The sequence below is a fragment of the Cavia porcellus genome, unplaced genomic scaffold (assembly GCF_034190915.1).
Source record: "Cavia porcellus strain 051 isolate PalLab524CR breed Dunkin Hartley unplaced genomic scaffold, mCavPor4.1 scaffold_3, whole genome shotgun sequence".
Classification (NCBI taxonomy): domain Eukaryota; kingdom Metazoa; phylum Chordata; class Mammalia; order Rodentia; family Caviidae; genus Cavia; species Cavia porcellus.
In genome coordinates, this window is record NW_026947486.1 from 66,954,337 (window position 1) to 67,229,418 (window position 275,082).

The 275,082-nt window shown below is 41.5% G+C and overlaps 2 protein-coding genes and 1 pseudogene across 14 annotated transcripts; all 3 read left to right on the forward strand.

Moving 5' to 3' along the window:
• Nucleotides 1–24,540: 24,540 nt before the first annotated feature.
• Frmpd3 (FERM and PDZ domain containing 3) lies at nucleotides 24,541–176,442 on the forward strand. Of its 13 annotated transcripts, none has more exons than XM_063246248.1 (16): nucleotides 25,097–25,134; nucleotides 81,344–81,457; nucleotides 98,432–98,585; nucleotides 102,048–102,150; nucleotides 105,183–105,228; nucleotides 120,894–120,998; nucleotides 125,347–125,454; nucleotides 128,442–128,573; nucleotides 130,422–130,541; nucleotides 138,149–138,285; nucleotides 138,623–138,749; nucleotides 140,872–140,961; nucleotides 143,113–143,292; nucleotides 154,150–154,294; nucleotides 170,284–171,105; nucleotides 172,583–176,442. In XM_063246248.1, exons 3-16 carry the CDS (start codon nucleotides 98,438–98,440, stop codon nucleotides 175,585–175,587), a joined length of 5,268 nt encoding a protein of 1,755 aa, XP_063102318.1. In that variant the 5' UTR covers nucleotides 25,097–25,134; nucleotides 81,344–81,457; nucleotides 98,432–98,437; the 3' UTR covers nucleotides 175,588–176,442. The 13 variants fall into 13 exon arrangements, with proteins under 13 accessions (XP_013005669.2, XP_063102322.1, XP_063102320.1 ...); XM_063246258.1 differs by having other exon boundaries at nucleotides 170,785–171,105; XM_013150215.3 differs by lacking the exon at nucleotides 98,432–98,585 and having other exon boundaries at nucleotides 24,541–25,134.
• Nucleotides 176,443–194,289: 17,847 nt separating this feature from the next.
• Prps1 (phosphoribosyl pyrophosphate synthetase 1) lies at nucleotides 194,290–217,613 on the forward strand. The gene is made up of 7 exons (XM_003467584.5): nucleotides 194,290–194,570; nucleotides 205,261–205,444; nucleotides 207,536–207,634; nucleotides 209,041–209,165; nucleotides 212,494–212,667; nucleotides 214,875–215,034; nucleotides 216,604–217,613. Exons 1-7 carry the CDS (start codon nucleotides 194,449–194,451, stop codon nucleotides 216,694–216,696), a joined length of 957 nt encoding a protein of 318 aa, XP_003467632.1. The 5' UTR covers nucleotides 194,290–194,448; the 3' UTR covers nucleotides 216,697–217,613.
• LOC111756130 (NADH dehydrogenase [ubiquinone] 1 alpha subcomplex assembly factor 4-like) lies at nucleotides 194,590–205,241 on the forward strand (annotated as a pseudogene).
• Nucleotides 217,614–275,082: the final 57,469 nt, after the last annotated feature.

A 275,082-nucleotide genomic window follows, 5' to 3' on the forward strand; every position in this document is an offset into this window, starting at 1 on the left:
CAAAAGCTACTCACAGAAATAATCCAGAAGAATTTTCCTAATTTAGCAAAAGGTAAAGATACTCAGTTGTATGAAGCATACAGGACCCCAGCCACCTACAACCCAAACAGAGGAACACCCAGGCATATAATAATTAAAATTCCAGAAATTCCATACAAGAACAGAATATTAAAAGCCATCAGAGACACGAAACAGATCACTTACAAGGGAACACCCATCAGAATTACAGCAGATTTCTCTGCACAAACCATCAAATCACGAAGAGAGTGGAGGGGAAATAATTCAAGCTTTGAAAGATAATAATCTCCAGCCAAGATTGATATATCCTGCACAACTATCCCTGGAAATTGATGAAAAAACAAGGTGCTTCCAGGATAAAGAGGAACTAGGGGAATATGCAACCACCAATTCAACTCTACAGAGAATACTGCAGGATATTCTAAAAAAGTAAAATACGAAGAATCCAGAAATAGTGGCAGAGAGGCCACAATGAATGGAGCAGAAAACAAAATGAAGAAGACAAACTGACAACTAATGACAGAAAAAGACCTCAACAGAAATGAGGCAGAGAAGATTGGACGATAGGAACAGCTATTTTGGAGAAAATGACATCTTAATAGGTAATACGGATTTAGTATCATCTTGTTTTGAAGTTTCATCAAGCTTTTGTTCTTCTGTCTCCACTGGTCTAAACAGGTTGCATCCTATTGGATTTTATTGTGTATGATAGTATAAGCAAAAACTTTTAAAGACAAGGAGATTATACAGAAACCATTGTTCATTTTTTGTTAGTTGATTCTAAATACCCTGTAATGCTGTCATTCTCTTAAATGGTTTTACATTGTTTTGATATATTTGATGGTACAGTATATGAAGTTATACTCAAATATTTCAAGGAAAGAGACAATATGGTAACTACTTTTATGTCAGGATTATCTTGTGGTGAAACACTATTCTGCTTAAATGGTTATGTTTTGATCTGCACTGTTTTGCGGTTATCCCCTCTTTTATCTCAATCTCCACTCCATTATTTACTTTTTTTATTTTCATCCTTTTAATTAAGGGAAAAATAAATTAAAAATAGCAGGATATATTATAGTAACCCACTTTGACTTTCCATTATCTTGATATAAAGCCCTGTATTACTCTCACCATCTTGTTTTTGACTGATATCCCCCTATTCTGTTTTGCTTGATAGTACCAGGTTTGAAAGTTTAGGCAACAGCTGTGAAGATAGTGGGATTCATTATGATGCCCATTCTGGTTGACTATTATCTACTTTTGAAGACCTATAATGTCTCCAATGTTTTGGTTTTGTCGGTTTTGTTCTTTACTGTTTTGTTCAATTTTATTATAACTGATGATATAGGCAATTCTATTAGAGATAGCGGGAGGCATTATGGTAACCATTGTTGATCACCTTGTATTATGTTTTTACATTATCTATTATGTCCACCCTTTTGATTTGATTGACTCTGTTCTGTTATGTCACATTTAGTTCTACTCCCTTCCAAAAAAGTAATAAGAACTGTGGGAGCAACAAAACCCAAAATGTGTAATTGTCATTGTACAAAAGAGAGGAAAAGAAAGTGCTCTAAACGATATAACTGCATGTATATTTAAGTGTATAAGATAGATAATGATATCACTGAGTTTTGTTGGATCATTGAACAGAACTGTTTGCAGTCTCACTGTTGGAATGTCCACTTTACAAGCTTTAATTTTGTAACTTGAACAATTATTTCTAAGATGACAATATGTAATCCATTAACTAGTGATTTCCTACTGTTTATTTTTTTCTGTAAATCTGTATAACTTGTACCCTTTCTCTGGTTTTTTTTTTCTCTTTAAATAAAATTTTAAAAAAACTCTATGGAAAGATGGAAGATAAGCTTGAAAGAAACTAAGGATAGATTATCCAAACTGGAAGTCAATTTTGCAAAGTGGGGTTATGAAAGGGAAATTTTTTTAAAAGTAACAAGGAAACAAGCAATAACAATACAAAGGCTAGAAGATGACAAGAGAATCTATAACTTGAGAATAAAGAATGTGAATGAAGAAGCAGGGATACAAACAAAGGAACTACAAATGCTATTCACAGAAATAATTAAGGAAAACTTCCCAAACATAGGAAAAGGAAATGATATTCTGATATATAAGGCATACAGAACTCCAGCTACCTACAACCAAAACAGAGCTACACCCAGGCTTATAATAATCAAGATCTCAGAAATTCAATGTAAGAATAGAATATTAAAACTTTTAGATACAAGAAACAGATAACCTATAAAGGAAGGCCCATCAGAATAACAGCAGACTTCTCAACACAAACCATTAAGTCAAGAAGACCCTGGAGTGAAATATTCCAAGCCCTGAAAGAAAATATCCTTCATCCTAGATTGATATACCTTGAAAATCTGTCTCTACCAATTAATGGAGGAACAAGATGCTTCCAAGACAAAGAACAACTTGGGAAATTCCAACTCTACAGAGAATACTTCAGGGCATTCTAGAGAGAGAGGAAAATACTAGGATTCCAGGAACAGTGGGAGAGAAGCCTCAATGAATGGAGCAGAAAACAGAGTGAAGAAGATAAGCAGACAACTGTTGGCAAAAAAGAGCACAACAGAAATGAGACAGAGAAGATTATATTCAAAACTTATATGATTGATAGTATCAAGTCTGAGAATGTAGACAACTACACTGAAGATGATAACACTCACTATGACACACATTCTGGGTTGATAACTACCAGTTTTGAAGTTCTATACTATATACAAAGTTGTGTTTTTATAAATACCATTTTGTACTGATATATTCAATTATACTATGTCTGATGATATAGCCAATTCTATTGGAGATAACAAGAGACAACACAGGAACCATGGTAGAACTCTTTGTACAACAGTCTTATGTTTTTTTCATTTCATGTGTTTATAGGAATATGTTTTGTTTTGTCTTGCTTTGTTTTGTTTCTCCCTCTAATATAGAAAGGATAGAAATACATGCTAAGACTCATGCATGTGTAGAATCTATAAACAGTTTTTGAGAACTGATCTTATGACACATGATGAAATGAACAGATACTTTGAAGAAAAAAAGAGACTAAAATACCCAGTGCTGATCCTGGAGTGTCATAATGTGAAACCCAGCAATAGTATCATTCTTTGTTCAGAGGGATATTAGCCTGCTTGGCTTTAATTAATCTCAACATAATTGCAGATATGGATAACTGCATATATGTTTAAGTGTATAAGATTGATAACCATATATCTAAGTTTTTGTTGGATAGTTGAACAGAACTGGTTGTAATCTCACTGTTTGAATCCCCACTTTATATGCTCCACTTTACTATCTTGAATAACTATTTGTAAGAAGACAATCTTTAATCATCAACTAGTAATATGTTACTGTTTATTTTTTCTTTGAAATTATGTATTATTTCTACCCATTTTCTGTTTTTCTTAGTCTTTGTTTAAATTAAATTTTTTAAAAAAGACATTACAATACCCAGTGGTGATCATGGAGTGTCATGATGCGAAATCCAGCAATACTATTGTTCTTTGTTTAGAATGATTTTAACCTTCTTTAGTTTGTTTAATCTAAACATAAATGAAGATATGAATAACTGCATGTATGTTTAAGTGTATAGGATTGACAATAATGTTACTAAGTTTCTGTTGGACAGTTGAACAGAACTGTTTGCAGTCTCGCTGTTTGAATTCCCACTTTACATGTTCCATTTTTGTATCTTGAACAACTATTTGTAAAATGACAATATGTAAACATCAACTAGTGATTTATTACTGTTTATATTTTTCTCTGAACGTATGTATTATTTCTATCTATTTTCTGTTTTGTTTAGTCTCTTTAAATAAAATTTTTAAAAATATTTTCAAATCACATGTGCAACAGAGGATTTGTATCCTGAGACTGAACTCATGCCTTGAACATCTGTAGCATGTGTTTTAACATTGAAGTATATCCCCAACATCAATCATTTCTTTAAGGTAAAAACATTAAAGCATTCAAACTCCTCCTCCTCCTCCTGCTCCTGCTCCTCCTCCTCCTCCTCCTCCTCCTTCTTCTTCTTTTGGTACTGGGGATCAAATTCACGACCTCGCACTTGCCAGGCAGGCACTTATGCCATTGAGCTAAATCCCTAGCCCCTGTTCTAATTTTTTGAAATCTACAGTACATCATATTATCTATAGTCATCCTACTGTAGTACCACCACAGAGCTTCTTGCTATTAGCTAATTTTAACTTAGTACCTGCTGACCAACCTTTTCCCCATTTCTCCCTACTCTTCCTCTCCTGGCCTCCCGTTACTATTACACTTTTGATTTCTCTGTGAGGTCATACAGTACATGTCTTTCTCTGCCTCACTTGCTTCACCTTCAACTAATGACCCTAAAGTCCCAACCATATTGTCTGAAAATACCGGATTTCATTCTTTTTGTGTGCTCTATTTTACTAGTAGCTATTTTTGTTAACATCTTACTGTGACTAATTTATAAACAATTCTTTATCTTACACATGTATGAATAGGAGAACATTATATGTATATTATATATATACATATATATATATATATATATATATATATATACACACACACACACACACACACACACACACACACACACACGGCTTGGTACTCTGTGATTTCAGGCATTCAGTAGGAGTCTTACAATGTACTCCCTGCTAACATGGTGAAACTACTGTATAATTTCAACAGAAACTGGAAGTAGAGGGGAAGAAAAATGGAGGGAAGGATATGGACTTGAACAGTCTCATCTAATAAAAATTACAAGTCAATGGCTAGGCATGGTGGCACTCAATTATAATCCCAACAGTCTGGGAGGCTGAAACAGAAGGATCCCAAGTTTAAACCCAGCACAGGCAACTTAGTGATTTGATAAGACCCTGTCTCAAAATAAATAACAAAAAGGGCTAGAGAGGTACTCAGTGAGAAGGGCTTGGGTTCAATACCAGTGTGAAATAGAAGGGGAGAGTATATCAAGAAATGATGTCCATAATCAGTAGCACAACATGTATGGGTATATAATATATTATATATGTACAATACTATATCTTACATATAATGAATATTACTCAGAGTTGCAAAAGTAACCAATAGTAGAACAATATTGAGTGTGGATGAGTAAAAGTAGAATATATATATATATATATATATATATATATATATATGATCAAGACATACAGGGAAAGGGCAAGGAAGAAACAGTATGGAGTTTTAAAAATTTTAGAAAAATCATATGCAAATATCAGCTCCCTGCAATGAATCTAATCAGTATATACTACAGACACGTGCCAATAATAAATAATAGACAAGAGTGAAAGTCGAGGAGGTGAGTGGGAGGTTTGCAGGGTGAAAATTAGCACCTCTTCCTAGGGAGAAAACAGTTTCAAGGTTTTTAGATTTGTCTACTGGGTGCTTAAACTTTCTTCTGGCCAGATCCCGGTGCCGGGTGAGTGGCCAATAGGCAACTGCAGTCACTCAGAATCTTTCTGGAGTGAATAAGTGAAACATGCATTTTAGGGGTCTGCATGTAGTTATCTGCATGTAGCTCAATCTTTGACTCCTGCTCAGGAGACTTCTATGTAAACTGGGGGGTGGGGGAGGAGCTTCTGGATCAACTAACAGGTACATTCAAATTAGAGTCCAGAGGGAAATGGACTGGTGTCATTTTTTCTGTAAGTGGGGAAAGCTTGTAGTGAAAACATGAACAATGTCCCTCTTGATCTGGGTACTTTTCTCAGGGCCTAGGGCAAAGAAAAGACATGGTGTTCCTGTTCTTACCGTTAATGAAAAAGCTTGTGATAGTACACAGCTTGCTTCCTGACTGGCAGCTCATTCTGTCTTGCCTATCATCCCTAGAGATATGATTAGCCTCAACCCTGAGAACACAACTCCCCTGGATTCTTTGGCCTCCCCAGAACTGAAAATAGTAACTACTTTACTGTGTAGGTAGTGAGGAATCTCCAAGTGGGACAATGTCAGCACAGGTTGAGCATACCTTCTCTGAAGTGCTTGGAACTAGAAGTGCATTCAATTTGAGACTTTTTTTCGGTTTTTAGAATATTTGCTTATACATAATGAAAAATGTTAAGGATAGGATACAAGTCTAAACACAAAATGAATTTGTGCTTTATATATACACTGCCTGAAGGTAATTTAATACCTTCAATATGTTTTAATAATTATGCAAATAAAAGTTTCATGATGTGAAATTTTGCACTTGTGGCATCAGGTTGATGTTCAAAAAGCTTTGGTGTTTGAAGCATTTTAGATTTTAGACTTTCAGAGTAAGGACAATCAACTTGAACCATGCAATCGATTCAAAACCTAACTTTGGTTTCTTTCTAACTTCTAACTGATTTCTTCACAGTTCTCAACCTTGCTCTGGCTTTCTTTTTCTGAGTTGGTCACCATATACCCTTTCCTATATGTGAAAGTAATAAAGTAATAGTTAATGGCACACACACCAAAATCAACTGCCAGAGAATTCAGCTCAAGTCTGTCATAAGTGGCCATGAACAGTTTACATACTTTTTTGGTACCAGTTATCTCTAAAATGAGGTGGCAATATAGAACTTACCTCAGTTTTCATGAGGATTAAATTAGAAAATAATGAACTTGGCACCTCACTAGGGCTCAGTGATGTTAACTATTTTTGGGAATGAAATATCTTGTTTTCCTTGCTTACTTTTGCTCTTCTGGTTTTAGATATCTGCTCCTCCTCTTCCCCAAATAATTTCTCTCATGTTTCTCCAGATGTTACGAGCCTTTCCATGCTAAATCTTCTTGAAGAATGGATTTCTTCTTAAGATTTTCCAACTCTTTTTTACACCCCCATCCCAGGTAAGCACTGATTATCACAAAAGGGAGGCCTTTTATAAATCACTGGTTTAATTTCTTGTTTTTGCAGATCATCAAAGATTGGATCCAGAAAAGTAAAGTGGTTTAACAAAGATCACACTGAGAGGTAGGCATGGTAGTGCAATCCTGTAATCTCAGCACATGGGAGGCTGAGGCAGGAGGATTATGAGTTGAGTTGAAGGCAGCCTGGACTACATAGCAAGATCCTGTTTAAAACAAAGCAGAAGATTAAGCTGAAGAAAATGTCAGTTTAGTCTTACAGATATAAACAATGTCAAACACCAAAAACTATCACAATTAATTCCAATAAATTCATTTCAGACCTGGTACATCTGGTGACTGTCTACCATGAGTGTATGTGTTCATCTGTGTATGTATGTGATAATAAGCCAGATGCCAAAGATGATTTCAAGTCACTTGTCCTATTGGAAAGTGGGACTTCAGACTTCCGGGAGAACATGGCAGACAGATAACAGCAACTACCGGAGGCTCTCTGAAAACTAGGCTCAGAAGCCAGGTATGGTGTGGACTAAAGAGACATAAGCAGGTGGAGTTATGCTCTGCTGACTCAGGAACGAACTCGGCTGAGAGAAACCAACTTGGAATGCAGTCCTGGTGCTAAAACAGGAACAGAAAAGCCTCGCTGCTGAGTCTGGACCCCACGCCATTGGAAGCTGCGATTTGGGTTTCCCGCCGTGTGGTGGCTGGCTGCCTCTACATCGGCTCTGCAAGGAGAGAGACGCACGGAAACTCTGAGAACGGGAGTCTGCGAACAGAGTCAAAAACAGGACGGGCAGGGAGGCATGTTCTGACTTGTGGCGAGGTGAGTGAGAGAAACTGACAGTCCACCACAGTTTGACTCCAGCGGACTTTCTGGGCCCGGGCAGTCCTGCGGGAGCAGGGTGCGGTGGGGACTCCAGCCACACATTCCCCTCTCGGGCGGGATTGGTGAAAAGTGCCTGGCCTGCGTGACGCTGCCGGCAGACCCCGTAGGCTGGCCCAACCCAGATCCCAGAGCCTGACGGAGGCCGGGAGGGGCGGGCCCCACGTAGGCTGCCTGGTGTGCAGCAGTGAGTGGGAACACCTAACCGGCGCAATTCGATCAGGCTGTGGCTGACAGGGAGAGAAGCTGGGCCTCTCATATAAGCTTGCATATATAAGGAACAGAGAATATGGGAAGAGGCAGCAACAAGAAAGGCTCCTCGGCCCCCAATTCTGAGAAACAGGCAATAGCAGACACCGCACCATTACACATAAGGCGCCATATAGAGAGCCTCATAGACCAAATCAGGAATGAAATTATCAACAACCTGAAGCTAGAAGTATGCAAAATAGTTAGAGAAATGCTAAGCACCACCCAAGAAAAAACAGATGGTGGAATGGAAGAACAGAAAAAGAGGGGAGAATTGTTTGATGGAGAAAACAGGGAAAGCATAGAATACGTGAAGCAGGTTCAAAGGGACTACCAAGAAACTAAGAAGTCTATTGAAGACTGGCATAACAGCTTGAAAGAAACTAAGGACAGACTATCTGAACTGGAGGGCAGAATTGTAATATGGGAGAATGAAATGAAAAACTTCTTAAAAATAACAAAGAAACAAACAGCAATAATACAAAGACAAGAAGATGATAAGAGGATCCATAACTTAAGGATTAAGAACATAAAAGAAGAAGTAGGGACACAAACAAATGAACTACAAAAGCTACTCACAGAAATAATCCAGGAGAATTTTCCTAATTTAACAAAAGGTAAAGATACTCAGATGTATGAGGCATACAGGACCCCAGCTACCTACAACCCAAACAGAGCAACACCCAGGCATATAATAATAAAAATTCCAGAAATTCAATACAAGAACAGAATATTAAAAGCTGTCAGAGACAAGAAACAGACCACTTACAAGGGAGCACCCATCAGAATTACAGCAGATTTCTCTGCACAAACCATCAAATCACGAAGAGCGTGGGGGGAAATAATTCAAGCTTTGAAAGATAATAATCTCCAGCCAAGATTGAAATATCCTGCACAACTGTCCCTGGAAATTGATGGAAAAACAAGGTGCTTCCAGGATAAAGAGGAACTGGGGGAATTTGCAACCACCAATTCAACTCTACAGAGAGTATTGCAGGATATTCTAAAAAAAGAAAAATACAAAGAATCCAGAAATAGTGGAGGCCACAACGAATGGAGCAGAGAAGAAAGTGACAAAAAAGACAAACTGACAGCTACTGACAGAATAAGAGCTCAACAGAAATGAGGCAGAGAAGATTGGATGATAGGAACAGCTATTTTGGAGAAAATGACATCTTAATAGGTAATACTGATTTAATATCATCTTGTTTTGAAGTCTCATCTAGCTTTTGTCCTTCTGTCTCCAATGGTCCAAATAGGTTGTATCTTACTGGATTTTATTATGTACGATAGTATAAGCAAAAACCTTTTAAAGACAAGGAGATTATACAGAAACCATTGTTCGTTTTCTGTTAGTCGATTCTAAATACTCTGTAATGCTGTCATTCTCTTAAATGGTTTTACATTGTTTTGATATACTTAATGCTACAGTATACGATGTTGTACTCAAGGATTTCAAGGAAAGAGATAATATGGTAACTACTTTTAGGTCAGTATTATCTGGTGGTGAAACACTATTCTGCTTAAATGGTTATGTTTTGATCTGTGCTGTTTCGTTGTTATGCCTTCTTTTATCTCAATCTCCACTCCATTATTTACTTTTTTTTTTATCCTTTTAATTAAAGGAAAAAATAGCAGGATATATTATAGTAACCCACTTTGACTTTCCATTACCTCAATTTAAAGCGCTGTATTACTCTCACCATCTGGTTTTTAATTGATGTTCCCCTATTCTGTTTTGCTGGATAGTATCAGGTTCGAAAATTTAGGCATCAGCTGTGAAGATAATGAGATTCATTATAACGCCCATTCTCGTTGACTTTTATCTATTTTTGAAGACCTACAATGTCTCCAATATTTTGGTTTTGTCGGTTTTATTCTTTACTGTTTTGTTCAATTGTATTGTAACTAACGATATAGGCAATTCTATTAGAGATAGCGGGAGGCATTATGGTAACCATTGTTGATCACCTTGTCTTATGTTTTCACATTATCTATTATGTCCACCCTTTTGACTTGACCGATTCTGTTCTGTTATATCACATTTGGTTTTACTCTCTTCCAAAAAAGTAATAAGAACCATGGGAGCAATGAAACCCATAATGTGTAATAGTCATTGTACAAAAGAGAGGAAAAGAAAGTGCTCTATACTATATAACTGCATGTATATTTAAGTGTATAAGATAGAAAATGATATCACAGAGTTTTATTGGATCATTGAACAGAACTGTTTGCAGTATCATTGATGGAATGTCCACTTTACAAGCTTTAATTCTGTGACTTGAACAATTATTTCTAAGATGACAATATGTAATCCATTAACTAGTGATTTCCTACTGTTCATTTTTTTTCTGCAAATCTGTATAACTTGTACCCTTTCTCTGGTTTTTTTTCTTTTCTCCTTAAATAAAATTAAAAAAAAAAAAGAAAGTGGGACTTCAGTAGGTTATGGGGCATTATATGTCTTAGGAGAGGGGAGACCCTCCATCTTTTGGTTTGATATATTGATATAAGTCTACATACATATTAATAGATTTATAGCATATATAAATATAGACACAATTTTATGTATGTTATTTTATAGTGTTGCATATGTATTGTTATATGTGTGTCAATATACATATATACTCATATTTATATAGTTAAAATTAGTTCCAGTTGAAGAATTTAGAGAAACCTGCCCCTTTCCGAATACTGTCATATTGCCTATCTTAGTTACTTTCCTCATTGATGAGACAAAATACCCAACACTCAAAGTTAAAGAAGGAAAGCTTTACTTGGTTCATAGTTCGTAGACATTTCAGTTCATAGTTGGCTGGCTCCAAGGCTGGGTGGCATGGAAAAGGGGCATTAGAGAGCAGAAATGGTTCATGGCAGACAAAAGGCATCAAGACACAAGCAGCAGGCATCAAGTGACAAGCAATGATAAAAGCAGCCCTCTTTCTGTCCTTATTCAGGCTATCCACTCCTAAGGTAGGTAGCACTCACACCCTTACTCCTAGCATAACATCATGAATCAATCTCAGCATCGCATCCTTAATCCCAGTATGTAGATTCTAGATCCAGCCACCTCCAAAAAGTCCCACCTACGACCACATGAGGCTTTGGTGGGGGCATCAAAGCCCTGAATGTAGCCAGAATGTCTTCATTCTAAAAAGCAGAGAAAAGACCAACTCCACATTTTTGGTGTGAGATAAGTAAAGGGCAATTAAAGAAAAGGAAAAATGAATCAGAACAGGTCTTTTTGAAATCTGAAAGGCAGAGAAGACCTACTGATTCCTCAAAGAAAAATCAGCTTGGGCAGCTAGTAGAAGATGCACTTAGAAAAAGAACAGTGTTCATGGAGAGCTGGAGAATGACAAGGAATGATTGGAGTGAACTAATAATCCAGAATCAGGTAATCTCTGTACAAAACAAAACTGTACTCTGGGTATGATCTACAGAGTGGCCTTGTTCCCTGTAAAGTCTTTTCACATTGAGAAAGGAATGGTGTTGTTGGTTGTGATGGCGGTGGTGGTAAGAGTAGTAGTCATTAAGAGGTTTTTTGAAGAGGCATCTGCTAGAGTAGAACATACCATGCTCCTGAAGCTGCTCCCAGGAAAGAAGTTCAAGAGGATGAGCAGAAGATAGTAGTACTGATTTCCTTATCCTGGTAAACTGGCAACACCCCAAGGTTATTTTGGCCCACTGAAAGCTGTCTTCGGATCAGGCATGTCTGAACTTTTTCCTACAACAAGACTTACTCTAAAACCCCTGGTAAGCAGACACAGAATATGAAATAATGGGATTTTAAATCTGAGTCCTTTGGTCACCTTTTATAGACTCTAGTCCTGAAATGGGCCTCAGAATATTTGAATGGAGGAATGGATAGATGGGTGGATGGAGAAAAGAAAGAAGGCAAAGCAAAAAAAAGTGGATGGAGGGTAAAAGAAAGAGAAAAGAAGACATCAGAAGAGGCAGTGCATTACAAAAGTTTTGTCATGCAAACATTATGAGTCTATCATTTCCTATATTCAACATCAATATTGTCGATATGGTTACATTTCCATCCTTAACACACAGGCCTTCTCAGAAGCACTAGACATAGTTGGCTGGAGATACTTTCCTTTCTGGGCATACAGCGTCACCCCTTGCTGGCTTGCATCCTACCTTGTGCTTTCTCAGTCTGCTTTGTTGATTCCTTTCCTTCCACTCAACCTCTAAATATGTGATATGAACTTGGGCTCAATCTTAACCCACCTTTTCACTCTTTTTCAAGTTAATTTCATCCAGTCTCAAAGCACCAAATAACATAAATTAGATGAACATCTCTATATTTATGTTTCTAACTTTTATTTCTTCTTTAAACTCAAAACTTTAGGCATGTTGGCACAACGTCTGATGGTGGATTCACTTGAGTTTGAATTCTAGCTCCATCACTTACTGTGATCTTCAGTGAGCTGTTCAATCTCCCTGCCTCAGAATTCCCTTCTGTAAAGTGGGATGATAATAATACTTGACCTCACAAGGCTATGAGAATTAAATGGCTTAATATGTACAAAGCATTTGAAGCTATATGTGGTACAGAGTAAGCATCAGTAAATGTTAAATGATGATATAGTGCTGGTGGTTGTGGTGATGGTAATACCTGTCAACTTGCCATCTCCTCTTGAATGTCTCATAAGTATCTCAAACTTAATAAGGTCAAAACAAGACTTTTGATTTCTACCCCCAAAGTCAGTCTTAAACATCCATTTCCACATCTTTATTTAGTGGTATGACCCATCATCCAGTTGCTCAGGAAAAACTCCAATGTCATTTTTTTTATCATCCTCACTTGTTCCAATCCAGCAGTAAATCGTGTCAAACTCCCAAATATATCCACTTGCATATCCACTGCTACCATATTAGGTCAAGTCAGCTTCCTCCCCAACTTAGATTCATCAGCCACACAGATCACAATGATCTTTTTAAAACAGCTATTCAGATGACACCCCATCTCTGCTTAACACTGTTAATGCCTTTCTGTGGACTTAAACTACAATACAAACCCACACCATAGCCTTCCTGGATCTGGCCTCTGCTTATCTCTCCAAAGATATCACCACAATCACTGGCCTTCTTTAGATTCTTAGTTTGCAACAAATTAGACCAAAGGACAGAGCCTTTGTACTAACTTTGCCTTCTACATAGAAAAACCTTCCCTCACATTCTCACATGACTGGCTCCTTTTTTCATTCAGAATTTAGCTTAATGTCCCAATGTCACTTTGTCAAACAAGCATTTCTCAACTACTTAATCTAAGGTAACTCCCCCCCACACTGTTTTTTTCACACTGTTAGCTATTTTAAAATATCTTACATATCCATGTACAAATAGATTTTGTTTTTTCTCTGCCCTCTAAAGTGTAAGCTTCATGAGAACAAGAACTTTGTCTCCCTTCTTCATTGTTGTATCTCCACAGCTTAAAAGCATTACAGAATTAAATAAACTACAGTATTTTGTTTAAAACTGTAATAAAACATACATAAAATTACCATTTTAACAATTTGGAAGTTTATAGTTCAGTGACATTAAGTACACATTAGTCTGTAGGTATCTTTGCCATCCACCACCATCTACCCCCAGCATGCTTTGCTTTGCTTTGCTTGCTTTTCCTTTCTTTTAGTATTTGGCACTAATGGGAATTGAACCCAGGGATCCTCTGCTACTGAGCTATATCTCCAGTCTTTTTGTATTTCTGTTTTGAGACAGGATCTCACTAGGTTGCCCAGACTGACACTGAACTTGCAGTCCTCCTGTCTCAGCCTCTCAAGTAGTTGAGATCACAGTCATGCACCAGCATGCCTGGTTTAGAACTCTTTTCATCTTCCAAAACTGAAACTCTATACCCGTTAAACATAAACTCCCACTTCTCCCTCCACTGTTCTACTTTCTATCTTTACAACTTTGCTCTAGATAACTCATATAAATGAAATTATATACATGCCCTTTATTCTTTTGTTGTCTGGTTTCTTTCACTTAGCAAATGTTCTCAAGTTTTATCCAGGTTGTAGCATATATCAAATTTCCTTTCCTTTGAGAGCTTGAATAACATGTCATCATATGTATGTACCACATTTGGTTTACTCATTCATCCATGGATATCTTTCGTCTATTGTGAATGATGCTATTATGAGTATGAGATATAAATATCTGTTCAAGACTCTGTTTTCATTTCTGTAGTGTATACACTCAGAAGTGAAATCACTGCTTCATATAGTAATTCCATGTTTAACAATTTAAGAATGGCTTTACATTTTTCTATAGCAGTTTATCATTTAACTTTGTACCAGCAGTATATCTGAGGACTCAAATTTCTCCACACCACAGCCAACACTTATTATTTTCCTTTTTTAAAATATCTATCCTAATAAGTTTGAAGTGGTACTTCATTGTGATTTTGATTTGCAGCTCCTAAATAGTGATGTAAAACATCTTTTCATGGGCTCCTTGGTTACATTTGTATATCCTGTTTGGAAAAATGTCTATTGAAAAGCTATACCTAGCCAGGCATGGTGGCTCATGCCTGTAATCCCAGCACTCGGGAGGCTGAGGCAGGAAGATCATTGCGAGTTCAAGACCAGCCTGGGCTACAAAGTGAGTTCAAGGCCAGCCTGAACTGCATAGAGACCCTGACTCAAAAAGACAAAAAAAAAAAAAAAATGAAAAGATACACCTATTTTTAATTGAGTTTTTGCCTGTTGTTGAGTTGTAGAAGTTCTTTATATATTTTGGATATTAATCCTTTATCAGAGATATTAGTTGTAAATAATTTACACTAATCCATAGTTTGTCTTTTCATTCATCTAATACTCTCCTTTACTGCACAGAAATTTTCATTTTGATGAAGATTTCCTTTGAAGGGTTAACAGTTGAGGAACAGACTAGGACTCAGCATGAATTACAAGTTGGGAAGAATAATGTTCAGAGGAGGGCAGCATACCAAAAGGCCTGAAAAGGGTACAATCTATGCAGGAGGTGCTTGAGTTTTCTGAGAGTTTGCTAAGTACAAAGTACTTTGCTTAGAATGATACATTCATTGTCTCATTTGATTCTATTAGCAATTTTGTCTTGTAAGTACTATTGACCTTAATTTATTGATGGGTAAACTGAGGCACAGAAAGATTAAGCAACTTGTCCAAAGTCACAAAGATATCAAATGACAGAGCCTAGATCTAAGCCCACGCAGTTGGCTCCAGACCTTGTGCTCTCACGCACTGCCTGTTTATTAGACAAGGAGACTGAGGCAGAGTGTAGAGCATAATGTGGTCGTTAAATCTATGATGACAAAATAAATCACAGGTGGTAGCTTGAAAGCATGCCTTGAAAAGATGGAGAAAGTAGTCAAAGGGTAGCCCTTGTTTATGTGTTTGCTCCACAAAGGCAGTTTTATTTGTCAGAGCAGAACAGAGTGGTGCTGAAATTCATGGGCTTTGGCATCAGATAAACCTGGGCTTGAATCCCAACTTTTCTGTTTACTGACTGGTGATTTTAGGCAAGTTATTCCCCTTCTCTTCTCTGTGTCTCAATCTCCTCATCTATACCCAAGGATAAAACTATCTACCTCATAGAATTGCTTTGAAAAGTTTGTTTGTTTGAGGCAGGATCTCTCTATGTAGCCCTAGCTGGATTCAAGTTTACAATCCTCTTGCATCAGCTTCCCAAATTCTGGGATTACAAACGTGCACCCCCATACCTGGCTTGTTATGAGGGTTTAATAAGATCTGTGATTTAACTTGCATGACAGTGCCTGTCAGTTGGCAAAAGCTCAGCATATATTAACTCTTGTTGCCCAATCAAGTGATGGTGGCAAATACTTTACTTAACCTCTCTGTACCTAAGGGCCTTCAGGGAGGCAGGACATTGTATTAGGTACTTTCCTCATTACTAGGACAAAATACCCAACCCCAGATATTAAAGGGAAAACAGATTTATTTTGCCTGACAGTTTGTAGAGATTTAGATCATTAGTTGGCTGGCTCCAAAGCAGAGTGGCATGACAGAGGAACATAGCAGAGGGGAAAAGGCTCACAGCATGGCAGACATGAAGCAGAGAAAGATCAAGAGAAGAGCATAGGAGATAGACTCTTCTGGTCTAGTGACCCATCTCCTAAGTCCAGGCTTCATCTCCCAATACTACATTTAAATGTAAACTCACACAGTAGATTAGTGTCATTCACCCGTGATACAATCACCTCCCCAAAGCCTCACCTAGAAGTGAGGATTTGGGAGGATATCTAGATATAAACCACAATAGGCATTAAAGAAAATCTAGTATCTCCAGACACTTTTAACAAGGATGCAGACCTAGAGCAAGATGCATCATCTAGGCCATCCTTATCTTCTGATTAAACAAAAGATTTTCATGCCAGGATGAAGTAATTATGTTAATAACTCAATTAACTTACCTGAATAGAGATATGGTTTAAAACTGTTTCTCCAAGAATGAGAAAAGTCTTCATTCCTTAAGGATCCATTGCCACCAACCCTCCCTGAGACTCAGGAACTGCATTTCTAGCTACCTTAAACAATCACTTTGTCTCAGCTTCTAGATACCCAAGGTTAAGGAAGTCCTAGCATCTTGCTGGACAATCAGCAATTTTGTAAATTACAGAAAGGATATTTACAGAACTTTTTAAATGAAGTTTAATCTCACGGAACAGGAGAGAGAATGCTGGCTGTCTGGCTCAATAGCAGACACTGAGCAGCCAAAAGAGGGGAGATCCTGTGAAAGGCAAAATTCTCCAAAATTGTTTTTTCTTGCTCCCTCTGAGTTGATTAATTTGAGACAAAATGAAGAGGGCCCAAGGAAGAAACATCAAAATGATTAATAAAAGGAAAAAGCAGCTGCATAGCGCTAAGAAATTCTAGTGAAGGAACAGAAAAGGTGATGGGAGAAGGAAAGCTCTGAAGGTTAATAGCAAAGCTTCTACCTGAGCCTGCAGAGCTGCAGGAAGCTATGAGAGGAAGGGACACCAAGCCTGGGCCCAGGCACCTCCATCCACTGAGCACCCCATCATGGACCCAGCACTGAGCCATATTCTGTGGAAGATCAAAATAATGCTAATCCAAGGTTTGGCCTATGCCCATGACAGCAGAATGATAGAACTATGCCCAAAAAGGACAGTTTACTATCCAAGCCAAGAATATAGATGCTACAGCTTGCTCTCTGATATGTAACAAATGGCTGATACAGTGAGGAGTATAAGGATGCCTACCTTGAAGAGAATTTTTATAAGTGGAGGGACTAGAGCCATCAACAGCATAGTGTGGGGTGGGTAGAAATGATGGAGAGCAACATAGGTCCAGGGAAGTAGCAAACTCAAAACAAGGAAGAACAAGAAACTATCCCCGGCAGGGATGAACAGTTCTCAGAAGGGAAATCATTCCTAACTGCTGCCACTATTGCCACCAGCACAGCTATTCGCCACTAGGGAGAACAGAGGACTGGAAGCCTCTGATAGGCTCTCTATCCTGCATAGGCCACTATGTGTTCATGGACACTTTACTTAACCTCTCTGTATTTTATGCTGGAAGTAGGTGGCAGAAAGCTCCTGAAGACTTTTGAGCAGGAGCACGGTCCTAGCCACGCTTTGTCAAGATTGATCTGTCCAGACAGTAGACTGAAGGTGGAGGTAGGGAGACCAAACCTAAGGTTGTACCCCTTATGGATCCTCCTGCAGCTGTTGCCACTAAAATATGCTCAAGATAGAACCTTCCTGGTTCTGTGCCTCAGCTGACAAAACCAACTGGAGCCCAGTAGTCTCAGAAAGATGCAATTTGCACTGTACATCCTGATACCACAGTCTCAGTTCCTTTAGACCTACCTAGCCCAAGGAGCTGGTCATCATTCAAAGCACATCTCAGCAAGCATAGGCCCATACCAAGGACAGATTTCTGGGCAGATGATATCTCTGTTATAAATAGAGAATTTGACTCCAGGTGGGAAATTCAATTTGTAGGAGCAGATGAAATCTTCTGAAACCAAGATCTGATTTCCCAAGCAAATGTCCTTTGGTCTTAATGAACACGAGACAGTGATAAGGAGAGAAAGAAGCTATAATTAGGCTTCTTCTTATAAATAAGAAGCTTCTTGGATTACCAGAGCCCTGCCTGCAGCACCTTAACAAATGCTTCCCATTTCTGAGCCATGCTTTTGGAGGCAAAGAATGCCATTAAATATTGATGCTTAGGAATGCTTGCAAAGTGCTGTTGCACTGTTATTCATTAGCATTCCCATTTCCCATCAGCTTAGCTCTCCCCCTCCTTCTCTCATGCCAATCCTATGAGTCTGGGAGGCTTATGCAGGTTGAAAAGATGAGAACTCACAGACAGAAAGGTTAATCAATTGACTCCAGGTCAAACACAGCAAGCTACTGACAGTTCAGTGATGAGAATGTTCTAGTCAGACATTTTTTAGGGTTATTGCTTTAGCCTGCTAAGACACAAAACCCAACCCCCACTTTTCCTTTCAAAGCAGATTTTTGTTTCCTCCTTGTCTGTGAATGGCAACTAGAAGGAAAGAAAATGGGGTCCTGAAAAGACAGAGTGAAGACAAGAGAAATTAGTGACAAAGAAAGTGAACGGAAGAAGCTGGCTCAACCACTACAGGCCTGTTATCTCCAAGCCCTGAGCTTGGCCCAGGCAGAATAGGCACAGAAGAGAGCCAACAATACTTGGTCTAAGGGGCTGGGGATTTAGCTCAGCGGCATAAGCACCTGCTTTGCAAGCAGGCAGTCGTGAGTTCGATCCCCGGTACCGATAAAAAGGAAAAAGACAAAAAAAAAAAAAAAAAAAAAAACTTGGTCTAGGAATCAGTCTCTTCTTACCCATGTGTCTTGGGAAGTCATTTAGCCAATGTGAGCCTCAACTTCCTCATCTATGAAATGAGGATTGCAGCTGCCCTGATTATTTCTGTCTTATTGTGAAGATCCCATTGGACTGTAAAATCTTATGCATGTGTAAGGGATTGTCCAGGGGCACCAGAAAAGGCACCCAAACTCTCAAACTGCCCAACTTCCAGCCTTCTTACCATTAATTATGCCTTTAGAGAAAGATCTTGAAAGATCTAGTTTTGGACAAAGTACAAACTATTGGGACGTTAATTCATTGACCCATTAGCACTCACTAGCACATTAGTAAGAATTCATTTACCAGATCTTCAGGGACCCCAGGGCTCTTGTGGCAAGATGTATTTTAATACTTTCCTCTTTTGGACCTTTTGAAGGACATCTGTCATTATGCGGTATTTTCTTTCCAAAAGTTCCAGGTGCATCTTTCTTTAGGTCTGCATCTTTGTGAAAAGCAGTAACCAGATATTAGAGTTTCCTTCCTGTAAAATATTAGGCACAGAGTGGTTAAGTAAAGTGTCTATAAACACACAGTGGCCTACCTAGGATGAAGAGCCTGTTGGAGGTTTCCAGTCTTCTGTTCTCCCTCGTGAGGAATAACTGTGCTAGTGGCAACAACAGCAGCAGCACTTGGCATCTGACAGGCTCCATCAGCATTGATTTAAACTGATGTTTTATTTCCTAACTCCAGGAGGGCAAACAAGACTAAGATGCCAGTAGAGGGGGAGAGAAGGTAGTCATACAAGAAAGTAATGGGAAATTCCCTAGAGTCTATCAATTTAGCTTCTACTTCAAGGCCTTCCTGAGCCACTGGCTTTTCTATGGGGCTCCCTCTGCTTGAGAGAGGTGGGTAAAGAGGAAATAGCAACTTAATGCTCTCTCTATGAAGACCAAAAAAAAAGGAGAAAGAAAAGGAAACAAAAAAAAGGAGCCAGGGGTAGTGGGCATTGTCCCCACAAGATCCTCTTAGTCCTGGTTCCCTTGTCCTCCACAGCACTGTTGTTCTCCTCAGGTGGGCTTTGGCTGTGCTTTTATGCGGGTGCTTCCCAGATCTAGGACACTTATTCAATAAAGGCCTAAGCTCTAGTGTAGGACCCAGGAATTAGCCTTTCCATTGTTACCCAGGAGATTCTGATGCAGCTAGATTAAGGCCCATAGCTGGAGAAATGCCACACTAGAATTCCTCCACCTACTCCTCCATCCCCAGGAAAATGTTCTTGGTCAGTGTCTCATTCCCTCACAGCTCTGCCCTCTGAGAGGCAATCTGATAGATTTATTCAGGCTAGTGCATTAATGGGCACTAATGACTTAATGTACTGTCTATTCCAGATAACATGTGCAATTTACCAGGACCTTGTGGAGACTGGGCCTTAACCTAAAGGAGAATTTCTGGTTCACGCAGTTGGAGGGCAGGTGAATTGGAGTAAGGGGAAGGCTGGCAACACACCAAGTGTGTGATCGCCCATACCCTCGGGGACCTAAGGCTGTGGTTACTTCTGCTTTTAATCCTGTGGGAGAAATGGAATCTGACAAGAAGACTGACTCTCCTGCCAAGCCCAACCCCAGCAACACTCCCAACTGTTCTGATCATTCTTTCTGTTCACCGTTGTCTCCAAAAGAGATAGTGAATAAACATAGTGAGACAAAGGTAAGAGTGTTCCAGGGCTATACCTTTATTCAATAAGTCTCTACTTCCTATGATGTACACAGAGCCATAAGCTAAACCGTGCATCTTTTGGAGCTCCAATTTATGCCAGGAATTTAGAGACATGCAGTACTTTCATGGTAAATCAAACACCAGTATCCTACATAGTAGAGTGTGAAAATTCACGTGTTTTCAAAATGAAATGTCAGACTTCAGAGAAGTTTTATTCTTTTGGCTACTTTGGCCTTTACTTCCAGATTCTCTTTTTGTTCTGTGAGTAGGGATTCACTGTATTTATTTGCTTATTTGAAAGCAAAGAAGCACTGACAATTACCATCAGTGTTTGCCTAGGTATGAAGTCGAAAGTGTATCTATTTAAGGCAGAAAGAGAAACTTTAGATTGCCTAGGCAGGCCATGCAATGATAAGAAGAAGGATGGTATCATCAGAAAGAACAGGGAGGAAACTTGCATTGTAATTTTTCAGCCCACAACACTATTCCCGGGTACTGATGGGTGGATGAATAGCCCAGCACAGGCAGGTAGTTTAGTGATGTCTCTGTGCAAAAGGCTAGCAGTGTCTCTCTGCTAAGTAATGTTAGTTGAAGGTTTAAAAGTTTGTCTTTTTGGAGACATTATCACTCTTATCAAATAGGAAATCATTCAAATCCTGTATTAAACCGTATTAGCTGTATAACCGTAGCCTCTCTGAGGGTTCAGTTTCCTTTAAAATAAAGATAATCGTAGCACCTACCTTCTTGGGTCTGCTGTGAAGATTCAATGTGATAATATATGTTAAATGTTAATGTAGTATCTGGCCCATCAGTGCTCAATAAAAGAATAACAATTCTTATTACTACTATATTCTTTGTCATCATGTGGCTAGAATTTAGGTTTAGCCTTTTATTATTGCATGCGTTTTGATGCTGTCTGCTATAGAATTAAGGATTAATGTGTTACCAAAAGAGGTTTTTGGTGATAATAGAGTGTTATGAATGTAAAGTTCTCTGGGCTGACTGGGGATCATATTAGGAGAGTGGAAGGAACTGTATTCCTCCTCAAAGTGAAGAACCATCTCTTTTTCTTAAGAACCTTAATAGAGTACCTACCTTGCAGAGTGACGGTTCGATAAAAGGCAGCCAGTATTACTATTATTATTGGAAGCCAACAGACTGTCCATCTATCCCTAGATTCTCATTTAATGGTGAGTTGGCTGCTTGGTTGTTAAGTGCTGGTTACAGATCAACATGCCAGTGAAGTTGGGCTGCCCTCATCCATTCTCAGTGTGCAAGGGAAAAGCTAATGCCACTTATTAGCTTCATCTCAATGTATGTATTTCAATAATCAATGGACTTCTAGCTGCATTACCTTCATTTGCTATCCAACTGTCATGTGATTTGAAGAGATGGAATTCTTGCCCCTCCTTACCAAATTTTAGTGTGACTGGATCAAGGGTCCAGTATTTATCACATGCCAGTATTTGTTTTGTTGTGTTTTGGCAAAGGTTAAGGATCTTTACAGTACCCTCTCTGCACCCTGCCTCTTGCTTTCCTGCCTTATTCTTTGCAGTTGGGCATATGGAGTGGACACAGCTTGTCAAACAACAAAACCAAAGATGCCCTAAAATGTGATTCTCTCTGCAGGGAGTCTTCCCCTTGTAAGTGAAAGCAGTCTGTGCACAAGCAGGCTTGAGATCTCACTCTGACCAAGAACAACAGCAATGGAAATTCTATATCTGGAATTAGACAGAATAAGAATAAAATGGGTGCTTATTAGATGGGTAAGAGTCAAATTGATCTTGAAAAAGAACTACAGGTGTCATTTACTGAGACACCAAACACTCCCAATAACTCCATGGGATAAGTTCTGCCACCATCTTCATTCCATAGATAGGGCTTGGAGAGGTTTATGTGACCTACCTAAGGTCACAACACTAATAAGCAGACTCTGAATAGTTGCACATTTAATCATTCCTAAGCCAGACAGTGCCTCACTAGTCACTCAGGACTCCTCACAAATGCATCTTTCCAGTGAACCAGTCTGTCCCAATACCACTTTCCTCATACATAAAACTCCATCCTGTACTTTTGTTTACCACACATAAGACTAACTGGAGCCTCTAGCAAGCAAGAGAGGAGGGCTAATCAGAGTCACAAAATGTACTTGCTTTAGCTATTAATCTATCAGTTGTATTGTAAGAACAAACACAAATCAATGCTAATGATAAAGACTGAACTGGTAAGGATCAGGAAAGCCCAGAGGGGACCCAATCTTCTGAGATGATACCCCAAGGAAAGCAGCCAGGCACTATCTGGCTGCCAATATTATTATGCATACTGGACAGCTGCTTCCCGGCTCTCTCTCTCCAGTCTCTGGAGGTGGGAGGCCAACTCTTCACCTCTTTCCTTTGGAAGGATAAGAAACTAGGTCTGAGTCACTTTTTGGTAGACTGTGTGTGTGTAGGCAGAGGGGGCTAGTTCAGCATGTCTGTGGGCCCACAGTGACTGTTTGTGTCTCTGAGATTGTATTGTGTTCCTTAGAGCACCCTTTTGAATCTGCCTTTGTGTTTGCCCTGTTTGCCTGGAGTCTTATGTAGTTTTTCCCTTCAAATCTTTATTTCACTCGTGATCTGCTTCTAATAATTCCATCAGACGGTTTTCCCAGACTAGGCTACTTGTATCCAGATGCAGGGAATTTCCATCCTTTTTTTTTTTCTCAAAGAGGGAAGTGCCAGGAAGGAAGCAAGATGTGTGCTTAGTGGACAGATGCCCAAATCTGCTCGTAAGCTACTCTACTGCTGATCCCAGCTTTAGGGGAGCCACAGCCTGTGCTGGGAGCTCTCCTCTGTATCCTGGAAATCCTGCACAGTTTAGGAGAACATCCTCTTACCCCGCAATTGCCCCTTAGCAGCACTCAAGCCTCTTCTGAGGCTTTATTCAAGTGCTTCAATAGAACTGGAGGTGAGGAAAAGATTCTAACTGGAATGGCTCTCCCTTTGCCCACAGCCTCCCTTCCAGAATCCAGGCACACAGCAGAACTAAGGAAGGCTCCCCTTTCATATTAGAACACACTAGAAGCTCAAATGGACCAGTGTTAGCTGCCTCTGTAAGGTACATTCCCAACACTTGGACATTCACCATGTACATGGCATTACAGAGGCTGTCTTTAGCTCCACCGATTTTTGCTACTCTGGGCTCAAATTTATCCTCTCAGACCACTGTCTGGCTTCCCAGTCCCAGTGGAGACCGAAATTGTGTTCTTCTGAGGAGGAAGAGTGGCCTCTAGGTCCTCAAAAGTCCTGGGAAGGGGTCTGGAGTCCGCTAGGAGATCAAGAGCTTCTCTTGAGTCACAGTAGCTACATGTTTAGTATTCACAGACTGTCTCTAAAACATGTCCTGAGATCATCAGGCACTGTGCTGTGAGCTTAGCTGCTCTCCTTCAGTATGGGGGTGGGGGTGGGGGTCAGGACCCTCCCTCCATCTGCTGGTGAACACACACGCATACACACCTTAGCCTCCTTCCCTCCTTACCAAACCAAAGGCATGCTCTAAGCAGTCCTCTGCCAGCTGGCAGACTGCGCGCTCACTGAGGTGGGCTCCTGGGCAGGCCCTGGGCTCCAAACCGCTTTTGCTCCAGTGCTGGGCTGAGGCGCTGGCGCTGCAAGCAGAAGCCTAAGCTGAAACTCAAGGTGCCTGTGGATGTTGGCGGTGGCGACCAAGAGCTGTACTGCAGGGAGGGCATCCCCAGCGGAAGGCGAGCAAACCAGGGGCAAGAGGCAAGGTCGGGGGCCAAGGAATGAAGTCCCTGAAGCTAGCGTTTTCCCGCTGCCCCTTTTCCGCAGTCTTTCTCACCCCACACCCTTTCCAGGGTTCACTTTGGAAATTGGCTTGCCCTCTTAGCTGACAGCAGTTCCCGGCAGAGCCCAGCTAGAACGGTCTGGTTCAAGAAGTGAGGCAGTGACGGCGGACTAGGTGGCTGGGTTGCTGGGACGTGTCTTGGGAGAGTCTTTCCTCAATTGTCAATTTTGTGTTTATTTTTAGTTGTGACCCGAGCCAGAAGCTGTGCCTTTAAGCAGCTTTCCGATTCGGGGAAACCGACGCCAGCACTCGAGGGTCGGAAGGCGCTGGAGAGGCCCCTCATTCTGCACTCCCCTCTTTCTTCCTCCCTCCCCTTCCCCTCCCCCGCCCCCTCTCCCCTCCCCTACTCGGCCGTCCGGCAGCCTCGGCGCCATCCGTCACCTCGCAGCCTGCCGCACTCCTGGAGCAAGAAAGCAAGGAAAGAGCCACGGCGATGGTGCCGCCCGCGGCGCAGCCATGGAACCTGCCCGAGGAGCCCGCGCCCGCCGCTGCCAACCTGCCCGCAGCCCGCTGCCTGCGCGCCAGCTCCCCACGTCCCGGGCCAGCTGCAGCCGCCCCGCCAATCTCTGCCCTCCCCGCCGCCCGGCGCCACTGAGCCCCACGCCCGTGTCGAGCTCGGGGACACGGGCGCCCTAGTCCCGCCGCCGTTGCCACTGCCTGTGCGCCGCCGCTGCCGCTGCCGCTGCCGCGCCGCTGAGGCAGAGGAGGAGGAAGAGGAGGAGGAAGGTAAGAAGCGCTCTTCCTTCAGGGGGGCGCGCCCGCAGTCTCAGCCCGACCAGGGGTGGATGGCAGCGGGGGCGGGCCGCCCAGGGCGAGCTCGGGAGCTCCTGGCGCTAGTAAGTCCCTGGAGCTGAGGACTGGGTGGTGGGCGCCTAGCGTCGGGCTGCCTGGAGTTTGGGCAGGCAGGGGAGCATCAGGCTGACTGCCTACTGCCCGGGTGAATCGTTGGCTTGGCGGGCTCACCTTGGCCACTAGGGTTGCAGGGTGAGAAGCTGAGTGCAGGAGAGTGCAGGGTATTCATTATGGATCCTTTGTGTGTGTGTGTGCTAGGGCTGTGGACACAGTTGGGAGAGCTGTCGAGATGCGGGGCCTGGCTGCTGGGAGGTGGCCACTTCACTGAGGTGCCTGGCAAAGCCCAAGCCCCAGGGCTGCCAGAAACAGCTGTCTAAAGCATGTGCATGGTTTCCCGGGGCCATGTTCACAAGCGGGCACTGACACGCGCGTGCGCGCGCACACGCTCACACACACACACACACACACACACACACACACACACACAGCAGCATCACCTTCCCGAGCGCTCAACTACAGACACCCCCATCCAAAGAGAAAACACACATACAAAGCTACACTTGTCTCCTCCCACTAATAATGCTAATATAGCAGTCACTCAAATATATACATGCACTCCCTTCAGTACTGCTAAAACACACACACACACACACACACACACAAACACCAACTCACAGACTCTTCCCTGTCTGGTGCTTTTGGAGCTCAGAGAGTGTATATGTGTTTTCTCAGAGTGTCCCTGAGAACTACATGACAATTGCATGTTACTGCAGATCCAGTACCTGCTTCTCCCCCCACCCTCACAGCCACTGCACCCCCTAAGCTTACTTACTGGTGAACACCTCCACCAGAGCCATTAGGAAGTTTATCTGGCAAAAAGCACATCCAGCTCATGTAGTCATAGTCTTCTACATCTGAGCAACTAAGCTTGCTGTACACACACACACACACACACACACACACACACACACACACACTAAAGCCACTGCAGAGACAAATGCTTAACACCTTGCCCCAGAAGCAGGTGGTATTCCCACCCATATCATCACTGCCCCTGAAGAGCCCTTGATCACAGTGAACACTGGATTCTGCCAGACTTGAGCCTCCCTTGGCATCTTGGCTAGCTGCAGAACACTGGAGTCCACTGGAGTAGTCTCAGCATCCTGCAGCTCTTAGGGAGGTTGTGGCTGTCTCTTCTGCTGCTCCTTGGAGACAAGGCTGTTAGATCTAGGCTCCTTTGGGGACACCCTTTTGGGAATGGAGGTTTGGGGGACTCTATGCTGACGTAGAGCAAAGTATCAAGTGAGTTTTCCAAGCTGGAGACTCTGATAAACAGCATGCATGTCTAGGCCTAGAGGGCCCTGACTAGTCTGGCGATTATGCCACCAGAGCCCTCCACTGAAAGACCTTGCCTCTCCTCTTCCCTGCCTGTCAAACTCACTGCTAGAGAAGCAAGAGGAACCCAGTTCCCAGCTTCCTGGGAGCCATCAGAGCTTTCCTGGGAAGCTTTTGCTATTTCCACAGAGCAAAGAGCACTCAGCCCCTCCCCCTCAAGAGACCTCAACAAGACTTGGCTATGCCCAAGCAAACATGCTGTGTCTACCAAATTTCATGGATTATTTTTGTGTGTGTGACAGGACCACATGCAAAAATACCTCAACCTCAGTAGTTTGGCCTTAGGGTACTCCTAAGGTGAAATACGACAATGTGTACCTGTGCTTGGAGGGGGAAGCCAGATTGGGTGGGGGACAAGGTCTAGTGGGTTTGACTGATTTTAAGTAGGCTCTGGCAGACTGTAGCCTTTGGTAATATTGTGACAGAGATAGCTTCCATGTCAGAACCCCTTACTGGCTCCTACCCCTCCCCTGGGCCATTCATAGCTCATAGCTCCTCTTCTCCACCCCCTTAGATCATTTAGGTTAGGCTTGGCTGCCTACTTGGTCAAATCCGATGGCAGAATCCCTGCGGGGCTAGGTGTTGATAACTAATTAGAGGTTTGCTGCTTATACCTCACAGGTAACATTTGCCATTTTTAAACGAGGCTAAAGAGTGGCTCTGTTGATGAGGCTTTCAGGCACCTGTGGCAGGACTCAAGCCAGGAGCATCTGTGGATAGTGTCGCCTGTCTGGTTTCTGTCTGGGCCTGAGTTATGCACGATTGTGTGGGAGTGGGGATGTGGAGGGTGGGATGTAATTATGGAGAACTGTGAGGCCCTTTGAGAGGTTTAAATAGAGTCGAGAGGCAATCAGGAGTCACTGCAGGATTCTGAGAAGGGAGGGGACATGATCTAAGCAAGAAAAAAAAGACTCAGTGCTGCATGTGGAAATATCCTCCCCTCTCTCTTACCAACACCCACCACCACAATTGTCTACAAGTATAGGCTAAGGCCACTAGGGAGAGAACAGCCAGAGTATGGGGTGGATGCCCCGGGCTCCTAACTCTGACCATCCAGATCACAGCCATTCTGCAGTGGCCAGGTTCTAAACCTGACCAGCAAGTGATCCCATAAGAACAAACTAGCAATGTTGTTGATACTGTGCTAGTGAGCACCACAATGGAGCTTCTACTCCCTTAGAGGAGAAGGCTAGGGACCTATTTTGAATCAGGCAAGGGTCTTGCCATTCTAGTAAGTACTGGTAAGTGCTGCAGTGCAAGGGTCTTGAGAAATGAACTACATGACTAGAATGAGAGATGTTGCCACCAATGACACTCTTTGGAAGCAGTAGTAGGTTAAAACAATATGCAAGAAGAAAACCCTGAAATTGCTGATGACAGTCACAGGCTAGGCAAGGCACTGGAAGTGGAGATGAGGGTGAGGTGAGGTAGATGTAGTCCTAGAGGAAAGGTGGAGGGTATAGGTGGTAGAGAAGCATTTGGCCAGCATTTCCCTACTGCAGTAATCCTATTTTAGCCCTTGGAGGGAGGATGAGTAGATGTAGGACCACAGAAGCACTCTTTCCTCTGCAACCCTGTGTAAATGATTGGGCTCCATGGTCAGCTTTGGTAAGGTGCCCTGAAGAAGTGGCAATAGTGCAACAGAGGAAGGAGCTCTTATATTTTGGGGCCTTCAGCTAGCTGAAACTATATACACATAAAATTGCACACACACATATATATATACACACAATAATTGTACACAATAAACACACACACATACCACTATATATACCTGGAGTTTAGCTTCTGAAGCCTTATACCTCCACATAGGCCCTAACAATCACTTGTAGGGGGACTGGAGTTGTATCCATTGATCCTGGGTGAGGACACTGATTTTGGACAGGTCTCTGGGAGGAAGCCACACCCAAGTCAGCATCAGTTTGAGGACCAGGCTTAAAGCCATCAGCACTCTCAGCAGAAAACTCAAATCTGGCTCTTCTTTCAAGGACTTCTATTTTCTTCCTTACCATAAATTCAGAAAAGAAAATGTCCTTTTGTATTTTCTGCAGCCAAAATGAAACACTCTTAAAATTAGCTGGACCTTGCAGTGCACTGAAAACTCTGAGGGCCAGAATCAAGGTGGCAGTGTTTGGAGTAAGTGGAAAAAACCCCACTATCTTTCCTCCTTTTCAGTTCCCTCTCAACTGAGTTGCTAAAGAAAAGACGGTAATCTTGGGGTTCTGTATTGTTTTCCACCATGATGGGCAACACTCCCTTTTCTGAGATGAGAAGCGCCAGTCATACAATGGAACATTAACAGGCCAGTGGCACACTAGCACCTACTTCTTCCTAGTCAGAAAATGAATATAGGACCAGGGATATAGCTCCGTGGCACAGTGCCTGCCTGGCAATTGCAAGTTCTCTAGTTCAATTCCTGCTACAAAAACAAAGAAAGACACACACACACACACACACACAGAGAGAGAGAGAGAGAGAGAGAGAGAGAGAGAGAGAATGAACCTAGAAACTGGAGTGTGTATGACGCAGTGGTGGGGTGAGATGAGATAAAGGAGGGGCTATCTGTATATATGCAGGAGTCTGTATGTTTGTGTTCATGAGCATGAGCCTGAGCAGGTGCATACACATCAGCAGGATTTTTTGGAACAAGTGCTAAGGATCTCTCTCTCTCTCTGTCTCTGTCTCTGTCTCTGTCTCTGTCTCTGTCTCTGTCTCTCTCTCTCTCTCTCTCTCTCTCTCTCTCTCTCTCTCTCTGAGACTCAGCCTCACTCACATTAGCTGCTGTAGCCATTCCTAGCTTGTGAAAGAGCTCTTTGCCTAGTCATACTGTTGGGGTGTCTTTCTACCTTTGTAATCCCCCCCCCTTTTTTTTTTCCTTTCTTGCTACTTGTACCTACTCTTCAAATCTGGGTGTTCTCCAAATCCTCCTGCTTCTCCTTTCTTTATTGGCAGGGATGCCTAGCTGTCAGGGCTTTCCCCTAACACCCCCCTACTGGTCATTCCCGCTTCCCTAGCCCAGACTTAAGCCTGCTCCTGAGGTTAAGTTCTGTATTTCCAGCTGCCAGCTAAACATTTCCCCCTGCATGATGTGTGCCATCATCTGATCGTCTCTAAAAAGCAACTTGCTCTTCTGACTCTTCTCTTACCACATGTCTTCTAGTCTCCCATGCTAGATACCGGAACCATAAACCACACACGGTGGCTCACGTCTTTAATCCCAGCACTTGGGAGGCTGAGGAAGAGGATCCCCAAGAGTTCAAGACCAGCTGGGGTACAAAGTGAGTTCAAGGCCAGCCTGAACTGTATAGTAAAACCCTGACTCAAAAACACAAAAAGAAAGAAGAAGAAAGAAAGAAAGAAAGAAAGAAAGAAAGAAAGAAAGAAAGAAAAAGCAGAACCACTTCTGACCATCCTAGTCCACTCTGTCCCCTGCCACTACCTCATGTCCACACTTGTCTCTTTCCTTTCCAGCCCATAGTACCACCTGACAGATTAACATTCCAAAATACACTTTATTTATGAAACTTCAGATCAGCATTCTTAGAGGGTGATAACTGATTGCCTGTGGGACAGAATCTCACCTCCTTCACCTGTCCTCAAGGCCTTCTTTGAGTGGCCTCATCTTGTGTATTCTTCCAACCTCATTTCTTGCTCCGTGTCCACATCACTGATTCTCACGTTAATGTGGCATAAAAATCACTTGCGGGAACTTGTAATAATGCAGCTGCTGAATCCCACTTCCCGAGCTTCTGCTACAGTAGGTATGGAAGCTAGAATCCAGGTATAGGAATTTAACAAACTCCCCCAAATGGTTCTGATCCCCTTGGCATACTTTAGAAACAGTATAGGTATAATTCCATGTGTATCCTAACTACAGGTATGTTTTTTTCTTTATCTCCTAAATATACCTTTTTTACATTATTTACATCTATGTTTTCATTCATGGCCATCCCACTTACTGGAATGCCTTCTCTTCTCTGCCTATGCTCTTTTCCTATACAGATACCACCATACATATCCTTCAACTCTATATTCAAATTCTATTTCTCTATGAAATCTTCGTTCATCATTCTAAACCAAAGTGCTGTCTGTCTGTCTGTCTGTCTCTCTCTCTCCTGAACTTCTCTGGCACTTACTGTCTCTAAAATATATTTTATCTCTAAAATACATTTGGCGAGTATATTATTGAGACACTCCATACTGTTTCTTAAAACTTTAACACATATATTCTTCACATGCAATATAATTTCCTATGTGAGTTTGTCTTACATTATTATTAGTTGAATGCCCAAAAAGCCTGACGTTCTTCATCTTTCTTAAATCTCTATAGCACACAATGGCTTACATATAGTAGATGCTCAATAAACATTTGTTGAATTTGTGTTGAATATTATTGATGCACATCAGTTTGGGATTCTAGTAAGTCCTCCTGCACATTTGGCCAGTAAACATTTATTGAGCATCTAATACACACATGGTACTATGCTAGCTGCTGTGAAGGATCTGAAGACAAAGGAAATTCCTTGTTTTCATTCTTAGTTATATCTGCATTTACAATATCCAGTATATAGGAAAAGACTTTATAAATATTTATTGAATGAAGAGATGAATAGATACATAAGTGAAGGAATGAAATTCAAACAGAAATAACTTCAGCAAGAACATGGGGCAGTTGTGTTCCAGAGAAATGGATAGGTATAGAAATCAAGACTAAGAAGGTAGACTGGAATATACTGAATGATTGTTTCTTTCTTTCTTTCTTTCTTTCTTTCTTTCTTTTTTTCTTTCTTTCTTTCTTTCTTTCTTTCTTTCTTTCTTTCTTTCTTTCTTTCTTATCTTTACAATGCTAGGGATTGAACCAAGGGCGTTTACACTGAGCTATATCCACTCCCTGACAGGGTCTTGCTAAATTGCTAAATCTCCCAAGGCTGAACTTCAACTTGGGATCCTTCTGCCTCAGCCTTCCAGAGTGCTAGGGTTAAAGACATGCATCATCACACCAGTTTTTTTGTTCTTTATTTATGAACATTTTCAACCTGAAAAAAAGACAAAGTAGTACATTAATTATCTATATTAATTATCCACATTATTATCCATATTAATTATCAGGATTTTACCATATTCATTTTGTGTGTCCTTTTTTCTTTGCTGAAGTGTTTGAAAAGAGATTCTAAGCATTGACCATGTCCTTCCATCCCTTATACTTCTTTATGCCTTTCTTAAAAATGGACATTTTCTCACACAACCACAATAACTTTAACACCTCTAACAAAAGTAACAATAATGTTTTTGTGTTATTTGCTACCTCATCCTTAATCAAACATCAATTATTTCAAAACGTGTTTTACAGGTAGCTTGTTTGAATCAAAATCCAAAATCTACATTATGTTTGGCTTTTCCTTCTTTGAAGGTCTTTTTCAACAGCCCACTTTGACTTGTTAGAGAAATTAAACCGGTTGTTCTGCACAATATCCCCTTTTCTGGTTTGTCTTTTATTATTCTAGTTTGTGGTCTTGTTGTTATTTCTTGTTGTGCTGTGCCCTTATTTTCTATAAATGAACTTCGGTTCTGGGCTTCATAAGATTCGTGTTTATGCTTCTTTTTGTCTCTTTTTTCCTTTATCAAAGATTGATTAAAAGGAAGTAAGTCATCCTGGAGGCAAGAAGACCAGTTAGGAGGTTCTTACAATAGTATACAGAAATAAAAGAAGGTGGGCAATGAATTTGACGGTAGAAGAAACCTGCTTTACTTACCATGAGTGAGTAGGGTAAGGAAGGAGGAAGTAATGGGGAGAGCAATGATGCCTTCATACATGAAGGATGCGTTTTTAATGATAGCAGCAGGAATTAAGGGTAGATTAAAGGAGGAACTTTCTCACAGTAAGAAGCCATCTGCTCTGGTGTTTTCCAGATAACACTATCTTTCTAGAAAATTTAGTATAGCTAGCTATTTGGGCCCTCTGGGAAAAAATCCAAAAGAAACACCTTATTATATTAACAGGAGGGATATGATGTATAACCAGACAGAGAGAAAATAATGCTGATATCACCATTAAGATCAGCCTTCTGTTCCATATCATCATGGGTGTCTGAGTCATTGGGCTTAGGTGCAGGCATGGAGGATGCTAGAACTTGAGATTTCTATAGACCCAAGACCCAAGTCCTTCCTTTAGATCCCTTGAAGTCTCCATCCTGTGCTTACTTCATTCTATATGGCACCTGTGTGAGCCCTTGGTGGATTATGGCAATAGTGTTCCTACCAAAGTCAAAAATTGCCCAGCAGTCACAGGATATCTATTGGGCTCCCAGAATTACTTAGTCACCTCAATAAAAATTGCTTAGGCTGTGGAATCATATCAGATATAAACTACTGTCTGCTCCTTCTTATCATATCCTCATTCATAAAACCTCTTCCTCTCCATTTTTTCAGCTCATCTTTCTTCTTGATTTCTCTTCAATTCCTCCCTCCCTGTTCCATCTCTTCCAGCATGCATTTATTCTCTGGAGTTAATCAAATGCTGGTCCCTGCAGCCCATTGTGTTTCAGATTGATCACTTAAGCGGCATTATTGATCACTCAGAAAAGCTTAGGAGGTGGGAGTGCTCAGGAAGCTAGGATCTGACAGCAGATTGGTTGCCCAGGCCTCTGGGCAATCTCAGCTACCTGAGCATTTTTTTTTTTGAAGAAGGGGAGGGCACGTACAAAGGAGATCCTTAGAAGGTCTTCATTTATCTCATCTGCCTTCATTTTGAAGTTAAGATGTGAATAGAAGTCTATGGAGCACTCCTGGCCTAGCATATGCTCATGTTATGGTGAGAAGGGGAAAGCAATGACACTTCTCTTTAGAAATTTGTAATTTAACAGAAAATATTTGTTCATGTAAATAATCATAATGCAAGATAGAAAACAATTAGATGCCATATTATTTGCTCCAAACAGCGTTGTAAGGGTTCAGGACTCAGAGAGATTGACAGTATAGGCTAGAACAGAGACAATGCCTCCCAGAAGAGGTTGAACTTGAGTTTGATTTTGTATAAGGCATAAGAGTCACATTGTTAGCTAGCAAAAGAGCAGACTTCCAAGGGAAAGGAACAGTGTAGGAAAAAGACTGGAGGTGCAGATTGTTGGAATATGATCAAGGAAGCCTGAACATGAGGTCTGACGAGAGAAGATGGATACAGAGGCACAGTGGGAAAACATACTTCGCTGACTAAGGAACACCCAGATTTGGGGGACTTTTGGTGTCAGAATGAGTAGTTTGGGCTTGGGGAGACACTAGAAGGCTTCTGGACAATTACACACAGTGCTTTAGGATAGTCAACCGTATAATAAGAAGCAGAATCAACTAAAATAGGGAGAGATGTGAAGTTAGCTTGTTAGATATTACCACATAGTGAGAGGTAATTAGGATAGTGGCAATGGGCAGGAAGGGGAAGGTCAAATCCAACATGCATTTATGGCTTTGGGATGGCTAGTAATCCACCAGGTAGGCTGTCTTGGCTTGTTTTTGTCTACTTCTCTCCTCCCTCTCAGCTTGAATATTCACATGTTCTTTGCCTCACACCCTCAGGGCCTTCTGGGGCAGGACCCAGAAGGAATCTCATGGAACTAAGATGGAAATGGGTTAACCATCCCAAGTAGAATAGATCTGCAATGGGCCTTTCAAGACTGTGGCCTGAAAGAGTGAGCAATGAGGAATTTGGCTTCAGAATGCAGGGATGAGGGCTAAGGGGCTGAGTGCTACATCCCCCAACAGGGAGGCCAGAAGCAGGGGCTGCCTATATATCTGGTCTGTTTCAAGCCCCCAAGATCTCTGAGACCCACTGAGAGGCAGGAGACATGTTTCAACTTCTCTGGTAGAATCAGTTTGAAAACTCCTCTAAGCAGTTGGGAATTGTCCCAGTAGAGGTCACACCTGTGCCTGGGTATGGCAAGAGCTACCACAGCATTTTGATGCCAGCTGGAGCCCTGGTGTTCCAGCTGGTATGGAGAACTCAGTGAAGAGTTCACAGGTAGGTGGGAGAGTGACAGTGGAGGCCTTTGTCTGCCTGATTTTCTTCATATACCAGCTCTCCCTTCTCTACCCAGTCTGCTGAATGTCAACTCTGGGCAGGTGTCTACACCAAGTCCTCCAGCTCTGGATTTAAAAAAATGCAGATAAAGGGATGTGTGTGAGATTTTAGCCCCCTTCTGTTGGCTTTTGTGTGGGACAATATGATGCCTTCTAAAGATGAATGACCACAATGAATGAAGTCATTATATACTGCAAACATACACTAATAAAAACAAAAATTATAAAAAATATAGATGAATGAGTAGAACAAGTCTGCCTGGGCTATGGGCTCCTAATCACCAAGGGAGCTCTGCCCTTGGGGCAGGACAACCCTTTCAAACAGGCTTCTGTTTGCTGCTTCTCCAAATTCTCTGGGGAAACAGAGTAACAGATGGCTAGACTGGTTGATGAATACTGCTCGCACTCCCAGTAACACACACACACACACACACACACACACACACACACACACACACACAACTGCCTAGTCTGTTGACCAGCGGCCTTCAGCACTTTCCTAATGACAGTTTCTTTTTTTGATTTCTGCTCATCTTCTGCTTGCTAATTTGAGGGAAGGGTAATAGTTGGGAGGAGGGCAGTTGAGAAGTGAGCAGGTGTCCAGAATGGAAAATGCTTATGCAGGTGGGGTTGAAGGATTGAGAAGAAAGAATGCAAGTTGCTGACTATAGCAGTTGTCATATTTACTACCCTTCTCATGAAAAACTCATTAGAAGCAGAAAGAAGTCGTTGGTGGCAACAACTGCTTTAGTCAACCAAGTAAGTGTCAAGATCTTCTCAATTTGGAAGTCTGCATTCACTGTTTTTTTCCCAAGAACTGTCTCTGAACTATACATTTTTCCATAAAATAATTGTTCTCTATCATCCCACATTTCACCAGGACCCAAGCAAATCAGTTTTAGATGCCTTGCCATTTGATGGGGAGGGGACTGAGATACCCAGTAGCTTTTTGTATGAGAATTGCCTTTGATTCTAAATAAAAATGGCCAAATGTCTGAATCTGATTTGTGCACTGGGTCTCAGAAAAACCAGACCTCTCACAGGACTGATAGGGATTCTATGTATCACACTGGCTTTGTTACCACCATCAGTGAAATTGTAGAGAATTCAGATATAATTAATAAACCAAGTGTTAGTCCATATTCATCTTATCACTTACAGTCTAGCAGTAATCTTTCTAAAATGTAAAGAAATCACTCACTGACAGAAAAAAGGAGAGAGATCTTTAAACAGACCCACCAGCCTGCTGTTGCCACATAGTTTAAAGATTGTCAACTGCAAAGTCTAAATCAGAAATGAGTGTTGGGACTGGTTTTTCTTTTTCTTCCCTTAACCCTTTTAGAGTTTTCCATGCTTAGTCTAAATATAGCTTGCCCTGCTTTGGAGTTCTAGGTGATTGCTGGAAATGATCAAACCTGGCCTTTAACATGAACTCCAGTTTCATATCATTGTTACCTGTAAGAATTTTTCCTTTTGGGGGTTTACCATTATTTTGAATTCAACACCGCTAAAACCAAACAAAGGATCTCCTCTCTAACCTTTCCCTTTTTGCACTCTCTGCCAACCCCTGTCCCTCTTCCCTCTATTAATGACACTATCACTCTTTCAATAGTCCAAGAGTTGAGCCTAGAATCAGTCACACCCTCCCCATTCCAGTCACTCACTAGCATGTCTTGGAGTTCGTCTCTCACAGGCACCTCATGAATCTGACCCTTCTTGACCATTCCCACTGCCACCATCACAAGCCAACCTCTCATAACCTCATGCCTGTTTACTGCAGCAGGCTCCTAACTGGTCTCTCTGCTTTCAGCCTCCTTCTCCCTGACAAGTGATCCTTCAATGCTGCTGCCAAAGGAATCTCCTTAAAACATCTTCCATCATGTCACTCCCTGCTCAAGAACCTATAATAGCACCCTTTTCCTTACTATGTCAAAAAGAAGCTCCTATTCCTATATCTTAAGGCTTGCCTTCTACAACAGCTGGGATTTACTATTATATATACATATGTGTATAACATGTGTATGTTATACACACACACTTCACTTGCTGTGGTTTAGGTATAGCTTGAGTGTGTCCCCCAAGGGTTCTTGTGTTGAAAGTTAATCCCCACTGTGAGCTATTAAGAGGATAGAAACTGACTGCGGTATTCAGAGAAGGGGCCTTTGGGAAGTGATTAGGATTAGATAAGGTCTTCAGGGTAGATTCCTCATGAATACATATTGATGGCTTCGTAAAAAGAGAATGAGAACAGAAACAACATACGCACACTCCCTGTATCTTGCCGTCTGATGCACTGTGCCATCTCAAGACTCTCCCAAAAAGAAGGCTGTCATCAGGTATGAGCAGTTAAACCTTCAGAACTGTGAGCTAAATAAATGTCTTTTCCTCACAAAGTAACCTGAATTGGGTATTTTGTTATAGCAATGAAAAATAGGCGATTATTATATATTAATATTATAAAAATCACTGTCTCACTTATTTCTTATCCCTAGACTCTCCTATGTCCTATTTCTTCTTTTATCCCCAGACTCTTCTTATGTCCTATTTCTACTATACCTTACTCTGTGCTTATTCCTCTCTCTGTAGTCATCTTCTGCTGATTCCCTGCTCTGCAGTGGCTCCTTTTTCTCTGCTTTTACAAATCCTTTCATCATACCCTCTATCCAACTTGCTCAAGTCCAGCCTAGGCTATGAAGCCTTTTCTGACTATTCTAGCGTATATTGGATACCTACTTGTTTAAATTGCACCTTTTTCCTGGCTATAAAAATACCTCTGAGAACAAAAAAATATAGAGAGAGAGGAGAAAAATATCCGTAATTCCCCCTCTTTTTGGACTCTGAACCAGTTTTTGTACTACAATTCAGCACTTGAGTCTACTGCCCCATATTTCTGTGACTTTCTGTGTGCTCATCTTTCTACACAGCTAGGGAGCTTTCTTGCTGCCTCTTTCAGTCATGCACCCTTCAGGACAGCCAGACCCACATTGTAGGGTCTCCACAACCACTGGTGATTAGCTGGAGGGTGAGAGTGAGCTGCACATCATCCAGGCTGTAGCTCCTCATATAGCTGCAGGGAGAAAGGCTCATGCTTCAGCAGCAGGGCTTAAGGTTATGCCTTACACAGCCATGGCTCTCTGCAGCTTCCTCTTTGAGTGAAGAAGATGCGCCTAAAGAGATCTTCAGTATAATAAAATACTGGAGGTAATTAACTTATAAAATGAAATGGTTTATTTGACTCATGGTTCTGGAAGTTTCAGATCAATATCTGGTGGCTCCATTGCTTTGAGACTCTGGAGAAGGTGGCACATTGTGGTGAGAGTACATGGAGGAGAAAACTACTCATGACACAAGCCAGAAGCAGAAAGAAGAAGCGACCAGGATCCTACAATCCCTTTCCAGGGCACGCCCCCAGTGTCCTAAGAACTTCCCATAAGAGCCCACCTCTTTAAGGTCCACTGAGTGTTCTAATACTGCTAGCCTGGGGACTAAGTCTGTAACATATGGACCATTGGGAACACTACCCATATTAAAACCATAGCACTGACCTTCATGACCATCTGCCAGTTCACTTGCCTTCCCTTCTTTATCTCACTAAGGTACCTTCTGTGATCTCTGTAATTAACATTTTCACTTTAGCCAAGCCATTCAGTATGCCATATCCTCAAAAACTGACATACAGAATTGGAGGCTACCTGCTAGCCCTCTCCACCACTGCCTCAGACACAGCCTGGCCTGATCCATCTACCGTACATATTGCCTATGTTTCTGTCACCACTAAAGTTCATGCTCCTCATCATCATGTCTTGCTGTTGACCTCAGACTCAGTCTGCAATCTTTTGGGTATTTGTGTAACCATTTTGCTTTAAAATATTAATATGTACTTGCTATTATACTATTATATCAAAGTGTTCCCCAGCTATTTCCGTTCTGAGTTCTATAAACAGCGTTAGGCAGAAAGTGTGCTCTGGAGCCAGCCTTACCATTTACTATATTTCACGGTTTCAAAGACATATTTTTAACATTTTTGAAACTGAAATGTTTCTTACTATCCATAGTGACTGTCCTTTAATTGGCAACATTTTTTTTCTTTCCTAGGGAAACCTGAGAAAATTTTGCATCTTATAGCTAATAATACCCTCCAGTCAATGAAATGCAGTCCTAACTAACAACTTCTCTGAGGCTCAGTCTCTTTATCAGAAAAATACCTAATCAGAGGATTTCGTACTGAGGATTCAAAAATAATGTTTATTTAGCACTTAATGGAGCTTCGATAAATATTAGCCATTGTAATTTCCCAGCTATAATAAACTGTAAACCCCTCAAGGGCAGGATCAGGCTTTTTTCCCCTCTTCTAGCAGATGGTCTGCTATGAAGGATGGAAAAGGCTTCCCTTTTCAAAAAATATCTCCTTTGCTAGAGTGTCAAACAGTGGAAATTTCAACATTAATCACTCCTTTGAGTTAAAGCATTATCTCCAGAAGACCTCTGTTAAAATGCAAATATGTCACTCGGGAAGGTAACACATTAATTCATTAGCATTCATGATCCCATTAGTGTAGATTAGTTTATCAGATTATGAGAGCCCTGGTAAAGGGGATAGTAAAATGTGATGACTTAGGTGGGAGTGGAGTGAGGAGCCAGGCTTGAGGCCACCTCCATTCTGCTGATGCCTTTTGGCTTTTGTTTGTCGGTAACACTGTGATTCTGGTCTGCAATAAACTAGGAAGCATTGCAGTGACAAGACAGAAACATTTATGGATGAGAGGAAAGGCAAGGTCAGAAAGGGTAAGAGACTTTAGAGATCACCTAGTTTTGTTACCCGCTTGAGTATGTGACTCTGCTCAGCAAGACATCATCTCTTGAAGTTGCCCATTCCACTGCTGAATGTGTCAGAACATTTTTAATATCAAGCCGAGAGCAGTCTTTCCCTTTGGTAGTGCCTTTAAGCCATCAGAATATAGCTATCACTGTTTCTCAAATCTGTCTTTTGACTTTTATTGTACTTGAGGGGCTAAATCTATCCAGTTTGCCGAGTGATTCCTCTTGTGATGTGGTTCCACAGTTGAGCTTTTTAACCTGAAGGGCCACTGAAATTTCATGAACAATGTTGTCTGCAGCCCCTATGTGTCCTGCCTCAAGAGTCATAGCTCTTCACATGGCCCATGACATAAAACAGGCCCCAGCCTATTGACCTTATAGTGTATTTATCACTTTCCTTTGGCAGGACTCTGATTCATGAGGCTGCTTCTTCTGGTCCTTTGTAGAACCCAATATGGTACTTCTGGTTTCTCCGGGCAGGCACAGCAACCTAATGTTGCACAGTTCTCACTTTGGGAAAGCTTCTGGCTGACTGGATGAGAATAGCTTGTTCTTAGGTAGCTGATCATTCCAGGATTAAGAAAAACACCTCGGTGCCTATACCACTGAGCTCTACTATTTTGAGGGGACCCATTTGGGTAGGACTCTAAGTTGAATAGTAGAAGAGTGGTTTGAATATCCACAGTCCTCAAGTTCTCTCTAATGCCCCCATTTTTTCTAATTCTGTGCACTATAAGGAGGTGACTGGTTCATGCACATATGTGAGAGAATCTAGCAAAAGGTCCTTGTTCATAGCTAGCCTTTCTTGAAGCAGGAGGCCCAGAGAGCTCTTGAGAATGGCGGTTGGGGTATTGCTGGAGAACAAGTTTACAAAAGTCAAATGCTTTTGGAAGAAAGGACCAGTTATCAAACATGAGTTTGACACAGGAAATAGACATATCTTGGGGTGGAAAACTTTCCTCAGTTCCCTCTATCTAGTCTCCCAGATACAACACAAAAAAGCTAAATATTAAAGGCCCTGGAGGTCTATAGGATATAAGTATGCCAGTTGGTGATAGCCAACCTATGTAACAACCACCTATAATGAGTGATATGAGGCATCCATATCATCAAGGTCCTCTGGTCATTAATATCTTCCCTTGAAATGGTATTTGATTCGATGCAACTGTCACTATCTTTTTTAAACATAAGGATGCCTGACTTTTCCACCATTATGGTCACTCTATTGGGTTTGGGTTAGGGACTACTATGGAAATATAACTATGTTACTTCAGAGGAGAAATACTTCAAATAAAACCTTAGTCCTCTAAGCTGCCCTATTTGTAGCCAAATAGGCTTGGGAAATACCCCTTTTAGATTTCAAAATGCAAAGGAACATGTTAAAGGCTCTGAGAAGTCTTGCAGAAAACCTTCCAAAGTTACTTGTGGTTTCTAATATACGTGTATTTGAACATAGATTACCACCTTCCCCTTTTCCTTTTTAGATACACCGTTTTAACATCCACATAACTGCTTTGGAGAATGCAGCTTTTAGCCATGACCCACCATTTCACATCTGGATACACAATTGACTCCGTGAATCCAAGGTTCTACAGAAACAGGACAGGGACAGTTGGATTTTATTGTGGAGAGGTTGTATAAGACTTTTAGGATGGGGAGAAGGCCTCACAGTTTGACATGGAGGAGCAGCCTTTGAATTCTCAGCTCTGAGCCAACAGATACATGTGCTTATGTGTATAAAGGTAAATCTGCAACATTATTCACTTTCTCCAGAACAAGGAGAACTGGGGGACACCTGGGCCTTTGCAGGAGTATATCAAGATCACAAAAGTGACTTGTCAGTAGGGAGAAGTAATGCAGTGAGTGTCTGTAGTGTGATAGCTCTTTCATCATCAGTGAAACTGTTGAGTTACAGGAAGACAGAATGGGATCAGTTCTTTCCTTGCAAGATGCAAGAGTATAGGCGTGTGAGTTTGTGTGTGTGTGTGTGTGTGTGTGTGTGTGTACACGCATGTGCAGTGGCCTATGCAGACTGTCTCCACCCCCTTCTCACACTGCCCACAAACAGAAAGGGTTTGTCGGTACTGATAATCTCCCTAGCATCTAATCACAGCTACTTTGAATGCTGCTAATCCTAGTAACTCAACGCCTTTGCTTGCTTGGTATTTTATTCCACTGCTTAACTGCATTAACATTAAGAAATAGGTTTTTCTCCCTCTCTCACTAGATTCTATTTTCAGATGAGAAGAGTCCAAGCACATGCTCAAGAGCTCTGTCTCTCTTCCCTTCAATCTCCCACACTAAAGCCTGCAATAGTAGTCTAGATCGCCCCTCAGACAGACTTCCAGAGTTTGCTTTGAACCCTAAAAATGTCCTGACTTCCTTGATGGTTGAGTACCTGCTCCAGAACAAGATCCATTTTTCTAGGACATATTTGTTTAGACTTTAGCTTTCCTGTCAGAGTAAGATCTTCTACAGTGCCCTTTGACTACTTCTCCATGCCTTTTGCCCTGCAGACTCCCCACAACTCAGAAGCTACATAAAACCTGATAGACCCCCCCACACACACACTCATACTCTCATATCAGACTTTCCCTGATAAGCACTTGAGAAAGTTCAAGACTAGAACTTTGTGCCAGACATGGTGGCACAAACCTGTAATCCCAGACCTTGGGAAGCTAGGCAGAGGATTGCAGTGGGTTTGAGGCCAGAGTAAACTGTAAAATGAGACCCTATCTCAAAAGAAACAACCAAACAAATAGGGATATAACTTAGTGTAGAAAAATAAAAACACCTGTTCTCCAATCTGTTCCATCCCAGGTGGCTTAGGAAGGAAGGATAAGACATTTTAACAATTTTATCTTACCACCACCACCAAGTATAGCTGTAGAATGAATGTACTAGATGCCATAAATGATTGAAGACTATGAAGTGAGTTTTGTCCTTAGGAATCTTGTTCAGGAGGGAAAAACACGCATAAATGAACTTCTGGGTGAAATACTTTTTCATTCGGTCAACAAAATATTACTTGAGTACCTTCTACATGCTAGGCTGTATTTTAAGTGCGGAGGATACAATGGTGAACAGGGCAGACAAAATCTCTGCCCTGCTGATGCATACATTTCAATGGGAGCTTCTGTTTAAAAGTAAGCAAATAGAGACTGGTATTAGTAAATGGTATGAAGGAAAGAAGCAAAGAGCTGGGATAGAGAGTGATAAGGCACTACTTCAGCTATGGCAGTGAGGAAAAATCTTCTCTGGAAAGATGACATATGAGCTAAGAATTGAATGACCTGCGAACAGTTCACATTATATGCCTCAGAGTACTAGTGACATCAATTTTCACAGATGAGCAAAATTGAGCAAAAGGAACTGGGAAAGATCCCCACGAAGCAAAGATGTTTGGCTAGATATGGGATAGAAGAGATAGAACTTTGGCCAGAACTATTGACCATTGACCTCACTTAGGGAAAAGTGAAAGAGACACACATCGAATTGCATAGATGACTCATAGTTTTCTCCTTGTAATCTGAGATAAAAACTGTAAGAGAGTATATTCAGGATTTCTCCAAATAATCTGACCATACAACCCTATAAAACTAGGTATATCTTACCTAGTAGTCTCTGAGAAATATTGAGTCTTTTCAGATTGGACAAAACCAGAAGAAAATGGCTTCTGGGTGTGAGAATTATGTAGGATGGGGCCAGATTATGCTAAGCGTCATGAAGAGAATTTTGGATTTGACAAGTAGGTCTTGAGAAATTGTTAGGTTTTTGAGCAACGAAATGAAGAGAAGGGAAAGTCTTGATGCCTTTTAGTAGCTATAATTCTTCCTTCTACCCAAAATACATAGGGTCCCCTGGAGTGACATGCTTATGAGCATGGGCTCAAATCCCATGGCTCTGAACTCCAAGTTACTTAAATCTTCAATACTTCAGTTACCTCCACTGTTGGGAAATAGGAAGAACATGTTTAAATGGGAAGGGGAAAATTAGTATGAGTTGGCACAATCTGGAAAGTACCACAAACTTGGATTATTTTGGTCAAAGTTTATTCAGCTAAGGGTTTAAAAAGCTGTGAATATCTGTAAGTGTGGTAGTGCATGCCTATAATTCTAGCACTCAGGAGGGTAAGGCAGGAGGATTGCTCGTGTGTTGGAGACCAGCCTAGGCTACATGTAAGCTCAAGGCCAACTTGAACTACATATGAGACCTTACAAAAGCAGGAGAAAGAGAAGCTATAGGTATTGTCTTGCTGAGCATGATATATGCAAAATATATGGGAGTCCTCTGACCCAATCCATCAGCATCTAAAAATCCCCACAGTTGCTTAGAGGCAATGTAAAGCATCAGGCATTTTTAATTTAGTTAATGTACACTCTTATCTGGCAGTAGAAAAAGATTAAACTTAAGTCATCAGACATTATCACTTGGAATAAAGCTGAGCAATGGGCACAGAATAGTATATAAGTTATTTGTTGCTTTGTAACAAATTACTCCCAAATTAGGCCATTTCTTTTTTAAATTTTTTATTTTATTTTAAAGACATTAAGACAAAACAGGACAGAACAAAGCAGGTCAGGACAGAACAATGTAAGCAACACACCACTTCACCACAAGACAACCGGATATTAACAGTAACTACCGTAATGTTACCGTAATTCTTTGAAATAGTTGAGTATACCTTCACATACAAACATAAAAAAAATAGTATAAACCATTCAAGAGACTGAAAGCATTACAGGGCATTCAGAACCAAATAACGGAGAATGGACAATGACTACCATATTATCTCATTTTCCATAAAATTTGTTTATACTGTCACACACATTAAGATCCAATAAGACACAACATGATAGAACCAATGGAAACAGAAGAAAAAAAGCACGGTAGGACTTCAAAGCAAGATGACATTAAATCAGCAATGGCTGCCATAATGTCTTGTTTTCTTCAAAAAAAAGCTGTTTATATCATCACACAAAATAAAATCAAACAAAACAGAATAAACCAGTTCAACTAATGAATGAAAACATTATAAGGCTTCAAAGCAATGTAATGGGGATTCATGATTACCATAAAATCTTATGTACTCTTACCATTTCTTATACTAGGGAGACAATACGGTATTTATACATGTGAGTTTGATTTATTTCGCTTATGAGTATGGTTTCAAGTTGCATTCTTTTATTTATAAATATCTCAATGTGATCATTCTCTATAGCTGAGTAGTACTCCATTGTATAAAAAAAATACAACTTTTTTATCCATTCCTCAGTTGATGGACACTTAGGTTGTTTCCAAGATCTAGCTATTAAAAATTGTGCGGCTATAAACAGGGGTGCACATATATCACTGTGGTATGATGTTTTCATTTCTTCTGGGAATATGCCTAGAAGTGGAATAGCTGGAACAAATGTGACTTCCAATCCCAGCTTTTTGAGGAACCTCCAGAATGACCTCCACAGTGGTTGCACCAGTCTACACTCCCACCAGCAGTGCAGAAGAGTTCCTTTTTCCCCACAGCCTCTCCAGCATTTGTTGTTGGGAGTTTTCTTGATCATGGCCATTCTTTCTGAAGTGAGATGGAATCTCAGTGTGGTTTTAATTTGCATTTCTCTAATGACTAGTGATGATGAACATTGTTTTCATGTATTTATTTGCTATTTATATTTCTTCATCTGAGAACTGTGTATTCATCTCAGATGCCCATTTTTGGATTGGGTCAGGGGTCTGATTTTTTAAAATTCTTTTTATGTTCTAGACAGAAGTCCTTTGTCTGAGGGACAGTTCACTATTTTTCCCAGTTTGTGGGTTTTCTTTCTACTATGCTAGAGATTTCTTTCGACATGAAGAAACTCTTTAATAAGATGTGATCCCAGTTACTGGTTCTGGGAAGTATTTTCCATGTGGTTTGATTCCTGTTCATGAATTTTCTACCTACCCCTACGTCTTCAAGATTTTTACCTAACTTGTCTTCCAACATATTTAGTGTCTCTGTTTTAATATTTAGATCTTTGATCCATGTAGACTTTTGTTTAGTACATGATGATAGGCATGGGTCTAGTTTTAGTTTTCATCATATAGAATCTCCAGACTGACCTCCACAGTGGTTGCACCAGTGTACACCCCCACCAGCAGTACAGAAGATTTCCTTTTTCCAGCCCCATTTATTGAAGAGACTGTCATTCTTCCAGGGAACATGTTTGGCCCCTTTATCAAAGATAAGGTGGTTGAGTGTGCTTGTAGTTGTGGTTTCATGTTCTAATCTATTCCATTGATATTCAGATCTGTTTTCATTCCATACCATGTTGATTTTATTACAGTTGCTTTGTAGTATAACTTCATGTCAGGGGTTGTGATGCCTCCTGCCTTGCCTTTGCTGCTTAGAACTGTTTTTGCCATTCTAGTTCTCTTCTGGTTCCAGATGAATTTTAGGAGTGATTTCTCTAGATCTACGAAGTATATTAGTGGTATTTTCTTTAGGATTGCATTGAATCTGTATAACAGTTTTGGGAGAATGAAATTAGGCCAATTAAATGATAAATATTTATCATATAGTTTCTGTTGGTCATAAATCTGGATGGTTCTGGATCAGAGTTGCTCATAGTCACAGCTTTAGTACTGTGTTTGAAAAGACACCTGAGGCTGACAAATATGTCTTCATAGTCACTCATATGATTGTTGGCAGGCTTCATGTGTATTTCTCACAAGATATTGGACTAAAGGCTCTCAATCCTTGATGTGTTATGTGGGCCTCAGTATTAATATTAAACTGTTCACAACATGGCAATTTGCTTCCTTCAGTGAGAGAGAGAGAGAAAAAGAGAGAGCAAGTGAGGTAGAAGCTACAGTCCTTTTATAACCTTATCTCAAAAGATATTACCTCACACTTGCATCATACTCTCTTTATTCAGAGTTATTAGGTCCAACCCATACTCAAGGAAAGAGATACACAAGGATGTGAACACCAGAAGGAGAGAATTATTTAGGTACATTTTAGAGGCTATCTATACTGATGGTAGAAGATCAATAAAAAGCCCCAGTGAAGTATAATATTGGAACCCCCTGGCTAATTGGACTAACAAAAGTAGTCCCTGGACTCAGTGGTAGCTAAAGATGTTGAGCATCAAAAAGGCTAAGAATGAAACCAAAGGATGGTTTATATAGTATCCGAAAGGTGTTTGGCCAATGTCACTGTGTTGCCAAAGGTCCTGGATCTTCCTTGGAAATAGGTCCAAATTTCTTGGCCAGAGGTAATCACCTTCCCTGTCATTTCCCCATAAGACCCAGCTTTATGAGTGTGACCAGGAAAAGAAGAGAGAGATGAGGTGAGACCCAGGAAGCCCAGTGGCAGCAGCAGAAGAAGAGAATGCAGGTTCAGCAATTGCATTAGTGTGCAGTTGGGAAAGTTGTTAATTTTAGCTTCATGCAAAGGGCTGAAGCAGGAGGGTTTGTCATTTCTGCTGAGCTAGTCCTTGGCTGCCTTCCACATGCCATGGCCACCGTGTTAGCTCCAAGCTGCTGTTTGCAGGGTGGTGAGTTCTGCTAATAGCAGTGAGAGACTATGGGAGCATTTTGGGGCCTGATAGATCAATCTTGAATAGAGGAGCCCACCTAGTTCTAGGAAAAACAATGCAGTTGGACGATTGTCTATTCGCATCTCCTTTTCCCTTTTCATCAATCCTGTGTCTACATTTTGGTTCTACCATTTGCTAATTTTGTGACCTAGGGCAAGTCATTGTATATTTCAATGCGTCTACTTCTTCCTCTGAAAAAATGGAAATCAATAGTCTGTATCTCACAGACTATTGAGAGAAATCAGTGAGCTCATGTAGGTAAAGTGCCATTAAATGGTAGCTGTTCTTATTTATGTATTATACAGCCTGTGACTCAGGGCACCTTGGCCCAAACAAACATGTTTCCTCTGGCATAGGACTCCTTTTCAAGCTAACCAGAAACCCTCTTTAGGGTTTCTTTTGCTGAGGATTTTATATAGATTTATATGAGTTAGGCACTCTAATGACTTCCAGTTTATCTAAGAAGAAATTGAGGCTCAGAAAAGTAAAATGACATGCTCAGGAGCACACAGCTAATAATATGTAGCAGATTTGGGACTCTAACTTAGATATGGTGCAATTCCAAGTCTGACCTTTTCCTATATTATACAACGGTCTATTGGCCCTATACATCACTTCATTGTCAGAAGTTAGCTACAATGGCATTGAGTCCAGATGATGTGACTTTTTAGAGTTACACAAATTTGACTATGCAATGAAGTTTCTACTCCACCTTTACGTATCATAACCAGGAGTACAGTTTCTAAGTTGTGTAACAGTACCATTATCACTAACATGAACACATACTTTTCTGCCAAATGGCCCAATTTCTTTTTGGACCCACTTCAGAGACCAAGAAACAGGAGAGATGTACAAGTGTGAAGGCTAATTCAAAACACTAAGTTTCTACAGCAAAATTTCCTGCCAAGAATGCAGGTAGAGTATGTTTTCCCTGTTACCATGGGAACCTCAGTTCCTACATCAGGTGGTAGGGACCTGGGCAGGCCACAACTTGCCCTGGCCTTGAGCTTAGTGCAGCTTCACCATTACCTGCAAGAGCTGCTGAGAAGGAAGTGCCTGAAACCGTTTGAGACCCTTGGAACGTGAGGCAAAGGATTAGGGATAGAGAATATTGAGGATGAGTTTGGAAAGAAGGGCCTACATGAAGGATATTCTGGTCTGAGAAGTACGACAAAGAATAAAAGTGAAAATGCAGAAGGAATGAGAGAAAAGAAAAGAGGAAATTAAGGGAGAGGGGATTTTGAAATCATAAAAGAACAGAGCAAAGATAAAGAGGATAAACTCAAAGAACCAAAAGAGAAATCCTAGAAGAGTGCCACCAGAATTGTCAAATAGGAAGAACTTTGGACAATAGTCTCATTGGTTAGAGTGGTCAGGACTCTTGTTTGGAATCTCTCTTTGCACATGGTTTTTAATTGGCACCTTTATTGCAGAGTGACAGGGGATGCTGTGCATTAATAGAGGAAGCCTGAGTATTCCACAAAGCACTTGTTGGCACTACTGCCACTGATGAGCATTTACAAAGTGCCTGCTCTGTGCCTCAAAAGATAACTTTGAAGAAGAACAAACATCAGAAAATAAAGAAAAGGTTAAAAAAAAAAAAAAAGAAAAGAAAAAGGGTTGAAGGCTGCAACAGGTAAGCTGCCCTGGCAAGTGTTTTGTGGTTTGCAGTGCAATGAAGACAAATTGACTAAATGAAGACCTAGTATGGGAGATTTCAAGAAGAAAATGGATGTAGAATGAGTTGTGAATTTAGTAGAGGACATCAAATGAGTATACGTGTGTGTGTGTGTGCGTGTGTGTGTGTGTGTGCGTGTGTGTGTGTGTGTGTGTGTGTTCATAAAAAATATTATTCTTTCCTGGCATGCAAATGTGTTACACATTCATGGATAACACATACAGGTGTGTGTATGTGAGACAGATTGTGCTGTCTGCCTCATGTAATAGCTCTTCACTTGGCCTGTGAAAGCCCCTTTCACCCTCGCTCTCTTCCTTCCCTGGGCTATTTGCAGTGTGTACTCTGCCCTGTGGAAGACGGGCTTTGGCTGGGGATGTATTTTTGTTTCCTGTGCACAATCTTACCCTGAGCTGCTGTTTCCTCCACAATATTCAAAGGCGAAAACAATCATTGGTTTGAGAAAAATCTCTGAGCCAATGAAATACCAGCTTAGCTACTGTTTTCAGGCACCTAAAGAAAAATTATCTATAGGTGGAGCAGAATCTCCATTTACCAGAATTTTTGAGAATAGGCAGATGATAATACAGTTTCCTAGTGAATTCAGGGTTTTAATTTTCTTCCATTGATGAAATCCTCTCTAAAGCATGAAACTTCTTTGTTGTGTTAGAATGTGAGGCCCAGTGAAATGGATTCTGCATTTGCCTTGCTTTCTGAATATCAGTCCAAGGTTTAGCCTCATGATAAAAAAAAAAATGTATGGCATAGCAGGCAAAACACTGAATTCTAGAAGTCACCAAATGTGGTTTCTACCTCCAGTGAAGCCACATGCTAGTAGGTGACTTTGGGCAGCAGCATATTCTTTCTGAGCCTAGATTTCTGCAGTTGTAAAATGGGGTGGTGTTATTTTTTATAATATGGAGAAAGGGTGCAGGCAGCAAGGACGCAGCTGCTCCTACTCTACTCACACTGCACCTCACCACCATGGCTACCTTAGCCCAGGCTGCCACGATCTAGCATGATGGCTGCAAGCAGGGGCACCTGTGGATCAAGTTCCTGAAATTTAACTTCTCAAAATGAAGTATTTATTGGCAATTGCATTTTTAATTTTAATTTCTTTGTAGGTTGAAAAGCCTGTTCTATAGAGATGTCTTCAAAGAAAGGGAAGGGGAAATAGGAGCAGTAACTATGCCTATCATATATTCTTTGTGTCTTACATCCTTATATAGAGAAATGTTACTGAAATTTTGCTATAAAAGCAAGGTAGTTTATTCAAGCACACATCTACAAAACTTCATATTGTATTACATATCCATTTGTTTCATGGGTAGAAAATAGCAGAGCAAGGAGATTTTAGAAGGTGATAGTTAATTCCCTGTGTTTAAGGTATAAGTTTTCAAACTTTTGTTCATGTTATGGGTTTATATAATTTTTATTTCATCACTTACAAAATTAGAAGAAAGTTACTATTGCTTTCTTGATTTCTGATGCTTTCTTATGCCATCCCTTTTTTTGCCTTTTTGAGACAGGGTCTTGCTCTGTAGTTTTAGGCTGAACTTGATCTCACTTTGTAGCACAGGCTGGCTTCAAACTTTCAGTGATCTTTTTGCCTCAACCTCCAAAGTGCTAGAATTATAGGTATGCACCACCATTCCTGGCTATACTACTTCAGTTGGATACTAAATTTCCATATTTTAAGCAAATAACAATTAAAAAGAGTTGTTTTTAAAAAATAATTTAAAAATAAATGCTCAGTAAAGGATGCAAAAAAAAAACGTGTATCAATCATCTGGTTTTTGACAAAGGAACTAAAAGTAAAATACATGAGGAAAGACAGCCTTTTCAACAAATGGTACTGGGGAAAGTGGCTATTCACATACAGAAGATTAAATCTAGGCCCATATCTTTCACCATGTACTAATCTAAAATCAAATAAATATTAAAATAGACACACTTAATCTTCTGGAAGGTAAAACAACATAAAAAAAGAACTTTTTAAATAAAACCTCAAGGGCTGGGGATATAGCTCAGTGGCATAAGTACCTACCTGGTAAGTGCAAGGTCATGAGTTTGATTCCCAGTACCAAAAAAAGTCATTGTAATAAAACCCCAACTGCCCAAGAAATACCATCTAGAATCAGCAAATAGGCACATATCAAATTAATAAGCTTTTTGCACAGCAAAAGAAACAACCAACAGAGTAAAGAGACAATCCATAAAATAGGAGGAAAATTGGTAGCTGTTCCTTGGACAGAGGATTTATGTCTAGAATATAAAAAGAACTCAAAAAAATTAAACTCTCCCAAAATAAAAGACCCAATCAAATTGAACAATTTAAAAGAATATATACTTCTCAGAAGACAATGGCCAACAAACATGAAAAATGTTCGATATCTCTAACCATTAGAAAAATGAAAATTAAAGTGCTCAGATTCCATCTTACTCCAGAAAGAACGGCTATCGTCAAGAAATTAAATAATAACAAGTGCTGATGAAGCTATGCAGGAAAAAGAACCCTTTACATTTCTGGTGAGAATGTAAACTAGTACAACTTGGTATATATGGAAGTCAATATGGAGATTCTTTTAAAAACCTAAAATAGGAATTACATTTGTCCCAGATTTTTCCCTTCTAGATATCTTACTGAAAGAAAGACATCATTTTACAATGATACATGCATGTCCATGTTTATAAGCAACATAACTCACAATAGCTAAATCTTGTTATGGTCTCATCATCTTGTTATGGCCTATGTCTTAGTTAGTTTTCTCATTGCTTACTCAAAATACCCAACTCTCAAAGCTAAGGGACGAAAGATTTATTTAGCTCACAGTTTTAGAGATTTTAGTCCATAATCAGCTACCTCCAAGCCAGGTTGGCATGGTATACAGGCATCACAGAAGAGAAACATTTCACGGTAGGCAGAAGATAGCAAAGCAACAAGAGATGGCCACATCTCTTTCTGTCCTTTATATCTTACCCAGGTCACTTAAGATGAATAGCACTCACATCCTTAATCCTTGGACCCTTGATTCTGACATTGTATCACGAATCAGTTCCATCATCACCTAGGCTAGATCCAGCCACCTCTGTAAAAGCTTCACCTATGATTGCATGAGGTTTTGGGAGGACATCTAGACACAAGCCATAGCAGCCTATATGTCCATCAACATATGAACAGATAAGGAAAATGTGGCATTCATCCACAACGGAGTACTACTCTGCTATAATGGAGGAAAAACTTGAGTTATTTGTGGGAAAACGGATGCACTTTGAGACCATAACATTAAGTGAAATAAATCAGACACATAAGCTTAAATATCACGATTTCTGTTTTATGAAAACCTCAAAGTATAAATTAAAGAGAAAAATAAAAAATAATAAAAAAAACAGGGAGAAAAATCTTTTCAAAATGTAAAGCAACCAAGAGATGGAGGGATGGGGAAAGGAAAAGAGGGGAAGGTGATTAAAAAAATTAACATGTGTTGTATACATATACCACCTCCCCACTATGAATGTAATCATTATGAACTGCAACCATGTACTAATAAACATAAAATTTTTAAAATGAACATTCATTAAAAATTAAATAGAGGAATTGTTTTATCATGATCTATTTAGTTTATATTGGTGTACAAGAAAATTCACATGATATGTCAAATTTCTATTTCAATGTTCATTTATAAAAGACTTAGAAAATTAGAATGTTTCTCAAACAGTATGTCATTAAGTGTGAAGTTATTGTAGAAACAAAAATCTCAATCCAAGTATACCCCACAAAACAGTCACAAAAAATGAAAAAAGTATAGGTAAAAACATGAACTGAACCCAGACCACCATTTCTAAATTACCTACTTGAATAGTCTCTCATAGAGGCTTATTTTATTATTCTTTGCTCCAAACAGCTAAGTGAAGAATAAATGCATATGATCAATGGATGGATCAAATAGGTTGAGGATCAATTTTTATTGGCTGAAATCTTCCTGTTTATCACATTTCTTCAGTAGAATGTTAATCCCTAAAGGGCATATTATGTGTGACTACCCAAACCTCTTAGTGCAGAGGAAGAGCTAGACCCCTATATCACCTAGGATATGCCTGGAATACAAAAATATTCCCATCTGGGTAGTTCTAAAGAAGCAAGTCTGAGTAATAATAAACTATGAATTTTATGCATGAGCTGAACATTGAAAAACTTCAGCCTCAAGCTTCCAACTAGCATCTGAGCCAAATCCCACTTGCGCGGCATTTAATCAGCTTCCTGACATATTCCAGTAAAAGGGAGATGAATTTATAAGATTGATTAGTTAATACCAAACTTCTATGCTTACTCCCTGATCTAAGAGCACCAGGCTTGGGCCTTTAGGCTTTCTGCTGCTCATATTCTGCATCTGTTCCAATGGCAGGTGGGCTTGGGGCAGGACCCAGAGAGGGGGATCAGCTAAGATCTCCCTACTCTCCAGCTCTCTCTCCAGGCCTGGATATTCTCATCTTTGCCCTCTATTTCCTATTAGGGCCTCTGCCAATTTATTACTCATCTTCACTTTGTACCAAAGATGGCCTCTTCTTGTCTGTATTAATCTGGATCATCCCAATCCTTCAACACCCAAACAGAGCCTTACTTCTTCAAGGGAACCTTCCTTGACCATCAAAGCCCTCAGCGAGCTTATCCTTCTCTCATTTTAAAGGCTATTGTCCCAATGACAGATAATCATGGTTAGAGCTAAACCAGAATTTAGCTAGTTACATCCAGCCATATTTACAAATGCTAGATTTATTTAACCACAAAAATAACACATGCTCATTATAATAAGTCAAAAATACAGGGAGGTTTAAAGAAGCAATTAATCTCCCTCTCAAGTCCCTCACATGCTACCCCTTTAGAAAACTAGTATTGCCAGGCTGTATGCTGTTTCCCTGCTCATTCAGACACATGTACATACATAGCCCTTTCATTAAAATACACTCATGGCCAGAGAGGAACATGGCTTTTCCAGGATCACAAAGCTGGCTAGTGGTTGAGCTCAGAATAGAACCCAGGTGCCCAGGATCCTAATTCCCAGGCCAGTATGGTTATGGTTTAGTTGCCTCCTGAGTCTTGTCCTCCGAAGTGAGTTGTAAACTCAACTTAGTGAAAGAAAAAAAAAACATGCTTTCTCTCTTGCATTTCCCACAGCACCTAGCACAGTTTTGAACATCTGGTCCAGGGTGTTTACTAAATGTTTGTCTCCTTGTTTTAAGTCCTCTCTGAAATGAGACACAATATAAATAAAGAAAAAGAAAATGTTTGACTCAGTGCCTGGTTTCACTAGACTGTAAAACCAAGCTATGCAATCATACAGAAATTGATTGTTAAAATGCTGGAGGAAAAAAAAAGCAGTGCAAAAACTCCATAGATTGGTGACTGTGTGCAGATATTTGGAGGCAGAGACAAATATGGAGATGAAAAGAGCTCAAATATAAGGAACTCTGTGGTCTTTACTAAGCTAGCAGAGCTAGCAGCCTCAATTTGGGGTAAGATAGGGACAATGCTCGAACCCAAGCACCCTCACTAGTTACTTTGGCACCTGTCACTCCCCTCCCCACTCCTGAGCCAATGACCAAACTGGCTGCTGCAGTGCCCTGCCCCACCCCACACTGTGCTGCCAAAGCTTTCCTTGCCTGTGGCCAAGTATTTAACATACTTCTCAGTGTTTCTGGAGAACACTGCTCTTTGGACTCTATACTCCTTTGTGGAGTTACAGTGCTGGGATTTGTATGGATTTATTTGATATATTTGTTTATTGCTAATCATTTGCGGGGATAGAGGAGGTTGGACTGGAATTAAAGGTCATCGCTTCCACCCATAGGGACTATCTCTCTGCCCTGGGAGCTGGAAAAAGGTTGAAAGGGGCCTCTGGCCACATCAGTGTTCTGGGGGCAAAACCTTTGGGAAAATCATAAGCACAAATTGAATTTTTGAGCTGAATCAAACTTTGAAGATCATTTGACAAGACTGTTAATGCCTCAAATTTATATAACACTTCATAGTTTATGAAACAATTAGATGTGACTCATTCTTCAGATTTTAGGTGTAGAATTTCTTGTTTATTTAAGATGCTGCCAACTGGAAAGTAGATTGTTGTTAATTTCTTAGATGTGAGAATGGTACTGAGGTTATATAGGAATGTTCTAATTTTTAGTAGATGAACAACAAAATATTTTTTGAGACAGGGTCTCACCATATAATTCAGGCTGACCTTGAACTCACTGTGTAGCCTGGCTGGCTTCAAACTTGAGTGATCGTCCTTGCCTCAGCTCCCAAGTTCTGGGATTACAGGCATGTGCCACCATGCCCAGCAATAACAAAATATTTAGAAAGTGGAGTATCATAATATTTGAAACTTTAAAATGGTATAGCATTTTTTGAGACAAGGTTTTGCTCTGTACTTCAGGCTATCCTTGAATTCACCAGGTAGCCCAGGTTGGCCTTGAACTCACACCAATCTTCCTGCCTTAGCCTCCTCCAACAGGCCCAGTTGAAATGGTATAGCACAGTAATGGTGAACCTTTCAGAGACTGAGTGCCCAAACTGCCACTTATTTATTTCAATGTGCTGGCGCTGAAATTAAACCTGAATACTGAAGTTTTAGTTTAGAGAAAATAAATGTTATCTGTTGCTTGGCGACTGGGGCACCTTGGCTGGTGACCTGACAGAGAAGATTCTGTGTGCCCACTGGGACATATGTGCTCTAGGTTCATCACCATTGGTATAGCATTTTAAAAAGATACAAATGATTATACCCTAATAAAAAGAAACACAGGCAGATGTGAATCAGGAGAAAGGATCCATCAAGATAACAAATATCTATATAACAAATATAATTAATCTGAAAGAGGGCGTATGGACTGAAAGTCAAAGATGAGAAAATAATGCTCTATGTGACAGGGGACCAGAAAAAAGTGGGGGTAGCTTGACCTTCAGCTGCAGATTGGTTGGAAAGACATAACACTTTTATACAATGGAGAACTACCCAGCTATAAGGAAGAAAGTCTTGAGGATCTTGTAGGTAAATGGATACAACTTGACATCGAGGTCAGGGGTAAAAAAGTTCAGACCACTTAGGTAAATAGCAGGTTCCCTCCCTAATCTAAAAACTAAAGGAGTTAGTGGGTTACAAAATGTACAATACATCCTGTGAAAATGAAAGGGGATGAATTGTCTAAATAGGGAATGCAGAGGACATGGTTAACCTTGTATCACGATTTGAAACCCATATTGCTTTCATCACTCTGTTTAGTTTGGTTATATTCTGTTCCAGTTTGTCTATTTGTACTAGACTTCAGGGCATAGATAACTATTCCAAAGATAGCAGGATATACTACAGTGACCATTTTTAAGTTCTTATTAACTCAGTCTGAAACCAAAAATGAGTCATAGGTTCCAAGAGACTGTGGAAGACTGGATAATGGTGATGAAGATGAGGGCAACATCACAGCTGGGCATTCTTGGACCACTGATAGAGAAGATGGCAGAGCTGAGCCTGTTGTCTAGTATGGCTGATTAGATAAATTGGGGTGGGCAATAAGAAAGTTGTTACATGCAGGGCACCTAGCTTACAACTTAGCTCAGCCATAGATAGAAGTCGCTCCAGGGTTCTCAGTTACTCAGAGGCAGACTATCCACTTTTTACCTCACACCTCCTAAAAGTCATTGTGGTACTTGTGACTTTCTCATGAATCAGTAAAGTAGATAAACAGACATGACTGGAACTCTGATTAGTTCATTTAGATTACCTTTGTGCCACCTGACTCCACTCTTAAAGTATTATTAAACCATGCGTTCTCTAGATGGGAATCAGAATGACTGTCTGAAAGGTGACATGTAATGACTTAATGGCTTCAAAGTTTGGTAAGAAAAGATATCAGTTGGAACCTGTAACTTACTCACCCAGCCCTACCTCTGTATGTGATATGTTGAGCATTTGAGGCTTTGCCAGCAAAGAGAGGGGACTTGGCCCTTCACGAGGGCTCTCCAGAGGTTCCTGACTAGAGTGTGAAGGCACCATGCATCCCATTACTGAGTCTGAAGGGCAGTTCTAGCTTAACAAGCAGAGCCCTTTGGTCCCGCTCCCAAACATGTGATGGATAGCAATATGTAGGGATCACTTTATCCCTGGTCTTTTTTGCTACATCTGCCCAGCTTTAGCCCTACCTGACAGAAAGGTTCTTGATCCTGCCAGTGCACAAGGGAAAGGGACAGAAACTTAATTTGCATTTCTGCGTGGCCAGCATTTGCCTAATGTCTACATTCATCACCATAAAGGATAAATGCTACCTACCAATAGAAGGAAGCAAATGGGTTAGTGGGAGGAGATGAGAGAACAAGAGAATTTAAGCAGGCAGTGAAGAGGGGGAGGGGACCAATACAGTATGGAGAAAAGCTGGCCAGAATGAAGCTTTGGGGATTTTCCTGAATCTAGAACTTCAGCTTCTTGAAAATCAAATGCCTTTTCAAGTCATGTTTGACAGCAATGTTCCAAAATAATTGGAGTGTAGGTCTAAAAGAAATCAGGCTGTGAGCAAAGGCTGATGCAGTGTAGTATAACAAACGAATGTAGATGGGGAGCCAAGGCATGGTTGGTATGAGCCTGTAATACCAGCACTGAGGAGGCTGAGGGAGGAGGATCACCATGAGTTCCAGACCAGTGTAGGCTACATAAACAAGTTCAAGGCCAGGCTGGACTACACAGCTAGATCCTGTCTCAAAAAAAAAAAAAAAAAAAAATAACCAGAATACAAAATACAGGTGGGAAATTAGATAGATAAGATTAAAATAGGCCAGAATTTTGGAAATTTTAATTTCTTCTTAATTTTGCACATAAGTGAACTGAGAGTGAGAAGAAGGGACTTACTCAAGACCACTCCTTTAATTAGTCCAAGTAAAGCCTATGAATCTTAACCCAGTCCTTTTTAAATAAATGATAATACACATCATACTGGCAAGCAAACCTTCCTCACCCTGGCTGAGAGTTCTTTTTCTCTCAGACACTTTTGCAAAGAAGTACTGATTGAAAACTAGTCTTAGAAGAGCCTCCCCCTTCCTTTTCTCTGTCTTACCACAGCAAGGTGGCCATGCTCTGGAGTCAGGCCAAGCTACAGTAGGTCTTTGCTTTCTCCAGCCTGCTCCCCCTCCGTTTCCTTTGTCACCAGAGGCTTACTGAAAAGGATTCTGAAATGAAGATAATGTCTGTGAAGCTCTTTTTAGCAGGTAACTGCTGGATGACTACTGGCTTCACCATCTCCCTGGTCTGTCTGAGACTCTTGTTTTGTGTTGCATCTGGCCTGACTCCTCTAACATTTGATTCTGAACACAGGAGGCAGCAGATTCTGCCCCAAGGTCTGTAATTTTTCACCCCATCTTCCCTTCTGGAAACTGGGGCAGGAAACTCACCTTGAGAAAGGCCTAATACAGGCAGAACCTCAGAGTAGGAGGGACCTTCATCCATCTCTAATATATAAATATGGACAGTAAGGATAACTATCAGAGTAGCGAGGCTTAGTTTTCATCTGAGAGTAGAACAAGAGGGAACAAGATCATGAAAGCTCTTGCCTGGATAGGAATACTAACTCTACTGTAAAGAGTTAAGTGGCAGGTTCTAGGGAGCAGAGTCTGAGGGAGAACATGGAGGATGCAAAAAGGACACAGAATTTACAATATTTTATGATGATCGCCCAGAGTAAAACACAAGAAAGTACAACAAATCTTTCCACAACACTAATGACCCAGAATATTCAGCCATATGTTTATGCATTATGTTTACCATAAAAAAAAGTCCAGTAAAAACTAGTTGTAAAGTTGGTGATGAGTAGAAGGGCCTATAAAATATAACTCTTTTGAAAAGAAAATTGGGTCTTCATCTCAGGTTCACAGTGTAGCTTCCCACTAGTCTGTCTGCCTAGCCAGGTCCTCCATCATCCCTCTCCATAGACATAGCCTGCTTCATGCTTTGAAGCCAATGAGGACAGAAGTCTGGCAAGTCCTCAGCATCTCACTCTCCTTACACCCCAATATGGAAGAGGAGGGGAGTTATTTACTGTAGTCAGAGCTATAAACTGGGCATAAAGTTGTATGGGATGTGTTATGGATTAAAAACTGGTGGTCAATTTAACGCCAACTGAATTAAATCAGTATGGTGCTGAGTGTAGGTGGCCCACTTGAGAAAAGTTATCAGCTTAAATAAAGACGTGGAGAAGAAGAGCTAGGCATTGTGGGTTCTCCTAAATGTTGCTGTTTCAAGCCATTGGTTCTCCTGGAGCAGCTCGTCATGACTAGCTTCCCCAATATGTGTTCGATCATTATTATCAGAGGAGCTGGGGACCTTGTTAGTGAAAGTGGCTGTGATTCACTTTGGGGAAGCTCTGGTCCTTATATTGAGCATCACTTCCTGGCTCCGGAGGGGAAGATGTTTGCTGTTTAATCTCCAGGAAAAACTTTTCATGCTGGCTTTCTGGCATGTACTCGACTGTTCTTATCATTGGAGGAGCTTGGGGCCTCTGTGTTGCTGAGGATGGCGGTGGTGCTTTTCAGGGCAGCCCTGGTCCTTATTTTGAGTGTGAATTCTTGGCTCCAGTATAGAACCCTCAACCTATCAGTACAGCTCCTTCACCCCACTGGCATAGACTTTCTAACTCCTACCACTGACCTTTGGGCCTTCCCAGCATGGATTCGTAAAAACAGAGTGGTGTGAGTCTTTCTCATGGGCTCTAGACCTCTAGTTGGACTTGTGGGAGGCATTGTCATGGGCTCTAGGTTTTCATCTGGACTCATGTGGGACATTGTTTTGGGATCCAAGCCATTGGCTGAATATTCTGGGTCATTAGTGTTGTGGAAAGATTTGCTGTACTTTCTTGTGTTTTACTCTGGGTGATCATCATAAAATATTGTAAATTCTGTGTCCTGATTCTACTTGTTCTTCTCACAACCACTGACTACAACAGGCTGTGAACTGCACAAAGGTACATGGCCAGGAACATAAATGAGAGTGAAATCCAGTCCATGCTCTGTTCCCTGAGCTATGTGCCCTAGTGCAGATATAAACTCAACTAGATGAAATAGTTCATTTTTCATCCGACATAGCCATACTGCACATGGGGACATATTCATCCAGCTTCTTCTAAGCTTTTTGCACAAAGGCATTGAACAGATTACTTGAGGCTCTGGTTACCACCAGCCACGAGCTCCAGTGTCTGCAAGTCAAGTGCAGGCCCTCCCCATCCCTGAATATCTCCTGGAGGCTTCTGTGTGCAAGGGTAGAGAATCAAATGAGGCAGATCTTTTGGGGTCTGGAGTTCACTCTCACAATGACTCCAAATATCTAAGCTCTCTCAGCCATGGATATTCTTCCCTTGTGCTCTGCTCCTAAGTGTCTGACCTAGCCGTCACATCTTGGGTGCCATTTTTCTTCCTGGTGCCAACTGTTTGTCCAAGTCATGACTCTGTTTCTGTGCCATGTCTCTCTCTAGTCAGCTGTCACAGTCAGAATGTATTCTCAGCCCTGGGCCGTAGCACCTCAGTGCAGAGATGGGTGGGGGTGGTCTTGCTTCCTGCCTGCCTACCTGGATGGAGATTGGTGTTCTGCCCTGCCAAAGTACACATACACTGGGTGTGCAAAAAAGGATGAAAGTGACCAAAGACTTTCTTCTAGAGAGCTTTGTTATGTCTACATAGTGCTTATTCCAATAGACATACACTTATCCTTCCTGGACTGCAGGGAAGGGGCTATGACAAGTCCAGGAACAAGCTCTAGAAACCTGCCTGTGTAAAGGGGAGTGAAGGGGCAGGTCAGTACTTGGGATCTGAGTAGCTCCTTCTGGCTATGCTTAAAGCCCCTCCTCTCCTGACAGCATGGACACAAGCTTTCCAATGAGCTCACTGGGCTTTCCCTGCAGCCAGCAGATTATGTTGCCAGATGGGCCTAATCAAACTGCCCGATAGAATGCAGCTAGGGAAGAAAAGGGCCTCAGGTCAGTTCTAGCACTGGATCATTAGGGCAAAGGATGGGGGCAGGAGGGAGCCAGGTTCCCTAAACCAGTTTACTCTAAAACGGAGGCTGGGGTGTTTCCAACTGAGCCCATTCAAGGAATAACTAGCAAAAGGCCTTGAATAAAGAAGAATGTGAATTAGAACAGCTAAGCAATCTCCTTCTGTGCCTCCTTTTTCCTCCCCAAACTCCAGAGCTAGGAGCAAGACAGTGGAAGAAGAGGCAGGGGTAAAGGGCCTGCCATCAATCTCCTGCCTGACAAACTACATCATCACTGGCTCCAACTGGCTCCCTTGAGGTTGAGGGGAAACCTTGAAGCAGAACTTGGCCAGGAGGAGCCAGGGGAAAAGAGACAGGAGGCAGATCAGGTACTGAGTCTTAGACCCCGAATCTTTGCCAGTGCTGAAAGCCAGTGTGCCCATCCCAGGGTGAGCAAAAAACAAAGAATTCCAGTAACCCAGGGTTCTATAGAAAATATATATACCAGGGAAGATCTAGATCCATGTGGATCCTGAACAGACAGCCAAGCTTTGTAGTCTGTAGCAGTCTCTCTGCTGCCGCTAAGAACTGGAAGCTGCTTTGTTGCATTTCCCAGCACTTGCTTCACCATCACCCCTCTACCTCCAGGACTTCTAACAACTCAATCAACCTTTCAGTGGTGGGTATAAATCCCAAAGCATCCATTAGCTAATTAGGAAAGCCAAAGGCCTGGGCATTGTCAAGACATGAGATTTACAAAAAAAGAGAACACCAGATTCTTGTCCTCTGTCAGAAATGTGTTTTCTGGTTCTACTAGAAAGAATCACATACCCTAAAATAACGTTCCCATTTACTCACACCAGTGGGCTAAGCCAACCAAGTAACTTGATCAGGAAAAAGGGGGAAGAAACTCCACAGTGTAGGTAAGCTATTTATGCATAGAGCTTGGGTCCCTCTCCTGGTGAGGCAGGTCTTCAGGAAATTAGAGTAGGGCTGGATGGGTCTTTTCAGCAACCTCACCTGCAGGAAATTGTCAGTTGGGATTTTCTTTGTGGGAAGTGGGGTGGATGGGATGGGGGTTGTTGATACAGGGGAGACAGTTTCCAAACAAGCATCTCCCAAATACTGAGGATTCTGAACCAAATTAAATGTTTTAGTCTTGTTCAGATTCAGTGGCAGTTTAAATTTTGTTCAGTCATGTTAGAAACTATGCCAACTTCATCCTAGGTTTAACTTGTTTACTCAGATTTACAATGTACTTTAGTTCTGTGGTCAGTGAGAAAGGTATCTGTGAAGTCCTGAAAGGTTCCAACATATAAACAGATTTCACTCTAATGTAGTTTCCATCAGCTCAATTTAAGCTCCTGCTCCTCAGTAATTATTCTTGGAAATGGGAGATGTGACCACTATCTCCTTGCTGATAACCACTGGGGCCTGGCCTCATGCACCTTAAATCAGCCCATTGCTCCAGTACCAAGGACAAGACTGGAGGGGAGCAGGGAATAGGAGACAGGGAATGCTTCTTTCTTGCTTGATTCTATCTCACTTAATGGTGTTCCCACTGAAGAACACTCATTTGTCACATTTTGCTTCAGGAGGTGAGACAGGAAACGCCATCCCTCAGGATAGTTCCTTCCCTGTCCTATAAAAACCAGGGAATTGGCACCTGCAATCTGCCATTGTCTGTCATTCCTTTCTCTGACTACAGCTAAACTGCTGCTAAAATGCTGACTCCTGCCTTAGCCATGATGAAGTGAGCTTTTAACTAGTAGCTTGGCCTGCGATGCTGACTGTTTTCAGAGCTGCATAAAAATGATTGAGGGGTAAAGAGCTGGGAGGGAGCTGAAGGAGTGGAGAAAGAGACACTATAGTTGGATGTGAAAAGAGCCTCAGTAGGTTGGATCTTTACTGGGCACCAACTCTAGTGACTCCATAGTATAAGCTAGGGGCTCTAGATGTTTCTCAGATGTGGATCTCCAGTAATAAGCTTCATGATTACCTATTCACATGGCAACCATGTACATGGAATGCTTTGGAGACTCCCCCAGGTCCCTGTTGGCCATCATATATTTGCTTCATGGTTCATCATAATCCTTGAAAATTATTGCCTTGAGTCAAGGCATTATCCACTTGTTAAAATGTACTTTTTTGTTTTTTCTGAGAGAGTTCATATATCAGATTCACTGGATTTTACCTGTCAAATAGTAGGTTCACAAAGAAATGGTATCCAGGGAAAATAATGCCTGATGAGGAAGGGAGAAAGGAGATATCTGCAGCAAAGTGAAGCACCATGGGCTAGTTGAGCTGGAAGTCACAGTCGCTCTGGTGAGAGGGAGAACTGGACAGCCAAGAGGACAGGAATGAATGGCATCAGTTATTCCTGTAATTTAGACATCCACGGGGTCTCCCTGCCCTTCAGATAGATCTAAAATTCTTTTAAAACCCCACACCTATTTATAGATCTCTGCATTCCTGGAAATGACTTCCAATCTCCTTGAATCACACCTCAACCCCAGGCTACAAGTGCTTGGTTCTCCTAAAAGATTATATGGTGGTTCTAAAAATTTGACTGCCTGTCAGAATCACTTGGGGAACTTTTAAAGAGTGTTGTTGGGCAGCACCCCAGACCAATTATAGCAAAGCATCTGAGGGGAGCTCTGGGGACATTTCTAGGTGATAAAATCTTTTCCACGTGATTCTAATGTGCAGTTGGAGTTAAGAAGTGCGAGTTTCTACAGTGAGTGTAGACAGTATGGACTGCAGAACATGTACTAATGAAAATTTTTAAAATAAAAAATAAAAGTGTGGATTTAAATGTTTACTTGTATCTTTTCACATCAACCAAAATGGAGAACTTCATCTTCCTTAAATTCACCCAAATAATCATTCATCCAAGGAAATAGATGTAGAAGGCATTTGGGGGGACAGAGGATTTACCTCATGGCAGCACAAATAACTGAATGAAAGCTAGGAATCCTAGGCCTAAAATCCCTTTTCTCTATTTTTTTGTTTCTTTCTCTTTAAATAATAATAATAATAATAATAATAATAATAATAATAAATCTGTTGGTCATTTTCTTAGTCAGGCTCCAGCCACCCATCCAGCTTGGTTCCTCTTTTTTGTCTGTCTGTTCCTCTCTGTGCAACTTTCACAGTCCCAAAGTTGTGTTCAGTGTTTCTACAGAACATTAAACTCTGTCCTCATTTGCCTTGTCCCCTGCTTACCTATGTAGTCAAGCCTTATGGAATCTTTTCCTAAAAATGGTCCCAGTTCTTGGCCTGAGGATTAAGCTCAGTGGCATAAGCACCTGTCAGGCAAGCATAAGGTTGTGAGTTCGATCCCCTGTACCAGTAAATAAATAAGCATAAAAAATGGTCCCAGTTCCCTCCAGAAGAAGGCTTCTGGTGCCAGCTGGTGAGATGATTTAAATTTCACCCCTGTCAACATGGTTTTGAAAAGGACCCTGGATGGCCTCGTCGTTACATCTCCATTGGCTCACAGGCACATGCCCTGCTATTCCTATCTGAAGAATCAGGGCCTAGATACTGCAGAGCCCCAAATTTGGCAAAGTGTTTGGAAAGTAACTGTCTGTATCCACTTTCTGGAATCTTTGTACACTTGCTTTGTATCCACTTACTGGAACCTTTGTATATTTGCATATGCCTAGGTCTTAGTGCTAATAAATTCAAATTTGCCCATTTTCAAACCAGCAGGACTTTCCCAAGTACAGACAAAAACATATTTGTTTTATGGCCAAGCAAAATTAGAGATACTACTTTTTTTGAGACAGGGTCTTGCTATGTAGACCAGTTTGGCCTTAAACTCACAGTGATCCACCTACCTCGGCCTTCCAAATGCTGGGATTATAGGCATGTATCACCACACCCAGCTAAGAGACATTGTTTACAAAAATACTTTGTAATAAAAATGTGCCATTTTAACTGGGCATGGTGGCACATGCCTGTAATTCCAGTACTCAGGAGGCTGAGGCAGGCGGATCACTGGGAGTTCGAGGCCAGCCTGGGCTACATAGCAAGACTTTCTCAAAAAAAGTCCCATTTTGTTCAGTAGATACTTATTGTGCATTTGTCATGTTCTAGCCACTGGGTCAGCTGCTTTGGATTTGGTGGTGGCTCAATGCTACAGGTTATTAACAGTCTAGTGAGTTTTATTAATTCATTAATTTATTAATTTTTGGTACCTGGTATTGAAGTTTCAACCTTGCACTTGCTAGTCAGGTGCTTGTACTGCTGAGCTAAATCCCCAGCCAATTTATTTTTTTAAATCCCTCTGTTTAAACTAAAAGGCACTATCTAAGGAAAAAAAAAAACACTTTAAACCCTAAATCAAGACTTTTGGTGCACTGGAAGTTCTCCCCAGCAAGTAAGTCCATTCTGTGTATTGGCCTGAACACAATATTCCCATTCATATGTGAAGTGGTTCTATATGGAAGGCCTCATGGTATGTATATATGCCTTTTGTAGGCCTGTGCCTGCTACCTTTTTTTTTTTTTTTTTTTTTTTTTGGTATTGGAGATCAGATTCACATGTACATGACTCTTAAACTAGACTGTGAGAATATCTTTATCCCCACTCCAACTTTCCTCCTGGAACTTCATAAAATTCTTAGATACTGGGTCACTAGCTAGCTAGTTGACAGTTACTGGCACTTACTGGAATCATGTATTGGATCATACACTGGACTTGCTACTTCACATGCATCATCTCATTTCATCCTCACAATGGAGAGGTGTCTTGATTTTCTCTTGAGACAAAATGCCTGATGCCCAAGATGAAGGAAGAAAAGGTTTATTTAGCTTATAGTTTTTGGAATTTTCGGTCCATACGCAACTGGCGCCAAGGCAGGGTGGTATGGCTGAGCGGAAGCTATTCATGGCAGTTGCAAGCAACAAGAGCAAAAGAGCAAAAAGGCAAAAGAGGAAAACATGCCTCCTTCTCTCCCTCATTTGTATGCCCACTCTCTTCCCCTGGGCAGGTGTAGCACTCACACTGCCAATCCCAGCACTAGACAAGGAACCAATCACAATGCTAGACTCAGCTGCCTCCATGACTGCATGAGGCTTTGGAGGCCATCCAAACACAAACCATAACAGGAGGTAAATAGTATTATTATCTGTGTTTTACAGCTGGGAAAACTGACCACCTACTATTAGGCATTGGGGTCAGAATCCAAATCCAGGACTGTGTAACCTGAGTGCCTTTCAAAGCATGCTATTCCTTGACACCAAGCTGCAAAGTAGGGCTGAAAGAAAGTAAACTCCCTCATCATTAGTAGCAACATCACTGCTCTCATCATGGTCATTGTCCTTTGGTCATCATATTAGTTATAATTTGTCAAGCTCTTTCTTTGCACCAAAATGCCATTGCACTAAAATATCTTTAATAATAATAAATAATTATATTGATACCATTTAATCATTATTTAGTTCTTATTATGTATCTGACACTGTCCTAAACCTCTTAAAAGAATTACCCTCACCATTTTTCACCATATTTCTAGGAGATAAGTGCTATTCTTAACTCCATTTTAGAGAAGAAAAAACTGAGTTTTAGACAAGCTAATTTACCCCATGACCTCACAATCAGTAACAAGAGCTAGTATGTGACCTCTGACTTCAGAACCTTACCTCCTCTGCTGTACTGCATAGGAGGTTTCTACGAGCAGAAAAACTTCCATTTCTCTCCTTTTTCCCCTTTTAGGAGTCCCATCTGACATTGTCTTCTGATCACTGGTGAGCTCTCAGACTCATCTGCTAACTGTGGTAGAGTGTGGAGCAGCAGGATACCACATGTGTGACCAGATGTCTTCCTGATGAGCTGACAACCCAGACCCTCTCCACCCAGCTGCCAATAGCATAAGAATAAAGAATCTACCCAGAGAGGGCCTCCTAGCCAAACAATTTGTAGGCAGAACTTGGAAAAGTACCATAGCTGGGCTGAGAGCTGTGTAAGCAGAAAAGAGATGAGCAAGATTACTCTTCTATTAGTTTTCTTGCTCTACATTCAATAGAATAGGGCTATATGAGTGTGTACTGTCTCTTCATTACACTCTACAGGACACCCTGACCACTAGCATTCCTTACTGATACTTTCTTCTTCCTCCAAAACTGAGTTCCTCGCCTCCTAGCTAGTTTCATTGTTATTAGCTCATCATCTTTCATTACTTTTTTGAAAATGCCAGCTCCTCTGTGCTTGAAATCACTTCATTTTTCCATGCTTCCATTTCAGCTCAGCCACATTAAGGTTTTAAAGCACTCTGGAAAGTAATGAGTGTAGCATTATGGCAAATACAGTTTTCTGACACTTTGTTATCATTGATATTTGAAAACCAATGATAATTCACAACCCTAGAACACCTTTGTCTCTGCAGAGCTCTTAACTAGCTAGATGAGGTATGTGGTCATGGCTTAAAATGTGAAACTGATATGAAGTCACTCCACGTGGAACAGTATTAGTTTTACCAGCATTTCTCAAATTGGCTTCCACGATAGTCGAAGTGTAAGGAATTAATAAGTACTATGGGGAGAAAAGGATTTCTGAGCACAGATGATTTTGATTAAAACTGGTTTAGATAAGCTATATTTTATTACAGAGTTTCTCAGAGCCCTCAATATACTACTGAGAAGCATGAATATCCAAGAGATCATTTAGAGCTTTAACATCCATAGTGGGTTCTGAGGGTTAGCAGGCTAAGTATCACCTATGCTCGTTTGAAATGCAGAGTCTCAAGCCTCCACCCAAGACTTCCAGAGTCAGACTTAGTCGTGTAACAAGATCCTCAGAGGATGTGCATGCATGTTAAATGTTGAGAAATGCCAATTCAGGGTACACAACATTTTCAAACTTTTCTGTCAGTGGAACCCCTTTATGCAGCCTCTTATGAGACCAGTGTTCACTTGAACATACTTTGGGGAGGTGTCAAAGCTAGAAAGCCCTTCATAAAAGATTTTATTATTCAGTGACTCCAGAGGAAAGCATTAGCCCAAGCTACATTTATAAACTAAGGGAGTGATTCATTATATATTATACAAAGACTCATTTTGTAGAAGTTTCAAGTCTTCTAAATCTTGTGTTTCCAGAAAGTCTTCCCATACTACCTTGCTCCCAATTAACTCATTTCCTGGGGCATTTTTAAGACTTAGTAACATCTGTGCTTCTTGGTTTATTCTCTGGCACAGATCATGTTTGTTTCTTAAACCCAGCAGCTTCTCCAGAGTACTAGAGCTCAGGAGCCAAGCATCTAAAGAATGTTCCATGGTCCCCTGCTGTACAACAGTATAAAGGCAATTTTATAGAAACTGAGAACTTTTTAGTCCAGCATGTTCTGTTCAGCTAAGCTGTCATTGTTTTTCTTTTAGGCCTTTAAGCTATTATACCAAACATCAAAATAACACTGGTTATTTTGTATTCAGACCTTGCAACTCATTTGGGAGCATTGTTAATATTTTATAAGAAAAAAAGAACCTAATATTTTATAAGAAAATTCTTGTTTTTTCCATTCATATTTGTGATTTTCAAGAATGTTGCTGTACTATATTTATAAACCTGTTTTTATTTTAAATTTAGTCCCTGGCCCCATTTTTTCCCCATATAGAAACATATCTCCAATTTTATGTTAAAAGTTGAATGGAAAATAGGCTTGGTATGTGTAAATTGGGTTTACAAGAAATTTGTCCAGCATGCAACAATATAGTAAGGTGCTACCATGCCCATACTCTGGTTAAGATGCCAGCAAAGCTCTCAGCAAAGTTTCTTGGTGTTTGTCACCAGTTACCTTGTCAGTGGACACTTTCAATGGCTGGCCAGGATTGCCTGTTCAGAGTATCTGGAGAGGAGATGAGATGAGCCAGCAGGAGAGTACCTACAAATGTGTGAAAGTGAGAAAAACTGTACCATTAGGCCTCTAGGGCCAAAGGGCTTTCCAACCCGAGGATGCCTGCTACAGTATTCTGACCATTCTCACCCTCACATCAAAGAAGAAGCAATAGAGTACAAGGGGAAGAGATGATGGAAACACCTCCTTGCACTGATCAGGAGATACAAGGCCTTTATTTTAGTTTATTACCTGATCATTGATGCTAGAAGTGCCACAGTTCAGAGCCCCATTGGTTTAAAACTAAATGCAAACCCACCTGGAAAAGGTAACCATTGATGGCAATAATTTCCAACCTTTTCCAGTATTCATTTTTAATGTTTAACATTAAACACACAGCCCACAATAGTGATTCGATTTTAATTTTTTTTTTCTTTCTACTGAGAGTTGATGTACAGCAAGAAATCCACAGGCTTTTTGGCAGACTAAAGACATATGATCTCTGTGACTTATACCTTGGTAGGAGTACATAAGAACAGCTACCATTTCTTGAGCATTTACTGTATTCCAGGCATTGGGCTTAGCACTTTACGTGCTATATCTCTTTTAATCTTCACAATGCCTTACTGTCACTGTTTACTGATAAGGAAGGTGAGGCTCAGAGAAATAGGTGATTTACCCCAAAAAATTCATACAGAGGTAGAACCTACAGGCAAACTCCAATCTGTAGAACCCCCAAAATGTATTCCATTACTCAGTCTGGAGGATAGGCTTTGATAGCCAAAATTACTGCAGAAGCCCCAAATTATGAAGGGACAAATGGACTCCTTGAGTAGGCAAAAAGGACTGGGGGTTTGAGTATTAACAGACACATACATTTCCCTCATAATTTTTTCAAGGGATAGTCCTTCCTGCAAGCAAATGTGCTTAAAGTGGTTCATGTAGACCACATGGACATTTACAACAAAGCCCAATCCTGAACCTTTCCCCACATGCAGCCATTTATATACATTGTCAAAGGCAACTTCTTCCAGCAGTGTTGGCCTTCTTTCACAGTCCTTTCCCCAGGCAAATTCCATCTGCAGACCTTTGCACATGCTATTCCTTGTACTTGGCAGACTCTTTTCCCTTAGCAATATAGTTCACTTTTTTCTTTTAGCACTTTGCTCAGTTGTCACAATCTCAGTGGCACCTTTCCTGGCCATCCAATTTAAAATTGCAAACTCTCACTCATCCCCAAACCTACATTCTCTTTCCTTGTTTTATTTTTCTCCAACGCACTTATTTTCTCAATTATCATATAATTTTGCCTAGTAATTTGTTTGTTGTCTGTGTCTACTCACTAGAATGCAAGCCCCAGAAGGACATGGATTTTTACCTATTTTGTTCACTGCAGTATCAAGGTGTCAAGACCAGTATGTGGCATGTTGTAGGAGCTCAAGAAATATTTGTGTAATGAATGATTGAATTTCAAGGTAGTTTTAGAAAAAGTTTCCTACCCCTGAATGTTTACAGAGACATACAAGGCATTGGAGATTAAAAAGTGAGCAGCTAAGAGAATGTACAACTTTATGAGTGACAAGATATGAAGTGAAAATACTCTAAACACAAAGTATCTATGGTTTCCAATCTGGTAAAAGCCAAAGACTCATATTCCAGATGGTTCTTGACAGCAGTTTTACTTAGTGTCCGTTGATCAACATATAATAATGATAAATTAATATGATTGTAGTCATATTTTAAATGAATAAAGATTTTTGTTAAATATGATGACATCTGCCTAACATTTGGAAAACAGTGACACATAAATTTGTTGAAATATTTCCAGATAAATGCTTAAATGCCTGTTCTCTAGCATCTGTCATCCATCTTTTGATTTTTTTTTTTTTTGTACCAGGGATACAACTCACAACCTTGCACTTGATAGGCAGGTGCTTGTGCCGCTGAGCAAAATCATGGCAGCATTTGATTTCTAACATTGCAACTTTTTATCAATATTAATCTTGAATAAGTTGCTCAGATCTTTGACTCAGTGTCCTCATCTGCAAAAATGGGTCTAGTGACAGTATCAGCTTCAGAGTTAAAAAATTCAATTAAATATTTCTTATAAAGCTCATGAAAAGTGACTTGCACGTACTAAATTCTCCCCAAATTAGGAGTACTATCATCACTATTATCATGAGTTATCATTTGATTCTTCAAGCAGTGCTTCCGAGTATATATAGATTTGCATTTTCTCTTGAAGTACCCCCCAGGATCCTAGACCTGCAGTTCTGGTAGCCAGTGCAGCAGGTGCTAAGTATCATTGGCAGTCGAACAAGATGCATGGATTGTGGCCATGGACATGGTGAGAATGGGAATGAAGACCAGAGTGACAATGGCCATAGGCATCCTTTTAGAATGATGGGTAGAGGTACACATTCACAAAGGAAGCCAGCAGAAACTTTTTCAACACTTATAAAATCCTGACTCTGATAAGGTTTGCTCAGGAAGACAGATAAAGATAGTTGTTACTGAATGATCCTGGTTGTATCTCATCAGTTTGAAGTGTTAGCTTTTCAACTGGGGTGAGGCTACTCTGATTATAATTCCGTCTGGCCTTGCAACCCATAAAGAATTCTGAGTTCCAGGTGTTAACCCATTAGTGGAAGATAGGGTCTGGGTGATGCGAACAGCTTTCTGCAGTATTCTCTGCTCCTCCCATACCCCAAATGGAGACTCAAGAAAGCTATTCGACAGGGCTGCAGCTCAAAGAGCAACGACCGAGGTCCTAGGGTGCTGAGCTGGGCAGCAGCAGGGGATAACCAGTGGGCAAGAATGCTGTCCTCTCTTATTTTATTGCTGTGTTCTGTAGAGCACAAAGCACGGGGTGGATTAACCAGGAAGCTCTGTGAGCCCTGATGGTTCAAGAGATCAAACAAGGAGGTCAAGGATAGAGCTCAGTGTGCGGCTAGGGGAGGAGTGGCCACCCCCTGTGGTTCCACATTATTAGATAGGAACTAGTCCACCTATGGAGAGAGCACACAAGCTGTGCTCATAGGCTGATTGGTTTGATGAGGGAGTTGAGTACATCCTGTGATTTTTTTTCCCAAAATGGGCAATAGGGCCAATTAAACTTCCCCTTCCCAGGGAAGAAACAGGGAACTGCAGTTTTTTGTTTTATTTTAGAAGCTGATCTTTCTGGAAAAGTAAAACTCTAGTGTCATTTGGCAATATGTCACAAAAAATTGCTTCTTCCTGACCTTCAGGTGCTAAACTCTTGTGCAAGTTGGAAGTTTGTGTCCTCAAACCAAGGACCTCAAAAGATAGTTTGTCAGTCCTGTGCACATTGGCTTGGTCCCTCTTCCTCATTTCTCTCAGAATCTAACTCCATTCTCCTCACCATTCAGTGGACCATTTGTAATTGTCCTGTCCATTTTTGGATCTCATTGGGAATTCTGCTCTGGGACCTTATTTGCATAGACAGACGAAGACTGGCATCTGTCTTAGCACCTGAAGTGAAGATCTGCAGCAGTGACCAGCAACCTTCTGGGACAATACCCTGAGTATTGGATTCAAATTTGACAGTGTCAAATTGAGGCTAATTTGCATGGGCTTATCAGGTTAATTACTACAGTGTCTCCAGGAACTTAAAAATGCTTGAATTCTTATGCACCAGATTGCTGAAAGTCTGTTGCTATGAAACTTGGAGTGTAAATTACCACGAATATCATTAATCTGTTCACTAGGAGGTTAATTTGCAATTTGTTGGCAAATCACATGTGGGTCTTATAGCAAGAGTGTGGGTGGTGTTTTCATGCCAACATGTGATTCTGCCTCTGTTTCTGGATATGTGTATATACATGTATGTATACGTGTGTGTGTGTGTGTGTGTGTGTGTGTGTGTGTGTGTGTGCCCACATGCATTTGCCTTTATTCAAGCACAGCTTTGGGATTAGCACATTATGGAAACTCTTATCCTGGGTCGTAACTGCTCCTTGATCTCATCTGGCTCATCTGGCACACGCTGGAACCTAGAGCATGCACTCTCAAAGTTGAAAGGTTGCTGCACAGAGCATTTTTCAGCCTAGTACCAGTTAGCTTATAAGACATTAGCTCTTCCTGAGACATGATTGCAAAGATATCCATTAATGTGTCAGAATCATCTGGCATTTTGGAAAGATGCACTTTCCTGTCAATGGATCTCAAGTTATTTTTGCATGTAGGCAGGTTACTTCTGGCAAAGAAATTCACATCCTCTAGAAAAAGAAACAAGATCAGAAAGTTTCCTTCAGATAAGACAGGATAGGATAAGATAGGATAGGATAGGATAGGATAGGATAGGATAGGATAGGATAGGATGGGATGGGATGGGATGGGATGGGATGGGATGGGATGGGATGGGATGGGATGGGGTGGGGTGGGGTGGGGTGGGGTGGGATGGGATGGGATGGGGTGGGGTGGGGTGGGGTGGGGTGGGGTGGGATGGGATGGGATAGGATAGGATAGGATAGGATAGGATAGGATAGGATAGGACATGGCAAACAGGAATACAGTAAACTGGGTAAGGTTGGCAGGAAGAAGACTTCTGACCAGGTCTGAAGTGACTCCATGGCTACCTTGTATTACTGTTAACAGGGGTGACAGTGTTGGAAACACAAACTTCCCCCAGCTGCATTAGCCGGATCTTCCACAAAATTGTTTTAAGACTGGTACTTAAAACAATTTGAGGAAAACCCTCTCCTGGTTTAGGGGACAGGCTATAGGGTATGACTGCCGGTGCATTGGAAGTTCATTCACTTAGAAATAGCTCCATAGTTAGCATACCTTCTGGGGACAGGCAAGGAAAGTTCAAATATGTTTTCTAGGAAGGAATACCTAGCTTACTCAAAGAGCATTTACCGAGTACTGAGTACTTGTTCCTTTGTAGGGCGGAGGATATGATGAGTCAGAGAAAGTTCCCTTGCTGTTCTGTGAAAGCACATTCTTAAGGTGGGAAGATTCTTAAATGAACTCTGCCTAAAGAGGAAGATGAAGTTTAGAGGAAGTTGCTCAAAGTGACCCAGACTAAGTCCAGGATAAGGGAGGTTTCCTGGGAGACAGGACAGTAGAAGATATCCTAAGTAAAGAATTAAAACCTGTTGTGATCCCCATAAGAAAAAGAAGACCTGCTTTTTCCCATAGTAGGAAATAACCATTTTCTTCAATAAAATATTACCCAGAATTCTCCATGTTTGTCCCCAGAAGGATACTGTTTCAGGAGGAAGAAGCATCTGTAACAATTCCCTTTCCCTATAGTGTTGACTCATCACTGGGGTCATTTACTATCCTATAGTTTTCTCTAAATTAGCCTGAAACATTCAGACAAAATTGTATGTTGAAGGTTAGGGAATCACAAAACAGAAACCAACATGGAGAGTAATCATTATGAAAGTAGCTAACATTGTTGAACACTTCCTCTGAGCCAGACACTGATGTGTGTGTGTGTGTGTGTGTGTGTGTGTGTGTATCCTCATAATAACCCCATAAGTGAACATATATTAGTGATCTCTATTAACAACAATAATAATGGCACTTTTGTTGTCACTAGATCTGTTTCACAGCTGAGGGCCAGAAAGAAAAACTAAATTGTCTTAGAAGGTATAACTCTTCCATTTCTGGAGACCCACTCTTCCTTCCCAGTCTGGCCTGCCTCCATGAGACAGAGGCCATCTCTAATCCTAGTCACCTACAGGTGTGCTCTCTCAAACACTGAGACCTCAAGAGGACCAGGCCAAAACAGGGTTACCCACCATTTCCTCTCACCATGTTAAGGAGGGAGTAAAAGAGAGGGAGTGGTGGGGTCGTAAACCCATGTGTCTGTTGAGCTAGGATCAAATGGGCCAGTGTACTCATAGAAAGACCAGATGTAATGCCCAAGAAATATTGTGTTTTCCTCCTTATTATTCTTTTAATAAAATAACAACACAGTAGTACTGTCTAAATGGCAACTGACAGTTTACCCTGTTACAAGAGTAGGAAAGGAATGGTGGGGAGTGAGAGCTCATCCTTCATCCAAAAGGTGGACTACTACTTAGTTGGAGTTGTTCAGAAGAAACTAAGGCTCAGGGTTGTCACATAGGACTTTTCAAGAGGAGCCAGAAATCTGTATTCTTAGTGAGATCTGAGAATTTTTATATGTTAACAATTAAAAATTATTTGAAAACACTGTGAAGGACATACAAAACACCCTTATGTAGCTGAGTGACCTTTGAGTAAAATAGCCATGTGAATCTCAATTTCCTAATATATAAAACAGCAATAATACCAATACTTGCTTTAGAAGGTGATTATGAGGAGAAAATAAGGTCATGTAACTGGAATGCCTGTCACACAGCAACTGATTAATACATGGTAGCTATTAAGATGATTATTATTCTTAGGAGTTTCAACCTCTTACTTGAGAGCATCTCTTTTTATTTGATTGACGGGAAAGCCTCTGCCCTTCACCTCTAGATAGAGCCCATGCCTCAATCAGGGCAATTTAGTTCCACCTTTGCAGGCAGAAGATACTAATATGCTTATACAAAAGCCAAGTGTGCGTGTGTTTGTGTGTGTGTGTGTGTGTGTGTGTGTGTGTGTGTGTGTGTAATTTCTTTGTACCCCTTCATGCAGCAAATTCAGTGCTGATGACTTACAAAGCCTGTTCTAGACTGACAAGAGACTGAGAAGACATGCAGAATGCTTTCTTTTAGGCATAATGGAGGAAAAACAGACAGGGAAGGGAAGCTAGGCCATACTTCGTATCCATTCTACCTTCCATTCTTAATGGGAACTCTCAGGATGTTTGAAAAATCTTTTGGCTACTAAATCAAATCCTGTTCTCTCAGTCTCCCCAACCCCTCACTCCTTCTCAACTCTTCCTTTCAAGCAGTGGTTTTCATCCTGGACTAAATACTAGAACCACCCAGGAAGCTTTTAAAAATTACCCATGCTGGGACCTATCCCTCTGAGATTCTGTGACTAGTCAAGTAGTTGTAAATCAAATTGTATATGCATATGTACAGTTTTCTGTGGATACAACTGGAGCCTCAGAGAGAAGTGAAGAAGGTGAATAGCATAGGCATGTGGGGGACCAAGGGAAAGAGCTGTGGTTCTAGACTCATTTATCCCTCACACAGTAGCTATCATGAAGATAGGTCTTCTCACCTCCCCAAGCTTCAGTTTCCTTGCCCAATCCACAGGGATCCTTCATCATACATGTTTTACTTCATCTGGTGTTGTGATAATATAGTGAACTACTATATCATATATAAGAAAGTGCTTTGCAAAAGCCCCGCCCCCCTCTCCACAAGGAAGGGCCTGTTATTACAAGGTTAAGGAGGATGTGGGTGGAGAGGTAACAGAGACAGCAGGGAGCAGTACTACATATTGAGAAAAGGCCATGCACGTTAACAAAGCAGCTCACAAATGAGAGCAAATTAATTCCAGGGCCAGCAAGAACAGAACATTTGCACTGCAGGAGCAAAGAACCCATTGGAGAAGCTAGACCTTAGCAGGAAGACGGAAGTGGGATAATAGGAGAGGAAGGAGAGGGGACAAATGAGGGGGGTTTCAGTGCTAGGGAGGCTTGCCCTAGCTAAAGACAAAAGAGAAGGCCTCAGCCACAAAGGAGAGAAAGAAAGGAAAGAAATAGTGGCAAGTACCCCAGGTAAGCCTGGGGAGCAAACAGAAACATGTGATGTCTCTGAAGAAGGTAACCAGTGTATGTGGGTTGGGGAGCAAACTTCAGGAACAAGTGGCCTCCTATTTCAACACATTTGGCTTCATCATCTGTGGCAACTGGACCCCAGTAAAAGGATCACCAGGGAATCTGCCACTAACTATAGAATCAATCTCCCTACACTCAACTGCCTCTTTTTCTTCATTCTGTAAAACAACCATGACCCACTTGCCTCAGAGAATGGGAGTCAGGCATAGCTCAGTTTAGATAAGCGCTTAACAAATCTTCATAGAGAAATAAACTGGGAAAGAAAAGGGGCATTGTGCGACTGTGAAAACCTAGATGAGAGCACTATTAAAAGCATAATATCTTAGTCACTTTCCTGTTGCTGAGAAAAAAATACATGACACCCACAATTTAAGAAGTTTATTTTGGCTCACAGTTTCAGTCCATGGTCAATTGGCTCCAATAAGAAACAGGATGGCAGAGGGGTAGGTTGGAGGAAAAAGTGCTCAAACTATGACAAGCAAGAAGCATAAAGTGGAGGGAAGAAGTAGGGAGGGAGATACACCCTCTCGGGTCACCTCCAGGGACCTGCCTCTTTAGATCAGGCCTCACCTCCTAAAGCATGTTTAGCTACTAAACTCAACGTGGATGATGAGTCCACTGATAATTATAGAGCCTCCATGATCCAGTCACCTTCCAAAAACAGAAGGCTTTGGAGAGCACATTTTAGATCTAAATCATAACATAAAGTATGGTTTGTATAACAGGGACACTGACCAGTCAGAATGAAGAGACCCTAGGATTGGAGCAGCTTTCTGAATGGCCCCTACTGAGATAGGTGCTAACTCTTTAATTGTTGGAACTGAAGGGAGTGGGGAGTGCAAGGATAGTTAGGAGCACTAGGAGTATTTTAGAGCAACAACTGTTTACCCATCACCAAATAAGGGAATGTAGATTTGAACAAGTGGGATGGTGGTAAAGATTTTCCTTAGGGAAATGTCAGTCCTGATCCTGAGGCAGATGGAGTCAGTCCTGGATATCATATAGAATTCACTACTTGAAACCTAAAGGGCCCTGGCTGCAAGACATGGTAAAGACAATGAATGAATTCTCCTTTTCCTCCCATGCAAAGAAAGAGTCAAACACTGGCTGCACTGTTGAATACAGGACCAAGCCTGTGCCCGTAGTGTCAACTCTTTGTCTCACTGCCATGCATCCACAATGCCATGCCCACTCCTGAAATCAGGACTTGTACTTGAAGAACATTAACCTGTTTCAATGCCAGTGAGCTTAGAATATGACCTTAAACAGGAAGGAACCCTGGAAATCAGCTAAATCCACTGATCTCTTTTGACCTATAGGGAATTTGAGGCCTAGAAAGGAATTGTAGTAGGTCATCACTAACCTATGTGATACATACATCTAAAGTGTGCTAGAGTAGGATGAGCAGCAACCTGAAACATCTGCCTTATTTCCTGTTATTCCCTGCTCCCAACCTGAAACATCTGCCTTATTTCCTGTTATTCCAAGTCTTCATTATATTTGAGAGAAAACACCAGAATATCCTCAGGGTCAGCCTTCCACATGGGTAAACATGGTGTGATCAAATGTTTCACCTCAATTGCCTATCACTGTACCTGAAATTTTACCATTGATGACTCATTCCTTTGGATACTGAGGGCTTCTCCTCTTTCAGCAGATATAGATGGAGTATTTATTCATGATCATTGGGAGAAAGGCTTTATACATTAGACCCAGGCTATACAGTTGTGGGAGAGCAGTGGCAGCTGGTTCAGGGAAGAAGACACAGGCCAGGAAAGGATAGAAAGTCAGAATAAGAATAAGAATCAAAATCCAGGGTTCATCCTGATGAGACAAAGAAAGAATATTTGCTATCCCCACACCCAAAACATCTGTCAAGACCTGTCTTGGGCACTCAAGAATCATTTTCCCTTGTAGACTACGCTGTGACCCAGGAAGCCTGAATCACTGCCCTGTGGCTCGTGCTGGAGGAAGGGCAGGAGAGTGAAGGATAACATCAGGCTATCTAGAGTGGCCACGAGGGCATTTTATTAAGAGGAGCAGCCTGGGTAAGATGGATGTGACAAGGGAATCTATGAAGACATTGAGAGGAGCCTCGAGCACAAGAGGAATGGACTCGGAGGCTGCCAAGGAAGGTTGGGTGTGCAATCTGTCAAGGACCTGCTGGCTGCAGGTGCCATGGCCCAAAGCCGGATGTTGTGTGTGGTTCCCTCGACTTCCTTTCTAGTTCTTCTCCATAGCTGTTCAGGGCAAGTTTGGACTCAGCTGTGGATCCCAGGTTCCTGGGCCTTCTCTATGCCTCTCTCAGTCCTAGTGTTTTTCTATCCAAAGTGCTTAAGGGTAAGAATCTCACAGGAAGAGAGAGGGAAAGTGAGGGGTATAGTGGGTTTGTTCAGGAAACATTTTAGCTAGCAAGACCTGGTGCTTTCTTAGACTGTGTGTTTACATGGACTTCCAGGATAGAGGGGAGTACAGCTGGGAATTTGGGAACTTTTCTTGAAGCTGTGTTTCCTTGGCATTCTAGTCATCAGTCCTCCATATCTTTGGGTTCATATTCTTGGATTCAACCAACTATAGATGAAAATAATACAACGAAAATTGTGTTTGTGCTCAACATGTACAAACTTTATTTCTTGTTATTAGACCCTGAATAATATAGCATAACTACTATTTACATAGCTTTTACATTGCATTAAGTATTTTAAATAATTCAGAGATGATTTAAGGTATACAAGAAGATATGCATAGCTTATATACAAATAGTGTAAAATTTTATGTAAGGGACTTGAGAATCCTTGTATTTTCATTTCCACGGGAGTTCCTGAAGCCTATGTCCTGCCGATGCTGAATGATGCATTATACTTTAGAGTGTAGGTATATTTGAGATGGCGCACAAGGGTACGCTGAACAAGCTAAAGACCACCCCCCTAAACTTACTAGTTCTGTTGTAGACCTTGACTACTTGGGGAAAACACAGAAACACCGGTTTCAACAAAAATAAAGCCTCCTCCCTCATTGCTATCCTCTGCTGTCTGACAGGAGCCCTGTGCTCATAAAGTCTGGGACCACAAGTGATTTCTATCCATATATCTGTCATCCTGGGGTTGGATGGGTTCAGGTGGGAGAAGGAGGCTGCTGGCACCAGGAATTAGATACTCAGAGCAAAGACTGTCTCACCGGTTCCACTCAAGTCTCCAAAACAATCTCCTCAGTTCAGATCAGGTCATCACTAACCTATGTGATAGAAATGCTGAGGGAAAACTGTATTTCGCAGAGCAGGGGGCTCCTGCCCAGGTTCAGGCTCAGTGATTCAGGGAAGATGAAATTCACTGCAATGAATTTGGAAGAGTCGGCCAGAATTTCTTTTAAACTTTAGTTTCCAGCATCCCCCTCCTACCTTGATAACAAACTAATCTCTGATATTTATCTAGTGGTTTCATACTTTTCAAAGCTTCTTCGCATCCATTATCTCCATCAAGCCTTACAAACACTCTCCATAAGGTAGGACAGAAGCTGTTATTAACCCTATTTGACCAACAAGAAAACTGAGGTCCAGAAAGGATACAGGACTCATTCAGAGTCACACAGTTATTTAGTCAAAGAACCAGAACTTCAAACACGTTTCATAACTTTCAACCCTGTGATGTTTCCACCTCCCATGTGGACTCCCCTACAGAACTGTGAAGTGCCCTACTCCTTAACACTTCACCCAGCTACCTGAATGACTGAATGGATAAGCAAGGGCAAGGAAGGAAGGAATATAAGTTCAATAATGGCTCTTTTTTTTTTTTTTTTGTCTTTTTCATTTTTATCGGTACCAGGGATCGAACTCACGACTGCCTGCTTACAAAGCAGGCGCTCATGCCGCTGAGCTAAATCCCCAGCCCCAATAATGGCTCTTTTTTAAATGATCAAAATAAAATAGGACAGACTGGCTGTGCTGTTTCATCATTTTGACCAGGAAGGAGGGAATATGAGAGCTTTTCCATTTCACAGTTCTCATTTCCAAAGCATGAAGATTAGGACAACCCTGAAATGAAAGCCATGGGGCTTAATCTCCCAATCTGCCTTCCACTCATCCTTTATAGAAGCATGGGTGCCTCTATGGGTCCTCACTCCCCTACCAAGAAGGAATCAAAATCAACATGATGAGAAGACAAGATTTTCTCCACCTTATTCCTTCAAGCTCTTTCTCTCTCTCCAGGTCTCCCACCGTGGCTCTCTGAGGTTCTGCTATGGAAGAGGTGTGTGAGAACACTGGTTGCCACTCCATTAGATCTTTAACAGTCTCCTCCCCATAACATTCTAGTATAACCCAGACCTTACAGGCTTGAAACTGGTCTCCTGCAAAGCCACCTGGCCTCAAACTTACCCCCTTCTCCTTTTTCTGTCTCCCATAGGGCCTGATACATAGTAGGTACCTAATAAATGTTAAAGGATTGAACTGTCCCTGTTAAGAGCTAGGCACTTTGATTGGGTTCCTGCCTGCCAAAGCCTCAGCCCTCCCTCAACAACAGATAAATTGACCTGGCATTGCTACTGGTCGGTAGTCCATTCAGAAAAATAAGAAAATAGGAGGTGGAGACACAGGTCTTCAAAAGCTGCTTTGCAGTAAGTACCCAGTAGCTTTGGAAGCAGACAGTTTCAATTTTGAGATCCCTTAGGTTTCCAATCTTGGACTCACCACTTTGAAGCTCTTGTGTTGAGAGTATTTGCTTTGCTCTTCTGAGCCTCCGTTTTGTTTTCTGTATAGTGGAAAGAAAGCTGGGAAGAGAAAATGGATGCAAAGCAAGGTGCCCAGTGCTTATCAAGCTAAGGACAGCTGGATTATCCGCAAACTGGTCCCCAGTGGGAAGGGTCCTCCAGGGGGCACTGACTGCCTGTGCACCGGTTGCGGATTGCGGGCTGTGAGTCTGCACAGGTCGTGTTTACTGGCTCCCTCAGCCGCGGCTCTGGGGCCCAGCCAGTCGCCTTCTTCTTTAAGATTCTGGTCACAACAAGGGCTGGATTTCTAAGGCAGGCGTGATGCATCTCTTCTTACAGACGCCGCTGCCGTTACCGTCAGCGCTGGGCACAACCAGCACAGAGAGAGAGGGACTGCAAAAGGGCTTTCGGGCCGAGTCAGCTGCCCAGCCTTTGCCCTAAGAGGACCCGACAGTAAGTACCGAGTTCAGAGCTGGCCGGTTGGGGCGCGCCTGGGAAAAGGCCAGAAAGTTGGGGTCTGTAGCTGCGTGCTGGGGTCCTCGCCTGTCCCCCGGAATGACCTGGAGGAGGCCCTGGCAAGGGGTCCCTCTTCTGGGCTGGGCACTGTCTGGGGCATGCAGCAGGTGCACCGAGTTAACGAGTCAGTTGGGAACCATCCCTCTCCATCCCCAACCCCAGCTCCAACGATTTGTTCTGGTCGCCAGGCAGCTTCCTGGTGCCTTTGAGGCGCCTCTGAAGAGGAAATTGCAAGGCAAGATGCGCGGGGCTGAGCTTTTGATCGTCTGTGGAAAAGTGGCCCTGTGAAATAAAAGTTTTCTGGGAGCAGGGGAAGGGTGGAGAGCGAGGAGGATATGAAGGCTAAGGAGAAGTTGGGGGCTGGCCTTCACAGCGCTCAGAAAGCCTCGGCATCAGCAGCCCCTGCCCACCCCCCGCCTAAAGTTCTACCCCCAGAGGGGAGCCGCTCCTGGAAATGGATTTCTAGCGACCCGCATCCCAACACTTCAGCTTCCCCACGCACCTTGGCTCGTGCGCCTCTGGGACCTTTGGTTGCACAAGACCAGACAAACTGGCAGGGGCGGTGAGGGCCTCTATGTTCTTGAAGCTCCGTGGGCCTGAGAAACGTGACCGCCCTACCAGGGGTGCGTTAAATGTAGAAACAATGGTAAGTGAGAATATGCAGGAGTATACCGGTCACTTTGTTTTCTTGCCTTTGTAAAAATAAGGATAGATGGACGGTCTGAGATAACTAAGGCCAGTGTATCCTAAATCAGTCCTTTCTCAGAAAACGCCCAGCTCTCCATTCAGTTCTTCCACCTGAGCTCAGCCATTACCTGGGCTCAAATCTACCTGATAGTTAACAAGAATCATGTACAAAAGTAAGAACGCCAGCTGACATTCACTCTATGTTTTCTGTGTGCTGGCTACAGTTCCTTATGTGTATTATTTTACCTAATTTTCACCACAATTTGAGATGGATATGATATTACTCCTGTTTTACAGATGAGGAAACATGAGGCACATAGGTCCTCAGACTTCAAGTCACACATCCAGCTAGAGGAAGAGCTAGGACTTCTGTTCATTTTACTTCAGGCCCCATTGTTAACTACAGGAAATATGGTGAAAAGTGTATATAACACCGCTTGATTTCCCTAGGACCAACTTACTTATTCTATATATTTGAAGTTAAGACTAAGGCCTGAAGTGTTTCAAATCCATCTTCAGATCACCATTATATCCTGTGGAGAAAGGCAAACTGAGTAGACTATAACAGGAGATCCTGTTAGTAGATGCCTAATAATAATGATGATGATAAATTACTCCTACCTACTATTGATTGAGTACTTACTTACCCTAGCACTTTTTATATATTTAATCTTCATGTAGGTGCTTTTGAAGTAGGTACTCTCATGCGCCCCATTTTATAGATGAGGGATCTGGGTATAAGAGGTTATGTAACTTGCCACAGATTTGGGATTTCAGCCCAGAACCGCTAACTCCAAAGCCCAGTTTGGGACAACCCTTTTGCAGATTTGTGCACGAAGCAGAGATTTATCTTTCTAGCCCCCACCCCAGGGCACTTGCTGGGAGCTCTGTATTAGTTTCTCCATTCATTCCCCAGGCCCCTTTCACACCAAGGAAGAATTGTACAGATTGGTAAAGGAATTTCTGCAAGAGATCGAGGGCTTTGAATATATTCAGGTTTTGTTGTATTAAGTGTCATGCATGTCACATCAATAAGTTGTTCAGCTTTATAAGTTTTTATTAATTAAACAAGTATCTGGTCTGCTGACTTGGAGTTGTCAATCCAATATTATAGCTCTATTTGAATGCCTCTATTAGGAGTTATTTTCTAAAAAGTTTTTAGAACCATATTTACAAAACTGGGCAGAGCCATCTTCCTACTTCCTACTGAGGGAGAAGGCTTGTTTCTCAGCCAGGATTTTAGTAGCAGAAATTGCAGCCCATACATGAGTTGTATTCACATCTCCCAGCATGACCTCTGGTGAGCTGAAACCTGAATATCACAGAGTCCCTTAGGGCTGTCCCAGTGTCACATCTAGCCCTGCAGTTGGATTGTTTTTAACTTCCTACCATTGTCCCAGCCATTCACAGAGCTGGCTTCACAGGGACCCTCTTCAGTGTAGGCAAAATGGGTTATGTGAGTTTCATGGCTTTGACTTCCATTGCTAAGGATGGTTCTCAGTGTATTTACTGGTGATCCATCTTCCTTGCTCTTCCCATGAGAGAGGTGCTGTCCATGTGTAGCTTTGTAGTGGTACATGAGACATGTGGCTGATAACCCCAGTACTGGGCTGTGTCCTTGTTGTCTCTATGAGCTCTTTGGAGTTCACTGTGTCATTTCACAAGGCCACAAAAAAAGTCAGTGGGAAACTGAGCAAGAGATGGTGCTCAAATTAAATTTTCCCTGAATTTCTTTTTAATTGCAATGACCTAAATACCTGGACATTTCTTTCCCTCTTTATTGAATCTCCATAACTATTCATTGTCATATTTGACACTCCTTTCCTAGCTCATCCTTCTCATCTTCTCCACTTAGGTGGAGTGGAAGCAATCTGCTGGGAATCAGAATGGCCGGTGCATATGCTCCTGTGTGCCCCCATACCTGTGCTGTTCCCTATGGAGTCAAGTGATATGTGGGGTTTTTTATTTTTCATTTTGTCTATTTCTATTTATTTCTCTTCTAGGAGTATCCAGTCTTTATTTTGTTTTATTTTATTTTTAAATTTTGAGTCAGGATCTTGCTAAGTTGCCTTGGTTAGTCAGGAACTTTCCATCGTCCAGCTTTAGCATTCCAAGTAGCTGGGGTTATAGGCCTGTGCCATCATGCTTGGTAGCACATGGTTTTATATTGTTTGTTTACATACTTTACCTGAGGGAAGACACAGGACACAAAATCGGTGCTCGATAGATTTTGTTGCATATATGAGTGAAAGAGCGAATTAATGCTATATAAACCTGGTGGAGGAAGCCTCTGACTCACAGCTGGGAACTCTGCTGTCATCATCATTTAAAAAGGGGAGTAGGGGCAGAGTTTGCCTTATTCTGCAACAACCCCAGCCCTTTGGATGTTTTCACTGAGAAAAAATACACTGTAATGCCCAAACATGAATTATTGGGGAAGGACTTTTCTGATTAGTAGAATATCCCAGAATAACTATGTTTTTCAGCCAAAAAGTCATTTTTCTTTACCCTTTTTGATTCTTCCATTCTTTCTACAATGCCTAGGTCTGTTTTTGTTCCTTAGTAAGTCAAGTCAATGTACTACAGTACATTACCAAATTTGAGTAGGGAGCCTGTGGGTTCATAGAATTCCCTAGGATTCTATTTGCCCCTGCCTTGGTTGTAGAGTGTCATACAATCTCCTATCAAAATTCCCAACTCCTGCCTGTCCTTAATGCATCCAAATATAAGTCTACAGGCCCTTTGAGATCTGTAATTCACTGCTACCTCCTCTAAGAAACAGCTGGGGTTCCCAGCTAATAACATAGGCAGGTAAAGATACATGGGTGCTGACTCATGCCCTCTGAGTTAGTAACTCAGCAGGCCTTCATCCTTAGGTGGGCCTTCATCTGCCCTTTTCTGTCCCCAAGTAAGACATAATTCCTCCCTCTTAACAGAAAGGTACAATTGGGCTGAATAAAAGATGTCTTGTTCTCCTGAGGCAGCGTTTGACATCTCCTGGACACTTCCAGATGGGGTGACATAAGTTTACCAGGCCTGTGTTCTTCTTTGTCTAATGGCTTCTTGGCCTACTGTCTGTATGCCTCTGAGCTTACCAACTGGGCAGGTTGGAGATGTTGAAGGGGAGGAGCAGAGCTGCTCCCTCACGGGGGGTCACACTGGCAACTGCTGGGCACAGGGCCTGGGCCTTTGATACTACCTACATCATTTTGGGGACCCAGGCAAAGTAGCAGGTTAAAATGTGCCTTTTTCTGTCCAGCTTTGTCTATTCTGGCTTGCTTATCTCCTTTCAAGCTCCCCAAAAGAGTATTAAAATGAGAACTTTGTGCCCCAACAAAGCCAGATGGGAGATAGAGCAAAGAAAAGGCCTGCTCACTGTTTACCCTGATAACCTATAGCTTCTTGTTTCCCAGCTTGCCTCTGCCCCTCTCAGGCTGTCATCCTTACGCTTTCTGCCACATACTCCCTGTTCCCTTCAGCCTCTAGAACCATACTCTCTTCTTCCCTTCTCTACCTACCCGTTGGGTCTGACCTTTCCTCCAGAACCCAGATATTGTCCTCATCTAGAAAACCTCCCTGTGCAGCTTCTAGAAATTGGTAAAAACTAAACAAGGGGCAAATACATAACCTCCAAGGTCCTGCCAACTCTGAGATTATCCAGAAGTTGACCAAAGGGTGGTAGCATCCAAGGCTGGTAGCCAGTCCATCAATATCTAAGTGTCACAGAAAAAAGAAGGAGATGGCCCAGCCACCTAGCTAAATAGGCCCTCTTTTGGCTTCAGAAGGCTTTGCCCAGAACCCCTTGCAACCAGCATCTGCCAAGCAGTCGCCAGAGGGGTGCTATTTGACCCCAGGTCTTTGGCTGCTGGCGGCAGTCACTTGTTGGGAAATTCCCAGAAGCTCCAGTACACACCTGCTCCCACTGTCTGCCCTCCAAGCTTTGTTTACAGTTCAGCCCTTGGCAGACTAAAGGCTGGAATCCAAGAGAACAGAGAGCTGGGTGGACAGGGACCCTTTTCTGGCTTGGCATTCTGTGTCAGAGCTCTGCAGCCCAACTTGGCCTTGAAGAGATGTGTGCACTGAGGGGAAAAATTCAGGCCTGTGGATTCTTTCCCTGCCAACTCCACTTTTCCCATATGATCATGTCCTCCTACCTTCTGGACCTCTCTCCCCTTCTTATTTTGTTCCTTTCAATTTCCTCTTTCACAACAAAAGCCTAGCTTCTGGTGACTAGAAAACTAAATTCCTGACTTCCTAAGTTAGAAAGGTACCTTAGCCTCTGTAGCCCCTTCTGTGAAATGAGTAGGTCATGCTGTCAGTATGGAATAACTGCCCCCCTTCTGGGAAAAGCTCCGTCATTCAAAGTCCCACCAGAACATGTGGCCCTTGAACAACACTGAGACCTCTGAAGTCATTGTTGAGGGGGTGGCAGATCCAGGGCATCTGAAGAGCTGGTGAGGATCTAGAGAGGGCCTCCTAAAAACAAAGGCCACCAGAATTGACAGCACACTGTCTCTGTGGCAACTGCCCTCCTTAAGCTTGTCCTTGTTCCTTTACTGTCTCCAAGGCTCCCTTGTCTCATTTCTCTTTTTCTGTCTTGTTTTCACTACCTCTTTCCCTCTTGGCTCTGTCTGGCCCCTTTTCCTGCTCAGCTGTCTTCCCCTCTTACTTTCTCTCCTTACCTCATCTTTCCCCTCTGGCTCAATCAATCTGTCTCTGCCTCCTTCAGAAATATTTGGTATGGTACACAGAGGGTGGGGGCTGAGGTGCCCAGCATTCTCAAGAGTGACATGACAAATCCTTCAAGCTCCTATGAATATTTCATTTCTCCAGTACCCCCTCACTGTCTCAGCTAGTGATAGGTAAGTGGGGGCTAAAATGCAAGGATCTCCCCATTAACTCCACCACAACTCAAGGGCAGCAGGTTCAGACTCTGTGACCCAGGGTGCCATACAGTATCAGCCTCATATCTGGCATAGCTCTCACATCTGTCACCGGGTTGGCAGCCCCAGCAGGGAGGGTTTAGGAGCATGTCTGGGCCTATTACATAGCGTGTCTGAATCTATTGGATATGTAGTCCCTGAAGGGAAAAGAAAAAGAGGAGGTGGCAGCTGCAGAGAGGGTCCTCTGCAGCTTCCTCTAAGAAGCACTGTAGAGTTGATTTTTTGCAAGCTGCCTTCAAGCTCCCAGATATTTGTGGAAAGACAGATGACTTTGGTCTCTAATTGCTTCCTTGTGACCTGCTCAAATGAGTGGCAGGTATCTTCATTCCAGCCCACTGGGGAAAAGCTTCTGTTTGGACAACTACATAAAGAAATCCAAACACCAGCAGGTTTTCTAAAAGATGTTTCTCTAAGCTCAGCTGAGGGAGAAATTTCAGAGCTATAGATCTGGAAGGAAAAGGGGGGCTGCTCATGAGAGAAACCAAGTCATCCACCCAGAGAGACTCAAGAGTAGAAAGTACTATCCAAATTCATCCTGCTTATCCTACTACCTCTTGCCATTCTAAAGGAATAGTTGTCTGTCCTTTTAAGAAAATTTCTGGGTGAGAAAGAACTACTATTAGATTTCTCACCCTTGAACCCTTAAAAGGATTGAAGCTATACTATCTCCTATTTCTCTTAGATTGTAGCCTTGAACTCTTCCTTTGACTCCATTCCTTCCTTAGTCTTGTGTTTAGCCGTAGATTTGAGGGGTTTCTCCTATGGGCCCAACTCTTCATCTGGAATCTTCCTTTCACAGGTTGACACCCAGCCAGTAGGCATTTGATGATGACTTGTATTGAAAAGCTAACTGATTCTTTTCTGCATTCTTCAAAACCATTCCTATCCACTTATGCATTGATTCACTTAAAATATTTACCAAGCATTTACTATGTGCCAGGTACCATATCAGGTGCTAGAGGCATACTGTTGAACAAGAGACACACGGCCTACTCTTACAGAATTTATAGCCAAATAATGTCATAAATGTATACTTACAAATAATGATGAGTCTCATGAAAGAAATTAACAGGTTGTAAGAATAAACAACAGAGGCATGAATTTCCAGGAAAAACCTCTGTGAGAAGAGAATATTTAGGCAGAGACATAAAGAATAAGAGCCCAGCCATTTGAGAAACAGAGAAAGAGGAATGCCAGGTAGGCTGGTCTTACTAGATCAAAGAACTTGATGTGTTGAGAAATTCAAAGGAGGCCAATGAGGCTAGATTGTCATAGGCAAGAGTAAGTAAGAGTAGTACTGAGGAGATCACATGGGGCTTGTGGGCCATGGAAAGGGAGGCTGTATATTATTCACTTGCAGTGAGAAACAGCTGGAGGATTTTAAGCAATGGAGTGGCAGGCTTTGATCTCAACTTCTGCAGTAGCTGTAAAAACCAGCTTTAGAAGAACAGCAGAGAGACCAATAAGGAGACTGTTATAGATGTCCACAGGAGACATGGTGGTGGCTTGAACTGGTGACAGTTGTGGATATGGAAAGAGTTAGTTAGATTCTGCCTGTGTTTTGAAGTAGCAGATCACAATATTTACTGAAAAACTAGATGTGAAGGGTGAAGGAAAGGGGCAGACAACTTCAAGAATGACTTGAAGCTTTCTGATAATGATGATGAGATGAACTGAAATAAGAAAGGTTGAGATAGCTCTCTCTAGTCTAGAGAGGTAAAAAATCAAGAGTATGGCTTTTGACATGTTAAATTTAACATTCCCAAGAAACATAAAAGTAGAGACCTCAAAGTCTATGAGTTTGGGAACTCCAGAAGAAGTGGAATGCACTTTGGGATTTGTCTGCATATCAATTGTTGTTAAAGCCAAGGGACTGGATGAGATCATCTCAGGGAAAAGTAGAGAAAAGAGAAAGTAGAAAAAAGAGAAGATCCAGGAATCCAGGAATCCAAAAGAGTCAAGTATCCAGGATTTATGTAAAGTATGAGAGATTCACAAAAGAGGCTAAGGAAAGTGACAAGAGAGGTAGGAGGACAGTCAGGAGACAATCACTGAAGCCAAGACAGGAGAGTGTTTGAGGAAGGAGAGCGTGATCCACTGTGTCTACATCTGGTGAGAGGTCGAATACAATGAGAACTGAGAGATACCAGGGCTGAGAGGGACTTCAACACTTTAAAATGGTAGATGTGGAAGCCAGATGATGATGGATCAAGAAGGAAAAAAAGATAAAGTAGAGACAATATGTGTAGAAACTCTTTTGAGGAATTCTGCTGTGAAGAGAAGCAGGAAAATAGGGCAGTAACTGTAAAGGAATCACAGATTAAAAGAAGGGAGGTTTGTTCATTGTCTTATGGATGAGTGAGTTTCTGTCAACATACCAGCACCCCGATTTTGGAAAAGTGGAAAGATGCATGATTTAGGAAAGAGAGTGAATTACCAAAGTGCAAAATCCTTGAGAAGATAAGAAGGGGATGACTTCAGAATATAAGAGTTTTGACATTGGTAAAGAAAAAGAAGCATCCTCTTCTTTAGTAGATAGGATAAACAAAGATGCAGTTGTAGGCATTGTCCTATCTAGATGTAGTGGTAAGATTAGAGGATTCTTGATAACTTCTGAGTTTTTTGTTTGTTTGTTTGCTTGTTTGTTTTTAGTAACAGGATGAGGTTATCAACTGAGACCTTGGAGTCCCAAATGCAAAAGTGTCAGGAAGATTCATGGGAGAAGTGGAGCTGTCAAATAGACATCTTGGAGAGTAGGAAAGTGGTGGCCAGACAGCAGGCTTGAGATAATGAATAAAATGGAAGCCAGTTACCAACCTGGGTGGTTTTTCTCCAGCTATTTTTATGCAAGCATGGAGCATGAATGTGGTTGAGTTCATCAAGGAGTGCAGTTTTACGAAGTGAGTGTAGCAGAGGGTAAGAAAGGAAGGGAGTTGAATGTGTTTGCAAGAAAATGATCATGATGACAGACTAAGAACTCCAATATGGACACGCAGGGAAATTAAAATAAAAAGGAGATTGAAGGAGAATAAGAAAGTAAATAACTAGGGGAAAGTGCTTAGAAAAGACTTCTTTGAAGAGGTGGGACATTTAAGCTGAGACCTAAAGGATGAAAAATTAGCCCAGCAAAGAATGGGGAAAGTTATTTCCTGGAAAAGAGGATACCATATAGAAAGTGAATGGATGATCGTGGTTCCTTCAGATGGTTCTTGAAGTGAACGGAAGCTGGCAGGATAGATGGTGTGGCAGAGAATGAGGTGCTGGTGATGGAGACTGGGGAAGTGGTACAATATCTGAAGATGATAGAACAAGTAAGTGGAAGAAGTGTTAGAGGCTTCCTCATCACCATGTGGATGTTGAATTCACCAATAATCGTATCAGGAGTTGAAATAAGTGCAACAATTAAGAGAACTGTTTCAAAAACAAAACAAAAACCAGAAAATAAGTGTTGTCCAGGATATGGAAAAACTGGAATGTTTGTGCATTGTTAGTGGAAATGTAAATGGTGTTGCATGAAACACAGTATGGCTGTTACTGAAAAAAAAAATAAACATAAAGTTACCATAAAATCCAGCAATTTCACTTCTCAGTATATACCAAAAAAGAAGTGAAAGTAGACTCTCTACCAAATATTTGTTCACCCATGTTCATAGCAGCATTATTCACAATAACCAGAGGGTGAAAAAAATCCATGTTCATTGACAGATGAATAAAATGTGGTACCTATGTGGAATATTGAGACTTAAAAAGAAGGAAATTATAAATAAACAGAAATACAATTTTAAAAAGCAATTCTGACATGTGACAGCATGGATAAATCCTAAAGACATTGTGCTGATTCAAATAAGCCAGATGCAACAGAACAAATATTTTATGATTCCTCTTACATGATGTTTCTACAGTAGTTAAATTCACAAAGACAGAAAGTTGACTTCAGGCATGGCAACACATGCCTATAATCCCAGCTCTCAGTATGCTAAAGCTAGAGGATCGCTGTGAGTTCAAGACTAGCCTCGGTTACATAGTGAATTCAAGGCCAACCTGAACTACACAGCGAGACCTTGTCTCAGTAAAAAAATAGATTTTTTTGTAAAAAGTTAAAAGTGAACATCTGGAGCTAGGACTAGAATGACAGTGTTTAATGAGGACAAAGTTTCTGTTAGGAAAAATGGACGAATTCTGGAGATGGGTGATGCTGGTTGCACAACAATATGAGTGAATTTAATGCACTGAGCTGTACTCTTTTTTGTTTTGTTTTGCTTTGTTTTTTGTCTGTTTGAGTCAGGGTCGCACTATGCAATTCAGGCTGGCCTTGGGCTTACTTTGTAGCTCAGGCTGGTCTCACACTAGCAAGGATCCTTCTGCCCCAGCCTCCCCAGTGCTGGGAGTACAGGCATGCACCACCACACCTGACTGAACTGTACTCTTAAAATGGTTAAAATGATAAATTCTATGTTATTTATATTTTACAAAAAAGAGGGTAGAAGAAAAGATCACATGTGACTAGGTACTAAAGTCCTCAGTGACCCTGAGGCCTACATAGGAAGTCTGTAGGTAACAACGAAGAAAGGGCAAAATTTATAGAGATGGGTTTTTGAAAACAAAATGACTAATGGCCTAGGGACAGCACTAGCAAGCACAGAGCACAGCTACCTCCCCTGACTGTCCTGAAGGACCTGAGTTGTAAGAGAGAAAACAAAATCGTTTAAAAACAAACCAGCTCTCACTTGAGAGGAATGATAGAGAAATGATGTCCTCAAGAAATCACCAGGTCTCAATTGGGAAAGAAGATGGGCACTTTCAGAGAATAAATCAGGACAAAAAGAATTGTTTGCTGTTGATTGAAATTTCCAGAGGGCACAATGGAAGGCTTAGAGAAGTGGGATCAGAGCATCTGTCTAGCTCATGGTTTCACTTTCTGTGGTTTTATTATCTGCATCTAGCCATGGTCCAAAAATATTAAATGAAAAATTCCAAAGATAAACAATTATAGTTTTAAATAACTTTTGTTACAGTATATTGTTTTGGTTGTTCTGTTTTATTAGCATGGTTGTTGATCCATTACTGTGCCTGATTTGTAAATTGAACTTTACAATAGGCATGTATGCACATGAAAAAATATAGCAAATGGAAAATGTGGCATTGTGTGCAGGTCCAGGGATTGACAGAGGGGCTTAGAAAGTATCCTCCATGGAAAAGGAAAGACTACTCTTTAATGATGAAAGTCTGGGCTTGAGGAATAACCAGAAGTGAGTAAATTATTTTGTGGCAGTGATTTAAGTTAACAGGAATGTGAAGTCTTATGGAGTGAGTCTCCCTTAGGAAAGTGGACTTAGAGGAATGTGGGAGGTCAGTTCTGTGGCTGGAGTCCCCAATGTGTCACCTACTGGTGTGGTGGTTTCAATGGAGGCTGCTCTTACAGATGACACTGGAATGGCCCTCAGTTCATTTGAGGAGAAATAGTCTGCTGAATATTCCCACCAAGCCAACCTCATTTATTTTTGGGAAACTGCTTGTCCACAACTTTTTAAGTCATACAGAATAATTGGGAGGTGAAGATTTACATTGCAGTTCCACAAAGTTTATATGAGTGTATGTTTGTTAGCAAATTGCCTAATCTATCTTCTCAAATTTTGGTTCCCTTATCTGTAAAATAGCCATTGTACTGCAGTGAGGATAGAGAGAGGAAATAGGTGGACAGTTACTATAGTATAGTAACCCTCAATAAAGGGCAGCTAGTACTATTGTTTCTGCCTTTGTTTTTCCCCTTTGGTATCAGGGATTGAGTTTACAATCTTGCACTTGCCAGGCAGGCTTTTGTGCCACTGAGCTAAATCCCCAGCCCTACTATCCTTTTTTCAGCATCTTCCTCATCTCATTCCCAGATGCCTCTGGTCCTCAGGCTGTTCTTTGGCTGAGGAAATTCTTCAGCAGACTAAACAGTGCTTCATCTTCCAGATCTTTCCTCTTCTTTTCCCCAATGCAACCTTGTCTAGCTTATTTCCTATCCACTTAGAGCCCTCCATATTCTCTCCTAGGACAAATCTAATTTGGCTAACCAGTCTTTTATTTGCATGAATTTACATTTCCACAAAAGATAGCATTTGTAATAGCTAAAATATAATTTGTCCTTCAGTGCCACAACCCAGTAACATAAAAGCACTTTAATATTCCTAGCTGGCTGTAGCTCTCCCAAGAACAGCTTTATTTTAGAGTCTTCCTTCTCAAAGTATGGTATGTGGACCAGCAGCATGGGCACCACCCTGGAATATGTCAGAATGTCAGACCTTGCTCCAGCTCTACACCTTAAAATCATTTTAGCAATATCCTGGCCTAGGCGATTCATGTACAGGTTAAAATTTGAGCAGCACGATGTGGTAAGAAGCAGCTAACTGAAATAAATCACCAGTCATTTGTATGCAAATTTAAGATATATACATTTCTTATACATAGAGGACTCCTCTACAGGAGGCGCTCTTACAAGCTCCAAGCTCCTTACAAGCAGGCAGCTATTTCAGAGCCTCCAGGATGGTGCTCTCATTGCTACCACCAGAAGAACATAGTATCTCCCTGAGATCCAGCTGCTAGTCTGCTGTGCTGGATCTCTGGAGCTTCAAGGAGAGTCAGGCTCCAGTTACTGGAATCAGAAGGCTAATTGGCTTCACATGTCTCAGAATCCTGCCAGTTGCTAGGGGAGTGACAAGACTCCCCAAGGAACCAACCAAATGTAGAGGAAAAGAATCCAAAGACAAGGAGGGATAGAGAACAAAAGCCAGTGCCTGGAGTTGTAACTGTTAAATCTCTGTCTTCCTACCCAGAAGTGCAAAGGGGAAGAGCATCAGCAGAGAACCATTCTGTCATCTTCTCAGTTCAGCTGTCCTTTAGCTGCATCCTGCCTAGCAACAGTTGTTAACATGAGCTACGGCTACCAGTCCTTCTTTACATACTGATTGGGGAATTGGTTTAGCCCAAAAAGGTGCCAGGGCATGCAGATGGAGCCAGGTTGTCTGAGAGCTGTGTCAGAAAAAGAACTGCCTAGAAAACCAGAGGACAGAAAACATTGTGGGGCTGTCTCTTACAAATAAGGAGTTGGTAAAGGAAAGGCCAGGGTTGTGTGAAGCAAGTGAGGGTTATTTTCAGCACCCTTTCTCTGCTCCTCTGGCTCCTCTGAATAATGCTACCAGTAATATCACCACCTCTACATCTGGGTGATACACTTAACCTTCCCAAATGCTTCTGTAGGCATGATCTCATTCCACTCTCCCAACAACACTGAGCGAACAGCGTCAGGGTCAGGTTAATTATAATGTGGGCTGAGCATCAAGGCTGGCTAGGACATGGCGTGCTGCTGGCTCTAGGATTGGGGCAGCCCCAAAATGCAAAACCTAGATAGCCAGAAAGTCTCATATCCTGAGCTGATCCAGGTGGGTTACTGGGGTGGTGGGCCCTATCCAAGAGATTTGGCTCCAGTTGAACCACTAATGTACACAGTCTCTGAGGGTCTCTGCTTCTTCATCTACATTGGAGGCTGGGGTGGAAGAGGACCAGTCACCTAGCGTATTTGGCAGGACAGTTAGATGCTGTTTGGAGATAATGGATGTGAAAGTACCTTTGCTCAAATGAGGTAATAGATGTAAAATAAAAAGAATCACATGGATTTAAAGTGTTGTTATCATTAGGTAGAAAAGAAACATTAAACTTTTACCCATGTCACTGAATGAAGAGAGCAAACCTGGAACAGGATGAGAAGATACCTTTAGGGACCTTGGGTGGGAAGGGGACAGTTTAAAGGCATTGCATCCTTTGGAGCAAACAATAGAAGAAAATAGATCCCACAAACTGCTTCGGCTGCTTCATGATTTTGTTCAGGGTTGCCTTGCTTGAAGAGACCAGAAGCCAAACATCTTTCAAAGTCAAATTCCCTGTTCCCCCAGGAGGGAAGTCATGTGATCCATGGACAGCTGAGCTCTTATCATCCATCACTGCTTGCCTCCTGTGTCACTCCCAAGTCTCCAGGCACTTAGCAAATTTCAGAGGGACTCGGTTGCAGACACTGAAAGATGCAAACTCCAGAAGGAAAGAAAAAACTTCCATTTAAATTGTAAAATGGTTTCCTGGGCTGTTAATGGATGTGTTTCTTCCCTGGCCCAAGATGCCCAAGAAGGCCCATGCAATGTAAAAGAAATGGTCATTTGCAGAGTTGAGGGAGAATCCACTTAGTACAGCTCAGTTAGGGACAATTGTCATCAGGAATGCAATGTACTCCAGTGACACTGAGACACATGGCTGTGGTGATGAGAGAAATAACTGAGCTTTTTGGACAGGTGGGGCATGCCCATGGTCAGAATTTGGAGTCTCATCTCTCTCCCTAACTCTTCCCTTTGCTGGCCAGCCAGCACAATCCCTATTTCCTCCATGGACTCTCTCCAGTGTCTCTTCCCCCTCTTCTGAACACAACTTGGCACTTAGTTATAGAGTTGATCTACTTGTTTCAGTGCTTTATTTCACTTGTGCGTTGAATGCTTGTCATTTCTGCTTCTGCTAAACTGGAGGCTCTTTGTGGGCAGAGATTTTTAACTTTTCTTGTGGTCTCCAGGGCTCCATACTGAGTAGTCACTCAATAAATACTTGTTGATTGATTAATATGAGTTAAAAGAATAAAACAGAACATTTGGATCACAAAAGGCTGTTGGCTTTTTGGTTGCTCAGGCTTCAGGAGTGCCCATTTTCATCAGTACTGGTGGTACCTCAAGGCCCAATGGAGACTAAAATGTCCTCAGCTTCAGAAAAAGAAAAAAGAAGCCTTTGAGGGTTGATACACATCTATCATCCCAGCTATAGAGATGGTTAAAACAGAAGAGCTACAAGTTCAAAGTATGTCTGGGCAACTTAGTGACTCCTTGATTCTAAACCAAATTTGAAAAGCAGTGGGATACAGCTTAATGGTAGAATACTTGCCCAGCACACACAAGGGCCCAGATCAGTTCAGTTCCCAGTACCCCCTCCCCACCACAAAAATATAAAGTAAAATAAAATAAACCAGGGACAAAGCTGAGGCTTTAGCATCCAGGAATTGAGAGACTGACTGAGTTCAGCGGACTTTGCCAAGCACTTCCTCAGCAAGCCTGCATCTTGCCAGTATTTCTGTTCATAGCAGAGTTGTAGAGTCCAGTAGGTTTCCATCTTTCAGCCTGCCCCATATTGTATTCACATAAACAACAAGCTGGTTCTATCTCCTAAAAAGACTCTTTTTTTTTTTGTCTTTTTGAGACAGGGTCTCGCTATGCATTCAGGCTGGCTTTGAACTCACTTTGTAGCCCAGGCTACTCTCGAACTCACAACAATCCTCCTGCCTCAACCTCCCGAGTGCTGGGATTACAGGCGTGAGCCACCACGCCTGGCTAAGAAGACTCTTTTACTTGGCAGGAGGCAAAAGGCTCATTTGGGAAGCAGCCCCAGGGAGAGGGAGGACAGCTGCGGTAGGAGGACAGTCTCTGCATCCCTTTAAGACCGAGTTCCTGCCTGTCACCAAGAGCAGAAATGAAAGAGGCACCAGCCTGAGGCCATATGTGCAGAGCCTCTGTCCCAGGAGGGTCTATCCAGGCCACTGACCAGCCACATTTCAGCTTATGAGTGCCTTTCAATTAAAAAGTGACCAGTGTCTTATTAGAGTGGGAGGCAAAGAGGCAGTTTCTGAATTCACCTTCTGAAGATTTGACCTCATCCTAACATTGCCATCCACCTCCTGACAGGGTAAGAGACAGTCTCCAAACTGGACTGGATTCTGCTTGAGTGAATATGGATAGATTCAAGTCAGCCACAGTCTGTCTTTCTTCTTTCCCAGGTTCTGGTATAGTCATGACAACTCCAAGGTTCTTTGCTAGAATATGCATTTCTCTTTCGTACAATTACTGTTAATCTCCCCTCCTCCACAGATAGTCCTAGAGTTCTGCTCTAATTACTTGATTTGTGTCCAGATAAACAACCTAACTGCTGAAACATTTGCCACTGATAATTTAGGTATTCTTAGTTAGTCAGCAACTACATCACTCTGGTAGTAGCAAAACCTCCTACTTCTTTTACAAACCTTGTGCTCTGCTTCTATCAATAATTAATACCTATTTCTCTGTGTCTTGTTTTGAAGGACCCTGCCTGGAACCTTACTTGTAGAGGGTCCTCATGCTGAGATTAGGAAACTTAAGCCTATATACAGGCCTGAAAGCTTGAGGGAGAACTGGGGCCAATTCAGGGAGCTAAGCCCCTGGGTTACTTGACTCTAGGTGCCCTCCCTTCTACCTCCAACTTTCCTGCCCTGCCCCACAATTCCACTTTTCATCTACCTCCTTGCCCTCCTTGCCTCAGTGCCCTCACAGGCCCTGTGGCCCCACACGCTCACTCCTCAGGGCTCTTCATCTGAGTACTACACTCAGGCCTGTCTTTGCCTGAAGTGTGCCTCACCCAAGCCTTTGATGTGGAAACTTTATAAAGCTCTCAGAGAATTCCTAAGCTTCAGTAACTTAAATTGTGGGCATCAAGAGGACAATCTATAATCTCCCAGGTGTTAGGGTAGTGCTTTCTCTTCTCCCACTCCTCAGTATCAGGTCTGTTAGCAGTCCCAGGACACAGCTCCCCTTCTGGCTCACAGGAGCCAGGAGCCATTTTCCAGCTGTCCCATTAAATGAAATAAATTGGCATAGTGTACAGTTGTGTGAGGTAATGGTCCTAAACGTTAGCGAACTTGTTTATCTATGATGCCTAAATAGTTCCTTTTCATATATCACCTTAGAGATATTAAACTTTAAAATCTCACAAGGACTTCATGGAGATGCTCCACATTCTAGAATGATTTCACATTTCTTTCCCACTTATTTGCCTGTTTGGGAGACTCAGTCCCTCAAGATTTTTGTTTGCTTTAGGGAACTAATAGCCAATTAAAATGGCTAATCCCAGTTAATTTCAAAATAACACATTTGTACCTACTTAGGCTTCTTCTGGAGTTCTGATGTCTTAGAGAAAGGGTCTGATTCTTGCTTTTAGGCTCTATCGTACCAAATTCTTCTCTTGGCTTCTGTCCTGAAAATAAATGGCTTCTCCTTCCTAGATTTCTTTCTTCGGTCTAAATTATGAGGCAGTCATTATGTCTGTTGGTTCTAGAGGATGTAGGAAATTAAGCTGTACTCTCAATTGCCATAACCAGACCCCTAACCAGTGTCCCTCCCAGCTGATTCTGAGGCTTAGTTCCCTTTGCATCTTGTTTTGCTCCTATCTTCCCCTTCCCCAGTCATGTATGCAGGAAGAGAGCACAAATGATATGGAATGTGAGCATCTGCCAGCAGAGGCGCTGCGACAAGTGACCATTCACCGAGACCCTCTATATGGCTTCGGCTTCGTGGCCGGCAGTGAGAGGCCTGTGGTGGTTCGATCTGTGAGGCCAGGTAGGTGTGCCTCAGAGTATCCCTCCAGCCTTGGCTCCTCCAACAACCTCCAACACCCTCCAACACCCATATTATCTTCAAGGAGCAGAACCTCTGACTACACTATGTTGCTGAGGAATTCACAAAGAGTGGATAAATATTTGCCACTCTTTAACTAGATTTAAGACTGATACACAAGACAAGCACAGTGCTGCCTGCCTGTAATCTCAGCAGCTTGGGAGGCTGCGGCAAGAGGATTGCAAGTTCGAGTCTCACATGGGCAATTTAGTGAACCCTTATCTCAAAAAATGAAAAGGGCTAGGGTTATAGCTCAATGCAGAGCCTTTGATTCAGTCCCTAGAATGCCCCCTACCACCAGAATGCCTGCTAGATACAAACCACTGAGGCAGTGTGGGGGATGCAGAGACTGAAGTTGATCATTGAATAGGGTCTGGGTCTTAGTAAAACTTCTTTTTGCATAGAACATTCATAGAAGAACCATAGTGCATTGGATGAGAAAGTACCATTCAACTCAAGTCAACAAGTATTTTTAGACTGTCTACTCTAAGCCCAGCAATAGTGCCAGAAAATATAAAACACAGTTCCCATCCTCCAGAATCAAACCACCAGGCTGTAGAGATTGGCCCATACTCATGAAATAGATAAGACACCAAAGATCTGAATTAGGATAGAGGCAACAAGTGGGAGAAGAGGATGACAGGAGAATGAAATCTCTGAATTTTAGATGGCAATAACATCTACTGTTATTGAGCATCTGCTACACACTTTACATTATCTTATTTAATCTTTACAGCCAAGCCTGCAAGGTAAGTAAGTAATACTCTTCTTATTTTATGAATCAGAAAACTGACACATAGAGGAAGAGAAATGACTTGGCCAGGATCACTCAGCTAGGAAGCCAGAGAGTCAGAATTTTCTGTATGTGTGATGCCATAAGGGGGGAGTGGGATTTGAATGGGACCATGTGGGATGTAACAAGCCAAAGATCACCCTCAACTGTGAAACCCTGTCCTCACGCATGAAATAAAAATGGTGAAAACACTATTTTGTTTTGAATCTACTATATCTTGACAGAAAAGATAGACTGAAAGGAGCTTTATTCCTGACTTTCTGGGCCTGAGGCTTTAGCTGTTTACAACAGTTTTTCACTCAGTCAAGAGAAGCAGCTGGAGTACAAACTAGTCTTGCAGAAAGTTGATGTATTTTGCAATCCTCAAAGGAAAAGGAAAAGATTTTGTAAGCTCTCTTCAACTAGAGGCCACAGAGTAAAAACACTTCAATACAGGAGTCTGTGACTGACCTCAGGCTGACAAGTCCGTCATGTAGTTTAGCAAAAGACTTTTGAGTCTCTGATCAGAAATCAAATTTGTCCTGGGAAGAGGAACCAGATAAAACGTACTAATTGACTATTGGAAGCTTCTGCTTCAACTTCAAGGTGAAAGAATTCACAGGGCTGACTGAAGGCCCCAGGCTTGGAGGGGGTCAGCTATAAAAGGTAAAAGATGAAGAGAAAGGAGTTGGAGGGATGAAGGGAAGGAACACCCAAGGCAAGAGCCACAAAAAGCCATGGGACTGACAGGCATAACCCTATAAAAAGACTCTGGCTAACCCCCACTGCTGCTTCTTCCCAGGAAGCTGGGTAGCTGTATGTAGAGGATATTTAGTTCAGAAGATGTATGAGGCCATAAGAAGAGACAAAAGGCGTATCTTTTACAGGAACAATCATGGTTGAGCAAGTCAACAAACCACTTGCAAAGGCAATAGGTACCCTGATGCTCCCATTGCAATCATAGGGCTAATGCCTGTGAAGGAGGTTTAAATTCTGTGAGACCTCATCCATTGCAAGGGAAGGAGGGAACAAAGAGGGTGGGAGAAAGGAGGAAGCAGGTAGAATGGCCCTTATCTAACATATTGATGTTTTTGACAGAAATGGATAGAAGGAATGAAATAAATTAAAGGAATTATCCCTTGGAGGATATAATAGCTATCATTCATTGAATCCTTACCAACCTCAATCAACTGTTCTAAGTACCATACATTTATCATCTTATCCACCCAACATTCTTATGATGTGCAAGTACTGCTATTTTCCTATTCTACAGACAGGTAAGAGACTCGGAGACATTCAGTGGCCTATCCAAGGTCCCACAAGTAGTGAATTGCAGGTTCAGGCTTAGACCCCAGGTATGTCTCCCGTGAAGAACACACTCTTTACAACTATGATCCCCTGTCCTGAGGCCCTGTTGTATCAGATGTGGCCTGTTGAGTTCGGGGCCATTAATGTTGAAGAAATAACTGCCACTGGCTGTATTGGCATAGCTATCCTTAGCACAGAGGCCCTAGGCTCCAGAGCCAGGGAGTTGTGCTCAAATCACCTATTGGCTATGTGTGTTCATGTTTTTGAAATTTGGGAAGCACATTTCTTCGAAAAGAGACAGAAACATTGGAATCAGGCCTTTTAAAGTGGATACAAATAAGAGTCAAAGTTGGTTTGAGTACGGAATATGTCATTAAACATTTCTTTCAGGTTTGAGTCAGTCTGGTTCTGACTTCTCATTCTCTCTGAGTCTCTGAAAACACTTTTCTCCAAAAAGAACTTTGCTGAACACCAGAGACAGCATAACTTTGCAATATCGTTTATTCAAGTTAGAAGTATGCCCCTCAGACACATCTGCTTTCTTAACTTCAGCTGCAGGGATGAGAAAGGAAGAAAACAAATTTCCAGCTTTCCAAGAGCCTGTGCATTGCTCCCCCCATTTATTGGAGAGTAGCATCATTCAGTGTTAAACAAAATTAAACCCTTTAGTCTTACCCCTATCTCCAAGGAAGTAAATGCCTAGATCATTCCAAACCAGAAAATGTAAATAATATTCAAGCGAGGTGTGGTGGTGCACTCCTGTAATCCCAGCACTTGGGGGCTGAGGCAAGAGGATTGTTGCAAGTTCGAGACAGCCTGGGCTACAAAGTGAGCCCAAACCCAGCCTTAACTGCATAGTGAGACCCTGTCTCAAAAAGATGAAAAAAAAAAACTATTTAAATACTATTCAAGCTACAAGATTCCTCCCTCTCCTCTTATCGCCTGTACCACCTCCAGCAGTCTGAAAGTCGTTCCTTGCACCTAAGCAAATCTTTCCTATAAAATGAAAATCTGTATTTCTCTTTAGAACCAAGACAGTGAAACACTAATCTCATGTCAGTACAAAGTCTGGGCTTTGGACCTTTTGCTAGCACAGCACATGCAGCTATAGGAGATCCATGCCTCTCTCTTTCTTCATTCTACTGCCCTCCATCTGCCATAAGCAGCAGGCAGCAGCTGGAAATAACATCCCTACCGCCACCGTCCTCAGCTTGCATCTCCTGCTGGCCTCAGCTTGACTCCCTCAGGCACTGTGGCTCTTGCCCAGACTTGTTCTTTCCTGGCAATAGCTCTAAGCTTTCATGCCTCTCTCCTCTCCTCTGCAGGAGGCCCCTCTGAGGACAAGCTCCTGGCTGGTGACCAGATTGTGGCTATTAATGAGGAGGACGTGAGTGAAGCCCCCAGGGAGAGGTTCATAGAACTCATCAGGTAATAGGATCCTCTGGGGCCTTGGCAGTAGCTGAGCAGTGTCCATACTCCTGCCCCACCAGTGGTATTAGGACTACCACTATTCTCCCTGGTATGGGAGAGGAGCTGTCTTGGGCATAGTGGGCATAGTTGTGGCTCCTAGCTGAACTTCAGGGGCCAGCCAGGAAGGGTCACTCAAAGCCCCCACACAACAGGGCCTAGCCTGCTCCAGTGATATGAGCAGATACAACAAGCTTTGTGCTGTACTCTACTGCTCCCCAACTCATCTCCTCACTTGCACCTTTGTTTTAGGGATAGACCAAGGGACCAATGAGAACCAAGCAGCTAAGAAACACTAATATAAGCATAGTGCAAGCAAAACAATGCTTTCACCTCCTACCCTCTCCCAAAATCATGCACACATAAGGAAAACAAAATTAGAGTCCTTGCCCAGTGAATTGAGGAAGGGAACCTGCCACTGTGGCTTATGCCCATAGTACTTGAAATGCTTTAATGTCCTCCCTGGCTGGGGACAAGTGAGAAAGAAAAGGAGTGTTAGGGATCCCCTACACTCCCCATTCACCACCTGTCAATGGGGAATAATCACATTGTCTTTGCCTATCTCTTACACACACACACACACACACACACACACACTTGCACACTCCTTATATGCTTCCCTTCCCCAAACACATGCTACATGCACCATTCCATAGTTTGGAAGACTACATCCATGGGCTAACTTCTGTTTGGAGACCGTGGCTGCTTTCTCCCTCCACATAGAACTATTCCCTGTGTTGCTGATATACAAGTGGAGCCATATTCTTTCTCTCTTCCTCTCCCTTCCCTTGTTCGCTTGTGTAGTCTAGCTCCATCTCCTTCAATTTCTCTTGGTTCAAAGTATTTTCATTTTATTCATCTTTCTGGGTTTTCCCAAAAGCCCATCTGGATACAAAATGACACCCTGACTTTCAAAGGCAGATTTCACATTCTGTATGTGGTACAGCACCTTCCCATCCATTCCCAATGGTCTTACAGTGCTCTGTCCTGATACCCAAAGCAGGTCTTTCTTGCATGTGCCCCTTCTAGCTCAATACTTCAAAATGCATGTGGTCCCTGCTTACCTTCAGTGTGGCATAACACTTGCCTAGCAGGGATGAGGCCCTGGGGTCAATCCTCAGCATCACCAAAATAATAATAGTAACAATAATAATAATAATAATAATACAAAACCACAAACAAAATAAACCCTGATGGCCTTTCTTTTGTCTTTTCTCCATTGCATTCCTCTACTCTTCACACTCTGCTCTTCACCTTCCATCTCCACAACAATATGGGGGAAGTTAAACATGTTCCATCAGGGCATGTTTGAGTTCTTTCCGCCTGATCCCTCAGAAGTCACTGCTGTGCTTATAGTGGATAGCTTGGTACACTAAACAGTGTAGACTGATTTTGTGAGGCGATTCAGAACTCGTTACTCAAAACAGATCTCACTCTTAATAATCTTAGGGACCAGAAAGTCATTCATTCATTCAATTGATAATTATTGTTGGCTACCATGCGATAGGCACCACTCTAGGCACTAAAAATACAGCTGTCAATATGACAAAAGTCCTGGTTACTGGAATTTACATTCTAACAAAAGGAGATACATCATAAGCAATGAAAATAATGAATCAATAATTGTGCAATATCTCAGAAGCCAATACATGTTATTGAACAATATAAAGTAGATCTGCATAAAGAGGATCAGGAGTGCTGAGCACAGGGGTACAGAAGGTAACTTTAAACAGCATAGCCAGTGTTGGTCTCACTGAGAAGGTGGTATTTGAAGAAGGATTTGGAAGAGACGAGGGTGTTGGAGAGAGAAGAACTGGTGCAAATGTCCTAGGTTAGGAGTGTGTCTGACCTGTGAAGAACAGGGAGGAAGCCAATGTGACTGGTGTTAGGTAAGCAGGGTTGTATGAAAGGTAGGTCCAGATCATGGAGGGCCTTGTACACTGTCATAAGGACTATGGCTTTCTTATAAATGAAATGGGGAGAAATTGTAGGGGTTAGAGCAGATGAGCCATGTGATTTATGTTATGCCCCTTCTCTGTTCAAGATAAAGGATTTTCCTATGTAGTTTCCCTATAACACAACTCTTTACTTCTCTTGCGAATTTTCCAACCCTTGCAACTCATTCATGCATGGACTTTGCCTCACCAAATATGGGAAATGTTCAAAGTCCTTGATCAAGGGGTCCAGTTATTTCTTGAATAACCAGACCCAGGGGCATTTAACTCTACTTTTTGAGTGCCTTTGTTCCCATAAACATTTTTAAAAGGCCAACCAGGAGAAGGGAAGATCCTTCAGGCAAACTGCTTTCCTTTCTTTTAGTTCTTTTAAATGATTATGTATTCCTGAAAGTGAATTTCTATACTTCACGGGCTCTTTGATACTAGTATAATTCTCGTGAAAAGAGTTTCAAACTCTTCACCCTTTTGAATATTTGTTATCTGGAGAGTCCTGGCTTCCATCTGTTCCTCCATGGCTCTCATTTTTGGTCCCTGAGCTGAAACAATCTGCTAAGTATGAGTCATGATGACCAAATGACCTCCTTGCATTTTTCTTTTGAGAATCTTCTCTTGTTTAAATGCCAAAATTGCCAATAATCATCATACATGGTTCCCAGGACTCTCTGGGCCTTTGAGGTCCATAATGCAGGTCTTTTTTTCCTTGAGAATTTTCTAGTCTACAGATAAAATTGCTCCTAAGGTTTGGAGATTTCTCCAGAAAGATGTAAAAATGAATAAATAATAAGACCTGGAAAATGACAACCCCAGAAGTAACTGTGATACCATCATCAAATGCCTGTGTAAATCGATATAGATGTTTTGTATTGCCCTCCACAATTAATGTGAGTGAGACATCCACGCAGATACTCAGACTGCCCTCTGTCCTAATCCATACACCTCAGTGCAACCCAGAGGGAAGTTCTGGTGTTGCTTCTTGTACTAGATGAGTACCTAGTGCATGATACACTACTCCCCTGTTCCCTCTTTTCTCTTTAGGAGCGCTAAGGAATTCATCGTTCTTACTGTTCTGCACACTCATCAGGTGAGTGAGCCATATTGCCCAAAGCCCTTCCACCTGACTTTGAAGAGATGACCTCATATTAGAAAATAAAATCATGGAAAGGGGGGAAGGGAGAACAGGACCAACATATGAGATAAGGATTTAAGAGACAACTTAAAGAATACCTTCTGAATATCATGTTCATTCTCACATCTAAGGCTGATTCTGAAGCGATGTGCAATACTGTGTTTTGTGCTGTGCTTCTTCTTTACCAACTTAAACTACCTACTTCTTCAGTTCCAAATCTAACTACTACCCCCTTTTTACTGTGCCCCATATAAATTCTCCTGTCCAATAATGTCCAGTTCCCATAAAGTCTTGGCAGATAGTGGGTGTTAATCTTATTCTTTCATATAGGTGCTTACTAAGAGTCTACAGTGTATGATACACAACACTGTATGTGAGGAATTGCACGTAAAGTTGCTATGATGTACAGTTAGACAAATTTATCTCTGACCTAGTAGTCACTAAGTAGCTGTATAACCTTGGGTGAACCAGTTCCTTTTTTCTGAACCTGTTTCTTAATCTCTAATTTTCTAAATTAAGAGGTTCAGAGTAGAACAGTGTTTCCTAAATGTGACTGATCTTAATAGTCAATATGACTATTTATTAAAAGTAAAATTCTCTTGAGTCAGAGGCAATGGTGCATGCCTATAGTTCCAGCTACTTGAAAGTCTGAAGCAAGAGGACACTTGAGTCCAGTAGTTGGAGATCAACAAGGGCAACATGGCAAGACACTTTCTCAAAACCAGGCCAGGATGAGAGTGAATGTATGTTTAATCCCCGAACAAGGAAAGATAGAAAAAAGGGAGGGTGGAAAGGAAGAAGGAGGGAAAGAGGGAGAGAGGAAGTAAGAATATTTCCAGGGCCCTCTCTCCTCAAGTGTTGGATTCAGAAAGGCCAGTAGTTGTTATTAAATAATCTTTATAGCCATCTTAACTTGAATGCACAAACTGAGACACAAATCATGTGCAAAACGTCACAGTCCTCACTGTACCTCCAGCCTCCCTGTTCCTTTCTAGTGCCCACAACACTTCCTTTTACCTGACTCTGAAACTCTATTCCTTGAGGAGGCTGCACCTGAGATGGACCTTGAGGAAGAGGCAGGATTTCCCAGACTTAAAGAGAAGGAAAGTCTTCATCTTTTTGCAAGAGACAATGTCTAGGCAAAGTCAGAAATAACTCACAGGCACAAGATCATGAGCCTACAAGTCAGGAGGATGGGGTTCAAATCAAGCCCACCACTAAGTGCCTCACCTCATGGCCCTTAGCATTCATGTAAGTCCATGTGACTGTTATACACACTCACACATATGCACTATTACATATATTCACACAGTATCATACATAAATATATGCTCACATATCCTCATATACACTCACACAGATACAGACTTGTATAAATTTTACACACATACACAATACATACATAAATACCATAAATACACATATGACCCCCAAACATTTGCACATATATATGCTAGTGCATAAACATTCTCTCACTCATACACATAGCACTTATATACTCACACATATAACACACCTAGGTAGATAGGCCTTGCTCAATTGCAGCTCTCAGCAGACAAACCCTGGCTAGTCATAGGTATATGAATAGTCCCTTCCTCACCTTAGTGCTTGTGTGCAGTCATCTAGTGGCAGTGGGTAGTCCCTTTTCTTGAAAATGGCCACTAGTTCTCCTCAAAAACATGCTTTTATATGTTTAGAATTTACTGCTTTGATCAGAGACACTTTGTGTTTTAAGGCCAGCTGACTACCCTTTCAAAGTTAGAAACTACCTGAACCAGGCGTGATGACACATACCTGTAAAGCCAACACTTTGGGAAGCTGATGCAATAGGATCACAAGTTTGAGCCCACCTTGGGCAATTTAGCAACTTGATGAGACCCTGTCTCAAAATAAAAAATAAAAAAGAACTGGGGATATAACTTAATGCAAAGGCCCTTGGTTCAATCCCCAGTACTGCAAAGATATTACCTACCTGTCATTATCTCCTAATATTGCTTAATTCTTCATCATAGCTGAAATACTACATTTTAACTTTTCTTTTAAAGTAATTGCAGGAAGTGGAAAAGGTAGTGCAGAGATATCCTGTGTCCCCTTTACCCTGCTGTGTCCAATATTTACATCTTCCATAACTGTAGTACAATATCAAACTCAGGGAATCAGTAGTGGTGTAATGTGTGTGCATAGTTCAATATGAGTTTACCACATGTGAATATACCAACACAATCAAGATACCAGAAAAGTTTTTTAAATCATTTTACTAAATTCCATTCTGTTTAAAATTAATTTTATTGGTATACTTTAAATATACATAGTGATCCCATTCATTATAGGGAACTTGTATCTGTACATGATATATCCTGATTCCTCTTGTTTCCTACTCCCCTCTCCCTTCAATCCCTATCCCCCTTCTTATTTACAAAGCTTTGTTTCCATTTTATCCTTCTTTTACCATTTTTTTCTTTTGCATTCCTTCCTTTCCCCTGTCCCTTCTGTAGTTCCCCTTTCCTTTTGAATATTTTATTCCTATTTCCCAATATCTGTTATATATTTTGGTCTTTATTTATGTTCTTGGTTTTTCACACCAGAGGAATAATGTGATATTTAAACATATATGCCTGAATTATTTTATTGGAAAGTATGAGTCCATCCATTTACTTAGAAACATTTCAAGTTTATCCTTTATGACAGAGTTTTACTCAATTGTATAAAAAAACCCAAATATTTATCCATTTGTCAGTTGATAGGCACTTGGGCTATATCTAAGATTTAGCTATTACAAACTGGAAAAGTTTATTACCAAAAAATGTCTTACATTGTCCTCTTATAGCCATACCCATATTTTCCACTCCCACCCAAAATCCTTGATACCACTAATTTGTTGTTTATTTCTGTAATTATTATTTCAAGATTATTATATAAATGAAATAGCGTCATACTTGGAGATTGGCTTTTTTCACTCAGTACAATGTCCTTGAGATCTTCCAATTTCTATGTATCACTAGAATAGTATTTTTCCAGAATAGTATTCCATGCTGTGGATATAGCTCATTTTGTTTAATTATCTACCTATTGAAAGACACCTGAATTTTTTTTCTAGTTTGGGGCTATTATAAATAAATATGCTGTAAACATTTGTGTACAGGATTTTTGTGAGCATAAGTTTTTATTTCTCTGGGATAAATATTCAAGGGTATGATTCCTGGGTCAAATAGTAAGAGTATGTTTAATTTATTAAGACAATGCCCAAGTGTTTTCCAGAGTGTCTGTGCCATCTTACATTTCTAGAGACTATTCTATGGATGTGTTTATTATCTCTCTTCCTCCTTAGAATGCCAGCTACACAAAGCTGAGCATGGTGGCACATTCTTGTAATCCAAGAACATGAGCTGCTGAAGCGAAAAGATTGAATTCAAGGCCAGCCTGAACTATAGACCAAAAACCTTCCTCAGAAACAAAACAAAATACAATACTAATTTATTAAGCACTTACTGAATACCTGCTGTTCTGGGAACTCATATAGGCTGGGAATATAACAGTGCTACACAGACACAATTTCTTCCCTTGCAGAGCTTGCATGCTAGTTCTTGGCCTTGTGCTCTCCAAAACCTTAAAAGCATAGACAAGCACATGCATACAAAAGTGATAGTAAACAGAGGATATGGTGGCACACATCTGTAATGCCAGCACTCAGGATGCTGAGGCAGGATTTCCATGAGTTCAAGGCCAGCCTGTGCTACATAAGCAGGTTCAAGGCCAACCTGCACTGCATAGTAAGACCTTGTGTCAAATTTAAAAAAAGAAAGAAAGAAAGAAAGAAAGAAAGAAAGAAAGAAAGAAAGAAAGTGAAATATCAGAAATGATAGTAAAAACCTTTAATAACCTGTACAGTAGGAGCCAGCCAATCAGAGTATGAGCCACTGAGAACACTGAAACACTTGGAGGCCTCCTCGTTGTTTCAGGAATTAACCTCTTAGTTGGCCTCTATTTGTCAATACATCCCAAGGAAGGGACCCAGAAAACTTAAGGCAGGGGCTCCTTGCCAACCAGTGTGAAAGAATTCCTCAATATTTTTACAACCTGTATGATTATACCAGTGCATCCCAATTGAGTTGCAGCCTTACATAACATGTACATACATGTACATACAATCCTCATTATCTGCAAATTCTGTGTTTTCAAATTTGCCTGCTCCCTAAAATATATTTGTAGCCACCAAAATCAGTATTTATTTCTTTGTCATTTGCAGACATTAACAGTGCATGAGAAATTTCAGTTGTCTTGTGCATATGTTTATAGCTGAGATCAAGCAAGACACTGTTCTTTCTCGTTGTGTCACCTGTCATATAAAGAGATGCCCTGAGGCTGGGGACAGCAGGAGGCAGTGCAGGATAATGAAAAGCTTCAGCTCGGGCCAGTTTCATGGGGTTTCAATCCCAACTCCAGCACCTATGAGTGAAAAACCCTTAAGGCAAATCAATTAACACTTGTGATCCTTGTTTTTTCTTAGTGGAAAAAAATAGAATCTACCAGGATGAGTTATTTAGGATTTAGGATTATAATCTGTGGAAAATATTGGAAAAACAGTACAAATCTGGGTATGGTGGCACATGCCTGTAACTCTAGCACTTGTGAGGCTGAGGCAGGAGGATCATTATGAGTTTGAAGTCAGCCTGGGCTACAAAGTGAGTTTAAGGCCTGCCTGAACTACATAGTGAGACCTTGTCTCAGGAAAAAAAGACCAAAAAAAAGCGCAATGTTCACTAATTCAGTGTCCAAAGTGACACTATAGACTCTCTATGACTAACAACACTCAACTGAGAATCTTCTTTCTCAAAGGTACTATAGCTAAAACTTCTGAAGATTTCCAACAGGTATCCAATGGTATGCCCCGGCACTACAGAAAATAGTACTATGTCCACAGCAGGCACTTGGCACCTCATGAGTACAAGAACACTGCTACCTCTTCCTGAGGGCCTGTCATGTTATTAATGTTTCATTACAATTTCTTCCAGAAGATAACCTCCCAGTAGGTCCAGGGTGTGGCTCAGGAATCAAGATTTGTAATAAAATCCAATGATGATTCTGATGCTTAGTGAAATTTAGTAAGCTCTAAGTCTTCTAGCTTCTGTATTATGTGGCTGATAATAGTCTGATACTTACTCCCACGTACAGTGGCTAGTAGTGGTTTTTAACACTGGCTATTCATTAAAACCACCTGAGACAGCCAGGTTTGGTGACACATGCCTGTAATCTCAGCACTCAGGAGGCTGAGGCAAGAGAATTGTTGCAAGTTCAAGACCAGCCTAAGCTACAAAGTGAGATCAAGGCAGTCTTGAACTGCATAGTGAGATCCTGTCTCAAAAAGACAAATAAATAAATAAATAAATAAATAAATAAAACCTGAGAAGCTCCTAAACTACTAATATTCAGACTTTAGCTCTGACTAATTGAACTAGAAAATCTGGGGATGGGACCTTACTATTGGGCTTTTGAAAGGTTCCTCAAGTGATTCTGATATGTCTATTTCATCTGACATTTTCTTTTTAACAGAATGATTCATATGATGGCAGACTATTGTGGAGGTCATTTTCAGGGATCACAAGAGTCCTTTCCAAAGACCACTCAAACCATACTATATAGATAGCCATTTATTAAGCATTTATGTCTAGTAATTCCTAAGTTTACAAATGTCTCTGTTTGCAAACAAAAGCATTTGAAAACTTTTGCTTCTGCTTAAAGATTCCACATCAGGTGACAAACACAGTTGAGGCCATCTTCCCCATACAAACACAAATGTGACCATCTTCCCTAAAATTGTAAAACAAAATATGTTTGTATATTTCAAACTGTTCTTCAATAGTGACCAACTATTCCCATGAGTGACTAAATATTCATGGATAAAGGTGCTAAATACACAGTTACAGTATCCACAATACATGTTGTGGCTACATAGTATCCACAATAGATATTTTTAAAATAAAGTACTAAGTCCCCATGGGCCTGGTAAAGAAAGCACACACTATCCTTTCAAGTGAAATCTTACTTTTCTGGCTCTAAAAACCTAGACTATGTCCAAAGAACATTAAACTGCCTCTGTTTGGAGCCACATAGTCATTTAAAAAGGTCAAAATAATAAAAACCACTGCAAATTAGTTTGTTTTCCACAGAGTTTCTTGAGATATAGTAGTTGACAGATAGTAGGTACACAAATAATATTTGCTAAATTCATTATTAATTTTAGCAATCAACTAGTATATTTTTGCTGGGACCCTTCTGCTTTGTGCTAGGATAAGACATAACAATATAAACTGTCATCTCTCCTTGCACAGCCCAGGTTGGGTTGGGGGATAAACTGTAGCAGTGTGGATTAGTAAGAACACTGGAAGAAATCCAGGGAGGGGAATGGAGGGATTAGTGAAGGATTCATGACAAAGGTAGAATCTGATCTGGGTTTTTAAAAAGAGATGGCATTGGGCCGAGGATTTAGCTCAGTGCCATAAGCACCTGCCTGGCAAGCGTGAGGTTGTGAGTTTGATCCCCAGTACCAGAGAGAGAGAGAGAGAAAGAGAGAGAGAATTTAGCTGGTCAGAAGAGACACTGGGAGCCCTGAAGGGTATGATAGTGGGAAGGGTGTATGAATTGAGTCCAGAAGTGAGAATAAACCTCCAAAATTGCTTTGTCCCCTCACCCAGTTCTGATGACTACCTGTCCCAACTCATGGCTGCTTTGCCATGGTCAGGTTTTTTTTTTCTCCTTCTTGTACATTTCCTAAGTCTTACAACCCTGTGGACTTTTTTTCTTGTACTGTGAGTAGAACAACCAAATTCAACAGAAGATGAGATTAGAGATGAGTGAGGAATGAGATTAGAGTCAAGTGTGTCTGATGGGAGGCCTCAGTAGTGAAGTGAGGACCTGTTCATCTCTGGGAAGTACTGAGTACAGAGAATAGACCTTGTGTTCCTTTATCAATTATCTGGTGAGACCAGGATGCCTGTCCATTGCCTGTGTGCCCATAGTGATTACAATGGCAATTGATTGTAAGTGAGCTCATGTGTCAAAACAATGAGTCAGCAAAAGGATAAGTCGGGAATACACAGAGCTTCAGGCAGAAATCTGAGCTCCATTCTTTCACAGTAATCAAAGTGGGGCCACTGATTAACCTCTCCTAATCCCCTCTAACTACCCTGGCTTCTGGTAGCCACTATTTTATTCTCTATTTCTATGAAAGCAACATTTTTAGATTTCAAAGTTAGATAAGAGGAACAGGTTCTGGTGTTCTATTTCACAGTACAGTGACTATTGTTAATAATGTGTATTTCAAAAGAGCTATAAAAGGACCAAGAATATAGCTCAGTGGCTCAGCACCTGTCTAGCAAGTGCAAGGTCCTATTCTCATTACCAAGAAAGGAGACATAAAACATGATTTCAAATAGTTTACCACAAAGAAATAATAAAAGTTGGAGGTGATGGAATTACCAGTTACCCAAATTTGAATATTATGCAATATATGAATGTAACAAAACACCACACTGTACTGTCAGATGTGGTGGTACACATCTGTAATATCAGCACTCTGGGAGGCTAAAGCAGGAAGGTCTCCAAATTCAAGCCCAGCCCGGGTAATTTAGCAATTTAGAAAGACCTTGTCTTAGTTACTTTGTCTCTTTGCTGAGACAAAATACCCAACACCCAAAGTTAAAAGAGGAAAGGTTTATTTTGGCTCACAGTTTTTAGAGGTTTCAGTCCATAATCGTCTGCCTCAAAGGCAGGGTGGCAACACAAAGGGAAAAACAGAGGGGGCTTGCAAAAGAAAGAGTTCATAACAGACAAAAGCCAGAAGGCACCATACAAGTGAGCTGCAAGCAAGAAGCAAGCACACTAGCTTTCTTTCCCTTTTATTTTTATCCAGGCTACCTACCCTAAGGGCAGATAGCAGCCACACCCACAGCAGAGCACCCTTAATCTTACCCAGAACTATGCCAAACCAATCAGTGTGCTGTGGAGGACCACTTGGATGACTATTCTTGAATAAAAATCAATTACCTCCACTTAGGCTAAACTTAGCCCTGTCTCCATGTATTGATATGTACAGAGCTGGCTAAGTTACTTTTCCCTTCAATTGGCTCTAAGCAATGTAAATAGGGCTAGCTGAAGTGCTGATGTATAATCTTTGAAGCCAAGCGATGGTCCTGTTTCCCCACTCAGTGTCTCCCTAAACATAGTTTATCAGGGAGGGATGGCAGGCAGAGCCAGGCAAGGCCGTGAACTGGGTTCAAACCTCAAGAATAGAGGCTGTGACTTCCCAGGGGAGAGAAGTTTGCACATCAAAAGCTGAAGCACCAGCCCCAAAATATTAAATGCTTCCTCAATTATGCAAGACAGATTGGTCCTTCTGCATATCCTTCTCTGCATATTGCAGAGGTGCTTTGTGGCTTCCTAGGTAGTCTGTCTCACAGTGCTCATGTAATTCCTGCCTTTCTCACAATCACTCATCCTATAGCCCCTCCTTTCTTCACAAATTAATTAAAATCCAAATTAAACCGTGAGTAGAGGCCCTTGTTCCAGTGAGCCTTCATCCTGGCCAGACTCAGGTCCCCTTGGCCCTCCATAATTATCAGTATTTCTTAGTGTCTTTATTCTCACCATAGATCACACTAGAAGTGGTAGATTGGGATTAACTTTCTAGAATTCTAGTAACTTTTCATGAGATTACAAATATAAGCTCCTGGACCAAAGTGATGACAAGAAAGGGATCTCTATAGTGTACTGACTTAGTAATCACACAACCTTAATCCCAGAATCACACACTCTAGGTTCAGCCACCTCTGAAAAAGTCCTACCTATGACCACATGAGAGTTTGGGGGGACATATACACAGAAGCCATAACAGATTTTGTTTCAAAATTTTAAAAGAGTACTGGGAATGTAATATAGTAGAAAGGCCTGAATTCCACTCTCAGTATCACAAAAAATCGCACTGTACCCATAAATACATACATATATATATATATATATATATATATATATATATAATTATTACGTACCAATTAAAGTAAAACTTTAAGAAAGTGGGACCCTATCTTACACTAAAATGTTTGGCTATTTACCTAACTTTGACCAAGATATAAGGCAATTACAGCCTTGAAATTTATATTAGTAGAGTCACCAAATTTTTTTAAAAAATGGTCAAAGAATCACTAGCTTCCAAATTCAGCCCTAAGAGAGAAAGGCAGGCTCTCTCTTCAGTACTTTACTGCACCTAGCATCTGGCTTCACATTTGCTTCAAGGAGCTTGCAGTGGCCCCAGTGGTACTTACCAATTCCAGTCCCATGTCTCAAGCCAAAATTCATTTTAGCCAGAGAGGGTGCCTATTGCAAAAATGAGATCCCAGTGACTTGGAGGAAAATAGGATCAGTGAAGAGCTAAGATGTCCCAGCTTTAAGGTACTCATTTAATCTATGCTTAATGGGTTAGGACATCTTCACCAATAGTAGAGTTGGCGGTCCCACTCTCCCAAGGATTCTGACTTTTTGAGTCTGATGTGGGCCTAAGTTTCTGTATCTTAACATACAGTCCCCAATAATTCATATCACAAGGGAAATTTTAGAAATAGTAGGTTACTGCATATTATTAAGTTAATCAGGGATCATCAAACTTTCTTTGTAAAGAGCCATATAGCAAATATTTTAGGCTTTTCAGCCAAATATGGTAGCCCCAAAACAGACACAGAAAATACATACATGAAGATCATTGCTGTGCTCCTGTATAGCTTTATTTACAAAAACAGGTGGAAAGGAAGATTCGATCCATGCAGCTCTATCATTTGCTGGTTGCCGAAGTGTTCATTACCCCTTTCTGGCACCCTATTTGCATTTTGACCAGGACCTACCCAATCCTCACATTTTACTTCAAAGGAATAACCCTAGTATTAAGAATTCTAGATCCATTGAACAAAACTGTTTGCACTCTCACTGTTTGAAAGTCCACTTTATATGCTTCAGTTTTGTAACTTGAACAACTATTTCTAAGATGAGAATATGTAATCTATTAACTAGTGATTTCTTACTGTTTATTTTTTAAATTTTGTATTACTTGTACCCTTTTTCTGTTTTTTTCTTTTTCTCCTTAAATAAAAAAAAGAGCTCCAGATCCCACAGCTGAGCTTTGAAGATGTTTGTGACAGGGAGACCTTGTATCCCTTCATAAGGTAGGCCTCATCTGTGTCTAAGCATAAGGCTAGACATGACTCTATGACACCTAGCAGTGACATCTAGCAGAGACCAGCTGGCAGTGAGTGAGTCACCATCAGCAAGCAGGGGTGAAGGCTGAGAATAGGATGGAATTTTAGAGACCAACAAGACAAGGGTCATTGAGGAATGAGGCATAAACAAGCTGAAAATAGCTCTGAAACAGACACCCAGAAATGATTATGTTCCCTGAAAATATTAGCAATTTCACTTTCTCCTGAATGTTTTGCTTGTAGTGCTATAAACAAAGTCTCTGGGATAGTATCTAATTTTGGATTTGGGGCAGGAATAATAATGATATTGTTCCCTCCACTATGGATGAACACAAAAAGATACCTGTTGGAATCCTTCTTTGTTCAAATTCATTAAGGTAAAACCAGAACCAGTGCTTGAATGAATGTCCAGCTTTAGCTTGCTATAGGGAAATGATCACGAACCCAAGGCTCAGGAAATCTGAGTTCTGGTTTCAGCTCAGCTACTCAGTCATCTTGGATAAACCCTGTTTTCTTTGTGGATCTCCACTTAACATGAAGAGTAGATTTCTTGACCTCTTCAGGTCTCTAGTGACATCTTGCTCCACACTGTACTGTGGAGATGTCTGATGACAGGAGATCAAAGAGAAGTGCGAGAGTGACTGTTAGGTGGATCAAAGATTCCACCTGCATGTGTTTCTCATTCCTTTCTACCTTGGTGGAAAATTGGGGAATGTAGAGATGGGAATCAAGTTGAGCTGAATGAGCAGAACTACAAAGCTTTCTATCTTGCCCCTCTCCTTTGCTTCAGCTACAGGCTCTGTTCAGGATGTGAGCACGCAGTGGTGCAACACCTATGGACAATCAATACTGTAATCACTTTCCGCAATGATCTTCAGCCCTGGGTTTCATTGTGCTATATCATCTGCTGCCAACAAAATACTTCTGTGGCTCAGGATAAATCTAAGGTTCCTTTAGCTCAAAGATTCTCAATTTTGGCTGCACTTTGAAATCATCAGAAGCTTTTTAAAAATACTGATGTTTGGGCCTCAACCCTAGGACTTCTGATGTAATTGGTTTGGGGTGAGGCCTGGGCTTTAGAATTTTTAAAAGCTCCCTGTCTTAGATACTTTTCTTGTTGCTGAGACAAAATACTCAACACCCAAAGTTAAAGGAAAAGATTTAATTGGCTCACAGTTTGTAGAGGTTTCAATTCATAGTTGGCTGTCTCCAAGGCAGGGTTGCACGGCAGAAGGGCATCACAGAGAAGAAACAGTTCATGGTGGGCAGAAGGCAGCAAACTATTGAAGCAGCAGCAATCGACAGCAGTAGCTGCAAGCCACCACAACAGACCTCTTTTCATCTGTTACATAATATCAAAACTATCTGCCATTAGGGCATGTAGCACTAACACCCAGGGTGGGGTACCTTTAATTTTAGCATCATTAATTCCAGAATCACATCCTTAAACCCAGCATTGTACACCTTAGATCCAGGTACCTCCCAAAAGCCCCGGTTGTAACTGAGTGAGGCACTGGGGCAGGGGCATCTAAAATACAAAATATAATACTCCCCAAGTATATCTTGGTGCTTGGCCAGGACCAAGACCCACTGCTCAAATTCCTGCTGGATGAGTTGGAAAATGGGACTTTTTGCAATTTTTCTTCTGTGAAGAATGATGCCCCTGGCTTCGACAAAGGAGACAGCTGGCCCCAGAGCTTATGACAGTAGGAGGATGTTTGTTTCTGCTGTTATCTTAGTGTCCTGTCCTCCTATGGATGGTGGTAAATGAATCTCAAACTCAGTGAATATAATAGCTTAATGTGTTGCCTTTCCAGCTGGCAGTGTTCTTTGTGGGTCTTAACACAGAGAAATTTCTAATTGTAAGACAAGGATCCACAGAGGTGGTATGAAGTGGCCACAAACCTGATATGGCCCCTGGTCATCATCTCAGTAAATGACACCCCCACTCTTCCAGTTGACTCCTTGCTTTCTTACTCCCCACATCCAACCCATGAACATATGATCTTGGTTCAGTGCACAAAATATATCCAGAATTCATTCACTTTTCATCATCTCCATTATTACTATCCTTACCAAGGCCTCCATCATATTTTAATTGTATTTTTGCAATTATAAGTATTGTAATTAGACATATACTTAACTGGTGTTCCTACTGTTGTTGTTGTCCCTTCCTTGCTATTTTCTCCCCAGCACCAGAGATATACTTTTAAATGCACTTCAGAACCTATCTGCTCAAAACTCTCCAATAGAATGAAATTCTCACCACAGTTTACAAGATGCTACATGACCCAGTCCCCAGCTGTCTCTCTGAACACTTCCCCTCTGAGGCCTCACTTTATCACTCTATTTCAGTTTCATTAAGGTTTCTTGCTGTTCCTCACCCAATCTTATTCCCATCCTTGAGCTTTTACTGTTCTTTCTCCCTGAAAAATCTCTTCCTCAGGTAGCCTCAGGACCGTCTCTCTTTTACTTCTTTCAGATCTCTGTTTAAATGGTCTCTCCTCCTATAACCCAAGCTACTCAGGAGGCTGAAGCAAGGAGGTTGCAAATTGCAGGACAACCTGGGCAACATAGTGAGGTCCTGTGTCAAAATAAAAAGGAAAAAGGTCTATGCAGGTAGCTCAGTGGTAGAGCACTTGCCTAGCATTTTCCGTGGGCTATGCTCAATCCCCAGTACCACAAAAAATAAGTAAAATATTTAAAACAGCATCTTCTCAGAGAGGACTCGCTGACTTCTGTCTAATTCCCCAAGTCCAACTTCTGTGTATACATCCAAAGGAATTGAAATTGGTATATCAAAGAGATGTGTTCATTTAAGATGCGGGCTCAACCTGTACGCTCAGCAAATAAATGAATAAAATATGGCATGTGTACACAATTGAAACTATTCATCCTTTAAAAAATGAAAATTCTAGCTGGACCTGGTGACACACATCTGTAATACCAGCACTCTCAGAGACTGAGGCAGAAGGATCCCAGGTTTGAGCTTAGTCTGGGCAGCTGAGTGACTTAGCAAAAACTTCTCTTAAAATATGAAATTTTTAAAAACAGCTGAAGAGATAACTTAGTGTGAAGGCCCTAAGTTCAGTTCCCAGAAACCACCTCCTCCAATAAAAGGAAATTATTCTGTCATGACAACTTGGATGAACATGGAAGACATTATGCTATGTAAAATAAGCTAGGTGCAGAAAGATAATCTCACTTGTATGTGAAATCTAAAAACTTCAAACTCACCGAAGTAGAGTGAAATTGTGGTTGCCAGAGGCTAGGGGCATAAAGAAGGAATGAGGCAGTGCTGTTGAAAAAATACAAAGTTTCAGTTAGGCAGGAGGGTTAAGTGTTTGAGATATGTTGCACAGCAGGGTAATTGAAATTAATAACAATGCGTTATAAGTTTCCAAATTGGTAAAATAATACCCCCCAGTCCCACCTTTACTTACCCATTCTCTTATGTGCTCCCTTACCCTGCAGGGAATATGTCCCAAGACCTATAGTAGATACCTGAAACAACAAATAGTATTGAACCCTAAGCATCCCTATATGTACTACATTTTTTTCCAATACATACACACAATAAAATTATAAGGTAGGCATAGTAAGAGGTGAACAACAGTAACTAATAATAATAATTAATAAATAAATGAAAAATAATAATAAAACAGAAGAACACATTATAACAATGTGCTATAATAAATTCTTTTCAAAATATAGGGATGGTTTTTTTTCTGAAAGTTTCCATTTGACATTTTGTTTCGTTTTGTTTTTTGGTGCCAGGGACTGAACTTATAACCTTGCACTTGCCAGTCAGGTGCTTAAGCCACTGAGCTAAATCCCCAGCCCTGCCATTTGACATTTTGAAACCACATTTGACTATGGATAGCTGAAAAAGCAAAAAAGAGTAATCTATTTGCTACCTAAAAGACATGTGTTTATTGTCTGTCTGTCCCTGCTAGAATGAATGCTACATGAGGTCAGAGAGTTCTGTCTGTCTTGTTCACTGCTATATTCCTCATCTCAAAGAGTAGTATCTGGCATATAGTAAGCCCTCCCTAAATTTGTTAAATGAATAAATAAATGCTCCCAGAGACATGAAGATGCCCCTCAGCATGACTTATGCATTCCCTGGCTGCTAGGCTGTCAGGAGCTCAGCAAAGAGCTGAAATCTAAAGAACAACTCCCTTCATATCCAAGAGAGATTGATTCCAGGCCTCCCATGGATACAATGTGCAAGTCTTTTATATAAAATGGCATAGTATCTGAATGTAAACTACCCACATCCTTCCATATACTTTAAATCATACCTACATTATTTTTATTACCTAATACAATGTAAATGCTACGGAAATGATTTTTTGTTTGGTTTTGCTTTTTTTTTTTTTTCTGTCTTTTTGAGACAAGATCTCACCATGCAGTTCAGGCTGGCCTTGGGTTCACTGTGTGCCCAGGCTGGTCTCAAACTTGCAAACAATTCTCCTGCCTCAGCCTCCCAAGAGCTGGGATTACAGGAATGTGACACCATGCCCACTTTATGTAAACGATTGTTATATTATATTGTTTAGGGAATAAAGAGAAGAAAGAAACCTGTACATGTTCAGTAAAGATGCAATTTTCTTTAAAATATGTTTGCTATGCAGCTGGTTAAATCCAAGGATGCAGAACCTGTGGATACAGAGGGCTGGCTACAGTTTGCAACATTTGCTAATCATATTTCTGCTGAATTTTTGGAGCATTTTCCAGAATTACAAAGCCTAGCTGATTCTTTGGGCATTTCTTACAGAATTGGGTAAACAAATTGGTGCAGAGCCCAGAGAGCCCCGAGGTAGGAAGCCAAGAGACCTGGGTTAAATTTCTCATATCTCTCCTCCCAAATAGTGTAGAAACCAAATAAGTCATTTTAGAGTATTAGATTTTCTTTCTCCCACATCCAAAAATATTTATTATGCGCCTCCTTCCTAGGTACATGGCATATCTCTGAGATGAATGATATAATTTATAAAAATCCTTTGGTATACTTACATTCAGATGTAATAGAATTCACCGTTAGATATACCTCCTACTCAGAAAACCAAATAAATAAAAATTCAATGTATGTTATTACTAAAGAATTTTTGCAAACTCTCTAGACCTTGAGCATTCATAATGGGATTCAGTTTACCCACATTTGATTCATGCCCAGCTTTTCTCATAATACACCAGTCATATAGGAACATACTCTGCACATTGGCTTGACTTTAGTACGTAATCAGTATTTATTTGCTTATTCCTTGATCAGTAAGGCAAAGTGTATCTGTACTGGGACATCTTAACTCTGATGTGACAAAGACCAGATTTCCCCCCAGAGATGGTATACTCATCTACTTTCTGTTCTTTTTGCAGTCCCCTAAATCAGCCTTCATTAGTGCTGCGAAGAAGGCCAAGCTGAGGTCTAATCCTGTAAAGGTTCGATTTTCCGAGCAGGTAGCAGTCGGAGAAACACACGCAGTAAGTACATCCGCAGCCCTCTCTCTTCAGCCTTGGCCGGAATCACCTTGACTGTTAAGATCTTGCTCTGGAGCTCCTTGCAGTGGATGGGGTTTTTAAGGGGTTGGGACTGAGAGGAACTCCAGTGCTGTGGGCGGGGGGGACTGAGTGGAGAGGAGTGTGCAGCATCAAGAGAGGCCCTGGGCATCAGAGGAAGAAGAACCATATATCGATTCACTCAGGATCTTCTTGATGCTTAGAGAAATTTCTGTCCCTAACACAATAGCTTACACTCAAGGCAAGTGCTCCATAAATATCTTTTGGCTACTTGATAGGAATAGGAAGGAAGTAATGATTTTCTGAAGATCCAAAGAACAAGTGGCTGGTGAAATTGAGATCTCTTCACATTTAAGTGGCCCTGCAACTCCACATCTTGCCTGTAGAAGACCCACAGTGATGGGTGAAGCTGCCTAAGGAAAATGATACAGACTTTCCTTAAAATGCAAGTTTTTTTATTAAGATACCACTGTGTTCCCAGCACCACAAGGGATGCAAAATAAATACCTGCTTCCTGCAACTTGATGCTTCTCAGGTGTTCTAGGGACACAGTGCAAATTGAGACAGTAAAATATCCACTGCTGAATGATGTCATCTTGGGGAACAGGTAATTTTTCACAGCACATGCCATGTAGCTGCCAATGCAAGGGAGGTTCTGACCAGCCCATGGTCTTTCTTCTGCCTTAGTTTACATGCAGTAAGCTATCTGCTCCAGATGTGCAAATGAGAAGAAGTGGGTAGAAAGCAGAAAGGTGTGTTCAGCAATCATGGATTCTGGCTCAAAGTATCCCAGGAATATGTGGAAGTTGGTGATATTCCAGTGGGACAAGAATCGCTGGAGCTAGCAGGCACTCATGTACTTTTGTAGGCAGTAGTAGGCTGGGCTGTCAGAGGCCCTAGCATTTATATACTGAGGCACAGCTGCAGTTCTTGAGAGAAGACAGAAGGCCCAAATTGAGCAGGGAAATCAGCAGAATGTCAAGCACTTCTAGAATTCTTTGAGACAGAGCCACTCAGAAGAAGAGATAGAGGACATGAGTCTCTCCCATCTTCATTTCCCTCTCATCCCCCAAACCAGCCTGTGCCCTCCATCTCTGCACAAGGAAGGCTGGGAAGCCTAGAGGACTACAGGACTCCATTGGCAAACTGGCTGAATAATTTGTGATTGGAAGCCATGTAAATCCTCAAAGAAAAGGTTAAAAAGAAGCAAGGATTGGTGAACAGAGTGGAGAGGGAGCAGGATGGAGCCCCTACAGATGAGAGCAAAGCAGATCCTGAGGGTTCAAGTCACCAAGTGGACATTTGTATCTTGAACCTTTGAAAGCCATGAGGACATGACTTCAATTTGGAAAGTATGGATGGTACATGCTGTCCCATCCCTTGAGTGAGGAATCACTCAAGAACAGGACACTCAGTGAAGAACATCCTCCCCTCTTCTCCCTTTCCTTCTTCTCCTTTTTTCTTCCTTCTGTTCCTCTTCCTTCCATTCTCCCTTCTCTACTCTCTCTTTCTTCCACCATGACTGCCGTCTCCATACCTCAGAGCTAGGCCACAGACACAATCAAGCCCCAACTGCAGTCCAACCTGAATCCAAATGCCCCAGAGTAGCCAGAACCCATCCAAAGTTACTTCTCTTTCCTGAACAGGCCACCAAGCACTGTTCAAGGTTCCTGTCTGGGAAAGAGTCACACATCAACTCACTGTACTCAGAAGTTATTTGACATCACAAGAGCACCTCATCCACCACTGCCACCAGTGTGGATCCTGGGACCTGGGGGAGTCCAGGTCCAGGTGACTCTGGGATAGCCTATTATCCCTCTCCCCTCATGTTCCAAGACTTTATTGAGCATCCAGAGCAAAAATAAATCCTGTGGGTGCTCCTTGCCAACTCTATTTTGAAGCAAAATCAATTAAGTAATTATCTGAGTCCAACCCAGTGTGCTAAATAAAATCTGCCACTGCTGAGCATCATTAGCCTGGAAATCCAGGCCTCTGGGCTTGGCAGGAATGAGGCATCTCATCAGGGCTCATAGAGGACCAGGGAGCCACACTGCTCCATCTTGACATCCCATTGCTTCCTACCTTGACTTGACCCAGGCAAACTTGACTCCTGCCTCCCTATCTCTGCCAGCCATACTCCAACTGAAGAAAACTTGCTTGCTTCTATTAAAATGCTTTGTCTGTGACAGTCACTAGATCTGGACTGTTCTCTTTTGGCTTCTCTAATAATCTACATCTATCATCTCTTTTAAAATCAAAATCTGATTTACCTTACCTTGAAAGCCTTAACCATCTTATGCCTATTGGTCTGTTTTGATTTCATTGTGTGTGTGCATGTGCGTGTATGTGTGTGTGGTCACTATAAAAAAATCACTAAAAGACCAGACTCAAGTCCTTTATTTTTGTTGTAGTCCTTCTGGGGTCTAAGCATAGTACTTACTGAGTGTAGAGTAGAGGTTTAAAAAATGGTGCCTTGAGGGCCAAGGGTTTCGCTCAGAGACCTAAATGCCCACCAGGCAAGTGCAAGGTCATGAGTTCAATTCCTGGTACAAAAAAAAAATGTGCCTTGAATTAAATAATCTTATCTTCTGTGAAGTATATGAAATCCTGTAGAACTGATAATGTTGGCCTAGGGAAATTATTGCAGGCTTCTCAGGAATCTAACCATTGAAGTAAGCACATCTTAACCACCTACTACTCATTCATTGAGCAGCCACTTATTGGGCACCAACTGTGTGCCAAGAAGTTTGTGAGTACATTTGCTCTGAGTTTACAGTTTGGAACAATAAATATTCTTCAAAAGTATGAAAGTATTGAAAGAGATGTGTATAAACTGCTATATGAACACATAGGAAGACCAGGGCGCTTTTTTTGTACCAGGAATTCAACTCAGGACTTCACGCTTATGAGGTGCTGCACCACCAAGCTAAATCTCCTGCCTCAGGTCTTAAGTATCTCATGATACTGGATCAAGGCTTTGTGAATACATATTTGAACTGAATTTTAAAGAATGAATAGAAGTTTGTCAAGAAGGGAAAGAAGAAGTCAGAAGGAATGGCCTTTAATGAGTTTTTACTGAGAAATTAACATGGGCCATTCTATAAAAAAAAAAAAACCCTGCCTGGCCAGAAAAATGTATGCTAAGAGTTAGCAGGTGTTCAGAAATCCGCCTTGCCAGTGGTTTTCATTCAGCATTCAATGTTTGCAACTCTCCAGCAGCTTTTGGAAATATCTGAGGGTGCTTTGGATCATCCCAATGATTTGTCACACTACTGGCATTTAGTGTCAGAGATGTTGAGTGTCCTCCAGGGAATGAAACAGTTCCTGACAATGAAGAATTGTCAGAGATATACAGGCATGAGAGAGGCAAATGTACTAGAAATGGTAAGCCATGAGTCCAGAGAGGAAGATACGGCTAGAAAAGGCCAGGAAGCTGAGCATGGAGGCACTTGCCTGTAATCCTAGCCCTCTGGTTGGCTGAGGCAGGAAGATCACAAGTTCCAGCCCAAACTGGACAACTTTGTGACTTGTAGAGATCCTGTCTCAAAAAAATAAAGAAGGTGTGGGAATCTAGCTCAGTGTGAAAGCCCTGGGTTCAGTCCCTACCACTAAAAAAGAAAGCAAGGAAGGAAGGAAGGAGGGAAGGAAGGAAGGAAGGAAGGAAGAAGGAAGGAAGAAGGAAGGAAGGAAGGAAGGAAGGAAGGAAGGAAGGAAGGAAGGAAGAAAAGGAAGGAAGGAAGGAAGGAAGGAAGGAAGGAAGGAAGGAAGGAAGGAAGGAAGGAAGAAGGAAGGAAGGAAGGAAGGAAGGAAGGAAGGAAGGAAGGAAGGAAAGAAGGAAGGAAGGAAGGAAGGAAAAGGCCAGAATGCCATGAAAGGGAGGGAATGGCAAAGCAGAGGCAGATAGGAGAGTGGCCTGTTTGTGAAACACGTGGTGGAAAGGGAACTCTCAAGAGAGAGGCTGAGGTGAGTGAGGTGGGCTGAAAGGGACTTTTCTCAGACTCTTCAGGCTGTATGCAGTGGTCCTTGTAGGCCAAGCACAGTGCAAAGCTGTGGTGCTTTGAACTACAGTAGAGTGCAAGGGTACGGTGATACTAAATGAAGGACTGACTTTTGATATGGCCCAGTGTCTTCTTGGGGAATGTGGTTTTGGTCTCCACATAACATTATTATTGATCTGCTTTTTCCTCTGTCCCTGTCCTCCCATCCCTTTGGGTCCCTTTCTCCTTTACCTTCTCCCTCTTCCTTGCTGTACCATCCTGTGGCTTCCCTCCTCCTTCTAAATGAGCCCTCTCCTTTCCCTGCCTGTTCATAGAAAATGATGAAGAAGGAAGCCCTCCTCCTCATCCCCAACGTCCTGAAGGTTTTCTTAGAAAATGGGCAGATCAAGTCATTCACTTTTGATGGCCGGACCACTGTTAAGGTACACACAGAGTCGCCCCACATAGGTCAGCTGTTGGTCCCATTGTTCCTCTGAGAATGCACGTGGCTGCTCACTGCCAGAGCGAGGTGGCCTTTGACCTCCTGATGCTTCCTGAGGCTTCAGAAATGCAGTCCTCAGATGAGGCTGAGGGTGGAAATTTGCATGCTCAACTGTGTGCTGGTAATTGCAAAAATATGTGAATGCCCATGTGGACACATGGATGCATGTATGCTTGCCAGTTGCTTTATGTATATGTTACACAGGGTCCTTCAAGACTCTTAGAAACTAGGAAGTCTGAAGATCATTAAGCCAGTTATAAAGCAAGTGATTTATATTAATATACTAATAACATTTACACAAACTTACACACAGAAATAAATACAATCTCTTGAGACCAGCTTTGCCTTGCCTTGCTTTTTAAGTACCAGCCAGATCCTGTCCACTCAACCATGATTTTAAAAGTCGGTGGCTATTCTTTTCACAGGCAGAACAATTATTGTGATTCTTAATAGCTCAGCCAGGCATCAAAAAGTCCTAGTGATTCTTTTAGACTAAGAAGTAGAGGCAGGCTGAGGCAGGAGGATCGTTGCGAGTTTGAGACCAGCCTAGGCTACAAAGTGAACTCAAGGCCAGCCTGAACTGCATAGAGAGAACTTGTATCAAAAAGACAACAACAACAAAAAAAGAAATAGAGGCAATGATACGATTTAGCCCTAGGTTTGCTCTGCTCTGGGACATATATATCTGTTTGTACTTTTCCTGGGCTCTCCAGAAAAAGAATGCCAACCACAGAATGAATGTTTTAATGCAACCAATGCTCCCGAAACTTCTGGGCAGCTACTACACCTAAACCATGATACCTACCTTGTCCCACAGGTGTCCTGAAGTTCCCATGCTGGGGAACTAGAGAGCTTTAAGAAAACCCTAGGCCAGAAAACTTGCTAGGAGGATTTATCAGGTACTCAGAATGACCTTGCCAGTGGATTTCTACAAGAATTGGTACTGCACATTCGCAGAGCGCTTTTGCAATTGTCTGACATTATTTTGGGCCATCCCAATGATTTGTTGTGCTGCTGGCTTTTAGTACCTCAAGATCAAAGATGCTGAGTGTTCTAGAGGGGGTTAGACCACTCTTGAATGATGAAGAATTGCTCTGCCCAGAGTTCTAGTAGCATTTGGTTGCAGTATAGTGTGCCTAAGCCATATTGATTGAACCAAGAATCCTTCTTTCTTTCTTCCTTTCTTTCTTTCTTTCTTTCTTTCTTTCTTTCTTTGTACCAGGAATTGATCTCACGACCTCATGCTTGCCAGGCAGGCACTGTGCCACTGAACTATATTCCCAGCTGAAGAGTTTCTTTTTTTAAATTTTTTATTAGTACATGTATGCAGTACACAATGATTACATTCATCATAAGGAGTCAAGCCAAGAGTTTCTTTGGGAGGGTTAGGCCTAGGCACATTTCCAAGAGAATTTAGAACCAAAGTGCACCCCTTAGAGAACCATGCAATAGTCTCTTGGCTAGTGAAGTTCTCAGGCTATGGTAGGGAGCTTTGCAACTGAACTAGGCTATCCAGGGGGAATCTAAATGTCTCTCCTCTAGATGTGGTTATCTCTTTGTGTTGAAATGTTCCTTGATATTTGTTCATGGGTTGTTGGCCCACTGTAGATTCTATCTCCAAACTGGAATGTTTATCACACTCTCTTTCCCCTTGGAGGCTTTCCAAACATTCTCTTACCTCCTGTTGTCACCACCCTCATGGAATCCATCTAACGTGAGCTCTCCAGGACAGAAGTGTGTCTCTCACTTGTGATGTCACTCTGACTACAGGAAGGGTACACTGGCTATTTATTGGAACTTTGACAGATTGCCAAGCTACTTGTTCCAGAGAGGTACCTGGGTGAATTGACAGCCTGCCACAGGGGCCATTACATTTGTAACACCAGTTGGCAATCACCAGCTTGGCTGTTCATACTCCCAGTGCAGCAGAACCGCAAAGAAACCTTCATCTGTCCATGCGAGAGCTCTCGCAACACTAACCAGCACCTCTGTGACCACTTGGATAACACAAACAGAACTTCCCAAGTACCCACCAATTTTCAGCCTCCCATCTGAATGGCTACGTATCTTTCAGTGTTCACCGAGAGTCTTGTTTGGCAGCTCTGACTATCAGAGAGCTTTATATTCCCAAACCTACTTCTTTCCAGATTTGGGGGGCTGGGAGACTCTGACTCCATGAACACACACACTGGAATACAGAGAATATGCCGAAGTCACAGTAAATAAATAGCAGAAGTCTCAAAACTGACATTTGGGCAGCCCCCACAGATATGTTTCCAGACGCCCTAGTATTAAAAGTAGGGCAGCAGAGCAGACGGAGCCCAGGAGTAGTCAGATTTATGACTGTACACCAGACACGTAACAGTTCCTTTGCATGGACACATTTTTCAAGTTGCTAAATTGATCATCTATTAAAGCCAGCTACGGTCAAAACTGAACATTTTATCAGCAACTCAAGTCATTTGATTTAGATTACGAATCTAGAAATAGTATATTTTCAATCATAAAAATGCAGCACTGGCATTTTTAATTCCAAAGAGCTGACAGACAAACCAGTGGACATTGTGACTCTGGGGGGAAGATGAAGGAAGAACCAACACTTCCCTTGGCATTCAGGAAATAATTTGTTGACTGGAAGCAAGGAGGAAGAGACATAGCTTTCTTTTATCACATGCCTGCCAGGTGAAGTTCAGGAACAGCTACCACCATCCCCTGTACCTCTGGTGTTCCCAGGGCCCACACGTGTGGATAGCACTTGTGGGTCCCTTATTCATCTTGGAGCACAAACATGGGCCACCACAAAGGCTAGTGTCTCAGCCTGCTCTATAGGACTGTTGTGCTTTGTTTGTAGTCCTCCTCCACATGTTTGGTACTTACAACAGTTCAGGGTAAGAACAGATCACGATTTAAGGCCTTTTTCTTCCATAGGATGTGATGGTGACATTACAGGACCGTCTCTCCTTAAGGTATATTGAGCACTTTGCTCTTGTCCTTGAGTATGCTGGACCAGAACAGAATCACAAGTTCCTGCTTCTCCAGGACAAGCAACCCCTGGCTTACGTAAGTAACTCTTTTATCCTGACTTCATAGATTTGCATGTGGCCTATACTAGAGAAGAGAATCCAAGATATTTTGTATCTGGAAATTTCATGATGATATGCTCATCCAGCTCCCAGAAGGCATGTTTCATACCTGAGACTGTTACTATCCCACTCCAGGGGGCCTTTGGCTATGCCCTTTGTAACCTAAGGAGGGCATGAAGACCATTAGTCATGGTCACTTAGCGGAAAGATGTGGGGTGGTGATTCATAACAAAGTACTCAGAATGCCATGTGGGAAAAGACTGGGAAAGACCAGGACTCCTGGATGGGATTTCCCTAAGGGGAAGCACCAAGAAGCATGAGAGAGACAAACAGGGCCAGTCAATAGTCCCAGGTAGGGTTGGAAAGATTTGAAAAGAGATTATTGGAAAGAATACATTTTTAGAGCCTACATGGAAGCCAAACAAAAACCAAAATCGAGCCAGGTATGGTGGTGCAGGCTGATAATCCCAGTACTTGGGAGGTTGAAGTAAGAGGATCAGTGTGAATTTGGGGCCAAGCTGAGCTACATAATGAGCTCAAGGCCAGCCAACACAGTGAGACTCCTTCTCAAAAAATAAAATAATAAAATAAATTAAAAATCAGACAGAAAAATGAAAGGATTTTTGGAAAGAATCATCAAATTCAGCCATCAGCCATATGTAATCCAGAAGGTCATGAGTGAGAAGATACTGCTTTGAGGGAGGTTTAAAGCCCCCCACCTCCTTCAGGCTTCAAGCAGTCTTTTGCATCTAATTGGTCCCTTTTTCAAACGGGATTTAAAATTTATTAAGAAAACGTTCCAAAATTCGCAAAAGTAAAATGAATATAGTACATTGCCCACCCCCATCTTCAGTGATTACTAGTATATTGCCAACATGCTTCATCTATATCTCCAAATGGAATTTTCATTCTTGAAGCCTACAGTAAGGCATTAATTAGATCTAGCCTCAACTTAGCAACTTACTCTGCCTAAGGCTGAGCCCCTCTACATGCTGTACACTAGAGCCTCACAGCAAAAAAGAGCCTTAAAAGCTCTCAAGGAGCTCTCTCTTCCTCACCAGTGTCTTAGCACTTAGACCCACTTGTTCATATTGGTCAAACCATGGATATGTGTTTTAAAATGCATCACATTGAGTCAGAAAGGTAGAAAAGACCTGAATCCACATTATGTTCCCCTGAAGTACAATGGTCTCCCCTTACCCATGGGGGACACATTCCAAGACACACAGCAATGCCTGAAACTGCAGACAGTACTGCTCCCTATAATATTATATATATATATATATATATATATATATATATATATAGTTTAATCATTCATACAAATTAGGAACAGTAAAAGATTAACAGTAACTAATAAGCTGGGTGCAGTGGTGAATGCCTATAATTCCAGCACTGAGGAGGCCGAGGCAGGAAGATTGTTGCAAGTTCAAGACAGGCCTGGGCTACAAAGTGATCTCAAGGCCAGCCTACACTGCATAGGAAGACCCTGTCTAAAAAGACAAGTAATAATAATAATAAAATATCACAACTATAAAAATAGTCCATGGTAAAAGTTATTTAAAAATCATGAATTGTTTATTTCTGGAATGTTCTATTTAAATTGAAATATTAAGCATGGCTACAGGTAACTGAAACCAGGGAAAGTGAAACTTTGGGTAAGGGGGCATTACTGAATATGAATCTGCCAGATGAGAGACAAAATGAGAAACAACAGCCCAACTCTGCCCCAAACCCCACTTTAAGAACCTACCAAACTGACTGCCTACCATCCCAGCCATTGTTTCTACATCTCTTTCCCCCACATCTTGTCCCTGTGACTCAGGTGGTACAGCGGACACACTACCATGGAATGAAATGCCTCTTCCGAATAAGCTTCTTTCCCAAAGACCCTGTAGAGCTGCTGCGTCGGGATCCTGCTGCTTTCGAGTACCTATACATCCAGGTAGAGTCTGGCTTGGGGATACACAGACAGACCAGTGGACAAACAAACCATCAGGCTATTCTGCCATCACAATGAAGTCTCTATGTAAGTTTTTCCAACTTCCAGGTAGCTCTGGAGGATCTTTCTTTTTCTGCTACCATTGAAGTCCATTGCCAAATTGGCTGCCCTGGTGAACTGAGCTGGCTATGGCTCAAAGTCATAACTGTCCACAGAGAGCTCATCAGTTTTCAGAAACATTTAATTCTGGAACCTTCACATGATCCCAACGTTTAACAAGCCCACCTCAGCTTCAGAAAAGTCTCAGTTTCTAATACCTAGCTCCAGTAAGGAGCAGATTCCAAATTCACTTCATCAGACTTACTTACTGAGCACTTCCTTGGGGCCAGGCCCTGCAGCAGGTACTGGCAGTCCGAGGTAAAGAAAAAACTGTCCTCATTCATCAGAGTTTTTATATGCTTAAATAAACAAGCTGGAAAAAATTTGCAAATAAATAGGCTGGTAGCAGGGTTCAGTGTTGATGAGGGCACACAGGAAGCTATTTGCCAACTCTGTGTGGGAGAACGACAATGACAGCTCCATAGAGCAAGAAATTTGTGCATGCTTTTAGCTGCAGAGGATGAGTGGAAGTTTGCTGTGTAGAGACATGGTGTAGAGGGAACATACTCTAAGCAAGGGGCATTGGTGTTTACAAAGGCCTGGTGGCATGAGACAGCATGACATGATGAGAGAACCAAGAGTAACTTATTATAGCTGCAGCACAGAATGTGATGTAAGAAGCAGCATTAAATGAATGGGAGAGATAGGAAACAGGTGATAAAAGGCTTGATAGGGCATGGCAATCACAGGCTTTGTTATGGAGGCTGGGCAGTGATTCTTAAAGTCAGGTCACTGAACTGGTCACAACAACATCAACCGGGAACTTATGGAGATGCAAATTCTCTCCAGCCCAGTCTTATTGAATCAGAAACTCTGGAGGTGGAGTCCAGTGATATTTTAACAAACCCTTCATAAGATTCTGTTATCCAAACTACTTAAGTGGGGCCCAAGCATTGGCATTTCCTAAATTCTTCATGTGATGCTAATGTGCAGCCAAAGTAAAGAAATTCTCCTGGAGGGTCAGGGCACAGAAATGACAAAAGGTGAATGTGCTGGTCAGATGACCAATTTCAAAAGGTCACACAGTGCCAAGGAAGCATGCCAGGTAGGGAACTGTGGCAGTTATCTAGAGGAGCAATGATAAGAGTCAAAATCCAAGCTGTAAGGGAGGAGCAGAGTGGGATTCAAGAGAGATTTAAAAAATAAAATTCATAGGGTTGGATTTGATGAGTGTCTGGTAGAGGTGATATCATTCCTCAAATTAGGGTATAAAAGCAGTGGAATGGGTTTGAGACAATGAGTTCATCTGAGGATATATTGAGTTTTAAGTGCCCACAAGACATAACACAGCACTTAACAAGGAAAAAACCCTCAGACTTCATCTATCTCTGATGGTGACCCTGGGCACATACACTAGAGACATCATGACTGTCCTCTCTGCCCTTTCAGAAGGCTTAAAATGTTAGAAACATTTCTCAGTCCAAGTTTCTTTACCATCTGTGGGGAGAGTATTGTGCACGATGGCATGCTATGCCACACTGTAATGTCCAGGGGTGGACAGCAAGCCACTGCTTCACCAACTCGGGCCACTGCCCTGCTGGATAACGCAGCTCTGGCGATCCAAAACCCAGCATCAGTAAAGAACTAAAGATGCAGTTTAAAATAAAAGAAGACAGTTTATTTGAAGGTGGAGAAGGAAGAAAGGAGAAGTGACAGACAGCTCCTCTGGATGGAAAATTCAAAAGTAACTGGCCTTTGGATCTCTTGCCTGCAGCTCCTTTTTTTGAGATCATTGTCCCACGTGTTTTTGGAAGCTCACTGGCTCCCTGGCTTGTCTTTCATCAGAATCTTGGATTTCTTCAAGCAATGCCACCTTTGCCTGTCCTTTGTGGAGGTTAAAATTATGGGTGGGGACTTTAAGGACAAGCAGTTTCCATCTAAGGATTCAGTAAAAGAAAAGTTTGTGATTCATATGCTAGTCTGCTACAGGAGAACTTCTTGGTCCTGAGTACTTTGCCATTGCCTTCCTAATTGCTTGAGTTTAGCTGCCCTTGCCCTCCTAATTGCTAGAGTCTGGCAGGTTAAAACTGCTTTATTCATTTATTTTTTATTTATTGGTACCAGGCATTGAATTCACGACCTCACACTTGCCAAGCAGGCACTTGTGCCACTGAGCTAAAACCCCCGCCCAAAACTGCTTTATTTTTAATGAAGCTCAATGAGGCCTCATTCTATCTTTTTCCTACCTATAGTTATCCTTGTCCCTTCATTAAGAGGCAGTATTCCCAAAAATTTCCTCAGACTCCCTTGTGATTCATCCCCTGGAGCACTAGACAGCCAGTAACCTGCCTTCTGTCACTATAGATTAATTTTCACTTTCTAGAGTTTACGTAAGTTGAACTGTACAGTACATACACTTATTTTGGTCTAGCTTGTTCTGCTCAGCATAATCATTTTAAGATCCATCTATGGTGTTGCATGCATTTATTGTTCATTTGTTTTTACTTGTCAAGTAGTATTCCATTGTATAAATGTGCTAGAATTTATACCTATTGATGGATATTTGGGTGTGTCCAGATGTTGGCTATTACAAATAAAGCTTCTATGAACATCCTTGATGCAATCTTCGTATATATAATATGCTTTCATTCCTCTTAGGTAAATGAAATGGTTTGATCACCAATAGATCTTTCTTTAGATTTTTTTTTAAAGAAAATCCAATACTGTTTTGGAAGTGGTTGATCTTGTTTTCCCAACAATCAGATATGAGAGCTCCAGTTTCTCCACCCTCTTGTTAACACTTACTTTTACTAGTATATATTGTTTACTTTAATCATTCTAATAGTATATACTAGTGTTATGGATTCCATTTGCATTTCACTAATGACTAATGATGTTGAACAAATTTTCACATATCACTTGCTATTGCACATCTTCCTTGTTCAAATCATTTGCCTGCTTTTTTATTGGGTTGTTTGTTTTCATATTATCGAGTTTTGAGAGTTCTTTATATATTCTGGAAACAAGTCATTTGTTGGATATGTAATTTGTAATTATTTTCCCAGTCTGGATTGTTTTTTCAGTCTATAAACAGTGTCTTTCACAGAGCAATTGTTTGAATTTTGATGAAGTCCAGTTTGTTATTCTTTTATAGACAGTGCTTTTGATGTCATATCTAAAAATCTTTCTCTAACTCAAGGTCATAAAGATCTTTTATTTTTTTTTCTAGAATTTCTATCATTTTAAATTTTGCATTTAGGTCTATGATCTATTTTGATTTTCATATGTGATGCAAGATATTCATCGAAGTGTGTGTGTGTGTGTGTGTGTGCACATGCATATGTGTGTTGGCATATAGATACAGAATTATTCTGACAGCATGCTTTGAAAAGACTGTCCTTGGCTGAAGATATAGCTGAGCTGCGTAAGCACCTGCCTGACAAGAGCAAGATCCTGAGTTTGATTCTTTGTATAAAAAAAAGACTGTCCTTTTCCACTGAATTGCATTTCTACTTTTGTCAAAAATCACTTGTCTAGGCTGGTCATGGTGCTGTAGGCCTATAATCCTAGCATTCTGTGAGGCTGAGGCAGGAAGATCACAAATTCAAGCCCAGCCTAGGCAATTTAGCTATTTAGTGAAACCCTGTCTCAAAATCAAAATAACAGTGGTCTGGAGATATATTTAGTGCAAAGGCCCTGAGTTCATCCCCAGTATCACACAAAAAAATTCAGTTGCCCATGTTTGTGTGGATATATTCCTATTTCTGAATTCTCCATTTTATTGGTGTATTTATCTATCCTTTATACAAACATCACAGTCTTTTGATTATTGTAGTTTTATAATGCCTTTTTCTTCTTTTTTGAGACAGAATCTCACTGTGTAACTCCAGGTGGTCTTGAACTCACTATATAACCCAGGCTAGCCTCAAACTCACAGCAACCCTCTTGCCTCAGCTTCCCTAGTGTTGGGATTGCCAGCATGTGCCATCATGCCCAGCCTATAATAAGTCTTAAAATTAAGTAGTATTTGTCATCCAATTCTGCTCTTCCTTTCCAAAGTTGCTTTAGCTCATGTAGGCCCTTTGTATTTTCTTTTTTTTTTTATTTAAAAGGAAAAAGAGAAAAAAAAACAGAAAAAAAAAACAAACCAGTGTAAGGGTATAAGTAATACAGAACTACAAAAAACAAAAAACATAGTAAGATATCACCAGTTAATAGATTACACACTATCATTTTTGAAACAGTTATTCAGGTCACAGGATCAAAGCATACAAAGTGAACATTCAAACAGTGAGACTGCAAATAGTTGTGTTCAATGATCCAAACAAAAATATTAATATGGTCATCTATTTAACACACCTAAACACACTTGCTGTTATATCCTTTAGGGCACTTTTTTTTCCTCTCTTTATTACAACAAAATTTACACATTTTGGGTTTTATTGCTCCCATAGATCTTATTACTTTTTTTTGTAAGAGAATAAAATCAAACATGATAAAGCAAAGCTGTCAGTCAAAACCAAGGATAGACATAGCACATGATGTAAAAACAGAGTACAAGGTTATCAATAATGGTTACCATAATGCCTCTTGCTTCCTTAAAAAGAATTGTCTATCTCATTAGGTATTATAAAGTTGAACTAAACAGTAGAGAATAAGACCAATAAAACCTAAACATTGTAAACCTTACACAACTTCAAAAGAGGATGACAGTCAAACCAGAATGGGCATCAATGTGAATCTTATTGCCTTCAAAGTAGTTGCCTACACTCTGATACTTAATACTATCATACAGAGCAGAATAGAGTCTAATCAGTCAAAACAAGATAGTGGGAGTATTACAGGACTTCAAATCAAGTTAATAGGAAATCAAAAAAGTTACTATAATATATCCTGCTAGTTTTTTTTTATTTTTTCTCCTTAGTTTAAAAAAGAAAAATTAAAAAAATATTAAATAACTTTTTAATGAATAAGGGAGAGGTTGAGATAGAAGAAGGCATAACAACATAACAATACCGGTCAAAGCATGACAGTTTCAGCAACCTAGTGCTTCACCACCAAATAACCTGACTTAATAGTAGTTACCATAGTGTCTTTTTCCTTGAAATATTTGAATATAACTTCGTATGCTATAGCATCAAACATATCAAGACAAGTGTAACACCATTCAAGTGGATGAAAGCATTGTAGAGTATTTAGAACCAGCTAACAGAAAAATGAACAATGGTTTCTATATTGTCTCTTTACCTATAACAGTTTTTGTTTATACTACCATATATGATAAAATCCAGCAAGATACAACATGATAAAACCAATGGAGACAGAAGAGCCATAGTTTGGTGGGGCTTTAAAACAAGATGGCATTAAATCAGCACTAGCTATTATGAGCCCTTTGTATTTTCATGTGAATTTTAGAATCAGCTTGACAATTTCTACTAAAAACCTGATATGAGCCAGGTCTGATGGTAGAGTGCTGTATAATCCCAGTACTATGGAATGTTGACATACAAGGATTGGAAATTCAAGCCCTTAGGCAACTTAGTCTCTGAAAAAAAGTATATATATATATATATATATATGCATGTATATGTATATATAGGTTGAGTATATAGCTCAGTGCTAAGGTCCTGGTTTTTTTTTGTTTGTTTGTTTGTTTGTTTGTTTGTTTGTTTTTTTGGTACCAGGGATCGAACCCATGACCTTGTGCTTGGCAAGCAAGCACTTGGGCCACTGAGCTAAATCCCTCGCCTGATAATTCTGCATTCTACCCCATTACATGGATTTTATATTATTCTATAATGGTCACCAGGAGTTAACACAAGAAAATGCAGGAAATCTATCCGCAACACTAAAGACATAGAATAGTCAAGGGCCTAAATCTCACAGCAATGTCCCACATGAGTCCAGATAAAAACCCAGAGCTCATGACAATGCCTCCCACGAGTCCAGCTGGAGGTCTAGAGCCCACAAGAAGGATTCACACCAGTCTCTTTTATGGATCTGTGCCGGGAAAGCCCAGAGGTCATAAGGTCCTGGTTTTAATCCCAAGTAGTAAATAAATAAATCTGGAGTGATTTGCATTAGATTGTGGTGAATCTATAAATTGGTTTGGAGAGAACTGACATCTTAACAATATTGAGTGTTCCAAATTATGAACACAGTATTTCTACAATGATCTATATCTCCTTTTATTTTTCTTGATGGCATTTTATAAATTTCAACATATTTTGTCAGATTTATCCATAACTATTTCATATTTTTGATGCCATTATAAATGTTTGTTGTACTTGTTGTTTTGGTTGGTTTTTTTGTGTGTGATGGTGGTGGCAGTGGTACTGAGGATTGAAACTAGGATCTTTGCACTAAGCTATATATCCCCAGGTCACTTTAATTTTTTAAGTATGAGATGGGATACACTAAGTCACTAAAGTTGCCCAGGATGGACTCGGATTAATAATTTTCCTGCCTCAATCTCCCAGAGTGCAGGGATTACAGGCCTGTGATTTTTTTTGTACCAGAAATCAAACTCACGACTTCATGTTTGCCAGGCAGGTACTGTGCCACTGAGCTATATCCCTGGCCCCAGATAATGATTTTGATTTTTAATTTCAATTTCAATTTGTTTGTAGCTATCTCATAGAAATACAATTGGTTTTTGTATATTGATCTTTTCCTCTGCAATCCTACTATACTCACTTATTAATTCTGGTACTTCTTTTATTTTGTGTTTGTTTCTTTGGCAGATCCCATTGGCTTTCCTACATAGATGATCATTGACAAAGTATTTCTTTTCTACTCTCCTATGATACAGTCACACCACAGTGGCTCCCTAGCCCATTAGCCCATCTTAGTTTCACCTCAACCAAATGGGCAACTGTTCTGAGGCAGATTTCATTCATACCTGAGATCTGGCTCAGAAAGTTTGGTTTGGCTGGCAGTTCCAGAGGACTCCCTCTAGGTCAGGATAGGGAAGAATGACTCAAGCCTTTTGTCCTTTAGATCCCAAAGAACAGAATATCTACCACATCCCTGCAATCCGTCTCTCACCCTAGGTTTCTGGGTCAGAGCCATGTGGAGAATCCCTCTCAATGTCTCTGTTTGCTCCAATCTGAACTAGTAGAAGAGTCTTGTATGAGTAGGGAGGTGAGTATAGGCCGTTGAGAAAACAAGGGAGGCTTTCTTGTAACAGGAAGAAAAAAGGAGGTGATGCCATGTCTGACTTAAGCAGTGAACTGGACTTTCTGCCCATTTGTGCTTTGCCATTTGTGCACTCGTCTCTGAAAAGAAGGCTATCCAGTATCTCTCAATGAAGCAAATAGTATTTCTGTGACCCGAAGGTCTTCTGTTGTCTCTTCCCAAAGGGTAGCAACTTCCTCTCCCTCTTGCTCCATCACCGGAAATCAAACTCACGTCATGATTCTTTTCTGGGATATAAGGGAGTACATGGCAGGGTAGGGGGTGGAGAAGACATTCTCCTTTAATTGATGGGTTTGGACTGCCCTCTCTCACAGAGTCGGAACGATGTTATTCGAGAACGCTTTGGAATGGAACCCAAGCCAGAGATGCTTTTGGGCCTGGCTGCCCTCCACATCTATATCACTGTCTCAGCCACTCGGCCTAGCCAGAAGATCTCACTCAAGAACGTGGAGTGAGTTGTGCTGGGGCCCTTTGGGATGGGAGCAAATAGCTGTGTAGGGAGAAGATGTAGTGGCTAAGCACCGCTGTGCTTTTCAGGAATGTAGGCCACACAGTGGGGGTAAGAATTGGAGCTCTTCACACCTAAATTATGGTGCTCTAGAGAGCTACAGCTTCTGTTAGGGTACTGTCACTAGTGTTCTCTTGTCCCCATGCCTCTTCTTCTTTCTCCCAGTCTCTCTTCCTCCATCTCTGGCTCTTAGACTCAGTCAGTTTCTGTCTTACCGTCTTCCCCTCTCTGTACCACTTTATATCTCTCACTAATCTGTTACTTTTTTTTCTGTTTTTAGGAAGGAGTGGGGCCTGGAACCCTTTCTTCCTCCCTCCCTCCTGCAAGGCATCAAGGAGAAGAACCTTCGGAAGTCTCTCTCTCAGCAGCTAAAGGCTCACCAAACGCAACCTTCTAGTGGCACCAAGGTACCTGAGGGAGGTCATGGGGTATTTCAGGCACTACAAGCCTAGGGGGCTTTCTGGGTGGTTCTTCTGGGGATCCTCACCATACTTTCTGACTCAAGTACACATCTAGCTTGGCAAGGTATGGGAACAATTAGCAAAAAGTGTGTTTCACAAGCCTGAGCCTCTCCCAGAGATACCTCAGTGACATGTCAGTAAGAGAGCTCTGGATGCTCAAAGATAAGGGATCAAATGCCAAAGCTCATTCTTGGTCCTTTCACCAATTAGTGCTAATCATGTAAAAGCACTGGGCCCTAAGGCACATGTTTTCCATGGAAATGACTGCTGTCTCCCAGTAAGTCCTCATACATGGAATTTTGAGAGATAAAAGCCCAGCCTGAGGGTGAGTTTGCGTGTGACAAAAATGTAATCTGGATAATGAGTCACTGGGCAAGTGTGGGAGGGCTCAGGTCACTGCTGTCCTAGCCTCCACCTTACAGGGCACACATCTTGCATCTGAGGGGCTTATCTTCCTGCCTCCCCCAGCTCTGCAGCCCCTTCTTGGGCTTCTAAGGCTCCATGTGCTTGTGCCTCTTCCCCAAGAGGGGTGAGGGTGGTGAAAGGTACTAGGATCAGCATACAGATGTACATAATGGCCCCATATATTTTATCCATTCTAGATTAATTGCATTTCCAACTGGCTTCTCATTTAAAATGTGAACCTCCTCAGAAAGTTAGCCATTCCCACCTTGCTATGCATATTTAATCAGATTGTTTTCTCTTTGCTGAGGGCAACAGTGCTTACTGCCGTCAGCTAACATGCTTTTTGAGGCACCCCAGCAGTGTGCCTGATGATACAAAGATGAAGGCCCAATCTCAGTCCTCAAGCCAGACACAGTTTATTGGGGAAACAGAGCTATGAATCATCGCAACACAATGCTGCAGGCAAGGGTGCTCTGGAATCATAGGAGGGAAACTGATTCCAGGATGAGCAGGAGAAAAAGGCCAAGAGTTGGTGCCTTTGGTACCAGAGCTGGGTCTTAAAGGACAGACAAATAGGAGTCTGTCTAGATGAGTTGGTGAAGGTGCGTAATGGATGAAAGACTTTTTCAGGCAGGGAGATCCATCTGTAATGAAAACCCAGAGATAAGAGAGACCCTGATACAAGGGAAGAAATGCAAATAGTTTGGCCTAAGAAAGTACACAGAGTGCAAGGGATGTGTAAGGGGATGGGAGTAGGGACAGAAAAATGGGCCAGTGAGGGGACGGGTTGGCTTGGCAGGAGCCAGTTCATGAAAAGCCCTGTCTCCTGGAAACAGGTTATACTTCATTCAGTAGGTGGCAAAGAACCATCAAAATTTAAGCAGGAGGGGCTGGGGATTTAGCTCAGCGGCATAAGCACCTGCCTTGCAAGCAGGCGGTCGTGAGTTCGATCCCTGGTACCGATAAAAATGAAAAAGACAAAAAAAAATTATGTATTAGGAAGCCTCCTTTAACAGTATGTGGAGACAGCTGAGGGAAAGGAATATCAATACTGATAACTTAGCTGTCACCCTGATGCATGTGGGAATGTCCAAGGCAACAACTGGGAAGAAAAGAAGGTGGGTGGTTTGGAGAAAGAGAGTTAAGGTATAGAACCAACATGATTTGGTGCTCTGTGGCCCTCAGATGACAGGAGGAAGGGGGAGTCTAGTGTCTCTCATAGATGTCTGACTCAGTTGTCCCAGTGATGCTGATAGAAACCTGGAAGGCTCAATGAAGACCAACCTTGGGACTCAGAGTGAAACACCTCCTGCCCCAGTGCAGATGCCCAGTGTTTGGGTAGCAGTAAGGATTTGAAGTATCACAAGAGTAACACAAAGTTAGGTCAGAGTTAGGGGACAGTCAGTGTTGGAATTATAAACAAAATAAAATGAGTCCTCTGGTTGCCTTAAGGAGTGCAGGTCAGGAGGTGGGAGGAGAGTTTAGAAAGAGAAATGTGGTGCTAGATGTGAGAGCTTTCCAAACCAGAACCTTCCTGGGTTTGGCTCTCCAAGTCACGCTCCCACAGGTCTGTTCTAAGATATTGAGAGTACTCTTTGAGAACACGGGTTTGTTTTTCCTGTGTTTCTTGGCTTCTCATACTTTGGGTGGGTTGTTTTCACAGGGTTCTGCAATCCAGGCAAAGCTCCAGTACCTTCGAATTCTGAATGAACTGCCGACCTTCACAGGCGTATTGTTCAACACTGTGGGCCTGGTCAGTGGAGCAGTGTGGGGAAGGTGGGGGAGAGGAAACCAAACCTTCCTTAGCATTGGAAGGAGGCAAATACAGTAGACCCTCTGTATTCTATCAGGGTTCTGTATCCATGGATTCAGCCACCTGTAGATCAAAAATTTCAAAGAAATAATTATGTCAGTTTGAACTGTACAGACATTTTTCTTGTCATTATTCCCTAAGCAATACAATATAACAACTATTTACACAGCATTTCTATTATATTAGGTATTATAAGTAATCTAGAGATAATTTCAAGTTTATGTGAAATAGCTGGCCTGTCATCCTAGATACTTGGGAGGTTCAGGCAAGAGGATCTCAAATTCAAGGACAGCTTGGGCAACTTAGTGAGACCTTGCCTCTCAGGAATGTATCTCTGTGGTAGACCGCTGGCCTAGTGACCCCAAGGCCATGGGTTCAACCCCAGTACTGCAAATTAAGTAAGAAATAAAGTATATGGGAGGAGGTACATAGGTTACATGTAAATGCTATACCCTTTTAAGTAAGGGACCTGGATTTCGATATCTGCAAGTGGGTCCTAGAATAAATCCTTCATGGATACCAAGGGCCAGCTATATTTGTTTTCAGTACCCTTTTGAAACCCATTGTGTCCTCCTTCCTCAGCTTCAGAGGATGGCAAACTTTCTCTGTAAAGAACCAGATAGTAAACATTTTAAGCTTTTGCAGGTGGGCCAAACAGATCTCCGTGGCAGCTACTCAGCCCTCCCATCCTAATGGGAAAGCAACTGTAGACAATGCATTAGCAAACAGGCATTGCTGTGTGCCAGTAACTATTTAGGAACACAGGAATTTGAATTTCATATAATTTTCACATGCCATAAAATATGGTTTTTTTAATTTCTCTCCAACCCTTTAAAAATGTAAAAAGCCATTCTTAGCTATTGAGCCATACATAAACAGGTGGTGGGTTGGATTCGGCCCCACGGCCAGTTTGCCACCCCCCCACACACAATTTCCTCGCCCTTGCACACGCTTGCAGCCCCATATCCCAGGTTTCATGAGTCCTTGTGCTGCCCCCTGCCATGCTTGCCTTCCACTTCAACAGCGATTCTCCCAAGGCAGACCAAAGCAGGCCCACCCCTAACACTGTGCCCCAAGGCTGATTGACCCTAGTGAGAGAAAATTCAAATCATCTTGCCGATTAGCTCCAGGTACTTGTCACACTCTAGGGAGCACATTGTCATGCTAGCAGGCACTCTAAAGGAAAGCGGCTTATCAAAGTACTTATAGGCAAACACAAGATGTTCCTGGGGGTGATGCTAATGGCGGGGAATGGGCCCCCAGAGGCTCAGGCTTCATGCCTCCGAGGAGTTTGTCAGGATCATTTAAGAAAATCCAGTTCTGCAGACCTAGAAGTAGCCATTTATACACTGGTATTCAGAAAACACAGAAAGCCCACTTCCCCTACCTACCCCGCCAAAAAAAAAAAAAAAAAAACCACAACCCTGAAATCTCTCTTCCACCCACCTGCCACTGCTGCAGTTCCTGTTGGCCATTCTTTTGGGTTAAGAACATTGGAATGCTTACTAAAAGGTAAATATCCTCTTAGGGAGGGAAGCCCCCATCAAGTACCCAATCAACCCTTAACATCTTAGGCAGGGTTATTTTTGTCAGTTTAGCTTTTGGCATTGGGTGAGAAGTGTAAATTTGAGCAGCTGTTATGTGTGGAGGGGAATGGGAAGTGGGGGGGGGTGTTAAAGACCAGGCACAATGCAGTCTGGTCTGGTAGAGCACTGCATGGGGTGCTTGAACGACCTGCAGCAACCTGGGATTGCTAGGACAAGGTTCTCCAAAGGCACCAAAATGAATCTCACCTACATTACCATTTTGTTAGAGCTAGCTAGCTACTGCCCATTTAACTGACGCTAAGGCCAAAGTGTTGATAGATCAATGGTCTGGGGCCCTAGCCTGGAACAGGGTTTTCCAGCCCATTTTGCCTTCAAGCTTGTCCTCTGGCCCTGGTACTGAGCCTCAGATAGCTCCATTCCCCCCAACCCCCACAGAACCGCAGAACCAGTCCAATGGCTGTTTTCTGTTTCCCTCTTCCTGCCTCCTCTCTCCACCTCCTCTTCCTCCTCTCTGTGAATGCTGCTTGCTGTGCTTGGGTACCAGGACGAAAAGCAGTCAGCCACTACTCTCCTGGTGGGACCCCGTCATGGCATCAGCCATGTTATTGATCTCAAAACCAACCTCACGACCGTGCTGTCTGAGTTCAGCAAGATCAGCAAGATCCAGCTGTTCCGGGAGAACCAGGGTGTGGCCCGAGTGGAGACCAGCATCATGGATGCCAAGGTAAATCCTGCTTTGAGGGGCTGCTTCTCAGGCATAGGCCTTGAAACTGAGGGAAAAGTCAGTTTCAGACAGTTTGAGCCTGTGAGGTGAGGTTAAGTGACTGAAATGATTCTGACTGTAGGCCATTTTGGGCTCATCATTTTTCTTTCCCTTCTAAGGCTGGGAAGTCATGTCAACTCAAAACAGTTCTCCACAAGTGAAGGAAATTGAACAAATCAGAGCCAGACCTAGGATACTACTTCCCAATCATTTTCATATCACAGCCCACATAGAAATATCATACGCATGTAGAATGTTGAGCTAAATAGACCTGCCCCCAGAGACTCTGACCACCCCAGGCTTTCATGCTTTATCAGAAACATGAAATGAATATTTTGGCTCACCTCTCTTCATTCCTCATGCAGACTACTTGAGATGAAGCCATTTTGAATCAAAGAAAAGGGGATGGGTGTGTCTAAGCATGTGGACAGTACCAAGGGGAAGGAAAAACAGGCAGAGCTTAATCCTCATATCATCTCCCAGAGTCTGCCTCTTCCAGAACCTCAGAATCCTTCCCATAAATCAGCTCCTTTAGATTGGTAAGCAGCTGTCATCCCTTGGCACAGCTCTCCTGTTTGAACACAGTGACCACTTTCCCTTCTTAAAGGATTACCTAGGGGGATGTGTTGTTAGCAGATTCAGAGCTGGAGTATTTGCTGCTTCAAAGGAGCAAATTATTTATTTTTGTATTCATAAAATCTAGAAAGCTTTAATACATTAGTTTTCCATCTGTGATTTCCATTGGTTTAGGAGCCCACTGGTGCTGATGTTTAATTGGCTTGTGGTCTCTTCCTCAACCAATGGTTGCTGCCCTCCTCAGATGTTGTTAGATAAAAGGCCCAATGTACCGGCAGAGAAGAGAAAGTAAAGACAGAGCATGCAGGGAAGGTATGGCCTCCTGAGAAATCAAAGGAGCTGAAAAGGGAGAAACAGTTTTCCAACTTAGTCTGCTCCTTATGTTCCACTAGTGATTTTCCACAGTGAATACACAACAGAATTTCCTTGAGAAGCTTTTTAAAAATACAGATGTCTGGGTCCAGAAATGATTTCATTGATCAAAGGTGCAGGCTGGGTGGGCATCAAGTTTTCTTTTTCCAGTTTCTTGAGTGGTTTTGTAGTAAAATCAGTTGAAGAATGCACAGGTTTGAGATCTATATGACCTAGGCTCTGGGAGGAAACAGACTTAGCAGGAATGTGTGGGTATTATTTCTAGAAGTGCTCAATCCACAGTTGTGGGTATGAGCGCCCCAGAGAAACTACACACCAGCCCCATTTTTTAGGTGCTAGGGATGGAGCCCAGGGCCTTGTGCATGCTAAGCACTACTTTACCACTGAGCTACATGCACAGTCTGAAAAGTTGTACTCTTACTGGAAAGAATAGACTTACAAAGATTCATGACATGCCTTAGACACACAACATCAGAACATGTTAGAGCTCTTGAATAAGACACAAATCAGGTTCAAATCCCAGCCCTGTATAGTCTTGAGACAGTCTTAACCTCTCTGAACCCCGATTCTCTCAACTGCAAAATAGAGCACTTATTTTAAAAGGTAGTTTTCAAGATTAAGTAAGAGTCAGGTATAGTGATGCATGCCTGTAATCCCAGCTACTCAGGAGGCTGAGAGAGTGTTAACACAGGAAGCCAGTCTGGGCAACTTAGTGAGTAAAGTGTAGGACATAGAACAAAAGAACAGGAAGGAGTTAACAAGACTGGTTTCTCACAAGAGGATGTTTTAAACTGAATTTTGAAGTGATAGGCATGAATTAGCAAACAGAAGTGAGATATGTTCAAAGACAAGGAACAAGCAGGGAAATAAGCAAGCCATATGGGCAGACTGATAAGCATAGTTGCTTGAATGAAGAGGAAAATCATGAGGAAAAGGATTGAAGAGATTGGGAGTGAGCAGAACAAGTTGGTTAAAAGCCTCAAAAGCCAGCCCACGGCATTAAACTTAATGAGGTAGAAGAGTGGGAATCTACTATAGGTCCTTGAGCAGAGAGGTGACAGAATGGAGGCTGATTTGGACGAGGGTGCAAGAGAGCATCCAGGATACAGGAACAAAGATTATGTAAAAGCAGGGAGGCAAGGAGGGGACTTCAGAGCGTCTACAGAGGCAAGAGAGAGCAGTGGTAAGTAGAAGGAGCAGGTGTGAAACAAGCATGTTGGCTCATTGAGATATGCATGTGTAGCCTCCCACCCACACCTATCTTGCACACACAATGCACTATTGCATTACACCTACCCTGTTGCCTAAGTATATTGAGAAATAAGGCAACATGCATAGCACCACAGCAAATCATGAGTGGTTGGCTGATATGACATTATGTGATAAATAGTAGATAGTGATGGTGAATGGATGAGGCTGAAAGTTTGCCCTTTGCAAAAGGGAAATAGTAAATGGTTAGGAAGATGATATAAGTGCTCAGACACATAGTTATTGGGTGATAGATAGTTTATATATGCCCTACTTTAAACATCTGATAAGTGCATATGGAAAACCACAAGAGAGTTACACACTTTGTGTCAGAACTTTTCTACTTTGTAATAAGATTTACCTTGTGTGGTAGGCAGAATAATGGCCCGCAAAGGTGGTCATGCCCTAGTCCCTAGAGCCTGTGAATAAAGCTATGTCTTACAGCAGAGGGAAATTAGAGTTGCAGATAGAATTTGGATTTCTAATCAACTGACCTTAAAATAAGGCTGCTAGCCTGAATTATCTAGGTGGAAACAGTATAATTACAAGGATCGTTCTAAGTAGAAGAGAGAGGCTAGAGAAAGGCCAGAGAGATGTCATGTGAGAACTCAGCCCAACCTTGCTGACCTTGATCATGGAGAAGGGCCAATAAGTCAAGATGTGCAGGTAGCCTCCAGAAGCCAGAAAAGATAAAGATTCCAGCCTCCAAAAGGGGCACAGATAGGACCACACTTCATTTTAACCCAGTGAAACTTGTGTCAGACCTCTGACCTCCAGAATTGTGAGAGAATCTATTCTAAGCCACCGAGCTCATACTCATTTCTATAACAGCAACAGATTCTTTCAAGTAGCATGTATTCATATGCTGTATTAAAGCTAGAATTTGAAGCTAGGTGTAGTGGTGCACATCTATAATCCCAACTAGTCAGGAAGCTGAGGTAGGAGAATCTCAAGTTACAGACTAGCCTGGACATGGACAAAGACTTTGTCTCAAAATATAATTTTAAAAAGAGCTACAAATGAATAGCAAGACCCTATCTCAAACCAAAAAAAACAAAACAAAAAAAAACCTGAGAATATAGCTCAGTAGTACAGTAGTTGTTTAGCATTTGGAAAGTCCTGTTCAAACAAAAAAGCTATGATTTGATTAATAAACATGCTGTCTATATCCACCTTTTATTACATAAAATCAGTCGTGAGTTTGATCCCTGGTACTGATAAAAATGAAAAAGACCAAAAAAAAAACTTATTACATAAAATCAGATGCACCTGTCATCAGCAATGTCTGCCATGGGCATCACAAGCTACAAGCTTATACTCTAGGAAATGGACAAATAAGTATTTATCCCTTTTTTCAAATAAATCAACAAGCAAGATAGATAATCATATTGATAGCTTGAAATCAACCACGATGAAAGCATGTACACCCATAGAAATTGGCAAATGGTACAAATCAAGACTTGAAAGAACTGATTGCAAAACATTTACAGCCTGTTATGTATAAGATACACTCAATTTCAGCTGTCTGAATTTTCTTACCAGAAAACACAGAAGTTAGAAACCAAACTTAATACATTTCCCACTAAATATGCCACCCTCATCTGGGAATATTCATTTAAAGAAGTTCTTAGCCCCAGCTGCACATGAAAATTATGTGTGGTGATCTAAAAACCACAGCCTTTTCATCCCAGACCACTTAATCATAATATCTGAGGGTATGGCCCAGGGATACATAAGTCATTGCAGTTTCCCAGGTAACTCTAATATGCATCTGTTGTGAGAACCACTGCCCTAAATGATACTCTGTCTTGCCCCCAAATTGGCTGGCTATGTCCAATTAGACTTTCATGGCAAGAACACAAATATGCTGGTCCCCTGGGACTCAAGGACAGCTACCTTATAGTCTTGCCTCTCCAGACCCCTGAATCCCCATCCTTTGCCTGTTTTCAGAGAAGTTTAAGGGAACCGAGGCTATCCCTGGGCACCCCCAGAAGGAGATGTGGCTGGAGCATGCCAAATTAATTCTTCCTGTCACTTCTGGCTGACTCATGCCTCAAACCCTATCCTCCTTATCGCATTTTCCACTTGATGATGGCCTAGGCATATTTAGTTACAGTTTTCACTCAGCTTGCTTGCTTGTAGTGATGTGAACATGAAGTTGTATTCAAATACCTTTCTCCAAGAGACAGCAGTCTAGGACTGAGACACTACTGGGCCATTACCATACCTCATTACCACAGAAGCACATAAGGAAGAGGGAAGAAATTATCACAGGAATGTCCCATGAGATCTCTTGTGGCCCAATGTATCTCCCATTGTCTCCCTGGAGCTGTACTACTCCAGTGCTTTCTGTAGGGACAAACATTACATTAGACATCATGATCATTAAAATCCTATTTAAAGTTAAGTTTTGTTTTTGAAGATTTCTAAGAAATCCATTCAATGTCCTTGCTAGCCTGCCTTTGATTCACATTCTATCCCTGTTGACAGAAAGAACATCTGTATTCTCTTGAGTTACAGTTGATCCCATGTCAAGGCCCAGTTGGCCAGCTGGGAATGCCTAGGATAGGCTCCTGCTGTGCCAAGCTGTGCTGTGCTAAGCAAGGTGGGCATGTGCCTCATGCTCTCTGTCTACAGCATTTTGCCTTCTTGCTGTTTTATTGCTGACATCAGGCTATGTTGGGAGTAAGGAGAAACAAGTGAAGTCATACAGTTAAGTCAGTCAGTCAATTAGACACACAGCCTCAGAGAGTAATTCTGTCCATTACTCAGCCAGCCCAGTAGCTAAGACGTCAGAGCTAGGTGTGATAGTACACACCTATAATCTCAGCACTTTGGGAAACTGATGAAGGAGGATTGCAAAATCAAGCTCATCCTGAGAAATTTATCAATTTAATGAAAACTTGTCTCAAAATTTTAAAATAAATTTCTTGGGGGGGGGCACTGGAAATATAGCTCAATGCAAAAGTCCTGGGTTCAATCTCAACAACTGAAAACTAAAAGAAAAGAAAAGAACAGAACAGGAGACTCTCATTCCACCTTTCCTGTGGCCAAAATGTCAGCCTAGACACAAGGGACTCAGACTGCCCTGCAACCAGTCTACCTGGCAGTCTGTCCATCAGTCAGTCAGATTCTCAGCCTATATGTTGCTCACATGGTTCCTGAAATCTGTTTTCCAGCCAATGCCATTTCCTCAAAGAAGCTTCCTCTGGCTTCTGAAACCAAATGTCAAACACATACATGTTCACATCTACCCACACACCACTCCAGGACAATCTATGTTCTGACAGCTCTCTGTACTTTTCCTTCATAATGCTGATCATTCTTGCAATCATATTTGTGTGATTTTTTGGCTTATGTCTTATTTCCTGCTAAATTATTATGAATGTGGGAACTGAGTTGGCCTGTCCTAGAATGAATGGATATAATTCTGAGTTGGTTGTGCCTTCCAAGATGCATCTACACAGTTGTAGCAGCTTACTGGGTGGACACAGCAGAGTACTGAAGCATTTCAGCCAGAAAGAACAGCACAGGGTGAGGTGCAAAGATGTGTGTGAAAGAGCATGGTGAACTGAAAATGACATGTCATTGCTAAAGCATAAGGTGAGGGACAGTGATGGAAGAAGGGCACAGGCAGACTTAAGGGAGATGTGCTCGGCTCTGTACCCCGGATATAGATTCATAAGGGCTTTGCATGGCCTTGTAAGGCTGTTGGATTTTGTCCTGTAGGTGATGAACTATTTGTTGATGGTTTTGAATGACAAGTGGGCTAGCTATGTGGCTCAGTAGCCTACGTAGCCTTGATCCCATCACTCCTTGGAGCCTGAGGCAGGAGGATTCCCACGAGTCGAGCCTGGGCTACATAGTGGGTTCAAAGCTAGCCTGGAATACAGACCAAGACCTTGTCTCATAAAAAATTAAAAAAGAAGAGGAAGAAGAAAGAGAGGAAGAAAGAAGAAGAAGAGAAGGAGGAAAGGAAGAAAGAAACAGTAACAAACAGGCAGGAAGATCAACATGAGTTTGAGGCCAGCCTGAGCTACATAGTGAGTTCAGGGCCAGTCTGAACTGCAATGAGACACAGTATAAATAAATAAATAAATAAATAAATAAATAAATAAATAAGAAAGACCCTGTCGGATGGGATTGGAAGCTCAGTGGTAGTGTGCTTGTGTAGCATGCATAAGCAGCCAGGTTCCAGCAGCAGCACTGAAAAAGGAAGGAAAGGAAGGAGGGAAGAAAGAAAGAGCCCCTCATCCTGAATAGGAAGGTGAAATGTGAGGAGACTGGAGGAATAAAGGCCAATCTGGAAGCTATTTCATGTCCCCAAGTTACTGGCCCTCCCCTACTTCCCTATGGTAAGAAAATGTCTCAGTTTGTATGACAAAACATGTTCACAGACAAGGCTGTAGCCAGAGGCAACAGAATCCCCCTCAGTACCTCAGTACAACTCTCAGCCATTTCATATATACACAGGAAAGAGACAAGAGTGGCTTTGGGAGGAAGACGGTAAGGCCCAAAATAAAACAGCAGCAGTCGGGATGGCCATGATGTTTGTAGATGCTCCTGAGGCACATCTGGTGAGTTTGTAGATGCTCCTGAAGCACATCTGGTGAGTTTTGGGCTCTCATAGCAACCATCCACTCCCAAATCTCTGTGTGTCCTGCTACTGAAGATGGGGATGAGGCAGGAAGGGAAATCTGCTCCCTCAGTCCCATTCCACCCTCTGTCTTTTTGTTTATCCTTGCATTGCGACTGAGAAGCATCCATTAAAAAAATCCCTAGTGTCTCATTCTAATAATGACTCAAAAATACCACTTCATCCCTGGCCCCTCTCTCGCTGGAAAAAAAGAACTGTTGCTTCTTAGGGTACAGATCGTGCCTTTTCCCACCAGAGACATTTCGTGAATTCTATATAGAAGCGTCACTGAATTTCTGCCCATGGGACAGAATCCAAATGCCCTATTGTGGCCTGTGGTATAATTGGATGCATCATAACCATGAAACAATTCTAGATAATTTCTGCTCCAGCAGGAGGTTGTGTGGTATAGACATAGCATCATATGAGTTCTAAGATAGGAAAGGACTTCAAGGGAGAATTGAGATGCTGATTCAGGAACCTCAATATAAGCTGATGTCCTGATGGAGAAGTGAGAGTTGTAGGTAGCCCCTGGGACCTAAAAAAGGTGAGGAGGTCGCACAAAAAGTGCCAGTCACAGAGAGAGACAGAGATAGTCAGCACATTGTGTCACCTCACAAAAACAGAATCCAGTAAAAGACTTTCCAAAGGAAAATATGATCACTTGTTGGCAATAGTAACAAGCTGAGAGAGGCAGTGAATAGATCAGGTCGCACACTATGGCCCATGAGCCAAATCTGACCCAGCACTTATTTCTGTAAATAAAGTTTTATTAGAACACAGTCACATTTTTTTGTTTAGTTTATACATTCTCCTTAGCTGTTTTCATACTGATGGCAATCTTGTTGCAACAGAGCCTTTATGACGCATAAGACCTAAAATATTTACTATTTAGCCTTTTATAGAAAAAATCTGTGCCAACCCCTGGTCTATATGAGTTATAAAATACTCGTCTCAAACTATGTGTTCAGACCCTGGGAAATAGCAAAGAAAACTAGTGCAACTTGGTACTGGGGACCAAATTTACAACCTTGCACTTGTCAGGCAGGCACTTATACTGCTGAACCAAATCCCCGGACCTTGGTGACTAAGTTCTATCAAGTCCTCATGATGACCTTTCCTTTTTACTGGAAAGGCTACTACCATAGTGGAACCCAGGGCCTTCACATTGGACTACATTCCCAACCACTCCCCCTGCTTTTTTTTCTGGTACCAGGGATCAAACTCACCACCTTGACCTCAACCTCGAGCTTGCTAGGCAGGCACTTAGGCCACTGAGCTAAATCCCTGGCCCTCTCTTTTTGAGATAGGATCTTTCTAAATTTCCCAACTGGGTGGGAACTCCTGCTTTAGTCTCTCAGAGATTACAAGCGTGCACCACCACACCGGTTGAGAATTCCCTTTTATTTATTATTTATTAATTTATTTATTTTGGGTGTTTTTTTTTCTTTTTGAAATAAGCTGTAGCCTATAGTCCAGAGTGGCCTTGAACTCACTATGTAGCCCAGACTGGACACCAACTCAAGGCAATCTTCCTGCCTCAGCCTCCAAGTGTTGGGATTACAGGTGTGTGCCATCGCACTGGCTCTGAAAACTTGCTTTTATAACAGAGCCCCTTCCTTGCTCATTGATGAGGTTAGCCCCTTGATGATCTAATCAATTGCTACTTTGGGGACCAAGCCTTCCACATGAGCTTTAGGAGGATGTTCCAAACCAAACAGTCTCCCAAGCAACTGACCGCAGGATTAATTTGATTGATTTTAAGGTTAAAAACAAATTAACAGAGTAGGCTACTGTTTTCCAAAGTAGATTAAAAACATCAAAATGTAGCTTAAGGTTAGGATGCTTACCTAGTAGGCATGTGGCCCTGGGTTTGATTGCCAAAAATCTTCAAAAAGAACCAACCTTGTTAGTATAAAATATTCTATTAAAATAGAACATTCCAGCACTTAAGAGGCTGAGGCACAAGGATTGTCATGAGTTCAAGGCCAACCTGGGCTACATAGTGAGTTCAAGGCTGGTCTGAACTACATGGTAAGACCCTGTCTCAAAAAAATAAGTAAAATAAAATAGAACACTGTGGTCAAATAAATTTGGAAAACATAATACTGAGAGCCCCCTTGAACTTTCTATAGTATAGTATAGTATAGTATAGTATAGTATAGTATAGTATAGTTCTATAATATGGTATAGGGTTTGAGAATTCCCAGAGTAAAACTATCTGCATAATTTTGTTAAACCTAGCATCACAAACATATTTGACCAAGGAGGTGGTTTATGAAGCATCAGTGATTCAAATATGATGGAGAATACCTATAACCCCAGAACTGTGAGATGGCAAGGCAGAAGAATCCCAAGTTCAAATCAGCTTGGGCAATGTAACCACTTAGTAAGACACCATTTCAAAATAAAAAGTAAAAGGGGCTGGATGTAGCTCAGTGCCAAGGCCCTGAGTTCAAGCCTTGAGGTGGGGTGACACCAATGAACACTTCATAGCTCACTTTGGGAAATAGAAAGTGAAGGGTAGAACAGGAAAACCTGAGCAAGTCTTCAGGCCAGAAAGGCTTTAGCCCTAAAGACACAACCAGGACTTGATTCCAGGGTGCTTTCTGTGTCCTGGGAGCTGTTCTGAGTGTTACAAGACCATATGGAGATGAACAAGAGATAACCCTTCTGCTCAAGGTACTTACAGTCAAGAATGTTCCAGGCTGCTCCTCAGCCTGACTTGGAGTGTCAGCTTCTACCTGGCCCACACAGCTCCCAAGCTCTGACAAACACAAAGACAGCCACACTGCAGTCACATAATGTTATATAATTCTAATCTATTTACAGATTGCTGAGACTCATGAGGGTAACTTTAATCAAGATCATAAACTTGTATAAATAAAACATTAGAGATATAAGTTTCAAAAGAAAAACAATATCACTTTATTAGAAAGAGGAGAGAAATGAGACAGACAGCTACCTCTCTGAAAGTAAGGTAAGGAGGCTGGGCATGGTGCCACAGACCTGTAATCCCAACACTCAGGAAGCTGAAACAGGAGGATCACTGCAAATTCGAGGCCAGCCAGGCTATAACGTGAGATCAAGGCCAACCTGAACTGCATAGCAAAACTCTGTCTCAAAAAGACAAAAAAGAAAAAGAAAGGAAAGAAGATAGGGAGCCTGGAGTCAGTGCTCGAAGGTCTTTGTTCTTGGTCCCTTTCATTATATTGTAAGGAAAAAAACCTCCCCTCTGTAATTTATTACAACTTGATTGACTGTTTCAGGCTCTGAGATCCCTGACTTGGCCACTGACCCTGTCTGTTGTCTACATGCAAATTCTTGGATAAGCTCATGTGGCCTTCTTTGTCCTGCCATGGTGCTGTCTCAGATTTATGATGGGTCTGACATACAAGGCCGAGTTAGCAGTTAGTAAAGGAATATATGTATACTTTCATGCAGTAACATGGTGAGAGAGTATGTGTGTATGTGTGCACATGTGCAAATGTGAGTATATATTTTATATACTGAGTTTAAAAAAAAATTATCCCTCTCCCTATTTTGCCTCCTTTGTACTTAACTGGAGCTAAAATACAAACAAACAAACAAAGAACCTGAGGCCTGGCACCAAGCTGGCCCAGGCTGCTTATCAGTTCTCCTTGGTTCTCTTAATTGCTCTCTCTAACAGAGGTTTAACATAAATTGTAGTCTACATTTGCCAAAAACTTCACTGGGGCCTTATCTCTTTCCATACCTGCCCCATTTTCCCTACAAGGTGAGTCATTAAATGTGCAAGTAAAAGTTTATTTCATTTTGATACCTTGGTAAAATTTGCTACAAAGAAATTTCCAAATCAGAAAACACTTTGCCAGGACTGCCTCAATTTGGGGTTTGGAAAATATGGTTCCTGAAGTATGGAACCCATCTTTTCTCTGTTACCATCCTCCAGGAAATGCATCTACCTGGAACCTTCTCACATCTGTGTCTTCCCATCTCTTCTGCAGCCTCTGGTTCTGTTGATGGAGTGGCCTGAGGCCACCAACTTTGCCTGCCTGATTGCTGGGTACTGCCGCCTCCTGCTGGATTCCAGGAAGATGGTCTTCTCCAGGCCTGTCAGCCAACCTCTTCCACCTCCAATGATCAAGGCAGGTAGGGCTCAGCCCCGGTTTCCAGTATGCCTTGCTGGCAACCCTTTGGACCCTAGAGATTTGGAGGGAGGAGCTCCACTGCCTTAGCACTATCTACTGATAGTGCCTGATTTACAGTAGCTGGGTACTGTAGCATGCATCTTCTCAAACATCGCAGTGGGAAAGTCAGCCAGCCTTCACATGTGTCTGTGCTACAGAGGAGGCCTATGAGAACACATTGCAATTGAGTCAATGAATGAATGTAAAATAAAAATAGAAAACATGGGACTGAGCCAGTTAAAGAAGAGCACTAAGCCGGGCGTGGTGGCTCATGCCTGTAATCCCAGCACTCTGGTGGCTGAGACAGGAGGATCGTTGCAAGTTTGAGATCAGCCTGGGCTACAAAGTGAGCTCAAGGCCAGCCTGAACTGCAGAGTGAGACCTTGTCTCAAAAAGACAAAAAAAGAAAAAAAAAAAAAAAGAGCACTGACCAGGCATCACGGTATGAGCCTATAATCCCAGCTACTTGGAAAGCTGAGCCAGGAGGATCTCACATTCATAGTAAGCCTGGGGAGCATAGTGAGACCTCCATGTCAAAAAAAAAAAAAGAATTGTATTGGACCTAAGGCAACTCTTTAGAGATTCAGAGATCTAGTAGAGGAGATGCCTGCATATTCTGGCTTAATTGAAGCAGATTTGAAGATAAAACCTTTTTATTTATGATAGTGGTGATTGATAAGGTTGCCTGAAATATGAGGCCATTGAAGACTGAGGCAAGAAAGATGGGGCAGAGCCAGAGGAGGTCTTAGAGGCAGGATAGGATGCTCATAAAGGACAAGTGCAACCCTCAGACAGAAAGCCTCCCAGTTAGGCAACTCAGGGTACCCACTTCTGAGCAACTGTCCTGCTCATGAACAAATCCGTCACAAAGCCATGATATTCCTGTTTTCTGTCTCACAGCACTGTCCACAGGGACTAAAGGGCAATCTACCAAACAGACTTGGGAAAGGATAGGTGGCCCCAATGGGTGTGAAGAGGGCTTCACATATCAAAGCAAGGGAGACCAGGTGTGATAGTGCAAACCCACAGTCTCAGCACTCTTGAGAGACTGAGGCAGGAAGATTGCAAGTTCAAATCTGGGCAACTGAGTAACTTAGTGAAAGCATATCTCAGCATTAAAAAGAAAACTTCTTCCTGTGGAGGACAGATGGGCATATAGTTCAGTGCAAAGGCCCTGGGTTCAATCACCAATACAGAGATTTAGAGAGAGAAGAGGTGGTGTACAAGTGAATAGCTCTGCCAGAATTAGCATTATCAGTGTCACCTGTGGTCCTCCTCTGTCTAATCACATCCAAGTAAATTATGTATCTCTTACTGAGGACGATGGAGAGGGAAAGGGGGTAAAAGGAAGGCCAAAGGAAGGACGTGGAAAGCAGCCAAGGACCAAACAGGACAGTGAGAGATGTTGCACATTCTGAAGGCATTAGTGGGGCTCTGTAGTCCCTCTCTGTCTGATCAAAGGTTTCTGCCCACCCATTAGCACCCTGGCCAATGCTTGTTCCAAGTATTTCCATTGCTCTAGGGACAGTGGTGCCAAGTGAAGGACACGAGTTTTATGCACACCTGCAGCCTAAACACCTTCCATGTTGTTTCTCTGTTGCTTTTCCAAAGGCAAATCTGCTTCATTGGATTGTCTTGGAGCTAGGGGGCTTAGAGCTCCTCTCCCTGATTGCAGAGAACCCCCTTGTTCTTGAAGAGTGACAGAGGCTCAGCCTGTCCCCTGGCACAGGGTCTGTATATTATGCAGTGGCCAAATGGATTGCTGTGGTGTCTCCAACTGTTTGTAGAGCTTCTTCTTCTTAGGGAAGGAGCAGTCAACTCTGGGGTAGAGCCAATAGAAATACCTAGTTCTTCCTTCCCTGTTTCTTTTGACCAGAAAAACAGAAACTTGAATTTGGTATTAGCTCCCCAGGGGCTTGGTGAACTGCTTGATCCATTCTTTTTTTTTAAAGTAAGTTTATTGTTACATTTTAGGTATAAATAATGAACACATCTATTATAGGAAATTTGTATCTATACATGATGTAACTTGATTGTTTTTGTCCCCGTTCTCCTCCCTTCTGTTCAGCCCTGATTACCCTCCTTATTTACAAAATCTTCCTTCTTTTCACACCATTTTTTTATTTTCCCTTATCCCTCCCCCTCCCGTTCTCCTTCCCATTTGAACATTTTCTTCCTATTTCATAATACTTATTATACATTTTGGTCCTTATTTACACTTTTGGTTTCTGAAACTAGAGAAAATGTAGTATTTACATGTGTGCTTTTAATGTGTTTCACTTAACAGAATGCCCTCAAAGGGCATCCATTTATCTAGAAATGTCTCAAGTCTATCCTTTATGACTGAATAGTACTCCACTGAATACAAAAACCACATCTTCTTTATCTATCCATCAGTAGATGGGCATTCAGGTTGTTTCCAAGATTTAGCTATTACAAACTGCATTAGGTCATTTCTTGGCCTCCTGGACTATTAGGTGCTAGGATGGCAGCAGCCGCCAAATACTCTTGCTAGTTTGCTGAGCTGCAGCCACCCTAGAAAAGCTCCAAGAGTGCATATCTTATCCCATGGTTTCTAGAAAGGGAAGGACATCACTGAGGAGATATCAGCCTGAGGTACAGTGGAAAGACTATCAGTCCCTTCTTATAGACCTTTAGAAGTGAGGTCCAAAGCTAAGATCACTTCCTTCTGTCTTCACTTATACTTCAGAACAGAAGCCTCAGTGTCTACGGTTCATTTTTCAGTAAAGGCCTATAGGAGTACGCACCATCAGGCTAAAGCCACAACCTGCATGGGGCCTAGTCTCTCTGGAAAGGAGGAAGAGATATGGCCAGCTCTCTATTCTTATCCTACAGCAGCTACTGGCTCCCAGCTAGCCTGGCTCATTGCTCAGCCTCCTGGCCCTAAAAGATACCATTAAAACAGCATCAGGGGTCTGTGGATTTAGCTCAGTGGCATAAGTGCCTGCCACACAAGCATAAGGTCATGTGTTCAATCCCTGGTACAAAAAAAAAAACCCCAGCATCAGGGAAAGAAGCTATCACTACTCCCAGCCTGAGGAAAAATGGAAAAGTGGTAGGAAAGGAATTCCTTCTCAGTGGCTTCATCAAAGGAGGTACTGCACTTACTAACTGCACAAATATTCCTCTCATTCTCATTCTGCCCAGGATTGGGGTGTAGTAAAAAATAACAGACATGGCCCTTGTGGCAGTCCTCTTATAGCTTACAGGCTAGTGGGAGAAATACAAACAGATGATTAAAGAGCAACGCCAATACAGTAAGTATGTTTGCATTTACCTGGGGGTAATTCAGCAATCATACAGAATACCACTTGTGTTTGAAAACACAGATAGCATCTGAGCTTAGAGAATGGCTCAGACAGATACAACTGTCCATCTATTCTTGGGTGGTAGGAAATCTAGAGCCAGTTGTCATGTCTCTCCGGAGCACCCTGTGTCCCAGAGAAATCCAGGAAAATAAGCCTTCTGGGCTTCTAACAAGCCTTGTAAGGCCCTTTTTTTTGGGCTGAAGAAACTACATATACTACCATATTTAGAAATAGTTTAGTGTGGTTAATGGCTACTATATATCCCATGCAGTTTACCAATTTTCATGTAGGTAAAAGGCAGCAATATATACCAAGTACTAAAGTTAGACTGAAAGTAATAGACTTTTTATGATAATTCAAAAGAATATGAGAGTCTTGCAAGGCCTCTAAGTCATTATTATAATCAGTGATCACTGAACTGTAGAATATATCAGGGACAAGTATTAAAACCGGTTCACTGTATGCATTTTTTAACATAACTACAGTCAGTTCACTGTCCCATTCTTTGCAGGCAATTTTAAAGGCAATTTTCTTGGTGTCTGAGTACAGAATGATAAAGTAGGGCACCTCCCCACTTTGGGGAAAACTGATAATAATGTAATGGCCTTCACAGTCTAATGTTTGGTGATATTTCCATCTTGGCTGAGAAGAGTCCCTACCCCCTTTTTGGATATGCCCCTGGGAGCTACCTCACCGCCAGGCTGGCAACAGCTCATCACCAGGCCCGTTATCCTAGTTTCTCAGTGTCTCAGGTAGGTGGCACCTGGTGATCTGCAGGCAGTTCCCTGACTGCTAGTTCATGCCCCTGGCTCAGTTTTCCTCGAAGTGCTACTCTATTCCTTGAAGGCCTGGACAGAGAATAGTGTTCCCCCCAACTGATCCAGACTGCCCTTGATACAGCCAGTGAGGCTTAATTTAAAACCACTCAATGTAATGATGTGGAATCTGTATTTGGTGGGGCAACGCGGGAAAACCACAAGAGTTTGGGGTTTACAGGCAAAGAAACTTGGATTCCGTTCCTTAATCTGTCATTTCTTAGCTGTGTAAACATGAGCAAGTTCTATAAACTGAGTCTCAGTCTCCTCATCTGTAAAATAGTCTCCCCCCACCCCTTTTTTTCTCTTTTGGTACCAGGAACCAAACTCAGGGCCTTGTACTTGCCAGGCAGGCACTGCATCAATGAGCTACATCCCCGGCCCATCATCTCTAAAATGAGGATAATAATGCTACTTACTTCAGGGGCCTAGGATTTAGCTCAGTGGCATAAGCGCTTGCCTTGCAAGCAAAAGGTCATGAGTTCAATCCTCAGGCCCCCAACAAACAAACAAAAAAATACTACCTACCTCATGAGAGGTTTGACAGGATTGTGTGAGCTTAACTATGTAAGGTCCATTCACAATGCAAAGCACATTTTGTATTTTGCTCTTTTGTCTTTTAATTTTTATTATTTTATTTTATTTATTTGTAGTACTGAGAATTGAATTCAGGGCTTAAATGTTGAGCTACATTCCTATGCATTTTTAAAAATAATTTATATTGAGACAGGATCTCACTAAATCACTTAATTGCTCAGGCTGGACTAGAATTTGGAACTCTCTTGCCTCATTCTCCAAATGCTAGGATTACTGGTGTGTACCACCACCTCTGGTTTGTTTTTTGTTTTTTGTTTTTTTTTTAAGGAAAGGATTTAGACCAGATGTGGTGGCTCATGCCTATAATCCCAATGCTCTGGAGGCTGAGGCAGGAGGATCATTGCAAATTCAAGACTAGCCTGCACTACAAAGTGAGCTCAAGCCCAGCCTAAACTGCATAGGGAGATCCTGTCTCCAAAAAAAGGAAAGAAAATAAAGGAAGGATTTAGAATTCATCTTGTGCCAAGTGTGGTGCTTTTATATAAAAAACTTGATAATTTTCAAGCCAGCTGGCTTGGTGGCACATAACTATAATCCCAGCACTGCCAAATTGAGACAGGAGGTTCTAAAATTCCAGCCCAATCTGGACAATTTAGCAATTCCCTACCTATCTCAAACTAAACAAAGGGGTGGAGATACAATTTTGTGCAAAGACCATGGAGTTTAATCCCCAGCAGCAGCACCACCACCACCAGTAATAATAGTAATAATAATAATATCTAAGCCATAAAATTCACCCATTGAAAGTATGCAATTCACTGAGCGTGATGGTGCACACTTATAATCCCAACACTCTGGTGGTTGATGCAGGAAGACTGTGAGTTTGAGACCAGCCTGGGATACACATAGTGAGTTAAAATCCAATCTGAACTATGTAGTGAGACCCTGTATCAAAAAAACAAGAACCACAAAAGATCATGAGTTGCAGGCCAGTCTGAGCCATATAGTGAGACCCTATCTCAAAAAACCAAATAAATAAATGTATTTATTTATCTATTTAATCTCTTGGAGACAGGGTCTCATTATGCAGTTTAGGCTGGTCACGTGTTCACTTTGTAGCCCAGGCTGGTTCCCCGCCTCCCGCAGGCTGGTTTTGAATTTGCAAGGATCCTTCAGCCTTGGCCTCCCAAGTCCTGGGATTATAGGCGTATGCCACCATACCTAGCTCTATTTGTTTATTTTTAAAGTGAGCTATTTGACCATGAGTGTGAAGGTTGCTTTCTGGATTCTCAGTTCTCATGCATTGGCGTGAATGTCTGTTCTTCTGTCAGTACTATACTATCTTTATTATTGTTTTGTAGTAAGTTTTAAAAACTAAAAGCCTGCAATGGATATAGCTCAGTGACACACAGTTTGCCTGGCAAGTGCAAGGTTGTGAGTTCAATTCCCAGTACCAAAAAAAGTCAAGTCTAGGTATAATGGTTCATTCCTCTAATAGCACCTGGGAGGCTGAAACAGAAGGATTCTATTGAATTTGAGGCTAGTCCAATTTACATTAGTAAGACCCTGTCTCAAAAAAAGAAAAAAATAAAGAAGCATGAATTCTCCTTTTTGTTTTTTAAAAATTATTTTGGCCAGGCATGGTGGGGCACACCTATAATCCCAGGATTTGGAAGGCTGAGGCAGAAAGATCACTGGAGTTCGAGGCCAGCCTGGGATGCAAAGTAAATTCAAGGCCAACCTCAGCTGTATACCTGAAACCCTGTCTCAAAAAGACAAAATAAATGAATAAATAAATAAAAATTACTTTGGTTATTCTGAGTTCCTTGCAATTCTATATAAAATTTTTATTAGCTTGTCAATTTCTACAAAGTCAGCTAGGACTCTGATAAGGACTGTGTTGTATCTGTAAATCAGTTTGAGTAATATCGTTTTAGTAAACCTGTCAATCCATAAACACAGGATATCTTTCCATTTATTTAAGTATCATTCAGTTTCTTTTACCAGTGCCTTGTTTTCAGTACACAACTCTTGCTCTTCTGTTAAATTTATACTCACATATTTTCATTCTTTTTTTTTTTTTTTTTTTTTTTTTTTTTTTTGGTACTGGAGATAGAACTCATGACCTCATGCTTGCCAGACAGGCGCTTATGCTGCTGAGCTAAATCCTCAGTCTTCATTCTTCTCAATACTATTGGAAATAGTTTTTTTTTTCTGATTTCATTTTCAGACTGTTCACTTTGAGTATGTAAACATTCAATCGATACATTGTACTTGTATCCTACAGCTTTGCCATGCTTATTTATTAGTTCTAAGAGTTTACTAGTAAATTTCTTGAGATTTTCTATATACAAGACCAATGTTCAAAGATATTAAGAAAAATACAAAATACACAGGCACACATACAAAAGACCATGTTATCTGCAGGAAAAGTTGTTTTGAATTTTTCCTATTCAATCTGGGTGTCTTATATTTCATTTTATTTACTAACGGCCTAACTAAAATTTCCAATACAGTGTTGAATAGGAATGGTAAGCGCAATACCCAGATGTGGTGCCGAACACTCACAGTCCCAGCACTGTAGGAGGCTAAGGCAGGAGAATCTCAACTTTGAGCCCAGCCTGGTCAACTTAGCAATTTAGTAAAATTCTGTCTCAAAATAAAAGTTTAAAAAGGCCCCGGGTCCCATCTCCAATACCACAAAAAAAAAAAAAAAGTAGTGAGTACAGACATCCTGAATTTTTTCCTGATCTTAAAGGAAAAGCTTTCAGTTTTTCATCTGAATCAAATATGTCAGCTTTAAGTATTTTGTATATTAATAGCCTGTATCATGCTGCAAGTGTTCACCTTTATTTCTAGGTTGTTTAGGGCTTTATTATGAAAGGGCATTGGGTTTTTTCAGATTGTTTTTTGCATCTATTAAGATGAATGTAGTGCTGGGCGTGGTGGCTCATGCCTGTAACCCCAGCACTTGGGAGGCGGAGGCAGGAGGATCATTGCCAGTTCGAGACCAGCCTGGGCTACAAAGTGAGCTCAAAGCCAGGCTGAACTGCATAGAGAGACCCTGTCTCAAAAAGACAAAAAAAAAAAGATGACTGTAGAGCCAGGGGAAGTGGTGCATGCCTGTAATCCTAACACATGGGAAGTTGAGGCAGGATGATCAATGTGAGTTCAAGACCAGTTTGGGTTACAAACTGAGCTCAAGACCAGCCTGGACTGCACAGTGAGATCCTATCTCAAAAAGACAAAAAATGAGTGTTAAGTTTTGTCCTCTTTTCTACTAACATAGTGTATTATATTGATATAGGGAACAAAATGTTTTACCTACTATATTTCCAGTACGAGTTTGTGTTCTCTGAAATCAGAGAATGAATTTTAGGAACAAGGGAGGTTAAGAGCAGAAGTATTTCTTGAGAGAAAGACAGTTTCTTCTGAAAGAGAGACACAAAGGGTGCTAAGTGGGTTGTCAAAGATTCTGTATTTTCTGGGGATTTTTATAGGGTAAAACCATGAAGCGAGGCAGGTCTAAAGTGGGGGAAACTGGGAACTCACAAAGTAGATGGGCATAAGTTGGGACAGAACTATAGTCAACCAATAAGTTTAATTGTTTAGGTAAAATTGACTAAATCAGGGGCAAATGGGGAAGCAAGTCACATAGCAAGTGAGCATTCTTACTGATCAGTGACTCTTCCTATAGGGGGTTGGAATGATGACTCCTGGCTTCTCAAAATGATCAGTATCTAATCCCTAAGGTTTATACTTAAGGATGTGGTTGCATTTGGTTTTGTCTTGAGATCTGGCCCACAGGGAGAGGTGTGTGTCTCCTCCAAGGTCACAAGACATTTGGTCGTCTATGCCGGCTTCCTCAAGGGCCTAGTCCTGTCTGACTGCTTATAATATTTCTAATTATCTGAGCTGACTGAACAATATTAATAGATTTTTGTATATCAAACCAATTTTGCATCACTGCAATAAATGTACATGGTATATAATTTTTTTTTTTGTGATACTGGGGATTGAACTGATGACCTCGTGTTTGCCAGGCAGGCACTTATACCGTTGAGCCAAATCTCTGGCCCTGTAATTGTTTTTAAATGTTGCTGGGTTCAGTTTGCTAGTATTTTGTTCTGTATATATTCATAAGAGCTATTTGATCTATAGTTTTCTTATGATATATCTTTGGCTGGCTTAGTTATCAAGGTGATACTGGCCTCATAGAAATGTGAAGTATTCTATCCTCTTCTATTTTTAAAAAAAAACTTTATGAAGGATTTATTATGAATACTTTTTGAGTATTTGGTAGAATTCAGCAATGAAGCCATTGGGTCTGGAATTTTTCGAGGGGAAGGAAATTTTAATTACTATATTCAATTCCTATTACTGGCCTATTTAGATGTTCAGTCTTCTGGAACCAGTTTTGGCATGTTGTAGGTTTCTAAGATTTTGTCCCTATGACCTATGTTATCTAATTTATTGACATTAGTTCACTCATTATATCCTCATATGATCAATTCTATATCTGTTTTGTCAGTTTTGATGTACCCTTTTCTTTCTTGATTTTAATAACTTTCAGTCTCTTTATATTATTTGTTTCTTTCTGCTTGCCTCGAATTGATTTAGTGTGTGTGTGTGTGTGTGTGTGTGTGTGTGTGTGTGTGTGTGTTTTGAGACAAGGTCTCATTATATAGTTCAGAGTGACCTTGAACTCACTCCTGTAGCCCAGATTGGCCTCCACCTCAAAGCGATCCTTCTGCCTCAACTTTCTGAGTGCTGGAACTACAGGCATGCAACACCATGCCTGGCTTACCTTGGATTTAGATTGCTCTTTTTTAAATCCCAATTTCTTAAAATGGATGTCAAAGTACTGATGTTAAATCTATCTTTCTGTCTGGTCATGGTGGTGCACACCTATAATCCCAGCACTCCAGAGGGTGAGGCAGGAGGATTACTGTGAGTTTGAAGCCAGCCTGAACTACTTAGCAAGACCCTGTCTCCAAAAAATCTTTCTCTGTTTTTAAAACAGATCTTGCTATGTAGTTCAGGCTGGTCTTGAACTCACTATGTAGCCCAGGATGACTTGAATTCACAGTAGTCCTCCTGCTTTGGCCTACGGAATGCTGGGATTATAGATGTGCTTTAACGCCCAGCTTTTCTTCTGTTTTAACATAGGCATTTACAACTACATTTTCCCTCTGTGTATTTCTTTAGCTAGATCCTGAAAGTTTTAGTATGTCATATCTTCATTTTCATTTATTTTAAAGTATTTCTAATTTCTCTTGTGATTTCTTCTTCTGCCTATTGGTTATTTAAAAGTAGTTTAGGTCAGATGTGGTGACATGTGCCTGTTTCTGGTATAATGAGGCAGAAGGATTGCAAATTTGAGCATAGCCTGGGCAGTGTAGTGACTTTCAAGACTATTTTGAAATAGAAAACATCTGTAGACACACTTCAGTACAAAAATCCTGGTTTAATCTCTACTACTGCAGTGGAAAAATGAGTATTTTTTAAAATTTCCATATGTTTGTAAATTTCCCAAATCACTCTCTGTTCTTGATTTCTAATTCAATCCTGCTGTGTACAGGAAACTTATTTTGTATGAATTTATTCATTTCAAATCTATTGAGAATTGTGGTATAACATATGGTCTATTTTAGATAGTGTTACATAGAATGAAACTGTATTTTATTCTGATGTTATGGTATTTTTCCATAGATTCGTTATATTTAATTGAATTATAGCATTGTTCCTCTCCCCGCCCCCAGGCTGGCCTGGAACTCACAGTAATCTTCCTGCCCCAACCTTCTTGTTGATCTACTTTTGTTTTATCTGCTATAAAAAGTGGAGCATTAAAAGCTTTAACTCCTGTCATTTGTTTTGTTTTCTTTTTTCTTTCAAATCAGACTTTATCGGAACATTTTAGATATATATTATGATCATATTAATCACAGAGAAATTGTACCATACATGATATAACTTGTTTCTTTCCTTCCCCACTGCCTTACTCTCCCTTCAGATACTCATTCCCTCCTTCTTTTTGTTTGTTTGTTTATTTTTTGTTTGAGACAGAATCTCACTATGCAGTTCAAACCGGCCTTGAGTTGACTTCATAGCCCAGACTGTCTCAAACTCCCAATAATCCTCCTGCCTCAGCCTTGGGTGTTCTAGGATTACACGTAAGAGGCCACCACTCCTGGCTCATTTCTTCTCTCTTTACAAAAGCTTTGTTCCTATTTTAAGGGTATTTTTGTTTTGTTGTTTGGTTTTTCTTTTTGAGACAGGGTCTCGCTATGCAGATCCGGCTGGCCTTGGGTCACTTTGTAGCCCAGGCTAGTCTCAAATTTGAAAGAATCCTGAGTGCTGGGAGTACAAAATTAAACCATCACATCCAGTTTATTTTTACTTGTTTTTTTCATATGTTTCTTTCGCTTCTCTCCTTTCCCCCTCCTCCCTCCCTATTTCACTTTCCCATTTGAACATTTTCTTCCTATTTCACAATATCTATTATGCATTTTGATCCTTATTTACACTTTAGGTTTCTCACACCAGAGAAACAATGTGGTGTTTACACATGTGTGTCTGATTTATTTCACTTAAGAGTATGGTCTAGGGTGCATCCAATTTACCTAGAAATGTCTCAAGTTTATCCTTCTTAATGACACAGTAGTACTTCAGTATATTAAAAAACACATCTTTTTCCATTTACCAGTGGATGGGCATTCAGGTTGCTTCCAGAATTTAGCTATTAAAAAATATAATACAAAGTAAACAAGAATGTGTATATTTTGCACTGGTAGGTTTTTAATTTTTTCAGGAAGATACAAAAAAAGGGAAATGGCTGGTCAAATGGAATCTCTAGGCCTAGTTTTTTGAGGAATCTCTACCCTCATTTCCACAGTGGTTGTACTAGTCTACACTCCCACCAACATTGGAGGCTTTCTCCACACAGCCCTGCCAGCATTTGTTGATTAGTTGGTTTCTTGATAATAGTCTTTCGTTCTGGGGTGAGGTGGACTCTCAGCGTTGTTCTGATTTGCATCTCTCAAAAGACCAGTGATGTTGAACATTTTTTCATGTATTTATTTGTCACTTTTATTTTCTCTTCTGACTAGTGTCTATTCATTTCAGACACCATTTTTGGATTAAATCTTTCAATTTGGGGTTTATGATTTTTTGAGTCCTTTATGTATTCTAGATAATAATCCTTTGAGGAACCATTGGCAAAAATTCTTTGTGATTCTGTGAGTTGTCTCTTCACTCTGTTGGTGATTTCTCTTGCTGTGAAAAAGCTTTTTACTAAGATGAGATCCCAGTTGTTGATTCTTTATGATAGTTCCTATGCAATCAGGGTATTGTTCATTAAAGTTTTTGACTACACCAATGTCTTCAAGAGTTCTTCCTATTCTATCTTCCAGAAGATTTAATGTTTTTGTTTTAATATTTAGCTCTTTGACCAATTTCAACTTTAGTCAGTACATGGTGAAAAATATGGGTCTAATTTTAATCTTTGGCATGTGCAAATCCAGTTTTTCAAGCACCATTTATTAATGAGGCTGTCTTTCTCCCAGTGAATTATTTGGCACCTTTCTCAAAAATAAGGTGGCTAAGTATGTCTGGAATTGTTTCTGTATCTTCTAATCTGTTCCATTGATCCTCAGGTCTGTTTTTTTGCCATTACCATGCTATTTTTATCACAGTAGCTTTGTAATATAATTTTAAGTCTGGACTTATAATGTTCCCCACCTTGTCTTTATTGCCCACAGTTGCCTTTGCTATTCTAGGCCTCTTCTTGTTCCAAATGAATTTTAGGATTGGTTTCTCTAATTTTGGGGGTGGGAGGGTACCAGGAATCGAACTCACAATCTTGCACTTGCCAGGTAGGCTTTGTGCCACTGAGCTATGTCATCACCCCATTTTCTCTAATTCTGTGAAGATATGCTATTGGAATTTTTATCAAGATTGCATTAAATCTGTATAACAATTCTGGAAGTATGACCATTTTCACTATATTGGTTCTTCCTACCCAAATGCAAGGGATATCTTTCCATTTTCTGATATCTTCTTCAATCTCCTTTTTCAGAATACTGTAGTTTTCAATGTAAAGATCTTTTATTTCCTACTTTTGATTGATTCCAAGGTATTTCATATTTTAGGATGCTATTGTGAAAGTTCTTTCCTTAATTTCTCTCTCAGAGAATATGTTATTCTTGTACAGGGAGGCTATTGATTTCTGAGTGGTGACTTTGTGTCCAGCTATGCAACTTAATTTGGTTAGTAAATCTAGAAGTATTTTAGTGAAGTTTTTGGAATGTCTATGTAGAGTATCATGTCATCTGCAAGTAATGGTAATTTAACTTCTTTCTTTCCTATAAATATTCCTATTTCTTTCTTTCTCTAACTGATATGGCTAATGTTTCCAGAACTATATTGAATAGGAGTGGTAATAGTGGACATCCTTGTCCTGTTCCTGATTTTAGAGTGAATGTTTTCAGTTTTTATCCATTCAGTATGATGTTGGCTGTTGGTTTGTCATAGATGACTTTTATCAGATCAAGATAAAGGCCATCTATTCCAATTTTCTCTAGGCTTTTTTTTAAATCATGAATGGTGTTGGACGTGTTAAAATACTTTTTCTTCATCTATTGAGATGATCATGTGATTTTTGTGTTTGGTTCTATTTATATGGTGTATTACATTTATTGATTGGCATATGTTAAACCATCCCTGCATTCCTGGGATGAGTCCTAGTTGGTCATAGTGTATAATCCTTTTTTGTTGTTGTTGTTGTTACCAGGAATCGAACTCAGGACCTTGTGCTTGCTAGATGGGCATTGTGCCACAGAGCTATAGCCCTGACCCTGTATAATCTTCTTGATTATTTGGTTTGCCAATATCTTATTAAGGGTTTTTGAAACTGTGTTCATTAGGGAGACTGACCTATAGTTTTCTTTCTTAATTGGGTTCTTTTATGGTTTTGATATCAGAGTATGCTTGATTTCAGAAATGAATTTGAAAGTACTGCTTTCCTTTTAATTTCAGTAAAGAATTTTAGAAGTAGTGACATTATGTCTTCTCTAATTTTCTTGTAGAATTCAATAGTGAATTAGTCAGGGCCTGTGCTTTTCTGTTGGTAGGCTTTGAATGATGTAATTTTAGTGACTGGTTTATTTAGGATTTTTATTCCTTCTTGATTCAGCTTTGATAATTCATATGTATCTAGGAATCCGTCCATTTCTTCTGTATTTTCCATCATATTGAAGTACAGGTTCTCAAAGTAGATATAGATGTTTTTCTGTATTTTTATAGGATCTTTTGTGATTTCACCCTTTTAATTCCTAATTGTATGGATTTGAGTCTTTTCTTTTCTTGGTAAGGTTGTTAAAGGGCTTATTGATTTTATTTAATCTTGTTTTTTTTTTCTATATGAGGATTGAACCCAGGATTTCAAACATGCTACATCTCCCGACTTTTAAAAAAAATTTTTTTTGAGACAAGGTCTTGCTAAATTGTCCAAATCGGCCTCAAACTTTTAATCTTTCCACCTCATATTGGCGTTCACTACAACTGACTCTAGCTACTGTTGAATTGTGTCTTTATCCCTTCAGTTCAGCCAGTTTCTGCTCCAGGTGTTTTGGGGCTCTCTTGTTAAGTGCCCACACTTAACACTGTGTGTTTTTGTCACAGTGTAGGCTCTCATAAAAGGCAACACTGACATTGACCCTGTCAAACTGGAGTTTGAAAGGCATTTAAAGTCTTGTTTTCTAGCATCTTGACCACCATAGTTAATGGCAGAGTGTGATTAAAAACATGGGTTTTGAAGCCCCTGAGATGTGGGTGCCAGTCCAGATTGCCATTTTTTATTTTTAGTACCTGGGATTGAACCCAGGGCCTTTGCACTGGGCTACATTCTCAGCCCCCTTTCTTTTAACATTTTGAGACAGGTTCTTCCTAAGTTGCCCAGGCTGGGCTGGAACTGGCAATTTTCCTATCTCAGCCTCCTAGAATGCTGGGATTATAGGCATGTGCCATGATACCCAGCCCAAATTACCACTTATGACCCTTGTGACCTTAGTTAAATCACATAGCCATCTTGGGTCAATTTCTTCCTCTGTAAAATGGGGATAATGATAATACGTACCTCACTGGATTGTAAGGCTTAAATGGAATAGTATACAATGCTCTTACCTTAAATTACTGCTTGTTTATCATCTATGTGATAGCAGAGCAAGTTGGCATTGTTTGAGTATATGTTCACAGATGACATGAGAGGGTTCCCAAAACAATGTGAGAGAGAAGCCATTCAGAAATAAAGCATTGCTATAAATAGTTCTCAGATGTACAAACCTACCATCAAGAGCTGTCAGTAAGTCTGCATGTGGGCATACACCTGTAATCCCAGCTACTCCAGAGACTAAGGCAGGAGAAACACAAATCTGAATCCAGTCTGGGCAGTTTAGCATGATCATTTCAAAATTTTTAAAGGCCTGGGAACATAGCTTAGTAGTAGAGTGCCCCTAGGTTTATCCCTAGTACTGGACAAAAAAAGCTATTGATGAGAACATTTTACCATTCTGCATGAATATAAGAATAATGTTTTGAAGATTTATGCTTTGAAGAAACATGAGAATGCTCTTCTATCCTCCTTGCACAGAGTACCCCTGTCATTGTTCCCACATGCTTTAGGAAGCCAGATACCCTGAATTCCTACCAGATAGCTGTTCTTTTAGTGTTCCTCCATCAACAGTTCTCTTTGAAATGCAAACACTTGGGGCATCTACTAACCAGTTTAACACTTTTAATACAGCAGTAATAACTTGTCAGATTTATTTCTTTGTGCTAGAAGAGATCCAAGACAACATTAACAATTGTAATTACTCAAAAGTGGGGTAGGGACAGGGGCAGGAACGGTTCTCAGGGGAAAGTAAACCTTTCCTCTTTGAATACATTTACAGACTGGATATATTCATGGAAGAGACCAGCCAGTGTGCAGACACCAGTGTTTTCCTGATACCTCACCTCATGTGTTTTCCCAGTTCAAAGGTGATGAGCCTATTAGCAGCTGAGGCCATTAGATTCTATACACCTAACTCTTAAGGTTAGGACTGATATGGTCTATAAATTCCTTCCCCGTTAGACTCTCACAGTCAGGCAACACTTTTTCTTGATATCTGCCACATAATTGTGCTGCAGTGCCATGAGCCAGATGTGCCAAGGGAGCTCAGGCACAATTCTTAGCACCAGGGCTCATCTGTTGATTCTCTTTCTGGGTTTAGATTACATGCACAGCGCCCACCGCCCTGTCATTGGGGGCCACCTGGGGAAAAAGGAGAGTAGTTATGTGGGCAGCGTGGGCACCAGCCCCAGGAAGTCGAGCCGCTGCACGCCCCCACCTGCCGACTCTGAGCTTGTCAGCTTCTGCTACCTCCATATGCGGGAACAAAGGAAAGAGCAGGAAAGCCGGACAGATGTCAATGAGAATCTAATCTTCTTTGAGGAGACCAGGCCCCGGACCAAGTCTGACCCCACATCCAAAAGCTCTGGCCAAGGTTACCATGTGGTCCCCGATGACTTTGATGCAACCAGCTTAGACCATGAACCTTGTGCCAGCAGGGCCCGGTCCTACACCTTGGACAATTCCCTTGGGGCTGAAGCCCTGAATTTCTACTGTGACTCATGCAAAACCAAACTCCAGGAGCAACTGGGCCCTCGAAAAGGTGGGAGGCCTGGCTCTTCTCGTGACAATATTGTAGACTTGATGTCCCTCCCACCACCAGGGAGTGAGGAGGAAGAAGAAGAGGAAGATGAGACAACTTCTTTGTTGCCTGCCATTGCCGCCCCACCCCCTGGTTTTCGAGACAACAGCTCTGATGAGGATGACTCCAAGCGCCGGGCTGCCCAAAGCCAGGAACAAGGACGCCATCTGCGTGGGCTCTTGTATGACGAGATTCCAGTGACACTGATTGACAGTGTGCAAACCCGGACAGTCAGAGATCATGCCCAGGAGCTAGATGATGCTCTGGTGTCCACTCTGCAGGCTCTAGAAGCCCTGGCTGCTTCAGAGGATGGACCACACCCCCCTCCCCCACAGACAGCAGGTAATCACCCTCCCCCGCCCCTCCCGTCTTGTCTCCTTTCCTTCTCCTGGCCAGGAAGGGCCAGCATGTAACTTTGTGTTTTCTCAAGCAGATGTATCAGGGCAGTGGATGAGCCAGAAGTAGTGCAGGTAGGGTCCAGGGAGCAACAGTGCTGTGGCAGAAATGGGCTGTACAACTCTAGCTGGAGCTCTGCTTCTCACCATTCCATCACTCCGGACATGTCTTCTAAATGGATCCTAGGGACTGGGCCATGACAGCTACAGAGCCAGGCCAGGATGGAGGATCAGAGAAGAATTGTGAGAGATATAGAAAGCAGGCCAAGAATATTTGCATGCACCTGACTGGAGGAAAAGCAAAACTTACCATATTGCTTTGGGATTAGGGGACCCAAGAGCCATCACTGCCAGAACTGAGGTCTGTATTCTGCCTGACAACCTGAGCTCTCAGTCACATGCAGCAAAGTTCTGGTTTCTTAACTCACAAACAGCATGACCAGTGGTGAGGCACTCCCTCTCTGAGCCTCACTGTTGTCATCTTAAGTGGATTGGATAACAGTCATCGTAGCACATAGGGGTGTGCAGATTCAGTGAGATGATTCCTGCAAAGCGTAAACACAGCTTCACACACAGTAAGGATTCAGTAAGTGGTACCTACTGAGATTAATCATTAGAGGGTAGGAGAGCCATGTGACATGCCTGGTCTCCCCTGCTATCGACACATATGTATCTATCTTCTAAACAAATATATAGAACCCATAGTCACACAGGCATACACCTTTAAAAAGAGTGGTAAATGACACAGCAACAGAAAAGAGGTAGGGAGGAATAAGGAACATGAGCAAGCATTTGAGGCAGGGCAAGGGATAGACAAAAAAAGGAAAGGGACTAGGATCTGAGGATACTTACCTTTTCTGTAAAAGAGGACACCCTTCATGCTGGGCAACCCCCACATTAGCCCCCCACCCCACCAGGAGGGGTTGATGTTTCTGTTTGCTCTTTAATCAAGAGCTCCAAGTCTTAGCTGCTCCCAAGCTAGTGACCTATGTAGCTGCAAGAGAGAGGATGAACTTATCTAAATGGCCTCAGCTGCATGGGCTATAGGCAGCCCTGGCCACATGAGAAAGGATAGAATTTGCTAGCCCTCTTCAGGACAATTGACAGACATTTTCTAGCTGTTGAATCTAAAAATAGTGTTGATTGCCATGTTGTTTTGCATGGGTTTTGCATGCTAATTTGCCACCAACTGCCTAGATCTTTTCTTCCCCTCTTTTTGTTACTCTTGTTATTCTAGCTTTTGTACCCTCATCACATCTTACTCCTCTTTGACTTTCTCCTTCACTCCTCCCACCAGTAGCCCTACCCTCTCCCCAGGCCTGACAGGTTTTCCCCAGCTTGAAATACTGATGACTAATTATGGCCTCCATGAAGTCTCTGTATGTAGTGGTCAGTAAGTATAACACCCATTCCTATTCTTCCAGGTCTGATTGTGCTGGCCACAATTACTCCTGAATCATCACTGGACTCTGGCCATGAAACCAACTCTTCAGAGCTCACAGACATGTCAGAGATGATGTCCGCCATGAAGCAGCACCAGAATACCACCTACTTCCTGGCACAACACCTCAACAAGGACCTGCCCTTCCGGATCCAGAGCTGCGCAGCCCAGGCCGTTCTCACAGCCCCTTACTCTCTTGGGCGCCCGGATCCCAATACATCCCTCCAGCCAGCTGTCACAGGCCAGAGTCCTGGCCCCCCAGGTGCTCGGAGAAAGCTGCCCCAGTCAGAGTCCCAGGCACAGGGAGAGCGAACATACTCCCTGGCAGTACATCCAGCACTGTCCCCTCAGCTTAGTCAGCTTAGTGAGCAGAAGAATCTGAGCCTGCTGCCGCCAGTGCCTGAGGACAAAGGTCCTGGCCACACAAGGGCTGGCATGGAGATGTCACTGAGGGCAGCCACACCCTCCCTCAGTGAAGAGCAGGTCTCAGAGCTGAGGGAGAACCTGCCCAAGGAGGTCAGGTTGAGCCCCAAGCTTATCCTGGACCCCAAAGGCAGTGTGACCCCAGCCATCATCTCTGCTGCCCTCCAGCAGGTGGTTCATAGTAAGAGTCTATCTCCCACTGGTGGGGTTTTGGGGAACCCTGCTGGCAGGGGAGAGAGAAGGCTGGAAGCCAGCATAGGGAGACCAGAGGTCAGCATAGGAAGACCAGAGGTTAGCATGATGGGCAGCAGTACCAGTAAGAATCTGAAGTTTAAAACGAGCCCCAGTGCTCTAGAGGCTTCACGGAATTCCCAGAAGCAGCTGGGCCCAGAGGTGTCTTCCAGGCCCAGAGCACCTGTAGGCAGCCAAGCCGAGAACCTACACCTTCCCCCACAAGAGGACAGGCTCCCTATTCAGAGTTTCCCTCCCAAAGGGTATCTTGCACGAACAGGTCGAGAATCAGCAGGCAAGCAAGCTACAGGGGAGGTGGTCAGCAAGGACGGGCCAGAGGGAGCAAAGCCTGCCTCACACAAGCAGGGTGCTGTCTCCAACCAAGGGGAGAAGGGACAGCTGGATAGCACATCCAAAAGTGGCAAGCTTGAGGACACCAGCCTGGTCCCCCGAGCTGGCTACTCCATGGCTCTGCAGAGCCCCAGCTGTCAGCCTGGAAGCCATAGCCCCAGCTGCCAGTCCCGAGGTCAGAGTCCCAGCTGCCAACCTCGTGGCCAGAGTCCACTGAAGCCTCAGGCTGCCAGCCGGCAGGTGAGCACCATGCCTTCCAGGGGGCTTGAAACTCTGGATGGAACCCATTCCACTTCTGAAGGACCCACAAAGCCCAAGTCATCACGAGGTCCCTTCCGGCTTCGCAATTTATTCTCTGCCACCTTTCCTACCCGCCAGAAAAAGGAGACAGATGAGCGACAGGCCCAGCTGCAGAAGGTAAAGCAGTATGAGCTGGAGTTCCTTGAGGAACTTCTAAAGCCACCAAGCCAGGGGGAGCTGCCCAGCACTGAATACCTGCAACCTCCCGCACCTGGCCGCTGCAGCTGCCAACTACGCAGCAGCCCTGTGCAGCAGGGGCCCGGCATGTCCCGAGAGCAGAGGCGCAGCTGTGACTGCAAGCGCATCTCCAGGGGGGGCCGGCCACAGACTGCCCAGACACCGGTGCCTGGCCTCCGGGGAAGGGAGAGAGACAGGCTACCCCCTACTCAGAGGCAGCCAGAGGCTAGCCCAGGCTTGAACCTCAGCAGCCCCGTCAATGTCCGGCGCATCCGTTCAACCAGCCTGGAATCCCGAGAGTGTCGATCAGAGCCCGAGAGTGGTGTTTCGTGCCTGACCACGTGTGCCTCAGGGGGTGAGTGTTTGGGAGCTCCCAACTATAGAAAACTGATGCGCCGCTACAGCATCAGTGAGCTGGACCAGAGTGACAGGGCCTCATTGACCTCAGACATATATCCACACCCACCCTTGGGCATGCTGCCCAGGGAAGCCAAGGAGGTAGAGGCAGGCCTCCCCCTAGGCTTGGGTCCCAAAAGCAAATCGGTGGAGTCACCAAACCTGGGAGACCCCTCATACGTCCAGGTTGTCCCTGAGACCAAAGGCCCCGGACAGATGGCTGTGTTCTCATTACCAGAGGAGGTGTACCGGAAGCCTGCTGAGCTGGACGAGGACAGTGAGAGTAGCAAGTGCTGTTCTATCCGTTACTGCTTCTACTATCGCAAATGTGACATGGCAGATGATGCCAGTGATGGCAAAGACGAGCTTTCCTACTCTATCCCCATGAAGATTCTGCCAGGCATGAAGTTGGATGAGCAGGTAGTGCCTGTGGTGAGCAGGACCTTGCAAGTGCTGGATGCGGCCACCTGTAGCAGCAGCCCTGAGGCTTCACGCACCCAGGAGATTGATCTTCGTGTGTCCACCTTCGAGGGGAGCCTGGCCAAGATCAATGCCCTGCGTGCCCATGCCTATGGCCTCCCTGATGGCTTCTTGGCTGCCCGACTAGACACTAATGAACTGCTGACTGTCTTAAGGCAGTGTGTGGCCAGCCCTGAGGCCCGTGCTCCCAAGCCCTATGTCTCTCAGATCTCCGAGTACAAGCTCGAGCTAGCTCTCAAGTTCAAGGAGCTTCGGGCTTCCTGCCGCCGTGTGGCCAACGTGGACAAAAGCCCAACCCACATGCTGGCAGCCATCACAGGCAGCTTCCAGGTGCTGAGCAGCCTCATTGAGACCTTCGTGCGGCTGGTGTTCATTGTGCGCTCTGAGGCCCAGCGTCAAGAACTGCTGGCCAAGGTAGAAGAGGTAGTGAGGAATTATACCTTCCTCTTGCGAGCAGCTGAGGAGTCTACAGCTCGGAACCTTAACCAGCAGCAGCAGCAGCAGCAGCAGCAGCAGCAGCAGGCAGCAGCAGCAGCTACAGGGGCAGCCATGGGGCAGCCGCCAGGGTCCCCAGCTTCAGTGACTGTTATGAGCACATTCACCCGCTCCTTAAAAACCCTTATTAAGTAGGACATCTACCCAGGTCTGCCCCCTTCCCAACCCCCAGGTTTGAGCTTCGTGGTTCGTGCATCTTGTGGTGAGTGTGTGTGTGTCTCCTGGGCCAGTCAGGGTCCAAGAGCCTATCAGTCTCCAGGGAGTGAAAACTCCCTCAGCTGAGGCTCTCTCTTAAGGGCTGCAGGCCTCGCTGCTGCCCTGGGTGTTCTCACCTCTTCTCTGGCCTCTTGGCATCACTGTGAGGACAAACGCCCCTCGCCACTCTGCCCACCGCAGAGCTATATTTCCTCTCTTCACTGGGGCTGAGAGGCGACATCAGACTCATGAATTGGGCCCCAGGGGAGCTAGGGCCTCCAGCTTCTCCTGGCGTGTGCTCCTCTATACAGAGTGGTGGCAGTAGCAGTAGGCCACAGCATCACACCAAGGGGTGAGGGTGCTCGGTCCAAATGTGTCTGTCTGTCCACCCCGGGCTCACACACACCTGGCAGGAACCCTCTAAGGGCCCATGCCCAGGTAGGATGTGTGCAGAAAAATAGCTGTACCTGGCTGTTTGCAGCCAATCAACAGGCTGGCAGCTATGGGAGCCCTCACCCCCTGGTCCAGTAGTTCCACACCAGCCATTGCAAAAGTGCCCTGCCCACCACCTAGGGGCAGGGAAGCTCAGTCCAGTAGAGAACAAGCCTCTGGGATCGCCCCACTCGTTTTGGACAAGGTACCTGGTGAAAATGTCTGCACTGGGGAGACCCAGCGCAGGCCTAGGAGCCCGTCCCGCCCAGCACAGGGGCCATTGCCACAGGCATGGGGCTCCTCTCTCATTTCTCTACCAGACAGACTGTCCTTAGAAGTTTGATTTAGCTTTGAATTGGGGTGGGGGGGTGGGGGGAGGGGGGAACGGGGTAGGGGTGGGGGGTATTGATGACTACATCTTAAACTTCTGGAAGCTAGCGTGACATGTTAATCCTGAGTATATGCTTTTGGCTGTGTATTGACCCTGTGGATTTGTCTCTCTAAGAAAAGAAGCTGAGCGCCTTACCCGGTGCAGTCCTGCACCTCTCTCTCCCTCTCCGGAGCCATCTGGAAGGGAATTCACACTGTTTAGCATCCTCCTTGACACACATCTCCTATTGCCACCGCTGCCACCACCATCACCACTGCCACCACTGCTGCCACCACCAACACCACCACTGCCGTCACCACTGCTGCCAACCACCCCCCCCAACCTTTTGAGGAGTGAAGACACGGAGTCCCTACCAATTGTCCCACTGGAGGGAACAAAGAAAGCCAATGTTTCTTCTGTATAGATTGATTCTCGTCCACCTCTCCATATCTCCTTGTTTCCCACACCCTGTTGCCTTGCATTTGCCTCTCTCATTGCTGTGTGAGAGGTCCATGTGAAATCTCTCGTCCCTCTGTGAGTTTTATAAAAATGTACACTGTGCTTAACCCCTGCCCACCTATGGTAACCCCTAGCACAATAAGCCTCCCTGAGTGGCCGATTCTCCAGCAAGGAGGAGGGGCGCTCCTTCTGCAGAACCCAGCCCCCACTTCCTTGCTTCTCCTCCTGTAGGACCAAGTTGCTTAATGGGCCAGAGATGCAGCCAGTGGGGAACCCTTTCCCCCATGACCACTGTCAGCCAGTGTGCTCACGTGGTCTTCCTCTTCTCCCAACTTCTTGATCCTATACTTCTGCCACTCAAGACCTGCTTGTGTCATTTCATTGCCACCATTCAACTCTCCTTCAGCCTCATGAAGGGGAACATTTTCTAATGTCTGTATATAGTATATATACTACATAAATATATAAATTATATATATACACTAATTTATGTCTTGTTTTTCAAACAAGAATGATTAAATCTATTCATCTTACTATCCCATTAAGTCTTTGCAGTGCCTCTCTGTGAGTGTCCTTGTGTCCTTAAATTGTTGGTTGGTGGCAGGCCTTTCAGTGCTCCTCCTGTGCTCTGCTCCCTGGGACCCATGCTCTTGGTGAGTGATGAGTGCTGAGGCTCTGTCCCTTAACATCACCCTGCCAACACACTGAGGATCCCCTTTGATTTATTGTAGAAGCATCCTGTCTGTCACAAGTACTGGCTATTATCTGCCCGCTTCCCTTGACTGTGGGATCTCTAGCTCACCTGGCTACCACAGCTGTGACCTCACAATGTGCCCCATGCTTAGTGCACCAGATGGAGACAACGTTATATGCCAGCCCTCCTTGGGGTTAGGATTGGAAAAATGAAATGTGCCAGTGCCCTGAAGTTTTGGCTAGAAAATCTTATACAACACCCTTTGGTAGTTTTTACAGAGGAGGAGGGTTGCTGATTTAGATAGGGACCTGATGGCGGGGTCGGGGACAACCTCTCTGACTTTTCAGAGAACTTAATGGTGAAAAGTCGTTTTCTTTCTCCTGTGCTCTTCATTCTTTCCAATAATCACAGGTCCCAGTATCCCAGGCTGAGTCACCCTTGTACAAATTAGAGAATGTTTCCCAGTGCCGCTTTCACACTGATGAATTAGAGGGGAAATGCCCTCTGGGCACTCTAGTCCTGAAGGCAAATGGCTTGGTGATTTCAGCTCTATCCAGCCCCACTTGCCTGTTTGGCTGGGTACACAAACTACACAATCATATACAGTGACCTTGATGAGTTGTTTCTTCCCAAAGACTGACTTTGTTTTGTCTGAACAAGTCTTGGCTATGGAAATTTTCCAAGTATTGATAGAGGAGGCAGAGGCAGCCACATCTGTTTCTGCAGGTCTCACAATATCAAATTTTATGGGACATCCTAAGACTGAGGTCAGAGCTCTTCTGAAGACTGCCTGCCAGAGCCACTGTCCCACAACACCAAATTGGGATTCAGTGGAAGTCAATGCTCATATAAACTGAAACTTGCTAACTCAAAATGACCCAACGAACAGTCCAGAAACTTGGGTCCCCTATAGCCTTGTCCTAATAACACCAGCAGCCCCTTGAGATCAGTATGTGTTTTTATTTGGTTCTATATTCTGGGTATCCACTCATAGAGTACCTGGCACATAGTACTCAGAGTTCTGTACCATGCAACAAGGGCCCTTTGCCTCTAGAAAGTTGTACATGGCTGGGCAGCAGGGCATCCTCCTATCAAAAGAGAAGCCACGGCCATCAGCCAGTCCTCACACCTGCTCCCAGCTCAGCTGAGTTTCACCAACTACTTCCCAAAGGTTCTGAAACTCTCCTGAGTGGACTGTTGGTTTTCCATGCTCTGCAGTACATGGGGCACTGTGGGAGGACAGTATTTTCCTTGACATTGCTGGCCTGAGCTAAAGCCTGAAGCTGATGCTCTTCAGCCACCCAATACATGTTCCCTGCAGCCTGATTCCTGCCTTGCTGACTTCAGCCAATTAAAGGAAAACAAGTTCTGACTATTGTGGTCCTGGCACAGTCACAGTTTTTCAAGCTGTTGTCAAAGCACTGTGGATAATAGGCAATTTCATCAGCAATGAATTGAAAAGAACTGCCTCAGCCAGACTTTTTGCTGCCAGAGGAAAGGAAAGATCAATTGCCAGCACCCAGGAAAGGCTTAAATTTACGTCTTAGGATCAAATTCTTCTGCAAGCCAATAGAATGAAAGTAATGACCATGTCCTATTCCTCATCCTGCAGCCTGTAAGCCAGACATGGAAGTCCTCCATGAAGTGGGAGGGAATGACTTTGAGAGTTCAGTCCTGGGTCTTGGCAAAATGTCCTGGATTCCAGGGGCATGTATTGGGTCCAATGCTCTGACCTGCTTCAAGTCTCTGTTAGGTGGAAATAATAAAGATTTAACTTCTCACAGGTACTGCTTATTTCCCATCAGAGACTCCCTCCCACAAGTGCCTACACATCCACAGCTCGAGGCCTTCGGTGGCATCCACACTCCAGCATCACAAGGGCATTTCAGTGCTTTCACTGACATTTTTCAACTGCCAGTGATGGATCTATCACTTTGGAATGAGCTCAGTTTGAGCTTTCCTTCTCTCCTGTCTCTGATACTCTGGGTATGGAGACCTCATTCTTATTTTCAAGGATTCGGCTAAAAGGAGCTTGTATTTGAACCATGTTGCAATCCTTCCACAACACAAAAAAATTGATCCTTGCCCTTGAGTAGGCAAACCAATTGTGTTTCAACACTTGCTTTGCTAATTATATTGCATGCATGATTTCATTTAAATCATCACAACAACCCTTTGAGAGAGACACTGTTATCTTCACATCTCAGAAGAAGAAATTGAAGTCCAGAGATGTCACTCAGTTAAGGTTACACAACTGGTAAGTGGAGAGTGAGCTAGTCAGTTTTCTAAACCAGCCTGTGCTTTCAACTGTGCCCTATAATATACAGTACAGCCCCCTTTTGCAGTCCTTCTCCTGGAAACAGAGACATGAATGTAACCACACTCATTATATGAAGGCCTGTAATTGTCGCTTGAGGTCCAGACAGCCTGTGGGTAGCAGGTGGCAGGTAATAGTGGAGCACAAAATGCAGGATACTGCAAGCCTACCTGCTCCTTGTCCTCTCTTTCCTGGTCTGCCTTTGTGCCATGTGCCAGAAGTGACACAGTTAATATGATTGACCCCTCTCTCCCATCTGCCCACTGTTTTGGACCCTTATGCTCCTCAACCTGGGATCTGTGTTTCCCAGGATACGTGGCAGTGTGCTGACAGATAAAAAACCACAGTTGCTGGGGATATAGCTCAGCGGCTTAAATGCCTGCCTGACAAGCTCAAGGTCTTGAGTTTGATTTCCAATACAAAAAATAAGCCATAATTACAGTGTGACCATGAATTGTCTCTAAGATTTTGGAGGAAAATGTCATCTAGATAACATGTTAGATATTGTTATATAAAAATATCATGCAAGATCCAGGGGTGGTGGTGTGTGCCTATAATCCCAGCACTCTGGAGGCTGAGGCAGGAGGATGGGCAAGAGTTCAAGGACAACTTGGGCTACATAGTAAATTCAAGGCCAGCCTGAACTACCAAATAAGACCCTGTCTAAAAAACAAGAGATAGACAGATACTATGGAAGGCTGGAGGTATAGCTCAGTTCAGTCATAGAATGTTTCCCCAACATGTAGGAGGCCCTGGGCTTAATTCCCAGCATCATAATAAATAAATGAATAAATAAATAAATAAATAAATGTCACAATAAAAAGTACAAAAGTTGCATGCCTTTTAAAAAATGTATATCAGGTGCCTTGCAACAAATGTATAATTAGTAGTCCTAAATTGACATATTTCAGCAAAGACTGGTGGTACATGTTTATAATCTCAGCACTCTGGGAGGCTGTGGCAGGAGGATCAAATGTCTTAGCCCAGCATGGACAACTTAGTGAGACTTTGTCTCAAAAAATAATAAAAGAGGGCAAGGGATATAACTGAGTGGCATAGCATCTGCCTGGCAAGCACAAGGTCACGAGTTCAATTCCTGGTACCAAAGAATAGTAATAAAAGGCTTGTGACTGTAGCTCAGTGTGATGGCTCCTGAACCAATTCCCAGTACTGCAACAAAACAAAAATACATTCCAAGACACCTGAGACTAATGTCTGATACTTCTGGCATTTCCTTAATCTCCACTTGGTGTCCAAATTCACACTCCTTCACTACTAGACATTGTTTAAGTAAATGTCAGACTCACTCAGGGTCTGTCAGATGAGCTAGCTGGTGGCACAGGCTCCAGGGGAAGGATATCTAAGACTGTCCTATTTCCATGCATCTGGGCACAGGTGAGGGTCAGGCACAACTTCACGGATGATGAACCTGGAAAGAGAGTATCAGGAAGGGAGACCAGGAGTGGAAGGGGCAGCATAGTTAAAGTGTCCCTTCCCTTCCCACCCCAGTCCTTAGACCGATGATTAAGCAGAATATCAGCCCTGAGCACAGACTGAGGGAAGCCAGGTTTCCTGCAAGGCAGATTCCTGCACCCAAATTGAGCAAGCAAAGCAGGGAGGCCTCTTGGCCAAGTTGAGCATTTTGCCCCAGAATCAGGGCCCAGGTCTATTTCCAGCCCAGCCTCTAACTTGCCATTTCACCTCTTTTGGTCTCTTCTCTAAAATGAAGATAACTGAGTCTTTAGCCTCCCTCTGGGGTTGTAAGGATTAATGAGGTGGTACAGAAAAATCAGCTGTAAAAAATCCTGACTCCCAACTGTACAGGCTTAACAAGTGCAAACCAAACTGCCCCATTTGCAGTTGGTCTACAGAAACTAATTAAGCTTGCACCCGGGGCCTAGAACTAGAAACTTGGTCAATAATGGTTCAAGGGCCTGTTTTTCTCCAAATATGTACTACTGTCAGGCAAAACCATCTTCTATTGGTTCCTCTCAAAAAGAACACACAAGAGCTCCTACTCCCAGACTTTCTTCTGAAATCAAGAAGCCTGCTGACTAGCTGGGTAGAGAACCCTTCCCCTTGCTAAGTTGGCAGAACCAAGGCTCTTCCTTGGCCTTCGGTCAATACTTTGGTTTGTTTTTCTGATGTTTCCCTGCCATTTCTTCCTTCTCACTGATAGAAGCATCTATAATTAAAGGAGTCTTCAGTTTCCAATTATCCCTCAACACGGAAGCTTAGATAATAAGAGAGTAGATTTAGGGTGTGGCTCAGTGGCAGAGTATTGCCCAGCACACACACAAGGCGGCCCTGGTTTCATCCTCAGCACTGCAGAAAAAGGAAGGATATTGTTTTCTGGTTTGGTTTGATTTGGGGGTGGGGTACCATGAATAGAACTCAGGACCTTGAGCTTGCTAGGCAGGTGCTGTGCCATCCTGCTATATCCTTAGACTAAGTTTGATTTGTTTAAAGAGAATAGTCACTTCTTAAAAGTCTCTTTTTTGATTCTCAGTGCCAAAAAAATAATCAATCAATGTCTTTTTTGGTAACAAACAGGCAAAATCTACTTATTAAACACAAATCTTTAATATAATAGTTTTATTAGTGCTGTAACCCTCATGTTGTACATTAGACTTCTAGACTTGTTCATCCTAAATATCACTACTTTGTATCCTCTAACTTTTATCTTCCCAGTTCTTACCCTTCCCGTGTCCCTGATGGCCACTGCTCTATTCTCTATCTCTGTATTTTTAACTTTTTTGTTTTAGATTTCACACATGAGTGAGATCATGCAGTCTTTTTTTTCCGTGTCTGTCTTATTTCACTTAGCCTAATGGCCTCCAGGTTCATCCATGCTGTGGCAAATGGCAGGTTCTGCTTCCTTTTTTATGGCTGTATAATAACATTGTACATACATACCATTTTTTCTTTTTTTTTTAAGTAGCAAACTTTTATAAAGATAGGGTGGGAAAGGTTCTGCAGAATGATTTTGGAGCAACTAAAAGTAATAAAAGAAGTATATCATAGAGAGTGAGGGTGGGCCACCATGAATGACAGAACACAGGCTGGGATGTAGCTCAGTGGCACAGCACCTGCCTGGCAAGTGCAGGGCCCTGAGTTTGATTCCCAGTACAAAGAGAGGGAGAGAGAGAGAGAGAGAGAGAGAGAGAGAGAGAGAGAGAGAGAGAGAGAGGAAGAGAGAGAGAGAGAGAAAACACAGTGGTCTCTACTGTATTTTCTTTGTGTGCTCTTCTATCAGTGGACACTTCAGTCATTTCTATATCTTGACTACTGTGAAAAATGGTGCAGTGAATGTAAGAGTGCACATATCTTATTTTTGGTCTTTTTGAGACAGGGTCTTGCTATGCAGTTCAGGCTGGCCTTGAGTTCACTTTCTAGCCCAGGCTGGTCACGAACTCCCAAGGATCCTACTGCCTCAGCCTCCCAAGTGCTGGGATTACAGGCATGAGTGACCACGCCTGGCTAAGAGTACAGATATCTTTACGATGGTGATATCTGCTTTGGCTATGTACCCAGAAGTCTTGCTGTATTATACGGCGAAGGTTTTCAAACTTCAATTCTTAGCCAGCTTTGCAGTGGTAGCTCTGAGTTTATCCAGTACCCAGTGTTTAGTTCCTGTGTACCTCACTCCCACTCTAGCAATTCACCGACCTATGGCAGCATGCCAAGAGCAGCAAGATAAATGATTTTGAAAGACTCATGGGGAAAGGAGGTGGTTCAGCTCTAAAATCATGGCAAAATTGCCCAGTAGGCAAAATTGGCATAGGTGTTGGGCATGGTGGTACACACCTGTAATCCTAGCACTTGGGAGGCTGAGGCAGGAGGATCTTTGCAAGGTCAAGAGCAGCCTAGGCTACATAATGAACTCAAGGCCAACCTGAACTGCACAGTGAGACCTTGTCTCAAAAAGACAAAACAAGAAAACCATTGGCATAACTTTCCTCCCTGATTACACTTCCTCATCTCACTGGAACATCATGAATCTTTATGCATTCCTCTGGCTTTTCAATGCCTAGCACAGTGGCAAAGCTCTAGAGTTGTCCTCCTGTCAAGGTGACCTCTTCCTCCACTTCCCATCTCCAAGCAAAAACTGGCGTCATGAATATATATGTTAGGTTTTGAGTCATACAGCTGAATAAAATACTTTGTATAGGACCTAAGGGCTTTCTACAAAGTCTTATCTATGATACTCATATTCAAAATCAAGTTGCAGATAATGCAGTCATTGAATTGATGTGCATGTTATATGATCTTGGTAATGCAGGTTTCAGAAATCCCTTCTCTCAGTTATAGAGTTACGTCAGTGAGGAGTACCCAAGCCACCGAGAGAATATCTGTCCTCTTTACCTTCTCCAGAATCCTAATTGTTCAGTATCACAGCTTGCCCCCTTATAAACTAAGGGATTCATCTGCCTTTCCTTATTTCATATAAATTTGAGGATAAATCTGTAATTTATCCTCAAATGGATAATCTCTTTGCAATTTCTTGGAAATAAATGCAATTCCTACTTCCTAGTATGACTCACAGGCCAAAAAACTTGCTATATGGCCTTGGTTGCCAACAACAGAGGAATTGGTAGAAAATCAGGAGAGCAAGGACAAGCATTTCTGCCCCTTCCCTAATCTGGCAGAGTGGAACCTCCAGGGATCTGAAATGATTCAAAGAGCTCACAAGGCTGGGCGTGGTGGCTCATGCTTGTAATTCCAGCACATGGGCTGAGGCAGGAGGATCACAGCGAGTTCGAGACCTGCCTGGGCTACAAAGTGAGCTCAAGGCCAACGTGAAATGCATAGCGAGACCCTGTGTCAAAAAAAAAAAAAAAAAAAAAAAAGAAAGAAAGAAAAAGACAAAGTCCAGTGTCTAACAAGACACTGGACAGATTTCCCCCACTGAACAATGGGAAACACTTTGATTTGCTTTGCAGCTCCTGCAGCCCTGAGCCCATTAAAGGCTCTATAATAGAACTGCAAGTAAGACTCTTACACCAGTAGCCAGAAGACTTCACTTCCAGAGGGTCTTCCAAGAACCAGTGAGAGAACCTTCCCCTCTCTGGCTATCAATTTCTTACTACACAAAATGAATGGATCTAGCTAGAGGGTCAATTAGCTTTATTTTTTTTTATTTTTTAGTTTTTTTATTAGTATATATTTGCCATGCATAAGATCATATTCATCATAGGGAAATTGTACGTGTATGTAATGTATCTTGATTCTCTTCTTCCCCATTCTCCTTCCCTCCTTCAACACTTTTCCCCCTCTCCACTTACCATTTTTCCCTCCATCCCTATTTTTTAAATCCCCTTTCTCCTCATTCTCTTCCCCTCCTCCCTCCCTTTTTCCTCTTCTCAGTTGAACATATTCTTCCAATTAGCTATAAAAGACCCCTTTTCAGGCTGGGAATATGACTCAGTGGGAGGGTGCTTGCCTTGCACGCACCAGGCCATGGTTTGATTCCCAAATGCCTCCCTCCCCCACAAAAGCCCTTTTCTAGCTGGGTACTGTGTGTGACCCATGCCTGTAATCCTATTTGGCATGCTGAAGCCGGACAGCATGTTCAAACCCATCTTAGACAACTTAGTGATTTAGTGAGACTCTGTCTCAAAATAAAAAGTGATAGGGATATAGCTCCGTGCCAAGGATCTGGGTTCAGCGCCCAGGACTGCTAAAACAGACAAACAAGCAAAAATACTTTTTATCTTTATCTTTTCACTTATACTGTTTTTTTTGTGGAGCTGGGGACTATGCATGCTACACAAGCACTCTACCACAGGATTATACTTCTAAGTGTATTAGTCACTTTTCCATCACTGGGACAAAATACCTGGTACCCACAATTTTAAAAAGGAGAGGTTTATTTGGCTTATGGTTTCCATTGGGTTCAGTCCAAAGTCATCTGCTCCAAAGCAGAAACATCATGAATAGGCAAGATAGGAAAGTTGCTCATACCATGTGGCCAGGGAGCAGAGAGAGAAAAGAGCAACTGAGGACAATAATACAAGTCATGACCCCAGTGTCACTGCCCCTTCTCTGTGTCTATTTTCGGGGCCATTTAGATCTAAACCATAACTCCAGCTTCCCCCCCCACACACACACACTTTTTTGGGCAGTATTGTGGTGATCCTCCCGCCTCAGTGTCCTGAGTTTTGGGATTACAGGCCTGTGCCACCACACCCACTCCCCAGTCCTTTATATTTGGAGACAAGGTTTCACTAAATTGCTGAATTTTGTTGCTCCTGCCTCAGCCTCTCAGAGTGCTGGAATACAAGTGTGTACCATTATGCCCAGATTCACAGAAGCATTTCTAAATGAAGGCAAATACTTCTAACATCACCCAAACATTTCCCAGGTCAGTAATTTAAACTGGGCTAACTTCCAGTTCATAAAAGTTAAACACCAGAATGAACCCAAAGCCTACTTGATCTGGCTGCTTTCATCTGATAACTGTACGTCAAGGGAGGTTGAGACTTCCTATCTTTTTAAGTCACTGGATGATTCTAGCTCTCTGTGATACCAACTTTGCACAATGATGCTTATGTGCAAAAGAAGGGAATGCATAGGAACTCTAGGAAAGTGAAGGCATCTAAAGGCTCCAGCCAAGTCTTCCCTAAGGGAGAGCAAGCTACTCCTTTTATGGGAAAATCTTCTAGAACAGGAATCATTTTAACATAGAGAAATGTAACAAAAAAGAACAAAATATTAAAAATAGAGAAATATAAGTCATGGTTTTATTAGTAAAACCTTACATACTTAAGTCACTTGCTCTTCTTTTTCAACGCTGAGAATAGAACCCAAAACCTCATGCTATACAAACATTATCATCACTGAGCTATATATCCCTAGCCCCTTTTGCTTTCACAGGGACTACTATATATTGAGTCTTTTTGAAAAACTGAATAGCTCCAAGATTATCTTCAGTGTCAATCCAGATTTTTGAGTCAAATCTGTAAGCATTTAAAATAAATCCAGTCTGAGCTCCCTATTTTAGACATCCAGGAGATACATAGCCTCTGCCCACAACTTGAACTCCCACTGAAGACACAGGTAATGTAAGCTTGGGATCTGGGATCCAATGGAAAGGCCAGCTACTCAGAGTTGGTGGGCTCAGTGTGGGTGACAGCAGGTCAGGCAATCTCTACAGTTGTGATAGCCTTTGAAAGCACTCTGGTGTGCTTACAAAAATGACATACCTACTTCCCATTAATTTGGCTTTGAATCAATTTGACTGAGAAAAACAAGGAAGGGGTAAGAAAAACAGAAAGATTACACTGGCCACAAGACACAAAATCCAAGCTGAGTTCAGGGTCACATATTTCGATCACTCTAGGAAGCTGAGGCAGGAAGATGACAAATTTGAACCCAGACTGGGCAACTTAAAACAAAACAAAACATTTAAACGTTAAAATAGCTGGAAATGTAGCTCACTGCAATGGTCCTAACTTTAATTTCCAATGTCACAAAAAGGGGATAGAGAGGCAGAAACAGACCAGGCACAGGGAAGAAGTAGGAAAGAGAAAATAATCCTAGCTGGCTGCAGTGGTGCATGCCTGTGATCCCAGCACTCTGGTGGCTGAGGCAGGAAAATCGCAAGTTTGAGTCCAGCCTTGGCTATAGTGAAACCCTGGCTCAAACACAGGAGTAACTGTCGAAGATGACTAAAAACCCTAGTGAGTCATGAAGGACATTGGAAAGATGCCCAACACCAGGATCAAAGTGGTAGGCCCAGAAGGGGAGCCGCTCAGAGGCAACCAGACCGTGCCCCCCTTAGAAGAATGGGCCAGAACGGGAGGTTTGGCTTAAATACTACCTTCTAGGCCTGAAGACAGAAGTGAAGGGGCCTTCTTTCTCTCTGATATTAAAGCTAGTCATCCACAATTCTGTTTGGAAAGTGTTTCATTTTTCATTAATATACCTTTTTACCCATTATAATGATTAATTAATATCAATTGCACAAATAAATGAGTTTTACTGTAGCATGTATTGTACCTTGACACATTGACCATACCTGCCTTTCTTTCTGCCGTATCTTGCTCCCCACCACCTCCTCCTTCTCCTTCCTCTTCCTCTTCCCTGAAAATTCCTCTTCTACTTTCAGGTCTTTTCTTTTTCAGTTTTCCACATAGGAGAGAAAACATATAACACTTGTCTTTCTTTCTTTCTTTCTTTCTTTCTTTCTTTCTTTCTTTCTTTCTTTTTTGTCTTTTTTGAGACAGGGTCTCGCTGTGCAGTTCAGGCTGGCCCTGAGCTCACTTTGTAGCCCAGGCTGGTCTCGAACTCGCAATGATCCTCCTGCCTCAGCCTCCCGAGTGCTGGGATTACAGGCGTGAGCCACCACACCCCATGACACTTGTCTTTCTTTCCTTTTCATTTCTTTTATTTTTCATCTCTTTACTCTTTCTTTCTTTTTTTAAGAGAAGGTCTCACTATGTGGTGCAGGCTGGCTTTGAACTCACTATGGAGCCCAGCCTGGCCTGGAACTCACAGTAATCCTCCTGCCTCAACCTCCCAGGTTCTGGGATTATAGGTGTGCACCGCCACACCTGGCAACATTTATCTTTCTCTATGTGCTTTATGTCCCTTACCATGATGTCTTCTTGAGAGAGGTTCTGTTGAATTCATCTCTGTGCTCCAGAGCCTGAGTACTATACTATGCCCATAGCTGCCCACGAAATGCCTAACTGAACAAATGGATAAAGTTAGACTCACAATGCCTAGATTTTTAGAGGAAAGTAAAATCAGACAGGCAAAAAAACTCCCTGTGGCAGGGCCAAGAGAACCTTTCCAATGAGTAGTATGTTTACAAAATTCTCCCAGTAGTCCTGAGCTTTGGAGTTAGTTGGAAATATGAAATACAGGCAAGAGGGCATCCCTTACCATTTTCTAAAACAAAATAATGTGTGCTCAATTCCCTACCTTTCTCTCTAGGTCAGGGATCAGATCTCCCCTTATCAGGACCCCAGCCCTTATCTTCAATACCTTCAAACCAGCAGTCAAACTCCTCCACAATCAACCAGAGAGAGAATCAGTAGGAGATGTATATTAAAGGATTTATTGTAAGGACTGACTTACACTGTTGCAAGGACTGGCTAAAACTAGCCTGAAACCTGTGAGGTGAGCCATCAGGAAAGGCCACATGTGAAGCAGCAATCCATAGGCAGAATTTTTTTCCTCAGGAAAATTTTAATTGTTTGTCAGACATTTCAACTGATCGAATGAGACCCATTCAAATTAAATGTTTAAAAATCTTCTTTACTTAACCCCAACCCAGCCAGGTATGATAGTACGTGCCTGTAATGCCAGCACTTGGGAGGCTGAGGCAGGCTGCATGAGGCCATCCCGGGCTTCATATTGAGACTCTCCTCTCCCCTCAGAAAGGATGAAAAGCATCTGAATTACATATAATAGGCCAGTAATCCCTCAAAGAGTAACCTCCAAGCACATATATTCACTTTGTTTACCTTTTTAGAGAGAAATGGAGTACAAACATAAGAGCATTATTACCACCCACATTTACCTTCAGGAATAAGATGATCAGATTACCTGGTTTGGGTTCTCAGGGATGTTTCATTTTAGTCTAATGATTCACAATTCTAGGATCATTTATTTGGTGTGTGGATATACAGGGATCATAAAATTTTCAAAAGAAAGCAAGGCATTTTGACCCACTCCTATAATCCAAACACTCAGGAGGCTGAGGCAGAAAGATCACTGTGAGTTTGAAGCCAGCCTGAGATACACAGTGAGAACAAAAAATGTGAATACTACTCAGCTATACAGAATGACCAATTTGAGGCATTAGAGGGAAAATGGATGCATCTGGAAAATACACTACTGAGTGAAATAAACACACAAGCTTAAATATCATTCAGTATTGCTCATTTGAATGTGGCAAAGTACAACAAAGAAAATGATAAAGGATGGCTAGAAAGGGGAAAGATATCATCCAATAGGGAAATGGACCAAGGTAACAAGGAGAGGGAGGAGGGGAGGGGAAGGGTAAATAAGAGGAATAAAGATGTGCCATGCACAGGATCCTAATATCTCCAACCACTGTAAACATTATGTGCCATAACATGAGCTAAGACAAATAATACTAACAGATGAAAAATGTGATGGGGAAACAGAGGAGGAGGGGGGAGGGGAAGGGGAATCAAACTGTAACATGTACATGTAACACCCCAAGACAAATGTAAACTGCATGAATTGCAAACATGTACTAATAAAATAAAGTGATAATTAACACGTTGAACTAGAGTAGCCAGCCTGTTATGCAAGAAAGAAATAATTTTCCTTACTTGAGCTTCTTTATTTAGGGTCTTGTTGATTTTTTTTTGAGAGGTTCTCCTTATGTAGTGCAGGCTAGCTTTGAACTCACTATATAGCCCAAGCTGGCCTAAAACTCCTGATGATTCTCCTGCCATAACCTCTTAAGTGTTGGGATTATAAATGGTACACCATGCTCAGCAAGGATCTCTTTGTTACAGTAGTTTCTCCTTTACCCAAATACAGGCATCTCCTGGGACTGTGTTAAATGATAATTGTGCCCTTATAATTATCATCTCCTCTACTAGCAAGCTAACTCCTAATTGGTCCCTCTGTTTCCTATTTTGCCTCCTGCATCTATTCTCAGCAACTGGGGTGATTCTTTTAAAAGGGAAGTCAGGTCATATTCACTCTGCTAAAAACCCTTACTCAGTAAGAGCAAAATTCCTAAAATAGCCTACAAGGTTTTGCACATTCCACGCCTTCCCCGATCACTCTTATCTCTTGAACTTTACTTTCCTAGTCTTCCTTAGTCTGCATCTCTAGTCCTCAATCAAATCAGACTTCCTGCCTTAGGGTCTTTGCACATTAGAGTCCTTCTACTTGTTCCAGATAGCCACGCGGCTCTTTATCTCCTTCAGGGCTTTGCTCAAATACCTCTTCCGATAAGGCCTTCTCTGTCTGCCCTGTAACTGTACTACTCCCTCTGACTCCCTAGCACTTCAACACACGTCCTTGCTTCAATTTCTCTATAAACACATACCACCATTTGACACAGTCTGCATTTTCTTTCTTTACATGTTTATTTGAGATGCCAACTCCGTAAGGATAGAGATTTTTGATTGTTTACTGCAGTTTTCTTGTTTAAAATTTTATTTATTATTTATTTATTTTGCAGTGCTGGGTGCTAAACCCAAGACCTCTCCTCCCCCCAACCTCCTAAATTTTAATTAGTATTATTATTATTTTGAGATAGGGTCTCACTAATAGTTCAGCCTAGTTTTAAACTCATTGTGTAGCCAGGCTGGCCTTGAACTCTTCTTACCTTAGCTCTTGAATGCTGGGATTACAGACATACACCTCTATGCCTGGTTTTATTTTTTATTTTGATAGAGGGTCCTACTACTAATTAAACTGCTCAGCCTGTAATCCCAGCACTCAGGAGGCTAAGGCAGGAGGATTGTTGCAAATTCGAGACCAGCCTAGGCTACAAAATGAGCTCAATATCAGCCTAAACTGCATAGGGAGACCTTGTCTCAAAAAGATTAAATGAATACATAAATAAACAGCTAAATCACCTGGGCTGGGCTCAAACTGGTGATCTTTCAGCCTTAACCTCCCAGAGTACTGGCAATACAGGTGTGTACCACCACATCAGGCTACTGCAGCATTTTACACGGTCATAAGAAGTGTTCAATAAATAGCCAATGAATAAATTTCTCGGGGGCAAACTTTGTAATCTCATTGTCTAGCACACTGCCTTGAATGCAACAGAATATTCAGTAAGCATTTGATGAATGAACTATCATGAAAGAACACTAATATTCTACCTTGCAGTTTACTTCCTTCTCCAATGCCTACTCCTATGTGTACACATGGGCATATATCAAAGTGCTGAGCTTGTGAAAACATGGCAAAAGGTCAGAAGTCATCTACGGACACTGCTGAAAATGACAGTAAGACAAAGCATGCTGTTTAAAATAAAAGTGGAAAGCTGTGCAGTGTTGTCTGCCTGTAATATTGACAATCTAGGAAGCTGAGGCAGGAAGATTGCCAGCTTGAGTGCAGCCTGTACTATTTATTTATTTTATTTTATTTATTGTCTTTTTGAGACAGAGTTTTGCTATGCAGTTCAGGATGACCTTGGGCTCATTTTATAGCCCAAGCCAGTCTCAAACTCATGATTATCCTCCTGTCTCAGCCTTTAGAATGCTGGGATTACAAGTGTTTGCTACCAAGCCTGGCTCAGCCTGGGCAATTTAGCAAGACTAGTCAAAAAATATATTTATTATCTGGGGATGCACTTCAGTGGCAGAATGTCCATGGGTTCAATCTACAGTACCACACATGAAAGATGGAGACAGAGACAGACAGAAAGAGAGAGGGAAAACATGCTGCTTGAATATTTTCTGCCTATTTAGATAACTTGTACCCTCTGGGTCTCAGCACTACTAGCGTAAAATGAAGCTGGTAGATTAGATGACCTTGAAAGCTGCGTCTCACCTTCTTTTTTCTGGTACTGAGGATGGAACCCAGGGCTTTTCCCCCTGAGCTACAACCTCAATCCTTTTTTTTTTATTTTTTTAATTTTGAGATAAGTTCTGCCTAAGTCATTAACTTTTGGGATCCTCCCAGCTCAGGCTTTTTTGGGATCCTCCTAGCTCAGGCTTCCAGGTTTCTGGGATTACAGATTCGTACTAGCATATTCAGCTCATATATATATATATATATATATATATATTTTTTTTTTTTTTTTTCTTTTGGAGACAGGGTCTCACTATGTAGCTGGACTTGAACTTACTATGTAGTCCAGGCTGGCCTTGAACAGAACAAACTTATGGCAGTCTTTCTGTCTCAGCCTCCCAAGTGCTGGGATTAAAGGCATGTACCACCATACCTGGCTCCGATATTAAAATTAGAAGTAAACCTAGGCGTGGTAGTGCGAGCCTGTAATCCCAGGATTCTAAAAGGATCCCAAATCTGAACCAAACCTGGGCAGTTTAGTGACTTAGCACGAGCTCCATCTCAAATTTAAAAAAATAAAAAAGTTTGAGCTTCAAATCGAAGGCCCTGTGTTAACTCGTTAGAACCACTGAAAAAAAAAATGAAGCAAAAGATTGGTAGGTCCCAGAGCCTCCAATGAGCTAAGCAAACATTTCACAATTGAGTTGCATTCCCAAGACATATGGTCACTTTTTTTTAAGACACAGTCTCACTGTGTAGCCCTGGTTGGCCTCAATCCAGCGATTATCCTGCCTCAGCCTCCTGAATGCTGAGATTACAGGCACGCACTATTATGCCAGGGAATATAGTCACTTTTGATTCTAAAATTCTATGATTTTTTTCTCTAATCCATGATTATGCTTAATGAAAATCTAGTGTAAGAATAAAGGCTTACATTGGTCCATTAGTAAGTATCATAAAAATGGTAAAACAGTGGTAAGAGCCACATTAGTGAACTAGGTACAGTGGCACATACGTGTACTGTACTTGAGTGGTGAAAGCAAGAGAATTGAAATTCAAACTCTAGCCCTGTATCAAAATTTAAAATGTTTAAAAAGTCACATTAACAATACAAGCGTTGCCACTGAAGCTCAGGTGAGGCAGGCAGATGGTATCAAAAAGTAGGTTTTCTGATTCCAACAGGACTCGTTCTGGAGTCCCATAGGATACTATATTTTCTTTCCTTTCCAAGAGTTTTAAATAAATTAGGCTCTCACTGCCCAGACATTTTGGAAAATCCACTCTCATTTGTTTGAATGTCCACGGTCTCAGCATCAAAAAACACAATTTTTCCTTGTAGTGTCCGCAGATGACTCAGGTAGCCACCCTTCCGTTACTTTCCTCCTGGAATTTGTCTTCCAGGCTATGTACGCCTTGTGCTACCCGAAGGATGCAGTCTCTTCGGATGCGCCAGGGTTTTGAGCATCTCTGTGATGTAAGAAAGCCTGCATTCGGCCCCATCCTTATAAACCTGCATGTCCTAGTAGCTGCCATCTAGATTTTTATTAAAGGAAACTATAAACCAGAGCCAGTCTTAGTTTTTTTCGCTCAAGCAGGAAAAAAAAGCAAGCGCGGCTGACACCTCATTTGGGGGAAGGAGGTCTCCTTACCCGTCACAGATAACCGCCACCCACATCCTCTCGCCCACGGGCAAACGTCTCCACCCGAGCTACTCCTCACCCTACCCCACCCCACCCCGCCCAACTACCAGAAGGCGGGGCTATTTTTTCTCTTGCTCCACTTCGCACCCTCCAGCCAATACCCGACAGAACCCAAGGGAGGGTGACGCCGAAGCCGAAACTCCGCCCCCCCTATTACCACTCAGCGAATTGCAGCCGGTGGGGGTGTGGCCCTCGCGCCGATCCCGCCTTCGGCGATAGGTAATTTAGAGCGGCGTGCCGGGCGGGAATGTAAGATGGCGGAGTAGCAACGCAAAGCATTTGCTTTAAGTGGCAGGGTCGACTTCGGTTTCCGTCTCCCCAGCAGCACTGATTACTGAACGAAGAGCGCCTACTATAGCTGCCCAAGATGCCGAATATCAAAATCTTCAGCGGCAGCTCCCACCAGGATTTATCCCAGAAGATTGCTGACCGATTGGGCCTGGAGCTGGGCAAGGTGGTGACTAAGAAATTTAGCAACCAGGAGACGTGGTAAGGGCGAGTTGGGACCATGAGCGGTCCTCATCTGGCCGAGTTGTTGGGGGCCTGTGGGCTGGGACTGCGCGTGAGTTCCGGGGAGCTGGGGGAGAGAGAAAAGGGCAGCTCTGCAGAGGGTGCCTCGCGGCTCTTTCCGTTATTTTACCTCTCGAGAGGGTCACGTTTATTCTCACCATTCGGTGAGGTGAAATCAATATGGAGCATCAGGCGAAGCTGCTCGGTTTGAAGGTAAAGGTGGAAGACCTGATGCGGGGATAGTGGCTGCCAATAGCGATAGGAGGGGACCGATGCTTAGCGTCAGCTTTGGAGACACGTGGCTTTGTTCACTGCGGAGCACTAGGCTGGACTGGGTTGCTCCTGCTTTGGGCTTCTGTGCTTCGGGGAACCTAAAGTCTTAAGATACAGTTTTTCTATTCGAAATGGTATTGGTCCTGTTTGGTTTTAAGAGAAACATGCTAAGTACTAAGGGCGCGAAAATACTGTTCAACAACTTTCCTTAGATTGTGGCTGGTGTCGGCTTTTCAGAACTTAAGAATTGTCTACCGCGTAGTCGGAGCCATCCTTACGTTATTAAGCAAATTTGCATCGGCGATTCCTAGTTTGAGTCATCCCCAAAATATTGGGGGAACTTTAGCTCAGGAACCAAATCTTTATTTTCCCCTCAGTGCAGCTACTGGTAGGGATAACACTTTAAGGATATCTTTTAGTGACAGCCTCTCCTGAACTTAGGCATTTTTCTCACCGCTGTGTGTGTGTGGAGGGGGGGGGACGACGGCAATTTTTACCTGAATGTTAAAATATTTTGTATTGTAGACTAATCCAGGGCTTTTGCATTGAACTACAACCAAGCCCTTTAAATGTTATTTTCCAAACTCGGTGTGTTGGCACACACCAGTATTTCTGCTACTAACTGGAGATACATGTATACAATTCAATACTTACAAGTGAAACAAGTCAGAAACGCATGCGTAAACGTCATACTGTTTCACTAGTGTGAGAAACTGAAGGAAACAGTACATACCTGTGTATATAAAAAGTTAAGACAGTTATACTTGATTTATCTGTGTTCATTGAAGAAAATATTTGTGCTGATATTGTTCAGACAATTGAAAGCAGATGTCTTGTGCTTTGCATGAATGATTTGGGGATGACAATCAATGCTCAATGTATGCACCATTGTTGCCCCCTGATTCATGTGTTTAGAAATTTTTACTTTTTTTCTTTCCTTTGAAATAAAATGGATTAAAAAGTATTCCCACCACTGGGGAGGCTGAGACAGAATCAAACCGTGCACTGCAATTTGGATTTTTTTTTTTTGGTACCAGGGCTTGAACTTAGGACCTTGTGCTTGCCAGGCTGGTGCTGTGCCGCTGAGGTGTATCCCCAACCCGCAATTTGAATTTTTTTCTGCTGCATTGCCAGTAAAACTTCCCCACTTCCACCTTATACAAGCACCATTAGACCGTGCTAGATAAATATCTCGATTATCTACTTCAATCAGTGCCTTTTCCAGCTAAATGCAGGTTCTTCGGGTCCTGATAGGTGTTTTTATTACCATATCATTCAAAATCAGCATTACCCATAAATCTACAGTAATCTGGTAGGGGTAGATTTTAACCCAGTGATAATCAAAATTAGGTAAGATAACATCAAACTTTTTTTTAAACAATACTTTCTTACTTTTTTTGTTTTTTTTGAGGTAGGGTTTCACTGTGCAGCTCGGGCTGGCCTTGAACTCACTTTGTAACCCTGGCTGGCTTCAACTCACAGGGAGCCGGACCCTGAGTGCTAGGATCACAGGCATGTGCTACCACACTAACTGGTTTTTTGCTTCTTTAAACCACTTTACAAGTATAACTCCTTATCTTTTTCACACTGCTGATAGAGTATTCATCTGTATTGGATAGGCAGGTCTTGGTGGCCCATGCCTGTAGTTGCAGTGCTGGTCTATAATACCAAAATTCAGAGGCTGATCCCAGAGGATTGGTGCAAGTTTGAAACCTGGCTGGGCTACAGTGGGAGACCCTGTCTCAAAAACAAAAGGACGAAACACATCTGTAATGGATAGCTTCCTCCTAGATTAGTGCTACTAGTTGTAATGCAAATGAACATGCAAAGACTGCTGCCTTTTGTAACCGAGCAATAACTTTTTTTTTCCTTTTTATCGGTACGGGGGATAGAACCCATGATTGCCCGCTTGCAAGGCAGGAGCTTATGCTGCTGAGCTAAATCCCCAGCCCCACCAGGCAATAACTTTCAAAAGGAGCTTGCAAACTACAGTCTGTATCTTTGATCACACAGTTATGGCTCATGTCCTTAATCGAGACAAATACTACAATACAGTAGGAGCAGAAGAGATAGGGCATAAATATTCATATCGAGGTTTTCTTTGGTCCCTATGATACTCAGTCTTTTTCCTTTGATTTTAGGAAAATATGAACACTATTTTCTCGTTTTATTGAGTCTGTAGAGCGTCTACATAATGCAGCATACCAGAAACTGAAGCCATATTGGTGGTGGTTGGGAGGTTGCATGGGGAACAACTTAGTTTTCTGCTAGTTGATCTCTGTTAAGCCCAGCATCGGTACTGACAGCTTAGTTTCCTTGTTTCTGGTTTAATTAGCTTTTTGATTCCATAGATACTCAAATCTTTGCTGAACATACGGATGTTTCTTATGGAGACTTATCACAGCCTTTTTTCCCTCTAAGGTGTAGAAATTGTAACTTCCCGTGACCCTTCGGTTGGTTTTTTGGGGGGATACACTGGAGTTTGAACTCAGGACCCTTTACACTGAAACTACATCCATGGCCCTTTTTGGCTTTTTTTTTTTTTTTGGTACTGGAGACTAACTCACGACCTTGTGGGGCACTGGGGATCAACTCATGACCTTGTGGGGCAGACACTTATGCAGCTAAGCTAAATCCCCACCCATTTTTAAAATGTTTTTGTTTTTTGAGACTGGGTCTCTCTTTGTACTTCAAACTGTCATTTAATGATCTTGCCTCAGGCTTCCATTGTGCTGGGACTATAAGAGAACCTAACACACCCAGTTTATCCCTTTTTAGTTTTGTTTTGAGACAGGGTTTTACTTGTATGTGGCTCAGGGCTGGAGATAAGCATCTAGCTGACAAGCGCACAGTCCTTAGTTCAATCCCCTGTACCAAAAAACAAAAACCATGTATGTAGTTCAGGCTGGCCTTGAACTCAGTGGAGTCCAGGCTTCCTTCAAGCTCTGATCTTCCTGCCTCAGAGGTGGTGCCTACCTTAGCTTTTTTTTTTTGTACCGGGGATCAAACTGACAAACTTGCGCTTACCAGGCAAGCACTTGAGCCACTGAGCTAAATCCCTGGCCCTGCCTTTTATTTTTTTGAGACAGGATCTCCTTAAGTTGCCCAGGCTGCTCTCAAACTTAAGATCTTACTGCCTCAGCCTGCGAGAGTTTGGGGGTTACAGATATGCACTTCATAACTTGCCAGCTCTTGGGATCTGATGGTCATGAACGAGCTCACTTGGGGTGCCATAGGTCATCAGATGGTGGTTGTAGAGAAAAGGTAGACAGAGAATCTCAGGGGTTCATGCCCTTATGGGCAGAGTAACTTCTTTTGAAACAAATATCAACCCGCCTAGTCTGTTATTTAGGAACATACATATATTCACATAGGAAATATGCATAAATTTACACATTTGTGTAGAGGTACATATACTCACACATTTACACAGAAGTTAAAAAGATAGTGCTGGGATCAGAAAACCTGAATTTGAATCTCATCACCTAAAATAAACTGTTCATATTTTTATTTGTGACTTCCTGCATCTTCATTTTTTATATTATGTATGTTTACATATGTCTCCCAAAATATAAAGCAACCTTTCTTTACTTAGTAATTTATTTTGTATATTCTTCCTTCAATATTTAATTTAAATGAATTTAAAAAGCAAGTATTAAATTTTTTTCAGTAATCATGTTATAGAGAGTATGGGGGGGTAGGGTGACCAGAGAACCAAGCAGAGCAGGAAATCAAAAAGGTGAAGCTGTCCACAGACCTAAGGCACCTGTCCACCCAGAGTGTCCTGCCACAGCAGTTGAGTGACCATCCAGAAATTAAGAGAAATAACTAGGAAAAATTAAGAGCTGCTGTCATTACTAAAAGATATATATGTTACTCCAAAGATCCTGTATCATCCCAAATGGTAAAAGATGCTGAAACACAGCAAAAGCCAAAAGAATTCAGATTGCCAAAGGCCATCACTTTGGTATGAATATTAACAACATTCCCAAGGGCAAAATTTCCATTGTAGAGGTCATGCTATTCTCAATCATAAAATTTATCCAGAAACATGAACTGCTGAGAAAATAACACAAAACTAGAAAATGTAAATTCCCTTCCTAAGTATTTTGTTACTTTTAAAGTCAAGATTTTTCCTCCTGAAAACAAGAAATCAAGAGTCAAAATGAAGAAAATCACGAAAAAAATTTTTATAGGTACATCCTTATAGCACGTAGTAATTCATCATGGGGCACTGGGATATGTACATAACACATCTTAGTTACTTTTATGTCACTTTTGCTTCCTCCAGTCTCTTGGTCCCCTTCCCATATCTTTTATTTTGCTCTCTAAATTATTTATACTTTGAGTTTCTGATAAGAGAAATCATTCAATATTTTAATCTTCTGTGTCTAACTAATTTGATTTGGCATTATGGTCTCAAGTTGCATCAGTGTCCTGACAAATAACTCAAATTTATTCTTTATGGCTAAATAGTACTGCATAAAATACACACATATGTAGTATGAGATATTATAAATTGTTTTGCTATAAACATGAGTATACATGTATCACTAGTGTCTTACCTCTTGGGAAAATACCTAGGAGATAGAGTCCCCCCCTTCAGATTTTATCATAGAGCATTTGTATCTGTACATAATGACTTATTTTTCCCCATTCCCTTACTCTCCCTTCAACCCCTCCTGCTTTCTCCATTTATGAAAGCTTTGTTTCTATTTTTTCCTTTTCTCATTTAAAAATTTTCCCTTTTCTTTTTCCCCTCCCCCCTCCATCGTTCCCCTTCATTTTGAACATTTTCCTATTTCACAATACTTAATACACATTTTGGTCCTTATACTTTCAGTTTCTTACACCAGAGAAACACTGCGTATTTGTTTTGTTTTTTGTCTTTTTGAGACAGGGTCTCACTGTACATTTCAGGCTAGCCTTTAGCTCACTTTAACCCAGGCTGGTCTTGAACTAGCAACTATCCTCCCACCTCAGGCACCATGCTGGACTAACAATTCAGTAAAATGTGTGTCGAATTTATTTTACTTTAGAGTGTGATTTCAAGATTTATCCATTTTCCTAGGAATGGTTCAAGCTTATCTAGAAGGGGATCGTTTTATACCATAATTTGGATGAGCAAATATCTGTCAACAGATAGTTCTGATCTTTGATCTAATGCTTTTATATTAAAATCACAGATCATAAATCTTTGACCATTTCAGATCATTAGATAGAATAAATCTTCAGGAGGAGAATTACTGTATTAACTGATATTCATCCTTTTAGGCTTTTTTTCTTTCTACCAGATCTAAGAATTGAACCCAGGGCCTTGTCCATGCTCGGCAAGTGCTCTGACACTGACAATTTTCAGAGCCTTTTATTTTGAGACAGTCTCCATAAATTGACTTAGCTGGTGTTGAACTCAGTCCTACATCAGCCTCCTAAACTACTGGGATTACCCATGTGCAGCAATAATAAGTGCTAAGAATATTTAATGTAACTAGGCATGAAGGTATGGGAGGCTGAGGCAGGAGAATCACAAGTTTGAGCCTAGACAGGACAGTTCAGGGATTTAGCAAAACCTTGTTTTAGAATTTTGAATAAGGTAGAGCTGGAAATGTAGCTTAGTGTGAGGGCCTGAGTCTAATCCCCAGTACCACAAAAAGGCATATTTAATGTATAGCAAGTGCTAAGTGCTAGTTTCTGTGCTATATCTTGTATATATTAAGTTTTTTTGTTTTTGAGAGTCTCATTCTAATTTGGGCTGACCTTGATCCCTTTGCAGAGCCCAGGCTAGCCCTGACCTAACAGTGATCCTCTTGCCTCACCCTCTTGAATGCTGGGATTATAGGCATGGGCCACCTTGCCCACACCTTGTATGTGTTGTATTTAATCCTATCAACAATACTCTTCCTATCCTGGTTTTACAAAGGAAGCAGAGATTCAGAGATTAATTCTAGATATGGATCTAGGTATTAGTGTGCTTTTAATTTTTTGTTGATATGAAGTCTGTTTTGTTTTGCATTGACTGAGGGGAAAACTAACATTAGACAACACACCCCATTAACTTGAAGGAACGTTTAGTAGGAGTATTGCCTTCTGATTTGCTGAGCTAGATCTTATCTATCTAGTTTCTCTTAGAAAATAAGTTTAGGGTACAACTGTTCTTTCATCAGTTATCAGTTATCACTATAGCTACGTATCACTAAGTTTCCAGGATTCCATAAGAAAAATGGTCTAGGAATGTTGTTGCCTGATTAACCTAAAAGCAAGCCCTGAGGAAGAAAGAGTTAATACTGCTCCTTACAACTGCCTTGGATAAGTAGTCAAACTGCATTGGACTGTTAATTCCTAATCAGAGAACTGACTCTGGCCATTGAATACCTGGAGCCCAGATAATTGTCTTCTTGACAGAAGCATGGGTCTCTGACACCAAATATAGAGGGCAAAGTAGACCTTATTGGAAATCGCTGTGTTGCGTTTTTTGTCTCAGGAAATGGAAGTCTTTGTCAAGGTAGGGTGATGTACTATAGAAGAATATGGAAAGGTGTAGAATTTTCTGTGATTTAAGTTATTAGATTATTGGAAATACTTGGTCAAACCGCATTGTGTCCCAGGTGTTTGTTAGCCTGGTATCTCTCAATTAATAGTAAAAAAAGATGTAAGGAATCCCTCTGAATAAGCACTGCCTCTCCTTTGGGCTCTACCACAGGGAGTAACTTTTAGAAATTGGTCACCTTTAGGAGGTTGTTAGTCTTGTCCATTTGAGTTTCCAAAAAAATTTAATATTCAAAGTCCTGTAATTTCTTTTTTAAATTTTTTAAAAAGAGATCAATACAAAAGAGGACAGAACAAAGCAGATCAGAAGTGGTAAGCAACACAGTACTTTACCACAGGACAACCAGATATTAACAGTAGGCACCATAGTGTCTTTCTATGAAATAGTTGAGCATACCTTCACATACAATAGTATCAAACAGAACAAAATAGTATCAAACATAACAACCAGTCAAGAGAATGAAAGGGTATTCAGAACCAAATAACAGAAAATGAACAGTGGTTACTATATTATCTCATTTTTCACAGGAAATTTTGTTTATACTATCATACATAATAAAATCCAGTAAGACACAACATGATAGAACCAATGGAAACAGAAGAATCAAAAACATGGTAGGAAAGTCCTGTAATTTCAACATTAATTCCGATCAATATAAAAACAGAGATGGCTTTCCTTTCCTTCATACTGTCTTCAATATAAGGTGTGCCTTGCCTGTTTATTTAAATTTTGAAGAATGTTTTCAGAAAGCAGTTTTGCCATTGGCATAGTAGTCACTGCTGGCAGTTTTAGTTGTATCTTGGTAATTGATAAAATGACCTCTGCATAGCAGATGCTTGTCCTTCTGTTTTTGTGGTTTTTGCTTTTTTTTTGTGGTACTGGAGATTAAACCTAAGCGCACTGAGCTACACCTCCTGATCCTTTTTATTTTTTTTTAACTTTGAGATAAAGTCTCACTAAATTGCCCAGACTGGCCTCAAATTGTCTGTCCTCCTCACTTGGCCTCCATGTAACTGGGGTTACCAAGTGTGCAGTCACACAATTGATACGTAATTTTTTTTTTTTTCCGAGATAGGGTCTCACTGTGTAGTCCAGACTGGCCTTGAACTCAATGTAGCCCAGGCTGGTCTCAAACTCATAGTGATCCTCCTGCCCAGCAATTGATAGGATTTTGAATCACTTTTAATCTTACAGGTTCTCCAGACATCATATTTGATTAGATGGTCTGGGAAGGTGTTCTTATCTTAGACGTAAAAGATGAATGAGAAAATTGTAGGAGGAGCATTCCAAATAGTGGGAAGAAGTATATAGAGGCTATAGAGTAGAATAGGGTATGTTGAAAAATGTAAAGTAAAACCAGGTATACTGGTGCATGTTTCTAACCTCACCAGTCACATAATCTCAGCAGTCACAGAGGCTGAGGCAGGACCACTGCAAGCTCAGGGCCAGTCTGGGCTACATAGTGAGTTCAAAGCTAGCCTAAACTACACAGCGAAACCCTGTTTCTAAAAAGCAACCAATAATAATTACTGGCAGGGCTGCAGGAAAAAACGAACCTATCTCCACTGTTGGTAGGAATGTAGACTTGTACAACCACTGTAGAAATCAGTGTGAAGATTCTTCAAAACACTATGACTAGCCAGGTGTGGTGGCACACACCATAGTCCAGCACTGGGGAGGCTGAGACAGGAGGATTGCCAGGAGTTCAAGGCCAGCCTACACTACATAAGACCCTGTTTCAAAATAAAAACTAGGACTAGAGGTCTTGTTGGATCCAGCTGTTCACCTTGGTATATTCCTGAAAGAATTTAGAGCATTATACCACAGCAATATACACAAACCCATGTTTATAGTGACATAGTTTGTAATAACTAAGACTTGGAAACAGCTCAGTTGTCTATCAACCGTGAGAAGGGATAAAGCAGATGTAGGCTTTACATACAATGGAGTACTATTTGGCCATGAAGGATGATCTTGAGACATTTCTAGATAAGTGGATGCCTTTTGAGGACATTCTCTTTAAGTGAAATAAATTACACACACGTATAAATATCATATGGTTTCTTTGGTGTGAGAAACTGAAAGTGTAAACAAGGACCAATTTAATGCATATTGTGAAAAAGGAAGAAAAAATTCAAATACGAAGGAAAACTAGGGAGAGGGAAAAAGAAGGGACAAAGAAAAAACTAATGGTTTTTGTAAATAAGGGGAAGAGGAGTTGAAAGGAGAGTAGGGACATACGAAAAAAGATATATAATGTATGAATTTCCTACGATGAATGTGATTGTAATGTATACTTAAAATTACCAATAAACTTTGAAAAAGTGAAAAACAAAGAAAAAAATTGTCTTTGTAACACAAGGATCCATACTACAAAATCCTAAATTTTGTTTTTGGTAATGACTACCAGGAATTTCATTTTTCCTGTTTTAATTGGTTTATCTTTTATTTGTTTGCTTTTGTGTTTGTATGTGGTACTGGGAATCAAACCAAGGGCCTCATGCATGCTAAGCTTACATTCTACCACTGAGCCTGTACCACTAGCTTTCATTTGCTTTTATTTTTCTTGCATTACTGTGTAAACTAACCTGCCTCTCCCCAAACAATAAAATAAGAATAAAAACAAGCAATATAAACTAAATAGCATTCCTTTTAAAAGTAAGATCTCTTCAATAGCTAAGCTACTTGGTCTAGAAAGAAACAAATGAGTCTATATCATTCCTTAATAAATTATAATTCAGGAGTATTGGATAGTTTTTGTATACGCCCCTGACACGCATGAGAAAGATTTATTATAGGAAGATACACACTCGAAGTACAGGTGCTCAAAGAAATAAGACACCTATATCAGTTTCTCATAATAGAGTTATGTTTGCGGATTGTGAAAAGTTTCTTTCAGGATGCCTCTTAAACTTGTTTTTAGGGGAGAGAGAGTTAGTGTCTAAAAGTAATTTTGACAGGCATATAGGAGTTTCTGAAGCCACACAGAAGATAACAATATTGTAAGAAAAGTGAATCTTTTACTTAGTAAGTATATTGCCTTCAGATTTGAACTAGTGTTGGTCAGTAGGCATTATTAACCATTCTGACCTTGTCTACATACAAACACCCCTACTTCACCTAGCGGATTGATTCAGGATATGCTATTTGGGAGGGGATTCACTACTAGGGATTGAACTAGGGCACTCTACTACTGAGCTACATCTCTAGGCCCTGACATTTTTTTTAGATCTTAAGTATGGATAGTGAAGCTTATAATCCCCTCCATAATTGTAGTAATTTCCTATGGAATTTTTTATTAAACTACTTAGATTAGATCTGAGTACAGTTAGCATGGGAGGAAGTCAAGTACCGCATCTCATATTCACTGTTGTGTCCCTAGCACCATGATTAGCAGCATATTAGCGTTTTTAGTATTAAGTGAATTGCCAATATGGCAGAGGTGGTACTGTCTTCTCTAGGAAATACTGTTGCAGAGCAGTGGTGATTAATTCCTTACATTTCTACTTTTATTATGTATGGATTATGTAACAGTCACAAGTGATGTGTAATTTGTATTTATACTACATGTTCACACCCTGAAATTATGGTCCAGTTTGTGAACACTTTAGATCTTTTTTCATCCCATGCCATTTGTAGAGACTAAATATTTGTATAGTACCCTGCAATAAACTGAGGCACGAAACTGCTTTTAGGCCTTCATTGGATTTCCCCAAATCTGATGGGGATCGATGTCTACATAGAGCTATAACCCACCCACATCATGGTCCTGGGGAAGCTTTGCTTTTAAAACCTTAAGTGTAATGCATTGCTTAAAAATCTATTTAATGTCATCTTTCTTCATTTTAGTGTGGAAATTGGTGAAAGTGTACGTGGAGAAGATGTTTACATTGTTCAGAGTGGTTGTGGTGAAATCAATGACAATCTAATGGAGCTTTTGATCATGATTAATGCCTGCAAGATTGCTTCAGCTAGCCGAGTCACTGCGGTCATCCCATGCTTCCCTTATGCCCGGCAGGATAAGAAGGATAAGGTAGGAGCAGAATCTTTGCTCAGAGTCATAAAATGTTTCTTAACTATCAGATATACATTTATAGGCTGTTTTAAAAATCACATTTCCTTAGGTATTGTCCTGTAGACACAGCAGTAGACATATGGTTTTGTATAAAGGGATGTATTTGTGTTCTGTATTTTATTCAAGTCATACACACAACTTTCAGTTAGTAAGACTAAGCACCAATCCTGTGGAGTAGAATATCCTCTAGCCAGTTGTGATGGGGTGCAACGATAGTCCCAGCTACTGAGGATGCTGAGGAGAATCGCCCAAGCCCCAGAGTTCAAGGGTAGCATGAGCAATGTAGCAAGACCTTGAGTCAAAAACCAAACACAAGCCAGGTGTGTGGCACATGGGTGCAATCTAGCACTCGGGGAGAATTGCAAGTTCAAGTCCATCCTGAAGAACCTAAAAAGACCCCCCCTGTCTTGTTACTATAAAGTAATATACAAGTATATAAGTATGTATAACATAGTATAATACATAAGTATATATAATATAAAGTATATATAATAAGTAATATAAAGTATAAAATATAAAGAGAAGGGCTGGGATGTAGCTCACTTTAGTTACCCTGGGTCCAATTCCCAGGACCAAAATACCGCCCCCCCCCCAAAGCGAGAAAATCCCTTCCCGCTATAAACCTATCATTCATCCATTCAAAGTGTCCTAAGATTAGGGTCCTGGTTGTGAGGATATTTTGAACTTGATAAAATTTGAAGTCTGTTATATGAATACTTGGTTGCAGTTGTCTCACTTATGTGGTATATTAAGGATAAAGCATCTACTTAAAACTTTACGAGTTTATTGTAATTTCATTTTTTAAGGCTTTTAAAATTTTATATTTTAATTTTAAAATTTATCATGGAGGGGTAGAGTGAAACATACATTGAACTACGTCTGCAGCACTTTTTGTTTTTTAATTGTGAGGCAGTCTTCCTAAATCACAATTACCCAGGTTATACTTGAACTTTTTATCCTACCTCAGCCTCCCACAGTGCTGGGATTACAGGTGTACAGCACTATGGCCAGCTTTTGTTTTCCCAAAGCTGTGAATTGGACCCTGAGAGCACTGAGCTACATCTCCAACACTACCTAAAATTTCTTTGAGACAGTCTACTAGTTGCCTAGGCTGACCTTGAAATTGCAATCTTTCTATCTCAATTCCTGAGTAACTAGGATTATAGGTGTGCCCCACCACAACTGGCTGTAATTTGATTAATGCCCTTTGTTTACACATAGCACCTGAGAAAAAGGTCAACTATTTTTACTTCTACCCAGTCAGCATAGCGTATTATAGTAAGGACTTTACTATTTTATTTTGTAACAGGCCAGTTTGCTTTCTAAGGAGGTTGAAGTTGCTGGAAAGTTTACCTCCAGATGATTAAAATAGTGGTGTAATTTACAAAAGAAACAATTTCCATATCTTTAAATTTCTGACAATACACAGGTGTATGCGTATACTAAATAATTCTAATAAAATAATTTTAAGGACATTTTGAATCTGATTTGCATAAATGAGTATTGAAAGCACTTGAACAGGCTGAAAAGCTTTACATTAAGTGAATGAAAGCAGGTGTGCAGTTGAGTGACTGAGGCAGGAAGATAATATGATTAAGGCCAGTCTGAGCTACATAGTGAGACCCTATTTCAAAAAAGAATGAAAAAGATGACTAGGCATGGTAGCACATGTCTGTGATCCCAGCACCTCAGAGGCTGAGGCAGGAGGCTCACCACAAGTTTGACGCCAGCCTGGACTGCATAGTGAGACCCTGTCTCAAACAAACAAAAAAAGTAAATAAAATAAAAGGAGGAAATAAAGAGAATGAAAACTAGAAAATTATTACTAAAATGTTTCTTGAGTTGGAACAATTAGGATTCACTAAATATTTCTTCCAGATGATCTACTCAGTGGCCACGTCTTTTTCCATGAATTCTCTAGTACAGTGCCTTAAACATAGTAGGTTCACAAAAAATACTTTGTAGGGGAATGAATTGTTTAAATTGGCTGTTTTATTTCTTCTTTCTTTTGTTCTATTTTTTTCAAATCCATGTTTTTACTTCATTTAGAGCCGAGCTCCTATCTCAGCCAAACTTGTTGCAAATATGCTGTCAGTAGCAGGTGCAGACCACATTATCACCATGGATCTACACGCTTCTCAAATTCAGGTATCGGTAGAAGCTAAATACTGTAACGGGGGTTAGAAAGGTGGGAGGAGTGGATTGACAGTGAAGGCTGCAGAGGAACCAAAAACTGCCAAAGTAAACTGGGCGTCAATAACATTTTAAAGGTATTTATCTTAAGCATAGTTGTAAGCATTATTCATGATCTGTCATTTAGGGAGGTTTAGAAGGGGGACTGTCTGGTATTATGGGAAGAACACAGGCTTTGGAATCAGACCTAGTTAAAATACTAGTGCTTAAACTTAGTAGATTTGTAATTGTGGGCAAGTGTCTTAGTTATTTTTTACTTATTGCTGAGACAAAATACCTGAAGCCCAAAGTTGGGAAATCCTTACAGTTTATTTCTTATAGTTTTTGGAAGTTTCAGTCCATACTCAGTTGGCTCCAAGGAGCAGGGTGGCATTGTGGGCTGCAGTTCATGGCTGCTGCAAACAGCAAGGCAAAATCCAGCAAAAGAGCAAGACACCTTCTTCCTAACATTACATCACATCCTAGTTCCACCCTTATGTGGGTGTACCACTGACACCATCAATCCAAGCACTAAAACTGAACCAATCACAAATGCACAATGCAAGTGCATGAGGCCTGGGGGCCACAGACATAAAACCATGACAGGCAAGTTACTTCTCTAAACATATACTTTTTCATTATTTTGAGTAAAAAATAAGATAATTCATAATAGTTCCTGGCCCATGACATATGTTCAATAAATGTGAACTGTTATTGTCATATTGTTCCCCTTGAATATTCAGTCTTAAATTTAGAACCACAGACATTGGAACCTGTTTTTGTGCATAAATCCAGAGTAAGGAGAGTAGAATACCACATTTTCTACTATTTAAAGATCATTTCATATCATAATTTGAATTTATGGAGATTTAATGAAATACATAGGACAGAATTATACCAATTTATCGAAAAGTAACAACTCAGTTGAAACATTAATCTATATAAACTAGAATGACAGTATGAATTTTCTGACTATTCTGTGTGATCAAATGTTATGCATAGCTTCTAAGTTTATATATCATAGCATCTCTAACTGGTTTCTGAGGTAATGCAACTCAACATAGGATGGAATAAAGCTGTAATAACTCCTCAGTCTGAACATTGGTTGGGCTTTTCTTTTAGTCTTGGCTGAATTTAACTATTTATAAGGGATCACACTTTTCCTGTGGTTAGTTGTAGTGTGACTGAGGGCTGGTTTTGCTGATCCTGGCTGCGCTCTCTCAACCAAGGTTTAAGGAGGTCATTTTTATAATTTTCCATGCCTTCTCCATTACTTTGTTGTAGTACAGTATTCTCTATGTAAGTTACTAATTTCTTTGTTAGCCATTTGTAAATGAAAGAGGAGGAAAATAAAGCAAGACTGACCCAGCTTCTTTCTCTAGGGCTTTTTTGATATCCCAGTGGACAATTTGTATGCAGAGCCAGCTGTCTTGAAGTGGATTAAAGAAAATATCTCTGAGTGGAGGAACTGTACAATTGTATCACCTGATGCTGGTGGAGCCAAGAGGTATGATTTGAAATTAGTATTGTTTCTAATGTACTGAGAAAATCTTTCAGCAGTTACAGTACAAAGTGATGTCATTGTATTTAGTATTTTAGAATGAATATCTATGGGTAAGATGTGGGCTCTTAGTTACTTTTCTCACCAGAAAGGAGAAAAGGTTTATTTATCACACAGTTCAGAGCAGTTTTGGTTCATAACTGGCTGGCCCCAATGCAGGGTGGCATTGCAGAGGAGAAATAGTTCATGGCAGCAGAAGGTGGCAAAGCAATAAGGACAGCCACAGTTCTTTCTGTCCCTTATATCTTATCCAGACTGTGTAGGCCAGGTAGCCCTCACACCCTTAATCCTAGTGCCATTGATCCTAGCATTGCACCATGAGTCAGTCCCAGTATCACTCACTCTGGATCCAGCCACTTCTGAAAAAGTCCCATCTATAACTGCATGAGGCTTTGGGGGATCATCTAGACACAAGCCACAACTGTTGTATACAGATACGGTTTACTTTTAGTGGCTGGAATTACTACTAAGTAAACAAGACAAAAGCAGCCCCTAAATATTGTGAGCATGTATTGTGAGTACAGTAACTGTTGTAGTTACTTTTTGTGTTGCTGAAATGAAATACCTGACATCCAAAGGTAAAGGAGGAAAAGTTTATTTCAGCTCACAGTTTGTAGAGATTTCAGTCTAAAGTTGGCTGGCCATAAGGCAGGGTACCATGGCAGGAAGGAATCAAAGAAGAAAAATAATCCATGGCAAAGCAGGCAGGAGACAGTGAAACAGCAAGCAAAAGCAGCAGCCTTTCTTTGTTCCCTCTTTCTCTTTATATTCCATCCAGGCTGTTGATTTTTGTCCCCTATAACCAGAGTGAAGCTTCCATTATGCACACCCTTAATATCAGCACCACAGTCAAAAATCCTAATCTAGTGACCTTCAGAACTCCCCACTTAGGGCAACATGAGGCTTGGCGGGGGGGATATCTAGATACAAGCCATAACAGTAACATTAACTTTTCATTACAGAGCTAACAGCACTGCTATAAACTTAACAGGAAGAGTAACAAATTTGATTTTCTAATAAATGGCAGCTGCTATTAGGCCTCATCTTAGTGGCTAAGCAAGCATTTACATATCTTTTATAATGCTGTTAGATCATTTTGATCCTTGGGATCAAACTATTAAGCAGGATGAAAAATAATGTGTGTTTTATCTAAAACCAACACTAAAATTTTAAGCAAACTCATTGCCAGTTATACTGCTTTATGGCTCACATGGTGCAGACTAACGGCCCTTGATTTTCTTAGTGGATTACTCGTTAGTAAAGCATTCAGAAGTGTGACATACGTTCTTGTTGTGGAAAGAAAATGAAGAGCTGCAGAACACAGATGATTAGGAAAAGCTAATTTAGGACTGTCTAAAAGCCATTCAAATCATCCATGACTATTTCACAGCAGTCTCTTTTTCAGTAACTTTAAGTAAACTGATAAGCTGAGAACTTGAGTTCTGTTATCCAATCAGAAGTATGACTTGATGAGTCCCATGTCCCTGCTGGTTGCCATCTGCAATGTTAGATACAGCATAAAAAACTCCTCCAGCTGGAATTTGTCATACTCTCTCCGTAGGCATTGTCTTTATGTCTTGTCAGTGCTTAGGAAATAGTCACGTTTGAAAATTAAGCAAATTGAGTACAGGAAAACTATCTTCAGAAGATGAATTACTATTTTTGATAATTTTTATAAAGTTTGGCTTATAGTGTTGGGCTATTTTCCAAGTTTGTGGCTATCAGTTCTGTCTTGGCAGAGTTTGAGGTGACGCAGTGTTCATAGTCCTGTTCTGATTTCTTGGTCAGCGTAGATGGTTTGGGACACTTGGATTAATTATGCATTTGTGTTGGCTAAGTAAATCATTTCAAGCAAATTGTTACAGTGGATGTTAATGTCCTAAGAATAGTGGTGGAGAGCAGAGAGTAATTTGTCCAGATCAAGGTATGATTGTTGCCTAGAGTTCTGATGTAAACCTTACTGTATGGTCGCAGGTTCTCCCCATCCAACAAAACTCATGTGACCATAGTCAGAAGGAAAACAGTACAAAATGCTGCAGTTTGATCAATGCATGCTTGCTCATTTGCTTTCATTTTCTTTGTTCATTGATATAATTTAGGTATACATAATGATCACATTCATCATAGGGCTTCCATTTTTGAGACAGGGTTTGTTATGTAGTTTCAGCTCTTGCTTCCCCCTGCCTTGGCCTGCCTCGTACTGAGATTACAGCCTTATGCTACCACATCCAGCAGTGCTACATTTTAAAAGGAGATAAAACCCAAAGCATAGGCCTTTTCTTCACACATGACTAAAGTGACACAGTGGAAGATAGAGATACATTTCACCAGGACAGTCACTTTCTGCTTAAATGAGTTATATGGTATTTTGTCACCAGAAGATTTCTATCCCACCTTCTAGTGTGGTTTGTGTTACATTGTAATAAGAAGTAACAGAATTCTAGGGGCTGGGGGTTTAGCTCAGCGGCATAAGCACCTGGCCTTGCAAGCAGGCGGTCATGAGTTCGATCCCTGGTACCGATAAAAATGAAAAAAGACCAAAAAAAAAAAAAAAAAAAAAAAAAAAAAAAGTAACAGAATTCTGTTTGGATTTGGAGATACTTTGGACCCTACAGTGAGTTAACCAAATTTGGATAATTGGTATAACTTTCTTTCTAGCATTTATAAAAGGAACTCCCAAGCTTGGTGTCCAGGTACAGTTGACATTGTCAGTTGGTGGATGTTTTGCCACCATTACAGAGGGGAATGAACAGGCTGAGCACTGCTTTTCTCTTGCCAGCTTCAAGTTCACCTAATTCACTCTACCACATCCCAAATCACGGTGTTCCATGATGGGAGTTTAGGACCATCTGTATAGTCAATGAATTCTTATCTCTTCCCTCCTGCCAATCTATTAATGTGCTTTAGTATTTATACTGCATCCCAGGACTGGTGAGGGTGTCTGTCAATCCCCTACCCAGAAAGAATGATCATCTAATTTTGAGTAATACATTCCTAAACTGCTACTAGAATATAGATGCATTAGGCCATTAAACTCAGTTTGTGAGTTTTGCCTTTGAGATGTCTGTGATAGTTGCTTTCATCCAGCCCTGGGAACTGTTTGGTTTCAAGGAGTAGTAACCCCACACACAACTAACCCCTCCCACCCACCTTTCTTTTTGGATAGTGCTGGGAATGGAACTCAAGACATTGTACTTTACCACTAAGCAACATAACCAATCCCTATGAAGTCACATTACATGTGCTTTAACTTTGAATGTCCTTTGTTTTGCAGAGTTACCTCCATTGCAGATAGGTTGAATGTGGACTTTGCTTTGATTCACAAGGAACGGAAGAAGGCCAATGAAGTGGACCGCATGGTGCTGGTGGGAGATGTGAAGGATAGGGTGGCTATCCTTGTGGATGACATGGCTGACACTTGTGGCACAATTTGCCACGCAGCTGACAAGTGAGTGGAATTCAGCAGAGCTGGTGGTTACAAGTAAAAAGGGAATGGCTGCTGTCAAATGCCATCAGCTTGTTGACTCTGTAACTGATTTTTATCACCCCTAGGCTTGAATTATCTTAACTATAAATTGATGAATACTCTTAGTGCCTCCTAGCTTTTTAGTGCTGAGTATATAATCCATGTACATTCAGTTAACCCATTGTAAATTTAAACTATCACCAGTCAGTATACTGAAAATAACTGCCCATCCTGTGCATTATTATAGTTTAGCAACCTGATGTACTGTAAAGTATTGGTTGTTTCCCCTTATGATCATATGGCTGACTAGGTATTAGGGCTTATTGTGCTGCCCTGCACCATGAAGCAGTATCTCACTGCATATTGCAGCCCACAGATAGCTACAAATTCCAAATGCAACTTCTGCTGAGTGCTTGTTGCTTTTGTGCTATCATGAAGCCTAAAACTTAGAGCATCATTGAGGTGATATCTGCAGAACAAAATTTGTCTACAATCATACCACCCTGCTCATGCCCAATGTCTTTTGTATAACAAAATTAGCCATTTTATTTAACCTTTTTTGTTTTTCTTTCCTTTTTTCAAAAGACATTTTAAAGTGTACAGTTCAGTGGCATTAATTACATTCACAGTGCTGTAACTATTACCACTATCTGTTCCAGTATCAGTCTATTCCTATACTCATACGGGAGTTTGAACTCAAGTCCTTAGATACAGTAGGCATGTAGTCTACCATTGAGCTACAGCCTCAGTCCTTTTATTTTTATAGGGTCACCCTGAATTCCCTAGACTTTGGCTTGTTGGTGGCTGTCCACAGCTTCCTGAGTAGCTGGGATTACAGGCATGTACCACCACATCCAGCTGTTTGCAATGTTTTCTCTCATAACTCTCAGTCCTCTTTTTGTTTTGTTTGTTTTTTTTTTTTTTTTTTGAAACAGTCTTGCTATGTAGATCAGGCTAACCTTGAACTCATAGCAGTCTTCTGCCTTAGCCTCTTGAGTGCTGGCATTACAAGAATGCATCACCATGCCCAGCTCAGTACTCTTAATAATGTGTGTGTGTGTGATTTATATTTTATTTAAGCTTGAAACCTTGATTTTCCATTGCAGCTGTCATTCTATTATTCATATTATACTTTTCATCTTTTGCCTGTGTGGTTCTAAATTGCCTCCCTACTCAATTTCACTTACCTAGTCCATCTAACATTACCTCTGCAACTGCTAGTTTTCCTGAAACTATGCTTGCACTTCATCAGTCCTATTCCATGGAATGTTAAGGAGCTCTATAATGCTTATAATCCAGGCTACTATAGACAGCATTGCTTCTTAATAATAAAAACAGTGTCTGTACCTGGCACATACTAGGTGCTGACAATGTGTTTCGAGTGCTGAATCATTCCTTTCCTATCTTTGATCCTCAGCTTTACCTTTGTACAACCTATTTTATCCTTGAAATTCTTAATTTATAAGGTATTGCTAACTAGTGTAACAGATTGTCCCCCGATGTTAGTGGCTTAACATGGTAGTTTAGTTCTTGTGCATGGCATATGCCAATGTGAGCATTCCCCCTTGCATGCATTTTCAGGGATTTAGCCTTTTCCAGTCTCATGATGCCACATCTTTAATGCCTAACTTCCATATTACCTTGGATGACATTTCTGTTTTGTCCAAGTAGAAAAGTAAAAGAAGACAGATCACCTTTGGGAGGTTTTTGTAAGTCTTGCCAGGAAGTGGCTTAATGCACGTCTTTCATCTTGATATGGACAAAATGTAGCCTCCCAGAATTTTTATGTTGAGCCCTAAACCCCTGGTATTTGGAGATTACCTTTGGAAAATATTTAGTTTAGCTGAAGTCTCAGGGGCAGAGCCTTCATGCTGAAACTATTTTCCTTACAAAAAAAGAAAGCTGGAGAGCTTGTTGACGTGGTCCTTGTGCATGTGCACAGAAAGAGGTCATGTAAGCACACAGCAAGGTGGCAGCCACCAACAAGCCAAAAGAAGACTTCAGAATAAAAACTGCCTTGTCTGTGCATTGATCTTAGGTTTTCTAATCTATAGAACTGTAAGGAATACTTTTCTACTAAAAGCCATGTGGTTTGTGGTGCTTTTATGACAGAATGAAAAACTATTTCTCACTAACTCTTATTCTATAGAGACAAATAAGATTAATCCAAACAACCTTTTTTCCTCTAGACTTCTCTCAGCTGGAGCTACCAGAGTTTATGCAATCTTGACTCATGGGATCTTCTCTGGCCCAGCCATTTCTCGCATCAACAATGCATGCTTTGAAGCAGTAGTAGTTACCAATACCATACCTCAGGAGGACAAGATGAAGCATTGCTCCAAGATAGAGGTAAGGGTGAGATTCCTTCCAAAAAACCAAGACCTCACTCAATGTTTAGTAGCTATCTGGACTCTGAAAATTTCCTTCTTCGGTCTTAAAGAGTTTTTTGTTTTGTTATTTTTGAGACAAGGTCTCTTTTGTGTAAGCTTTGAATTCACATCCTACCTCAGCCTTTCAAGTAGTAGGATAATAGATGTGTGCCACCATATATCCTACAGTTGGTCTGAAGGGTTTAGTTTGTCATCAGAATCTGTAACTTAAAATTTACTATTTATTTTTCAAATCCCATTTTATTTCAAAGAGAAGAAAACAAAGCAAAACTTCAAAACACGTCAATCATGGGGCTAGCAATGGTACATGTATACATATACCTATACATCATATTGCTTTTTTCAGCTTCTGTGATTTAAAATTTTAAAAACTGCTTGTTACTGAACTGCAGAACCTGGAGAATAGAACCTAGGATTTTGCATCTTAACAGCCTCTCCCAATGATTCCAATGCACGTTAAAGTGTACAAATTCATGTCTTTTAGTATGAGTTTGTCTTAACCACTAGCCCCTGTGGACATATAATGTAAAACATTTAAGCTGGTTGTATGCTCCTTAGTGTTTCTCAAATTATGTTTGCTTTGTTCCGTTCAAGACTATAAAATCAGAGGTCCTAAAGCCAATATTTAAGATAGTTCCTCAAATAACTATCAAATACTTAAGTCTGAGTGTTCTTGAACTAAAAAAATAAGACCTCACTTAAAAATGTTTATAATAATCCATTAACTTTCTGAAATTAATATTTATTAGAGGATTGTTATTTGAAGAAAGGTTTTATTTTTTTAGTTTAAACACTTAGTTGTTTTTGTCTTTTTAAGACAAGAGTTTTGCTATGCAGTTCAGGCTGGTCTTAAACTTACTTTGTAGACTAGGCTGGCCTTAAACTCTCACAAGGATCCCCCTACCTTAGCCTCTCAAATGCTGGGATTACAGGTGTATGCCACCATGCCCAGCCTAAACACTTTTTAAAAAATTATTAGATTATTTGGTTTGGTTTGGTTTTGATACTAGTGCTAAAACACAGGGCCTTTAAAATGAGCTACATCCCGGCCCTTTTTCATTTTTAAGATAGGGTCTAAGTTGCCTAGGCAGGGCTTAAATTTGACAATCTTCCTGTCTCAGCCTCCTATAGAGTACTGGCATTGTGGGAGTGTGCCAATAATGCTGTGCTATTCCTTAATAGTTTTTTTAAATGATAATTCATTACCATTTTGATAAGCCTGAATTAAGAAAAAATTATCCTGAGCTCGTATAGCACTGAGGAAGGCTGAGACAGAAGTATCAGGTATTCAAGCCCAGCCTTAATCATACAGTGAGTTTCTATCAACATAAAAAAGGACTGCAAATATAACCCAGTGTGAAGGCTCTGGGTTTAATTCCCAGCACCAGAAGTAGAAGAAATTTGAGAAGACTAGCTGAGTATGGGCTTGGGAGGATCCTCAGTAGGGTGCCCATAAGTTGGGCTGCAAAGAGGCCAGGAAGGTGTGTTCATATGCACTACTAACCTGGTGTTTTTCTTACCTTTCTAGGTGATTGACATCTCCATGATCCTTGCAGAAGCTATCAGGAGAACTCACAATGGAGAATCTGTTTCTTACCTGTTCAGTCATGTCCCTTTATAACAGAATAACTTCTAAAGCTTTTTAAACATAAAAATCAACCCATCCCGTTTTCCTTTGATATTCCATAACAGATTTGGAAGACCCAGCTTGCTCCAGTGTAGCTTTCCACATCCTACATTAGGTACATTAGAGTTTATCCTAAATTGGGAAAAGCCAGATTGAGACTGACTGCTGGAATTTCCTACCTGCATTGTCTCAATCTGCCTTCCTTGATTTTGTGAACCTTGCAGCTTTAGCTAGAGCTCAGTTGCTGCAGTATTTCAAACTTTTTGAGTTTGGTGTTTTTAAGGACATTTAAATGTGATTATGGAAGCTCAGATTCCTTTGTGTGTGACTACTTTAAGGTTGTTCTTTGTTCAGAACAACGAGCTACAGAGCCAGCCCATGTGTGACAAGTTCTCCAAGTTTGTTCCTAAATTACAAAACCTATCCCTGTAGTGCAGGAGCCTTTAAGGCAGGAGGAGTAGGCAGCTAGGCTCAAACAACTGTTGGGTGGGATCGTGAAGGTGGGGAAGAAGATAATATAGTACAGCAAATGTTTCTTGGGAGGAAGAAGCATGACCCATCATCTGCTTGCCTATACAGTTTTATTCTTCTACCTAATCCTTTGTATTTGGCTTTAGCTACATCCATTGTGACCTTTTCCTAGCCAAATAATCCCTTGGGCTCAAATGACTTGCTTCATGTTTTGTCATTAACATTCACATTAGGTAATTTGCTGTAGTTTAATCTTCCTTAGCCTGCTGCCACCAGGGTAGTAGGTTATAAGTGGTATCGTATAGTGCCTTTTGATTAATTTAAGTATTTAATTTTCATCTTCCTTGGATCCGTTTGGCCTCTCATGACCTGAAATTTCTTTTAAAAAGATTGATGTTATTGTCTCTTGTAGAAGAAACTAATAAAATACATGTGCGTGACTTTGGGTCTGTACCATATCTGCATTGATTTTGTTTCCTTAAGGTTTAGTTTGGATGTCTTGATGTCTAGTGATAGGTCATATTTCTTGGTTTCCAAATTATTTAAGCTGTCTTTTTAGCCAAGAGAAAATAAGATAGTGGTTTTATTCAAATGTAATACTTTAAGATATATACAGGGTACACTGAAAACTAGACATAGTCTAATTCTGTTCAGTGTATCTGAATATGAGATGTATAATACCTGCTGGATCTCTGGTTCTTGCTTCTGGTGACCAAAATTAACATTTAGGTATTTGCTTATAAGAGGGGAATAGTTTCCATAATTTAATCATTTCAAACCAACTTTGCCAGATGTAATTCCCCTTCAAATAATTGACATGTTTTGCATTTAATTTCAGCCCTTCTAAATACAATAAAATGTGTTTTGAATCCCAGCATGGCAGCACATGTCTGAATCCCAGCACAGGGGGATCAGGTAACAGAGACTGAAGTAAACTGGCACATGGGCCTCTGGGCCTTTTTCTGCTCAAATCTTTTGCTGTGGGTTGGGAGTGAACTTTGGTGGTAAAGCGTTTGCCTAGTATGCACCAGGAACTGGATTTGCTGATTTGCTTGTTTTGAGACAGGATCTCACTATGGAGTTCATGTGCTGGCCTTGAAATCACTATGTAGTCCAAGCTGGCATCAATCTTGCAGCAGTCCTGCCTCAGTGTCCATAGTACTGGGATTACAAGGATATACCACCATGCCTGGTTTGAGTAACCTGTTTCTTAGGGGAGATTTTGAGGTCATACAAGAAAAGGGTGTCCCCCACTCCCTTGATCACTGTCCTGGGAGAAGGCCAGTATTTAGAGCCCTGTGACACTCAACAGAGTTCCTTCTGTGCTTTTCTACAGTAGCTTAGTGATTTCTCAACCAGAGGGCTCCCGCACTGTGCCCAGCAGCACCAAAGGAGGACAGTTGTACAGCTCAGGTGACAGGAAACTATGATCACTGTGTTTTTGAACAAAAAGCATCACTAGGTAGTTTCAACCCTCCCCCCTTCTTACAATCCCAGAACCTGAAGAAAGGGGATTGCCTAGGCCAAGGCTACTCTTTTTTTAAAATTTTATTTAAAAGGAAAAAAAAACCAAAGTGGTGTAAGAGTACAAGTAATACAGAACTACAAAAAAAAAAAAACAAAAAAAAAAAAACAGTAAGAAATCACCAGTTAATAAATTACACATTATTATCTTAGAGATAGTTGCTCAAGTCACAGTATCAAAGCATACAAAGTGGACATTCAGAGAGACTACAAACAGTTGTGTTCAATGATCCAACCAAAAAACATTAATATGGTCAGCTATTTAACACCCCTAAACACACTTGCAGTTGTATCCTTTAGAGCACTTTTTTCCCTCTTTTTTTTTTTACAACAAAATTTACACATTTGGGTTTTATTACTCCTTAGTTCTTATTTTTTTGGAAGAGAATAAAGTCAAATATGGCAAAACAAAGCTGTCAGTCAAAACCAAGGATAGAGATAGCACATAATGTAAAAACAGTACAAGGTTATCAACAGTGGTTACCATAATGTCTCTTGCTTCCTTAAAAAGAATTGTCTATCTCATCAGGTATTATAAAGTTGAACAAAACAGTAGAGAACAAGACCAATAAAACTTAAACATTGTAAACATTACAGGACTTCCAAAGGAGATAATAGTCAAACCAGAATGGGCATCTTAGTGAATCTTACTGCCTTCAAAGTAGTTCCCTATACCCTCAAACTTGATACTATCATACAGAACGGAACAGTCTAATCAGTCAAAACAAGATACTGGGAGTATTGCAGGACTTAAAACAAGTTAATAGGAAATCAAAAAAAGTTACTATAATATATCCTGCTTATTTTTAATTTTCCCCCTTAATTAAAAAAACCATAAATAACCAAATTTTTTTTAATGAATAAGGGAGAGATTGAGATAAAAGAGGACATAACCTAACAATACAGGTCAAAGCATGACTGTTTCAGCAACCTAGTGCTTCACCACCAAATAACCCGTCTTAATAGTAGTTAACCATAGTGTCTTGTCTTTTTCCTTGAAATATTTGAATATAACTTCATATACTGTAGCTTCAAATATTTCCATATCAAGAAGCCCAGAATAAAGCCTTTCCAATTAATAATGCCTCTTGCGTCCTTAAAAAGAATTGTCAACCAGAGGGCTCCTGCACTGTGCCCAGCAGCACCAAAAGGAGGACAGTTGTACAGCTCAGGTGACAGGAAACTATGATCACTGTGTCTTTGAACAAAAGGCATCACTAGGTAGTTTCAACCCTCCCCCCTTCTTACAATCCATATCTATATCCAAAACTATAAGGCTTCAAGGCCATATAATGGGGAATCATGATTACAACATACTTTTATATATTTGAGTCATTACATTAGGGAAACTATTCGGTATTCACACATGCGAGATTGATTTATTTCATTTATGAGTATGGTCTCAAGCTGCGCCCATTTATTGATAAATATCTCAATGTGATCCTTCTTTATAGCTGAGTAATATTCCATTGCATAGAAATACCACAACTTTTTTATCCATTCCTCAGTTGATGGACACTTGGATTGTTTCCAAGATCTGGCTATTACAAATTGTGCTGCTATAAACATAGGTGCACATATATCACTGTGGTATGATGTTTTCAGCTCTTCTGGGAATATGCCTAGAAGTGGAATAGCTGGAATAAATGGGACTTCCAATCCCAGCTTTTTGAGAAATCTCCAGACTGACCTCCACAAAGGTTGTACCAATCTACACTCCCACCAACAGTGTAGGAGAGTTCCTTTTTCCCCACAGCCTCTCCAGCATTTGTTGTTGGTTTTCTTGATCCTGGCCATTCTTTCAGGAGTGAGATGGAATCTCAGTGTGGTTTTAATTTGGCTACTCTTAAGGTACTGCTTTTATAACTGTTATCTCAAATGGGGCTGCTAGTCTTGGTCTCCTTTCCAGAGTTGGACATCAGATATTTTCTGCTAAAAATGATAACTTGTCTGTTAATAACACGTAGCCCTTAATGATGCAAAGGTTATTAGAACTATGTAAACCTAAAATTTAGAAAAAGTGTCTCCCCTACCATCTCTTTTTGTTTGGTACTGGGGATTGAACCCATCACCTCGTGCCTGGCAGGCAGGCACTTACACCACTGAGGAAAATCTCCAGCTCTTACCATCTTAGTAGCAGGAAGAGGCCTTTACAAGGGAAGCTGAGGGGCCGATAGCTAGGGGAAGACAGCTTTGTACCATTGCTCCCAGGGCACCCAGCACTCAAACTAGAAACCAAAGACTAAATTCTCTGTGTGAAACATAGCCATTGGTTAGGAATCAGCCTCCTACCCCTGTGTTAGTGTGCAGCTCCAACCTTTAGGCAGACACTTCTTCAGTGGAAGCCCAGCTTCTCAGTTTACCTTTATAGAAGAGTCACTTTTCATTTTATAATCCATGCATAATAAAAGGTTTGGGTACAGTCGGGCTACATGTCTCTGGAGTCCACTTTTAGGGATACCAAAAGTGCCCCATCCTGCATCACAGTAACATGTTACCAGGGTCATCTATCCTGGCCTATTATTTATTGGTCTTTTTGAGGCCAGGTCTCACAATGCAGTTCAGACTGGCCTTGAGTTCACTTTGTAGCCCAAGGACAGCTTGGGCTACAAAGCTGTTCCTCCTGCCTCAGCGTCCTGAGTGCTGGGGTTACAGGCATGCACCACCATACCCAGCTTTTATTTTTTAAAAGCAGTGGCCAAGTTTTTAATGAAAAACTGGCTCTGCAGAGTGGGCTTGAGCCAAGTAATAAAAAGGCAAAAGCAACACAACACTCTAGAGAAAGCAAGGCAGGCTAATAGTGAAGAAAGCCATAATAGCATCTCTGTCCTTTTTTGCTATTGAAATTTCAAGGAAACCCATGAGTACTACATCTGAGTCCTAAAAGGCAGTGTTGAGATAGCATACCTTAGGCTGGCATCAGGTCTAGGCCATCCTATTGAAAACCTGCTCAAACTTATAGGTAAATTGATGCAACTTGAGACCATAGTCATAAGTGAAATAAATCAGACATGCATGTGTAAAAATCATGTCTCACTAGTGTGAGAAGCTGAAAGAAACTATATATAAAAGATACTTAAGATAGTTACACTACTGATTTCTCTGAGCTAATTGGAGAGGAAGGTTTGTGCTAGTATTGTTCAGACAATAAAATGCAGACATCTTGCACACTGAGTAACTGACTTGAAGATAACTACACAATGTATATACCATTGTTACCCCTTAATTATCGTGATTTGAAATTGTAGCTTTTTTTTTAACAAAGAGAAAACTGCTTGAGTTCTCAGGAGAAGTCTATGTGCAAGGTTTTGGGAACTGTTCTGTGCATGTGTTCTGAGATCTTAAATCTGGAGACACAAATCCTCATAACTCTTTATAGGGTGCTGAGAGAGTGGAGGTCTCTGTCTTCTACAGTTTCTTCAAGTTAGAAGGATCTGTAGACTTTACCTACTGGGGGTTGTGTCCTTTCTAACTGCCTTAAGATTCTGTGATTTACTGCCTGGTTTGAAGGAAGGAAAACCTGTCAGAAAACGAGAAGAGAATTAATGACAATTGACCTTCACTGTTAGCTCAAGTATGAGGAGTAAGTCGGAGTTCCACACTTCTTGTAGTGGCAGTGGAGTCTTGTGTTTTTTGAAGAGAAATCTTGAGTCTTCCAGAGGTTGACAGGAGTAGGTTTTTCCTTTGGGGTGATATTGTTATTCAAAGAGTTGAGATGAAACTGACTTTATTCTCTGTTTCCACTACTTTTACTGCAATGAGTGTTGTGAGGCTTACTGAGAAGGTGCCCTTCCATTTTGGCTTGTATTGGTCACATGCTACACTCTTGTAGCTAGAAATGGGAGAAGGGAAGATAGGAATAAACACCTCTATAGAGCAGGCACACTCAAAGTTAATGCATTGTCTCATTTGCAGGTTTGACCAATTTGACTCATTTGCAGATTGACCAATTTGAGCCTCTTAGTTATTTGCTGCCTTCTTCCAACTGCTGGCTCAGCCTCTTGGAAACAAGTGCCCCAGAGTACACTCAGTGGCTCTCTGTCCTTATAACCACTCACTGGCTCTGAGACACTGCTTCTAGAAAGAAATGGCTTCTGTGAAGACAGTGGTAGGGTTTGTTGTTGGTTGGATTTGTTTCAATTTGTTTTGTTTGCAGCTGAGTCTCACTATGTATGTAGTTCAGGCTGGCCTCACACTCTATCCAGTCCTTCTGACTCAGAGTCCCGGAGTGCTGGAATTACAGGCATGTGCTATCAAACTTGGCTTGACGATATTAGTTTAAAGGCAAGAAGGTTACAGCTAAAGGTTTCCTCTTCTTTGCTTCCATCTTTCTTTTTCCTTCCTTTCTTCCTCAGTGCCGAGGATCAGGTCCTTGTACATGGTAGACAAATACTCTTATCATTGAGCTATGTCTCTAGACCTACTTCCATTGCTACAGCAAACAGAAACAGCAAAATGACACCCAGGATTGGAGACAGATTTATTTTACATTGACAGGCACGGATTTGGACCATTCCCAAAATATCAGGTGCAGTCTCTGGTAGTCTGTGGCTTTTATGTGATGCACAAGCAGGAGATACAAAAGTGAGACAGACCAGCCTGGCAGTTCTTCTGATTAGCTAACAGGGTGAGATCAACAGTTACAAGGCTAGATTAATGATCATCAGTTACACTTAAATATCCTATATACTCAGTTATGCTCTCATGGTTACAGGGGTCAAGAAAGTAATTACAAAACCATGAAGCAGTTATAGACCTGGGCAGTTTCAAAAGAACAAAGCTTTTTTTTTTTAAAGAACTTATTTCTCTTGGATAGTTTTTCCTTTTATCCGTGTTTTGACACCTGTTTTTCTCGGTAGTCTTTTTTTTGCTAGCCTGAGACTCTGTATTTAAGAAGAAAGCAAGCTAGGGCAGTCATGGTGGTGCACACCTATAACCCCAGCACCCAAGGGGCCAAGGCAGGTGTAATGATACAATTTCAAGGCCAGCCTGGATTACAAAGTGAGTTCAAATCCACTCTGAACTGCATAGTGAAACTCTTTCTCAACAAGACAAAAACAAACAAAACCAGTTGGCACATGACAGGGAAGCAGGAGAATCTCTCTCACTGAAAGTTCAAGGCATGCCTTGGCTACATAGTGAGTTCAAGACTAGCCCCAGCTACTTAACAAGACATTGCCAAAACAAACAAACAGCAACATCAAAACCACAAAAAAACCCAGACCAATAACGAAGGAAAGCAAATTCTCTAAATTATGGTATATAAAAATTCAAAGCTCCATAGAATCTTGGTTCAAAGTTCAAGCATTTCTTTTTAAAAACTATTTTTAAAAAGACACTTAAGGGCCAAGGAATTAGCTCAGCAGCACAAGCGTCTGCCTTGCAAGTGCGAGGTCTTGAGTCTGATTCCTGTAACAAAAGAAAAGAAAAGGAAAAAGAAGGCATTTGAATTTTGAAGAATTCTTCAACAGTTGTTGCTATGAAGTTATTTTTATTTTTTATTTTTTTATTTCTTGGTACCAGGGATCAAACTCACAACCTCAAGCTTGCCAGGCAAGCGTTTATACCACTGAGCTAAAATCCTGGCCCTTATGAAGTTATTTTTAAATAACATTGTGTATGTTTAATATTTATAACATGTTAGGGGATAGTATAGATAGTAAAATAACTACTATAGTAACAAATTAGTAGATCAACTTAGATAGTTACTTTTTTGTGATAAGAGCAGCTAAAATCTGATTTAATGGAAATCCTTAATGTGATGTCAGTATCAGAGCCCTCATGTTATCTCTAGACTCCTTCATCTCACTTAGCACTATCCTGACATATCTTCCCAGTTCTTCCCCTCTCCTATGCCTCAGTAACCATAGTTTTATTTTATATCTCTGTATACTTGACTCACAATTTTTAAGATTCCTCATAATGCAATCTTTTTTCTCAGCTCTGAGGATTGAACTCAGGGCCTTTACACTGAGCTTATTCCCCAGTCTTTATATTTTTTTGACACAGGATCTTACTAAGTGGCTAAATTGCCCTGGCCCAGGTCAAATTTATGATCCTCCTGCCTCAGTCTCCTAGGGTGCTATGATTGTAGGTGAGTACCACCACGCCACACTGAAATCATGCAGTCTTTTTCTGTGGCTTATTTCACTTAGTGTAATGTCCTCCAAATTCATTCATGCTATGGAAAATGGCAGGATCATTTTTGTATTACAGCTGAATAATATCCCTTTGTGTACATTTATCACTTTGTTTTTACCCACTCATCTATTGATGGACACCCAGATTGTTTCCATTTCTTGGCTGTTGTAACAAGCATTTCTTCTAAATCATCTTGCTAAGGTCTTTGCAAGATGGCTGCAGTGGAGGTAAGATGCAATAGCACTTTCAGATCACTTGTGCACATATTCACTATGACCAGGCCTTGCCACTCGTCCTCAGATTGCTTTTCTGGGATGTTTCTGCTGAGCAGATGCTGTTAGTCGACTCCAAAGGACTTAAGCTTCTAAGAAAAACCTATTATTTCAGTGGGTAAGATTGAATGTAAGATTTCAATCTATGATAAATTATAAGTAAGACCAGATAGTAGTTATCAAATCTGAAGAACATTCTAGTATAAATGAAATTTCCTATCCTTTGTCATAAGTCTGATAATATAGAAAGTTATTTATAGTCATATTTGGTGCATAATTTTTAAGGTGGGAAAGATTGCTGTTTGACTCAAATGTTTTATGGGGGAATATGAAGAGGTTAGGGATGTTAGATAATATAAAGGAGCAATGATTCTTTCTTTAATGCTTTAAGAAGCTGAATTTGACCCAGAAGAAGAGAGATCTACAGGTGGGAGTTGGCCAGATTCCTACTGTCCCACTTTTCCTGAGATTGTTTCCTTTCTCAAAATTGAGGGTCTGTGAGAAAAAAGACAGAACACTCTTTCCTGACTACCTTCTTCTAGTCTGTGATCCTCCACTCATGTGCAATACCTGGCTCTGTTTCCATCCAGAAGCCCAACTGGCCAAGGTTTTGAGAGTCTTAAGGAGATCTTGCTATAAAGCTTCTTGGGTCCTCTGTTCTTTGTGAAGACTCCTTCCTTTCCCTCTCCCTCCCCTCCCTATCTCCATCTATCCCTCTCTATCTCTCCGTCTCTCTCACTCTGCCTATCTCCTTGACAAGACAAGGGCTTGATATGTAGCTCAGCTCTGGTGTGAAATTTTTAAAGAGTGAATTGTAGCCAGATGTGATGGTGCATGCCTGTAATCCTAGCACTTGGGAGGCTGAGGAGAGGAGGATCATTGAAAGTTCAAGGCTAGGTTGGGCTACCCTGAGTTCAAGATCTCCCTGGGATACATAGTGATACCCTGGCAAAATAATAATAATGACCAAATTGTTATAAAAGCCTGAGCCTAGCCCACGAATTGTTCTTTGGGTTTCTGCCTGCTGACTGATCACGCTCACTCTCACATGCTCCAGCCATGGTGGTGCTATCTGCTATGAAGTGGTGTGGTGGTCAAGGGAGCCTTACCATACCGTAGCTGGTACAGTGCTGTGAGGACATGCAGCCTCCAAAACCGTGAGACACATAATCCTCCCCTTTATAAGTACCCAAGTTGCTTTGTTGTTTTGGTTTTTGCCCATTTTTATTTTTTAAATTTATTTTTTCACAGCATTTTATTGGTACATTTTAGATATACATAATGAATACATTCATCACAGGAAATTTGTACCTGTACGTGATATATCTTGATTCCTCTTTCTTTCCCATTCCCCTCTCAACTCCTCTTCCTCTTCTTATTCACAAAAGTGTTGTTTCCATTTTTCTTTCTATTCTATTTTCTTTTCCCTTCCTTCATTTCTCCCCTCTCACTCCTTTGTTCCCCTTCGCATTTGAATATTTTCCTCCTATTTCTTATTATATGTTATACATTTTGGTTCTTATTTAAACCTTTGGTTTCTCACATGAGAGAAGCAATGAGCTATTTAAACAATTGTGTCTGATTTGTTCCACTGAAGAGTATGCTCTCAAGGTGCATCCATTTAGTTGGAAATGTCTTGAGCCGGGCATAGTGGTGTAATCCTATAATCTCAGCACTCAGGAGAATGAGGCAGGAAGATCCTTATTAATTCAAAGCCATCTTGGGCTACATAGAGAGACACTGTCTCAAAAGAAACAAACAAACCTTAAAAAAGCCTCAATATTTCTTTATTTATGGCAGAGTAGTACTCCATTGTATAAAAAGACCACATCTTCTTTATCCATTCATTGGTTGATGGGCATTTGGGCAGTTTTCAAGATTTAGGTATTACAAACTGTGCTTCTATAAATAAGGGTGTGAATATATCACTGTGGTATGATGTTTTTAATTCTTTTGGGTCAATATCAAGAAGAGGAAAAGCTTGGTAGAATGGAATCTCTAGTCTTAAGTTTTGAGGAATCTCCACACTGATTTTCACAGTGGTTGCACCAGCCTACACTCCCACCAATAGCAAACAAATTTTTCTACTGTGTGGGTTGTCTCTTCAGACTCCTGGTGGTTTCTCTTGCTGTGCAAAAGCTTTTTAATAAGATGAAATCCCAGTTGTTGATTATCTGTGATAGTTCCTGTGCAATGGAGGCTTTGTTCATGAAGTCTTTTGCCTGTACCTGTGTCTTTAAGAGTCCTATCCTATCTTCCATAAGATTTAATATTTCTGTTTTAATATTTAGAACTTTGATCTATTTCAACTCTATTTTAGTGCATAGTGAAATATATTAGTCCAGTTTTTATCTTTGGCATGTGCAAAACCAGTTTTTCAAACACCATTTATTAAAAAGGCTATCTTCCAGTGAAGATGCTTGGCTCCTTTGTCAAAGACAAGGTGGCTGACTTTGTCTAAAGTTGTTTCTGCATTCTCTAATCTGTTCCATTGATCCTCATATCTGTTTTTTTCCACAGAACCATGCTGTTTTTATTGTGGTAGCTATGCAGTATAATTTGAAGTCAGGGATTGTGATGCTTTCTGCCTTGCCTTTTTTGTTGTTGCTGAGAATTGCTTGTGCTGTTCTATATCTCCAGAGCACCAAATGAATTTTAGAATTGTCTTCTCTAATTATTGGAGAGATGCTATTTGAATTTTGATTGGGATTGCGTTAAATCTGTATAATAATTTTGGGAGTAAGACAATTTTCATTATATTGGATCTTCCTACCCAAGGACAAGATCTTTTCATTTTCAGATATCCTCTTTGATTTCCTTTTTCAGAATACTGTAGTTTTCAATGTAAAGGTCTTTCACATCCTTAATTAAGTTGATTCCTAGGTATTTCATTTTTTTTTTGGATGCTATTACAAAAAGTGTTGTTTCTTTAATTTTCCTTTCAATGAGTATGTTATTCTTGTACAGGAATGCTGTTTATTTTGGAATGTTAAGTTTGTGTCCAACTATACTACTGAATTTGCTTATTTAATCTAGAAGTCTTTTGTGATATTTTGGGGGTCTTCTACAGGGACAGGGGCTGCAGTGGGGTCAGGGAGGAACACTGTAAGTGGAAGACAGCCTGGAGCTCAAGCCCCAGACCCAGCTCTCGCTAGCTGCCTCCTGGCTGAGGACCCCAGTTCCCAGTCTTCCTCGGCACTGCTGCCCAGGGGACACTACAGGGAGCTGAACAGAATCCAGAGAGAAGGGACACCCCATGGCTCCAGCTCTGTAGCCACCTGTGCACCAGTAGCCTACCAGACCCCTCTTCCCTTGTGTGTCCCCGGCATCCAGGGTGACAACAGGGTGCCCGCTTTGCATAGTCAGCAGACAGCCAGGTGCATATAACCTAAGTGTGTCATTCAACTCATGTTCACAAACCAGGCTCTGTGTCAGACACTAGGAATACACAGACAAATAAAACAGGGACTCCTGCACAGTGCTGGGTCTGCAGGGGGAGGCTGACAAGGAAACCAATCATTAGGATTTGGTGTGATGAGTACTAGGATAAGGGTAGAACAAGATGCTATAAGCAAGAGAAAGAGAACCTAACTGTGCTAAGGGTCAGGAAAGATTTCCTGGATATAATTGTTTTGACTCTTAAAAGTAGCTGATTAAAGGTTGGCCAAAAAGAGTTGTATGTAGTGGTGCATACCTATAATCTCAGTACTCAGGATGCTGAGGCAGGAGGATTCCAAATTCAAGATCAACCTGGTCTACACAACAAGACCTTGTTTCAAACAACAATAAGGAAACCTAAAAGCAAAAAAAAAAAAAAATAGTTGACTAAAGAGGAAAGATGTTTCAGGCAAACAGAATTTATCTGCACACCGAAAAGAAAGTGGCCAGTGTGTGTGTGTGTGTGTGTGTGTGTGTGTGTGTGTGTGTGCACTGAGGTGAGTTGGGGAGATTAAGTTCTGAAGATCTATGCAAATAAAGAGACCACATGCCTGTTGTCTCCATGTACATTTTAACAGCACCCTTTTCCTTCTCTAAAGTGCTTGGGTGACAAATAATATGTGAACTCTACTTAGAAGACATACTGAGGAGTTTCAGCTTCATCACTAGAACAAAGAGGGATTACTGGAGGTTTTTTTGGTGTGTGTGTGTCCTTTTGAGATAGGATTTCACTATGCAATGTAGGCTAGCCTTGAACTCACTTTGTAGCCCAGACTGGTCTTGAATTCACAACAATCCTCCTGCCTCAGCCTCATGAGTGCTGGGATTACAGTTGTGTGCTACCTCACCCGGCCTTGAAGTGTAGAAATTTTGAAGTTTCCACCACGCAGGAGGCTGAAGCAGGAGAATCACTGCAAGTTTGAGGCCAGCTAGGGTTGCATAATGAGAATCTGCCTCAAAAAAATTGCCAAGTTTAAGGTGTCTAAGTTCTCAACAGACAGCCATTGCAGTCACAGGAGCAGTTACAGCCATTGGTGAAGTTGTCCCATGTTGGTTCCAAGATTTCTGCAGATAATAAAATCTGCAGATGATCAAGTTTCTTATAAAAATTGTACATTTCCATATATAATCTGCCATCCCATATATTTTATTGTGGTTTATTTTTATTTTTAAACAGTCTTATTAACTTTCCCAGGATAGTTGCAAACTCGAGATCCTCCCACCTTAGTCTCCTGGGTAGAAGGGATTACCAGAATGTACCACCATACTTCCTTCTACCTCTGCCTCCCAGAGTGCTGTGATCATTGGTTTTTTATTTTTAATTGACATACATTTGTGGGGCACAGGGTGACATTTTAATGCAAGCATACAATGTGTAATGATCAGATCAGGGTAATTAGCCTATCCCTCAACTCAAACATTAGCATTTCTTGTGTTGGAAACATCCAAATCCTCTCTACTTTGAAATGTTCAGTTAGTTGCTGTCAACCAGAGTTATCCTATCATATTATAGAACACTAGAAATTATTCCTCCTGACTGTCCTCATGTACCCATGAACCATGCTTTCTCCATCTCCTGTCCCCCAGACCCTTCCCAGATGCTTGTAACCATTCTATTCTCTACTTTTAGATCAACATTTTAGTTTTAATATATGAATAAGAACATATGGTAGTTGTCTTTCTGTGCCTGACTTACTTTGTTTAACGTAACACTGCATCCCTCACTTCCATCCATATTGCCACAAATGATAGAATTTCCTTTTTTTATTTTGATTTTTTTTTGTTTGTTTTGCTTTTGAGACAAGGTTTTGCTATGCTGTTCAGGCTGGACTTGGTCTCACTTCATAGTTCAGGCTGGTCTTGAACTCACAGCAATTCTCCTGCCTCAGCCTTCCAAGTGCTGGGATTACAAGTGTGTGCCACTATACCTGGCCTCCTTTTTTAATGGCTGAGTTCTATTCCATTGTGAATATGTGCCACAATTTCTTTAGCCATCCATCTATGATGGACACATAGGTTGACTGCGTATCATGGCTGTTGCAAGTAATGCTGCAATCAACATGTGAGTGCAGATGTTTCTTTGACAAATTGATATTAGTTCTTCTGGAGTGGGCTTGCTGAGTTTTAAGTAAATACCTCTATTTCTAATTTTCTGAGAAGCCTCCATACTGTTTTCCATAATGGTTATGCTAATTCACTACCACTTTATGAGAGGTCTCCTTTCTCCACATTCTCACCAGCAGTTATTTTTTTTTTTTTGTGTGTGTGTTTTTGGTAATATAACCATACTAACTAAAATGAGATGATATTTCACTGCAGTTTTGATTTGCTATGCTTGTGCACATATGTGTATGTTCTTGGAGATCAAATCCATCACTGAGCTACATTCCAAGCCCCCTATTTTTTATTTTTTTAATTTAATTTTACTATTGTTTGCAGTACTGATGATTGAGCAAGGGTGGCTCTAACACTGAGCTATATGCCTTTTTAAATTTTTGAGATAAGTACTTGCTAAATTCCCCAGGTTAGACTCAAACTTGGGATCCTCTTGCCTTAGCCTCCTAAGGATTACAGGTATTGGCTAACTTTACTTGTCTTATATCTAGTTTTTAAAGAAACTGTCAAACTGTTTCTGAGAGTGACTGTACAATGGTATACCTTGCCACCAGAAAGGTACAAGTGATCCACTTTTTCCTCATCCTCACTAGTGCTTGGTTCTGCAACACATATACTCCTTCTCACCAGTGTCTGTTGTGGTCACTGTTGTTTATTTCAACCATCCTGATAGGTGCTATAGTGATGTCTCATTGTAGCTTCAATTTGTGTTTCTCTAATGTTTAATGACAGTCAACATCTTTTCACGTACTTGTTCACTATTTTATATCCCCTTTTCAGAAGTGTCCAGTCAAATCTTTTTGGACCTTATTGCAATCTTCAATTTTATCAGGTGTCTTCTGACATTAGTTTAGCAAAGGAAGTGGGGGATGGAGTACCACCCCATTATTGCCTTCTGAGAGAATGACAACTACATAGGGAGCCTCTTCATTACTGCTGATTGAAATTTAGAGTTTCAGAGCTAGCCCTGCATCAACACATTCTGGGTAGAAAGGGAAGGGTTCCTCGCTGCTACTACTCACTTGTACACCACAAGGCTGGGATTGGCCTTGTTACTGATTGTCATGGTTTATGTCTGTGTCCCCCAGGCCTCATGAGTTTGAACTGTGCATTTGTGATTGGTTTATTGTCTAGTGCTTGGATTGATCTTGTCAGTGCTCCACCCACATAGGGGTGGAGCCAGGATGTGATGTAATGGCAGGAAGAAGATGTGTCTTGCTCTTTGCTGGCTCCTGCTTGCTGTTGGTGGCCGCCATGAACTGCGGCCCAGCCATGTCCACCTGTCTTGGAGCCAACTGAGTGTGGACTGAAACCTCCAAAAACTGTAAGAAATAAACCTTTCCTTTCCCAACTTGGGCTTCAGGTATTTTGTCTGAGTGACAAGTAAAAAGTAACTAAGACACTGATCAATGATGGTAAAAATTTCAACTCTTCTAGATCTTATGATACTATATGGGGCTGGGGATTTAGCTCAGTGGCATAAGCGCCTGCCTTGCAAGCAGGCAGTCGTGAGTTCGATCCCCGGTACCGATAAAAACGAAAAAGACAAAAAAAAAAAAAAAAAAAAAAAGAATACTATCCAACAAGGCAGGCACTAATGGAGAGAAGTCTGGTCTCCCTATGTGGTCTTAGTTATTAATGGAGGGGCACCTCTTTACCATTCGTTGGTGATGTAAGTTGCAGCTCTCTGCTCTGTCTTCTCAGCCACTCACCCTGGCAGTGGCTGTTGTCATAACTTGCGGTTTTTCATTACAGTCTCCCAAAGGATGAAGTCTGCTCCCCAGTCAGCCTTTGCCAGTAGAGTGGGCCACAGTTTTGCCTATGGTGTTTGGCTATGGTGCAGTGACCCACTTCAAAAATTCTCTCTCTCCTCTTTCTTGACCTTTACTTAAAGACTTTTTTAGAGGCCTTGGTCTGCACCATTGGCGTTTCCATGTTGTCAGCTTTAGCTCCACGTCTGGGATATAGGAGGCAAAGAGACAACTCAGGAAACACCACTCTGCCATTCTCTGCATACTGAGATCCCTAGCTGCCTTCTTTCTACCTTTGAGTCTTTCTAATGGTTATTTTATAGACAATGTTTTGAGATTTTAGTTGTAGCTAACAGAAGGAACCACTAGAAATATGTTTACTCTGATAGGTTTTTCCTTGGCAAGATAGAAAAACAAAAGCAAAGAAAGAAAAAGGCCTTTATTATGAGCATAGGAGGGTTGTAATAGAGTACAAGATCCCCTCGGACAGACAAGCTCTGAGCTTTTATTCAGTTTGATAGAGGGGAGGAGTTTTAAGGATCAGGCAGAGTGATATTTTGACAGCTGATTGGGAGAAAGTTAGCTTGCACATGAAAAGTGGGAAGTTCAATTTTTGGAATTTTGGAAGAACATGGAAGTCCGTGTTCAAGGGAGGCACTGTCCAGCACCGTGTTGGGTAGGCGCCACGCTGAGGCCGGCAGCGCTTCATATAGGCGAAACACATCATATTCCATCTTCTTGCAATTCTGTTTGATTCTTAAAAAGTGGAAAGTACACAGTTTGTAAGTTCATAACTCAGTGAATTTTCACATACTGGACGTATCTCCCATCCAGATCCAAAACCAGTATGTTACAGGCATCCCAGGAGTTACTTCTTGTCTTCTTTCAGCTACTGCTTCCCACACAGGAGTAGCCACTGTCCTGGCAGCTTTTACCTGGCTGACTTAGCAAAGATATCAGAAGCTTCACAGCCACTCAGACCAGCTCTGAGGTCTCTCTTGAGTGTGAGCGTGAACATGTAGCTTCTCACACAATCCACAAATCTGACTCCCTCATCTGGACACTGAATTTTGAAAGTTCTTCACAGACCCCAGCCCAAATGTTTGTTCCTGTGTTTCCCAGAAGTGCTTGGAGCATGGAATGTAGAATCAGACCTGAGTTCAGATTCCAGCTTTACAATTTCTTGCCTGTGTGATCTATGAAATATAACAGTAGTACTGACCTCGTGATGTGGTATGAAAATTGAATGAAACAATTAAGGGGAAGCGGAACTTTAAACAATGACAGATGTTACCATTTTTATTATTATTAGGGTTATGGTGATTATTAAATGATATAAATTATGTAGAATACCTGGTACTTAGCTAGTGTTAGTGCCCATCTTTCTTCTCTACTTAAAATTTTTGGGTAATTAAAAATATCTAGGGAGTGGTACTGGGAATTGAATCCACGGCTTTCATATTGAGCTAGACGTCTAGCCTCTGTCACTTTACAGTTATACTTGTGTGGAGAGGAAAAGGCAGAGTATCTCAAAATTAAACAGAGGTAGGACACAGTTTGGGGATCAGCTACTCTAATAATTGAATGTAACTTACGAACTCTTGATCACCCTTGTTCCACTGCAGAGAAATTTTCTATAGCCTCTAAATTTATAGAGTTGCCCTTCTTTCTGCAGACAGCAGAGGGCCTCGTTAGTAGAAACTCAACATCATTGGCCAATATATGGAAAGGGAAGTTGGCCAACATTCTAAAAACAGGAAAACTTTTGGTTAACAAAAATAGGTAAGAAAATTGCCTGGTCAGCTTAATTCTGTCAAAAATGGGTTTTCTGAGCTAATGGGATTTTAACAGAACCTTCTTCATGTTCCACTCTTTGTAGTTGACAATTTATCTAAAATTCCCAGGTTGTTTGAACTGTCTCAGCTGGTAACAGGGATCTTGGGTATTGTAGCTCGATTTAGAAAAAATACACAATGTCAGGTCTGGAGGCATAGTTGAGTGGTAGAGTGCTTGCCTACTAATGCACAAGGCCCATGCTCATACCCCAAAACAGAAAACAAAAGCACTCAGGACCTAGATTTTCATTCTAGTTGGGATGGGAGGAGGAGTCCTTCCCAGGTCTTAGAAAAGGACTAGTATGAAGCTAAAATTTTCATTGCTACCAGGTGGTAACAAGGCTTTACAACATTTGAGATATATTCACACTAAAATATCCTTCCTTTTTTCCTGAGATTTAAATATAACTGGGCGTCTTGGTTTCTTTATTGAGCTACCTTAATTTTGAATGAATCTTGATTTTCTGACAACTTGTCTGACAAACTTTTAGGGCTGTCAAGCAAATCACCTGTTATGGTTTGTGTCTGGATGTCCCTCTAAAGCCTCATACAGTCATGGAGGCAGGCTGCTACAATTTGTGATTAATTCATGGTCCAGTGCTGGGACTGTGGGTATGGGTGCTACACCCACTCTAGAGTGAGTGTGGCCTATATACAATATAAGGCACAGAGTCTTCTCTCTGGACTCCTCCCTTTTGTTCCTATTGCTTTTGCTGTTTTCCATCACCTGAACTGTTGCCCTCTGCTATGAGCTACCCTGACATGGACCCAGCAGATTATGGACTGAAACCTCTACAAAATGTGAGCCAAATAACCCTTTCCTTCTTTAACTTTAGGTATTGGGTATTTTGTCTCAGCAATGGGAGAAAGGTAACCAAGACACCACTATTGGCCACCACTCCAAGTACAGCCAAAGAAATGGGAGAAAGTTCTAGAGACTAAGCTGAGTTGGTTGTTCATTTTCATGAATAGCCCCACCCCCTGAACTCCTTAACAGCTGCTTGTTTTCCTCCTATTTTTACAAGTTATCCTAGAAATCAATTTCAAGAAGAAAAACAATCTGTTAAACTCAGGAGTTTTCTCCAAGAAAGGAGAGTTGATTGCCTAGGACATAGATTTCTCTGGCAGGATTATTGTATGGATAAATGTGACAATGTAAATGAAAGCCTTGTAGCATCCAGTTGTTCCATAACTACTTTCTTTTTTTTTTCATTACTAATTTCTTTCCTAAACATTAGGGATAACTTTTAGAGATCCTTAACCTGGCTGTTGTACAGAGTTCAAACCTGCTGAACCTCTGAACATTCAGTGCTATTATTATTTAGTAACCAATACTTTTACTGAAAAACTAAGCCATGGATAACAAAAATCCAGGCAGTACAAAATGATGTGATAAAAAGGAAGTCTCTCTTCTGTCCCTGACCATGGACCTCAACTTCCTTTCCCTAGAGGCAACTACCATTACCAATTTACTCTTCCAGAGAAATTCTTTGCATATGCATGCCTATATATAACATTTTTCCCTACCACAGGAACATACTAGATACACTGTTCTGCACCTTCACATACTATTTTTAGCTTTTAATTGCCCGGCTGCAGTGGGATACAAGTAGTTGCTGCTTAGGGTTCTTATGAAAAATACTCCTTGAAATATGTTCCTATTGTAAGGATGTTGTCCAGGATGTTGTTCACTGTATCCTGCAGCACTCTCTCCTAGGACCCCCAGAAGGAATTCCTGTGTGATGTAGTACTGAGAACAGTTGCTGTCTGACCAATTAGTTTGTTTTTGTCTTCTGGATGTTTTGAACTATGTAACAGTTTCCCCTTTCCTGTTGGCTGGGAAAAAGCTTAAAGTTAACTTTTTGCGCCCATGCTTGTGGCAGCAGAGGTTTTTATGGTATGAATTTTTGTTGTATTAAGATTGAATCCAGGGCCCTTGCCCTGAGTTACATCTCCAGCTTCCCCCACCCCACTTTCTTTTGAGATAGTCTTACAAAATTGCCTAGGCTGGGCTCAAACTTGCAATCCTCCTGCCTTAGCCTTCCAAGGTGTTAGAATTACATATGTGGGTCACCATACCCAATTTCTGGACATATTTGTCATCTTCTGCATGGCTGTAGTTTGTGTCCACCTCCCTTTCTTTTATATCTTTAATTCATGCTGTCTTGATGTGAGTTGTGTGCACCTCTAAGGTACCTGAAATGCTTCCCACAAGAAGGTGAAGTGGACATAATCAAATTACTGCCTGACTGCTCACTTACTACCTCCAGACTCTCCCCCTCTTAACCCCCACCATGTCCTTCCAACAGCTTCCCCATGCTTGCCTCTGCTGCTTGCCAATCACTTTCATTTTATTTTTATTTTTTAATCACCAGGTCCTGACAGCTCTTCGGCATTGGCTGGGAGCTCTCCTGCATGTTACTGGCCTCCACCTGTCTTCACATCCATATCCACCGTGGACAGCACTTCCATGCTTGCTTTGATCATTCTAGAACTGGACACTCAGGTGCTTTGCTAATATTAGGCCTATTTCCCATCTACCCAAGCTTTCAGCTCGCAGCCAGACCCACAGTGGAAAGGCATAGTAGCATGTGCTCCAAGAGCAGCAACCCCTACATTCTGGAAGGCTGAGGCAAGAGGATCAAAAGTTTGAGTCCAGACCAGTTTAACAACTGAGCAAGAACAGTGTCAAAAGGGTAACAACCCAGTGCGAAGGCCTTGAGTTCAATCCCCAGTGTCGGGGGTGGGGTCTGAACCATCAGAAGGTCAAGGAGGCTACCTCTCAGGACCAAGCTGGGCAAATTATCAGGGAATGTTCATAAGACAGTGACTGATGTTGCATAGAAGAGATGAATTTGTTTGAAGGACATGCATCCTGCGGCAACCATCCTTTTTTTCCCAGGTGAAGGAAGGGGCAGAAAGGCAGAGTGCTCTCTGAAAGAGCATGAAGACTATACCGAAAAATTAGGAGACCTGAGTTCTACCTATTCCCAGGGCCTCCACTATGCCCCTAGGCAATGTCAGGCAAGTCCTGTCTGCTTCTAGTCCCTGGGTTTCTTTCTTGCTTTTCTTTTCCTTTTTTTGTACCCAGCGTAGAACTCATGACCTCACACTTGCCAGCAGGCGCTTATGCCTCTGAGATATATCCCCAGCCCCGGCCCTGGGTTTCTTAACCCTAAAGATAGAAGGTTGGATGATCTCCCTTCTCACTTTTCAGTTCATGGCTAGATGTTCCTCACAGTTTCTTGGGTAGGTTTTATCTACTCCTGCCTGTGTCCTGTCCCAACTGGGGTTGGGGGGCATTTCCCAGCTCCCTGTCAGCCAGCCCAAGGCTCCCAGTAGTTGGCTGGTTGTGCTCCTGCCAGAGCATACACTCATGCCTCTTGCTGCTTGTCCCAGCCACAGGCAGGATGTTTTGCAGTTACCAGTCTTTCAAGCTGGCAAAGATGCTCCTATATCCATTTCCTTCTCATGTACCTGCAGCATTGTTCCTTTCCTACTGCAGTAGTGTGGCCATTAGACAGAGTGACTGCTGTCCTATAACAGCCACCTGTCGACTTGGAGCTGAGAGTGCTCACAAGTTAGTAGTGCTGTCCTTTTTCCATGGAGGGGCCGATTTTAAAGTTTCTGTATATGTACATATAAACATTCAAATACACAGAAACAATAAAAGCTGATTCTAATGGTTTTTACTTATTGGGTGCAGTAATGTGCCAGCTCTATTTAAAGAACTTTAGATACATTAACTCCTTAGCAGCCCCAATAAGGTTAATATTGTTATAATAAACACTGAGGTAGCCACTTTCTGGGCTGAACAAATGTTCACGTTATCCATGTTTCCCTTAGATCTTTTTTTAGGGGGAAGAGAGAGAGAAAGAGAGAGGAGGGGAGGGGAGGGGAAGGAGAGGGGAAGGAAAGGGAGGGGAGGGGAAGGAAGGGGAGAGGAGGGGAGGGGAGAGGAGGGGAGAGGAGAGGAGAGGAGAGAAAGCTGGACATGCTGGTGCATTTTTTTGCACCCAGGAAGCTGAGGCTAGAAGGATCAGTGCAGGGCAGCCTGCAATACATAGTGAGACTGTGTCTCAAAAAAAAAAGATAGAAATAAAGCAAGCAAACAAACATTACAGAATCACCCCTCTTCTCTCCTTGTTGGCAGCCATTACCCCTAAATTGGCAGTTGATGAAGTTCCATCTTATTTACAATTTTATGAAAAAAAAAAGATATGCTATTTTTACATAATGGAGTACTACTCAGCTATAAACAAGACAAACTTGAAGCTTTTATAGGTAAATGGATGCAACTAGAGACCATATTCATAAGTGAAATAGATCAGATTCTCATATGTAAACATCATATTGTCTCCCTAGTGTGAGAAGCTGAAAGAGTAAATAAGATCCAAAATGTACAATAGATACTGTGAAAGGGGAGAAAGATGCTCAGAAGGAAAGAACAATTGAGAAGAGTGTAAGGAGAAAAGAAGGAAGGGAAGTATATACAAAAGAGAGCTAAGAAAATTGTACTACTAATTCTAATAGTTCATGGAGAGGAATGGTTAGTGCTTATATTGTTTGATCAATTTTGCATGGCTATGTCTGGTAATCTGAACAACTATTTTGAAAATAACAATGTACAATATAATAACCATTATTAATTTCCTACCATTTTGCTTTGAAATCGTGTATCATTCTTTTGCCTTTTAAAAAATTTTCTTTAATACTAAAAAATAGAATGCAGCTAACTACCTCCTTTCAGGCTATTGATCAGGAATTTCTCTGTTTCTGAAACACACTTTCCACATACCAAATTATCTGTATGTTATTCACCACCTTGGTTACCTTCCTTCCAACTCAGAGTTTGGAAAATTACCTGTTGAAGACTGACTCACAAGTCTTTCTATATGTCTTAGTTACCTACCTCATCACTGAAGCACGACACCCAACACCCGCAAATTAAAAGAGAAGTCCATTCTGGCTCACATTTCAGTCCAGAGTTGCTGTTTCCAAGGCAGAAATGCTTTGTAAAACAGGTGAGGTGGAGGAGAAGCTGTTTAACCCCACAAGGGGGAAAGCTGGGAGCAAAGGGCTGATGGGGGCAGATAAACACTTCCTGGTCAAGTCCACAGTAACCTGTTTCTTCTGGCCAGACCCTGCCTCCTAACAGCAAACCAGCTCTATGCCTCCATAATCTAATCACTCCAAAAAGCCCCACCTATGAGCGCACAAAACTTCAGGAGGACATCTAGATATAAACCATAAAAATACATGAGCCAGGTTTCTTGTTTGTTTGTGCTGCTGAGGATTGAACCGAGGGCCTGGCTTTTTGTTTTGTTTTGTGTTTGAGACAGGTCTTGCTAAGTCACTAAATTGCCTAGGTTGAGTTTGAACTTGTGATTCTCCTGCCTCAGACCCACAGAGTGCTGGGATTACAGACATACACTATCATGCCTATTTTACAGCCTAGATTTTTTTTCTTAAATTACCGACCTGCATATCCATCTGCCTAACAGAGTGCCTTCTACATGTTTCTTAGGCACCTCAGATTCAGCTTACATCATTTCCAACCTTCACTCTCCTTTCTAACACAAAATACAACTTTTAATAGACTGTCCACATGCACGATTTCTACATCTCATTTCCCCTTCACTCTTTTTTTAGATCCATTAATATTTCAGCCCATCAATGTAGCTTCTTTCTCCACCAATTCCCCACAACTGTTCTTGCCAGTGTTCCTTCAGTCTACCACTCCCAGCAGTCAACTGTCTTGTGAAGCTGTCTGGGAAGCTTCTCACACCTTTTGTCCAAATAATTACTTACTCCTCCATGCAACACTTTCGTCACTTGGCTTTGGTTTCCACACACTCCTGGTTTTCCTAGCTCACTGCTTGCTCCACAATCTCTTTTATGGGCCAGGGACTGGCTGGCTAATCTTTGTGGTCCCCAGGCATTGGTGTGGGGCTAGTCCACAGCTCCCTCCTCCCCTCTCCCTGCACTCAGTCTGCAGGAATTCCAGGCAGTCTCAGTAGAGTTTTCCTTAATTCTCAGCATCACTCCATACCTCCTCTCTCAGTCCAGGACTCATCTAACCCCTCCTGCCCTGTTTTCATGGCATTTCCTCTTGGATATCTCACCAAATGTGGCTGAAACTGAACTCAAGTTTTTTGCTCAAATCAGACTTCCCCACCATAGAAAATGACACTCAACATGTCACTAAACAGAAATCTAAAGTCATCCTTACTATCTGCCCCTGTCTCCTATACCCAACTCATCCCCAATTCCTGCCTATTCGGCTTCCATCTCTCTTACCACTGCTATGGCTTCCCCTCGTGTAAGCCACAGTATTCTTCTTTCTGGATACTTACATGCTTTCTCTGCCTCTATTCCTGCCCTCCTACAATCCATTCTCCATAGAATGGTCGTGTTTGTAAAATATACCAACTTTCCGGCTTTCATGCAAGTCCACTGTGCACAACAGTAGTTTTCAAACTTATGTGTGGGTAGCATGTTTTATAAAACCATTGAACTTTAAAAATTAAACTTTTGGATACAGGTAAAAGTGGAGTTATTCTCGTTGGAGAAGGCGGATAGCTCCTACTTGCCCATCCTTTCATGTTCCTTTTGCTCCTTCTTCTCTATGCCAGCAGCAACAGGAGGAGCTCCATAGAGGCAGATTTGTGTAACTTCAGTGTGCTAGGAAACTCAGTTGAAAAATATATAAGATAAACTTCAAATTCTTTCTGGATGTAGTAGCACATGCCTATAATCCCAGTACTCAGGAAGCAGAGGCAGGCAAATTCCCTTTAATTGGAGGTCAGTTTGAACTACATAGCAAGTCCCTGTCTTCAAAAACAAAAATCCAAAACTCTTACAAAACAAAGAAATTAATTATAATAAAAAGGCACTCCCCCAGCCAAGCATGGTGGTGCACATAATCCCCACACTCTGGGAGGCTGAGGCAGGAGTATCACAAATAGAGATTCAATGAGACCTTATCTCAAAATTTTAAACAGAATTGAAAAAAAAAACAATAAAAAGGCACATCACAGGCTCTGGGGCCCTGCTTCCCTGACTGGTTCCTGTACTGCTATCAGTGCCTAGATCCTTATGCTTCATCTGCAGCCAGCTGCTGGCATATACCTCAGCGCCTCCAGCAGTTTTTGACTTCAGGGTATGAACTTCCTGTTTTCTGGGGCAATGCCCCACCCATGCTACCAGGGCCTACTGCCACAAACTGTTCTTTTCAGTGTCAGCACAATAGCACCACCTCCAGGAAGTCTTCCTGAAGTGTGGAGGACAGTTTGTGCTGCCCGAGCATGGGGTGGGGGGAGATTATACTCTCAGCGCAAGCAGAGCCTTGTGCTTTCTTAGCCTGGACACCTCAAGGGCAGCGGCCATTTTACTTTGCTTATCTCTGTACAGCACAGTGCCTGGTTGGTAACAGCTGCCTAAACAGTGTTTGGAGAATGGCCCAGGAGATTAAAGTGATGCTCTTGACCCTATTAATAGACCCTACTAATATGGTGCTTTCACCACAGAATAAACTAGATATGGCTATCTTTACTGATAAGCGTGAAATACAACTGAGCCTGGTCTCTTCTTTTCCAAACTGGGATACATAATATATTCCCCTATGGAAGATTTTCAAAGTCAGCTGCTGTTGACAGCTTTCCTGAGCCATATTTTGCCCAGTGGGAGTTCAACAAAACTAAGAGGTTATACTGCACACAATGGCACAATGTGTCCAGCTGGAGTGGCTGAACAAGCTCTATATTCTCCGCATTGTTTACCCTAATTTAACAAAAGCAATTCACTCAAGTAGAAAGGCACTAGGCTGAGAAGCTCAGCAATACCAGGCAAAGATGGGGAGAGGGAAATCCATAAATTTAACACTGATCCTCCCTGGAAAACATACCGAGGGGGCCCCACTGTCACTCTCTTGGTTTTTGTCAAAGAGGCACTTGGACCACTTACCGATATTAGCTACATTTCTTTTCTTTTAATTAATTTTATTGGTACACTTTAGATATATATAATGATCACATTCATCATAGGAAATTTGTACTTGGACGTGATATATCTTGATTGTTCCTTTTTTTCCCTTTTCTTCCCCTACCTTCAACACTCCCCCGTTATTTACAAAAGCTTTGTTTCCATTTTTTACTACTATTCTTTTTTTCTTTTCCTTTCTTTCCCTTCCCCTCCTCTCCCCTCTCCCTTGTTCCATTTTGGTTCATATTCATGTTTTTGTTTCTCACACCAGACAATGTGCTATTTAAACATGTGTGTCCGATTTATTTCACTTAAATGTATGGTCTCAAGGTGCATCCATTTACCTAGAATTGTCTCGTGTATCCCTTTTATGGCAAAATAGTAATCCACTGCATAGAAAACTCACATTTTCTTTGTCCATGCATCTGTTGATGGGAATCTGGGCTGTTTCCAAGATACATGGTACAACAATGATGGGCCTTGAAGACTAAGTTCATTGAAATAAGCCAGATGTAAAGGACAGATGTGTGGTTCTACTTAGATATGATACCTAGGATTAATCAAATCCATTGAGACAGAAAATAGAATAGTACTTACAGCCAACCATGGTGGCACATGCCTGTAATTCCAGTTACTCAGGGGACTGAGGCAGGAGGATCACAAGTTTGAACAAAATCTGGGCAATGTAGCCAGACTCCATCTCCAAGTAAAAATTTAAAGGACTGGAATGTAGCTCAGTGGCAAGTATGATGTTCTAGATTCAAACCCCAATACTGCAAACAAAGCAAAGCAACAACAACAAAAAACAGAGGGGGCGGGAGTGGGGAGGGAAATAGAGTTATTATACAGTAAGTGGGTAGAGAATTCTGGCAATGGAGGGTGGTAACGGCTGCACAGTGATGTGGAGGTACCATTGTTCCTCAGTATTCCCTCCAGATTGGTTCCAAAATCTCTAGTATTTGCAGAAGCTCAGGTGTCATATAAAATGATGTACTATTTATGTATTCTCCTGGACTATGTAAATCATCTCTGGATTACTTATAATACCTAATACAATGTAAATGCTATTTACAGAGGCATTATACTGTGTTGATTAGGGAATAATGTGAGCAAAATCTCAATATATGTTCAGTGCAGATGCAATTTTTTCCAGTATATTGGGATATTGGTTAAACCCACCAATGCAGAGGGCTGACTACGTTGTCACTGAATTATACACTTAAAGTGATTAAAATAGTAAAAAAAAAAAGCCATAAAAGCAAAACAAAATAGTCCCAGCGGCCTCCTGGTCCACTGAACTTGCAGCCCAGAGGGAATGGTGTGAGTTTTGAGTTTGAAGGACCAGGCCTGAGATGGCAGAAACTGGTTACTTGGACAGTAGTGGCAGTGAGTACGAATTGCCTGAAGAGGGTGTAAGAGAGCTCTGGCACAGAGTGTCCCGCTCGCCTCCCTCCCACGCCCATGTAAACGCGCAGCACCCGCCCCTACCAGACTCTAGAGCAGACTCTGAAGCCAGCCCAGGCAAAACAGTTGGGTGTGGCCTGATTCCCAGGTAGTTCTGGGGAATCCCTGTGATGGGGCAAAGTTTACTCCTGTCTTTCCCAGCTCCTTCAGGGACTACATCCTCTTCCCTGAGGCCCAAGCCAATCTGTTCCCCAGTGAAGATCTCCAAGAAGTGCTGTCCAGTGTCATGGAAAGATCACAGACTCACACTGTGGCAGATTTGGGTTCCAATCCTAATTCTCCCACTTGATAGTCTGTGATCTTGGCACAGTATTTAACCTCTCTGTACCTTAGTTTCCTTGTTTGTCAAATGGGGTTAATAATAATACACGGGCCTATCTCAAAAGTGTCGTAGAGATTAGGTGAGATAAGAAAAATGCTTACTACAGACCTTGCATGTAGTTAAGTGTGAAAAGAGAATCATCTAGGATTGCCTCATAAAGTAGCAAAGTGGCTGTGATGATCAAAATTTAAAGCCAGGTGTAGTAGTGAATGCTTATAAACCCACCACTTTGGGAGGCTGAGGCAGGAGGATCATAATTATGAGGCCAGCCCCTGGGTTCAATCTCCAATACTGAGAGAGAGAGAGAGAGAGAGAGAGAGAGAGAGAGAGAGAGAGAGAGACAGAGACAGAGACAGAGAGAGACAGAGACAACAGAAAAAATCCAGTATCAGAAGGGTCCTCAATCAGTGGTAGCTATTAATAATGATGCAAAGAACAATCAAAGACAGAGGCCTAGGAACCTAGCAGAATAATGTCTAAAAGAATGTGGAGATGCTAAGCTCTGGTGGAGAATGGAAGTCTATGTTTGGAATCTGTAGGGAAGAAATCCCTGTTAGGCCACTGCTGAGTGGGCCAGACAGCCACTCAGGAAGGTGTGGGAAGGGAGGGACTGAACAGAACCCCACTGTTGACCTCCCACTGGCAAACTGCCTTCCGGGGCAGAAGGAGGGGCAGCTCCACCCTAGAGTCTCGGGGGACCAGCTGTACAGTAACAGGTTCTGTTTCAATTCCTCCCCTCTTGGTGTCTAAGCTTGTTTTTGTGGCTGGAGAAGAAAGGCATGGGCGGGGCTCTGCTGCACAGCACCAGGAACCACAATCCTGCCCCTAGAATGAGGGTACAGAATGTACCCAGACTGTAAACCACACCCTGTGGCTTGGGGAGGCCCCTGGGGTGGCTGAGAAACTGTCGCACAACATTGTTTGAGAGCCTAGCACTTAGCAACCTGCCTGGGATTCCACAGCTGTGGTCAGACAATGGGATGTCCCAAGGGGTCAAGGCTGAGTTGACTCACCTCCTGCTGAAGGGTGTTTCAAGAGCCAAGATATCTGCTCTGACCTGAAAAGAGGTCTGTGGCCCTCTGAAACTCGATTGAGACTACATTAGCTTTGAAGCTGGAGTAGGAGGGAGTGCTTCCACCATGAGGGGACACTCACAGCTAGACCCGCTTCCATCCACAGTTCATAGGAAAACATTCAGCTTCCCGCTCCCTGTCTGCATCCTACCTCCACAAGCAAGGGGGACCAGGATTTCCAGAGCAGTGAAGGGAGCCCACCATATGGGACCTTTGGAGAGAGTAGAGACGGTTTCCCAGAGTTTGAGGTGACTGGAAAATAAAAGAAGGCTGAAGTCGGGTGTGGTGGCACACACCTGTAAATCCCAGCAGGAAGACTGCCTTGAGTTCGAGGCCAGTCAGGGTTACATGATGAATTTAAGTCCAGCCTGAGCTGCATAGCATATCCTGTCTCAAAATGCCAAAAAAAAAAGAAGATTGAGGGGGCCAAACCCACAGGAGATAGGAGAGAGACTTCCGTTTTGGTGGGTCAGAGGAAGAAGGACCTGCAAAAGTAGGATGAAAGTCAGCAGGGACAAAATGCAAGGGGTTCGTTAGTGACAAAACCTAACAACATAATTTGACTCAACACAAACAAACAAGAAAAACACCAAGTACCGGAGGGAGTTAACCACAACAGAATATGAATCAACCTCAAAATAGAACACAGCTCACTTATGTGGACCACATTTTCCAAGCCAAAGATGAGGACACACACTTGACAAGCATGAGTATACTTATGGGGAAAGAAGCCTCAGTGAAACTGACTCTGCCTAGCTATCCTAGGTCCTGGACTCCCAGAGACTATTCTTTCTAACAGTTGGGTCTTCGTCACAAAGCTATGTGCAGAATCTAAACAGGTTTAGAACAGGAAAAAGAGAGGTGAAATACAGATGAAGACTGGTAAAGTAGAGGCAGTGTGGTGAGGTGGAAATATTGTAACTCTAGCTTTGTCACTTAGAGACTGTGCAACATTAGGAAAGTTACTCAACCTCTCTGAGTTCTCCTTTCCATGTCTTAAAAACTGGGATGATAATAAGATGTGCCGTAAAAGCTCTTGTGAAGATTTAAGTGATTCAAAAAAGATAAAGCACCAAGCACATAGTAGGTTCTCAATAAATGCATGACTGGAGGTAAGAAGAATAGATTCAAGATGTTATGAGGAGGCTGCTAAGCAGTTCTTTCCCCGCATTTGTGGAAACTGGAACCAGGAGAAACTGGTTGGAGAAGGAAGGATTTTGGTGGGCATCAGGAAAGACTTGGTGGTCATCAAAAGTTGCAAACTGGCAGCTAACAGACTGAGTCTAGCCCTCAGGCAGGTTTGTTTGGCTGGAATAGTGTTTCTCCAAAATACAAGTTAGTCACTAGCCTTTTCAAAAATGGAAGATTTTACATAAAAATCCAGATGTTGGGCTTCTTTTCAAAACTTAGAAAATCTAGCAACTCTGGGTCTTCATGTCTGCATAGCAAAGATGGTGGGAGGGGAGTGAAATGGTTTCATGTGCTGATGCTCAACTGTCATGTGCATAGATGCCAACATCTATGGGGCAAATCCCTGCGGGCAGAGGGCACAATAGTAGTTGCCCACCACTGAGGGGAGGAGGGAAATGTGTGTGTGTGTGTGTTGGGGGGATGACTGCTAAAGAGCACAGGGGTTTCTTTTTGGGTAGATGAAAATGGAACAAAATAAAGGTAGAGGTTGCACGAATTATGAATATATATTAAAGTGCTGAATTATACACTTTTTTTTCCAGTACTAGAGATTGAACCCAAAGCTTTTGCACTGAGCTACATCTCCAAGGCTTTTCACATTTTTCATTTAGTGAGATGGGGTCTCACTAAGTTGCCCAGATTGGACTTCAATTTGTGATCCTCCTGCCTCAGTTTCTTGGAGTTCTGGGACTATAGGCATGCACCACCATGTTTGAATTACATGCTCTGAAAGGTGAGTTTTAGCCAGGCATGGTGGCATATACCTGTAACCCCAGCACTCTGGAGGCTGAGGCAGGAGGATTGTTGTGAGTTTAAGGCCAACCTGGGCTACATAGTGAGTTGAAAGCCAGCCTGAACTACATAGCAAAAAAAATCTGTTAATTTAAAAATGCAGGTGCTGATTCAGCAGGTCCAGGCTGAGGCTGAGAGTCTCTTTTTTTATTTTTTATGTGCTGAGGCTGTAACCCAGGAACTGGTATCTTCCAGTTCCTGCATTTCTGACAAGCTCCCAATGGTTGAAACTAGCTCTGCACAGGGCTGGTTTTTCTAACTTTGTGGCACATTACTACCACCTGGAGAGTTTCAAAACTATTCCTGCCTAGGTCCTACCGCCAGGATTTTTGTTTTGCTTTTTTGTTTGTTTGTTTGTTTTTTTGAGATCAGGTCTCACTATGTAATTTATGCTGGCCTTAAACTCACTATGTAGCTTAGGTTGGCCTCATTCTTGTGGTAATCCTCCTGCCTCAGCCTCCTAGTGCTGGATTACAAATGTGCACCACTACACCAGGCAACAATCTTTAAAACATTTCTTCTTTTGATTGTTGGTTTTTCTGAGGCAAGGTGTGGGCTATGTATCCCAGGCTGGCCTCGAACTCGTGGACATTCTCCTGCCTCAGCCTCCTTAGTACTGGGCTTACAGGCCTGTGCCACTGCCATCTGCTTCTTTTTTCTTTCATGGTTCTGGGGATTCTGCACATTGTGTTATGATGTGAGGCCTGGTGGTCAGTCCTGTAAAATCTCCCCAGGTGATTCTAATTTGCAGTTGAGTTTATGAGCTACCCACTTGCAATCCTGGCCACTTTCTCTTTTCCTTTTACCCTCCCAAGGCATGTGACCCCACCCCTCAGGGCTGCCTGCCTCTCCCTGAATCCCCTGCCTGCTGCCTCCTCCCACTCTAGTCCTAGCATCCTGAGGCCAAATCCTTCCTCCTCCAAGTCTCCCAAGTTGCTTCTTAATGGTGCTTGTTTTGTTTTCTTGGGCAGCTTTAAACGAGGACATGTCAGAGGAGTTGGGGAAAAAAATTAACAGCTCCTGTCCTTCTCAGCGCCTTTTGTCTCTACACCAGCCACTCGGCGGGATCCTGGGGCAGACAAGGGGACCCCACCACCACCACTCGCCCTGCGCTCGCTCCCAGCTGCAGCGCCGCCCGCCGCCCTGTGGGAGACCCAGGTGGGGGTAGAGGGAGCCAGAGGCGGCGCTGTCGAACAGCCATGCACAAGACCAACCAGTGACTTTTCCGTAGGAAGAGGAGGATGGAGGGAGGGAAGAAACTGGGCGGGGACAGAAGGGACTGGGCAACAAGGCTGCCTGGGTAATTTGTTTTTGCGTGACAGTGTCTTAGAGCGGCAGCCCTTAGAGGTACAGACATGGGCCAGTTATTCCAAGGGAAAAGAAGTTACAACCACAGAAGGACAAAACGTTTCGTTCTGAGTGGGAGGGAGACTGGCTCACAAGTCCTGTGTGGGAAGGCGCCTCAACCAGCCTTGATTTAAAACGATTGGTACAATTTTCCAGATGTTTTAAGCATAATATCTCTGTTTTTTCCTTCACTGATTACCTGTTTTCTCTAGGAAAGCAGCTTGAATGCAGCTCTTTTCCTCAGGTGTTTACTAGTCTTTTTTCCTAGAGATTGGGAGAGAGTTAATAGAATCCTGCCTAGAAGGTGCAGTAAAAACTGGGAAATGAAGCTAGCTTAATTGATTTACCACCTGGGACATTTTCACACTTGCTCTTCCTAACGCCTCTGAGATTCCAGGAACAAGTGCTAGCAAATCTCTAGAGACCTGGTGTCAAGTTTAGAGAGCAAACAAAAGCTTCCACCCCAGGAACACTTGTCCTTTCAAGACTTTGTCCCATAGGTTTTCATTGTGTGGTGTGAATTGGACTTCACCGGTGCCCTCCAGAGAGCAACTTGGAGGGTGACAGCAGGACTGAGGGGGCTCAGGAGGGATATATGGGAAGTGATCTATTCAGGTCTTTGAGCTTGTTGTTCCTTCCTTCCAGCAAAGAGGCAGAGAATCTGCTGGGGAGGGGCTGTGGGTCTAGGGCAGCTGAGGGTTGGACCTTCTCAAAAAGCTCAGTCCTACCTCTTAAAAATAGAGAAAACAATCCTAAAATTCATTTGGAACTGGAGGAGACCTAGAATAGCAAAGGCAATCCTGGACAACAAAGGCAAGACAGATGGTATCACAATCCCTGACTTGAAAGTATATTACAAAGCCACTGAAAAAGTCAGCATGGCAATAGTGAAAAAAACAAACCTGAGGCTCAGTGGAACAGATTAGAAGATGCAGCCACAACTACAAACACCTTATCTTTGACAAAGGGGCCAAACATGTCCACTAGAAGAAACATAGCCTTCTAGTACCATTCATAAATGGTACTAGAAAAACTGGCTCTCTACATGCCAAAGACTGAAACCAGATCCATGTCTATCACCGTTCACTAAACTGAAGTCAAATGGGTCAAAGACCTAAATATTAAAACAGAAATATTAAATCTGCTGAACAATAGACTAGGTAGGTCTCTTGAATACATCTGTGTAGGCAAAGACATTATGAACAAAACCCTGATCCCACAGAAACTATCACAGAGAATTAACAACTGGGATTTCACCTTATTAAAAAGCTTTTGCACAGTAAGAGAAACCACCAACAGAATGACAACCCACAATGTGGGAAAAAATGTTTGCTGTCTGTTCTTCAGACAAAAGATTACTATTGAGAACATATAAAGAACTAAAAAAAACCCCAGAGCCCCCCAAATTTAAAGACACAATCCAAAAATGAGCATCTGAGATGAATACACACTTCTCAGATGAAGAAATACAAATAGCACATAAATACATGAAAAATTGTTCAACATCACTAGTTAGTTGAGAGATGCAAATAAAAACACTGCGATTCCATCTCGCCCCAGAAAGAATAGTTATTATCTAGAAATAAACCAATAACAAATGCTGGAGAAATTGTGGGAAAAGAACCCTTCTCCGCTGTTGGTGGGAGTATAGATTGGTGCAACCACTGTGGAAATCAGTGTAAAAATCAAAATACTAGGACTAGAGATCCCTTTTGGCCCACCTCTTCTTGGTATCTTCCCAAAAGAATTAAAAACATCATATCACAGTGGTAAATGCATACTCATATTTATAGTGGCACAGTTTATAATAGACATATCTTGGAAACAGTCCAAATGCTCATCAACTGGTGAATGGATAAAGAAGATAATGTTTTTTTATACAATGAAGTACTACTCTTCCATAAAGAAGGATAAAGTTGAGACATTCTTAGGCAAATGGATGCACCTTGAGACCATACTTTTAAGTGAAACAGACACACACCTGTCAATACTGCATTGTTTCTCTGGGTGTGAGAGATTGAAAGTATAAATAGGGACCAAAGTGTATAATAGGTATTGTGAACTGAGAAGAAAATATTCAAATGGGGAGGGGAACAAGGGAGGCAGGAGGGAGAAAGGAAAAGGAAGAAAAATGAGAAAAGAAGGAAAACATGGAACCAAAGCTTTTGTAAATGGGGAGGAGAAGATGACTTGAAAGGAGTGTAGGGGTGGGAAAAAGAATCAAGGTGTATCATGTACAGGTACAAATTCTCTATGATGAATGTGATCAATATATAGATCTAAAATGTACCAATAAAATATGATTGAAGGGAACAAAAGCTTAATCCGTCAGTGGCTGCCTCTCTGGTAGAAGGACACCGACATGACGTACTTTCACTATCTCCAGGCCCCACCCTGCCTACCTTTTCCCTGTTCTCTGGCTCCTTCACCAACAATGGCAACAGAGAGAAAAGGCAAAAAGCAGGCATATAGAGGGTGAGTGGCTCTGAATTAGGACAAGCGTCCTTAGAAGAACCACCGACTGTGGAGCAAGGATAAGAGCTCACAGAGAGGGATCCTTAGGATGATTCTGTGGTCACGTAACCACGGTGGCCTAAAGAGGATGCTCCTGAGGTGTGACCTTGGAAGAACAGATCTGAAGGATAATCAAAGAGGTATACTTGTGATAGCTGATTTTTCTTCTCAGTACTGAAGATTGGACCCAGGGCCTTCATAGTAAGCTACATCCCCAGCCTTTTTTCTTTTTTATTTTGAGGCAGGGTTTGCTAAGTCACTAAGTTAACAAAGCTGGGCTGGAACTTGGGATTCACTTGCCTCAGTCTCCCCGTGTGCTGTGATCACAAGAATATTCCACCATACCTGTGAGCAACTAACATTTATTGAATGCTTACCAAATGTCAGATGCAAGGCCAAATGCTTTACATGGATGATCTTATTTAATCCTTTCAGGTATCCTCCTGTTACCATTTTGTAATCTTGTAGTAGAATTTTAGGCTCAGAGAGGTTCAGTATCTTGTCCAAGGTCTACAACCAACAAAAGGAGAGTTATCCATCTGTGTTCAGAGCCACTGTCCTGAACCACTATAGGCAGCCTCCCTGACTGTAGAATGACTGCAGAGGTTACCAAGGGAGGTGCTGGCAACTCCATCACCATCCTCACAGGAGCCACTGCGTCACATACATCCTAGGGAAAGAGAGTAAGAACCTCAGGGAAATTTTCATCTCACCTCTGCAGCCTACAGGAAAGAATCCTTTCCTGTTCTCAGTGCCCTATGCCTGTCCAAACCGTCTGCATGTTGTGTGCAGCTCTAAGAATATGGGTGAAACTTGAGGTTTGCTCAAGCCTATGTGCTAGAGTGGAGCAAATCAACACAAAGAAACAGACTCTGCCTTCTTGGCTCTTGCATCCCCAAGAGGTGCAAGGTTCAATTGCCAGCAGAGATGATATGTGGCATCAGTTTTGTCAGCTGTGATAAAAACCATCCCAGAAAAGTCCAGCACTATTATAACACCTGTTGTTTTCCTGGACCTTTCTGTTCAGTTTTGCACAGAAGGCAAGTGCAAGAAGTATTCTTTGGGATTGTCTAGTCTCTTCCCAGGCCCTTCTGGCCAGAGATGGTGACTCACCCAGCCTAGAATGTTCGCATCTGCTCCAGAGAACATTGTGTGCTCTGGATTGGTGCCGGAGCCCAAGGGGAAAAGGAAGTGTGCAGGATTGACTGGCCAGGGGAAAGTATAGGAGGGTTTGTGCTGTGGCCACTGCTCAGGCTCTTCTACCTATGCCTTGCTGTCTTCCCTTGCATAGCAAGGTCATGGAGGAAAATCACAAGATGCTGACCTAACCCCTGCTTGGAGGCTACTGCTCTCAGAGGCAGCCATCAGGCCTTTCTCCACCATGGGAACTGTTCATTAAGATGGCCTCATCTGATTCAAGCTGTGCCCCTCCTGTTTCTCATCCTCCCCTGTGCCCACTGCCACCTCTGCCTTGACTCATGGCCTGACCCCGGTCACCAGTTGGTGGCCATACCCTCCAGTCTTGCTCCCTGCTGCTACTCATTCTCCTTGTCACTACCTGTGCACCTGTTTAAAAGCCACATCTGTGCCGGATATGGTGGTGAATGCCTGTAATCCCAGCGCTTGAGAGGCTGAGGCAGGAGGATTGTTCCAAGTTCAAGGCCAGTCTGGGCTATAAAATGAATTTAAAACCAGCCTGAACTGCACAGTGAGACCCTGGCTCAAAAAAGAAAAAAGCCATATCTGATGCTATCCGTCCCTCAGTTAAAAGTGTTCAGTGATTTTTTTTACCCCCAAGACACAGGGAATATTGTGGCATGGTATTCAAGACTTCTGTACTTCAGCCAGCTTTGCCCTCTACCAGTGTGGGGAAGCCAGGGAAAAGTTCAGGAGTACCAAATTACATTAGAATTCCAGAAACAACTAAAGCTTTTTTAGTTTGTATGTTTAGTTTGTATGTGTTATTGCTTTGTGTCATGCATTGTTAGTTGCTAAATCTAGAAAATCTACTCTAGCTGTTTCTATTGATAGAGCATTAGCTCAGGTAGTTCAGGTTCTTAACTTCACCATTTTTCTTTTTTTAATATTTATAAGTGGGGATTGAAGCCAGGGCCTTTGCATCGAGCCACGTCACTAGCCTTTTTCTTTTCTTTTTTTTTTTTTTTTTTAGACGTGGTTTCACTAAGTCACTAAGTTACCCAGGCTGAGCTTGAAGTTGTATTTCTCACCAGCATGTCTGGTCAACAACACCATCTTGGGTGATCCATCAAAATTCCTGAGCTTCCCAGGGCTGAGTCTCCTGGGCCCACGGTCTTCTAAATCATTTCTCCTTCTGCCCCCAAATGTTGCTCAGGTCATTCTCTAACTCTACATTTCCCACTTTTGTCCAGACCTTCTTGCCTTTCCCCACCTTCCAGTTCTTCTCTTAAAAGTTTCTCTAGTTGTCTAAACAACAGTCATTCCCCTCTTTCTCTGAACTCTTGAACACCCCATTACCCTCTAACATTTGATCATTTGATTTTTTACATGCAGTGTGTTGGTCTGGGAAGAATGTCTTCTCTCCTTGACCATAAGCTCTAAAGAGGGTAACCATCAGGCCTTGTTCCTTTTTATTCTCTCTTTCCTCCCATCATCTCATAATGGTGCCCACTGTCTCATTGGGCCTCAGTAAATGTAGGCTGGCTGCTGAATTGTTTATTTTCCCCTTCACAAGACTTTGAGCTTCTCTAGGGGTATTTCTGGGCTGAGTCTTCTGCAGTTCTGATGGACTGAACATTTATTGAACCAGGATCTGTTTGAGATGGGTAGTTACAGAGAAAATAAATGTAGAGCCTCTGCCCACAATGAACTTACTCATGGTCTAGCTAGAAAAGCAATATGTGTTGGTATTTACAATGCACTCTGAGGGATGTGATGAATAAACCACATATAAGGTCAAAGAGGGAGAAGTTGAAATAGAATTAGAGGAACTTGGAATGGTTGTCTAGGGGAGGGGTAGGGAATCCCAGTCAGGAAAACTGCAGGTTCAAAGCATGAATACATAGTGTAAGAAAGGCAGAGTCAGCTGTGAACGGCCTTGAACAGTACTACAAGGTATTTATAGGATAAATGATGGAAGCCACTCAAAGGTTTTAACTGAGCAACCTTCTGCATTATGGTTGGCAAGAAAAGCCAAACACAAAAGTCCACATATTGAATGATTTTATTTATATAAAATGCCCAAGAAAGGCAATTCCATGGAGACAGAAAGTAGCTTAGAAATCATCTGAAGCTGAGATGGGGGTATGAGGAGTGACTTGTAGTGTTGCATGAAGGACCTTTTTGGGGCAATGATTTTTTTCCTTTAATCAGATTTTATTAATTTTTGCTTTTTTACCCTGGAGATTGAATCCAGGATGTCATACATGTTAGGTAAATACTCTACAACTGAGCAATACCACAGCCAGAAACCACTTAAAAACTGAATTTTGGGGATGATTATATAATTGTGACTATACTAAAACTATTCAATTGTGCACCTAAAATAGGTGAATTGTATAGTATGTAAGCTATACCTCAATGAAGCTCTTTAAAAACAGGACAGCAATGCTGGGCATGGTGGAATAGGCTTGTAATTCCAGCTACTCAGGAGGATTCCAAATTTGGTGTCAGCCTAGGCAACTTAGCAACACCTTCTCTCAAATTTTAAAAAGTAAAATTTAGAAAGTATGTAGCTCAGTGTTCCCTGGATTCAATTTGTCACACACACACACACACACACACACACACACACACACACACACACACACACAGGTGGGGGGAGAGAGAGAGGAATCCAAATCTGGCTGCGGTGTGGGAAATAGAGTCAGGCCAGCTTGAATGTGGTGAGAGCAGTGAAAGAACTTCTGCAAGACTACAGCCAAGAGTTAGCCTACTTTGGCACCTAGGCTGTGACAGAGAAACCGAAGAGGAAGAGTGAGCGTCAACATTTAGAAGGTCAGGATAAGTGAGTTGATGGAGGGAGAAAGAGAGGGGAAAGTCTAGGATGTTACTCTGTCTTTGGCTTTGACAGGTGGTGTCTTAGTCACTTTATGCTTGTTGCTGAGACAAAATACCTGATGCCCAAGTTGGGAAAGGAAAGGTTTATTTCTTACAGTTTTTGGAGGTTTCAGTCCACACTCAGTTGGCTACAAGGCAGGCGGGCATGGCTGGGCCGCCTTTCATGGCAGATGCAAACAGCAAGCTCGAACCAGCAAAGAGCAAGACACACCTTCTTCCTGCCCTATGTGGGTGGAGCACTGACACCATCAATCCAAGCACTAGACAATGAACCAATGCAAATACACAATGCAAACTCATGAGGCCTGGGGGACACAGACATAAACCATGACAGGTGGATAGATGGTGATATCAGCAAATCCCACACAGTTACTACAGTGCGTGGCCCTCAGCATAAATTGATGGAAAGAATGGACGACTTGAATGAAATGTTTTTACTTCCTGCTTTAATGTCCTCTCTCACCTATAGGCTAGAAATGTGGACTCAGTGCAATTGTTACCAGAACTACTAGTTTAAAGGTATGGAGCAGCCTGCAGATTTGTTCTTCCTATCATGCCAGGGATCCCTAGCCTGAGAGGAGGGTACTTGGGAATGAGTGGCCCCCAAAGTTGAGGACTCTGATCATGGGCTCAGAACTCAACTTTTTCAGCATTAACTCCATCCTCACTTACACCCTGGTACCAACCACAAACTACCCTCTCCTCTGAGTGTTCTCTTTGAACCACTTGTCTCTGAATGATTTGGAGGGAAGATTTATTAAACATGCAGGTGGCCAGGCCCTACACCCGACCCACTAAATCGGAGTATCAGGCCTGGTTAGGAGGAGGTATGAATTCTACAAGTTGCAGTGGATCCTTGGGTGGTGTCAATGGCCAATAGTGTTAGAGCTACTCTGATGTGATCATGCATTGGGTGTGCTCATGGTAGCCACTGGAGAACAGAGAGCCTATCCTGAAATGTTTCTCCAACACAGATCTTTCCCTTCTGTTTATCTTTCCATCAATAAACACACCCCTGGTCTGCCACTAATCTTGTACAATTTTCTGTCCCTCCTCCTTTCCTCATTGAATTTCCACAAGACAATCAGTATCCATTTGTTCTTTCTTTTGTCCTCTCAGGTCGTCCTCACAGTCTGATTTGTAGAGGAATTAGTTGTTTACATACGAGTTCTTGAAGTGTTCAGACCAAGTCTGGGGAGACAAATACCTTTAGCATCTAGGACAGGGCCAGGCATATAGTAGATACTCAATAGATATTTGTGGAATAGAATAACCCATGAAGGGATCATGAGGTTTAAACTCAAACCAAAGTCTTTCGTATTTGGCTTTAGGAGTGACTGCATTCCAAGTCTCTTCCAAGGGCAGCTTTGCCCTCCTGGCTTGTTTGGAAGGGAGATCAGTAGGTCAGCAGCACTGCTTTTAGCCCCAGAAAATGGCAATATAGTGACTTGCCACAGCCATAGCAGGAGCTGAGGGGCTGGCACCGTGGGCCGCTTGAGCTGACAGGGAACATCATCCACTGGACAGATTTGTTGGAGAGCTCCTTCTATGTGCTAGGCACTACACAATGTACAAGAGATAAATAGGTAGATCACACAGATGCGGCTCCTGATTTCACAGTGCTGACAGTTTGGGGAAATGGATGTTAAATAATTGGGAAAAAATTACTTGTCATAACTGCTATAAAGGAAAAGAACAGTGCCCAGTGAAAAGGTGGATGACAGAGGACTTTACTTTGTGAGAGGGGAGTGTGCCGTTCAAGGAGTTTTTACCCAAGGAAGTAACCTCAATCTGAGACAGACCATAAGCATGACCAGACATTAAACAGGTCAAGAACATGGGCAAAAAAGCCTTTTGGCTGCTGTGTTGGCAAAAGGAGACAACAGTGAAAGCAAAGAGATAAGACAGGAGGTTATAGTGGTGAACTAGCCTAAGGCGATCTAGCTGGAGACCTCAATGACAGTTCAACCAACACATTTTACAGAAGAGGAAACAGGCTCACAGATGGGGAGCGATTTCCCTGTGATCACCCAGCTTCCTGGGCCTATCCTTCCATTAAGGAAGAAGTTAAACAAGGACTAAGCAGGGAAGGCTAAAAGTGGATGCTGGTGGAGTGTGACAACTTTGAAATTCTGGAAGCTGATGCAGATGCTTAGCCTGGGAAGGAAAAGAAGCGACTCTGGTGACTGTTAGTCGAGTTGCTGTGCTTCCACTGTCTGAGGGTGCGGTAAAGCCAGTGTCAGTCTTCAGATACATATCCCAACCCTGTTTGGCTCAGACAGGAGCTAAGTACTTATGGGCGGGCCAGTTCCTTCCTGCCAGCACTGTACAACGAAGTGCTGAGCTGGGCAGAACTCCCAGTGCTCTCTGGGTCTCTGAGCAAGCAAACAGAAACTTCAAGCGGGGCCACGTGAGGTCAGGAGGGAGGGGCCGGATGTCTGAGCTGGGATGGGAATGGCTGCTCTTTGGCACACCACTTGTGTGGATGGCCAATCACAGCACCCTTGTCTCTTCCTCCCACCCCTTCACTTGTGTTTGCAAAAGCCACAGAACTTCCGCCACAAAGTAAGCTGGGGAGAGAAGTTCCTTTCTTTCTCCACCCACACCGGGTCCCAAAGGTGCCCGCTTGCAGCTAAGGAGGATGAATGCTCTGCCTCTCAAAGCTTGGGAGAAACCTTTGTTCTTTGAAAGGACTGAGTTGAGGACCAGTTAGGGTGTAATGACACCAAAGAGACATTAAACCGAGGTTTTTCTGACTTGCCTGGGGTGTAGATAGTGGTGAAAAGACAGAAACTTTCTCATCTTGTAAGGTCTCACCTTGAAGTTGGCACTGGCACCCACTTAAACTCTACCTCCCAAATTAGCATTTGCCTTCTTCCCAACCTGGACTCCAGATCAGGCTTCACCTCGTCACTTACCTATCTGCCTCGGTAATACAATTCCTTGGAAAAGAAAGACACCATGATGTACTGAAAAAGGTCAGGTAACCTTTACTAATCTTTTGTTAATCAGTTGGATATCCCCTCCTTAATTTCTCCATTTAGAAAACGAGACTGTCAGAGCAAATGCTCTCCAAAGTCACTTCTTGTTGTGACATGCTAAAGGTCTAATAGATCCTATGCATCAGATATCAGGCTAAGGGCTTTACATTCAATCTCTAAGTAAATCCTGTAAGGTAGAAACTTCTTATGCCCCTACCCTTCACATATATTTTATAGAAGGGGAAACCATGGCTCAGAAATGTTAAATGACTTATCCAAAGCATAGAGCTTGCAAAGCACAGTCATGATGAACTCAGTTCTGCCTGACCCTGACCCCACATCATACACTCACAACTACTTCCTTAAGCAGCAATGTTACAGGCCCTATAGTAGTGGTGGTGAATCTTTTAGGGCTTTCAATGATACATGCAGCCTGCTGTGAGATGAGTGCCATAGGTTCATCACCACTGAATACCATTCAAACTGTCCTTGAAGCTCTGACAATCTAGGACTGCTTATGAGAAGATGACCCTGGCTCCATGTTTTACACTTTGAGTGCTGGGTTGATATGTTAATGGAGCAGGTGGACACTGAAACTGTGAGCTGAATTGTCAAAGGAAGGACCCTTTCAGCCAGATGTGTTGGCATATGCCTATAATACCAGCACTCTGAGAGACTGAGGCAGGGGGATACCAAGTTTGAACTCAGCCTTGGTAACTTAGTGATTTAGCAATGTCTTGTACATTTAAAAAAAGGGTCTGGAATATAGTTTAGTGCAAAGGCCTTGGATTCAATCCCTAGCACGACAATATATTTTTTTATTGTTATTTTTGATACCAGGGATTAAACTCATGCCCTCACACTTTCCAAGCAGGCACTTATGCCACTGAGCTAAATCCCCAGCATATATATTTTAAAGACCTCTTCCAAGGATCTTTTGGTGATGAGCTCCTGCCATGATTGTAGGGGATCCTGAATATCCAGGGAGAAGCAGGAGGGCACTGCCAGCTGCATAAGCTCACATGAGGAAGACTTTTTGGTCCTCCATGTTCTGGGACAAATACTGGATGGGTTCTCAATTCTATAGCCTAATGACGATAATGAGAGTAGAGGAGCCTAGCAAACATTTAATAGACAAACATAAAAAGTTTCACAGATTGTCTGCAGAAGTTCTTTTGAAGGTCCACAGAAAGCCGCAAGGGCTTCTTGGAACTCTCTGTCCAAGGAAATTATTAACCTTCCTCATTTCTGGAGCACAATCCAATCTGGTTTTTTTTTAAATGTCCAAATTAAAGAGAGACAGTGCAGTGCAGGGGGGTTTTCCACCATAATTCATCTAAAGTTCTTGGTCTGAGAAATGTAAGCCCAGGGCAGAGTTGGCTTCCTGACCACTTCTGGCTCCCAAGCTTCCTTCAGCCTGGTGTCTCTAATAAGCCCAGGTTGTTTTGAGTTCAGCTGTAGTTAACCCTTTGAAGTCAGGGTGGGTAAATCATGGTTATAGTCCTCGAACCTCTTAATGTACATCAAAGACTGGCCAATGAAACAATTCTTCCCGCATGGATGCTTGTGTCATGAGGATCAAATGAGATAATATATGTGTGAAAGCACTGTGTGAACTGTGCATTACTTTTATTATTATTTTTCCCAATAGGATGACTGATTTCCTTACAAGGTTGGAGCCTGTTTTTATTGGGGGCCTTGCAACAAATGAAACTGGTACTTGTTGAGCCTGGAAAGTATAAACTTGCCTTGTACTTATTCTTGTGTGTCTTTGGCACCTGCTATAAGTATAATCTGATTGGCCTATAGTCTTGCTCACTTGGAGCCATTTAATCTGGTTATTTCTTCTCAACAAAGAATGTGAAGAGCAGACAATTTAGGAGCATTTCTAGAAATACAGGGTTTGATTCTGTCTGTTGCTCCCTGGGGAAAAAGCACATTCAAGGAGCAGGGTTGTGTGCTCAGGGGCTTTCTTGTGTACTTTCTTGTGTACTGGTGGATCACCCACAAAGACAGGCCAGCTAAGAAATGAATCTAGTTAATGTTCTGAGAAAAGCCTTTTCCAAAAATCTCAAAGGTGACTTTCATGTGGTACTGGTGGCACAGAAAATTGATGCAAATCTTTGGAGGTGAATTTGATAATATCTCACAAAATTATCCATATATTTATTTTTTGACTCATCAATCCCCTTTCTAGGACTTTACCTCCAACAATATTGGAGGTATTGCATAAGGTTAGTCACTGCGATATTGTTTATGACTGCAAAATGTTAGAAGCTAGTTAAATGTCCTTTCATAGGAGAGAGAGTAGACTATGGGACACCCATTGGGGAGTATTATATACCTATAAAAAGAATGAAGCCCCTCCTATGAACTGACTGGGAGGAGTTTCTAGGATATATTCTTATAAAAAGAATATTTACAGAATGTATTCCACGAAAAAAGTCAAGTGTAAGGCTGAAATGTAGCTTAGTGGTAGAGCACCTGCCTAGCTTGCACAAGGCCTTGAGTTCCATCACCAGCACCACATACAACCAAAAAAATCAAAGTGCAAAAACAATGTATATCAATTCCTTCCTTTTGTGTAAGAAAGAAAGGAAGGAAAAACATAAATGCACTTTCTCAATTGTACAGAAAAAAAAATCCAGAAACTAAAGAATTGTCAACATACAGGGAATATGTGAAAATAGCACATAATAGGCAATTAAGAGACATTTCCTGGCTAAAATATTTTTGAGACAGTCTCACTATATAGCCAGGCTATCTTTGAATTTGTGATGATCCTCCTGCCTCAGCCTCTTGAGTGCTGGGATTACAAGTGTGTAACACCATGCCTGACTTCCTAATGATGAATTAGAGGACACAGTGGAGGGAATGACTAATTCCACCTGGAAGTATTCCATCAGGAAAGGTTTCTGCTGCTGTCTTGAAAGATGATTCACTGGGGCTGGGGATTTAGCTCAGCAGCATAAGTGCCTGCCTTGCAAGCAGGCAGTTGTGAGTTCAATCCCTGGTACCAATAAAAACAAAAAAGACCAAAAAAAAAAAAAAAAAAAAAAAAAGAAAAAAGAAAGATGATTCACCAAGAATCACCAAGACTCACCAAGTTGGCTGGCTGTAATGGGGGGATTATTGTAGGGAGAAAGAACAATTATGCAAAAAGATTCGAAAGGTGGAACAGCCTGGTCTATAAAGTGCCTGGAGCAGTGAGCTGAAAGGAGACAATTGTGAGGGAAGTCTGGAGAGAGAAGCAGGGACCAGAGAGTGGGCTTTCTTTTATGCAGTGATGTAGAGTTTGAATTTCATTCTGAGATGCGAAGCCATGGGAGTGTCAGGGGTCAGTTTGCACTGCAGCAGTCCCTCTGGCTGCAGCGAGCGTGTGGACTAAAGAACCAAGAGATTGAATAAGGAAGCCCCTCAGGAGGCTACTGGAGCCACTCAGGTGACTGAGGATGGTGGCTTGAGCCATGAAGATAAGTGGAGGTGGTTTTTTTTTTGGCATACGTGGGTTTTTTCCTTTTTGTTTTGTTTTAGTAGTAGTGGAGATCGAACCTATGATCTTTTTAGGATACATCACTTGACCATCACCATCTACTCTTCCTCCTTCTTCTGTCTTTTTGAAATAAGGTTTTGCTCTGCAGTTTAGGCTGGCTTTGAACTCTCAGTGATATTTCTGCCTTAGCCTCCTGAATGCTGGGATTATAGGCATGTACCACCATAACTGGCTCCCTGTTCTTTAAAAATTGTATTTAATTTTTTTGGTTTTTTGTTTGTTTGTTTGTTTTTGGTACCGGGGATCACTCATGACCTCGTGCTTTCCAGGAAGACACTTATGCCACTGAACTAAATCCCTGGCCCTAACATTTTATTTTGAGACAGGGTCTGCTAAATTGCTACATTGCCTAAACTGGATTAAACTTGTGAATTTTTTGCCTCAACCTCCCAGAGTGTAATCTCCAAAGGGATTACAAGCCTGTGCCATTCTGATAAATTGTGTGTTTCAAAACAGCCAGCAGAGAAAAAATTTTCCAACACAATGAAAGTATAAATTTGTGAGATAATGGGTGTAACATTTACTCTGACCTAATCATTGCATATTATATTCATGTACTGAATGCCAACTGTACCTCATAAATGAGTATAACTATATTATGTGTCAATTAAAATATACCTAAAAATGTGGTCATGTTCTGGATATATTTTGAGGGGAGAACCAGCAGGATTGGATGTGGGGTAGGATGAAATAGAAAGGGAATCTGGGATGACACACAGAGTTCTGCCTTAAATGATGGGGTGTGTGATGGAGCAAGATGGGCACCACAGGAAATGGAGCAAAATTTGTGGCAAGATACAATGAGTTCAGTCATGGATTTGTTAAGTGCAAGAGGTAAGTGGGACACCCAGAAGTTGGATATATAGGGCTACAGATATGGGAACATACTGATGGAAAAGATAAGACTAGGTGAGGCCCAAATGGGAGACTGTGAGCACTGGAATGAGGAAAGAAGAAATCTGAACAGAACCCTGGGGAATCCCTAATTTGTAACCACAGTTCCATCTATGGCATTTACTTTTGGTCTTGAAGCAGAGCCATGAGAGTAACAGGCAGAAGCCAAACTCCCAGACTGAGAAGTGAGCGAAGTGAGGGAGTGGAGGACCTGAGAGGAAGCTCTGGTTCAAGGACTCTTGGCTGGGGAAGAAAGGCAGGTGGGATGACAGCAAGAGGAAGAGAGGAGAGTCAAAGGCTACAGGGGAGTCATTATTATAAGACAAGCAAAGCTGAAAACCTAACAGACAAAGGAATTAAGCAGTAGAAGCCTGTGGGGACGGGTGGGAAATGGGTGTTAGGATGGATGGCATGAGCCCAGGGAGCAGGGTTAGGGTTGCGTAGAAGGACAATCTCTCTTTCTTCGAATGGTTACTTCCAATGAAGTCATGTTCAATCCAAAGGAAACAGCAAAGATCAGATAATGAACATTATGGATTGGGGGGTCTTTGCAAGCTTAGTGTAGTGCCTTCATCATGGGTTAGTTCCAATGGAACCCTGGGGATTGCTCATGGCATATGGAGAGAACAGCACTGGTAGAGACACTGGCTCCCCATTGGACATGAAAACAAAGCATATATCAAATCTACTCAGACCCATTTGAACCCATTTCAATGTATGCATGGAGCCCATGGAATTAAAGTAAAAAGCCTAGGTTAAAATAAATTGCAGGACTTTACATTGAATAAATAGGGCCTACTGAATGGGTTTACTGATGGTTCCATCTTGCTCTGGGCTTTGGCTAGGAGCTAGAGGACTGTGAACAGGACAGGCAGAAGGCCTTGGCTCCTTTTCTTGTTCTTGCCTCTGACCCCCTCACTGCCAACCATGAAGTTTTAGAAGAGTTGGTGAAGGGGAGGAGTGAGTCCTGGCTTGGGCAACAGCTCTGACCAATGAAGCAGAGGCCAAGCAATTAGAGTTTTCCTTCCAAAGGAGAAGGACTTAGGGCTGAGATGTTCTGTTCCTTTGCAGACAATGGACCCTGTTAGCTATTTCAGAATAGCTCATGCCAGACATTGTCTACTGAAAAACAATAAGCAGATATTTTACACATGGCTGCATGAAATACATTGTACAATGATAGACAGGCAAGATACTAGGTTTAAACCAGGCCTAGCTGCAAAGTTGCTGTGTGACTTTAGGTAACTTGTTGGGCCTTGCTTCTCTTCCTGCCAAATAACTGAAGAAGACAGATGATATCTCAGGGATCTGAAAACCAACTTTCTGTTTATTTGTCTAGAGTTTACCAAGAGTTGGGTCCAGGAGTGCTCTATCACTGAGCTACATCACCAGTCCATTGTTAATACTTTAGTTTGAGATGGGCATCTCGTTAAATTGCCCAGGTTGGGTTTGAATTTGTGATTCTTGTGCCTCAGCCTTCTGAGTACCTGGGATTATAGGTATGTGCTTTCTCCAATTTGTTTTTCATATGGGAACAGGATCTTTGCAGTAAGCTATATCCCCAGGCTTTTAAATTTTGAGACAAGATCTTTCTATGTCACTAAGTTTCCCAGACTGGGCTTGAACATGTGGTCCTTCTACCTCAGCCTCCCAGATTTCTGGGATTACAGGTGCTCATCACCACATCCAGCCTCACTTTAGATTTTTATTTTTATTTTTAAATTTCCATTTTATTAATAGGTAAAAAGAAAGGAAAAGAAGAAGAAAAAGAGAAGAAGAAGAAGAGGAAGAGGAGGAAGAAGAAAACTGTGCCAAAATTTTAAAGTGCATCAGTCAGGGGTAACAAAGGTACATACATTGTGCATTGTCATCCCCAAATCATTCACCCATAGCACAAGACATCTGCATTCAATTGTCTCAACAATAGCAGCACAACCCTTTCTCTTCAGTGAACTCAGTAGATTTTTACAAATTAATAAACTAATTTTTAGAGCAATTCTAGTCCACAACATAGTTAAACAGAAAGCACAGAAAAGTCACCATATACTCCTTGCCCTCATACATGCACAGGCTCCCTCCCTATTGGTATCTTTCACCAGGGTGGTAGAAGGTTATACTTGATGATCCCCCACAGATGCGTCATTATCACCCCAAATCCAGTTTACTTTAGGCTTCACTCTTGGTGCTGTACATCCTATGGGTTTTGACAAATGTATATTGTCTGAATCATTAATCTTCTGTGCTCCACCCATTCATCCCTACCTCCCTACTAACTCCTGACAAGCCCTGACCTTTTTAAAAATCTCTTTGAAGATTTGCATTTACTAAAATGCCACACAGTTATGACTCCTACAATCTGTAGCCTTTTCAGTTTGGCTCCTTTTATTTAATAATAAGCATTTGAAGTTCCTCCATGTCGTTTTGTAGCTTGATAGCTTATTTCATTTCAGCACTGGAAAATATTTCATTGTCCGGATGTACCATGACAGTTTATTTTTCCATTCACCTACTCAAAGTCATCTTGGTTGCTTTCCAAGATTGGACAATTATGAATAAAACCACCACACATATCTGTGTGCAAATTTTTGTGTGGACATGAGTTCTAAAGTCATTTGGGTAAATACCAAGGAGGTTGACTGATGGATCACATGATAAGAGAATGTTTAGTTTTGTATGAAATTGCCCAACTCTCTTCCGAGGTGACTATACCATTTTGCATTCCCACTAGCAAAGAATGAAAGTTTGTGTTGCCCCACATCTTCCCAGTTCTTAAAGTTGCCAGTGCTCTGGATTTTGGCCATGTTAATTGGTATCTTACTGTTTTAAGCTGAAGTTCTTTAATGATCTAGATGTTAAGCATATTTTCATGTGTTTAGCTTCTGTGTATATATTTTCTTTGCTGGGTCTTCTATTCAGGCCTCATGTCATTTTTTAAGTCAAGTTATTAATTTTATTATTTTTTATTTTCTTATTGTTGAGTTTGCATATTTTGGATAATAGATCATTATCAGATTGACTTTTGCACATTTTCTCTGTCCTTGACTTGTCTTCTCATTTACTTCTCAGAGTATTCCTTAGAGCAGAAGCCTTTAATTTTAATGAAGTCTAGTTTATCAATTCTTTCTTAGATGGATCATGCACTTGGTATATTATATTTGAAAAGTCATCACTATATCCAAGTTTGTCTAGTTCTCCTATGATGTCCTATAGGTTTTTGTAATTTTCATTTTACAATTAGATTTATGATCCATTTTGAATTAATTTTTGTGAAAGGTGTAAGATCTGTGTCTAGATTCAGTTTTGGGAAAGTTTTCATGATACAAAAACCTCTTTAATGATTTAAATTCATTTGCTGAATGAATAGTTTTATTTCTTCTTAGCAGGTTGTGTCTTTCACAGAATTGGTCCATTTAATCTAGGTTATAAAATTTGTGGACATAGATTATTCATCATATTTCATTATTATCCTTTTGGTAGTGTGAAATCTGGAACATTCCTTCTTCATTTCCATTGTGAGTGGTTGGTATCTTTTTTTGTTAGTTTAACAAGAAGCTTATCTATTATATTGATCTTTTCAAAAACCAGGTTTTAGTTTTGTTGCTTCTCTATTGATTTTCTGTTTTCAATTTTACTGATTTCTTTTCTTTTTTCTTATGCAGTGCTGGGGATTGACTAGGGGATTGTGCTAGGGTCTCACACATGCTAGGCAAGCATTCTACAACTGACCAACAGCAAGTAATTCATCACTGAGATACATCCCCAGATCTTTTTATTTTTCATTTTGATATAGGGTCTTACTAAATTGTTCAGACTAATCTCAAATTTGAGAGCCTCCTGCTTCTTAAGTACCTGGGATTATGGGTGTGGATCACTGAGCCCAGATATAATCTTATTTTGTCTTTTTTTTTCCTGCTTACTTTGGGTCAAATATGCTTTTCTCTCTGCAATTTCCTAAGCAGAAATCTTACCTTATTGATTTTTTTAGATATTTATTTTTTCTAATATGCACTCGATGTAATAAATTTCCATCTAAACACTGCTTCTACAACAACCCACAAATTTTGATAAGTTAAATTTTCATTTTTATTTAATTCATATATTTTAAATTTCTTTCTTTTTTTTTCATGGTATTGGGGGCTGAGTCAAATTTCTTTGCAGTGAGCTACATCTCCCTTTTTTTTCTTATTTTGAGACAGGGTCTCTAGAAGTACCCAGGTTATGGCCTCCTGCCTCAGCTTTCCAGAGTTCTGGGATTATAAGTATGTACCACCCACTTAAAGATGATTTCCCTTTTGACCTGTACATTGTCTAATCTTTAAGTATCTTTTTGTTGCTGATTTCTAGCTTAACCACTTACCAGTCCAATTATGTAAATCAAAACTTGTGTATTTTTATTGATTTTTGTAAGATAATAGAAAATATAAAAAAGCAATTTAATCAAATTCATTCAACAATTTTTCTTTGTATGACATATCATAAAACGTCCAATACACAATACAACATTACAATCTAAACAGTAGTATCTGGGCACTTTCTGAATTCTTTTTGTATTATTGTCTTTCTTTGAATAATATACTTTACATTGTTGTGTTGACCTTTCCTTTTTTGCCGTGGGTGGTAAATTTCAATAAAATGTCTACCCACTAAATGAAATGGTGAAGATGTTGATAATGAATGTCTTAGTTGGCATTTTGCCATCCTGTATTTTTCAATTATTTGGTATATTAGACTTAATCTAAATTGTAAATAACTTTTGAACTTCCTTGCTTTGAATAAATAACTAATGAGTAGCATATACTTTGGTTCAGAAGGTGCATAAATATTTTATACTTTTCCTTGCTTTTTGACTACAAGATAGCTTGTTAGATGTTGGTCAACTGTGTCAGTACCACCTATAGAATTATTATAATCATTGGCCTCTATTGAAATGTTTATAGTTTTGCTTCTTTTAAATTCTATCACTTCTGTATTATGAAGAGTTGATGATAAGGAGATGCCTCTTTTGTCTTTCCATTTCAAAACACAGACTTTTCTCTTTGATATACTAACATTTCTCCCTTCAGTTTTTTTCACTTGGAGCTCATTTGGCACTTCTTTCCTATTCAGTTTCAATGTCCCAAATGTGCCTTTTCTGTGTCAAAAAAGAATTATCACTGAATGCTGGAGAAGTATAAAAATTATATCTAATGTACTTATGATAGAGTTTTTATAGATTGGAGCACAAAATTATAGTTTATTTTTCACAAATAAAAAGACAGAAATTAGTAAATGAATATAATCAGAAATTAATTATTAGACTTCACTGGAAGCAAACATCAAAGTTAAATGCAACATTCTAAATAAAAGGTGTTCAAAAGATAGTCAATGTAAAACAAATAAACAGATGTATGTGTGTATCTTGTGCAAAAAATGTTTCTTTTTGGTTGAAATGAGACTTGCCCAAGTGATACTCATGATAATTAGTACATAAATGCACTGCCCAAGTGACACTTCAGGTAAAGTGTTCATTGGTTTTTCTCTTTCAGGAAGATACTTAGAATGGGAATAAATAGATTGAAAGAAATATTTTTTTAAAAATTTTTAATGATTCTCCATATTGATTTCTGTAGAGATTGTACTAGTTAACATTCATACCCAACAACAATGTAAAAGGGGTCCTTTTCTCCTGCAGCCTTTCCAGCATTTGTTATTATTTGACTTTTTGTTAATTGCCATTCTTTCTGGGTTTAGGTGGAATCTCAGTGTTGTTTTAAAGTGAATTTTCTTTCTTTTCTTTTCTTTCTTTCCTTCTTTCTTTCTTTCTTTCTTTCTTTCCTCTCTCTCTCTCTCTCTCTCTCTCTCTCTCTCTCTCTCTCTCTCTCTCTGTCTTTTGTCTTATGAGATAGGGCCTCCCTATTCAGTTTAGGCTGGTTTTGAGCTCATTTTGTAGCCTAGGCTAGTCTCGAACTTGCAACAATCCTCTTCCCTCAGCCTTCCAACTGCTGGGATTACAGGCATGCACCATCATGCCTGGCTTAATGTGAATTTTCTAATGGCTAGTGATGTGGAAGATTTCTTCAACATATTGGCCATTTGTACTTCTTCTGAGAAATGTCTGCTCATTTCACTCATCCATGTTTTGATTGGGTCTTTTATTTTGATGGTTCTAGTTTTTTTTTGAGTAATTTATATAGTCTAAATATTTGTCTACCATCTGAATAATAGCTGGTAATTTTTTTTCCCATTCTGTAGGTTGTCTTTTTACTCTGTTGTTTCTTTTGCTGTGCACAAGCTTTTTAATTTGACATGGCCCCATTTGTTGATTGTTAGGGCTATTTATTATAAACCAGAGTTATGTTTGGAAACTCCTGCCTATGCCTATGACTGCAAGAGTTTTACCTGTTTTAATTTCCAGAAAATTGTTTCTGATTTAATATTAAGATCATTAATCCATTTTAGGGGCTGGGGATTTAGTTCGATGGCATAAGCACCTGCCTGGCAAGCACAAGGTTGTGAGTTTGATCCCTGGTACCAAAGAAAAAAATCATTGATCCATTTTAATTTTAGTTTGGTACATGATGAAAGATATGGGTCTAGATTTGGTCTTTGCATGTGGTTTTTTTTGGTAAAAAAAAACACTGAAGAAAATAGGTAGTAGAAGGTCCTTACCTCAATTTGATAAAAGGCATTTATGACAAACCTGTTGCTAACATCTTACTACATGGGGGAAAACCTGAAAATCTTCCCTTTAAAATCAGGAACAAGACAATGATGCCCACTATCACCATTCATGTTCAACACAGGAATTGAAACAATAGCAAGAGGAATTAGGGAAGAAAAAGAAACAAAGGGATATATATATAGGAAAGGAATGAATCAAATTATTGTTATTATTCACAGGTGACATGAAATTCTACATAGAATATCCAAAAAATTCTACCTAAATCCTCCTAGAATAAGTAACCAATTTCAGTAAGACAGCAAGATATTAAACTCAACACACAAAAAACAATAGCATTCCTGTAAATCCATAATAAACTCACTGAGAAAGAAATTAGATTTACAAAATACTACTCATGATAGCACTAAGAAAAATTAAATACTTAGGAGTTAACCTAACCAAGCAAATGAAAGAACTCTACAAGGAAATTTATAGTACTCTGAAAAAGGAGACTGAAAAGGAAAACAGAATGTGTAAAGATGTCCCCTGTACTTGAGTAGATGGAACCAAATCAAAATGGCCATGCTTTCAAAACTGGGATATAGATTTAAATGCAATCACAATCAAAATATCAATAGCATTCATCACAGAGTGAGAAAACAATCTTAAAATTCACATGGAACCCGAAGGGACCTAGAATAGCAAAAGCAATCCTGGGTAACAGAGCAATGCAGGAGGATCACATATCTTGAGACCATACTCTTAAGTGAAACGAATCAGACACATGTAAATACTACCTTGTTTCTCTGGTGTGAGAAACAGAAGGTATAAATAAGGACCAAAATGAATAATAGATCTTGTGAAATAGGAAGAAAATGTTCAAATGGGAAGGGGAACTCGGGAGGGGGGAGGGGGAAGGAAGGGAAAGGAAAAAATAAGAAAAGTAGGCAAAACTGGAAACACAGCTTTTGTAAATAAGGAGGGGAAGAGGAATAGAAGAGAGAGTAGGGAAATGTGAACAAAAAGAATCAAGATGTATCATGTACAGGTACAAAGTTCCTATTATGAATGAGATCATTATGTATACCTAAAATGTACCAATAAGCTTAACTAATTAAAATAAATAATTAATTAAAGAAAGGCATCACAAACACAGACTTGGTGTTATACTGTGAGGTGACAGTGATAAAAACAGCATAGTACTGGCCCAAAAATAGACATGTGTATCAATAGAACAGAACAGAGGAAGCAGAAACAACCCCAGGTACATTCAGCTATTTGATGTTTGACAAAGGGGCCAAAAACACACCAGGGTCGGGGATATAATTTAGTGGTATAAGTGCCTGCCTAGGAAGCTCAAGGTCCTGAATTCAATTCCTGGTACCGCCCATCCCCTAAAGATACCAGAGAAAAGAATGTTCATATTTTTGTTTACTTATCTGTGTATTCCTATATATTGTCATTAAATTCGTTAGCATATATATAATTTTCTTTTCTTTTCTTTTGTGGGAGGAGGGTACTGGGAATTGAATCCAGGGTGTTTGTGCTGAGCTATCCTCCAGCCTTTTTTTTTTTTTAAATTAGGGGCCAGGGATTTAGCTCAATGGTACAGTGCCTGCCTGGCAAGCATGAAGCTCTGAGTTTGATTGTGGGTACTCCCCCCAACAAAAAGTAAAGAAAATTTGATTTTGAAGCTGTTCGGTGGTGTACTCATGTAATCCCTCACTTCAGAGGCTGAGGCAGAGGTATTGCTGTCAGTTTGAGACTAGTCTGGACTGCATAGTGAATTCAACGTCAGCTTGAACAACATAGAGACCCTGGCTCAAAAAATTCAAAAGCATTTCCTTTTTTTAAAGTTTGAGACAGGGTCTCACTAAATTGCCAAGGTGGAGTTTGAGCTTGCAGTTTTCTTGCCTCGGCCTCCCAGAGTGCTGGGATTACAGGCATATGCCACCATGTCTACCTTTAATCATAGTTTTTTTTTTTTTTTTAAATCCTGGCCAGGAGTCATATATGAGGTCCTAGTTATTCAAGAGGCTGAAGCAGGAAGAATGAGTTTCAGGCCAGGTTGGGCAATATGGTGGAACCCTGTTTCAAAACAAAAACAGAAACCAAAAAGATCCCTACAACAATAAAGTCCTGCTCTAATAATCACAATCCTTGCTGTATGTGACTGTGTTCCTGATGCCTGTTCAGTTTTTTCAAACTGTAGTTTGTGCCTCCGAGAATGCCTTGTAATTTTTGTTGAAAGGTGTAAATGATATACTAGGTGAAAAAATTGCTGTAAATAGACCTTTAATGATGTGGTTAGGTTTGAGGGAGACGTTCTGTAGTCCTATGATTATGTCTCAGTCATCTGATGTGACTGTGCCCCTGGTCTGTGACTTTCACTCATGTCTCTCTGTCTTTATGCCTTTAAGGTAGGACATAATGGCTGGTGGTGAGTCTCCCTTCCTCAGTACTAGGCTCCAGGGACCTGAAGTTGGATATATCCTTTCCCCAGGTTGGTTAGCCTAAGCTTTAGTAAAACTGTTTTTTCGGAGACCTTTTAAGAGAAACAAAATGCACTGGCATATTTCAAAATGTTTTCTTCCCCCTGCTAAAAGCAGAAGGGAATTTTCTATTAGTTGTGAGGACCTGGTCAAGTGCCTGGAGGTAAAATTCACAAAAGTGTCCCACTCTCCATGTCTGGGCTACTCTTGGAGTTTTCAATTCTCAGGCTTGAAACTTCAGCAATTTGTCACTTATAGTTCAGATCCCCTCAGTTCACCTACCCTGCACTGATGCTTGCAGAGGTTTTGTTCTGGAAAGCTGTGAATCTCTTTGTCTGCCTCTTTCTCTCTAAGTCTGGGGGTGGCATTTTGCCCTCTGACCTCATTTCTCTGAAGGATGTAAGAAAAGTTGTTGATTTTTTTTCTCGGCTTCATATTTCTTGTCAGGGCAGTGTAGAGCCTTCTAATCTTCTTTACATTCCAGACCAGAAATCAGAAGTCGCTTTTGTATTTTATCGTTTTTTTCAGTTTGTCTCCTTAATTATACTATAAGCTCTGCAAGGATAGAAACCTTGTATGTACTACTGTACCTGGCACATGGTAGGCACTTAGTATATGTTCGCTTAAAAAAGGAAACACTGGGAACCAGAAGACGTAGATCATGTGACATAGGGCAGATCTCTTCCTCTCCCAGTCTTAGTTTCCTCAAAATTTGATATTATTATTTGTTTATTATCTGTATCCCTGTCCTAATGTGTAAGCTCCATAAAATCAGGAACCTCATCTGTTGGAAAGCCCACATTACAGGACTGTCTCTGTATTTACTGTATGGAATTAACAAATAAATAATTAATGGCTGAATTTACAAAAGGAGTGGGCTGACCTTGGTAATTTGATGGCAGAGATTTCTGGTAACTTTCCCCTGCTCATACCACAATGGAGTGCCTGTCTGGGCTAGTTTTAAGTGCTCCTAAGACAGCTTAATGTTCTTCTAAGAGGGGAACCTAAGTAAGTTTCACAGGTTAAAATGATCAGAAGGGCATGGAAAAACAACTTCCCAAACATTGGAACTCAGCAGCTTCCCTTCATGTTACCGGGAGAACAGGGGCTGTGCTCTAACATGTGTGTGGGACAACAATTTGATGCTTGAAATTCTGCCTTTCAAAACCACACAGACTTATGTAACGTGATCCAACTCCTTGGTTTTGCAAAGAAGGGGGTGCACAGCTGGGAGGAGAGAGTGCAGTTATTTACTAGCTTCTTCCTAAGGGCAAAAGACAGAATGTTCAGCATTCATGGGAGAGGCAGGAGTTGTGTTCTGCCTGAGTAATTCTTGCTCACTGGATAGGCAAGGTCAGGTGACAAACTCCTGTAACTCTCCTTGGCACCAGAATGGCCCTGCCTAGAGGCAAGACAAAGTATTTTCTTTAAGTCCATTTCCCTAGCACTTTGTAACAATTCCCTCGTGTCCCATTTCCTAGGCTTCACTGGAAGAAATTGAAGATGATCAAGTTGTGAGACATTTAAAGGAAACTAGAGGCAGAAGAGTTCAATTGGGAGCTCCCAAGACTGAAGCTCTAAAACCCTCCCTGTATTTCATTTTTCTTTGTTTTGCTTTGCCTTGCCTTTTTGCCTTTGCTTTTTTTGGAGGAGGGACAACATTTCTCTATGTAGTTCAGGCTGGCCTTGAACTCACTTTGTAGCCCACACTGGCCTTGAACTCACAGTGATCCTCCTGTCTCAGCCTCCCAAGTGCTGAGATTACAGTTGTATGCCATCATGCCCTGCTGTTGCCCTTGCCTTTGCCTTGCCTTCCCTTCCCATTCCTCGTCTCTCCTCTCTCTCTCTCTTTCGCTCTTTTCTCTCTCTCCCTCTTTCTTTCTTTTTTAATTTTTAAATGTTTATTAGAAAGCAACTGTACTTCCATTTCATGGTGACAAATGAAAACAAAACATCACTTAAAAGAGTATTAAAATGTAAAATAGTGATAAATCTCACCACAAAATTTACAAGACCTGTATATAGAAAACTAGAAAACACTACAGAAAAATTAAAAATTTGGGGAAACATTTTAATGCAAAACACTTGAAGATACTAATTTTTTTTATGAAAACCAAAAGACTTGAAATCATTAAAACAGTTTTGAAAAGGAAGACATAACTTTGGAAGGCTAAGATGACATTATTTCCAGAATTACCATACATTTATAAAATCTTATTTACTTTTTTAGTTTCTGCCTTCTTTCTTTTTCTTTCTTTCTTTCTTTCTTTCTTTCTTTCTTTCTTTCTTTCTTTCTTCTTTCTTTTCAGACAGGGTTTAGCTATGTGGCTGAGACAGGCCATGAATTTGCTAGGTACAGGATCTAGAACTTGAGATCTTCCTGCCTCAACCTCGTGAGTGTTGGGATTATAAATGTGTACTGCTACGTCTGGCTCTCTTGCTAGTATACTGTTATGGATTGTGTCTATATGTCCCCTCAAATCCTCATGGAGTCATAGGGATGGGCAACTGGATCTAGAGTACGGTAGAATTAAGGGTGTGAGTGCTATACCCACCCTAGGTTAGGTAGCTTACGTAAGATATAAAGGACAGAAGAAGTCTTGTCTCTTCCTCCCTTGTTGCTTGTGCTATCTTGTGGGTGCCATGAATTGCTTTCTTCTATGATGGCCCTCTGCCAAGCCACCCTGCTTTAGAGCCAGCCAACTATGAACTGAAACCTCTACAAACTGTGACCCAAGTAAACCTTCCCCTTTTTAACTTTGGGCCTCTGGTATTTTGTCTCAGCAATGAGAGAAAAGTAACTAAGATTTATATTGGTTTTCTTCTGCATTTATTTATTTATTAGTGCTAGAGATCAGATCTAGGTTCTCATGTATGCTCAACAAATGCTCCACCAATGCTCCACTACATTTCCAGTCCTGCCTGCTTTGCATTTTTCTAAAGGGAAAAAAAAAAAAACTTAAGCCTTGACCCTCTACAGGGAAGAAGTTGTGGAAATAATGTTGGAGCCGTTGGAGGCAGAAGTAGAAGGGAGTTGTGGGGAGCAATCTAGCCCTTGGTGGCATTTACCTCACTGAGTCATTCTCCATATGCTTGTCTACTCTTTGGCAAGGCTGAAGACTCTTAAAACGGATTCTGTACTCCTAGGTTTGGATAACTGGGTGTTATTGGGTAATTTTACACTCCCCCAATCCTTTAGTTCTGCAGAAAGTTACATTCCCATAGAAAATAATTATCTGAAATTAACATTGTCTCAACACAGCCTGTCTGTCCTGAGTATGAAGTTGCAGGATGGAAGGGGGCATTATTGGTGAGAAGTAGGATTGGATGACTCTCAAGGCTTCTTCCAGCCTCAGGATTTGAAGATTCTGTGGTAATCTTCCTTCATAGCAATAAAAAATGAAGAGGACACTGTCTGGAATGTTCACTTTGAGCATCAGTCTCCAGATTTTTACCTGAAGCTGCCTATCACCATGCCTCCATAAAGATATTATTTCAAGTTCAGAAAAGATCTTTTTAAAAAGTAATACGGGTTTGCAGTACATAATG

Coding starts and splice junctions, on each gene's coding strand:
- Frmpd3 (XM_063246250.1), top strand. CDS start 98,438: ATGCAGGAAGAGAGCACAAATGATATGGAATGTGAGCATCTGCCAGCA. Junction 102,151..105,182: donor AGGTTCATAGAACTCATCAG/GTAATAGGATCC, acceptor TTTTCTCTTTAG/GAGCGCTAAGGAATTCATCG. Junction 138,750..140,871: donor AACCTTCTAGTGGCACCAAG/GTACCTGAGGGA, acceptor TTGTTTTCACAG/GGTTCTGCAATCCAGGCAAA.
- Prps1 (XM_003467584.5), top strand. CDS start 194,449: ATGCCGAATATCAAAATCTTCAGCGGCAGCTCCCACCAGGATTTATCC. Junction 209,166..212,493: donor GATGCTGGTGGAGCCAAGAG/GTATGATTTGAA, acceptor TTTGTTTTGCAG/AGTTACCTCCATTGCAGATA. Junction 215,035..216,603: donor AGCATTGCTCCAAGATAGAG/GTAAGGGTGAGA, acceptor TTACCTTTCTAG/GTGATTGACATCTCCATGAT.